General features: G+C 56.2%; 10 protein-coding genes, 1 long non-coding RNA gene and 2 other non-coding genes across 38 annotated transcripts in view; 5 read left to right on the top strand and 8 right to left on the bottom strand.

The window, feature by feature from the left end:
* The window catches only part of SOX13 (SRY-box transcription factor 13), a 27,758-nt gene extending 755 nt beyond the window's left edge, over positions 1–27,003 (top strand). Inside the window, exons 1-14 of one of the 3 annotated variants that reach the window (XM_088067054.1) lie at positions 815–1,004; positions 18,218–18,419; positions 18,836–18,941; positions 19,117–19,203; positions 19,617–19,789; positions 20,230–20,298; positions 20,446–20,557; positions 20,661–20,743; positions 21,317–21,476; positions 22,082–22,191; positions 22,285–22,381; positions 22,465–22,608; positions 23,155–23,371; positions 24,148–27,003. In XM_088067054.1, coding sequence (XP_087923180.1) covers positions 18,219–18,419; positions 18,836–18,941; positions 19,117–19,203; positions 19,617–19,789; positions 20,230–20,298; positions 20,446–20,557; positions 20,661–20,743; positions 21,317–21,476; positions 22,082–22,191; positions 22,285–22,381; positions 22,465–22,608; positions 23,155–23,371; positions 24,148–24,421 — 1,833 coding nt within the window. In that variant the 5' untranslated portion in view covers positions 815–1,004; position 18,218 and the 3' untranslated portion in view covers positions 24,422–27,003. Of the gene's footprint in view, positions 1–814; positions 1,005–18,217; positions 18,420–18,835; positions 18,942–19,116; positions 19,204–19,616; positions 19,790–20,229; positions 20,299–20,442; positions 20,558–20,660; positions 20,744–21,316; positions 21,477–22,081; positions 22,192–22,284; positions 22,382–22,464; positions 22,609–23,154; positions 23,372–24,147 lie in introns of those variants that run through there. The other 2 variants (XM_005529301.3, XM_088067053.1) reach the window with 2 other exon arrangements.
* ETNK2 (ethanolamine kinase 2) lies at positions 26,661–37,214 on the bottom strand. Its single transcript, XM_005529302.3, has 8 exons — positions 36,987–37,214; positions 33,136–33,395; positions 32,514–32,651; positions 31,092–31,234; positions 30,910–30,993; positions 29,902–30,113; positions 28,866–28,939; positions 26,661–28,099 (listed from the first exon to the last, which is right to left on the bottom strand). Exons 1-8 carry the CDS (start codon positions 37,197–37,199, stop codon positions 28,027–28,029), a joined length of 1,197 nt encoding a protein of 398 aa, XP_005529359.2. The 5' UTR covers positions 37,200–37,214; the 3' UTR covers positions 26,661–28,026.
* A 1,588-nt stretch (positions 37,215–38,802) lies between these two features.
* LOC148182573 (uncharacterized) lies at positions 38,803–40,976 on the top strand. Its single transcript, XR_015774539.1, has 3 exons — positions 38,803–39,134; positions 40,440–40,510; positions 40,853–40,976. It is a non-coding gene; the product is annotated as an uncharacterized LOC148182573 (long non-coding RNA).
* Positions 40,755–47,307, bottom strand: REN (renin). Its single transcript, XM_088067057.1, has 9 exons — positions 47,176–47,307; positions 46,564–46,720; positions 46,330–46,453; positions 46,002–46,120; positions 45,406–45,611; positions 43,486–43,608; positions 42,003–42,147; positions 41,827–41,925; positions 40,755–41,377 (listed from the first exon to the last, which is right to left on the bottom strand). Exons 1-9 carry the CDS (start codon positions 47,274–47,276, stop codon positions 41,216–41,218), a joined length of 1,236 nt encoding a protein of 411 aa, XP_087923183.1. The 5' UTR covers positions 47,277–47,307; the 3' UTR covers positions 40,755–41,215.
* Positions 47,308–52,305: 4,998 nt separating this feature from the next.
* Positions 52,306–54,351, bottom strand: GOLT1A (golgi transport 1A). Its single transcript, XM_005529303.3, has 5 exons — positions 54,301–54,351; positions 53,717–53,808; positions 53,462–53,640; positions 52,702–52,765; positions 52,306–52,557 (listed from the first exon to the last, which is right to left on the bottom strand). The coding sequence occupies exons 1-5, from the start codon at positions 54,323–54,325 to the stop codon at positions 52,519–52,521; spliced, it is 399 nt and encodes a 132-aa protein (XP_005529360.1). The 5' UTR covers positions 54,326–54,351; the 3' UTR covers positions 52,306–52,518.
* Positions 54,352–56,207: 1,856 nt separating this feature from the next.
* On the bottom strand, positions 56,208–105,141 carry PLEKHA6 (pleckstrin homology domain containing A6). 8 transcript variants are annotated; one of them, XM_088067036.1, is made up of 29 exons: positions 104,970–105,141; positions 104,649–104,725; positions 104,224–104,281; positions 76,477–76,557; positions 76,237–76,351; positions 76,038–76,142; positions 75,882–75,954; positions 75,480–75,580; positions 73,632–73,807; positions 72,969–73,469; positions 71,619–72,108; positions 71,145–71,231; positions 70,424–70,477; positions 68,372–68,452; positions 66,506–66,574; positions 66,143–66,223; positions 65,118–65,267; positions 64,824–64,919; positions 63,697–63,808; positions 63,425–63,564; positions 62,730–62,876; positions 60,877–61,003; positions 60,700–60,788; positions 60,198–60,395; positions 59,922–60,086; positions 59,651–59,784; positions 59,302–59,444; positions 58,253–58,377; positions 56,208–57,983 (listed from the first exon to the last, which is right to left on the bottom strand). In XM_088067036.1, the coding sequence occupies exons 1-28, from the start codon at positions 105,050–105,052 to the stop codon at positions 58,262–58,264; spliced, it is 3,849 nt and encodes a 1,282-aa protein (XP_087923162.1). In that variant the 5' UTR covers positions 105,053–105,141; the 3' UTR covers positions 56,208–57,983; positions 58,253–58,261. The 8 variants fall into 8 exon arrangements, with proteins under 8 accessions (XP_087923162.1, XP_087923164.1, XP_087923165.1 ...); XM_088067038.1 differs by having other exon boundaries at positions 73,632–73,747; XM_088067039.1 differs by lacking the exon at positions 58,253–58,377.
* A 2,905-nt stretch (positions 105,142–108,046) lies between these two features.
* On the bottom strand, positions 108,047–116,305 carry PPP1R15B (protein phosphatase 1 regulatory subunit 15B). Its single transcript, XM_005529412.3, has 2 exons — positions 114,777–116,305; positions 108,047–110,941 (listed from the first exon to the last, which is right to left on the bottom strand). The coding sequence occupies exons 1-2, from the start codon at positions 116,166–116,168 to the stop codon at positions 110,729–110,731; spliced, it is 1,605 nt and encodes a 534-aa protein (XP_005529469.2). The 5' UTR covers positions 116,169–116,305; the 3' UTR covers positions 108,047–110,728.
* A 934-nt stretch (positions 116,306–117,239) lies between these two features.
* On the bottom strand, positions 117,240–142,597 carry PIK3C2B (phosphatidylinositol-4-phosphate 3-kinase catalytic subunit type 2 beta). Its single transcript, XM_005529304.3, has 33 exons — positions 142,553–142,597; positions 135,973–136,896; positions 135,366–135,466; positions 134,628–134,782; positions 133,834–133,954; positions 130,630–130,741; positions 130,224–130,303; positions 129,390–129,453; positions 128,812–128,958; positions 128,416–128,449; positions 126,476–126,671; positions 124,953–125,075; positions 124,023–124,190; positions 123,748–123,859; positions 123,524–123,666; positions 122,476–122,664; positions 122,292–122,385; positions 122,120–122,214; positions 121,693–121,873; positions 120,879–120,986; positions 120,699–120,791; positions 120,323–120,452; positions 119,959–120,095; positions 119,695–119,864; positions 119,275–119,431; positions 119,064–119,173; positions 118,779–118,980; positions 118,567–118,691; positions 118,370–118,487; positions 118,098–118,179; positions 117,899–118,005; positions 117,688–117,816; positions 117,240–117,606 (listed from the first exon to the last, which is right to left on the bottom strand). Exons 2-33 carry the CDS (start codon positions 136,846–136,848, stop codon positions 117,418–117,420), a joined length of 4,848 nt encoding a protein of 1,615 aa, XP_005529361.2. The 5' UTR covers positions 136,849–136,896; positions 142,553–142,597; the 3' UTR covers positions 117,240–117,417.
* A 1,869-nt stretch (positions 142,598–144,466) lies between these two features.
* On the top strand, positions 144,467–144,539 carry TRNAK-UUU (transfer RNA lysine (anticodon UUU)). Its single transcript has one exon. It is a non-coding gene; the product is annotated as a tRNA-Lys (tRNA).
* Positions 144,540–144,722: 183 nt separating this feature from the next.
* On the bottom strand, positions 144,723–144,795 carry TRNAK-UUU (transfer RNA lysine (anticodon UUU)). The gene has a single exon. It is a non-coding gene; the product is annotated as a tRNA-Lys (tRNA).
* Positions 144,796–145,904: 1,109 nt separating this feature from the next.
* MDM4 (MDM4 regulator of p53) lies at positions 145,905–166,551 on the top strand. Of its 2 annotated transcripts, none has more exons than XM_005529305.3 (11): positions 145,905–146,028; positions 150,318–150,423; positions 151,333–151,407; positions 152,762–152,895; positions 154,285–154,334; positions 159,442–159,503; positions 160,217–160,313; positions 161,352–161,512; positions 163,010–163,144; positions 163,665–163,745; positions 164,639–166,551. In XM_005529305.3, exons 2-11 carry the CDS (start codon positions 150,349–150,351, stop codon positions 165,179–165,181), a joined length of 1,413 nt encoding a protein of 470 aa, XP_005529362.1. In that variant the 5' UTR covers positions 145,905–146,028; positions 150,318–150,348; the 3' UTR covers positions 165,182–166,551. The 2 variants fall into 2 exon arrangements, with proteins under 2 accessions (XP_005529362.1, XP_087923134.1); XM_088067008.1 differs by lacking the exon at positions 145,905–146,028 and adding an exon at positions 147,923–148,045.
* Positions 166,552–167,650: 1,099 nt separating this feature from the next.
* LRRN2 (leucine rich repeat neuronal 2) lies at positions 167,651–181,573 on the bottom strand. Its single transcript, XM_014258121.2, has 2 exons — positions 181,330–181,573; positions 167,651–169,947 (listed from the first exon to the last, which is right to left on the bottom strand). The coding sequence occupies exon 2, from the start codon at positions 169,698–169,700 to the stop codon at positions 167,673–167,675; it is 2,028 nt and encodes a 675-aa protein (XP_014113596.1). The 5' UTR covers positions 169,701–169,947; positions 181,330–181,573; the 3' UTR covers positions 167,651–167,672.
* A 21,193-nt stretch (positions 181,574–202,766) lies between these two features.
* On the top strand, positions 202,767–271,380 carry NFASC (neurofascin). 16 transcript variants are annotated; one of them, XM_088066989.1, is made up of 32 exons: positions 202,767–202,889; positions 219,141–219,329; positions 219,705–219,722; positions 220,546–220,651; positions 220,812–221,008; positions 221,658–221,780; positions 222,509–222,679; positions 226,100–226,150; positions 230,191–230,302; positions 230,907–231,091; positions 231,657–231,788; positions 232,427–232,570; positions 233,379–233,490; positions 233,589–233,755; positions 234,668–234,815; positions 235,400–235,524; positions 236,328–236,363; positions 237,159–237,260; positions 237,364–237,561; positions 238,558–238,628; positions 239,628–239,850; positions 240,795–240,910; positions 242,010–242,214; positions 243,943–244,065; positions 244,573–244,746; positions 246,949–246,963; positions 254,591–254,857; positions 256,961–257,077; positions 258,385–258,540; positions 263,647–263,778; positions 265,173–265,242; positions 271,097–271,380. In XM_088066989.1, the coding sequence occupies exons 2-32, from the start codon at positions 219,236–219,238 to the stop codon at positions 271,296–271,298; spliced, it is 4,092 nt and encodes a 1,363-aa protein (XP_087923115.1). In that variant the 5' UTR covers positions 202,767–202,889; positions 219,141–219,235; the 3' UTR covers positions 271,299–271,380. The 16 variants fall into 16 exon arrangements, 15 of the variants coding, with proteins under 15 accessions (XP_087923115.1, XP_087923112.1, XP_087923114.1 ...); XM_088066986.1 differs by having other exon boundaries at positions 271,067–271,380; XM_088066987.1 differs by lacking the exon at positions 202,767–202,889 and adding an exon at positions 203,207–203,366 and having other exon boundaries at positions 271,067–271,380.
* The last annotated feature ends 3,265 nt before the right edge of the window (positions 271,381–274,645 follow it).

The following is a 274,645-nucleotide window of genomic DNA, read 5'->3' as shown; positions in this document are numbered from 1 at the left end:
CCAAGCTGGCAACCACGGGAGTGGGAAGAATTCCCGAAGTGCCGCCACAATGGGACCGTTCCACTCGGGCTGCGATGCACAATGGGGCCGGGCTGGGATCCAGGGAAAAGCTGTGCCAGGGCTGCCGGGGAGGATGGATCCCCCTTTGTTCCCCACCTGTCCTGCCCAGGTGAGGTTTCCGCTTGTGCTCCCACCTTTGCCCTCCCAGGTATGAGCAGGGAGCGCCTCACGGCCCCATCCAGGGGCTCCTCGCTCGAGGCTCCTCAGGAATTTCTGGGATGGGGGAATGGGCAGGAATTGGATGGTTGGGAATTTTGAGGGAAGGGGGAGGTGGAGGATGGACCAGCACAGCGAAGGAGCAAAACCTGGGGAGATCTGGGAAGTTGGAAGGCAGGTTTTGGGGTCTGTCGCTGAGATTTTGGGACCATTCCCCCCAGGGAATGCGGGCTGGGCTCTCCAAAATCCAGGCGCGGCTCCACCCCCAGCTGGGAGCGAGGGGGGTCCGATCCCCGCTGGCCCCGGGGGTCTCAGAGTGTCCCCCGAGACCCCTCCGAGTAGCGGCCCAGCTTTTGGGGGGTCTCGGCCTCTCTCGGAGCTCCAGGGCAGAGCGTGGGAGCCGCCGGCGCTGTCACCCGCGGGTCCCCGGCGGGGTCTGGAGGGGAGGGGACGGGGCACAGGGGCCGCCCCGGAGCCGCTCGCTGGCTGGCTGGACCGGTGTCCCTCCTCCTCCTCCTCCTCCTCCTCCTCCTCCTCCTCCTCCTCCCCCTCCTCCTCCTCCTCCTCCTCCTCGTTCCCTCTCTCCGCCCGGCGCCGGGGCAGCTCCCACCGGAGGCGCTGGGGACATGGAGCGGACCTGAGGCGGAGCCCGCACCGGCACCGGCGGCAGCACCGACACCGGGCCGGGACCGCCAGCACCGGCACCGGAATCAGCACCGGCAGCACCGGCACCGGGCCGGACCCGGCAGCACCGGGAGCGGGGCTCAGCGCAGCAGCGCAGCGGAGCCGTGAGTGCGACCGGGGGACACCGGCACAGCCCCGCGGGGCCGAGCAGCGTGCGGGGTCGGAGGAACACCCCCGGGGGTCGGGGAACACCCTCAGGGGTCCAGAAACCTCCTCGGGGGTCGAGGAACCTCCTCGGCGGTCCGGGAACCTCCTCGGGGGTCGGGGAACACCCCCGGGGGTCAGGGAACCTCCTCGGGGGTCGGGGAACCTCCTCGGGGGTCGGGGAACACCCCCGGGGGTCGGGGAACCTCCTCGAGGGTCGAGGAACACCCTCGGGGGTCGCGGTTCTGGGAACCGACCGGGACAACCTCCCCAGAGCCCCTCGGCTTGAAGAGGAGAAAGGAAAAGGGGGAAAGGGGCTCAGGGTCTGGCCTCGCTCGGTCCCGGCCCCTCCGCGAAGTTCGGGGCTGCAAACTCCGCTCTGAGCCCTCCCCTCGCAGCCCAGGGGAGCCCGGCAGGAGAAGAGTTAATCCCGGCACCCCCTCCCCACGTCCCACAGCCCCACCGGGAGCCGCGGCTCCGGGCTCTGCCCGTCCCCCTGTGCCGGGCACGGAGCGCGGTCCCCGCTGGGTGCTTTGCGGACAGAGGGACAGAGGGACAGGGGGACAGAGGGACAGGGGTACAGCTCCCCCCGGCGCGGGCTGGGGGTGTCCCCACGGTGTTCAGGGACAGACGGACGCGCTGTGGTGGCACGGACAGAGCCTGGGGGCTGCTGGGGGGACACCCCGATGGGTGCGGGTCCCTCTTGTCGCCACCTCCTTCATCCCTGTCCCTCGTCCCTGTCCCTCATCCCCGCCGCCCCACAAGTGACACTTTGGTGCACCCCCCCGGCCCTTCCAGGTGTCTCGGCGGGGACAGGGGGACACCTGGCCTGGGGACAGGGGGACACCTGACCTGGGGACAAGGGGACACCTGGCTGGGGACAGGATGGCTCCGGCCACCCCTGCAGGGCCAGCGCCGGGCAGCAAAGCTCGTCCGGTGCCACACGCGGCTGTCGGAGAGGCACAAACACCGCGACACTGTCGCGACAGAGCACGGCCAGACGGGGGGGGTTGGGAGCGGGGACAGCGCTAAACTCTGTCGCTTTTTGGGGATCAAACCTTGTCCCCGAGTAGCGACATTCCCGGAGACCCCAGAGCGGAGCCCCCCAGGCAGCGGGGATGGTCCTGAAGGGGGCTGGGGGTGCAGATTTGGGGAGAATTTGGGGGGTTTTTTTCACCCCTCGAGAGCCGAAAAAGCTCAGCGAGTTAAACCCGGCAAAGTTTAGCGGCAAAGAGAAACTCGGGAGCCGCGTGCTCCTAAAGGAGAGGTTTTACGGCGTAAAAGGCGGATAAACAGAAATGTTTGCACCTTTCCACCTCTGATTAATGATTTCCAGGGGGTTGGTGCCAGGCAGGAATGATGCTGCCCAGGAAAAATCGCGGCCCGTGTTGTTGGAGTCTCGGTTTCATCTCGTGGAGCACCTCAGGCTCAGGAAAAACTCCCCAGGAAAAGCAGGAGTGATGGATTTGAGGAGTGAAAAAAGCAGAATTAGCTCGGTTAATGTGATTTTTTCCCCCGTAGATAACGTCCCTCCCTCCCTCTCCCGTGAGCCGATAACTCCTGTTTGTAATTCATGCGATTTCCTCTCCCTTCAATTTAATTTGGTGCAGGATCCATTCCGGTGACACTGATACAGTACTTTTTTTTTTTTTTTTTTTTTTTTTCCTCTCTCTCTCTTTTTTTTTCCCCTCTTTTCTTTTTGAAACCCAGCGATTTTCGGAGGCTTTTGTGCTGTTAAAAATAGCAGCTGGCCTTTGACAACCGCGGGCGGGCTCAGGACAGTTTTTCTTGACACATTTTCACCGCCTTCATCTCCCTCCGTGCTGATTTGTGTCCCCTCAGCAGAACCCTCACCTCTCCTTTCCCAGCAGAGCAGAAATCCCAAATTTATTTATTTCATTCATTTTTTTTTAAATCCTCTTTTTTTCCTCTCTCCTTGCTTTTTTTTATTTTTGCTTTCACCCAAACCCTCCCTAAATCTGTCTTGAAGCGAAGTTTATCCCAAGCCTGGGAGATGTCCTGAGGGGAATTTCTGGACTTTTTGTCTCCCTGCCGAAATGTCCATTATTCCAGGAGGGGGGGAGATGGAGCAGCTCGTAAAGTTGTTATGTGCTGGAGGGGTTTAAATTTCATTTATATTTATATTTATATTTAATTTATGGGCTGCAGGGGAAGGGTTTGTGTCCCCGGGAAGGGGGACACAGCGCTCTGTCACTGTGATTATTTCTAATTTTGGGGCTTGCTGGCATCCCTGGGAAGGGGAACGCTTTAAAAGCGCTTTTTCAGTGGGATTGGTTTGGATTTTGGAGTTTTCTGGGGTCCCCGAAAAGAGGAGCGTGGTAAATCTGCTCTGTCAGTGGGATTATTTTTAATGTTGGGGTTTTCTGGTGTCCCCAGGAAGGGGAACAATTTATAGCTGGTGGAGGTGGAGGGAATCTTTTGGATAGAGGTGACAGGAATCTTTGGGATAGAGGTGACAGGAATATTTGGGATACAGGTGACAGGAATATTTGGGATACAGGTGACAGGAATCTTTGGGATAGAGGTGACAGGAATATTTGGGATACAGGTGACAGGAATATTTGGGATACAGGTGACAGGAATATTTGGGATAGAGGTGACAGGAATATTTGGGATAGAGGTGACAGGAATATTTGGGATAGAGGTGACAGGAATATTTGGGATACAGGTGACAGGAATATTTGGGATACAGGTGACAGGAATCTTTGGGATAGAGGTGACAGGAATCTTTGGGATACAGGTGACAGGAATATTTGGGATACAGGTGGAGGGAATCTTTGGGATAGAGGTGGAGGGAATCTTGGGGATACAGGTGACAGGAATATTTGGGATACAGGTGGAGGGAATCTTTGGGATAGAGGTGACGGGAATCTTTGGGATACAGGTAGGCTGTGCGAAGGGAATCTGGGATACAGGTGAGATGTTTGGGATGCAGGTGATGAGAATCTTTGGGATGCACTGGGCTGTATGGAGGGAATCTCTGGGATGCCAGTGGGATGTGCGGAGGGAATCTCTGGGATGCAGGTGACAGGAATCTCTGGGATGCAGGTGATGGGAATATCTGGGATGCAGGTGGGATGTGTGCAGGAAATCTCTGGGATACAAGTGGAGGGAATCTCTGGGATGCAGGTGTCAGGAATCTCCGGGATGCCGGTGGGATGTGTGCAGGGAATCTCTGGGATGCACGGGGCTCTGGAAGCCGCTGCTGTCCCAACCCTCGGTGTGCTCGGCTCTGGGATCCCAACCCACGGACAGCAAACCCAAACGAACTTTCAGGGCTGTTGGCACCACTTTTGGGGTCGCTCGGAGCTGAGCCCGTGGATTTGGGGGATCAGGGATGTCACCCGCGGCCCCTCGGAGCACCCGGCTTTATCCAGAGCCCCGCTCCAGCTTTATCCCATTGTAAACATTCCAGGCTGGTTCGTGCCAGCCGGGCTTTGTGCCCGCACGTGGGATTGCAGAAATCCCAAAAAAAAAAAAAAAGCTCCCAAAAAAAGCTTTGACCACCCAAGGACCACCTCCAGCAGCCAGAGCGCCGCTGCCGCTGTCCCACCCCGCGAGTTCCCGGCCGTGCTGGGGAAACACCCGCTGCTCGTTTTCCTTCAAAATTCCATTTCTTTGGAGCAAAATAATCCCCTCACGGCAGGGCAGCCGCTGCCCCGAGCCCGCGGGGCCGCGGAGGAGCCGCTGCCCTCTTTTGTTCTCTGCTCCGAGGGAGCATCGCTGGGGGCCGGGGGTGAGGAATTCCCAGCGCACAGAATCCCGGCCTTGTTAAAGCTGGAAAAATCCTTTGGGATCGCCGAGCCCCCGAACCCGGCACTGCCCCGGCCAGCGCCTCCTGCTCCCCGGGAAAAGAGGGGGGGACCCGAGCTTCTGGGGGGGCTGAGAGCGGCTGGGGGGCTCCGAGAGGGGCAGGGGGTGGCTGGGGGGGCTCAGGGCTGAGGATGGAGGAGTTTGGGGGGCTCAGGAGGAGCTGTGGGGCGTAGGGATGATTACGAAGGAGCTGTGGTTCTCAGGAGGAGCTGGGGGGCTCTGAACAAATTCTGTGAGACTCAGAACAAGCTACGGGGCTCAGGAGGAGCTGGGGGGCTCAGGGATGATTACAAAGGAGCTGTGGGGCTCAGAACAAGCTCTGGGGCTCAAGAGGAGCTGTGGGGCTCAGAACAAGTTTTGTGAAGCTCAAGAGGAGCTCGGATGCTCGGGGATGATTATGAAGGAGCTGTGGGGCTCAGAACAAATTCTGTGGGTCTCAGAACAAGCTCTGGGGCTCAGACCAAGCTGTGGGGCTCAGAACAAGCTCTGGGAGGCTCAGGAGGAGCTGTGGGGCTCAGGGATGATTATGGAGGAGCTGGTGGGGCTCAAACCAAGCTGTGGAGCTCAGACCAAGCTGTGGGGCTCAGGAGAAGCTCTGGGAGGCTCTGGAGGATCTGTGGGGCTCAGGAGAAGCTGTGGGGCTCAGAACAAGCTGTGGGGCTCAGGAGAAGCTCTGGGAGGCTCAGGAGGATCTGTGGGGCTCAGGAGAAGCTGTGGGGCTCAGAACAAGCTGTGGGGCTCAGGAAGAGCTATGGGGCTCAGCAGGAGCAGAGCAGACCCAGAGGGGCCGGAGCAGCCGCGGTTTCGGCGCTGCTGGAGCGGCCGAGCTCGGCGGAGCCCCGGGAGCCGCTCAGCCCCGGGCCGGGCGCTCCCAGCCCGGGGGTCCCGCAGCCCCTCGCCCACCCCCGAGCAGCCCCGGTCGGGTTCTCCAGGGCTCCGCCGCGTTGTTTTCCGCAGGATTTTATGGAGGTTTGGGTTTCGTGGCGCTGCGGGGAGGGAGCTCCGGGCCGCGGCGAAGTTTTGTGCGATGCATCAGCGGATCCCCACCCCGTTTTAACCCAGTCGGGAACACGCAGAAGGGAAATAAATTAGCGCAGCTTCTGACAGCTCTGCTGGAAAATAGCTCTGGGTTTTTACCCCATCCTGAGCCTTTCAGGGAGACTCTGCGGGGGTGGGGTCTGCGCGGCCCGGCCGTGCCCCGCGGAGCTCCTGCAGCTCGGGGAATTGCGGAGAATTCCAAATATCACAGCCCCATCTCTCCCGGTTTGGGTTCTTCGGCTGAAGGGACAGGAGCTTCCCTTGGGTGCAATAGTCACCGAGCATTTTTTCTTTTAAAAAGGATGGATTTGAGTTAAAACATTCGGGGTGAAGTTGGCAGAGCTCCCCAGGTGGCAAATTTTGGACAATTTTTGGCTTCTTGGAAGCCCTCTTGTCCTCTCTCCTTCCTTCCCACTCCGTGTCCCCACGTGGAGCTGCTCCAACCCCAAAAACAGCTCTGCTCACCTTCACCCCAAACACCCCTTGCACCCCAAATGCTTCTGCCGGTGCTTTTAGCTCAAATCCATAATTTTTAACAGGAAAAGCTCCTCCTGTGAGGATTGCACCGAGGGGAAGCTCCTGCCCCTTCAGCCAAAGGATCCAAACCGGGAGAGATGGGGATGAAAAATTTGAAATTTTACCTCTCCACAATTTAATGCTCCATTCCCAGGTCTGAAATATTGGAAATTTTGCCTCTCCATAGTTTAATGCTCCATTCCCAGCCAGGCCTGCTCCGGCCATGTGATGATTATAAAAGATGCAGGTGGTGGCTGCAGCCTCCTGCCACCTTTTCCCTGTCCCTTATCAGACAGGGACAAGATAAGAAGCCACCTGAGGACCCCCGAGAGCGCCCAGCCGAAATCTGTTATTGTTATTTTAATGCCGGTGCAGGCGGCTCTCGCTGCTCATTGTTGGGCGGAAAGAGGAGAGGAGATAAATTAAATATAATGAATGAAGGGAGCTGAAAGGCGGCATTTGATCCTCTTTGCTGTGGAAAAAGGGGATGGCAGGAGCTGGGGACTTCCGGGAGGAGCAGGAGAAGTTGGAAGGGAGGAATTCAGGATTTGGAAGGGAGGAATTTTTGGAAGGGAGAAGCTGGGAATGGCAGAACCAGGGAATGGCAGAGCTGGGAATGGCAGAGCTGGGAATGGCAGAACTGGGAATGGCAGAACTGGGAATGGCAGAGCTGGGAATGGCAGAACTGGAAATGGCAGAGCTGGGACTGCAGAGCTGGGAATGGCAGAGCTGGGAATGGCAGAACTGGGAATGGCAGAACCAGGGAATGGCAGAGCTGGGAATGGCAGAGCCGGGAATGGCAGAACCAGGGAATGGCAGAACCAGGGAATGGCAGAGCCGGGAATGGCAGAACCAGGGAATGGCAGAACTGGGAATGCCAGAGCTGGGAATGGCAGAGCTGGGAATGGCAGAGCCGGGAATGGCAGAACCAGGGAATGGCAGAGCTGGGAATGGCAGAGCTGGGAATGGCAGAACTGGGAATGGCAGAGCTGGGAATGGCAGAGCTGGGAATGGCAGAGCTGGGAATGGCAGAACTGGGAATGGCAGAGCAAGGGAATGGCAGAGCTGGGAATGGCAGAGCTGGGAATGGCAGAACTGGGAATGGCAGAGCCGGGAATGGCAGAACCAGGGAATGGCAGAACTGGGAATGGCAGAGCTGGGAATGGCAGAACTGGGAATGGCAGAGCTGGGAATGGTAGAGCTGGGAATGGCAGAACTGGGAATGGCAGAACTGGGAATGGCAGAACCAGGGAATGGCAGAACTGGAAATGGCAGAGCTGGGAATGGCAGAACTGGGAATGGCAGAGCCGGGAATGGCAGAGCCGGGAATGGCAGAGCCGGGAATGGCAGAACTGGGAATGGCAGAGCAAGGGAATGGCAGAGCTGGGAATGGCAGAGCTGGGAATGGTAGAGCTGGGAATGGCAGAACTGGGAATGGCAGAACCAGGGAATGGCAGAACTGGAAATGGCAGAGCTGGGAATGGCAGAGCTGGGAATGGCAGAACTGGGAATGGCAGAACTGGGAATGGCAGAACTGGAAATGGCAGAGCTGGGAATGGCAGAACTGGAAATGGCAGAGCTGGGACTGCAGAGCTGGGAATGGCAGAACTGGAAATGGCAGAGCTGGGAATGGCAGAACTGGGAATGGCAGAGCTGGGAATGGCAGAACTGGGAATGGCAGAGCTGGGAATGGCAGAACTGGGAATGGCAGAACTGGGAATGGCAGAGCTGGGAATGGCAGAGCTGGGAATGGCAGAACTGGGAATGGCAGAGCTGGGAATGGCAGAACTGGGAATGGCAGAGCTGGGAATGGCAGAGCTGGGAATGGCAGAACCAGGAATGGCAGAGCTGGGAATGGCAGAACTGGGAATGGCAGAGCAAGGGAATGGCAGAGCTGGGAATGGCAGAGCTGGGAATGGCAGAGCTGGGAATGGCAGAACTGGGAATGGCAGAGCCGGGAATGGCAGAGCCGGGAATGGCAGAACCAGGGAATGGCAGAGCTGGGAATGGCAGAGCTGGGAATGGCAGAACTGGGAATGGCAGAGCTGGGAATGGTAGAGCTGGGAATGGCAGAACTGGGAATGGCAGAACTGGGAATGGCAGAGCTGGGAATGGCAGAACTGGAAATGGCAGAGCTGGGACTGCAGAGCTGGGAATGGCAGAGCTGGGAATGGCAGAGCTGGGAATGGCAGAACTGGGAATGGCAGAGCTGGGAATGGCAGAACTGGGAATGGCAGAGCTGGGAATGGCAGAACTGGGAATGGCAGAACTGGGAATGGCAGAGCTGGGAATGGCAGAGCTGGGAATGGCAGAACTGGGAATGGCAGAGCTGGGAATGGCAGAACTGGGAATGGCAGATCCCGAGCAGGGCGGGCGCTGGGGAATGCCAGAGCCCGGCCTTATCTTTTGTCTGGAACAATGGAGGGCTCGGCCCCATTGTTCTCCTCCCCGGCCGGCGGTTCCCTGGGGCACGGGCTGCCTCTGGAGCGTGCCCGGATCCATGGGCAGGACGGGCGGGACGGGCGGGGGTGGCACGGACCCCTCGTGGCTGCTGCTCCAGCGAGTTCCCCGCAGGGAACCCCTTCCCGCTGGTTTTCCGTGTGGATTTTAGGAGCAGGGAAGGTCCCCTGGAAAGCCCAGCTGCAGGCTGGGCAGGGCGGAGCAGAATTTGCCGGTTTTTTAAAGGCTCCTTTAGGGTTTTGCGTTCTCAGGTCTCTGGGATCCCATGCCGGGTCCTTCCTGCTGCGTTTCCTCTGGTTTGTGGGTCCGTCCTGGGAGTCTGGCTGGGGAAAACACATTTTTGGGTGTGGGATTTGTGTGTTTTCCCAAAAAAAAGTCGTTCTGGGGGCTGGGCAAAGCTGGCACAGCCCAGGGAACAGGCACAGGAGCCCAGGGCCCCACGGGCTGTGAGCACAACCTCAAAATCCCCCCCAAATCCTTTTGTTTCCCCAGAGCCAGGGCCGAGCAGCACATCCCAGCTTCCCAGGACCGGGCTGGGATGGGCACCTGGAGGTCAGAGCTGCCAATTCGCGCTGCTCAGGGAGCCCAGGAAAATCGGGATAGAGCAGGGGAGGTGACAGAGGTGCCACCAGCACCACGAGCCCCTGGTGTGCCAAAAGGGGAGGGCTGGCGGCTTCTGGTCTGTGCTGGGATTTTGCTGTGCAGTGAAAACCACCCCAAAAACCTCCTTCCCAAACCCCTCTGCTCCCCCAGAGGTGAGGAGCCCATCCGGGGGCTGAATCTGCTGGGTTTTGATTCCTGCAAATCCAGCAGGGAGAGAAGGGGTGAGGCCCAAATTGGGATTGTGGCGGTTTGGAGGTGGCTGCTCCCAAATCCCTTGGGATCCTGCAGCGGGATGGGAAGCGGGGTGTCTCAAACCCCAAACCCCAGGACGTGGGAGTGTCTCTGAGCTGAAAGAGTGACCCAAAAATGACAAAATAGTGACAAAAACGGCTCTTGGGCCCTCCCGCTGTTCCTCGCACACCTGAGGCCTCCGGAAGCGCCGCCGCCGGATGCTCAGTGTCGCCCAAGGTGGGCGATGAGCTCAGGAACCCAAATCCGCACCCCAAACCAGGGCAAGCGTCACCAAAACAACCGCGGCCGAGGGAGGAAATGGGGCCAAAAGTGTTTTGCATCCAACCCCATCCATCCCTGGTTCCTCGGCGGGAACGGGCTCAGGGCTGCCTTTGGGAGGGTTTTTGGGATGATTTTGGGGCAGGTGAGGAGCAGCCAGTGGCGCCTTTTCCTCCCGAGCGAGGTTCATGAAAACCCTGATGGTTCCTGGGGCAACTCCCAAAACACCAGGAAAAAAAAAATCCCATTGCTGGAATGTGAAGCAACCCCAACATCTGGAGCTCCAAATTTCCCTGAGTCCCAAATTTGGGAAGTGTCTCCATGTCCCTCCGTGTCCCCTTTTGTCCCTCCATGTGACAATCTGGAGGTGAGGATCAATTTGCTGCAGCTCAGGACGCCGAGGGACCCCAAAGGTTTCCGGGGTGCTGCTGGCTGTGGCTGTGGGGCGGAAACGCGGCCCCATAAGATTTTGGGGTGCGATTTGGGGCTTGGGGGCTGTGGGTGATGGGCCCCAGGGCTGGCTCCGAGCACCCTCGGGTGCTCCTGGGTGTGCCCAGCAATCCTGGGAATCACCAGACGGGATTGGTGCCCGCAAACGGGAAAACCTGAATAAATAAGGGATTAGTGGAAGGTGGAAAATGCCATAAAAGATCAAGGATGGGGGGTTATTGAAATGGGATGGACCCCCAAAACTGGGAAAAATTAGGGATTATTGGGAGATGTGAAATTCCATGAGGAGCTCAGGGATGAGGGGTTGTTGACATGGGATGGACCCCCAAAACCGGGAAAAATAAAGGAAAGCATAAAATTCCATTAGAGATCAAGGGCTGGGGGTTATGGATATGGGTTTTGACATGGGATGGACACCCCAAACTCCTGGAAAAACAGGGAATTGTTGGAAAGTTTGAAATTCCATGAAAGCTCAAGGATGGAGGGTTATGGACTGGGGTGGACCCGAACCAGCACCGAGTTCTGCACATTCCCAACGCCACCCATGGATTTCCCACGGAAAACGGGTTTGGGAAGAGCTTCCCTCCTGCTGGGAGGTGCAGGGCAGGTGGGCGAGCCCCGCTTTGGGGGCTTTTTTTCCAAAGGGACCAGGAAAAGGGTCGGATGTCTTGACCCTCTCTCCTTCAGGCGATGGGAAAATCTGGTTTAAATTCTGCTTTAAAGTCAGGTTTAAAGTCAGGTTTAAAGCCTGGTTTAAAGCCTGGTTTAAAACCTCGTTTGCGCTCAACGCCCCAGCCGAGCCTCCCCCGGCTGTGCCTGGAAACTCTGAGTGACAGAAGTGACACAAAAACGCCACCGAGATCGGCCACCCCGATAAACCCCGCGGGCGCTTTGGGGCCGGGGCAGGGCAAGGAGGGGAGCCGTGCCAGGCTCACCGTGCCGGGCTCTGGGTGAGTTATCCCCGACCCCATCCCTGATTTTCCTTTATTTCTCTGGGTTTCGTCACTTTTTTAAGTTTAATTCCCGGCGGTGGCGGCTCAGCGCGAATCGGTTCGTTCGGGGAGTGAAGGGATGTCGTGGAAGGGGTTTGGGAGCGGCTCCAGGGATTTCTGCTGGATCCCGAGGATCTGGATCGCCTCTCTGTGGATCATGGGGCTGTGCAACCCCGCTGGGTATTGGGATAAAGGCGGGTTTTGCATCCAAAGCATCTTTTGAAACTTTTTCTTTTGATGCAGATAAAATAAAAATAAGGGTGAAAAGGGTAAATCCCCATTTTTCAGAGTGCCGGGATTCCCTCTGTTAGAAAGGGAATGTTTTGGGGTTTTGTAGGGTTTTAATGCAGAGGGGGTGGGAAGGGCAGAGGAAAAAGGGTGAAAAAAATGGGTTTTGCTTTTTCCTCGAGTTTCCTAGAGATCCTGTGATTTTCTGGAAAGGGGACTTTGTGCTTTCAGACTTCTCCCCGCCCTTGATTTCCCTCTCCTGAGCATCCCCTTTCCCTAAAGATCCTTCCAGCCCCCTAAAATTCCCTGGGCACAAACCCTGCAGAGCCAGAGGTGCTGCGAGGAGCCTTTTCCTTGTGGATTCATCTCCTCAAAGTGGAAGAACCATCCCAAACCTCCCGTCTGCTCCCGGGAACGGGAATGACCAGCGCCGGCCCCGGGGCCATCGCGTGGCTCGTCCCGGGATTGTTCCCGGGATGGGGGGGGGACTTAGCGGGGTTGGAAATCATTCCAGCGCCGCGGAGTTTCCTCCTCTTCCCTGATGAGATCATTCCCGGCTCATAAATCCCGCGGCCAGGAAGTTCCACCTGAGGTTCAGGCGGATTTTTTTTTTCCTCCCCTCCTATTTCGAACCCTCCCCGTGGCAGAAGGAAAAATGTGTTTGGGTCGTGGCTGCGAGCGGGGTGGCCCTGGGCCAGGGGACGCCCAGGGAAGGATCCGGCTGCTTCCAGGGATTGGGATTTATTTGGGTAATTATGGACCTCCTGGCTGGGTTTTGTCACACAGGCTGGCGGGAGGCAGAATCCCTGGATTTGGGGTTGGGAAGGAAGGTCCCAGCTGTTTTTGGGATCCTAAAGGATAAACCCCCTTGGAGTAGTGGGAAAGCAGAGGGAGATGGGAATTCTCCATCCAAAGGGACACTGGGATGTGTCCCAGAACTCTGGGATGGATCCAATGGATCCCAGTGGCCACAGGGAATGTGTGGGGCATGGATCCTGATCCCAGAGCCCACAGGGAATGTGTGGGGCATGGATCCTGATCCTAGATCCCACAGGGAATGTGTGGGGCATGGATCCTGATCCCAGAGCCCACAGGGAATGTGTGGGGCATGGATCCTGATCCTAGATCCCACAGGGAATGTGTGGGGCATGGATCCTGATCCCAGAGCCCACAGGGAATGTGTGGGGGTTGACTCATCCTTATCAGGCTTTGCTGGGGGCTTTGTTTTCCCATTCCTGCCCACCTGGAGCATCCCACCGGGATCCTGCTGGACACAGGGAGGTGAAGCCCCAGGGGGATAAGCTGGATTTGGCCAAGAGGAATAATCCCGTGGGAAAAGCGGGAGCAGAGCCGCTGAGGGCAGGGGCTGCAGTTTAGTCCTCATCCCGTTTCCTGGGACACCAGGGTCTCCTGGGATTTACAGGGGATGGAAAACATCCCTGGTGGAGAACATGGAGCATCCCATGAAACCTCCCAGATCCTCCTCTTCCCTTCGGCCCAGCCTAGGAATTCCTCTTTTCCTCCCTGCCCTGCATTTGAGAGAACTTGGGGATGAATCCCTGTTATTTTCCCTATTTCCTCAAGTTCTGGAGAGTGGGATTGATTGTGTTTGCCCCCAGAACTCTGCTGGAACTCATCAGGGAGATGTGCATCTCATTAATAACCCTGGATATGGCCTTTGGAAGGGGCAGGCTGGGGTTTTTTTGGGATAGAATTGGTAAAAATTGTAACTTCTTTAGGATTCAAACTTCCATGGGCACCCTGGAGACCTGGATTGCACCTTTCCATCTTAAAAGATGGAAAATCGACGCTCCCCCCAAAAAAAACCTCCCATAACGTGCCGAGAGAATTCCAGGGGTGAGGAGGGGACGTTCCTCCATGGGAACACCTGGATGGGGTCACACACCCCTGGAGAGGGGACCTGCTGGAAAGGGGGCACAGGAGTGACCCCGACTCCTTCCTGCACCGGCCGTGCCCGGGAGTTTCCGTGATGCTGGTGCCGTCACCGCTGTGCCGTGACCCCGTGGGGACGTTTCCGGATGTTTCCAGAGGCCGTTTGTCCTTTGGGGAAGGAGAAATCGCCTTCGGGGAACTGAGGGTGGGTGGAGGATGGACAAATGCCCGGCTGGTTTGGGTGGGAAATCCCAGCTCCTGCCCACCCCAAAGATCTTGCCAGGATGGAAAGGGACGTTTGGGGTCTGGGGGTTTCTTTGGGATGGGGATTTTCCATTGGGTACCTCTGGGAAGGACACTCCAGGCAATTCCCGTCCTGTCCCTGGCTGCCCCATCCTGCTGCCCCTGCGAGCATCCCCCTCCCCAAATCCCCAGTGCCCACCAAAACTCTTCCATCTCAGGGTGGATTTTGCAGCTTTTCCGGTGCCCCTGGGCAGGGGAGCTTTGGGTTTTTCTGCTGCCGAGCGCAGGTGAGGTGATGAGAACGCGGAGGCGGCCGAGGATCGGGCTGAGCCCAAATTTGGAGCGTTTCTGCTGCGGCTTCGTGGGGCGGCAGGGTGGGGACACAGTCCTGGCAGGGGACACGTGCTGCGAGCAGTGACGCTCGGAGCCGGTGGCATTTCTGAGTCTAAAACCCCTCACCCAGTTGCCTTTTGGGGTTAAAAAAGAATTTTTCAGCACCAGCGAACCCCCGGGTCTTGCATTTCCTCATCCATGTTTCTCCCGCCCCCATGGATGGACGGCACATTCCACCTCCCCCAGGGCCACCTGCCATTCCCAGGGAATGGCCATCCATCCCGGGATGCTCTGGATCCCCAGGGAAGGGACGGCAGCCCCGTGAACTTCCCCCAGCCAGGGACATCGGCCACCCCTGGCCATCCCTGCCCGGGCACGGCCGAGCAAACATCCATTCTTTTCTCTTGGAAGACACCCGGGGCGGAAATGCTTGGAAGCGGCCCCGAAAGGACATTCCAAGTCTGGCAGGAAAGCGGCCCCGCTCGTCTGGCAGGAGATGGGCTATTGTCTGTCCCGGTGGCCGGCCGGGATTCCTCAGGTCCTGCCTGGAAGAGGAAAATCTCCGTGTGTGTCTTTATTTTTTCCTCTGCCCTCTCCCAGGGGTGTCGGGGCTGCTGCTCGTGCCGGCACTGGGGCCGTTATTGCTCCTCTGGTGTTTCCTCCTTGGATTTTTCCCCGTTTTGCCGGGTCTCCTGGGCTGCGGTGGCGGGATGAGGTTTTCTTGGGATGATTGGGCACCGCGTTGGGCTCCTCCTGAAGGGAATAGCTGGGAAGAGCCATGGACCGAGAGTTTTGGGAGGGAGGAGAGCAAAACCTCCAAGAGCTGGGACAGCCTGATGGCCAGGAGAGGGCAGGGTCATCCCAAAAAATCTGGGCAGCCAACTCTCCAAGGGTGCCTTTGCTGTCCCTGGGGTGGGATTGTCCCCAAATTGAGCCCTGAGGCAGGAGGGATGTGACACAGGGTGAGGGATCTTGGCAGCTCTTGGATCCCTGAGGTCCTGCAGAGCCAGGATCCCGGCATCTCTTGATCCCCACATCTCGTAGATCTCCAGACTCCTGCAGCTCTGGAATCTCGTTGCCCCTTGAATTCCCAAATTCCTGCAGTGTCAGGATCTTGGTGTCTCTGGGATCCCAAACTCCTGCTCTGCTGGGATCTCAGCATCCCTTGGATCCAAAGGCTCCTGCACTGAAGGAATCTCAACATTTCTTGGATCCCCAAGATCTTGGTGTCTCTTGGATCCCAAACTCCTGAAGTGACAGGATCTCAACATCTCCTGGATCCCAAGCACCCGCAGTTCTGGGATCTCAACATTTCTTGGATCCCCAAGCTCCTGCAGTGCCGGGATCTTGGAACATCTTGGATTCCCAAACTTCCGTGGTGCTGGGATCCTGACTTCTCTAGGATTCCCAGGCTCTTCAGGATCTCCCCATCTCCTGGATCCCAAGCTCCTGCTGTACCAGGATCTCGGATCTCTTGGATCCCAGGCTCCTGCAGCGTCGGGATTTTGGCATTTCTTGGATCCAGGCAGGGTGGGGGTTTTCTGGCACCTCATCCCCTTTTCCCGGCCCCTGGAGCTGTTCTGCTCCACACAGCCCGGGCCGATAGGATCAGGCCTGGCTGGCGGGCAGGAAGGGTGGCACGGCCAGCGGGAGAATTGCAGGACGTGCCGTTCGCTGGTGCAAACCTGGGAGTAAAAGCTGCCACCATCCCCAAAATCTTGGAGTTGCCGGGCTGGGGTTGGGAGGAAAGGTGAAATATCGGAGTTTCAGGGCTTTGCTGCTTGTGGGATCAGCCCCCAAAACGCTGTGAGGGAAGGAAGCATCCCATGAGGATTCAGGATCTGTTTCCATCCTCTGGGCTGGCGTTTTCCATCCCAACCCCGTTCCCTCCCTTCCTCCCCACCCTGGATTAAATGAGCAGCGTTAAAAGCCGAGAAGATCCCTTGCAGTGCCCCAGGCAGCCCCGGACCCCACACCTGGAACGAGATAACGCCGCCTTTTCCCCTTTTCCCCTTTTTTTCCGTTTCCTCGGCAGGGTGGGTGATGAACCCTCAATGAGGCCTCTTTCAAACTTGGCCCTATTAAAGCGCTTGGCCCCATTTTAAGAGTAAACTTCCAGTGGCACCTGGAGGTGAAGCACAGGAACGGGAACGGGACCTGCGGGAGGGGTGGGATGGGATTTTGTACCTGTCTCAACCCAAAAACATCGCTCAGTGCCGAGGTGCTGCAGTTGCAGCATCCCAAACCTACAAAAACTTGGATTTTTGCGTGGAAAAAACACCAAAAAAAGCCAGGAAGAAAGGGATTTTCACACACACCTGAGGGGTGCTCTGCTCATGCCTGCCTCAGTTTCCCCACCCGTAACACATCCCCACAAGGCAAATCCTTGCTGGAGCGGGCACAGCTTCCCACCGTGTCCGCTCCTTCCCGGCGATGGATTTTGGGGGCCGGGTGGCCCCGGCCAAGGTGAGCCGGGGCAGGAAGGGGCGCCGCAGGATGCGGCAGTCCCCGGGTGATGCGGGGCCGGGAGGAAACCCGGCGGGTTTGTTCGGTGGAGGGCGAGGGAACCGAGATTATAAAAAGGCCCGCTAAGATCAGAAAGGCTGGCGAGCACAGTGCCCTATTGTGGAGCTGTCACACTTCCCTTTACTTTATTGCTTTTGTCCAACACCCCATTGTTCCACTTCCTTTTGTCCCCTATTCACAGCCCTGGCTTTTCATTACCCAGCCGGCCTTGTTGTTTTCATTTCTTTTGTTTGAAGTTCCTGAGAGGAAGGTTTTATTTTCAGCCGTTTGATTAATTCGCAGCTTGAGCCGGGCTTTGTTTGTTATGTAATTGCTGCCCCCAAGCCGGGCGGCCCAGCTCAGCCCTCCCCACCCCGCTTTGCACCCCCAAACTGGGTTTAGGGGCTCCTGAAGGGGATTTGGGAGGTGAGAGGGTGTTTGGTTTGGGGTGGCGGCCCCCAGGCAGGTGCTGTCCCCATGGCAGGGCAATCCCACAAGCCAGATCCCGATTCCCGACAGCGTCCAGGGTAAAGCCCTTCCTTAACAGCCTCCTTTTCCCATTATTCCCACCTGAAAGGCCAGGACAATGCTTGTTCCCGTTCTTGCTGTGTGGTGTGAGGGTTGGTGGCCTCGGGAAGGCAAATCCCCATGGACGCCGCCAATCCTGGCGCTGGCTCTTGGATACCGCGCCTGGCACCCAGAGCGAGGGGTGGGACACGTTTTTTGGGGACAAACCCCACGGAATGCCAGGGCTTGGGGTCCCTTTGGGGTGTTACAGCCCACTCCCCATAAAACTCATCGTCATTCCTGTGGTGCCCATCTGGCTGGGAAGGGGTTTGGCACCCATGGGGGCTTTGGTGGGATCAGGGAGAGCCATTCCCGGGGCCAGGCTTTGCCCTGGCAGCACCTTGGCTGGTGCCGTGCTGGGCATTCCCAGAGGTATGTTCTGGTGGCTGGTCCCAGTCCCAAGTCCATCCCATGCCCGGGAGCTGTTCTGGTGGCCGGTCCCAGGTCCAACCCGCGCCAGAGATCCTGGAGGAGCCATTCTGGTGCCATCCCAGGTCTCTCCCATGCCCAGGATTCCCAGAGGAGCTGTTCTGGTGGCCGGTCCCAGGTCCATCCCATGCCAGACATTCCCAGAGGAGCCGTTCTGGTGCCGTCCCAGCCATGGCTGGGCAGAGCCGGGATTTCCACTTCCCATCGGAGCGGGAATCCTGCCACCGCTCCGATGGCTTTCTAGGCACGGCTCCTGGACAGTGAGGGGGACCTGGGGACCCCGGGATGCTGGCACAGGTCCCTGTCACCCTGAGCCTGGGCTTGCTGGACGTGGCATGAAGGTCCCCCAAGTTGTCCTCAGTCCCAATCCTTTAGGAATTTACTCCTCCGTTCCAAGATTTCCCTGAGGACCGAGCCCCAAAACACCCGGAAAACCGGGAACAAGAGCTCAGCTCTGCCCATGGCAAACCCCAGGGGCAGCGTGGGGTGCCCTGGTGTGGACCCAGGCTGGGAGAGGGGTGCCCATGCCCAGGGGTGCCCGGTGGCCCTGGTGACGTCCCTGCTGTCCGCAGGATGTCCATGAGGAGCCCCGTGTCCCCACCGCCGGAGCTGGATGGAGCGGGCGCCATGGTGAACTGCGCCATCAAGACGGAGGAGAAGAAGGAGGGCGGCCCCGAGACCCCGCCGGGGGCTGCCCCCAGTGCCGAGCCCCGGCCCCACGAGCCCCCGGGGCCACTGGCCAGGGATGTCACCGACCCCCAGGCCCTGCCACAGGTGGGTGTGACAAAGGTGGTGTTGTCCCCATCCCTGCTCCAGACCCTCCCATTCCATGGAAGAAGCAGTGGCTGCTCCCCCCGGGTGGATTTTCCTCATCCCAAGGACTCAAAAGTGAAATCTGAGGCTCTGCCGAGGTTTTTTGGCTGCTCTGGGGTCATCCCTGGGGTTTGAGGGTGGTGTGGAGCCCCCCGCTGCCCCCTCCAGGCGTTCCTCATCCCTTCAGGCTCCCTTTTCCATTGTCCTTGGGTTTTCCCTCTCCCTGACCTCTCCCTGCTCTGCCTTCAGAGGGGAAGGGAGCTCAGAGGGTCCAGGATTCAGGAGAACCTGCCTGCATCCCACCAGATCGGGATGTCCCATCCTGGGGGTGTCCCTGGCAGTGCCAGCAGTGCCCAGTGACATTCTGTGTCCCGCAGGAATCCTGCTCTCCCTCCAGGGACATTCCCGAGCCCCGGCGCTCCGCCTTCGAGCCGGCCGGCAGCGGCCAGGAGAAGCTGGACTTCAACAGGAACCTGAAGGAAGGTGGGAAACGTTCCCAAGGGGCCTCTTGGGACCCTTTCCCTGCCCTTCAGGATTTTCCCAAAGCTGTGGGATGGACTGAGCCGTGGTGCAGAGCCTTGGGATGTGCTCACGTGGTTGTCCTCTCCTCCCTGTCCCTGTCCCTGTCCCTGTCCCTGTCCCTGTCCCTGTCCCCCAGTGATGCCAACCATCGAGAAGCTGCTGTCCAGTGACTGGAAGGAGCGGCTGCTGGGCCGGAACACGGCTGAATCCAAGGAAGTGAAAGGTGGGATCCACCTCCACCCACCTCCCTCCTGCATCCCAGCTGGAAACGCGGCCTTTCCCACCAAGGCAGGAGGGGACATCTCATTTCACAGAGATTTGTCCCTTTTTTAATTGATTTTTTTTGGGGGGTGAGCATCTCTGCTGCCTCTGAGTGCGTGGGATTGGGGGAGGGGGTGGGTTCAGCATGTGGGGATCTTTCCATTCCTCCCCAGTCTGACATTCCCTGGTCACCCAGTGGTGCAGGACTTCTCTGCTTGACATTCCCCACCCCAAAGACTTGGATCTCCCCAGGTCGAAGGAAACGGGAAGCGCGCTCCTTAAATAAAATCACCACCACCCCACCTTGTGCTGCTGACCCTCTCCCCCCTTCCCAACCCTCTGACCCTCATCCAGGCGGGTTTTTCCCTCCCCCAGGAACCCAGGAGAGCCTGGCAGAGAAGGAGCTGCAGCTGCTGGTGATGATCAACCAGCTGTCCACGCTGCGGGACCAGCTGCTGACGGCGCACTCGGAGCAGAAGAACATGGCCACCATGCTCTTCGAGAAGCAGCAGCAGCAGATGGAGCTGGCCCGGCAGCAGCAGGAGCAGGTGGGGACCGTCCCTCCCTCCGGGGATGCCTTTGGGGGTGGCTTTGGGGTCCCCTTTTCCCGCCCCAAACCTTCCTGGGAAAGTTTTCCCTTCCTCGGAGCTGGGAGGCCCAAGGGTGGATGGAGATGGGGATGGAGCTCTTGAATAAGAACAAACCAGCCCAGGTCCCTGCTGCCTGTGCTCACCTTGAACATCAATTTTTCCTCTCCCGAGGGCAGGGGTGACACCGCTGTCACACCTGGGGTGGGGGTGGCAGCTCCCTCCCAGCCCTTGTGTCCCTCGAGGCGGCTCAGGGGCAGCTCAGCCCCTGCTCGTGCCCTTCCCACGGCCCTGGGGACGCCCTGCAGCCCCTTTTTGGTGCTTCTGGCTGGGTTCTGCCAGGTTGGTGGCCAGCCCGGCGCTGTCCTTGATGTCACCAACCGTCCCTGTCCCCTCCCCAGATCGCCAAGCAGCAGCAGCAGCTCATCCAGCAGCAGCACAAAATCAACCTCCTACAGCAGCAGATCCAGGTAAAGGCAGGGGACACCTCCCCTGGCCCCTTCCCCGTGTCCCCCTCCCCACGCTGGGTGACCGCAGCCTCCCCGTGTCCTGCTGTCCCCTGCCGGGGGTGACGCTGCCGCCTGGCGCTGATCTGGTGTCCCTGTCCCCTCCAGCAGGTCAACATGCCCTACGTGATGATCCCCGCCTTCACCCCCGGCCACCAGCCCCTCCCGGTCACCCCCGAGTCCCAGCTGGCGCTGCCCATCCAGCCCATCCCCTGCAAACCAGGTGAGCTGGGTCCCCCTGGCACTGTCCCAGCCCTGCAGGGTGGCCTTGTCCCCCCCAAGCCATGTCCCTGTTGTCCCCGACCACTGTCCCTCTGCTCCCGCAGTGGATTACCCGGTGCAGCTCCTGCACAGCCCCCCTCCTCCCACGCTGAAGAGACCCGCAGGCCCGGGCCACCTCCAGATGCAGGTACAGCCCCCAAACCCCCTCCAACCCCTGGTACAGCCCCCAAACCCTGGTACAGCCCCCAAACCCCCTCCAAACCCTGGTACAGCCCCCAAACCCCCTCCAAATCCCTGGTACAGCCCCCAAACCCCCTCCAAACCCCTGGTACAGCCCCCAAACCTCCTCCCAAACCCTGGTACAGCCCCCAAACCCCCTCCAAACCCCTGGTACAGCTCCCAAACCCTGGTACAGCCCCCAGACCTCCTCCCAAAACCTGGTACAGCCCCCAAACCCTGGTACAGCCCCCAAACCCCTGGTACAGCTCCAAACCCTGGTACAGCCCCCAAACCCTCTCCAAACCCCTGGTACAGCCCCCAAACCCCCTCCAAACCCTGGTACAGCCCCAAAACCCACCTTAAGCCCTGATACAACCCTCAAACCCCTTCCAAACCCTGGTACAGCCCTAAAAACCCCCTCCAAACCCTGGTACTGCCCCCAAACCCTTTTCAACCCCTGGCACAGCCCCAAACCCCCTCCAAACCCTGGGATGGGTGTTTGGGGACAGCTCCTCACCCCTCATCCCTCCCTCCTCCCCAGGAGACCTCGCAGCCGCTGAACCTGACGGCCAAACCCAAAGGCTCCGAGCTCCCCAGTGCCTCCAGTTCGCCCAGTTTGAAGATGAGCGGCTGCCAGTCGCTGCCGCCGGGCCACGGGGCCAGCAGGGAGCTGCAGAGCAGCCCGTCCAGCCTCCCTCTGGGTGCGTGCCCAGGTGCCCTTTTGGGGTTTTGGGGGGGACACGTGACATCTCTGCTGCTCCCGGGTGCCGTGCCACCCCTCGGGGCACAGCTGTGGTGGTCAGGGTGGGGTCAGTGCTGGGAGTGGTCAGTGGGGTGACCGCTGGCACTGACAGGTGCCCACAAGGGTCAGTGCTGTGAGTGGTCAGCGGGGTGACCGCTGGCATTGACGGGTGCCCACAAGGGTCAATGCTGGGAGTGGTCAGTGGGGTGACTGCTGGCATTGACGGGTGTACATAGGGGTCAGTGCTGTGAGTGGTCAGTGAGGTGCCCATAGGGGTCAGTGCTGGGAGTGGTCAGTGGGGTGACCGCTGGCACTGACAGGTGCCCACAGGGGTCAGTGCTGTGAGTGGTCAGTGAGGTGACCACTGGCACTGATGGGTACCCACAAGGGTCAATGCTGGGAGTGGTCAGTGGGGTGACCGCTGGCACTGATGGGTACCCACAGGGGTCAGTGCTCTGGGGGTCACTGAGGTGACCACTGGCACTGATGGGTGCCCACAGGGGTCAGTGCTGGGAGTGGTCAGTGGGGTGACCGCTGGCACTGACGGGTGCCATGTCCTGCCAGGATTCCTGGGAGAGGGCGATGCCATCACCAAAGCCATCCACGACGCGCGGCAGCTGCTGCACGGCCACGGCGCCGCCATGGAGGGGTCACTCAGCAGCCCCTACCGCAAGGTGAGGGTCACTCTGCGTGGTCACCGTCCCCTCTTGCCACCAGCCACAGCCGTCCCCGGGCTGGGGCTGCCTCCTGACCCCGCTGTCCTGCAGGAGCACGTTGGGATCGATTCCTCCCCGGTGAAGGAGCGGATGGAGGAGACCCCCGGCCACCGGCTGGACGAGGCTCTGCTGAGCTGCGAGATGGATGGTGAGGATGGCCGGGAGCGTGGTGGTGACCCCGGGTTTGCTCCGTTCTCCGGCTCCTGCCCTCATCCCGGCTGTCCCTCGCAGGCTCCCGGCACTTCCCAGAGTCCAGGAACAACAACCACATCAAGCGGCCCATGAACGCCTTCATGGTGTGGGCCAAGGACGAGCGGAGGAAGATCCTGCAGGCCTTCCCAGACATGCACAACTCCAGCATCAGCAAGATCCTGGGTGAGATCCTGGGACAGGGAATCCCTCTGCATCCCCTGGAGGGATGGGAATGAGATCCTGGGACAGGGAATCCCTCTGCATGCCCTGGAGGGATGGGAATGAGATCCTGGGACAGGGAATCCCTCTGCATCCCCTGGAGGGATGGGAATGAGATCTTGGGATGGGGAATCTCCTCTGCATGCCCTGGAGGGATGGGAATGAGATCCTGGGACATCCCTGACCTGGGACAGGGAACCTGAGGGGATGAGTCCATGGAGGGGTGTTCAGGGAATGAGGGGATGAGTCCCAGGAGGGAAGGTCAGAGAATGAATCCGTGGAGGTGCCAGGGGAAGGTCAGGGAAGCTGTTCCCGATATTCCGGTGGAACCGGCTGCGGCACGTGGCTCCCACCAGCACAGCTGTAAATCCAGGTGCCGATCCCACAAGGAATGACATTGACTAACAGCATTCATCCGTCAATCAGCACCAATTAACCTCGGGGTTCCTCCCAGCCGCCGTATCCTCGCCCAGGCAGGGTGTGAGCACGCTCTGCTCCTTCCCCACGCAGGATCCCGGTGGAAATCCATGTCCAACCAGGAGAAGCAGCCGTACTACGAGGAGCAGGCGCGGCTGAGCCGGCAGCACCTGGAGAAGTACCCGGATTACAAATACAAGCCGCGGCCCAAGCGCACCTGCATCGTGGAGGGCAAGCGGCTGCGCGTGGGCGAGTACAAGGCGCTGATGAGGAACCGGCGCCAGGACGCCAGGCAGGGATACCTGATAGGGTAATTGATAGGGGACAGCGCTGTGCCCCGCCCCGGGGGGTGGCTGCTGGGGTGGGGCTCACCTGGTGACATGGGTGGGGCCCACCTTGTCACCATGGGTGAGGCTCACCTGGTGCCCATGGGGTTGGTTCCATGGGGTGAGGGCTCACCTGGTGACATTGGTGGGGCTCACCTGGTGACACGGGTGGGCCTCACCTGGTGCCCATGGGGTTGGTGCCCACCTGGTGCCCATGGGATTGGTTCCATGGGGTGAGGGCCCACCTGGTGACATGGGTGTTCACCTGGTGACATAAGTGGGGCCTCACCTGGTCATCATGGGGTTGGTGCCCACCTAGTGCCCATAGGGTTGGTGCCCATGGGACTGGTTCCATGGGGTGAGGGCTCACCTGGTGACATGGGTAGGGCCTCACCTGGTCATCATGGGGTTGGTGCCCACCTGGCTTCATTGGAGTAAGTGCTCACCTGGCACCAGTGGGGATTGTGCCCACCTGAGTTCGATGAGGCACTGGTGCCCATGGGATTGGTTCCCTGGGGTGAGGGCTCACCTGGTGACATTGGTGGGAGCTCACCTGGTGACACTGCTGGGTGCTCCACTGGTGGAATGGTTGGGGGCTCACCTGGTGCCCTTGGGGTGGGGGCTCACCTGGTGTCAATGGGACAGGTTCTCACCTGGTGCCCATGGGGTTGGTTCCCCCCTGCCCCCCACAGAACGTCCCCCACAGGTGGCCCCGTGACCCCTCACTGCCCTCTCAGCGCCCGCCCCCCGTGTCCCACAGGCCGCAGGGCAGCCAGGTGCACCCCAGCTCCTCGGACGTGCTGTACCCGCGGCCGGTGGGCGTCCAGCTGCCCCCGCCCCTCCTGGAGCATTACCTGCCCCGCGGCGTGGACCCCACCATGCCCGTCATCGTCAACACCCGCAGCCTCAAGGACGGTGACACCGGGGACGACGGGCACTCGGTGGCCGAGGGGGACATGTACCGCTACAGCGAGGACGAGGACTCGGAGGGCGAGGACAAGAGTGACGGCGAGCTGGTGGTGCTGACGGACTGAGGGGGCACAGGGAGGGCGGAGGGGGTGGCAGGTGCCACCACCGGGAGGGCGCGGCGTGTCCTGGCGGGATGGGACTGAGCCACGGGAGAGCTGCCCGCCTGCACAGGGGGGTCCCACGAGGGTGGGCACCTGGAATTTTGGGTGGCAAAGGCTGGCTTGGTCTTGCTTTGGTGGAGCGTGGAGCTGAGGCCACCGAGCCTGGAGATTTGGTGATGCGGCTGCTGCGCTGTCACCCCTGAGGGGATCTGGGGGGTCTCCCCAGAGCATCTCCCAGCCCTGCAGCACCTGTGGGTCCCAGAGAGCCTCACCTGTGCTGCTGGGCACAGACTGGGGACACGGGGTGGGGACACGGGGTGGGGACACGGGATGGGGACACGCTCGTCCCTCCTCTGTCCTGGTGTGACCTCCCTGCCGCGCTTCCCGCTCCATCTTTGGAGCCTGCCAGTGAATTCCCACGGAGCCAATTTTAGCTCCAGCCTGGCCCCGGCTCCGGCCAAGGGCTCCTCAGGGCCCTTTGTGCTCCCGACAGCTCTGGCCCACTTTGGGAACAAAGCGGGGGCTGTTCCTGCCCTGCCAGCCCCCGCTCGGGGGGGACGTGCCCGGCTGCCCCCAGGCACCTGTCCCTGAAGCTCAGGCTCCACCTGAGCCCTGCAGGGTAAGAGAGAGGGAGGAATAATTTTGGGGGAAAAAGTGGAATTCTTAGAAAAAAATGACCTTTTATCTAGAAAGGGTCAGAGCCCCTTCTGGGGGGGGGTTGGAGTGAGGTGTGGCTGAGTATGAGGGGTGTCCAGGTGAGAGTTGGGGGTGTCCGGGTGAGAGTTGGGGTGTCCAGGTGAGTTTGGGGTGTCCAGGTGTGTGTGTGTGCAGTGTCCAGGTGTGTTTATGCAATGTGCAGGGTGTGCGTGGTGTCCAGGTGTGCATGTGGAATGTCCAGGTGTGCACACACGGTGTCCAGCTGTGTGTGTGCAGTGTCCAGCTGTGTGTGCCCAGTGTCCAGCTGTGTGCAGTGTCCAGCTGTGTGCAGTGTCCAGCTGTGCGTGCAGTGTCCAGCTGTGTGTGCAGTGTCCAGCTGTGTGTGCCCAGTGTCCAGCTGTGCATGTGCAGTGTCCAGCTGTGTGTGCAGTGTCCAGCTGTGTGTGTGCAGTGTCCAGCTGTGCGTGTGCAGTGTCCAGCTGTGTGTGCGCAGTGTCCAGCTGTGTGTGCAGTGTCCAGCTGTGCGTGCAGTGTCCAGCTGTGCACCCCCGGTGTCCCTCCGTGCGCGGGGCTCCGGCACCTCCCTGTGGCAGCAGCCGGGAACAGGCCCCAAGCCAGGGACACTGCAGGGACAGGGACAGAGTGGGGACACCGTGGGGACAGGGACAATGCTGGGGACGTGTCGGGGACGGGGACAGAGTGGGGACACCATGGTGACAGGGTCAATGTTGGGGACACCACGGTGACAGGGACAATGTTGGGGACACCACGGGAGCCACAGCCACCCGGGCTCCAGGCTGCACAAAGCGGGCAGCAGCCTCGGTCTCCCTGTCCCCAGCCCGAGGGGGGATGCAAAGCCCAGCAGCATCAGCTGGGTGTTGGGGACACTGCCTTGGGGACACTGCCGTGGGGACACTGCTGTGGGGACACTGCTGGTGACACTGCCGTGGGGACACTGCCTTGGGGACACTGCCTTGGGGACACTGCCGTGGGGACACTGCTGTGGGGACACTGCCTTGGGGACACTGCCGTGGGGACACTGCTGTGGGGACACTGCCGTGGGGACACTGCTGTGGGGACACTGCTGGGGACACTGCTGTGGGGACACTGCCATGGGGACACTGCTGGGGACACTGCTGTGGGGACACTGCCATGGGGACACTGCTGGGGACACTGCTGTGGGGACACTGCCATGGGAACACTGCTGGGGACACTGCCTTGGGGACACTGCCTTGGGGACACTGCCTTGGGGACACTGTCATGAGGGCACTGCCGTGGGGACATCCTTTACGCCAGGGGACATCTCCCCTCCCCTCCTGCCGCTGTCAGTGCTTTATTTATTCCATTCCACCTCCCTGTGCCGGGGCTGGGCTCCCTGCGGCAGGAGCGGGGTCCCTGGGGAGGGGTCCCAGCCCCGGGGCTGGGCTGCAGAGGGACTGGAAGCAGAGGTGCCCCCTCCCCACAGCTGCAGCTCTTCCTGTCTCTCTTCCACTTATTTTTCTTTCTATTTTCTTTTTTGTTGTTGTTTTGTTTTGTTTTTTAAAGATTGTAAATATAGATAGAGCTTTATTTTGTTAATAAGACAACGAGTAACTTAACCTGTATATTTCACATCCCTGTTTACAATCGTTCCTCCCCCTGTCCCTTGGCACAATAAAAGTGACTTTTTGGAGCAGAGAGCAGGGCCTGGACTTCACCAGATCAGGAGCGAGGCTTGGATGGGGACATCTCCAGGCACAGAAGGGACAGGAGCACCCCCAGACCTCAGGACGAGGTCCCCCAGCTCCACCACCCCCAAATTCCAGCTACCAGCAGCTTTTATTTCGCACCAAAACAAACACGGACGCGCCAGCAGCCCTGGTTGTGGCTGGGGGAGGTCCCTGTGCCCAGAGAGGGGACAGTCACCTCGTCCCCGTGCCCAGAGAGGGGACAGTCACCTCGTCCCTGTGCCCAGAGAGGGGACAGTCACCTCGTCCCCCTGCCCAGAGAGGGGACAGTCACCTCGTCCCCACAGCCAAGGCTCCAAGGCGCAGCCACTGCCAGGAGCTGCCCGAGGCTCAGCAGGGCAGGGGCTGAAGCCGTGCCTGGTCCTGGAGCGGGGCAGATCCGTGCCACCCCCTCCCGGGGATGGGGACACAGCCATGGGAGGAGGACAGGGGTGGGGACAGGCAGGACGGACCCCCCCTGCACCCCACCTGCACCTCCCGACCCTGGGGGAGAGGGCAAAGGCAGAGCTGAGAAGCCGCTCGGGCAGCACAGGGGGGAAACCACCGAGCTAAGGGGGACGGTGGGGACAGGCAGGGACAGCGGTGGGGACAGACAGGGACAGCTGGGACTGGGCACAGCACGGGGGGTGAGCAGCCAGTGCCCACCCCACTGGTCCCAGACCCTCGTGGCATCTCCCACCCCTCGTGGCAAATGCTCCCGCGGCTGGGGCCAGCAGGGAGCCGGGACGGGGCTGGTTTGGGGGTGGCACCCTGGTGGCACCTGGCAGGGCAGGAGGGCACAGAGGGCGCAGCAAAGGGGTGACCAAGGTGAGCAGGCGGCTCTGGGGGCTCCCGAGCAGACGGGGTGACACCGTGTCCCTCCTTGGGGACAGCGGGCAGTGCCAGGCCAGCAGCGCCAGCAGGGCACTGACCTGCCGGGCACCGGGGCCGAGCCGGGCTCAGCCTTAAGGCGATGGTGAAGCTTCCTCGCGTGGGCTGGGGCCTCGCCGGGGCCGTGGTCCTCTCCAGCATCTCATGGTCCAGTCTCGGGGGTGTCCAGGCTCTCCTGGAAGCGGTGGCGGCCTGGGCAGAGCTCCTCTTGTCCCCCGTGCCACCGGCAGGACCGGCCCTGGACCCCGGCTGGGCTGGGCAAGGGGCGAGGGGGGTGCGAGGACACGGCCAGGACAGAGCTCGGGGTGGTGGCACCTATTTGGGGACCTGCAGGGCTGTGACCACCGGCTTCATCTTGAAATACTGTTTAAACCTTAGCTTTGCATATCTGCCGAGAGAGAAGGGACAGCTCTGAGCCACTCGTGTCCCCAGGGACCACCGGGATCCTCCTCAGGGATCGCCGGGATCCTCCTCAGGGATCACCAGGATCCTCCTCAGGGATCGCCGGGATCCTCCTCAGGGATCGCCGGGATCCTCCTCAGGGATCACCGGGATCCTCCTCAGGGATCACCGGGATCCTCCTCAGGGATCACCGGGATCCTCCTCAGGGATCACCGGGATCCTCCTCAGGGATCACCGGGATCCTCCTCAGGGATCACTGGGATCCTCCTCAGGGATCACCAGGATCCTCCTCAGGGATCACCGGGATCTTCCTCAGGGATCACCGGGATCCTCCTCAGGGATCACCGGGATCTTCCTCAGGGATCACCGGGATCCTCCTCAGGGATCACTGGGATCCTCCTCAGGGATCACCGGGATCTTCCTCAGGGATCACCGGGATCCTCCTCAGGGATCGCCGGGATCCTCCTCAGGGATCACCGGGATCCTCCCCAGGATCCTCCCCAGGGACTGCTGGGATCCTCTTCAGGGATCACCGGGATCTTCCCTGGGATCCTCCCCAGGGATCATTGGGATCTTCCCTGGGATCCTCCCAGGGATCATTTGGATCCTCCCCAGGATCCTCCAGGGACCATTGGGATCCTCCCCAGGGATCATCGGGATCCTCCCCAGGGATCATCGGGATCCTCCCCAGGGACCATCGGGATCCTCCTGCTCCACTCATTTCCCCCTGCGAGCAGCCGAGGTGGACTCACCTTAAGAAATTAAAGTCTATGGTCGAGTATTTATCCTGGATCAGGCCCCAGCAGGCCCAGAGGAAATGTGACGCCTGCAAGGGGCAGAACAAGGATCAGGGAATGGCCAGGAACACTCGGGCCCCTCCTGGCTGGGGCCCGGAATTCCCAGGGCCGTGACAAGGATGGGACACGGAGTGGAGCTGGCCCACATTTGGATTTCCGTGCCCTCCAGAGGCTGGGGCTGGCCCACACCGGGATTTCTGTGCCCTCCAGATGTTGGGACTGGCCCACATTGGGATTTTTGTGCCCTCCAGAGGTTGGGGCTGGCCCACACCGGGATTTCTGTGCCCTCCAGAGGTTGGGGCTGGCCCACACCGGGATTTTTGTGCCCTCCTGAGGTTGGGGCTGGCCCACACCAGGATTTCTGTGCCCTCCAGATGTTGGGACTGGCCCACATTGGGATTTTTGTGCCCTCCAGATGTTGGGACTGGCTCACATTGGGATTTTTGTGCCCTCCTGAGGTTGGGACTGGCCCACACTGGGATTTTTGTGCCCTCCAGAGGTTGGGGCTGGCCCACATTGGGATTTTTGTGCCCTCCAGAGGCCGCTCCTGGCTGGAGCGAGGATGGCAGCAGGGAGGATGCTGGAAGTGGGGTCCCACCCCCTGCACTGCCCTCCCGGCAGCTCCAGCCAGGAAAAACAGAGGGTATTCCACCTGAAATTTCCAGAAATCCGGCTGGGGCCGGCCCTGGCAGCTGGCAAAGAGGATTTCCTCACGCCAGGCCGCGGCTGCAGGGCTGCCCAAGGCCGCGGCTGTCGGACACGCGCTGTCCCCAGCGCTGCCCTGTGACCTTGCCCGGGGGCTCAGCCCCCTGAGGCGCTGCCAGGCCCCTGGGACAGCCTGTCCCCGATGTCCCCAAGCTCCCAGGCTGGCACCAGCAGCCCCATCCTCTCCAGCTCACAGCTGGAAGCCCGAGAGCAGAGACAAACTCATCCCCTGGGTCATGTTTTCAGCCCCGGAGCCGGGCCGGCTCCTTCCGCCTCTGCCACTCACCAAGGAGAACTTGTTCACTTGCACGTAGAGAGTTTCCAGCTCCTCCTCGGACACCTGGGTGTCACCTGGGTGTCCCTGGGTGTCACCTGGGTGTCCCTGGGTGTCACCTGGGTGTCCTTGGGTGAGCTCCTTGTAGGCCTGCAGGTAGGAGCGCAGCCACTGCAGCTGCGTCTCCTTGCTGGGGTAGAGGCCATAATCCACCTCCTTCACACCTGGGGGGTCAGGGGGACACGGAGGGGCAGGGAGGGGACAGGAAGGGGACACAGAGGGGTTGGAATCTCCACGGCAGAGCGAGGAGAGCACAACCCCAGCCAGGCACAAAGCCCAGCCAGCCTCGGAGCCAGGAACGGCAGCCCAGGTGCCCAAAGAGTGGCAGAGACCCCGCTCCGACCACGGGCAGCCCCATTTCCTGCTGGGATTTGGGGTGTGGGATGGGGAGACCCCAACTCCCATCATGGGATTGGGGATTCAACTCCCTCTTCCATCCTCAGGGATCAGGAGAACCCAGGACAGGAAATTTCCCATTTCCCACTCCGGGACTGGGGATAAAACTCCCTCCTCCACTCCCAGGGATGAAAAGACCCCATTTCCCACCCCAGAACTGGGGATTTAACTCCCTCCTCCATCCCAGGGATGTGAGAACCCCATTTCCCACCCCAGGACTGGGGATAAAACTCCCTCCTCCACTCCCAGGGATGGGGACACCCCAAGACCACCTCATTTTCCACCACGGGACTGGAGATACAATTCCATCTTCCATCCCCAGGGTCAGCCCCATTTCCCACCCCGGGACCGGGAATAAAACTCCCTCCCTCCACCCCAGGGGTAAAGAGACCCCATTTCCCACCGGGGACTGGGAATAAAACTCCCTCCTCCACCCCCCGTAGCAGGGACACCTCATTTCCCACCACGGGAGCGGGGATCCAGCTCCCTCCTCCACCCCCAGGGATGAGGCCACCCCAGGCCAGGGATGGGGGGCACTTTTGGCGTCTCCCAGCTCATCCCAACCTGCGAACTCATTGAAATGGTTCCCGATGTCGAAGGCCTGGTAGTTGTAGCCCGTGTACTCGTAGTCGATGAAGCGAACGTGCTCTGCGCGGGCAAGAGCGGCGGCCGTGAGGGGAGGGGTGGGGGGACAGAGGTGACACCCCCCCGGGGGGTGGCCCAGGGACACCCCCGGGCTCACAGACCTCGTGTCCGGTCGTAGATGATGTTCTTGCACAGGAGGTCGTTGTGGCACAGCACCACGGGCGAGCCCAGCTGCGGCAGCGTCTCCTCCATCCAGGCCAGCTCCTGCTCCAGCGCCTCCGGGCTGGGCACGTCCTGCGGGAGGCTGCCCGAAGGGACAGGAGGAACAGGGTGGCACCGCTGCTGCTCTGGGGGAGCCTCCCTGGGGCTCGGGGGTGGCGTTTCCCTGGCTCACAGCGCTTCCCTGGGGGCTCAGGGGCAGAATTGAGCTTCCCTGGGGGCTCAGGGGCAGAATTGAGCTTCCCTGGGGCTCAGGGGCAGAATTTCCTCAGCTTCCAGCAATTCCCTGGGGCTCAGGGGCAGAATTTCCCCAGCTTCCAGCACTTCCCTGGGGCTCAGGGGCAGAATTTCCCCAGCTTCTAGCACTTCCCTGGGGGCTCAGGGATAGAATTGAGCTTCCCTGGGGGCTCAGGGGCAGAATTGAGCTTCTCTGGGGCTCAGGGGCAGAATTTCCCCAGCTTCCAGCACTTCCCTGGGGGCTCGGGGACAGCGTTTCCCTCTCATGCCCTACAAACCACCCCGTTAATGACACAAAGCGCGGCTAACGAGGCTGGTTTTTTGGGAGGGGGCCAGGTTTGGCACCCAGGCAGACAGCACAGCTCGCCCTCAGCGCGTCCCTTGTCCCAAAAACCCACCCGGCCCACGCCCCAGATCCACCCAGCGCTCGTTCCCCGAGCACCCGGCGAACCCCCGGGGCCACGGGGGTGTTTTGGACTCAGGCGGGGCCTCTCGGTAAGCTCAGGAGTGCGGCTTCCAAGAAGAGAGCTCGTTAATGATTGCCTAATTGGCCGCGCTGAAGGCGCAGGGTGGGTAAAGTCTGCCCGCGGCTGAGAAAAGCCCGGCCGGCTCCTGGCGCGGGTTAATGATTGCCCTGCCTGCGGTTCGTTCACCTCCTCCGCCTCTTGGGGCTGCCCGAATCCTTCCCAGACACCCCAACACTCACCCGGCCGCCCCAAAAAATGGTTGGGAGTGGGGACTGGGTGTTCCGATCTAGGCTGGGTTTCTAGGATTCATCGTCAGCTCAGCAGGGCTTGAGCTCGGGCTTATTCTGGGTTTAAATTCCCGGGAGGAGGAGGAGGAGGATTGTTACAGCAGTGGGAGGCTGCGGCTCTGGGTGGATGCTGCACAGACACATCCCAGAGCTCCAAAAGAGCTGAAATCCTCCCCAAAACTGGCGGCAGAAAGGGGCTGGAGCTGCTACCGGGGCTGCGGGAGGGATCCAGCAGCGGATCCAGCCCCAAACCCGCAGAGGGAATCTGGGAATCTTTACCTGGGAACCTTTACCTGGGAACCAGGGCTCTGCCCCCTGCTCCTGCCTGGCGCCCGAGGCAGAGCCTGGCTCTGGGGGATCCCTCTGCCTTTACCTGGCGTTGGATACCTTTGGGCTGAGCTCCGTCTTCACCAGGCTGAGGTATTTGTGCAGCTTCTGCCACAGGATGGGCCTGGGGAGGCTCCCGTTGGCGTGGATGGCGTGGACTCGGGCCATCTCCCGGGCCACCAGCCTGGCACGGAGCGCAGGAGAGGGGTGAGAGGTGATCCCAAATCCTCGAAATCCCTCCTCCCCCCCCCCAAAAAAAAAGAGCTTTGGGGTGTCTTCAGAGGGATTCCCTGAAAGTCCTGCAGGGTTAGCACAGCTGACCCCTCATTCTGCGTCAGGGATCAGCCTCTGAAGCATTTCAGAGTCCACATTTCCAGGGCAAATTCAGGCCAAAACTCTGCTTCCCGTGACATTCCAGCTTCCCAGAAAACCTTTATTCCAGGTTCCCAGGAAACCTCTCTTCACCAGAACCTGACGCTTTAGAAATGCGCTCACTTGACCCATTTATCCCCCACCACCCCCCAGGGCTGAGCACACCAGTGACCCCCACCCCGGGCAGTGAGGGGAGAGCTGGAAACACGGAGCAAATCCCCAGAAAACCGGGAATTTTCTCGAGCTGCTTTTCCCTGGAAAACCCCCAACTCCCCCCCACGGGAGGCGCCGCACACCTGAAGATGTGAGGATCCCGCACGTGGTCGGGCCCCAGCGCGATTCCCGGCAGGAATTGGTAGCAGAGCCCGTTCTGGAAGGCGCAGTAGAGGTCGGGGGCGCAGCCGTGGGCGCGCAGCACCTGGAAATTCCTCAGCTCCGTCTCCCTGTCCACCAGCAGCTCCGTTTTCCTGCCGTACACGCGCACCAGCAGCGCGTCCGCCATGCCCTCGTCCGTGTAGCAGGCCACCAGCTTGTTGGTGATGCCGTCAGTGAAGAGCTGCGTGGGGACAAACACGGCGGAGGTGACACCTGGATAACGGGGGGAATCCCCTGTCCTCTTCCCAGAGGTGGGAAAACCTCGTGGCGATGGTAAGAATGAGGAGAATGAGCGAGGCAACGCTGGCAGGAGAGCTCCTGGGGGGGTTTGAAAGGGCTCGAGGTGGTGGTTTGGGTGGGAATCCTGCGGTTTTACACCTGGGAGCTCAGGAACAGCTCAGGGATAGCTCAGGAACAGCTCAGGGATAGTTCAGGAATGTCTCAGGGATAGCACAGGGATATCTCGGGGATAGCTCAGGAATATCTCAGGGATAGCTCAGGGATGGTTCAGGAATATCTCAGGAATATCTCAAGGATAGCTCAGGGATAGCTCAGGAATATCTCATTAATATCTCAGGGATATCTCAGGGATAGCTAAGGAATAACTCAGGAACATCTCAGGAACAGCTCAGGGATATCTCAGGAATATGTCAGGGACAGCTCAGGAACAACTCTCTTGGCACGGGAGCAGCCCTGGGAATCGCTCCCGGGAAAAAAAAAAAAAAAAAAAAAATCAGGGTGAATTGGCACGAAAATTTAAAAAAAATTAAATAATTAAAATAAATAAATAAGTAAACCGCCCAACGAGGCTTGAAAACAAACCCGGAGCAAACACCACCGCCCCATCCCCTCCTCCGACCCTCCCCGCGGGCCGGGGCGCTGATAGGCGGGGACGTCGCTGCTGGGGACATCTCGTGTCACCGCTCTGATGGCTCCTCGCAGATGGAAAGGGAGTTTTGTTCTCCCGGCGCTCCGCCTTGGCCGCCTGCCCGCGCACATGCCGGGGCTGCTGCCGCCCGCGCCGGGCCCCGCGCCCCATCCCGCCGGCATTTCGGGCACCTCCGCGGCATCCAGGGGGTTTAGGGATGTGTCACCCCACGGGAAAGCCCTGTCCCGTTGTCCCTGCAGTGCTGCGGCTCCCCCTGGGAAGGGTTCCATCATCCCGCCGGGATTCTGGGCACCTCCAGGGCATTGAGAGGGTTTGGGGCTGTCACCCCACAGAAAATCATCCCCGTTGTCCCCCGTGCCAGCTCCAAGCGGGGCACTCCGGGGTGCTGCGGCTCCCCGTGGGAAGGATTCCTTCATCCCTGTGGGATCGGGGAGCTGGAGCAGGAGGGGGGAGAGGGGCTCCTGCTCCGGCAGCCGTGGAGCTCGGGGATGGGACGGATAATTTTAGACATCCCACTCAGCAACCCACGCTCCCCTATAGGGCTCCTATATATAGGGCTCCTGGAGCAGCCTCCCGAGGGAGACTCCAGGCACGGGAATGAGACCCCCCCGAGTCAGACGGGGTTGACACCCCCATTCCACAGCTGGATTTGGGGCGAGCAGCTGCCCCATCCTCATGGCTTCTGCCCCTCAGCTGCGGCTGAACCTTCTCAAGCTGCTTTTCCCCGAGCTGACAATCTGGGTTTCACCACGGGGCTCGGCTCCCTCCTCCTCTTGTCCTGCCAGGCCCCAGAGGCTGGAAACTGAGGCAGCAGAGCTGTCACACCCCGTCCATGCAGGTGCCACCGTCGGCCACACACGGCTTGGCCGCAGGTGAGCGGCTCCACACGGAGCGAAATCCTGGTGTTCTGCTTTGTTTCGCTGCCCCACAGCCCGGGCAGCCCTTTCCAGCAGGTTTAACGGGATTACTGAGCCTGATCCCCCCCTGAATTCCAGGCCGCCAACTTCGGAGACGCACACGTGGCTGCTCGGTGGCCTGCAGGGACTCGCTGGGTTGGGGGGTGGCAGCTCCGCCGGCTCCCAAGGATCGGCTACGGCTGCCTGGGGGATTCCCGGTGCTGTTCCCCGTGGATCCAGGCTGCAGCCACCCCAAATCCTTCCCTCCTGCAGCCGGAGGACGGCAGGGACAGAGGGAAGGAGTGACACCCCCCGAACTTTGCAGGGATTAAAGGCAAAGCGAGACTTGCGCCGAAGCGCTGGGGTGAAGCAGCAAAATCCAACTCCTGGTGCTGCACCTGCCGGGAGAATCCCTCAGCATTCCCAAAACGACCCCGTGCTCGCTGCCTCGGCACCTCCGGCCCGCGGCTGGGCTCCAGCCGGGCAACTTGGTGCCAAATCCGGGCTAAAAAACACCAACCCAACATCGGCTCCGCTGCCGCTCTTATCTCCGGCTGAGGGGTGGATGGAGGAGTTTGTGCTTCCCTGGGAACGTGGGTGGCTCCGCGGCACGGACCTTCCTGGGGATGAGGAGCAGGAGCCCTGGGAAGCGGGCACAACCTGGATCGCAGGGGCAGCCAGACCCTTCTCGCGGTGCTCCTGAGCTCCGGGAGATTTTCCCGTGCCACCGGCACAGCCTGGTACAGCCCCCGCGGGGCGCTGGCAGCGGGGCAGCGCTCCGGGGCACCGGGCGAGGGAATGGGATCGCTAATGGGAACCAGCTCAGGCCCCCGGCCCGCTCCTTCCCATCCCGAGCGGCTCCTGCGAGGGGAAACGCGGGAGGAGGGAAAGCAGCCGAGGGAAACGCAACGGGAGGGTTTTCCCTCAACTCCTAAGTGGTTTTTTTTTTCTTTTTTTTTTTTTCATTTTAATTAAAAACACACGCACGCACACCCGAGCTGCTGTTGAACACTGACCCCTGCGGAGCCTGGATACCACAGAGCGGGGTCCCTGCACAACCACCGAGCTCCGCGAGCAGAGCGAGACATTTCCTGCCCCTGCAAACTCCAACTCCCAGCTTCCTGCCCGTTGCCATCTGCCCTTTTCAGATGGCTTTTCCTGCAGCTTCTTGTATTTCATTACGCTCGGCTATTAATACATTTTTAATGACGGGAAGCGTGTGCCCTCGGAGGGGACGCTCGCTCACGTGCAGGCATTTAAGGGCACTCGGTGCCTGCCCCTCCGCGCTCCGGTGCCCAGCGCCAGGGCACGGCCGAGGGCACAGGCGCCACCAGCCTGTGTCACCCCAGACCCGGCCGGAGGGGGAGAGGGATTCCCAAAGCCCTGGCAGCTCCGCACAGCCGAGCTCTGCCCCGTGCCCGGAGCCCGGAACCGGTGCCCGGCTCCCACTGGAGCTCAGCCCGGGGAAGGTGGGAAGCTACAAATATCCCAAAGAAGAGCGGCCACCCCTGCGGGCACCTCGGCAGCCACCCTGGGGACACTGTGGTACCCACAGCCACCGCCCGGTGACCACCCCAGGGGTCCCTAAACCTCGTTGGGGGGTGTGCGATGGGGGGTCGCAGCTGATGGACCCTCGGTAACGTTCTGAGAGCAGAGGGGAGAGCCAGGGGTGGGGGGTGCAGAGTGCCACATCCTCTGGGGCAGGTCCTAGAGCCCCCCATGGTGAACCCCACAGCCCCCTAGGATGGACTCCCCAAGCTGAGCCCCACAACTCCTCTGGGGCAGACCCCATAGCCCCCCAGGCTAAGCCCCGCAGCCCCCCCTGGGCTGGCCCCACACCCCGCCGGGGTGAGCACCGCAGCCCCCACAGCCAGACCCTGTAACCCCATAACCCCACCCCAGCCGGGCTCTGCAGCCCCACCGGGCGATCCCCGCGGGGGAGCGGCTGCCGGTTCTCCCGGTGCCGGCGCGGGGTCCCCCCCCGTACCTTGGTCTTCACCGTGGCCGGCTCCCAGGCGGGTCTCAGCTGCCGCACGATCCGCAGCGCCCCGGGAAGCACGTCCCCCTCGTCCACCGCAATGCCGAGGTGTGGCACGGCGGGGGTCCCGCCGCCGCCCCCCCGCTCCGGCCGCGGGCAGTCGGGGCAGCGGGCGGGCGGTGCGGCCATGGCCAGCTCCGCGCTGCCGGAGCCGCGGCCCATGTGCCGGGGGCTGCGCGGGGCCGGCGGCCGCGGGGAGGGGCCGCCGCCGTTGGGAAGCCATGAGTCACCGGCCCGCCTCCCGCCCGCCTCCCCGGCAGCGCCGGCAGCGCCCGCACCGGCACCGGGGGCAGGGACCCGCATCCCACCGGCACCGGCACCGGGGGCAGGGACCCGCATCCCACCGGCACCGGCACCGGGGGAAGGGACCCTCATCCCACCGGCACCGGCACCGGGGGCAGGGACCCGCATCCCACCGGCACCGGGGGCAGGGACCCTCCTCCCACCGACACCGGCACCGGGAGAAGGGATCCGCATCCCACCGGCACCGGGGGCAGGGACCCTCCTCCCACCGACACCGGCACCGGGAGAAGGGATCCGCATCCCACCGGCACCGGGGGCAGGGACCCGCATCCTACCGGCACCGGCACCGGGGGCAGGGACCCGCATCCCACCGGCGCCGGCATCCCGGGGAAGGGGAGCTGCGTCCTACCGGGACCGACCTCCCAGACCGGGGATCCGCATCCTGCCGGCACCGGCACCGCGTGCAGGGGATCCGCATCCCACGGGGACTGGCATCGCTCTCAGGGCGGGACCCGCATCCCGCGCGCACCGAGACCCGCACCGGATCCGCACCGGTATCGGCGGACCCGCTCCCCGCCCGCACCGGGACCCCAGGCTGCCGGAGCCCGACCGGGATCGCATCCTGGGCAGTGGGTCCGCACCGGGATGGAGCATTCCATCCACCCCCGACCGGCACCGGCATCCCGGGCAAGGGAGCCCCGCCCGACCGGCACCGGGACCCGGCTCTGCCGCACCTGCTGTCGGTGCCTCCCCCACCCATTCCCGGAGCCCCTCAGCCACTCCCGAGCAGCCGCCCCGCACCGAGATCCCCCCTCCGCACCTGCTGCCGGTGCCTCCTGCCCGGATACCTTCCCCATCCATTCCGGGAAGCACAAAGCCATCCCAGAGGATCCGCAGCGGGACCGGGAGCGCCCCCGCCGCACCTGCAGCTGGTGTCCTGTACCCCAGTGTCCGTCCGTCCGTCCGTCCATCCATCCATCCATCCATCCATCCATCTATCCACCCACACCCTGAGCCCCGCCGCCATCCCGGGGAGCTCCTCGCAGCCCCCACTCCCTCCCTTTGGGGTTAAAAAAGATGAGGATGCCACGCACGGGATGAGCTCCAGCTCCCAGGGCTCCAGGCAGGATGGATCCCCCCGGGATAACTTCTCCCATCTCACCCTCCGGGCACCGGCTTCCATAGGGATTCACAGCTGGGTTGGGAAGAGGTTTCGGGGGTGAAGACAGAGCGGGATTTTCCCGCTGGCAGAGCCCCCGGAGGCGGCTTCATTATCAGAGGAAATTACAGCGTCACACGGCCGGCAGAGGAGAATGCCCCCTCCAAAGTTCCTGAAATCAGCCCAATGGACCATGGAGACCTGGGGAAAAATCATTTAAGGAAGGGGAGGCGGGGGGACAAAAACCCCGCCGGGCAGTTTCTAAAAATAGCGCCAGCCCTGTCAGTGTTAATAGGACGGGCATAATTGCTGCCGCGCTTTGCAGGGCTGAGCGTGGCCTAATTGCTCGGCCGGAACGATCTAATCCGGGCTAGCGGAGCACCGCAGGCAGGGCCGCCGCATCCAGCGGGAAATTGCCCCTGGAGCAGGCGATTAGAGGTGTTAATAGGCCGGCTTAAGGGGCCCGGCAGCGGCACCGGGAGGTTTTTAACTCAGAATCGGAATAGAACGGGCCCCAGGAAACAAACATCCCGGTTTAGGCCAGGCCGAGCGTTTTCCAGCCGAGGGATGTGGCAGAAGGAGTGGTGGGGGCTGAAGTCACCTTGATGTTCATCGAGTCCTCCCCAGACCTGAGCCTTGGCTGTGGAGAACAGGACAGAGGAGGGTTAGAAATTTCCAAGCTGGATTTCCCTCCGGTAGGAAGGGGAGACTCTCGCCGAGCATCTCTGCCCATCCTGGTTGTGGATGTAGCTTCAGCCCTGAGTTCAGTTCCCTCTTTCCTGATGGTCCAATCCCTCTCTGCCGCTGCTTCCCAGCTCCCGGGGTTTCCTGTGCTGATGAGCGGCTCAGGAAATGCTGGATGAGGGGAGATATTCGTCCCTTCCCTCCACCCCTGGGCCCTGAAGAGCCACTGCCACCACCCCGGCGTCGGAGGTGACAGAAAAAGCCACAGTGCACCCACAGGAGCCTGAATTTCCCATCCGGGGAGCCTCCGGGGTTGGGCAGCCCAGCACGAGGAGCTTCAAACGCTCCACGGCTGCGGAGAAGCTCCCAGGAGGGGACAAACATCCTCCCCAGCCGCATCCTCCCCGCTCTGGGGCTGCCGTGGGGCAGGGCTGGGATGAGGATCCGGGCTGGGAACGGGGCTGGGAACGGGGCTGGGATGAGGATCTGGACTGGGAACAGGGCTGGGATGAGGATCCGGGCTGGGAACGGGGCTGGGAACGGGGCAGGGATGAGGATCCGGGCTGGGAACGGGGCAGGGATGAGGATCCGGGCTGGGAACGGGGCTGGGATGAGGATCCGGGCTGGGAACGGGGCTGGGATGAGGATCCGGGCTGGGAACGGGGCAGGGATGAGGATCCGGGCTGGGAACAGGGCTGGGATGAGGATCCAGGCTGGGAACGGGGCTGGGATGAGGATACGGGCTGGGAACAGAGCTGGGATGAGGATCCAGGCTGGGAACGGGGCTGGGATGAGGATCTGGACTGGGAACAGGGCTGGGATGAGGATCCAGGCTGGGAACGGGGCTGGGATGAGGATACGGGCTGGGATGAGGATCCGGGCTGGGAATGGGGCAGGGATGAGGATCCGGGCTGGAGGAAGGGCTGGGAGCTGTGGGGAGGTGCTGGAAGCGTCACACAGCAGCCGCTGGCTCGGTGCTGGCAGCAGCATCCCCATCCCAAATTTCCCTGAAGCCGAGAGGGAATTTGGCAGCTCTGGGGTTCATCAGCGCTGGGAATCCGTCATCGGTCCCTGCTGGCTGCTCTTCCATGGTGAGATCCTGGTTCGCTCCAGGCTCTGCCCCAGGAGCAGCTTTCCCCGAGGATCGTGGCGTTCCCAGTCACCCGAACTGGTCAAACTGGAGGCGGGACCGTGTTCCCTCGGCGTTGGGGAGCGCTCGGATCCGCGGTGCAGGGCTGGAACTGGGAATGGCCCCCGGCACAGGGGCATCTCCATGTCCAGGGCAGAGAAAAACCTCTGCTTTTCCATGCAAACAGGTCCTGGGACAGGAGCCACCGTCCTGTGTGACCCGCAGGCACTGTCCCCTCCCCGGAGTGCCGCGGCAGAGGTGAGGCACAGCTCCAGCCCTGTCCCCAGGGCGACACCAAGGGCTCCTGGCACTGTCCCATCTGCAGGAAGAGCTTTGCAGAGCCCTTGATTTGCCCGCAGGAGCTGGGAGGGCGCTGCACCCAGATGGGCTGCAAGGACCCAAACCAAGCGGTGACTCCTGGCACAGGGACATTTGTGGCCCAGTTCCCTCAATAAAAGCGTCTGATCCCCCCCCTCTGCAACTCCCCGCACTCAGCCTCCTGTTGCTTTAAATTGTTTAATATCAAATTCATGAAGAGGGGCGGGGCTAACACCGGCTAAAACTATCATTAAACACGGATTATTTCCCCCCGCTATTTAGGAACGGGCACGAACAGCCGCGGACCATCCCTCAACCACTGAGTGCTGCTCCTGGCCTTGCACATCATCCTAAAAGCGCCCGGAGGGGCCGCTCCGGCCGCAGGATCCCTCTGGGATTGCCAGCCCCGCTCCAGGCTCAGCTCTCGGCAGCAGGAGAAGCTCCCGGGAAGCAGCGCGGGGGTTTGGGAGTGGGAGCGGGCGAGGTTTGGGAGCCGCTGCAGTGACAGAGAGGAGGTGGCAGAGCTGGGAGGGAGCTGCTGTTCTCTCGCTGCTTCCCGGGGCTCCGGCAGCTCCTCGGGGCTGGTTCTCCACCCCCGGATCCCCCCCCGGATCCTCCCGGGTCCCCCCGGGTCCCCCCGGGCCCTCAGCGGGCGCTGGCGAAGCCGATGCGGTTGTGGCGCCGGTCGAATTTGGTGTAGTAGTGACCGATGAAGGTGGCGCCCAGGATCCAGAGGGGACCGGCCGGAGGGGGAATGTCCAGCCCGGAGAAAGCCACCACGCACACGTCCTCCCCGTACTGGGATTGCTGCCAGGAGGAGAGCCGCGGGGTGATGGAGGAGGATCCCAGTGTCACCGGGCTCCAGCTCCACACCCGCCGTGTTCCTTCCTCGGGAATCACGGAATATCCTGAACGAGGATCACCGGGACCGGCTCCTTTCCCTGCGCAGACCACCCCAAAAATCCCACCCTGTGCCTGGGGGTGTTGTCCAAACCCTCTGTGAACTCTTGGCTCGCGCTGTCCCAGCGTCCACCCACCCTCGGGGTGCGAAGCCTTTCCTGATATCCAAATTCCAGCAAAAACCATCCCTGCCTGTCCCTGCTCACCCCAAATCCCCCCCAGACCACCCCAGGAAGCAGGGACAGCTCGGCCTGCCTCACGTGGACACCTCCACCCAACAAAAGGGTTTGAGGGGAAAACAAGGAGCGTCATTTTGGGGCAGATTCTGGCTGATTTGGGGGATCCAGGACACTCACCCGCAGGACGTAGGCCGGGCCGCTGAGGCCGTAAACCTTCCCTCCCAGGTGGAAGGAGATGTTGGGCAGCTGAGGCACCTGCTCGCAGTCCACCACGTACTGCAGGGGCAGGGGACAGCGCTGGGACGGGGCCAGGTGGCCCGTGGGGACACGGGGCCGGGCTGGCGGTCACTCACCTCTCCCTCGGCCACCTCGGTGGCCCCGATGGCTTTCATGAGCACGGACACGGGGCCGGCGGGGCCGGTGATGTAGGAGGCCCCCGTGTCCACGGCCACCGAGCAGCCTTCCCTGCAGAACAGGATCTCAGCTCCTACGGACACCCTGGAGCAGGAGGGAGGGTCCTGAGTGTCCCCTGGTGTCACCAGGAGTGTCACAACCATCCCGAGTGTCCCCTGGTGACACCAAGGGTGCTCCTGGTAATGTCACATCCATCCCAAGTGTCCTCTGGTGTCACCAGGGGTGTCACATCCATCCCAAGTGTTCCCTGGTGTCACCAGGAGTGTCCCAACCATCCTGAGTGTCCCCTGGTGTCACCAGGGGTGTCACATCCATCCCAAGTGTCCCCTGGTGTCACCAGGGGTGACACAACCATCCCGAGTGTCCCCTGGTGTCACCAGGGGTGTCACAACCATCCTGAGTGTCCCCTGGTGTCACCAGGGGTGACACAACCATCCCGAGTGTCCCCTGGTGTCACCAGGGGTGTCACAACCATCCCGAGTGTCCCCTGATGTCACCAAGGGTGCTCCTGGGAGTGTGACATCCATCCCAAGTGTCCCCTGGTGTCACCGAGACTGTCACATCCATCCCAAGTGTCCTCTGGTGTCACCAAGGGTGCTCCTGGTAATGTCACATCCATCCCAAGTGTCCCCTGGTGTCACCAGGACTGTCACATCCATCCCAAGTGTCCCCTGGTGACACCAGGAGTGTCACATCTATCCCAAGTGTCCCCCGGTGTCACCAAGGGTGCTCCTGGGAGTGTGACATCCATCCCAAGTGTCCCCTGGTGACACCAGGAGTGTCACATCTATCCCAAGTGTCCCCCGGTGTCACCAAGGGTGCTCCTGGGAGTGTGACATCCATCCCAAGTGTCCCCTGGTGTCACCGAGACTGTCACATCCATCCCAAGTGTCCCCCGGTGTCACCAGGAATGCCACATCCATCCCCAGCCAGGCATGTGCTGCTCCCGGCTTTTCCAGTGTGGGATTTAAGCTCCATCATGTGCAGGGTTTATTTTTTGGGGGATTTTTTTTGGGGTTAAACAAAGCGGGATTGTTCCAGCGCCTCCCGCTCCTCCCGCGGGACTGACGGGGGTGAGACTCTTCCAACTGCAGCTCCCAAGTGGAATATCAGCCCACGGTGCCACCCCCTCTGCATTCCCAGCTGCTCCTCGCTGAGCCGGGAGAAGCTGGAAGAGCCCACCCCGCTCCTCTCCAGATGGGGGCAAAGCATCCGGCAGCAACGCCGAGGGAAAACATCCCTGAAATCCCTGAAATCCCTGAAATCCCTGAAATCCCTGAAATCCCTGAAATCCCACCCCCACAGAGCCGCGGGGTGCAGCCAGCGCTGGGCTAATGTTGGATTTGATGGCCCCAAAGGCTTTTCCCACCTAAATAAGGCCGTGGTTTGTGATTGCCATCCCCGGGCTCTCCCCGGCCTCACCCCTTCATGCTGATCTGCCAGAAGCCGCTCCTGCTGACGTTCAGGTAGTGGAAGTCGCCGGTGTAATAGGCGGGGTCGCTGCCTCCCAGGATGATTTCCCCGCCGGGTTTCAGGGGAGAATTCCTGGCGAGCCAAATACAGCGGGAGCGATTCCCCTTTCCCCAAAATTCCCAGCCCAGAAGGAAGCAATTCCCCTTTCTCCAAAATTCCCAGCCAGACAGAGCAATTCCACTTTCCCCAAAATTCCCAGCCCAGAAGGATGTGATTCTCCTTTCCCCAGAAATCCCAGCCCAGAAGGAAGCTATTCTCCTTTCCCCAAAAATCCCAGCCAGACCGATTCTCCTTTCCCCAAAAATCCCAGCCCAGAAGGAAGCTATTCTCCTTTCCCCAAAAATCCCAGCCAGAGCGATTCTCCTTTCCCCAAAATTCCCAGACAGAGCAATTCCACTTTCCCCAAAATTCCCAGCCCAGAAGGAAGCAATTTCCCTTTCCTCAAAAATTCTAGCCTGGCAGGAAACGAGTCCCCTTTCCCCAAAATTCCCAGCCCAGCGGGAAGCGATTCCCCTTTCCCCAAAATTCCCATCCAGACAGAATGATTCCCCTTTCTCCAAAATTCCCAACCCGGCAGGAAGCGATTCCCCTTTCCCCAAAATTCCCAGCCCCGGAGGGAGCAGCCCCAGCCACGAGGCTCTGCTGGCCCTGCGGGGACAGGAGGTGACAGCTGCTCCAGGTGGGTGCGGTGGCCCCTGAGGGGGTCAGGAATGCTGGCAGGACCCGGGAAGGACATCCCGGGGCTGGCAGGGGGCTCAGGGGACCCGGGGGACACGGGGGGCTGGCAGCGGGTGGCCTCGAGGGCGCTCCTGCTTTGGATCTTCTTACTTGGAAGAGCTGCAAAGAGAGGGAGGCTCCGTGAGGCTCCAGGTGGCCCCAGGGGACACAGGTGACACCCAGAGGCGCAGGGGGCTCCAGTGGCACCGCGCTGCCCCGGGATCCAACAGCACCAAGTGGGATTTTGGGGTGTGTTTGGGGTCTCTCTGTCACTGCACGGCTCCGGGTCGATGTTTTTGGGGCCGGTGGGGAGTGCTGGGGTGTGGAGCAGAATTCCTGCTCCCACTGCTCCACTGCGTTTGGGGACACTGGGAGGAGCTCAGCAGTTTGGGGGAAGAAATGGAAGATTTGGCTGCTGGTGCAGGGGGTTTTAGATAGATTTTTTTTGTTTTGTTTTGATTTTTAAAAAATGTTGCCTGTAGAAGCACCAAAGCCCCTCCAGGCTGGGATGGCTGCAGCCCCTCTCACCGAGCTGGTGGCTGTGCAGTGACAGTGACAAACCGGAGCTGACACCACTCCCTGCCCGGCAGCTCCGGATCTGCGTCCAGCCCTCTCTGCCTCTTGTGGTGCCTCATTCTTCCCCAGCTCCTCCACGATCCCAAACTCCTTCCCAGCCCAGCTCCTCCACGATCCCAGACTTCCTCCCTCTCCAGATCCTCCAGGATCCCCAATTCCTTCCCTCCAGCTCCTCCAGAATCCCAAACTCCTTCCCACCCCAACTCCTCCAGGATTCTCCACTCCTTCCCAGCCCAGCTCCCCCAGGATCCCCAACTCCCTCCTTGCCCACCTCCCCCAGGATCCCCCATTCCTCCCCTGCCTCCCCCCCATCTCCCCCTGCCCCATCCCCATCTCCCCCCCACCCCAACCCCCCAACCGATCCCCGCCGCGGTTGTGACCCCCCAAACCCCTGCTCCCCCTGCGTGTCTCCTACTCCCCACGGGTGTCCCCGGCCCCCGCGTGTCCCCTGCTCCCCACGGGTGTCCCCGGCCCCAGCGTGTCCCCGGCCCCCCTCGGGTGTCCCCTGCTCCCCCCGCGTGTCCCCTGCTCCCCACGGGTGTCCCCAGCCCCCCGAAGGTGTCCCCGGCCCCCCGCAGCACCCACCGGCTGTAGTAGACGGAGAACGCGTCCTCCTGCAGGATCTGCTGTGCCAGGATGCGGTCGAACACGGGGGTGATGCCATCGATGGCCTGCCCGGGGTAGCCCATGCCCAGCACGCCGTCGAACCTGGCGAAGATGAAGGGGAAGGCGGGCAGCGCCGTGGCCTCGGCGAACACCTGGATGATCGGGATGTCCGACACCTGCGGGGAAGCGCGGAGGGGATTGGGGGGCGATGGGAAGGGCGGAAAGCCACCCCATCCCCCCAAAAAAACCCTCAGATGTTTCCTGGCTGAGCCAGGCGTGTGGGGTTTGGGGATTTGGTGGATTTCAGGTGTGGATTTTGGGGATTCTGTGGGTTCCAGGTGTGGATTTTGAGGATTCCGTGGATTCCAGGTGTGGATTAAGGAGATTCTGGGGGTACAGGGTGTGTGGATTTTGGGGGTTCTGTGAGTCCCAGTGCGTGGATTTTTGGGGATCCTGTGGATTCCAGGTGTGGATTTTGGGGATTCTGTGGGTACAGGGTGTGGATTTTGGGGGTTCTGTGGGTTCCAGGTGTGGATTTTGGGGATTCTGTGGGTGCCAGGGCTCACCGTGACGATGTCCTGGCTGAGGACGCCTTTGACGCTGCCGGTGCCGTAGCGGATGGCGAAGCCGGTGCCGTTGGCGATGTAGGTGCGCGACTTGGAGGAGTCGTAGCGGCTGTGCGACACTGGGGACAGGTAAAAGGGACATCCCAGAGGGGCACAGAGCATCTCTGTCCCCCCCGAAATCCCCTGTGGGGTGTAATGGACCCACCCCACCTCAATGCCAGGGGTCTGGACACCAACAGAGACCCCCCCAGCCCTCCCTGAGCAGCCCAGGGGACTCGCTGAGGTTTTGAGGGGTCACCCCCAGCCCCGGCCGTGCTCCCCTACTCACCACAGGCGCTGTAGAGGGGGGAGCACTTGTAGGATGGCACCCACAGATTGGCCGAGCCCGTGTCAAAGACCACCTTGAAGGTCTGCGCGGGGGTCCCGATGCTGATCTCGCCGAAATATTGGGTCTGGGGGGGACGGGGAGCATCCCTGGGGCACAGCTCGGGCGGGAAAGCGCCGGCACCGAGCCCAGCTGGGGCGTGGGGTGACATCGGGGGTGACAAACCCCCCCACTCACATCCAGGTAGTTGGTGAGCAGGGTGGGAGCTGTCCCGTTGCGGGGACCGTCCCCTCCTCCGCGTGTGCCCCGGCGCAGCTCCGGGAACACCTCCCGCACCTTCACCCCCATCTCCTGCAGCGTCTGGCGGATGGAGGGCATCCTCCGCAGGGCGATCCTGGGGGGATTGCACAGAGCTGGGGATCCACCCCCCCAGCCCCCCGGCAGCCTCCAGCGGCGTTCCCAGCCTCGGGAGCTCCAGCCGGGTGGCTCTAGATGGCAGCAGCTCCCCGCCGCTCCCCGTGGGTCCCGCTCCCAGCCCGAGCCCACCCAGCGTGGGGAGCCCCAGGTGGGCGGGGGCGGCACCCGCAGACCCCGAGCCCGGCCCCAAACCCGGTTATTTGGGATTCCCAAATTCTTTAGGTTGGGAAAATCTTTAGGTTGGGAAAATCCCCCGCGGGCTCGTGGAGCAGCACCGTGACCATGCGGTGCTCGAGGGAGAGGAGTGAGGAAGAGCAGGAGAGGAGGAGGAGGAGGAAGGGGATGAAGCAGCAAAGCCCCTCACCCTCCTCACCCGACCCTGGGAATAAAAGGGGGGGACAGCCCCGTGAGGGCCACACGAGCTCGGGCTACCTCTGCAAAGCCTGGGCTGGCCAGGGGACAAAAGTGGCGCCCCAGGTGAGGGCCAGGAGCAGCAGGGACCGCTGCAGCCTCCGGCTGGCTCCCGCTGCCATCGCGTCCCCCGCTGTCTCCGCCCGTGCCGGCAGCTCCGTCCCGTCCCGTCCCGGCGGGGAGGAAGCTTTTATAGCCCGGGATCCTCCATCCGGGCTGGATTCTCCTCCCCTGGCAGGGGCAGGGCTGGGAATGCCATGGATAACACCGGGAAGGTTGGGAATGCCATGGATAACTCTGGGAGGGTTGGGAATGCCATGGATAGCACCAGGAAGGTTGGGAATGCCATGGATAACTCTGGGAGGGTTGGGAATGCCATGGATAGCACCAGAAAGGTTGGGAATGCCATGGAGAGCACTGAGGATCTTGGGAATGCCATGGAGAACTCTGGGAGGGTTGGGAATGCCATGGAGAACTTGGGCAGGATGGGAATGCCATGGATAGCACAGGAAAAGTTGGGAATGCCATGGAGAACCCTGAGGAGGTTGGGAATGTCATGGATAGCACTGCGAAGGTTGGGAATGCCATGGAGAACTTGGGCAGGATGGGAATGCCACAGAGAGCACCAGGAAGGTTGGGAATGCCATGGATAGCCCTGAGAGGGTTGGGAATGCTATGGAGGACACTGGGAAGGTTGGGAATGCCATGGAGAACTCTGGGAAGGTTGGGACAGTCCCCAGGGAGGGTGACACAGCCAGAACCCCCTGCGTGCCCAGTGGGAATGGGACAAGGGGAGCTGTGGATATTTGGGAGATGGGATCCCACGTTCCTTGGAGCTGAGGAATCACTCCACGCAGTGTGAGGGACACGAATCCCTGCTGGGTGCTGGCACAGGTCTGGGTGCCATCCTGGCCGAGGAGATGTCCCCAAACTCCACCTGCAGGGGAATGATGGGATTCTCCCCAAGGGAATGGGAACGGCAAGGGACACTCGGCCCTGTTGGCCATGGAGACACAGAGCGAAGACCCCCGAGCCCCCTCTGCCCTTTTGGGGGATGCGCTGGGGAGCACCCCCAGCCCCAGCTCCGTTAAACCAAGGCTGGTGCTTGGAGCAGAGAACGGCCGAACTCATCACAGCTGCTCCATTTGGGATCAGATCCTGGCGTTTGGGAAGGGAGACGCTGCTCGAATCCCTCAGGAGCCTCCAGCTGCGCCCCTGCCCCTCCCCAGGTCGCCGTGTCCCCCCCCCGGCAGTGCCCAGCCCGGGGTGGGAGGTGCTGGATCAGCCCCGTGGCTCCCAGGGTCTCCTGACCTCGGGAATCTCGGTGGGAAGTGACTGCAAAGGCAATAAAAATGTTCTTGGATGAACCCCGAGGACACATTCACCCCCAGCCCCACAATCACCCTCCCGTTCATGGGATTTGTCACCCCAGTCCAGGGGACACCCCATAAAACTCCAAACAACTTTGCCCCCAAACCCGGGGCTTCAGCGCCTCATTCCCTGTGGGATTTCGCTGCCAGGGCACTGCTGACCCCGGCTGAGCCCAGGGCTCAGCCTCACGGGGCTCTGCCCCCATCCCTGACGTCTTTTCCCACGCAGGACCCGTGTCCCTGCGTCACTCCGGGGAGCCTCGTGGCCCGGCGCAGGTTGTGGGGAGGGAGCGGGGTCAGGAGCCGCAGGGCCTGGCAGGGATCCCGCGGCCATAAATCCCTGCCCGGGCATCCCGCGGGCTCTGCCGGCTTTGCCAAGCTCCGCTCCCCACTGGAAAAGCCGCGGGGGCGGCAGCACTTCAAAGGAAAAAGGGGTCCCGGGATGTGGGGCCGTGGGGATCCCACGTTTCCCATCCCTTCTGATCCAGGGCAGCCACATCTGCAGGATCCCTGAGGATTTGGGATGCTCTGGGCACGGCTTTGTCCCGTCAGGCACGGCTGGACCCCTCTCCTGTGGGGAATCCAGAGGGGGATAAGCTGGGAAATGCTGTGGGATGGGGGACAACCCTTCCCTGCCACTGGGATGGTCCCAAAACCCCCTTTGGATGGGAAATGGGGAAAAGCGACTTCCCCAAATCCATCAGAGAGCCAAGGGCTGCTGCTTTGGGGTGGCCACTGGGGTGGCTGTCCCAGCTCCAGGAATCTGGGGACACCTTCCCAGTGCCAGAAAACCCCCAAAAAGGAATTTCCCAGACCCCTCTGCCAACCTGGAGCCAAAGCTGGGATGGAAAAGGTTTAAAAAACCTGGAAATGTGGTTTTGTGGGGGGTTAGAAGGACAGGGACACGGGAGAGAAGGGGACAGGGACATCGGGCAGCTCTGGGACAACGCTGGGTTCATTCCCGACCTTTCAGATCCACAGGGAAGATCCTGAGCTCTTCCCAAGAAGCCCAAAAACATCCTTTAACTTGAATTTTCAACCACAGAATATTCCAGGGCGTCAGGGAAAGGCAGAAGTGGATCCATGTGAGGAACCTGCTGCAGTTTTCCACAAAATCCTGGGATTTTATTGGATTACGGAGCCCATCAAGAGCAGCTCCTCTGGAAATATCAGGGAATTGTTCCCCAGTAATTTTCCTGCCTGTTTTTCAGGGAGAATGGAAGGAAAGCATTTCCCAGAGAGGAACAATCGCCTTCCCAATGGGTAAATTCATTCCTCTCTCCTGTCAGGCTGAGTGGGTGCTTTCCTTAAAATAAAATCTGAATTTTTTAGCTCTTCCAGTTCCAAACAAAAATCACTGGGAAGTTTGGCTGAGCAGCTCGGATTTCTTGAGGGATTTTTTTTTGAGCAGCACAGAGAAAAGGAGGTGAATTTCTGCTCTTCCCTGGCATTTTCCAGCTTTCCTAATCCCGGTTTTTACTGGCTGTGAAAACACAGGAGGCTCGTGAGGATCCTCATTCCGGGTGACCAAAAAGCTCCGGGGTAAAAACAACTTTTGGGAAGGGCTTAGTGGAGGCTCTGGATGGCACCGGCACCAGGGTAATTCGGGGATTGACGTCAGGGCAAACCCAGAGCTTGTGCCTGAACCCAAAACCCTGCCAGAGAGAGGATTTACGGAGCCGGGGGGGGAAAACATTCCCAGCAAAAATCTTCTGGAGAGGAGCTCCGGCTGAGGGAGCTCCCAGCCATTCCCTGCGGATGTTCCAAGCCTGGAAAAGCTGTGGCTGCTCCATGGAAATGTCTGGGTGGGGTTTGGAGCAAGCTGGGGTAAGGGAAAGTGGCCCAAGTGCGATGGGATGGGCTTTAAGATCCCTAAAATCCCAAACCCTTCCATGGTTCCGTGATCCCTCAATGCCATCCAGGGAATCTCCTCATCCTTGGTTTGGTTTTCCCAGCAGGGAGAGGTGACGGCACCTCCCAGCACTTGGGCACATTTCCTGCTCCTCCACAGTGGCTTCCACAGGGATGGGAGCCCTAAACCTCGGGAATCTCCTCATCCTGCACACGCTGCCTCTGGGAATCTTCCTCTTCCTCCTGGTGGAGGCCTCAAAATGAATCCTCAGCAGGAAAAGTTGGGAATTTTCAGCTGGAGCAAAGCAACACAGGAACGGAGGCACTGAGGAGATTCCAAGCCTCCAAATTCCTGCCAGGAATCTCATTTCCCCTTCCTGCTGCCATCAAAGCACACAAAAACTGGGATCCCCTTCCCGGAGCTGGGATTTGGGTGCCCAAACGAGCCCAGAGCTGCTCCCAGCCCTGATTTCACCTGGAGCACAGTTGGGTGGTGACAACAGGCACAACCGGGTGACAACAGGCATGGCCAGGTGACAACAGGCACGGCCAGGTGACAACAGGCACGACCGGGTGACAATGGACATGGCCGGGTGACAACAGGCACGGCCAGGTGACAACAGGCATGACCGGGTGACAACGAGCACAGCCAGGTGACAAGGGGCACAGGCAGTTGACAACAGGCACAACCAGGTGACAACAGGCATGACCAGGTGACAACAAGCACGGCCAGGTGACAACAGGCATGACCGGGTGACAACGAGCACAGCCAGGTGACAAGGGGCACAGGCAGTTGACAACAGGCACAACCAGGTGACAACAGGCATGACCAGGTGACAACAAGCACGGCCAGGTGACAACAGGCATGGCCAGCTGACAATGAGCATGGCCAGGTGACAACAGGTATGGGCAGGTGACAACAGGCATGACCACATGACAATGGGCATGACCAGGTGACAACAGGCATGGCCAGGTGACAGCAGGCACAGCCAGGTGACAACAGGCATGGCCAGGTGACAACGGGCACGACTGGGTGACAACGGACATGACCAAGTGACAACAGGCATGGCCAGGTGACAAGGGGCACAGGCAGGTGACAACAGGCACAGCCAGGTGACAACAGGCATGACCAAGTGACAATGAGCACAACCAGGTGACAATGGGGATGTCCAGGTGACAACAGGCACAGAGCTGCCATCTCCCGTCGGGCTCCGGAGGGAACAGGTTCAGCTCCAAGTCGTTAATTAATTCCTGCTCGTTAAGGAGGGCTCTCTGCGGAGGGAGCAGCTTTGATGTGATTGCTTTTGGGTTTAATTAAACTCCAGCCTCCCGAGCGCTGCTGGAAACTGGCTGGGATCCAGCGCAGCCCGTGGAGATGCCGAGGTATCCAACCGGCTCTCCTGGGGAGAGGAATTCCGGCAGCCTGGGAGGAAGAACTCCCTTAAATTCACCTGAGGTGATGCTGGGGGAGCTCCTGCCCCAAGAATGTCCCTGTGTCACCTCCAGCCATGGGAATGTCCCCGTGTCACCTCCAGCCATGGGAGTGTCCCCATGCCATCTCCAGCCATGGGAGTGTCCCCATGCCATCTCCAGCCATGAGAATGTCCCTGTGCCATCTCCTGCCCCGGGAGTGTCCCCATGCCATCTCCAGCCATGAGAATGTCCCTGTGCCATCTCCAGCCATGGGAGTGTCCCCATGCCATCTCCAGCCATGGGAGTGTCCCCATGCCATCTCCAGCCATGGGAGTGTCCCTGTGCCACCCTGTGCCACCTCCAGCCATGGCCACGATGCCTCCTGGTGACATCGGGGTGTGCAGTGCTGGGACAAGCCCTAAGCCATGGGAAAGGAGCTGAGTCTGGGCTTGCTCTCACACTTTTTTTTTTATTAAATTAAGTCTTTCACAGAAAAAAATATTAAATAACTGCAAGAATTCCAGAATCCAGCCTGGTACAGCCCTCAGACCTTGGAGCCTGGCTCAGGAGCTCTGTGGGACAGGGAGGGGGACACTGTCCCTGCTGGGGGGTGGCTCTGGCCAGCACTGAGGGTCTTGGGGACAAGAGAGTCACCAGCTCTTGGGGACAGCCCGGCCTGGGGCTCTCTCAGCCCATCCCATCGCAGCCGCTCAACCCAGGGCTGGTCAGGTCACACCATGGAGCCGCTGTCCCCCATTTTCTGCAGGAGCTGCGACAGGGACAGAGCAGGATTAGCGGGAAAACCCACCCGAGCAGCTCTGGGGACACCACGGTGACATTTCCTCTGCAAATCCATGGGGATGGGTCCCAGCCAGGGATTGAGGGTCCCGAGGGGTCCCCAGCCCCTTCTCACCTGGCTCAGCAGGGGGATGTTTGCCAGCGAGCCCAAGAACCCGAAAGCCACTGGGAAGAAGCTCCTGTGTGGACACAAAAGGCCCTGCTGAGCTCCGGGGAGCATCCTCCAAACCCAGGCTGCAGCTTGAGGATCCCATCCAAGGATCCCACCCCAGGGATCTCATCCTGAGGATCCCATCCAAGGATCCCATCCTGAGGATCCCATCCCAGGGATCTCATCCTGTGGATCCCATCCTGTGGATCCCATCCTGAGGATCTCATCCTGAGGATCTCATCCTGAGGATCCCATCCTGAGGATCCCATCCCAGGGATCTCATCCTGTGGATCCCATCCTGTGGATCCCATCCTGAGGATCCCATCCTGAGGATCCCATCCCAGGGATCCCATCCTGTGGATCCCACCCTGTGGATCCCATCCTGTGGATCCCATCCTGAGGATCTCATCCTGAGGATCCCATCCTGAGGATCTCATCCTGTGGATCCCATCCTGAGGATCCCATCCCAGGGATCTCATCCTGTGGATCCCATCCTGAGGATCTCATCCTGAGGATCCCATCCTGAGGATCCCATCCCAGGGATCTCATCCTGTGGATCCCATCCTGAGGATCTCATCCTGTGGATCCCATCCTGAGGATCCCATCCCAGGGATCTCATCCTGAGGATCCCATCCCAGGGATCTCATCCTGAGGATCCCATCCCAGGGATCTCATCCTGTGGATCCCATCCTGAGGATCCCATCCCGAGGATCCCATCCTGCACCTGAAGAGGGAGATGAATCCGTAGGCCTCCAGCAGCATCCCCAGGATTGGCCACCGCATGAGGACCACGATGAGCCCTCCGAAGAAGAAGCTGGTGCCCTTCAGCTTGGACCGCTGGAAGAAGAAGGTGAAGGTCCTCCGGAAGCCGATGATGAAGACCAAGCCGGAGAGGAAGAGGAGCTGGGAGGAGAGAAGGGACAGGGTCAGAGCAGCTCCTTGTCCCGGCTGTGGGGACGCCCAGCCCAGGCCTACTCACGTTCCCAAAAGCCAGGAGCACCGAGTCGAAGTACAGGAGGATCCCAAAGAGGAGGAAGAAGAGGCCGAAGCCGACCAGGCCCACTCCGATCCCTGTGGAAAATGGGAGAGCAGGGGCAAAGACTCGACTCCACACCCCAGCTCCCAGCACCTCCCTATCCCGTTCCTTCCCAAAAAATACCCTTTGGATTTTTTCCCAGACCTCAGGAACAGCCTTGGCACAGGCCTGGAGGAGGCCCCAGAAACCCCTGAGGCCACTGGATAAATCAGGAACCACAAAGGAAAGATCACCAGGAAAACCCCGTCCAGCCTTTCCCTTTTCCCTTTCCCTCCAGGAAAGGCTGGAGATGATCCCTGGATGATCCTGGAAAACCTCCCCACCCCCAGCCCATCCCCTTCTCCATCCCACCCCTCCCTGCCCCAACCACCCCATCCAGATGGGACTGGGAGCTGCCAAATGTCCTCACGGAGCTCCCGGATCCCGCAGGATGGGAATTCCAGCTGGGATGGGAATTCCAGCTGGGACAGGAATTCCAGCTGGGACAGGAATTCCCGCCGGGACACGGCCACCCCGTGCCTGCTTACGCTGGAAGTCGCTCAGGGACACCATCTTGGCGGTGACGGGGCCGGGCGAGGCCGGGCAAGGGCCACTTCCAGAGCGACCCTTGGAAAAGCCCTTTAGTCCCCACGTCATCCTGGGAATCATTAACGGCCCCGGGAACGCCCACAGAGCCACCGCCGGGGGACACGGTGGCTTCAGGGGACACATGGTGGCTTCAGGGGACACATGGTGGCTTCAGGGGACATGGTGGCTTCAGGGGACATGGTGGCTTCAGGGGACACATGGTGGCTTCAGGGGACACACAGGAGCTTCAGGGGACACACGGTAGCTTCAGGGGACACACGGTGACTTCAGGGGACATGGTGGCTTCAGGGGACACATGGTGGCCTCAGGGGACATGGTGGCTTCAGAGGACACATGGTGGCTTCAGGGGACATGGTGGCTTCAGGGGGCACATGGTGGCTGCAGGGGGACACACGGGTGGCTTCAGGGGACACATGGTGGCTTCAGGGGACACACGGGGGCTTCAGGGGACACACGGTGGCTTCAGGGGACACATGGCGGCTTCAGGGGACATGGTGGCTTCAGGGGACACATGGTGGCTTCAGGGGACACAGTGGCTTCAGGGGACACACGGTGACTTCAGGGGACATGGTGGCTTCAGGGGACACACGGTAGCTTCAGGGGACACACGGTGACTTCAGGGGACATGGTGGCTTCAGGGGACACACAGGAGCTTCAGGAGACACACGGTAGCTTCAGGGGACACACGGTGACTTCAGGGGACACATGGTGGCTTCAGGGGACACATGGTGGCTTCAGGGGACATGGTGGCTTCAGGGGACACATGGTGGCCTCAGGGGACATGGTGGCCTCAGGGGACACACTGTGGCTTCAGAGGACATGGTGACTTCAGGGGACATGGTGGCTTCAGGGGACACACGGGGGCTTCAGAGGACACATGGTGGCCTCAGGGGACATGGTGGCTGCAGGGGGACATGGTGGCTCCAAAAGGGACATGGTGGCTCTGGAGGGGACATTGTGGTTCCAGAGGGACGTGGTGGCTGCAGGGAACACAGTGGCTCAAAAAGGGACATGGTGGCTCCAGGGGGGACACGGTGGTTCCATAGGGACATGGTGGCTTCAGGGGACACATGGGGGCTTCAGGGGACATGGTGGCTCTGGAAGGGACACATGGTGGCTCCAAAAGGGACACAGTGGCTTCAGGGGACATGGTGGCTCCAGAGGGGACGCAGTGGTTCCATAGGGACACAGTGGCTCCAGGGGGGACACGGTGGCTCATGGTGGAACGAGTTGTCTGGATGGGAAGGGATGGATCCCTTAAATAGGGAAAACAGGGAGATTGCGTCTTCTCTGGGGTGGCCGAGTGGCACCGAGGGGACGGCAGAGGTCCCTGCGGTGTCCCCAGGAGTCCACGTGCATTCCCATGGATCCCATGGATCCCAGGCTGCTCCATGGCAGAGTTTTGGGAATGCCGAGGTTCCCGGGATTTGCTGGTAGGTGTGGGAATACCGGCTCCCCCAAAGCCAGCACAGGGTCCCTGTGTCACCTCTGTCACCCCAGAGCCACCCAAACCCAGCCATTCCCAAAATTTACCCCACAAACAGCCCCGGGATGGGAATTTTATCCCTTCACAAGCACCAAAACCAACCCTGGTGGGAAAACAAATCCCAAAAAATCAGGGAGAGGGAAGAGGCGCTGCCTCTGGAGCCCCAGCACCCTCTGCTTCTCCAAGCCAACATTAAAATCCATATCCAAACTCACCCCGGGAAAAGAAAAAAGACAGGAAAACATCGTTGTTTCATAGATATTTTTATTTCTCTACGGCTAGGAAAATATCCCAGAAAACCAAATCCCTCCCATCCCACCCTCCCCGAATGCATAAATAGATTTATTTCCTCCCGATGCAAATCCTTCCCGGGTTAACAAGTCACTGCATTATGAAGTGTTTATGAAAAATAATAACCAAAATAAAATTAATTAATTAAGGTTTCCTTTATTATTATTATTATTATTATTATTATTATTTAAAATAAAATAAAATCGCAGCCGGGTCACGCCCTGGGGACAGCAGCCCGTGGCTTTGGGAAGGGCGGGATGGGAGCTTTGGGATGCTCCTCATCCTCTCTGGATCCTGGAGATGGGAATTGCTGCCCCACAGCCACCCCGGGATGTCCCCAAGGTGTCCCCAGAGTAAGGGGGGTGTCTGCCCCAGTGATCCGAGAGGGGACACAGGGAAAATAAACTCATCCTCTCTTCAAACTTACAGTCTCTGTATATTTTATTTTAAATAAATTTGCTTTTAATAAAAGCAGAAAAAATAGATATATATTTTTAAATAGGTTTTTTTCCTTTTTTTTTTTTTTCCTTCTTTTTTGGTTTTTTTTAAATTTATTTTATATTTATTATTATTATTTCCTCCCCCCTCTGATAAATTGGCAAAGAATCTTTTTTTGTTGTTGTTGTTGGCAGGGCTGGCGCCAACAAATCCTGCGGAGAAGAGAGAGCTCGGCACGAGCTTTTTTTTCCCGGGAAAAGAAGAGGAAAACCAAATATAGATATATATTATAAATGTAGAATTTCCATCAAACATATATTAAGGCATGTAAATAGCAAAATAAAGGGCCAGCTTTATGAGCTAAAGGGGCTGAGGGAGGCTGGGGAAGCGGGATTTAGGGCTCCAGGGATCCTACAAGTATTGCTAAATTGGGATTGGGATGCAGGGAGGTCCTGGGGGGGTTTGGGATCGGGCCAGGAGGGATGGGTGGGATTTGGGATTTGGGATCCAGCTCCTGGCTCCGTCCTCCCTGCCACCCTCACATCCTTCCAGGGATTCTGCTTTTATCCCACCCTCCAGGATGATAAAGAAAAGGGGAATTTGCTACAGGAGATCCGAACCGCTGGAAGGGGCTGGAGAGCCGAGGAAAGGGATTTTTGGAGGGTGACAGCGGGACGGGGGCAGCCCAGGTGACCCTGTTGTCCCCAAACCCCTCCTCAGCACCGTCCCCACCCTCCAGGGGGGGGTCCTTGCCGACCCCACAGCTCCGTTATCCCACCTGGCACCCCAATTCCCTGCTCTGCTCCCATCCAACGTCCCCATCCCTGCCCAGAGCTCCCACCCCGCGCTCGGAGAGCCCTTGGGGCGCCCTGGGCACCTCCGTGTCCCCCCGGAGCCACCTCCACCCGTCCTGTCCCCTTCCTCCTCCGGCTGAGCCACCGGTGGTGGCACAGACGGGTTCCAAAATCGGGATCAGAGCTCAGGGAAGGGAAAGGGCGCCCGAGGGGCCGAGGAGGAGCATCCAGGTCCGCTGGAAGGTGGGAGCACCACCCGTGGCGGGGACAGGCGGGTCCCCACGCCAAGAGCCCCTTCACAGACCTCGGGGGGCCGTGCCAGGAGTCCTGCGCTCGCCGCTGGGCCGGTGGCCGCTGTCACAGCTGTCCAGGTGTGTCCCTGTGGCCGCTGACAGCCCTGGGGGCTCCTTGGGGACAACCCCCAGCCCCCACCCGTCTCCCTGGGACGGGGGCTCCCGTCGGTGCCGCACCTCCCGGTGGTGTCGCTGCCGGAGGGAGGGAAGGGGGTCCGGGAGAACCGAGGACGGTGGCGAGAGGTTCGTTGTCACCGCCGGAGGGGACTAAAAGGTGGCCCCGTGGAACTTGATGGCGCCGGCAGCAGCCAGGGCTTGAGCTGGGGTGGGGGGAACAGAGGGGCTGAGCTGGGGGGGCTCCACCCTGCGCCCACCCCCCCCCGTGGAAATCGCGGCGGGGATTTCGGCCCAGGGAGGCTCTGACACACCCACACCCCTCAATTTTCATGCTGGGCCCCCCCTTTTTCCACCCTTCACGGCCCCTTGGCCATGGGGACTTGGCTTGAGGAGGGGGGGACACTCGGTCCATGGAGGAGCCGGGGCTGACGTGGCAGCGAGGGGGATGACGTCAGAGAGAAGAGGTGCTTACGTCACAGGCTCACACCCGCATGAGGTGGCTGCTGTCGGCGGCCCGGGGCGGCTCGGACGAGAGGGGGTTGGTCGGTGGAGTCGGGGAGGCTGGGGAGGTGGGAGGGCTGGGGGTAGCGCACTGAGCTGGAAAGGAGAAACGGGAGAGGGGCGTGAAGGACGCGGGCAGCGGGGAGAGGGCAGAGGGGAGAGGGCAGGGGCAGGGAGGGAGGGAAGGAGGGAAGCAAGTGTGGGTAGGGGACAGTTGGACGGAGGCACAGCTGGCAGGGCACAGTCACAGCTGGCAGGGTGGATCACAGCTGGCAGGACAGAGCCACAGCCGGGCAGGACAGGCAGGCACAGCTGGGCAGGAAGGACAAAACCACAGCTGGCAGAAGGACAGAGCAACAGCTGGGCAGGACAGGCAGGCACAGCTGGCAGGACAGAGCCACAGCTGGCAGGAAGGACACAGTCACAGCTGGCAGAAGGACAGAGCCACCGCTGGGCACAGCACGCACACGTGAGCTCCCGGCCGGGCTCCTCATGGACAAGGCACGGTGTGGCACCGCGGGCAGCCGGCTACACGATGTCACCATGCTCACCTGGGCACGGCGCGCCACCAGCATCCCCCCGCCCCAGCATCGCCATGCGTGGCCACAAGGTGCCAGCCCATGCCACCACAACCCCTCCGGCACGGGGTGACACCACAATTCCCTGGCCATGGGGTGCCGCCACAACCTCCCTGCACGGGGTGCCACCGTGCTTGCTCAGCCGCGCCGTGCCACCTGAAGCCATCGCATGCCACCCTCCTGTCACCCCGCCAGGAGCTCCCACCCTCGCAAACGCTCCCCACGAGGCGCTGGAAGCCGTGCCCGGCTGGAATTGCTGCTCCATCCCGGGATCTCGGGGAGGGCAGGAGCTGTTGGCATCACCCAAGGCTGACCCCTCTCCTGCTCGCTGACCCCTTGCCATGCTGCCAAATCCGCACCTGCTTTCCCTCTCCTGCCCCCTTGGCACCTCAGTCTCCCAGGGATCTGCAGGATCCGCCCCTCCAAGCCCTCCATTCCTCACCCGACAGCATCCGGCCGCGGCGCGAGGCCTCGGCAGCCAGGGCACACGAGATCTCGATCCTCTTCTCCTGCTCCTGCAGCTGCACCTCAGGGTCCTGGGGGGTGTCCACCTCCCCCTCGCCCAGGGGGATGACGTTCTGCAGGCTGGGAACGGCACCTGGGGTCAGCACCCCCGCCAGGACCCCCGGGGTGGGATGGGAAGGGTGGAGAGGGGTGGTGCCCTGGGATGGGCGGGGAAGGGGTGGAGGTGGATGGGTGGTCTCGGAATGGCCAGGGAAGGGATGGAGGTGGGTGGTCAGTTCCCCTCAGGATGACCCCTGGCACGGCCGGCGTGGGCACTGCAGCCTCACCTGGATTTGGCAATGAGGGTCTTGATCCTTTCCACCTTCTTCTGCTTCTCCTTCATCTCCTCGGGGCTGAGGGGCGATTCCGGCTCCAGCTCCACGTAGCGCTCAGGGATCAGGACTTTGTCCGGCGTGGACAGCTGGGGACAGTGGGGCGAGCTGAGGAAGTGCCCTGTGCCACCCCCAAACCCCGCCTGGACACAGCTCCAGGATGCTGCCCGAGGCGGGGGGACGCTGTGACCGCGCTGAGGGACACTCGGGGACATCCCGTCCTCACCTCTTTGTTGATGTCCACGTCGTAGTGCTGCGGCTCCAGCTCCATCTTGCGCAGCCGGGCGATCTCCTCCTGCGGTGTCTCGTACACCTTACCCGGCTCGTCGGAGCGCAGCGCGGCCTCCAGGTCCGAGATGTCCACCTCGTGGATGCTGCGGTGTCGCCTCACCTGCGAGGGACCGCGCCCCGCTCAGCGTCCCCACGGAGCGGGCACGCGCGTTGTCCCCTGTGCCACCCCGCGGTGTCCCCGCCGCTCCCCCGGCCGCGCTCAGGGACTCACCACCTTGTAGGAAGCGGGGGTTTTGGTGCCGGGGGGGTCGGGCTGGGGGCCAGGGAGCTGCTGGGGGCCGGGGAGCTGCAGGCTGCGCCGCTTCTCCTTCATGGAGCCGCTCTGGTGCCGCTTCATGCGGTCCATCTGCTCCTCCACGCTCATCTTCACCTTGGTCTCGGTGGCGAACACGGCGCTCTTGGGTCTCTCCTGGGGACGAGTCCCAGCCCCACGGTGACCCACTGGTGGCCGGCCACATCCTCCCAGTGCCACCCCCCTCTGCCGGGAGCCGCTGAGCTGTCACTCCCGGGATGTCACTCCCGGGATGTCACTCCCGGGATGTCACTCCCGGGAGCAGGGAAGGTGCTGAATTCAGCCTGGGGGTCTCCAGGAGGTGGATGGTGGCACACGGAGCCACACAGCCACAGGCTCCTGTCCCCAGGCTGCAGCAGAGCCCCGCTGGGTTCACCCAGACCCCCCAGCCGAGCTCCCGGCCCCTCCAGCCGAGCCCTACCCGGGAGCCCAGCCCGTTGGCCAGGCCGTTCCTCCTGGGCACCGCCTCATCCTCCGCCGGAGACTTGGTCCTGGGGGGGACGATTCCCACTGCGGGGGAGACCACAATGCCGGGATAAGCCGGGGCAGGGTCCCGGTGCCACCCCCGGGGTCCTGCGGGGTGTCCCCAGTGCCGTACCCTTGTTGAGAGCCGCTTGTTTGTCCCCGTCCTGCTCGGGCAGGCTCTGCGGGAGCGCCTCGGGCGCGGGGCCGGGGGGGCTCGGCCGGGGGGGCTCCTTCTTGCTCTGCTCGAAGCCTGGTTTGGGCTGTGGAGGGGGGGAAAGGTCCCCAGTGAGCCCCATTCCTCCGGGGGGGCACGCTCTGCCTGGGGACACCCGCTGCTCTTGGGGTGACAGCATGGACACACGGACAGGGGACACCCGCTGCTCTTGGGGTGACAGATCAGGGACACACGGACAGGGGACACCTGCTGCTCTTGGGGTGACAGCATGGACACACGGACAGGGGACACCCGCTGCTCTTGGGGTGACAGATCAGGGACACACGGACAGGGGACACCCGCTGCTCTTGGGGTGACAGCATGGACACACGGACAGGGGACACCCGCTGCTCTTGGGGTGACAGCATGGACACACGGACAGGGGACACCTGCTGCTCTTGGGGTGACAGATCAGGGACACACGGACAGGGGACACCTGCTGCTCTTGGGGTGACAGCATGGACACACGGACAGGGGACACCCGCTGCTCTTGGGGTGACAGATCAGGGACACACGGACAGGGGACACCCGCTGCTCTTGGGGTGACAGCATGGACACACGGACAGGGGACACCTGCTGCTCTTGGGGTGACAGCATGGACACACGGACAGGGGACACCTGCTGCTCTTGGGGTGACAGCATGGACACACGGACAGGGGACACCCGCTGCTCTTGGGGTGACAGCATGGACACACGGACAGGGGACACCCGCTGCTCTTGGGGTGACAGCATGGACACACGGACAGGGGACACCTGCTGCTCTTGGGGTGACAAACACACCATGGACACACGGACAGCAGCCAGGTGGGACCAGAGCACCCCGAAACTGTGGGGACAGGGGCTGAGGGGGCTCTGCTCTTGTCCCTGCTATGTCACATCCTGCCAGGGCTGGGCTGTCCCCACTCCTGTCCCCACAGGAGGGGACAAAGGTTCTTACAGGGTGACAATCCCTCCACGGCCACCAGGAGCTGAGGGACAGGGACATCCTGGCTCTGTGCTGGGCTCCCGTGCCCATGGGGTCACACATGGACATGAGAGCCAGCAAAGGGACATTTTTGGGGTCCTCCTCCTCTTGCATTCCATGGGAACAGCCCAGGAACTGCTGGGGTGACAGAGGGATGTGACAGCAGCCCTGTGTGTCCCCCTGCGTGCACATGACACCCCTGGATCCACGTACAGCCACCGCTGTGCCACCCATGGCAGCTGGAAGTGCCACTCGTGGCTGGAAGTGCCACCCACAGCGGCTGGAAGTGCCACTCATGGTGGCTGGAAGTGTCACCCATGGCAGCTGGAAGTGCCACCTGCGCTGGCACCGTGTCCCTTCCCAGCTCGGCACAGCCGCTGCTTTTCCACGGTCACCCATCCCGACCCTCGGCTGTGAGGACGCTCGTGTCACCCGTGTCCCCCCCACACAGCCGAGGTGGCACCAGGAATTCCTGCCATCACCCTGTGGGGAGCAGTGACGCGGAAGGACAGTGACAGAGGTGAGGGCAGAGCAAAGCAGAGGGGACAACCAGGGACAACCTCCCCAGGGGGAGGAGGAGGAGGAGGGGACAATCCCTGTCCTGAGCGCGCACAGGCCGTGGTGACCTGCTGGGGACACCGGAGGGGTGTCAGGGCTGCAGCTCGCAGAGCTGTCCCCACGCCAAGCGCCACCTCCACGCCATCCTTGTGGATTTGGGGCGGGAAGCTCCGGCTCCTGCCTCATCCCAGCGCCTTCCGTGTCACGAGGAGGAGGAGGAGGAGGAGGAAGACCCCGCAGGGTTCGGTACCTGTCCCCGCTTGGCCTCTCCTTGGTGCCAGGAAGGGGAGGCAGGGTAGGGCCAGAGGCGGCTCTCGCTGGGGAGCGGAGGAACGGCCGGAGGAGACTCCAGGGGGACGTAGGACTTGGGGAGGGGAGGTCGAGGCGGGCCTGGTTCCTGGGGCGGGCAGGAGCGGGAGGCGTGAGAGCAGAGAAGGAACAGAGTTAGAAAAGAGAGAATGAGGTGAAACACGGCGGGAGCGTCCTGGAGAAAGGGATGGAGGAGGGGGTGACTCCGGGGTGTCCCCCTGGCTGTCCCACATCCTGCGACTCGTCCCCGGGGCCAGGCAGGGCTTGTGGGCTGCCCAAGGGTTCTTGGCAGCTCTTGGGGGCACCTCTGGAGCTGGGGAGTTCCCAAATTCTGCCCTAAACAGATGTCCTGTGCGTGGAGGTGGCAGCAGCCCTGGGTGAGGGCACTCAGAGCGGCTGTGGTGGCACCAGGAGCTGCTCCTGGAAAAAAACTGGAGCTGAGCAACTCCCGTCCCTCCGGACCCACAGCCCTGCAAGGACCACGGAGCCCAAAGTCACCGGGTGACACCAGGGCCCATCCATGTCACCAAAACAGTGTCCCCAGCAGAGCCACGAGGGGAGGCAGCTCCATGCCCGGTGGCCAGCAGCCCCCAATGCCCCGCTGGTGGCCGAGAGGGGACAGCCAGGGTCACTGACCTCGCCAGGGCCGGGCTTGGTGGGCGATCCCTGGGAGCCGGAGATGAGGGAGAAGGGGCTCAGGGGGCTGGTGAGGCTGGCAGAGCTCAGGGGGCTGGCGGGGCTGTTGGAGCTGTACGTGCCTGAGGGGCCCAGGGCCACTGTGGAGAAGAGCAGGAATGAGATAATGGTAAGATAATTAATTATAAGATAATTATAAGATAATGAGGGCCTTCACCTCCCGGAGCAGGAGCCCACCAGGGATGCCCCAGGCAGGGACAGCCCCCCCTCACCTCTGTGCTTGGCGGTGTCGGTGCCACGGGAGGGGTTGTTCTTCCTCAGCCCCTCCATCACGTCCTGGATCCGCCAGATCTCCTTCTGGATCTGCCGGTTGAGCACCTCGTTCTGGATGGGGGGAAAGGCAGCGCTCGGAGGGGTCCCAGGGACACCAGCGCCAACCCCAAACCAGGCTGGACCCCAACCCCAAAGTGAGCTGGCAGAACTGGCTGAGGCTGAACCGTCACATCCAGGATTTTTATCCTGCTGGAAGCCCTGGATCTGCTCCCCAGGAACCCAGATGGGCTGGGAGGAGCTGGGGGGACTCTGGGCTGCCCCTCTCCATGGCACCCAAGTGCCCAGGGTGGCTGAAGCTGGACATGAGGGCTGGGCATGGAGAACCTGCTGGTGGGGGGGCAGAGAGGGGTGTCATCTCCATGGGGAGCCCGGGGATGGCAGGGGACCTGGATTCAGGGTCAGGGTGACCAGGGACACACACCTGGCTGTCCAGGCTCAGGGTGACAGGGGACACTCTCACCTGGCTGTCCAGGTTCAGGGTGACCAGGGACACACACCTGGCTGTCCAGGCTCAGGGTGACAGGGGACACTCTCACCTGGCTGTCCAGGTTCAGGGTGACCAGGGACACACACCTGGATGTCCAGGTTCAGGGTGACAGGGGACACTCTCACCTGGCTGTCCAGGTTCAGGGTGACAGGGGACACTCTCACCTGGCTGTCCAGGTTCAGGGTGACAGGGACACACACCTGGGATGTCCAGGTTCAGGGTGACAGGGGACACTCTCACCTGGCTGTCCAGGTTCAGGGTGACAGGGGACACTCTCACCTGGCTGTCCAGGTTCAGGGTGACCAGGGACACACACCTGGCTGTCCAGGTTCAGGGTGACAGGGGGACACTGACATGGATTCAGGTTCAGGGTGACAGGGGGACACTCTCACCTGGCTGTCCAGGTTCAGGGTGACAGGGGACACTCTCACCTGGCTGTCCAGGTTCAGGGTGACAGGGACACACACCTGGCTGTCCAGGTTCAGGGTGACCAGGGACACACACCTGGCTGTCCAGGTTCAGGTGACAGGGGGACACCGACATGGATTCAGGTTCAGGGTGACAGGGGGACACTCTCACCTGGATGTCCAGGTTCAGCTGCTCCCAGAGGTCATCGTGCAGGGTGGACACCTCGCTCTCCAGGCTCTCGTACTCGGCCGTGCTGTTTGCCAGGGCCTGAGGGGACAGTGAGGGGAATCAGGGGGTCTTTGGCACCCAGCACAACCCCCCGAGCTGGGGAGGGGGTGGCAGCAGTGGGGGCAAGCTCTGAGGTGCAGAGACAGAAGCAGGAGCTGAGGTGGCACTTGTGCCTGATTTGTCCCCAGGGAGGGGGAGCCGGGAAGGGACAAAAGGGACCCCAATTCCCCCCGTTACCGTGCTGGCCTGGGACAGCTCCACCCGGATGTTGATCAGCTGGTTCTGGAGCGATTCCTTCTTGTGCAGCAGCTTCTCCGGGTAGGCGGGCTGGCTCCCGAACATCTCCAGCTCCTGGTGCGTCCCCATCAGGGCGCTCTCCAGGCTCTCCTGCGGGAACAGATGGAGCCACAAGGTCCTGGCTGCTCAATAACACACCCCGAGTGCCATGGCCTCTACCCCCATCCAGAAATGTCCCCAAGCTGCGGCTGCCACTTCCCTGGAAGTGTCCAAAGTCAGGTTGGAGAACCTGGGATGGTGGACCAGGGGTGGAACGAGATGTTTTTAATGACCCTTCAACCCAGGGATGGCAGGGGACACTCTCACCTGGATGTCCAGGTTCAGGGTGACAAAGGACACTCTCACCTGAATTCAGGTTCAGGTGACAGGGGACACTCACACCTGGCTGTCCAGGTTCAGGTGACAGGGGACACACACCTGGATGTCCAGGTTCAGGTGACAGGGGACACACACCTGGCTGTCCAGGTTCAGGGTGACAGAGGACACTGACCTGGATTCAGGTTCAGGGTGACAGGGGACACACACCTGGATGTCCAGGTTCAGGGTGACAAAGGATACACACCCCCACACCTGGATGCCCAGGTTCAGGTGACAGGGGACACTCTCACCTGAATTCAGGTTCAGGTGACAGGGGACACTCACCTGAATTCAGGTTCAGGTGACAGGGGACACTGACATGGATTCAGGTTCAGGGTGACAGGGGACACGCACACCTGGATTCAGGTTCAGGGTGACAGAAGACACTGACCTGGATGTCCAGGTTCAGGTGACAGGGGACACTCTCACCTGAATTCAGGTTCAGGTGACAGGGGACACTCTCACCTGAATTCAGGTTCAGGTGACAGGGGACACGCACACCTGGCTGTCCAGGTTCAACCCAAACCCTCCTGTGGTGACGTCACTTCCTCACCATCCAGGTGCCACCACGTGGTCCCCCCGTGGCCACCTGAGGTGCCACCACGTACCTTCTCAGCCCGGAGCTGCTGCACCAGCCTCTCCTGCTCCCGCAGCACCTTGTTCTGCTCGCAGAGCTTCCCCAGCAGCTTCTGTGCCGGCCGGGAAGAGGAAGGGGGAGAGGAAGAGCAGGATGAGATTCCCACCGGGATGCAGCCAGGATTGACGGGATTTGTGGCCTGGGAGGGATGGGGACGGGGGTTCCAACCTCCTGCTGTCATCGCAGGGATTTCGGGGTGACAAACTGGGAAATGGGGCAAGACCTAAACTCAGGGGAAGATTTATCCCTGAGAAACACAAAGCGACCGGCACAGCTCTGCCTGCGGGGACAGGGGACACAGAGAGGGGACAGAGGGGACAGGATTGGCTCTTACATCGGTGTCCTGCTCGCTGATCTTGTAGGGGTGCAGGGTGTCCCTGTAGGGCTCCGGGAACGGCATCACCTGCAAGAAGAGCGAGGGGTGAGCCCGGCCCTCCGGGGACGCCCAGGGAAGGGAAGGCAGCTCCCAGCCCTTCTCTTGATGCCTTAAGTTTTAACTTTCATATTTTTCATATCGTGCCCTGCCCAGGTGTGGAGTTTTGAGCTTCATATTCAGTGTCAGAGAGCTCTCTTCACAGAGCAGACACAACAATTCCTTTTCCAGCTTGATGCCAAGGACAATCGTTACAAGTTCCAGGCCCAAAAGCAGAAACAACGATGAAGAGAGAAAACAAGGATGGGACTCCATAACCTGGAGCTGTAATTGGACAATGAGCCCCGATCTGCAGATGGACCAAAACTGATAAAAATGTGATCGTCACCATTTGGTGACCATTTTTAGGTCCGTTTTGGGTGTAGCCCAAGGTGTGTCCTTTAAGGCCCTTCAATAAATCCCTGCTTTATTCTGAGCTCTGCCCAGCCTCTGCTCCAGCTCAGCCGGGAACAGGAGACCGGAGCCGAGCTCCCCATCAGTCGGGATTCACTGGGATGAAGCCACAACCTCTCCCTGCCCATTCCCGATGGGAATGATCCAGCGGCAGCCTCTCCGCGGAGCTGAAGGAGCTCGTGAATCATTAACCGCCACATTTCCAGCGGCAGGGAAAACAAAGGCAGCGCGATTGAGCTGTAATTCCACCTCGGCGGAGTGGGAGCACCTATAAATCAGCAGCTGCTGCGGCAGCAGGGCCTGTTTACCCCCGCCCGGCTCCTCCGTGAGTCATTTTCCTTTCCTGGAAATCTCAATTACTAATGGGACCTTCAGCAATTAGCTGCCTCCCAGAGCTGGAGATGAAAGGCACGAGATAGGAAGGAGGGGATCATTATTGCTAGAAAGCAGAGAGGGTGCTTTGGAGCCATTTAAAACTCCGGGATGATGCAAATGGATCCGGATCTGGGAAATGCCCGCGGGGCTGGAAGCAGAGCCGGGTGGATCGGGATGAGGCGGCCTCCGGGCAGGGAGCCCGGCCAGCCGGAGCAGCATCCCGGGAGCTCCGGGTTCACCCTCCGGCGCTTCCCTGGCAGCAGCAGATGGAAACAGGCGCCGGGTTTTGTTGGAAAATCCCATCCAGAAAGTGCCCAGGGCGGCTCAACGCAGGGTGGGTGGCACTGGGGGGCTCGAGAGATGTGACATCGCAGGGATGTCCCAATGCTGGGGACAGAAGGAACCTCCGGGGGTGAGGGAAAGGCCATTCCCTGTCCCTGTTTCAGGAATTATCCCGTTGGTTTAAGAGCTGCATTCCTGTCACCCCACACCTCCTCCTTGCAAAACAAGGATGAGACAAGCCCCGCGCACCCGAGATCCCCGGGGGCGGCTCCGTCCGAGGGTGCCCCGGGGGTGGCTCGGTCCCCGAGGGTGCCCCGGGGGTGGCTCGGTCCCCGAGGGTCCCCCGGGGGTGGCTCGGTCCCCGAGAGCCCCCGGGGGTGGCTCGGTCCCCGAGGGTGCCCCGGGGGTGGCTCGGTCCCCGAGGGTGCCCCGGGGGTGGCTCGGTCCCCGAGAGTCCCCGGGGGTGGCTCGGTCCCCGAGGGTCCCCCGGGGGTGGCTCGGTCCCCACCTCGCGCTACCAGCACGAGGATTTGCCGGCTTGCAATGGCTCATGGATGGGTTAGCAAAGCCTGGGATGGAGCAGCGCGTCCCCCGAGAGCGGGATGTGCCGGATGCCGCGGCTGCTGAGCGAGTGGCGATGGCAGGAGGTGACCCCGGGTGGCAGGAGGTGGCCCCGGGTGGCACGAGCCATGCGGGGCCCGGTGGCCGGAGCCTTACTTGCATGTAGAGCTGGGCCCTAGGGGAGGAGGTCTCCACCATCCTGTTCACCATAGTGATGAGGGTCTCGCTCTCACTCATCTGCGGCACACAGGGAAGGAAAGGGCACAGGTCAGCAGGGGACACGCGCCTGTGACAGCGGTGACCGGTCCAGGAGCCCTCAGGATGCAAAATGCCACCTCCTGAGACGGCCCAGGTGCTCCAGCTGTGGCCCCGCGCTGCTGTGGCTGCTTGGTGTGGTTTATTTTGGGGGGAAGACACGGGTAAAACAGAGCCAGCTCGGAGCAGACGGCACAGACAGACACGAGCTCGGACGGGGACGTCAGCAGCATGGCCCAGCACACGGACGGACACACGGACAGGCCCTGGCACTGCCCCACGGCTCTCTGCCCAGCCGGGGCTGGCACGGCCCTGCAAATGAAAGCTGGGTGCTGGGGAGGTGACTGAAAGCTGGGGTTGGGGACAGCAGCGTCCCCTTCTCCAGGTGGCACCGGGAATGGCACATCCCCGCTGCCAGGCATGGTTTGGGAAGGTCTGTGCCGCTGCAAGGGGACAGGACTGTCCCCAGCCAGCTGTGCCCAGCTCCCTCGGTGCCAGGTGACAAAGCCACTCAAGCCACCAGCACCAGAGCTCCTCCCAGAGCCCCCAGCCCCGAGCAGGACATTCCAGGGAAGCCCTGGCACCGCTGAAATCCAAAGGGCGACACTTTTGTCACCAAAGCAGGGCCCAAACTCGCAGCTGGGGGAGCCGTGGGCGAGGAAGGAGAGAGAAAACAGAGCAGGAGGATGTTTGAAAAGAGGCCCTTGACAGCGTCACTCTGAATTAGCCTCTCCAGAGGCCGCTGGAAGAGGAGGAGGAGATGCCAAACCTTTTCAGGGAGCGTTTTAAAGAGGCGCGGAGAGGCTGCGGCGCTGCCGGTGGCTGCGAGACAGCGCGAGGAGCTTTTATTGCAGCAAGAGCTCCTGCCTGGACCTGGCCCCGCTCCAAGGCGGACACAGATCCCGGCCACCGGAGATTTGCAGCCAAATGGGATCGTGCAGCTCCCTCCGTGCCAACCTGGCCGGGGCCGCAGCTCCTGTGCCCGGCTGCGGCTTCAGCCCCTGCCTGGACACGGCTGTGTCCACCTCCAAAACCCTCCTGGGTTTTTTCCTCCAAAAATCGCTGGCAAAATCAGGGTTTTCCTCCAAAAAACCCACACAAAAATCATGGTTTTTCTCCAAAAACCCTCTGGTAAACCCCTGGGTTTTGGTTTTCCTCCAAAAAACCACTGGCAAAATCAGGGTTTTCCTCCAAAAACCCCATTCAAAATTAAAGTTTTCCTCCAAGGTTTTCCTCCAAAACCCCTGGCAAAGTCAAGGTTTTCCTCCAAAAACCTCATTCAAAAACACGGTTTTCCTCCAAAAGCTTCCAGCAAAATCAGGGTTTTTTTTCTAAAACTCACTGGCAAAATCAGGGTTTTCCTCCAAAAACCCCATTCAAATTCAGGGGTTTCCTCCAAAAACCCCATTCAAATTCAGGGTTTTCCTCCAAAAACCCATGGCAAAACCAAGATTTTCCTCCAAAAGCCCCCGAGCGCTGCTGGGTTTTGGGCACTTGGTGCCCACCTGCACCAAACCTTTCATCCCCGAGGTCCCCCCACGTCACCACTGTCCCCAGGGGTCACCTGCCACCCCTGGGCACAGGGGACACCTTGCAGGTGTCCAGCCCCAACCTGGGGTCTCCCAGACCCGCTGCACCCCCTAAACACCAGGACAACACCCAGAAACGTTGGAATCTGCCCCCAAACCCCCCAAAACTCCCCCCAGAAATCCCCACCACACCACACAGAGGCCGGAGGTGGCGGTGGGGGGAGCTTCTCTGCCGAGCCATGAGCGGCCCTACGGATGCGGAGGATGGAAGAAGCCAAACCAAAATAAAAAGACAGCTGGTGCTGCTGGGATGCTGCTGGGATGCCGGGAGGGGTGGGGATGGATGGCAGGAGGCGACAGGGACACGGCGGGGGTGGGACGAGAAGCAGCCGGTGAGGTGAGGCTGGCAGCCAGCTCCGCCTACCTGCTGGTCCAAATATTCTAGGTTTCTTTGCAACTGAAGGTCTAAAAGTTCATCCTACCAGGAGCCAGCAGGCAAGAAACGAGCAGCGAAACACATAAAAGAAGAAGCAAAGCGGTTAGGGGGGAGCCTATGGAATGGCCCCCGGGCCGGGAATGCTGCCGGGAATGCTGCCGGGAATGTGCCCCCCCCCCCCGCACACCCTGAGCAGCTGGTTTCTTGTTTATCTTTTGTTTCTCCTGGGGAGACCCTGCCTCCGGCTGCGGGGATGGATGGGCGGCATGGGTGGGGTGTGGTGAAATTCAGGCTTCTCCCTCCTCTGGCGGTCCTGTCCCAGGGTTTTGGGATCTGCGGGGACCTCCCGGTGTCACCCCCCAGCTCCGGGAGGGGACACGAGGCAGGAGAACAAAGCAGCTGTGGCCAGATGTGAGGAAGCAGAGCGGGAGAGGTTTGGGGAGTGCCGGCCTCAGCCAGGGACCACCCTGGGGGTCCGAGGGTGTCCCATTGCTACAGAGGGGCCTTCCCACATGGATTTCCTTCGGGAATGGCCGGGAGGGACCGGAGACACCAATGAAAGGCCCAACTCTGACCCACCAAGCTGCCCCTGGAGTGCACTGGTTCCTCCTTGGCACCTGAGTGAGGACCCCCCAGTCTGCCCCACGTCCCCGGGGTGGGGTCTGTGCCCCCCGTCACAGGGTCACCCCGGGGCACAGCGGGTACGTACCATTTTGTCGTGGATGGTGGGGGACGCCGGGAAGTGGTAGGGGTACACCCCGGCTGGGACGGGTCGCCTGTCACCCAGGTAATCGTACTGTGGAGAGAGGGGACCCCCACCCCAAAATCAGGAGGAGAAAGCACAGGAGAGAGCAGGAGAGGGAGAGGGGCATCAGTGCTCCCTGCTTGGGAGCGCATCTTGGGGTGTCCCTGAGCACCACATCCCATCCCATCCCATCCCATCCCATCCCATCCCATCCCATCCCATCCCATCCCATCCCATCCCATCCCATCCCATCCCATCCCATCCCATCCCATCCCATCCCATCGGACCAGGATGGCAGTGGGGATCCCAAACCCACCCTCTGTCACAAGCCACAGCCTTGGTGGCACTTTGTGGCCAGCCGTGCACGCAGAGGAGACACAGCCGGGGCGCGGCCACACCCCTTCCCCACCTCCCCGCCCGGAGAGGTGCGCTGCCCACCTTGGGCGAGCTGATGGATCTGCGCATCACGAAGGTGGCGGGGTCGGCGTAAATCTCATCCCCGCGGGGCGGCAGCCGCTCGAAGCGGGCGCTGGGCGAGCGCACGGGCGAGTAAACCCTGGCGCGGCTGTAGGAGCCCTGGCTGGGCGAGCGCGGCACCGAGCGCGGGCGCGGCTGCAGCGACATCCTCCGCAGCGAGCCTGAGGCCGCGCCCACCTCGTCCAGGTAGCCGGGTGGCCTGGAGGGCGCCGGCAGCCACAGCGGGACGTCCTGGCGGCCGAAGGCGGGGTGGAAGGGACCCCCGTTGCGGAAGGAGTGGCGTTTGTCCTCCAGCGCCCAGGGCGGGCTGAGGCGGTCGAAGGCGGGCATGGAGCAGATGCTGTCGGGGCGCACGCCCGGCGGGTAGTACTGGTACTCCTCCGGGTACTGCGGCGAGTAGGGCGAGTAATAATCAGGCACCCGGCGGGACACGGGGTAAAACCTGGTGGGGCTGGAGAAGGGGAGAGGGAGGTGAGAGCCGGGTGGGCAAGGACAGCGCGAGAGGAGGCGGCTCGGACGGCGGGGATGCTCTCCCTGGAATGCACCAGGGATGGGTGGCTTTTGTCCTGCCAGGGATTCCGTGCTCATGGAATTCCTCCTGCCAGAGGCTCTGTGGGAGTTCCCCTCGTGGGGTTGCATCTGCTGGGGATACTGTGGGAACGTTCCCTGATGGAATTCCTCCTCTCTGGGATCTCATGGTGGCTTCTTCTCCTTGTGTCCCTTCTGCAGGGACACTGAGGTGGCTTCCTGTCCTGGTATCCCGCCTCCCAGGGACTCCATGGGAGATTCCCAGCATGGAATTCCTCTCTGGGATCTCATGGTGGCCTCCTCTCCTTGTATCCCTCCTTGAGGGACACCAAGGTGGCTTCCCATCATTCCTCCTCTCAGGGACACTGGTGACCTCCCCTCCTGTTCCCTCTCATCCCAGGGACTCCACAGGAGCTGCCCTTTGTGGAATTCCTCCTCTCTGGGATCTGGTGGTGGCTTCCTCTCCTCACATCCCTCCTGCAGGGACACTGAGGTGGCTTCCCACCCTGGTGTCCCTCATCGCAGAGATCCTCTGGTGGCTTCCCGTCCTCGTATCCCTCCTCCAAAGGACCCTGTGGTGGCTTCCCCATCCTGGCCTCCTCTTCCCAGGGACCCCCCATTACAACCCACCCTCCTTGGCTTTTGGGGATGTCCCACACCCAGCTCCGAGCTGGCACGGGGAGAGAAAGAAGAAAGGAGAGAAAAAAAATGAGAAGGGAAGGGGCAGAACATTCCCAGAAGGACCAAACCCGGAGCAAAGGAGCATCCCGGCCCACCCCTCACCTGCGCAGCTCCTCGGGGGGCCCGGTGGCGCGGCGGGAGTTCACCCACTGCTGCAGCTGCGTCATGGAGCTCTTGCGCTGGGCCACCTTCTCGGGGTGGGACCTGGGGGTGACACCCCTGCGCTGGGCCCCGCTCTCGCCGTCACCCCCCGGGGGGAAGGCGGTGCTGCCGGGCCGGCTGGGCGAGGGGTATGGCCACCCGTTGGGCTGTGCCGGCCGCTCGGCGCTCGCCGGCCCTCGCGGCCCTTCGGGGTAGGGACTGCCCGGCTCTGAGGGCGGCTCCTGTCCGGTGAGGCCGTTGGCTTTGGCCAGAGGCTCCTTCCTGCCGTCCGCCCGCTCCGCCGGCTTCCGCTCCATCTTCTCCGAGCCGCGGCCGTCGCCCTCCCCGCGGGTCTTGGCGTCGGGCTCGGCCTTGGCGTGCTCGCGGAGGGCGGCGTTGCAGTGGTGGTGGTGGTGGTGGTGCTTGCTGGGGGGGATGTTCTCTGAGTCCGGCTTCTCGTGCCTGGGGGTGCCGAGACACCACGGAGGGGTCACTGATGCCTGGCGGTGCCACCTGTCCCTCCCTGAGCTCTGTGGGGTCCCCAGCTCCCTTCAGGGTGTCCCTCACGCCCCCAGACGTCCCCGGGTGTGGAGCAAGGACAGCACAGCGTCCCCGGGTGCTGACCTCTGTGTCGGGGGGATCTGGACGCGGGCGGCCTCGCCCATGGCCTGGATCCAGGATTCCTGCTCCTCCGTGTTCTCGGCGCTGAAGAAGTAGGTCCGGATGCCGGCGTGCTCGGCCTGGGGAGACAGGGACTGCCCGTTACGCGCCGGCAGCTCCTCCACCCAGCACACCGTCACCTGTGGGGGCACAGAACGGGGAGAGAGACACAGACACGGGGGTGAGAGCTCTGTTTCCAGCCTGGCACCCCATCCTGCCTCTCCAGGAGTGCTCCTTTCCCTCCGCATGCCGCCAGCGAGCGGGAGGAAAGCTCTGCAGGCCCCTCGCAGCAGGGTTTTATCCCCCTTGGAGTCACCCCCAGGGATTCTTTGGGACCAGCACTCCCCCCGAGAGGAGCAGCACCCCAGTATTTGGGGTGGCAGAGGGTCCCAGCAAGAGCGGCAGCACCGGAGGAGCATTGTCCATGCAGGGTGAGGGGGAAGGTGGTTTCTCGGCCCAGGAAATATTTTGTGAGGAAAAGGTTCAGTTTTGATCCAAGATGTTGGTGTCCGTTCTCTGCCCAGAACGTGCTGGAAGGAGCCTTTTATCTGAGGGCCTTTTTGAAGATTCCACCTTCCCCCCTCTCTGGAAAGGGGTGGGTGAAAGCGAGGAGGAAGAAAAGGGAGGAATTGGAGTTTTCCTCCTGAAAGAATTCCCAGGGTTCAATCTCTTGAAAAAAATTTAAAAATAATAAAAAAAAAAGAACTAAAACAGAAAAATGAGGTCTGATTAAACCCCCTCCCTTGAGTTTCCATCCTCCCCAGAGCATGCAGCCACCGTGCCCAGCTGGGGTCACCTCCTGAGCCCCCCCCCATGCACTTCTGGAAGCTCTGCAGGCAGAGGAAGAGGTGAAATCGAAGGGATGCATCCCCGGGATTAGCAGGAGCAGGGGAGCAGAGGGAGCCCGGGGGTCCCTCAGCCTCTGCATGCACCAGAAACACAAGAAGGTACTACCTAGGTGGTGGTGGCTGGGTGCTGGCGTAGTGGGTGACACCGAGAAACCCCTCCTGTCCCGGCATCCTCGCCCGCCGAGGGAGGAGGAGGAGGAGGAGGAGGAAACACAGGCACGGGGTCAGTGGGACTGCGGTGGGAACCTCTCTGCCCTTCCCCGGACAAAACCGTCCTCCCAAACCCAGCAGCTGCCGAGATCAGCGTGTGGGCAGCAGCTTTGCAAGGTTTTCCCCCAGCAGTGTCAACAGGGATTTCACAGAATCACGGAATTATTGAGGCTGGAAAATCCCTCTGGGATCAGCGAGTCCGAGCTGTGCCCGATGCCCACCCTGAGCCCTGAGTGCCACCTCCAGCTGCCACCTCCAGGGACGGGGACTCCAAACCTCCCTGGGCACTTCCAAGGCCTGGCCGCCCTTTCCATGAGGAAATTCCTGCTGCTGTCCAAGCTGAGCCTCCCCTGGCCCAGCTCGAGGCTGTCAAGCAGCTAAAACAGGGCTGGAATTGGGGACAGCTCCATGCCCGGCTCCGGGAGCAGCCGCTGGCAGAGGCCGGCGGGGGCAGCAGCCATGGAGAGGGGAAAGCAGGGCAGGGAGAGGGATGGCAGCACCCAGCAGGGCCCGGCAGAGGCGGGTGGTGACCTTGGGGACGCTGCTGTGTCCCCGTTTCCCCCACGCCGTTGTCCGACCCACGGCGGTCACCCCAGCGAGCTCCATGCGCCGCCACCAAGAAAGCCACAAGAGCAGCAGGGACCCTGCCAGCATCACCAGCGCCACCCCAGCGCCACCCCAGCGCCACCCCAGCGCCACCCCAGTGCCACCCAGCTCCACGCTGTCCCTTGCAAGCCCTGGCAGAGGCACTGACCTTGAACGTGTGCTTCCTGCTGATGTTGTCCGAGGGCTGCACGGCGGCCACGCGGAAGCTGAGCAGGGGGATGCTGCCCAGGATGTTCTCCTCCTTCTCGTCTGGGGGGGGACAAATCCTGCGGTTACACCTACGCGGGGACCCCCGGCACAGCCCCCTCATGCTCCGTCCCACCTGTGGGATCGGCTCCCTGCCTGTTGCTACTCCCGCAGCTCTGCCTGGCTCACAAACAACCTCCTCAATTATTGATGCGAGCCCTGGAGCTGCCAGGGAGGCGGGGAAAACTCGGGATTAACCCCTCGGCGCGGCAAACACCGGGAAAAAAACAGGGTGGAGACACACGGAAAGAGCCTGGGACTTTGTGCCGCCGGGGGCGGCCAGGAGCTGCGGGGGCGGCCGTACCTTTGTAGTAGAAGAGGCAGCGATCCACCAGCACGAACCAGCGCTTGTTCCACTGCTTCACCCCCGAGCTGGCCTGCGAGAGAGGGGCAGTGAGGGCGGCGTTCCGGGGCTTCCCGGGGCTCTGCGGGGCCGGGCGGGGGTGGCACGGGGGGGTACCTGCTTGTAGAGCCACCCGCTCTTGGTGACGGCGGCGTTGGGGTTCCTCTTCATGGAGTTGGAGCGCTTCCCGAAGGCGATGCCCTTGCGGGAGGAGCGCGGAGCCTGCGCGGAGCGAGAGGAGATGCTCAGTGCCCGGGCTGGGGTGCCCGAATCCCTGAGCCGGTGCCAGCCCTGCCACGCGGCCCCGGACACTCACCCGGCCTCCGGGGCGCTCCGGGGGCACCTCCGCCACCATGGCGTGGTTGGGGGGCTCGCTGGGGACGGTGGCCGGACGTTTGCTGCCCGCCTTGCTGGACATGTCCGAGCGCTGTCTGTGACACGAGAGAGCGGAATCAGCTGGTCTGTGCTTCTGCAGCCCGCCGGAGCCGTGCCCCCCACCCTTCCCAGCCCTCCCTGGCTGCCCCACCCCAACCGAGGGGACTGGGAGCCAACCTACCTTGGCAAGTCAAGCCTGGAGGTGTCCTCGGGGACCTGTCCGGTCACTGGGTGCAGGAAGGTGTTCCGCCTTTCATTGTGGCTGCGGGGACGGCGATGGCGTGGGTGTTACGAGTCCCTGCGTCCCCCCACAGAGTCCCCGTGTCCCCCCAGGGAGTCCCCGTGTCCCCCAGGAAGTCCCCTCGGTGCCACATTTGCTGTTCTGTTGGTCCCACACCAACACTGGGTTTTGGCACCGGGGCTGGCGTCCCCTGTCCTGAGCACCCCGCTAATCCCACGCTTAGGATCCTCCACAGAATGATGGAAATGTTTTGGTTGGGAAGCCCTCCAAGATGACCGAGCTCAGCCATTAACCCAGCACCGCCAGACCGTGTCCCCAAGTGCCACAGCCACTGAACTGGACACTCCCAGGGATGGTGAGCGGAGCCCAGGCCCTCCTTGGTTGCCCCCTCCTCTCATGGAGATCCAGGGGGTTCTCCCTGAACCTCCTTTTCGCCAGGCTGAGCCCCCCCAGCTCCCTCAGCCACTCCAGCCCCTTCCCTGGACACTCAGAGATTTCATTGGCATTTCCCAAAAAAAGTGCCCAGGGCTGTGGTGGCCGAGCCGCCCCTCCCTGCTGCTGTCACATCCCGCCTGTCACCACTGGCCACGCTCACAAGTCGCTGCAGCAGCAACAGCAGCAGCAGCAGCAGCCATGGCCCATCCAGGGCTGCGCCTGCAGCCATGTCCCCAATGTCACCTCCTCCCCTGGCTGCTCTCCGAGCCATTCCCAAAGCACCTCGAAGCTTTGAGTGGGGTCACCTGGCCACGGGGGCTGGGAACCCGCAGATCCCAAACACCACCCCAGGACCATCCAGACCCCAAACACCACCCCAGGGTCACCCAGACCCCAAACACCACCCCAGGACCATCCAGACCCCAAACACCACCCCAGGACCATCCAGACCCCAAACACCACCCCAGGACCCTTCAGACCCCATAAACCACCCCAGGACCATCCAGACCCCAAACACCATCCCAGGACCATCCAGACCCCAAACACCACCCCAGGACCATCCAGACCCCAAACACCACCCCAGGACCATCCAGACCCCAAACACCACCCCAGGACCCTTCAGACCCCATAAACCACCCCAGGATTCCCACCACAAGCCGTTGTTGCCTCCCTGGCACTGGGTGCAGCTGAAGGGATCCCTGGCAGTGCCAGGAGCGTGTCACAGGCTGTCCCAGGCTCAGCTGGCACCTTGTGCCAGGCCCCTGCCATCCCACAGAGGTGGCACTGCCGGCCACCCCAGAACCCCCTCCCACGCCGCTTCCCGGGGTGCTCAAGGGGGAAAGGATGAGGTTCAGGGCGCCATCCCAGGAATTTTTCCATCCCCTCCTTCCCAAACCCGCCAGGCACCGGGGCATGGAGCCACTCCCGAGCCAGCAGCCCCGGCACGCCACCAGCTCCTGCTGCCCGTCAGCAAAACGGGGGAAGTTGGAGCAAGAAAACGCCGCTGCCAAGACCATCCCAACCCATCCCGAGCTTCATCCCAGCCTGGGCTCCTGCCAGGCTCTGGAGGCATTAACCACTGCCAGCCCAAAAAGTGTTGCTGCTGCTGCTGCTGAGCTGTCCCACCCAGGCCCCTGCCAGGGATCTGATCCCCTCCAGCAGCGCTCGGGGGCTCCTTAAAAACCTGGGGGATTTGTGTGGACCCCACAGCTGGGGGGGCTCGTTCTCCAAACCCCCCCAGTGCCCGGCTGCTCTGACCGGAGTCACCCTCAGTGCCCGGCCCACGCTCCAGCACAGCCGAGGGGGCTCTGCCCCAGGGCTGGAACTGCTCCCGGAGCGTTTTGTGCCCCCGGCAGTGCCCTCGGAGGGGTTCAAATCCCGGGAACTGGGGCAGGTCCCATCCCCGCAGCCACGCTGACACACGGGGAGGGCGCAGTGCTGAGAGAGCAGCACCCCGAGAGCGCCAGCTGTGGGAAGTGGGCGCTGCCAGCACCCACCGGCTGCTCTGGACCCCACGCCGGGGGTCCCCCCATCCCTGCCCGCCACCCCGAACCCCACGCTGGGTGTCCCCCCCCATCCCTGCCCGCCGCAGGTCCCTGTCCCCGCAGGCTGGGGACAGGACACCCCCACTTCGCAGCCCCCTCGGCTTCTCCTGGCACCCACCGCGCTGCCCCCCCCCACCCCAAACCTGCCCGCAGCCCCCGGGAAGAGCCGGGAAGCTCCGGAAAGCAGCACCCGGAGCCGCTGCCGGGGCTGACCCCGCTCCAGAGCCCGGCGAGTCCCCATCGCCTCCCAAGCACTGCAATGCAGCAGCCACTGCCCGGTGCCGAAGGTCCCTCACCGCCGGCTCCCCGCGGGCCCCCCCCGGGCCTCCCCAGACCCCTGGGCGCTCCTACCTCACCCTCCGGTCCGCCCGAAACTTCAGCATGGTCCCGGGGGCCCTCCCGGCTCAGCGCCCGCTCCCGGCTCCCGGCATGGCCACCGCGGCTGGCACTGCCGCTGCCAGGTGCCACCAGCGCTGCCAGGTGCCACCAGCTCTGCCGGGTGCCACCACCGCTGCCAGGGGACACCGCCGGGGCAGCCCCGCGCGGGCAGGGGGACGCGGGCGGTGGGCGAGGGCTCTGCCGGTCGTGCCCGTCCCCCGCGCCCCGCGCCGGTGGCATCGGCGGTGCCGGAGCTCCGGGGGGATCCGGGGGGATCCGAGGGGATCCGGGGGGATCCGGGGGCTCCGGCAGCGGCGGGATTGGGCAGCCCCGGTGTGCGGCAGCCCGCGGGGAAGGCGACAGCGGGGACAAACAGCTCCCGCTCGCGTCCCCGCAGAGGAGAGGCGAAGGGCAGCGCGGCACAGCCGCCTCCCCCAGCCCAGGTGCGGAGCCGGGAAGCTGCTGGTGGCAGGGGAAAGGCGACAGGGGGGGCTCGGGGGGATTTAGGGGGGCTCAGAAGGGCTCCCGGGCTGCCCCCAGCCCGGCAGGGCAGCGGGAAGGGCGGGTGTCACAGCGAGGGAAGCAGCCGCGCTGAGCTGAGCTCTGCCTCTGCCCTGGATTCAGCGGCTGCGTCCCTTCCCCCTGCTTGTGTCCCCAGACCATCCCTGGGTGTCCCCAGACCATCCCCGAGTGTCCCCAAATCATTCCTGGGTGTGTCCCCCTCCTCCCCTCGGCTCCTCCTTCCCCAGGTGACACCGGGAGGAAATCCCGGGCACCGGGATGGGCACAAACGGGAGGGGACAGACCCCGCAGGGCATCAGCACCCCCAAAAAATCCCGGGGATCCCTTCACAGGCTGGGAGCGGGGAGCAGCGGGGTTTGGGATGAGCCGTGCTCCATCTGGACTTTGGGAAGAGAATCCAAACCCTGCAGGGCGGGTTGGAAAATCCTTGGGAAGGAGGGAGGGAAAGAATCGGGCTGATATTTCCAAGAAAGCTCCAAAGAAGGAAGCGGAGCACGGGGAGGCCGCTGGGCTCCATCCCGCCACGGCCCTGCTCCGGAAAAACTCGGGAACACCGTGGGACACTGCCCAGCATCGCATCATCCTCCCAAAAGTCTGAATTGTCCCCGTTTGGGGTGAAATCGGAGCCAGTGAGCACCTCAGGGATGTCCCCACTGCCCCATGGATGGCACCAGTGGTCCCAGCCTGTCCCAGAATGTGCCAACACCGTGGCACCAAGGAAACAGAATCCAAACCAAACTGAATCCGAATCAAACTGAATTCAAACCGAATCCAAACCAAACTGAATCCGAACTAAACGGAATCCAAATTAACCAAATCCAAACTAAACTGAATCCAAACTAAACTGAATCCAAACCAAACTGAATCCAAACCAAACTGAAACCAAACTGAACTGAATCCAAACTAAACTGAATCCAAACTAAACCAAATCCAAGCTAAACTGAAACCAAACTGAACTGAATCCAAATCAAGCCGAATCCAAACCAAATTGAAACCAAACTGAACTGAATCCAAACTAAACTGAATCCAAACTAAACTAAATCCAAGCTAAACTGAAACCAAACTGAACTGAATCCAAATCAAGCCGAATCCAAACCAAATTGAATCCAAACTAAACTGAATCCAAACCAAACCGAGTCCAAACTAAACTGAATCCAAATTAAATCGAGTCCATACCAAACCAAGTCCAAACCCAAATCCAAACCCAATCCAAACCCAAACCCACCAAATCCACCTGTTTAAGGTACAGGGCACGCGAGGTGAGATGCATCCATGGACAAACCGCCACCACCCGTGGGCAGCCCTGGTCTCATGCCGGGCTCTGGAGCGGTGGCCAACGCCCCGGTGCTGCCTGTCCCCCCATGTCTCCACGTCCCCAGGGCAGTGACTCACCCGCTCCTCCATCCCCACCAGCCAAGGATCCGGGATCAAGGTCCCCCAACGGCCGCGGGCGCGTGCCAGCCCTCCTTGGAGGCTGGAGAATGAATCCCACTCCCAGATAGCAAATCCCACTCCCAGATAGCAAATCCCACTCCCAGATAACAAATCCCACTCCTGTGCCCATGTCCCCACCGTGGTGCCACCCCAGTGCCGCTGTCACCAGGACGGGGATAGGGACCAGGGCGGAGCTGATGTCTCCCACCCTCACCTGCGCTGGTGCCTCTATGAAGCCACCCCAGAAGGGACAGTGCCAGTCCAAGGGCCACGTCCCCACTGCCACCTGAGCCCTGTGACAAGCTGCCCCCATCAGCCGCCACCGCGTGGCCCAGGCAGGGCCAAAATCGGGGCTGTGGTGGCCGAGCCGCCCCTCCCTGCTGCTGTCACATCCCGCCTGTCACCACTGGCCACGCTCACAAGTCGCTGCAGCAGCAACAGCAGCAGCAGCAGCAGCCATGGCCCATCCAGGGCTGCGCCTGCAGCCATGTCCCCAATGTCACCTCCTCCCCTGGCTGCTCTCCGAGCCATTCCCAAAGCACCTCGAAGCTTTGAGCAGGGTCACCTGGCCACGGGGGCTGGGAACCTCCAGACCCCAAACACCACCCCAGGACCATCCAGACCCCAAACACCACCCCAGGGTCACCCAGACCCCAACACCAGCCCAGGGCCACCTGGCCCTGCAGGACATGCTGGCCACCAGCTCCCCATCATCCCTGTGATTCCCGTGGGAGCCACGCAGGGAGGGAAGGCGGAGGCGAAGGCTGAGCTGGATCCTTTGGGAAGCAGCCGGGCTGCAGAGCCGGCCCTGCCAAGCCGGACAAAGTCCTTGGGAAGGGCGGCTGGCAGCTCCCACGCACCCACGGCCCACGTGCCACACCAGCAGCGTCACACGGGGACATCCCGGCTTTGGGGGACGCGGGGAGGGACAGCGGGAGAAGCTCCCGGTGGGATGGACGGCCGGGAGCTGGGGAAGGCCGGGGATTTCCAGAGAACAAAGCGGCTGCTGGCAGCCAGCGCGGCCGGCGGTGGCGGGGAGGGCGAGTCCCCCGCTGCCGCGCCAGCTGGGGTCGGGGAGAAGCACAAAAAGCACAAAAAAAGCACCGGGAGTTTGTGTTTTATCTCCCTGGAAACCCCGGCTCGGTCCCAGGCTCGGCCCACGGGGGCTGCCGGCCAAAACGCGCTGCTGCTGCTGCTGCTGCTGCTGCTGCTGCCGGGACTTGGACATCGGGGACATCCTGACCCCATGGAGGGACATTTGGGACGGGTGACAGCTCTGCATCGGGACAGAGCAGGTGACAGTCCATGCCCTGGCAGCTCTGGTGTCACTCCATTGTCCCCTCGTGGGGGCAGAGCCCCGGTGCCTTGTGTATGGGATCACCGGGCTCCCAGGGCCACCATTCCCAGCCCAGGGCCACCATTCCCACATGGAGCCACCATTCCCAACCCAGGGCCACCATTCCCACATGGAGCCACCATTCCCACATGGAGCCACCATTCCAGCCCAGGGCCACCATTCCCAACCCAGAGCCACCATTCCCAATGCAACCCCCAAGCCTCCACCTGGACTTGCCCCTGGAGGGTTTGAACTCTCCCTGAGCTCTTTAGGAAGCCACTTCCAAGGCTGGAATGCCTGTCCCCAGCAATCCCTGGCATCAAAGGAGCGCGGCCCCAACCCCTCCCCGGCCAGGTCAGGTCAGGGGATTACGGCAGCGGCACTGGGAAAATATTGCTGCGACAAATCCCCAGCACCTGCCCCGAGCTGTGGCACTCAATAATCACACCCAGGTCCCCATGGGGCCGTGGGGCTCCTGCCAGCCCTGCTCGTCACCACCCTCGGGGCACCGGCTGCTCGCGGTGGCACTGGTGGCAGACAATGGCCCACGAGTGCCATGGGCTGGCTGTGTGTGCCACAGCCTGGCTGTGTGACATGTCCAGGTTGTGCGACACGTCCAGGCTCTGTGTGACACAGCCAGTCTCCGTGTGTCACATCCAGGCTCTGTGTGACATGTCCAGGCTGTGTGTGACACTCCCAGGTTCCGTGTGTCACATCCAGGCTGTGTGACATGTCCAGGCTATGTGTGACACGTCCAGGCTCCGTGTGTCACATCCAGGCTCCGTGTGACATGTCCAGGTTGTGTGACACATCCAGGTTCCGTGTGACACGTCCAGGCCGTGTGTGACATGTCCAGGTTCCGTGTGACACGTCCAGGCCGTGTGTGACATGTCCAGGTTGTGTGACACGTCCAGGTTCCGTGTGACACGTCCAGGCCGTGTGACAGCGCTGCACACACACACAAACACACGCGCACACACTCACCGGTGTCACCGCGCGTCCCCTCCGTCTGCCGCGCCGCTCGCTGAGCCGGTGGCTCTCCCGCAGCCGGCCGGGGCGGATGATTTCCCTTTCAAGCCCATGGAGACCGTCCTTGGTATCAATCATTAACAGCCGCCGCAGCTGCCGCCAGCTTAACCCCCTCGGCTCCGGGCGGAGCGAGGAGCCATCCCTTGGCCCCGCTGGAAGCGCCTTTAATGGCACCGTGACACGGCAAAGTCCCCGCAGGACACCCGGCCGGGCTGGCAGAAGGGCTCCCAAGGGGCTCCGCACCCCCTCGGAGCCGCAGCCGCTCCTGCAGTGTCCTGGTTGCGTGTCCCCCTCCCTGTGTCCCCGAGCTGCCCGAATTGTCCCATCCCGGCGGGAGCTGCTGAAATCAGGCTGGTGCTGAGGGGCTGAGCCCCGCCAGGAGCGGCGCAGAGGGGCCGGGGCTGCTCCCCCCAGCCCAGGATCGCAGCTCGGCGCTCTCGGAGCTCACTCTCCCTCTTTTTCCCCGCAGCTTTTCCAAGGAACATCGATGGCTGTAACTTTATCCCGCCGTGTTTACAACCCAGCTGCGGTTCTTGGCTCCCTCAGCCGTGCCGGGGGCCAGCCCGGCTCCCGCTCAGCCGCCACACGCTGCTGTCACAGTGTCCCTGTCCCCCCCCACACCCCAATGCCGGGGCTCCCCACGGGATCCATAGGGACCAGCACCCGCATCCCCATGGAGAGGGGCTGGAGGAGGAGGAGGAGGAGCGGGAGCGCTGTCCCTGCGCCTGAGCCCTGCCAGGCGGGTGGACAGATGTCCCTGTCGCCTCCCCCGCCCCCCGCCGCGCTGCTGGCGGCGTTACCCAACCTGCCGAGGGGTTGAATGATTAACCTCGGGCTGCGCCATCGCCGGCTGCCTGCGCTGTCACCCGCGGCGCGGTGGCACCTGGGGACCCTGTGCTCCTGTCGCCAAGCCCAGGCGCCACCAGCTCCCAGGAGCATCCCAGGTTCCCTGAGCTTGTCCCCACAAACAGAGGGGCGCCATGCCTGTCCCCTATCCCCTGTCCCCTGTCCCCTGTCCCCTGGCTCTGGAAGTACTCACAGCACCGCCCAGCTCCGGCTTCCCGACTCGGCCACCCCGGGAATTTCGCCCTTGTCCAGCCCCAGCTGCAGCGCCGGGGGCGTCCGGGCTGGAATGATCACAAAGAGCCTTGGACAAACATCTGTACGGCACCTCCCCCGAGCTGCAGCCAGGCCGGCCGCGGGATGGTTTCAATCACGCTCAAATCCCACCAAACGGCCCCAAAACCGCCCAGGGCAGCGAGCCAGGCACAGCAGCCGATAAGGCCCTGCAGATGTGGGGCTCGGTTTGGTTCCCCGTGTCCCTGAGATGCCCTGGAATGAGCACAGATTTGGGAATTCCCGTTCCCCACGCCTACCCGGGATGTAAAGCCACAAACTCCTTGCCAACATCCCGAGTTGGGTGCACTCAGGGGGTGCAGGGGGGTGAAATGAAGCATCCCCCTGCTCCCAGCAGTGATTCCTGAGGCCCTGCAGATCCAGGAGCTGCTATTCCCGCTCCAGCCCACCGGGATGGGGCGCAGGGTGAGCCCCAGCCTGGGCTCCATCAGGTTGTGCCACTCCCCGTGGAGCCTTTGGGTGTTTTTTGGATAAATTCCCCAATTTCCCGCTGCCGGATCTCCCACTCTCCAAAAAGCCACAAAAGCGGCGTGTCAGGGCTGTGAGACGAGCACGGACAGCGGCAGCTTCCACATCCCTGCTGCCTCCACGGGATCCCAATTTCCCGGCGGTGCTCGGAGGCTCTGGATCCGGGGGTTGGGCAGCGCTGGCTCTGCCCCAGCCCGGGAGCTGCAGCGCTGCCAGGCCCGCAGTGATTCATCCCAACCCCGCGCCCCGACCTCCCGCAGTCAAGCCCCGACACATTCGGCACATTCCTGGCATAGCCGGCCCCGCGGAGCCCCACACCTGCCGGAGCGGGAGGCTGGGAAGGTGCCAGCGGCACGATCCAGGCGCTGCCAGGAGATTTATGGATCCCAGGCGCGTTTCCCAAGGCCGGGATGGCAGGGCAGGAGCGGCTCCGCTCTGGTGACACAGCAAACTTGTCACCGTGGGCAGCTTGTCACCTCCCCAAGCGTCCCAGTTGCCTCGCTGGTGCGGTGCCACACGTCCCTCGCGTCGGGCTGGGTGTGAATGGGGAAACTCTCCTTTTTTAGATCTGATCCCGCACCCTGCCGGGGCTGGGAACAGCCTGTCACCGGCGGTGACACAACTGCGTGCGGGTTGTGCAAGGGCTCTGCGCCCAGCAGCTCCCAAGGACGGGATCAGCGCCGGCTCCGGGCTGGCCGCGGTGGCTCTCCGGCCCCAAATCTGTCTGTGGCACATCCCACGGCCCCGGGAGCGGCCTGGCGTGGGATGCCAGGAAATGTGCGGAGAGGCCAAAAGCATTCCCGGGTGCCTGGGAAGAGCCACCGTGGAGCCAAACCTGGCACTCATGGATGCCCCAGCCCCTCCAAAAAAATGGGCACGTGCCCACCTCACCAATCCCCCCTCACAAAAGAACCAAAGGTCCCCGAAATCAGGTTTGTCTTAAGCAAAAAGATCTAAAAAATACACACTCGGGGCTCCCCAAATCCCAGGATCAGGCTCAGAATCTTTGCCAGGATTTCCTCTGGCTCTAAAGCGGTGCCATCCCTTGGGACATCCCGAGGGGAATCACAACCTTTCCCTCGCTGTCTTGGGATGCGACAACCCTGATTTGCTGTCACCTCCTCCAGCCCACCGCACCCTGCTGTGCCTGGGACGGCCGGGAACGGCTTTCCCGGTGAATCACAGCTCATTCCCGGCTTCCCAACCGCGTCCTCATTAGCGCCCCAAGCCCGGAGCAGCCCCTGGGAGCAGCTGCCAGGGAAAAGCCAGGAATCTGCTGGGGGAAAAACAGAAGGAGCCGAACCCACCCCCGCACACACCCAACCAAACCCTGGGAGACTCCCGGGCGGCGCGGGGACAGGACACACCCAAACAGTGTCACCAAACAGCCCTGGCCGTGTCACTTGTCCCCCTCCCAGCGCCACCTCCGCAGCGCCACGGGCGGGTTGGGCTCTGCAGGGCGAGTTCTCGCCCTGAATGGAGTTTAGTCACCGTGGGACGCTTCCAGCTGGAAATCGGGACTGTTCCAGGCCGCCGCTTCCCAGAAATTTGCGCAGGAGCCCGGTGCCAGCTCCCCCCTTCCTTCTCCCCCAGAAATAAACGCGGGCCCGGCTCTCCCTCCGCCCCGCGGGGAGGAGCAGCCTCGGGATCCGGGGAGGGAAGCTGGAAGGACGGGATGGCTGAGCCGGGCTGGAGCCGGGCCAGTCCCAGCCTGGAGAGAGCCCTCGGCGGAGCCTTTGGCGGCGGTGGAGCGGCTCGGGATCAGCCCCTTGGGATGGACAGGGGATTCCCCTTCGGAATGCTCACAGAGCTCCTCCAAAAATGTCACAGGATCCCTCCAAGGGTGTCACAGGATCCCCTCTTGGAATGGCCACAGGATCCCTCCAAAAATGTCACAGGATCCCTCCAAGGGAGTCACAGAAACACTTCTTGGAATGCCCGCAGAATCCCCTCTTGGGATGCTCACTGGACACAGGATCCCTCCAAAAAACCATCACAGGATCCCCACCTTGGAATGGCCACAGGATCCCTCAAAAAATGTCACAGGATCCCTCCAAGGGTGTCACAGGATCACCTCTTGGGATGCCCACAGGATCCCTCCAAAAATGTCACAGGATCCCTCCAAGGGTGTCACAGATCCCTGCAAGGGTGTCACAGGAGCCGGGACCAGGGAACTGGAGCAGACCAAGGCACTGGAACTGGTTTGCTCGGCCCTGGGAAGAGCCCGAGGCTCATCCCGCATTTCCAGAGGGCACAGCTGGGATAAAGCGCGTGGGAAGAGCAGCCGGGCGCCGCGGAGCTGCGGGATCACTCCTGCAGGTGCCTGTGGCTCCGTGGCTCCTGTTTTCCGTGGGTTTGGGTCAGGGATGTTGTTCCATGTGATTGGGAACGCCCCAGCCCCGTCCGACCCAGGAGCCACCGGGAATCGAGGGAATGCGATCCCAAACCTTAGGAAAGGAGGGAAAAGCCATCCATGCCTTTTCCCCTCTCATCATTTCCTGTGCCAGCAGGACGGAGCGAGCTCAAGGACAGACGGAGCAGGATGGAGCCGGGACGAGCTCAGCTCCAAACCCGCCCCCTGCCAGTGCTGGAGAGTTCATTCCCAGCTCCCGGGCATCCCATGGATGGCTTGGAGACACGGGATGGAAACCTCAGCCATCCCACATCCCACAGCAGGGCAGGGAAATCCCACAACAATCCCAAATCCCACAGCAGGCCAGGGAAATCCCACCACAGTGATCCCAAATCCCACAGCAGGCCAGGGAAATCCCACCACAGCAATCCCAAATCCCACAGCAGGGCAGGGATAACCCAGCACAGCAATCCCAAATCCCACAGCAGGGCAGGGATAACCCAGCACAGCAATCCCAAATCCCACAGCAGGCCGGGAATGATCCACCACAGCAATCCCACATCCCACATTGGCCAGGGAAACATCAGCACACCCACACTGTGCTGCCTAACAGGGGCTGGGGCACCTGACACTGGGATTTGGGGAGGAAGGGGCTTTTCCAGGCTCCAGGAAAACACTGGGAAGCATGACAGAACCCACAGGGAAGGGTCACTCTAAAAGAGCCTTTCCTAAAACATCCCTTTAAAGAGAGCAAAGCAGGAGACACAGTGGGGTCTCTCCCAGGTGATTTGAAGCAGCGCTTGCAGGAGATTTTAGCTGGAATCTCCAGGAGAATCTCAGCCAGCTCCCTCAGGGCTGCTCCCCCAAGCTTCAGGGATGGCCTGTGGGAGAGAGGGATCCCCTGAGCCGGGCAGGATCTCCCGAGCGGGGCAGGATCCTCTCCCACATCCCGGCTGGAAGTGGAGCCCTGTGCAGGCACCAGCCCTACCAGACTCCTCCAGCTGCCACACCTTCCCTGGAGCTCCGGAATTAACCCCTGGCAGAGCGCGGCCGTGCCCGCCGCGCCACCTGCCCGTGCTGGAAAAGCCTCTCCCCGTGTGACCTCCGGGGCTGCGTCCCCTCCCTGCGAGTTGCTCCAAACCCGGCCTTTGGCTCCCCCGGAGCAGCTCAAACCCCTCCAGCACCTCCATCCCTCGGAGTCTCCCTCCGTGCCGTTTTTAACCCCACCGCGGTCGGGCAGTGAGGACGGAACGCCCGCAGCCGCCCCAGTTACCTGCTCCAGGTGCTGCCGCGGGGAGGGCGGAGGGGCAGAGCCGAGGCGAGGAGCCCCGGGCTGGCGGGGAAGGGACGGGAAAAGCCTCGGTGGCCTCCGGGAGCCGCCACGTCCGAGCGCGGCGGGAACAGCCCGGCTGATAAGCGAGGGCTGAAATCTGAACCTGCAGCTTGGCTCCTTCCTATATAAACACCACGCACACCCCCGGCTGCGCTGCCTCTCACGCCACTCCCGCTGCTCCCGGCCACGCCAGGCGCTGCGACAGCGACAGCGACAGCGACAGCCACACTGCCCGAGCCCCTTGTCGCCAGTCCTGCCCTCCCCCGGGCTGGTGCCAGCCCCAGGTGGAGCCTCTCGCTGGTTTGGGGTGGTGCTTCAGGCGTGTTGGAGCTCCACGGAGCGCTCCGGGCGCTGCGAGCGGGGTTTGTGTTTTGGGAAGGGGACGGGACCCGCGTCCTCCCGGGCTGGGGGGAATAACCGGGTGGAAGAAGAAAATAACGTGGGGTTCCGCCTCAAAACAAACAGGTGGGAGGGGCTCAGCTGATGGGACACCTGCGGCCATGGAAAATGTCCCCTTCCCCAGCGGTGACACCACGGGGGACAAGGGCAGAGCTTGCCCCACCCTGGGGGGACCCTCGGCTCGCTGGGGATGCAGTGGCTGATGGCCAGGACCGGCCACACCGTGCCACCTCTGGACTTCCTTGTGCCACCACTGGACTCCTTTGTGCCACCACTGGACTCCTTTGTGCCACCACTGGACTTCCTTGTGCCACCACTGGACTTCCTTGTGTGGAAGGACATCCCGCCCTTCCTGCAGCAGGACAAAACCCTCCCGAGGACAAAACCCTGCCCTGTTTTTCCCAATTCTTCAGCCCCAAACTGGGACGGTCACATACCATGGGCGAGGCTGGGCTGGGAGCTGCTCCAGCCCATGGGGCGAGTGGGGCCAGGCGCCGTGTCCTGCTCAGGGACACGGGGATCATCCCGGGATTATCCGGGATAATCACACCTGAAGCGGTCCTGGCATAGGACAGGATTTTATTTACGCTGGGACCGTGGAAGGGGAGGATGAGCACGGCCAAGGACCGGCAAAGGGATGGGAACTCGGACAGGGGGGACCCCTGAGAGGAGCGAGGCCCAGGGCACACAGGGAGGTGTCGTGGGTGGGGTTTGAGGTGAAGGGGGTGTGAAGTGAGTGTGAGTGTGAGTGAGTGTGAGTGAGAGAGTGAGTGTGAGTGAGTGAGAGTGTGAGTGAGATAGTGAGAGTGAGTGTGAGTGTGAGAGTGTGAGTGTGAGTGAGGGTGAGTGTGAGTGAGAGTCTGAGTGTGAGAGTGTGAGTGTGAGTGTGGGAGTGTGAGTGTGTGAGTGTGAGTGAGTGTGGGAGTCTGAGTGTGAGAATGAGTGTGAGTGAGAGTCTGAGTGTGAGAGTGAGTGAGTGTGGGCGTGTGAGTGTGAGTGAGAGTGTGTGAGTGAGAGTGAGAGTGAGAGTGAGAGTGAGAGTGAGAGTGAGAGTGAGAGTGTGAGTGAGAGTCTGAGTATGAGTGTGAGAGTGAGTGTGAGTGAGTGTGGGAGTGTGAGTGTGAGAGTGAGAGTGAGTGTGTGAGAGTGAGAGTGAGTGTGAGTGAGAGTGAGAGTGTGTGAGCATGAGCAGGAGCGTGAATGAGTGTGAGGTGAGAGTGAGCGAGTGTGAGCGCAAGCATGAGCATGAGCGTGTGAGCGTGAGTGTGTGACTGTGAGCATGAGTGTGAGTGTGAGCATGAGTGTGAATGTGAGTGTGAGTGAGTGTGAGCGTGAGTGTGAGTGTGAGCGTGAGTGTGAGTGTGAGTGAGACAGGGGCAGCTCACACATCTCCCGAAGCGAGTGGGTTCCTCCCAGTACCGCGTTTCCTGACTCCCGTGAAGGGGCCGGTCGGGAACGGAGGGAAGCGACTGAGGTGGAGTGAGGGAACCCCCAGGGACCCCCAGGGACCCCCAGACTCCCGATTTAGAGACCACATCAGGGGATTTGTAGGGAGCACCTGACCTTACTCACACGGGCTCCCGTCCCCCCAAAAGAAGCTCGCGAGGTGGGGTTGATCTTACCAAGAGCCCTCCCCGCCTGAGCCAGGGACCCCAAAAAGGGGGCTCGTAAGGGGAAGTCCCCTCTGAAATAGGAACCCAAATGGGGGGTTCGCAGGAGGGGACTGGGGGATCAAACTCCACCTGGGAGGGGCGTGATTCCCTGGAATAAATCAAAGGGAGGATTTGCTGTCCAGGGAATTCGGACCCCAAGTTAGGAACCCCAAGGGGAGGGGGTTTGTAGGGGGAAGGACCCCGAGATAGGAACCCCAAGGAGAGGGGGTTTGTAGGGGGCAAATCAGGTTGGTGGGGGTAACGAAGTCCACACCTCGCAGCGCAAGGAGACCTCAGGAAAAAGTGTCACCGGCTGTGAGAGGACACTGTGAGAGCCACTAGGACTAGGAGGAAGGGATCCATGGGAAAAGGGAATGCCAGGAGCGCTCTGCCAGCGGCGGGTGAAGCCTCTCCGTGGGGACATCTCCATCTGTGACAACTCTGTGCAGGGGAACTGAATTTTGGGAAGGGGCAGCTCATATTCCCTGAGCTCCCAAAGCTGGATTCCAGCCTGGAATTCTCCAGCCGGGGTGCGGGGAGCCCCGCGGAGCTCGGAGCCAGCTCCCCGCCCCGGTTGCACAAGCGGCCCTGGGGCGCAGCAGCAATCCCGGGCTGTTTACGAGCAGCAGCCACCTGCTGCTTCCCGAGCTCCAATCCCGGCAGGAAGAGCTGCAGCTCCTGAGCCACCCTCTGCTGTCCGTCCCCGGATGGCTGGACAGGGCCACCAGCTGTCCCCAGAGCCCCCAGGGACACGCCAGGGCGCCGGGACGCTCCCCAGGAGAGGTGGGTGCAGCGCCTTGAGCCGCAGCATCCACCAAAGGCATTTTGGAAAAGCAGATTTGGAGAGGCTGGATGGACGGGTATGAGGCTCGGGCAGGGATTTCCTCTCCAGGGCCACCCCGGGGATTTTGGCCCCTGGGGACAGCACCTGCCGCGCCCCAGGTATGAAAATCCCACCTCTGCAGCTTCCTCAACAGCCAAAATCACCTTCCAGCAACCCCAAAATTGCTGGGGACGGAGCAGAGAACCTCCAGCATGGTCTGGAGCTCCTGCCAGCACAGAGAGAGATTTGGGGGAGATGGAGGAGAAATTGGGAGCCTCTCCTTGGGTGTTTTGAATTCAGAATCATCAAATTTGCCCCAAATAGGATTTTTTTTCTTCATTTTTGTTTTGTTTAAAGAGAAGAAGGGTCGGAGCCAAGCCCCCCACGCCTTTCCCAGCCTCAATTCCTGCCCCATCCACACAAGGAAAGGCGCAGCCTCCACTCGCCCACTCTGTGACCCCAACCCCACACCCAGCTTTTGGGGGGACCCCAAAACGGGGGGGTTCAGCCCCTCCAACACCTCCCTGCTGCACTGAGGATTTGGGGGATCCCAAAACTGGGGGTTCAGCCCCTCCAACACCTCCCTGCTGCACTGAGGATTTGGGGGATCCCAAAATTGGGGGTTCAGCCCCTCCAACACCTCCCTGCCACACCGAGCTTTTGGGGGATCCCAAAACCGGGGGTTCAGCCCCTCCAACACCTCCCTGCCACACCGACCTTTTGGGGGATCCCAAAATTGGGGGGTTCAGCCCTTCCAACACCTCCCTGCCTCTCACCCCGCCCCAGCAGCGGGACACGGAGCATCCCCCCCCTCCTCTGCTCCAGCAACCCGAGCCTGAACCCAAGGTCCCGCTTATCTGGAGCACAAGCATGTCTGCTGATAAGGCCGGGAGTGAGATAAGGCCGCGGCAGCCTCGGCGCTATCAGCAAGCCTTCCTCCAGCCCTGCGCCCCAAGGCTGAGGGGTTCAGCACCCCCAAAACATCTCCCCCATCAACCTCTGGCTTTGAAACTTCCATCCCGTTCCCCTCCGCTCATTGTTTCATGATCGGGCAAAGCGTTGATTCGGGGGAAAGGGGGGAAAAATTAAATTAAAGAGAATAAAAAGAAAACAAAACCCGACCGAAACAGCCCGAGCGAATAACAAATAAATCACAAAGCAGAGCAAATAATGTGTCAGGGTTCCCCTGAGAGCAACGGGGGGGCACGCCCAGCCCGGCCGCGTTAGGTGAGCCGCAAAAACTGGAATTGCAAATCATCGCTGCTCAGCCGAGCTGAAAGGAGAGCCGGGGAAAACAAACCCGCGGCAGAGAGCGGGGGGCACGAGGACCTCACCTGGGGCTGGCACACACCTGAACCTTCCTCCTCCTCCTCCTCCTCCTCCTCCTCACTGAGGCCACCACAGGCTGAGCATCCCCCGAGGGCTCCCCGGGAAAGAGGAGGGGAACCCAGCCCGGGGAGGGGGGATCGGACCCAGGGGTCACCCCAAAAGCTGCGCCAAGCCCCGCCGCCTGTCCCCTTCCCGCTGGGGCGGGCTGGCACCTTGGATGGCGTTCCCGGGATGTCCCCCCGGGACCCCCCGCGCCTGGGGACCCCCGGTGGAGCCAGCCTGGGGGTGCTGCAGGAGAATTCAAGGGGAGGAAAGGCCAGGCCGCCCCCTCGGGTGGCGTTTGCCTGCCAGCACCGGCGGCCGCGGCTCCGCTGGGGCGGGAGCGGGGGTGGCACCAGGGGACAAGAGTGGGGACCCGCTGGTGACATCGCTGGGCTGGCAGGGGGTGGCTTTTGCTCTGGGGCAGGGCGGGAGCGGGGCAGGGGGACAGGGGAAAGGGGACGGTGCCAGAGGGGTGACACTGGCAGAGGGGTGTGACACTGGCAGAGGAGTGTGACACTGCCAGCAGGGTGACACTGCTAGAGGGGTGACACTGGCACACTGGGGTGACACTGCCACAGAGTAGGGACACTGCCAGAGGGGTGACACTGGCAGAGGAGTGACACGGCCAGAGGGGTGTGACACTGCCAGGGGGTGACACTGCCACACCGAGGTGACACTGCCACAGCGGGGTGACTCTGGCAGAGTGGGGTGACACTGCCAGAGTGGGGTGACACTGCCACAGCTGGGTGACACTGCCACAGAGGGGTGACATTGCCACAGCGGGGTGACACTGGCAGAGTGGGGTGACACTGGCAGAGTGGGGTGACACTGCCACACCGAGGTGACACTGCCAGAGGGGTGTGACACTGCCAAGGGGGTGACACTGCCAGAGGGGTGTGACACTGCCAGAGTGGTGACACCACAGCGGGGTGGCACCGCCAGAGGGATGGCACCACCACCGGGGACAAACGGGGCCGAGGCCGAGGATGTCCCCAGAGCGCCCCGAAGGACGCGGGCGGTGCCAGCGCCCAGAGCAGCCGGCACGAGCTGCCAGGCTGGCACACGCCACCGCCGCTGTCCCCAGTGCCACCAAACCGCCCCTGTCTCCTGATATCCCAAAATCTCCTCGGGAGAGGCGCCAGGAGCCAGCGCAGCCCCCGCAACACCCGCGGGTGCCACCCCGGGGGCCCGGCCCGGGGCAGGGGAAGCGCTTTGGAGCGCGGGCCAGCCGCAGGACTGCTGCCTCATTAAAGAGCAATTACGGCTAATTACGTGGTGGCAACACTCGAACGCCATCGGGAAATGGGGCGGCTGGCTGCCGGCGGGTGCGCGCGTGCACGGGAGCACGCATCCCACCCCCCTCCTTTCCCAAAAAAAAAAACACCCAACAAAAGCTCGGGAGATCTCTGGAGCAGGGACGGGACACGCGGGGCCGCCGCCTCTAATTCCCGCTGGGTGGGTTCCGTGCCTCAGTTTCCCCGGTGAAGGGTGCGTGTCCTGCTCTCAGCCTCGCCCCTGAGGCATCAGACAGCCCCGGCGCCCCCCTCCCCGCACCCCAAAATCACCCGCGGTGCCTTCTGCCTCGGTGGGCAGCCCCCCAATCCCGCAGATCCCACCCTTCTCCAGCAGGGATGATCCCATGGGAATGGGGTTTGTGCTGTCCCTGCTGGGCCGGCTGCCAGCGGGGTTTGGTGGCACCTGGGACGGGGTGGCACTGCCACTGCAGCCCCGCTGGCGGCCACCCCCTGCTCCGGGAGGCTGCAGAGGGCAGGAGAACTTCAGCCCATAAATCACGTTCCTGCTCATCTGGGGTGTTCCTAGACCCGGAGGCCACCGAGGACACTGGAAAAGGGGAGTGGTCCCTCCAAACCCTCTTGGACCTCCAAAATCCTCCTGGGGATCCCTCCAAACCCTCTGGGGGTCTCTCCAAACCCTCCCAGACCTCCAAAACACTCCTGGGGGTCCTTCATGACCCTCCTGGGGTCCCTGCAGCCCGCCCTGTGCCCAGCCCGGGCTGTGGGTACGAGGCTGCTGTGGGGTCAGAGCCAGTGGGGTGGAATTTTCCAGCCGCTCCCCCCGGGCTGAGATGTTGTGCCAAGGCTCTGCCATGGGCGCAGCCCCTTCCCCTCCTCATCTGTCCCCTCCCCACCTCACCTGTCCCATCCTCACCTGTCCCATCCCCATCCTCACCTGTCCCATCCTCACCTGTCCCATCCCCATCCTCACCTGTCCCATCCTCACCTGTCCCATCCCCATCCTCACCTGTCCCATCCTCACCTGTCCCCCCATCCTCACCTGTCCCCTCCCCATCCTCACCTGTCCCCTCCCCACCCTCACCTGTCCCATCTTCACGTGTCCCATCCTCACCTGTCCCCTCCCCCTCCTCACCTGTCCCCTCCTCACCTGTCCCCCAGGTGTGGGGCAGCTCCGGGAAGCGCTGCCGAGCTCGGGGCTCGTCCCCGCGGGACCGGCCCGGCAGGGCTGGGAGGCGCCCGGGGCGGCCGGACCGGTCCCGGCTGTTCCACCGGAGCCCGACCCACGGCTCAGCATCTCCAGAGCTCCGGGACAGCCCCACGGAGCCACCCCTGCCCTCGGAGGCTGCTCGGTGCTGGCTGTCCCCAGCCCTGTCCCCATGGGTCACTGGCACCTCATCCCCCAGCTCAGCGCCCACCACGAGCGCTCCTGGACCTCCAAAACCCTGCTGGGGGCCTCTCCAAACCCTCCCGGACCTCCAAAACTATCCTGGGGATCTCTCCAAACCCTCACAGACCTCCAAAATCATCCTGAGGGTCTCTCCAAACCTCCTGGAACTCCAAAACCCTGCTGGGGGTCTCTCCAAACCCTTCTGGAACTCCAAAACCCTGCTGGGGGTCCTTCCAAACCCTCCCAAACCTCCAAAACCATCCTGGGAGTCTCTCCAAACCCTCCTGGACCTCTAAAACCATCCTGGGCATTTCTCCAGACCCTCCTGGACCTCCAAAATCCTGCTGGAGGTCTCTCCAAACCCTCCCAGACCTCCAAAACTATCCTGGGGGTCTCTCCAAGCCCTCCTGGACCCTCAAATCCCTCACAGCGCTGCTCCCGCCCCGGCTGCGCGTGGAGAGGGATCTCCCGCCCTGTCCCAGGGAATTCCAGCAGCCGCATCCCTGGGGTTTTATCCAGCTGGATGCGACGTCCAGGCCTCGGTGTGGCCGAGCTGCCGGAGCGTTCTGGAGAGCTCTGGGAAGGGGAAAACGGCGGCTCCGCGTTCCCGGAGCTGCAGCAGCAGCGGGAGAGGAACGGCAGCAGCGGGAATCCGGGAAGCGGCGGGAGGATGAGGGAAGCGGCGGGAGGATGCGGGAAGCGGCGGGAGGATGCGGGAAGAGGCAGGAGGATGCGGGAAGCGGCGGGAGGATGCAGGAAGCGGCGGGAGGATGCGGGATGTTCACTCCGGCACCGTCAGGACAAGCCCCGGATCCCCCCAGGAGCGGGGACAGGCCGGGATGGTCCGTGGGATGCAGGTCCTGTCCCCGCCCCGGGAACAAAGGGATGCTCCGAGAGGCTCCGGAGGGATTTGGGAGCAGCTGCGCGGCCACGGCGGGGCGGGAGCTGCGCCGGGATTGTGACAAATCCCAGAGTCTGGAGAGGCCGGGGAGATGGGCTGGGGGGAAACGGCGTGGGGGGATCGCGGAGACGGCGCGGGGATTATGGATACGGCACGGGAATGGTGGATACGGCACGGGAATTGTGGATACGGCACGGGAATGATGGAAACAGCGTGGGGAAATCATGGACACGGCCCGGGGATCATGGACAAGTCGTTGGGGTTCTGGACACGGCCCAGGATCACCGAGACGGCACGGGAATGATGGATACAGCCCGGGAATGATGGACATGGAATGGGAATGATGGATACAGCCCGGGAATGATGGACATGGAATGGGAATGATGGATACAGCCCGGGAATGATGGACATGGAATGGGAATGATGGATACAGCCCGGGAATGATGGATGCAGCACGGGAATTACGGGAGCAGCGTGGGGGGATCACGGACACGGCCCCTCCCCGGCCCGCGGGGTGTTCGGAGCACGGCGTCTGTCGCCGGCCTGCCAAACACATACAAAGGGCGTCTCATTATCCCCTAATTAGTGCCTTGCCAGCTCCTGCAATTAACACCCGTGCAGGCGGCTGATGTTGAGGTAAACAGAGGGTTTGAAGCGCCCTGGAGAGCCGGGGGTCCTGGCGGGGTGCGGACCACCCGTGGGCCGAGTCCAGAGGGTCCCGCTGAACTCCAGAGCCCCCCGGGAGAGCTGGGCACGGAGCAGGGACACCTCCCACTATCCCAGGCTGCTCCAAACCCCGTGATCCCGGCCCTGGACACTTCCAGGGATGGGAGAGCCGCTGCTTCTCTGGGAAAATCATACCAAGGCCTCCCCACCCTCACAGGGAGGAATTCCTTCCCAAAATCCCATCCCTCTGGCAGTGGGAAGCCATTCCCTGTGTCGTGTCCCTGCATCCCTTGTCCCAGGTCCATCTCCCGCTCTCCTGGAGCCTCTTCAGGCCTCTCTGAGCTTTCCCTGGAGTTTTCTCTCTCCTGGCCTGGCTCCAAGCAGAGATGCTCCAACCTTTGGAGCACCTCCGTGACCTCTGGACTCGCTCTAGCAGCTCCGCTTTCTCCCAAAACGAGTCCATGAGTCAGGAGCAGCCAGGATTGGGCTCGGGGCTCCGGCTCCTGCCCCGGAGGAGGCCGAGCCGCCCGTCCTCCTGCACAGCCGGCTGCTCATTCCCTGGAAACATCAAAGGAGGCACCCAGGTCTTAAATGGCCTTTCTCCGGCTGACCCAGAAACGCGGATCAAGAGCTGCCTCATCCCTTAATTGAGAAGTTGGTGACTTTGAGTCTTTATTAAAGAGCTTTAGTGAATTCGCAGATTAAGGGCACAACCGGCCGCTGCCTCCATCCAGCCTCATTCCCTGCCACCATCCAACCCGATCCCGGCATGCCGGAGCCACCTCGCCCCGCAGCCGCTGCTCCGGAGCCTTTTCCCTGCTCCAGCCTGGAGCTCTGGAGCTCTGGACAGGCCCTGGAAGGGCTCCCTGTGATGCTGCGCTGAGGAGAAATCGAAATCAAACCCAATCCGAGCTGAAAATCAGCGCTGCCCGCACAGAACAACCCAATCCCGGGGGATTTTCCAGCTTGGGATGGTGGAAGGAGGAGGCAGGGCTGGAAGGGGGGGCTCCACACGTGCCCCCTCCCTCCTTCCCTCCCTCCCTCCCTCCGCCTGCAGGTTTCCATCTGCCCGTGCCCCGTGCTCCTCAGCGCTGCCAGGAAAAACAGGGATGTTTTGGATCATCGCCTGCCCGCGGGGCGGTGGGAAGGGGCTGCCGGCGGGGCAGGACTTCCCTGGGTGGGCGTAGAGCTGCGAGCTCCGGGGAGGAAGGAGGCTGGAGAGGAGGCAGCGCGTTCCTCAAGGCGCCGTTCCTGCCTGCTGCTGCGGATTAGCGTGTTTTCCAGGGAAAACAGGGCTGGGGGATGCTACTACCGAATCCTGGGAGAGGCAGAGAGAGGAGCAGCGGCGGAGCAGGAGCTGCTCCCGCTTCCAGCCGAGCTTTGGGAGGAATCCCAGCCCGGCTGATTCCCGGGGGGGCACGGATGGAGCAGAAAATCACCCCTGGCCCTGCCTGCCTGGCTCAGGAGGCCTCGCGGGGATTAAAAACCCCTCGCTGGCCCAGCTGGGGTGGGTTTTGTGCCCGAGGCCGGGGCTGGCAGTGGCCCCACGACACGCGCACACACTCGTGGACACACCGGCGCACTCACCGGCGTCACGGTGACACACGGCCAGGGCCACGCTGCTGTCCCTTGTCCCTTCCCCAGCGGTCAGCGCTGCCCTCGTGGCGTCCCTGACACCGCGGCCTCACCCAGGAGGTGCCAGCCGTGTCCTTCACCCTCCTGCCCGTCCCTCCTCTGCCTCATCCTCTCCAGCCCGGCGGCTGCTCCCGCCTGTTTCTATGGGAACTCGGCAGGAAAACGCGGTTGGCAGCGCCAGCCCGCTGGATGTCACCCTGTCACCCTGTCACCTGCCTCTGCGCACCTGGGGCCCCTCGCCACAGCCCTGGGGGATGTCCCTGGCAGCCAGAAGGGCACCGGTGGCCCGGAGCAGCATGATGGGTCCCCATGGTGATCTGGGGGCCCCCCGAAAACACCGGCTGTCCATAAAGGCCGGGTTTTGTGCTTCCCGCGGGATTTTTATCGCAGGGATTTTAATTCCTCAGCCACCCCCTCTGTGGGAGCCCTAATCCCGGTTCTGTGTCCCCAGGGGGGTGGCCCGAGGTGGGCGCCAGGTGTCGCCGAGCCGCGGCTCTGCCAGGCCGAGGAGGGATGGAGCTGCCTTGGGAAACGTTTCCCGGCCAAGGGGAGGGGACAAGAGGTGCGGGTCCGAGAGGGACAGGAGCTTCAGAGCCGGACAGGAGCTCTTCTTTCCCATGAGGAAACGCCAGCGGGACCCAGGGGAAGGATCTGGAGCAGCCACACGCACACACCGAGCCCGGTGTGGGCAGGGCTGAGAGTCCCGGGACGAGCTCAGCACCGGGGATGCAGAGTGGGATTCAAGGTGGGATTCATGGAGGGATTCATGGTGGGATTCACTAAGGGATCACGGCGGGATTCATGGAGGGATCACAGTGGGATCATAGTGGGATCACGGCGGGGTTCATGGAAAGATTCATGGAGGGATTTACTGAGGGATCACTGAGGGATCACGGCGGGATTCATGGGGGCATTCATGGGGGAATCACGGCGAGATTCATGGTGGGATTCATGGAGAGATTCATGGAGTGATCACAGTGGAATTCATGGAGGGATCACGGTGGGATCACGGTGGGACTCATGGGGGGATCACAGTGGCATCATGATGGGATTCATGGAGGGATCCATGGAGGGATCACAGTGGGGTTCATGGAGGGATCACAGCAGGATCATGGTGGGATTCATGGAGTGATTCATGGAGGGATCACAGTGGGATCACAGTGGGATTCATGGAGGGATCACAGCAGGATCACAGTGGGATTCATGGAGGGATCACAGCAGGATCACAGTGGGATTCACGGAGGGATCACAGTGGGATTCACGGAGGGATCACAGCAGGATCGCGGCGGGCTGCAGGCTCTCCTGCAGACGCGCAGGAGTGGGAGCAAGCAGCGGGGTGCTGCCGATCCCCGGCTGCAGAGCCGCACGCAGCGCCGCAGCCAGCCTGGAGGGATGAATCCTGCAGCAAACGCCAGCCCCGGCTCGCTCCGTTCCCGGCCCTCCCCGCACCCCGCCGTGGCCACCGGCGCCCTCCCGCTGCCCTCCCCGCGGCGGGGATTAACGGAGCGGCTCCCGCGGCCATCTGGAGCGGGGGGCCGGCCCCCCTGCAGCCGAGGGACCGCGGCCGTGTCACCGGGGAGCGGCAGGGCCGGGTGGCGCGGAGCCCTCGGGGGCGGCCAAGAGCCCGCACGGAGGTGACGGAGTGACCGGACCCCCCCGGCCCGCGGTCAGCTGTGGGGTCTCCGGCGAGCCCCGAGGGGAGGCCGGTCCGGCCCCTTCCGCTGGGGTTTAATAGACTCGTGGCGTATTAACATCCCCATCATGTGATGAATCTGAGGCTGTTTCCCTCCGAGCTGCGAGCGGCTCAACAAAGCTGCGATTGAGGGCTCGGGGCAGCGGCGGCTGCGGCTCGAGCGTCTCCGGCACCGCCAGACTCCCCCCGGTGCAGGGGGGGCCCGGAGCGGCGGCGCTGCCCTTCCTCCCGGCCCAGGAGGAGGAGGAGGAGGAGGAGGAGGAGGAGAAGGAGGAGGATGGCTCTCCGCTTGCAGCAGGCAGCGAAAGGAGCCGCGGAGCCAAGGGAAGGTCTCGGCTTCCCTGGGAAGCGCCAGACGACATCTCCCAGTCCCATCCATCACAGCCCGGCCCCAGCGCAGCGCGGGGGCCAGCGCGGCTGGGGGTCCGGCCCTTCCGAGCCCCCCTTTCACCAGGATGGGCTTTGGGGGGCCTGAGCCAGCGATTAACGGGGCTCCTCCAAAGCCTGGGCGCTGCTCTGCCCCGGAGAGCCGGGGCCAAGCCCGGGAGGTCCAAACCCAGGGGGTCCCGGCCCACAGCGTTTGGGGTTTTGGGGACACACAGCATCCCACCGCCCGTAAACACACGGCGGGGACAGCTCGGGGGGGCTCACTCATCACCCCGAGCTCGGCACGGGGGGCAGGGGGTGCAGGGGCAGCCCCTCGGGCAGCCGGGGGGTGCCGACCCCCACAGCGCGCCCTGCTCTGCCCATGAGGCCGGAGCGCAGCCCCCCCTCTTCCCTAAAAGAGCCCCCCAGCACCATGAGGGGATGCGCTGCCGCTCCGCGCCCCCCGCTCAGCGCCCGCGAGGAGGAGGAGGAAGAGCGGAGGAGGAGGAGGAGGAAGGGAGCCGCGCCGGAGGCACTCACCGTGCGGGGCGGGCAGCGGCCGGTCCCCCCCCGCTGCCTACGGGCGCAGCATCTTCCCTGCCATCCCCAGCCCGAGCCCGAGCCCGAGCCGGAGCGGGAGCCGCAGCCGGAGCTGGGCATGCTCGGGGGCCACCGAGCGGCACGTGACGCCGGGCTGGCACCGAGCGGGGCGGGGGGGCCGCACCGCCTCCACCGCCCCCCACCTCCGCAGCCCCCGGGGGGACCGCCCCGACCCCCTCTGTGCCGCAGCGAGGGGACCCGAGAGACTGCGAGGGGGCTGGAGAGCGCTGCCCACCCCGCACACACCCCCTGCATCCCGCGGGGAGCAGCCCGGATCGCGCTGCTCCCGCATCCCAGAGCACGGGAACAGCCTGGATCCGCATCCCAGAGCCCGGGGACAGCCTGGATCCGCATCCCAGAGCACGGGAACAGCCTGGATCCGCATCCCAGAGCTCGGGGACAGCCTGGATCCGCATCCCAGAACCCGGGGACAGCCTGGATCCGCATCCCAGAGCCCGGGGACAGCCTGGATCCGCATCCCAGAGCCCGGGGACAGCCTGGATCCGCATCCCAGAGCTCGGGGACAGCCTGGATCCGCATCCCAGAGCTCGGGGACAGCCTGGATCCGCATCCCAGAGCTCGGGGACAGCCTGGATCCGCATCCCAGAGCTCGGGGACAGCCTGGATCCGCATCCCAGAGCACGGGAACAGCCTGGATCCGCATCCCAGAACCCGGGGACAGCCTGGATCCGCATCCCAGAGCACGGGAACAGCCTGGATCCGCATCCCAGAGCCCGGGGACAGCCTGGATCCGCATCCCAGAACCCGGGGACAGCCTGGATCCGCATCCCAGCAGCAGGGACCTGCTTCCCTGCAGGAACCGAACTTCCCTGCGCATCCCTGTGGCGGGGGACAGAGGGGATCCTGCTCCCTATCCTGCATCCCAAGATTCCTTTCCTGCATCCCAGCCTCGGACAATGCTCCCCGGGCATGTCAGCGCTGGGATGGCGGACGGAGAGGTCCCTGCATCCCCCCCTGGATGCCAGGACATCCCTCCGCATCCCTGGGACCGCGCATCCCGCGGGATCCTGCATCCCGCGGGGCAGGGCGGCCCCTTTGGAGCCAGCCAGGTGTGGAACCCTCAGGAACTGGGATCTGCACCCCGGCATTGCAGGACAGCTCAGCTGGTGCCCGGGGTGGCTCAGGCGGGGCTGGCAGGATCCTGCTCAGGCCCCCAGCCCGGCCCGAGCTGGGCACGGAGGCACTGCAGCCCTGCAGCCACGGCACCGTGCCCCGATCACTGCCCTCACTGTGCCTGTCCCAGCTGCCAGGACCCCGCTGGCACCTGCCCGCACCCAGCTCGGGCTCAGACCCCGCAGGGACCTTCCCTCCTGGGCCTGGGGACAGCCACGGGTGCTCCGGGAAGGGAAAACCAGCCCTTGATCCTATAATCCTCCCATTAGCCACGGGGCATTAGGGGCAGGGCAGCGGGGTGGCTTTCACTGGATCCCCACCCTCCCTCCCTGCCAGCCCACAGCAGGACCCAAAATTGCGCTTGTCCCCTCCCCAAAGCCACTGTCCCCTTGCTCTGAAGGCAGAGGGGATCCACAGCGGCTGGTCCACATCCCACTGCACCCCTGCTTCCCGGGAGCCCTCCAAAAAGGGTCCAGAAAGCCCAGCAGAAACCGGGGAGCTCTTGGGGGGAGCCCCTCAGCCTAACCAGACAGGCTGAGCACCCCAATTTGGTGTCCAGTCATTCCCTGTTCCCTTAACGGCGCAGCAGGAGCTGCTGGAGCAGCCCCCATCCCAAAGCCACGGACACAGCAGGGCCTTTCCTCCTGCAGGCAGAGCTGGGGGCAGGATTGGGATGAAAAAGTCCCATGGGAGCAGCGGGATAAGGCACTGGGTGCTGCCCGGCATCCCTCGGAGCTTCTTTTCTCCACAGCTGGCCTCGGTGCCACCCCTGGAGGACAACGGCCACCACTCGGTCCCCTGGGCCCCGGGTGGGGCTGGCAGGACCCTTGCCCAGCCCTGGCCTGGTGGCCATCACCTTCCAAACCCATTCCCTGCTCCGCTGTGACATTCCAGTGGAGCTCAGGGAAGGTGGTCCCTGTCCCCGAGGTCACAGTTCCAGCTCCACCTGGAGGCTCCCGGAGCAGCCCCGGCCCTTTCCCTGCTCTGCTGTGACATTCCCGGGTCCTGGGGTACACATGGAATGTGCTCCCCGACTCCAAGGACACAGCCCCGGCCCATTCCCCGGCATTCCCAGTCCTGGGACACGCAGAAAAGGTCCCAACCGAGGTCTCAACTCCAGCCGCACCCGGAGGCTCCCGGAGCAGCCCCAGCCCCACTCCCGGCCCCGTCTGGAGCTGCCTCAAGGACGCCTCGTCCGCGCTGCCCAGATCAGAGCGGCTGATCCCGGCGTTCTGCTCCAGCCCGCCGGGGGATCTTTGCTCTCTTTGCCGGGTTTTTATTGCTGTCTGGGCGCACAGGGAAAGCTCCGGGTGCCAGATAGGGACGGGCTCAAAGATCCCGTCTGGAACTGCCTCACCCGGCAGGACCCGGAGCCCCACGCGAGGCGAGGCACAGCCTGCAGCTCTCAGCCTGTCTAGACACCAAAATCGCCTCGCCACGGCCCCAATCCCAGCACCGGAGGCAAGGAAGGGGCGAGAGGGAACGGGGAACAACGCGCTGGGATGAACCGGGAGCAGCGCCTGGGGCTGGAGCCTCCCCGGGCCGCGCTCCTGCTGCCTCAGCCCGGCCAGCACAGCCAGCTCCGGGGCCCCGCAGGAATTCCCCGCTGGGCTCCGGGGGATGTTTCCCTGCGGGATGACGCGGAGCAGGGGGTGGCTGGCTCGTTCACCCCAGCCCGGAGCTCCTCGGAGCCTCCCAGGAGAATTTTGCATCGGGCGTTCGGCGCAGGAGCTGCAGGTGCCGAGCCCAGAGCTGGGGCCGGTCCTTCCCCATCCCAGGGAGCTGCAGCATCCCGGGATGCAAAAGCTTCTCCCCCCCGGCCCTTTCCCACTTACTTGATGAAGTAGAGGCCCCCGTGCATCGTGGTGTCCACCTCCCAGCCTCGGGGCAGCCCTGCGGGGACACGCCAGGAGCGGGGTCACCTCCCTGTCCCCCCCGGGAGCACCCCCTGGAGAAGGGCAGGATGCTGCGGGCGGGGATTCAGGGCTGACGGCGACGCTTTGCGCTCAAACTGCATTTTTGGAGAGGTTCGAGGCCCCTCCTCATCAGAGACCACAGGAGGGAAGGGAAAATCCACCAGGAATCTCTCCAAAAATAAAAACCCCAACCCACGCTGGGGAGAGACATCACCTCGTACAACCCCCCCCAGCCCTCCCCGGCTGCAGACAGCTCCTGCTGGCTCCGTTTTTGGGGGGTCTCCTTTGCATTCCCGGAAGATTTCAGTCCACATTTCCCATTTCCTGGCTTTCCCGAGCCTCACCTGCGCAGGAGAAGTGCCCGCTCTGGATGGAGTAGCCCGTGCCGGGGTGCACCCAGCTGGTGGATTTGGTGTCGTCGCTGTCAGGGACAAGGACAGAGGGGCTGTCAGCACCCCCGGGGGGGCTCAGCACCCCATTCCCACCTCTCAGCACCACGGGGGGGGACTTCTCCAGCCAAACGGGGGGAGTTTGGGTCAGAGGAGAACCGCGACAGCAGCGGCCCCAAGAAGGGAGAATCAGGAGGACAAGTAGAGCAGGAAGAAGCTCTCGTTTGCAGCCCAAAGCGAGCCCCCCGCCCTTTTTGCAGCCCCCCAAGAGCGTACTCGATGAAGAAGATCCGCCCGTCCCCGCAGACGCCGTAGGTCCACCTGCCCGGCAGGTCCAGCCAGTCGATGTCATCCCCCATGGGGGTGGCACGGAGGGCACGGAGCAGCCCGGGCACGGAACCCGGCCCGGAAAATGCCCCGCGAGTCCTCGGGAGCAAAGCTCAGCCCTTCCAGCCCGGCTCTGTGCGCTGCCAATAACCCGCGAGGGAGGGAAAAGGAAAGAAAAAAAAAAAAATTCCCCGACCAAACCCATGGAGTTTAACCCCTTCGGAGCCGGCAGGGCACCCTCCCCGTGACTCTCCAGGGCCAGCCCATCGCTGCGCTTCCTCCAGTGCCTACTCGCTGTAATTACCATCAATTAACTGGAGGTGAGTAATTATGGAGTTGTTACTTCCCTCTCCTGTTCGTTTGGAACAATGTGGGATTCTTCTGGCCCCGTCTGATGTGGCGGCCAAGCCGTATTTAGGGCACCCTGATGATTATCTGCGGCACTCCTGGGGCTGCCCAGCGGGGATTTGCTCTCGCAGCCCTCAATTAAAAATGTCTTTTAAGGCCAAAGGTGGGGTCTGGGAGGCTCCTGGGCCGCTGACTGAAGGAGCCAATTCGCCCTCCCTGCCTCAGCGGCGCCTTCCCAAAGCTGCTCGTGGCACCGGCAGGGAGATGCTGGCTCGGGAGAAGCCTCGGAGGTGGAAAAGAAGGGGGAAAAAAACACCCCAAAATTTCCTGGTTCCCAAAAGAATCCCTGGCTGTCAAAGCAGGGATTTTAGGATTAAGGTTGGAAGCGATTTCCAAGATCAAGGTGAATATTTGACCCAGCACCGTCACTGAAGCATTTCAGGGCTTTTCCTGCTCAGTCCCCACATCAGAGCAGCTCCCCGCCGGGATTTGGGGAAACCAGTTCCCCGAAAGCTTTTCCAGGAGTTCTTTGAACCACTGGATGAGAAAAACACGTCTGGTTGGTCCCTCTGGGAGAGCAGCCGATGGCACCTGGAACAGCTGCCACTGTCCTGGGCATGGCTTCACCTGGAAAAGCTCCATTCCCTGGGCATTGTTTTACCTGGAAAAGCCCCATTCCCTGGGCATTGTTTTACCTGGAAAAGCCCCATTCCCTGGGCATTGTTTTACCTGGAAAAGCCCCATTCCCTGGGCATTGTTTTACCTGGAAAAGCCCCATTCCCTGGGCATTGTTTCACCTGGAAAAGCCCCATTCCCTGGGCATTGTTTCACCTGGAAAAGCCCCATTCCCTGGGCATTGTTTTACCTGGAAAAGCCCCATTCCCTGGGCACTGTTTTACCTGGAAAAGCCCCATTCCCTGGGCATGGCTTCACGTGGAAAAACTCTCCCATTCCCTGGGCAGTTTCACCTGGAAAAGCTCCCCCATTCCCTGGGCAGTTCCGCCTGGAAATCTCTGTTCATTCCATGGAGCCTGGGAATACCAGCAGGGGTTTTGGTTTCCATGGAATCCCGGACTGGTTTGGGTTGGGAGAGACCTTAAAGCTCATCCAGTGCCACGGGCAGGGAGATTTTCCGTATCTCAGATTAATCCAAGCCCTGTCCAGGCTGGCCCAGGACATTTCCAGGGATGGACATCCAGTGTTATCCACAGGGATCCATCCCCTCGGGTGACTTTGCCGTGATTCCCAGCACAAATCCCAAACTCCCACCCTCCCCATCCATCCGTGACTGTGCCTCAAATTCCTCATTTTTCCCCCCAAGGAGGAGCAAGATGGGGAAGTGGAGGGATCTGGGATTGAGGGAAATAAATCGGGAGCTCAGGCTGGAGCCGGTTCAGGGTTGTGGTGACTCCCAGGACGCCCAAATTCCATCCCCTGTCCAAGACAGGCGGATTCACTGCCTTTTCCTGGGATAACAAAAGGAAGAGGACAGCGGGATGAGAGGGAATGATCCCGCAGGAAGATCCCCGGCCTTGGACAGGGATGGCAGTTTGGGGACGAGGATTTTGCTCCCAACAACAGGAATTTCCTTCCCCTTCCCTTCCTTTTCTGGACTTTCTTCTCCTTGATTTTCCTGGATTTTCCTCCCAGCTCCAACATCCCCACGGAGAAGCCAGCAGCTGCCACCTCCTCCTCCATCCAGAGCATTCCAGAGGAGCCCGGCTGGGGATGTTTCCTGCGGGATCCCGTGGTGGCTCAGGCGCCAGGAATGTCACAGAACCGGGCGCGGCTGCGGCTCCCGGGGGTGGCACTTGGGGACAGCGGGTGGCGCTGCCTGCGAGTCCCGAGCGCTTCTGGCACCACCTCCTGGACAAAACATTCCCGGGAAAACAAGCAAAGCGGGAATACGAGGGATGCGTCCCCAGAGATGTCCCCTCCCTGACTGGAACCATGGAATGCTCGGGATGGGGAGGATTTAGGGATCATCCTTAGGGAATGAAGGGACAATTTCCATCGTCCCCATCCAACCTTGGACACTTCCAGGGATGGAGCAGCCACGGATTCTCTGGGAATTCTGTGCTGAGGTGTCCCTGGCACTCCTCCCCCTGCTCCAATCCAGCTGGATTCCAGGTTGGGAACACCACCGGCTCCCTCCTGGCATTCCCAGCTGGAGCACAAAAACCGGGAATTCCTCCTGTTCTTTTTTCTGGGTATAAACTCCTCTCCCTGGAATGCGGCAAAATTCCATCTTTGTGCCTTCTCCTGCTTCCCAGCCCCAGGAAAAACTGCAATTTTGGGATCAAAGCAGGAGTTCTTCTCCTCCAAGCGCAGCCTGGTGCTGATGGGATAAAGAATTCCCAGTGGGAATGAAGCAGGATGAAGCTTTCCCTGCACCCCAGCTGTGCCACTTCCAGCTTTTTCCCGGCAGGGAGAAATCCCAATTTTCATTTTAAAGCCAATTTTAGAGGCAGTAAATTATTCTGAATTTAAAAATCCGCTTTTAAAACCACTCCACATTCCTCGTATCTGGTTTTTTGTTTCTTTTTCAGGAATTCTGCAGGAAATTCCGTGTTTTTTCTTTATTCCAGCAGGTTTTTTTTTATCCTGATAATCAGGAAAATCAACCCCGGGGTGTTTTAGGGATGAACAAAGTGAAAAGAAAGAAAGGAAGACATGGATTGTGCTCCAAAGTGGGAATTCTGAGTTTATTCCTTTTTTTTTTTTAAGGAATAAACCTCCAGGAACATGGAATTTCTTCCCCAAACTCAGCATTCCAGAGATTCCCAGGGAATGACCACAAGTAGAGCAGAACCCTGGGGGTGACTGATTTTGGTTAAATCCCAAAAATCCTTCATCCCATTCCTCGGGAATCCCTGGAAAAATCCAGTTTGCTCCTCCTTCACCCCTAATTTTGGGATAATTTCCCAGCTCCTGCCAGGAATTCCAGCTTCACATTCCCTGGATGGAATTCCCAGCTCTCAAACCCACGGAATGACCAAAGCAGCTTCTCCCCACTGAGAAATCCTTGGATTTCACAGCATTTTTTTTTCCCAAATTCTCCCGGATTTATCCTGCAAATCTCTTTATTCCAACACACGGATTAGTCCCGAACAGTTTCTTATGTACAGAAATAGAATTTTTTAGGTAGAAAAAAAACCCAACCAAGGGGCCACAAATCAAGGAAAAAATCCATAGAAAGCCAAATCCAAACTTTTCCCCAAATGATACAAAAATAAAAATCTGCGGGACGGCAGTTTTGATTTAAATCCCGAGTTTTGCTTCCCACTTACTTCAAGGAATTTTCCCAGGGAAAAGGGGAACTCTGAGGCGTTCAGGGGTTTGGAGTTAATTCCATTTCCCCACGGGAATAACTGGGAAAAAGGAGGTTGGAGAAGTGGGAAAAGCTCATCCAAGCATTGGGAATGCTGAGGAAAAAATTCCTTTTTTTTTTTTTTTGTTTTTTTTTTTTCCCCAAGGTTTTAACATTTTTTGGAAGCAGCTGGTCCTTATTTAATTCCCGTTTTTCCAAGCAGCTCTGGATTCCCAGCGTTCCCAAGGCTCTCCCGAGCACCAAGAAATCCGAGTTGTCCGTGAAAAAATGAAGCACCACATTCCCAAAGATCCCAGGGATTGGGAGATCCGTGGGAAAAACCGGCTGGGAGATCCATGGAAAAACGGGCGCAGCGTGTTTCCCTCGGGGAAAAAAAATCCAAACATTTTTTTCCTCTTGGAATTCCACTTTTTTTTGTCGGGTTTTTTTCCCCCTGAATTCAAAAGCAGATCCAAATGTGAGCAAAATCTTCAAAAAAATATTTTTTTTTTTTTTGAGGAAAAAAATCCAATTTTTTGGGATGAAAAGCAGCTGGAATTCTAATTAACTCTAATTGAATGAATCCCCCGGATTTTCTACTTGCACCACCAAAAGGGGATTTTTTTTTTTTCCAACTCCAAGAAGCCACTTCCTGCAATAAAAATAAAGGACAAATCCAAAAATTCTGGGATTTTTCAAGTCAGGATAAAAGGGGATTAAATAATTTTCTTCCAAATTCAAAACTGAAGGAATTGAGGATAAACTTCAAAGTTTTTTTTCTTCCACAGAATGGAAAATATTCCGGCCAGCTGAACAAATAATTGATTTATTGATCCAACTTTGTGCAAACATTGGAATTTTTCCATTTTTATTCCCTGCTTGGAAAATTCCCACACCAACCTCCAGCTCCAAACCCCTTTTTCCATCCCCCTCAATGATTTTGATTAAAATAATTTAATGTTTTAAATTAAAAAAAAAAATATAAATAAGAGTTTTGTCCTCTCACTGAAATGTTTCTGGTGAGCCCAGTGCAGACACAAGGAGTTAATACTGATTTTTTGGGAAAGAAAACAGGGAATTTTTGCCTTTCAATTTCTTTAAACCCAAGATAATTTCCTTAAATCCCAGAAAATTATCAGGATAAGCAGATTGGATCTAAAAATTCACTTCAATCCCTCTCCCAAAGCAGAATTACAGCAAAGATTAATTAAATAATTAAGGAGTTTTCCTCCCTAAATTCAAGCATCATCCACAGCCTCATTAAGTTTTAATTATTAATTGGGATGAGGAATTTCCTTGCCATAAAAAAAAAACCCAAGGAATTTGTTGGGACAAGCAGCCAAAAAAAATCTCTGGAATAATCCTGGAAAAGGGAATTATTTCAAATCAATCAAAACAAAGCTTGGCTGGAATATTCAAACCTCAAAAAAGCGCCAAAAACACTCAAAAGGTTTGGATAATTCCAGGAAAAAAAGAAAAAAAAAAAGGGAAAAAAATTCCTTAAAGGAAGGGATTTTTAAAAATGAGGCTTTTGGAAAAGATGGAAAAACATTAAAAACAAAAAACCCCAAAACACACCAGCACACCCCTCAGGGAATTTGAAATCAAAACTGCAATTCCAAGGAATGAATCCCATAAATATTTCCTTCAAAATAGGGGTTTTTTTTGTTGGTTTTTTTGTTGGTTTTTTTTTTTTCCAAAGTGCAAAAAATTCCAACGGAACGGTCCCCACTTCCCAAAAAAAAAAAAAAAAAAGTGATTTTTGGGAATGGATGGAACCCCGAGCAGTCCAGTTGTGTCAAGTGCTAATTAACAGGAATGCAATTAGAGCACCCTCAGCATTCCAGGGAGCTCCAGGGATTTTATCTGGATATGCAAATTAAATTATTCCATATCAAATGAGGGTGGGGGGGGGGGGGGGGAAAAAAAGGGGAAAAAAAATAAAAATCCCATTTTTTTTCCTCCCCGTTTCAGCACACTCAGCTGCCATTTCCGGGTGGGATTTCATTAATTTAAAGGGTGGGATAAAATTCCAAAGAGTTTTAAGGTGCTAGAAGGGGTCAGTCCTTTGGGAATGGAATTGTTGGAGCCTATGGAATACCCTCAGTCTGTGCTCTGTGCTCAGGCAGTATCCAATGGCTTCCTCGGTTTCCTGGATCCGCCTCTGGAATCTGCATCCATCCCGAGCCAGCTCCTCCCAGGGTCCTTTCCGGTCCTCCTCGCTGCTTATGTAATACTCCGTCACTTTTTCTAGGAATGTCACCTGGAAAAAAAGAAGGATTTCCATCAGGAATTCCGGCTGAATGGAATTTGATTTGATTTGCTATTGTTGATTTAATTGATTTAAATCGGTGGGGGTTTTTGGGGAAGTTTGGTTTAGAAGGGGTGAAAGGGGTTGGGGGTTTTTAGATGAGGGTGAGGAATTCCTGAGTGGGATGGGATTCCCAGAGGAGTTGGGGTTGTTTTGTACCTGAAGTGCTCGAGGTTAGGCTGGATAGTGGATAAAATGTGGATAGAATATGGATTAAAATATGGATTAAATAAGGGTAAAAATAAGGGTAAAAATAAGGGTAAAAATAAGGGTAAAAATAAGGGTAAAAATAAGGGTAAAAATAAGGGTAAAAATAAGGGTAAAAATAAGGGTAAAAATAAGGGTAAAAATAAGGGTAAAAATAAGGGTAAAAAATGGATAAGAATATGGATAAGAATATGGATAAGAATATGGATAAGAATATGGATAAGAATATGGATAAGAATATGGATAAGAATATGGATAAGAATATGGATAAAAGATGGATAAGAATATGGATAAGAATATGGATAAGAATATGGATAAAAGATGGATAAGAATATGGATAAAAGATGGATAAGAATATGGATAAAAGATGGATAAGAATATGGATAAAAGATGGATAAAAGATGGATAAAAGATGGATAAGAACATGGATAAGAACATGGATAAGAACATGGATAAGAACATGGATAAGAACATGGATAAGAACATGGATAAGAACATGGATAAGAACATGGATAAGAACATGGATAAGAACATGGATAAGAACATGGATAAGAACATGGATAAGAACATGGATAAGAACATGGATAAGAACATGGATAAGAACATGGATAAGAACATGGATAAGAACATGGATAAGAACATGGATAAGAACATGGATAAGAACATGGATAAGAACATGGATAAGAACATGGATAAGAACATGGATAAGAACATGGATAAGAACATGGATAAGAACATGGATAAGAACATGGATAAGAACATGGATAAAATGCAGCCTGGGATGGTGGGAGGTGTCCCCACCCATGGGATTGGATGGATCCCTTCCAACCCAAACCATTCCAGGATTCCCTGTGCTGGTTTGGGTGGGATATTGGGAATAAATCCTTCCCTGGAGGGGCTGGGATGGAATTCCCAGAGAATCCGTGGCTGCTCCATCCCTGGGAGCGTCCCAGGCCAGGCTGGAGCAGCCTGGGATGGGGAAATGTCCCTGCCCATGGAATGGGATTGAAGATCCTCTCAAATCAAAGCAGTCTGGAATTCCGTAATTCCATGACCTGCTCCTCAATCCTACCCAAAACATTTCACTTTCAGCTTTAAAAACCACCCAGCACTGACTTGCCTGGCCCAAAATACTCCAGACTTACTCCAGACTTACTCCAGAGGGCTCTGAGCTCATTCCCTGTGTTGTAACCGTGCCAGGCTGGGAATGTGCTCCAGGAAAAGGCCTGGGATTGTGGGAACAATCCCAAAAAACCCAAACCAAAGCAGGCAGAAGGGTTGTGGTGAGTCAAGAGCCCCGTGAGTCACCACGGGGTGAGGAAGGAACATGGAACACTCATCCCCACGTGAGCGGAACAATCCTTCCTGGAATTCCAGGGGGCGGAGTTCAGCTAAGGAAATTAAAAATATACACACAAAAACTGTCACTTTTTGGTACTTTTTAACAACTATTCAGTTATTTTAAGCAAATAAAGGAATTTATAGGCTCGGGATCTGCACTTGGCAGTGTTTAGACTAAGATTAGAGTAAGGATTTAAGTCTGAGTTAAACCCAGCTTATTTCAGGCTCCTGCTGGAGCATTCAGCTATAAAAAGGCACCAGCTGAACTGTCAGCACCTCCAAAAGCAGGATTGATTCCTCAAAACACTGGCATTCCAGAAAAAAACTGGAAATGGACCAAAAAACCCCCACGTGTTGCTCCTTTGCCAGGGTTTATCAGCACAACGAGGAAGGTGTTTGTAACCAGGAAAATACGGAATTCCAGAAGGGTTTGGCTCATCCCATTCCATCAGGAACGCCTCCCGCTGTCCCAGGTGGGATGAGGAGAGGATGAAGAGGCAATTCCCAAGAATCAGCAGTTGAGGATCCAGAATCCCTGATCCCAAAGATCCGTGGGAGCAGCAGGTGCCTCCTGCCCTCCCAGCACATCCACCCAAAACGCTCCCGGTTTTTACGGCTTCAGGATTCCAAGGGGGAAGAATCCCAAGAATTCCTGGGAATAGCTCAGGAAGAGCTTTAGGAGCTGTTACATCAGCCCCACCTTGCAGCCTTTTTACATCAGTCGCAGCCAGCCCGGGCCGCAATTCCCGAGGCTCTGACGTCATTTGGGATATTGCAGCCAGCTCATCCCTTCTTTCAGCACGGCTCGGGATCACTGGGCCAAAAAATTCCCGCTGGAATCGCAGCCCTGAGACCCGGGAGCGCTCTTAATTAATTATTGATCTAAATGAAGGGAGAAAATAAATTGATCTGCTGGAAAAATATTGAAGAATTAGAAATATTCTCTGTTTTGAGTGACTTGCTCAAGCATTGGATTGCTCAGAGATTTGGAGCTCAAGTTCTAAAATAATATAGATTAAGTTAATAGATTTATTAATTATTAATAAATAATCATCAATAATTAATTTAGTGATATATATTTATATATTATATATAATTTATATATTATATTATAACATATAACATATGCTTATATATTATATATAATTTATATATAATAATTATATAATACAATTAATAGTTATTAATAAATAAATTAATTCCATTAAACACATTATATTAAATAAATTAAATAAATTAATTAAATAATATAGACCCCAAAAATGGATCAAAAATGGGATTAAAAAATTGGGTAGTCATTCCTCATCCAGATGTTTGAGGTACCTTGAACATCTGCAGCACCACAGAATTTAGGATAAGTTCCTGTTCACCTGCATCTTAGCACAGGTATTATTAATGCCCAAATTCCTCAGAAAAATCAAATTACTCTGCCTGTTTGGGCTCAAAAGTCCAGTTTTTGATTACAGTCCTTCTGTAATCAAAAAAATGTGTGGATAAAAATATTCCTTCTATATAAATAGCTATTCTATAAATAACTACTCTATAAATAACTATAAATAGTTATGTTATACATACTTATATAACTATACCTACTATACTAACTTATATAACTAATATAACATGTATCTAATATGTAACTCTATTAGATATGCTTATAATTTAAACATTATATTTATAAACAATATGATTTATTGTTGTAACACTTACTAATATCTTAAACGGAAATGAGAATATCGAGGTAATTAATATGGGAACTTTAGTTTACCCCAGAAGACTTAATAAGTCTTTTTTAAGAAGAAAGAATTTAATAATTTATTATAATAAGAATTTAATAAGAATTTCTTTAAAAAGAAAAAATTCTTTTGGTTTCAGGTTCTAACTAAATTCCTTTTAAGAGAAACAAAAAGGGAAACTTCCAGGGAAACTCCTTAAAGCTCTGCAGTTTCTCAGGGAAAAATTTACACCCCAGCCTTGGGAGTTTCTCTACTGTGGAAACCACAACAAAAATTACAACTCAAAACGGAAACCCAGCTCGGAATCTCCAGAAGAAATTCCCTTCTGCTTCTCAGCGAGGCTCAAAATTTCCCATCACGTGGCTCGGATGAGGCGCAGCATTCCAGGGAAATTATCAGCACATATGGAAGCACGATCTGCAACGCTGACCTCACTCCTACTTGGCACGATGGTTGGTTTTTTTTTTAACAATCCCCAAACACAAAAATATCAATAAAACCTGTACCTTTTTCCGCTTGGCCTGGGCAGTTTTCTCCCCGTTTTGCCCCAAATCGGTGCTGCCCCCGTGGTTTTGTTTTTCCAGCTGAACCCTACACGCGGTGAAGCGCTCGGAGGTGCCGGAATTTGACTTTTCTGCCCCTTGGAAAACCGGCGTTCCTTTTTTTTCCACTGTCTGAAAGGCCGCCGTGAAATTTAAAGGGTTATAGGGATCGTCCGAGCTACAGAACGAGTTCCAAAGTTTCAAGTTTTCCGCCTCATCCGCGCTCTCGCAGTCCCACTCGTCCTCCTCGGAACTAGGAGAGCCCTCGGAGGACTCAGCCCACGAGTCTTCCTCCTCCTGCTCCTCCTCTTCCATGTCCGACATTCCCTTTCCCGGCTCACTGGAAGACGTCTGGATGGTGGCTGTGAAGTTCTGAGGGTTGTAGGGATCCAAGCTGTAGAAGGAATTCCACAGATGAAGCCTCTCCCCGTCCTGGCTGCCGGCGTCTGAGTCCGAGGGCAGCTCTTCGCTGTCAAACCCGTCATCATCATCTTCTTCATCATCATCATCATCATCATCCCAGTCTTCCTCATCCTCACTCTCCTCCCCACTGGATACTCCTCCGATGATATAATCGATTAATTTATTCGCGCAGACAGGTCTGGTGGAAATCGGGAAGTTTTGCTCAGTTTCCGAGTCCTCATCCTCCTCTTCAGCCAAGGCTTCCCCTTCCTCAGCCGCATCCCGGAGCTGCTCCTGCTCCAGGGGAACACCTCCGGGCTGCCCTAAATCCCCGTTATTGCCGCCCAGCTCCCCAATTTCGGGGCGGACACCCCTGTGCTGCTGCTGCTGCTCCTCCTCCAGGCTGTGGTAGCCGTGGTCGGGGTCGGGCACGGGCAGATGCCAGCGCTGGAGGAACGCCAGGCGCTTGCTGCGCAGGAACTCAACCTCGGGCAAGCCCTCGGCTCTCAGGGGCTGAGGCAGGTGGCTCTTGCCCTGCTCCATGCCCAGCACGTACCAATCCACGGGAAGCACCCCCAGGCCGCTCCGCACCAGCCCGCTTCCCCACAGCCCCGCCAGGGGCTCCTGGCCGCCCTCCGATCGCTTCTCCGGGGGCTCCTCTTCGGCCCAGTCCAGCGAGGTGTCCGCCTTGGGCAGCAGCACCAGCGGCGGCGGTGCCTTGGCGGGGCACAGCGCGGAGCTGAGCGCGGCGCCGGGCAGCAGCCGCTGCAGGAGGCCGGGCAGCGGCGACAGCAGCTGCGATACCGCGCGCAGCCACGAGAAGGGCGGGCTCGCCTGGGACGAGCCCCCGGAGGGCGCCGCGCTGGGCCCCGCCAGCTTCGGCCAGGCCGCGGCCAGGCCCAGTCGGGCCCATCCCAAGCCGGGACCGGCGCGTTCGCGTCCGCTGTGCTCCATGAGGCCGTTCAGCGCTGCCAGCGGTGCGGAGGAGCGTGTGGAGCGGCGCTCCGTGGCGGGGCGGTGAGTCGCAGGGCTCGGGGGACGGCGGGCAGCTCCGGCTCGCGTTTCGTCTCCATCCTGACGCGGCTTCAGCAGAAAATGGCGGCACCGCCGCCGCCGCGGCGCCTCACGCCCCCAGAGGGAGGGGCGGGGCGTCACCCCCTCCTGCCCCGCCCACTTTGCATTTCCACCTCCCATTGGGCGGTGTCGGAGAGGCCACGCCCACTCCCCCTGTGGCCACGCCCCGCGGGGATTGCATCAGCCGGCGCGCGGCGCGCGGCAGCGCCCCCTGGCGGCGCGGCGGGGTTCGGGGACGGGCGGGGAGACCCCGAATCCACCCGGGGTTGGTGACGGGACACTTTGGGGACACTTTGGGGACACTTTGTCAGCCCCAGGGACAGCGGTGGGTGAGGAGCGCACTAGGACAGGGGCTGGAGGATCCTGGGGGTTGAGGGAGGCAGACCCCAGACCCCCAGGGCTCGGCGTTCTGGAGGATGCGGCGGGCAGAGGTGCGGGCAGATGTGTGCCCAGATGTGCAGGCAGTGGGGCAGATGTGCCAGATGTGCCACCCCGTGCCTTTCATCCCTTCCCGTGATCCCATTCCCGCGTTCCAGAGGCAGGAGATTCCCAACTTCCCCTGAGAAGCCACCCCGGCCACCGCCACGCCGCGACCGCCACCAGATCCAATATTTAAAACTTTTAATATAAAGGTTAAAGTTAATTATTCTCGATCCTGAGAAACATTTCGTCCGTTTACGGAGCTGTCGCTGTAAACAAAGCACCACAGGCACCAAGCCCGCACCCGGAGCCGGGTGGCAGGCGGGGAGGACACGGATGTCCCCAGGGCAAGGGGACAGCAGAGGTGGCCGGCAGCCACACGGGACGGGCACCCCGCCACGCCGCTCTCCTTTGGGAGCGAATTCCCCGCGGTGGGAATTGCCCGATTCCTGGGCTGGGGAGGTCCACACACCCCCCTACCCCTCCCTACCCCCCCGTGCCACCTCCCCCTCCACCGGTGCTCACGCTACTCGTTATTAAAAAAAAATTAAAATACGGATATCCCAAAGGAAGAAATAACCCCCGAACCGCCCCACGCCCCTCCCGTCCCGCGTTGCTCCCTTGACACAAGGTAAACTTAAAAAAGAAGCCACCTGGGCAGCGCCCTTTTGGGGACACACCCGGGGGTCCCGGGGTGGGAGGGGGGGACTCAGAGGGTGCCGTGGCCGCGGGAGCCCAGGGCGAACCAGCCCATCTTCTCCTGGGCCAGGTCCAAGTCGCGGAGGCGAATTCCCACCTCCCCCAGCAGGATGTTCTCCCAAAATCCCTCCTCGCTCAGCACGCTCAGCCGCAGCTCCCGCTGCTCCAGGTCCCCCCGGGGGATCCCGTCGTACACCAGCTGTGGGACACAACGGGGGACAAACCCTCAGCCGCGGCCGCCCGCGGGGACGCCCCAAATCCGTCCCCGTCCCCCCCTTACCATCTCGTTGTAGGTGGGGTTGCAGGTTTTTCGGGCCACTTTGGTTTTCCTCTTGGTGGTTTTTTGGGGGTCGGGCAGCAGGTAGGTCTTGACGTAGGGGTCGGGGTCGTTGCCGTCCTGCAGGGGTGGCTGTGGGGCAGAGTGGGGACACGCGGTGAGAGCAGGGAGGGGACAGCCCCCCGGCCTGTCCCCGTGCGTGCCGTGCTCCTACCAGCCCTCGGATGTGCATCACCATGATGAAGAGCTTGTTGTTCTTGTAGGAGATGGAGAGCTTCACCTCCCCGCCGACCTTGCCCAGGGATCGAGCCCATGTGGCGTCTGGAGAGGGGGACGGGAGGGATGGGACAGCTTTGGTGTCACCTCCTGCCGTCACCCTCCAAAATCACACCCCAAAATCACCCCTGCCCCACCTGCCGGCTTCGGGGTCGGGTTGGTTCCAGCCGCCTTCTCATCCCGGGGCAGGGGGTGGAAGAAGGTGTAGATGAGGTCACACTGCGGGGTCAGGAGGTGACATTAGCGGTGACAGCGGTGACAACATCCCCGCCACTCAAGACCGGGGCAAGCGCCGATGCTCTACGTGGGGCACACGCCGCTGCTCTACGAGCTGCCTTGTCCCCAAGCGTTTCCCTGGTGGCCCTGCCGCTGTCCCCAGCTCCCCGCAGCCCCCACCCCGTGTCCCCACCTCTGCCACCTCAGGGGCGGCGTGGATCAGGTGCCAGATGTAGCCGTTGAGCTCCTCCTTGCGCCGCTCGGCCACCGCCTCGCCCCGCGGGCGCCCGATGACGAACCTGCTGGGGAAGCTGCGGGGGGACGGACACTCAGGGGGGTCTCGGGGTGTTCTGGGGAGTCCCCGGAGGTCCGGAGGGGCTTCAGGAGTACCTGGGCAGCAGCGAGGAGGGGAAGAGGAGGCGCAGCTTGTTGTGCAGCTCCTGGAACTCCTCGAAGGTGCGCTGCACGAAGGTCACCTCGCTCGGGTTGTCCCTCTGCACCTTCACCACGTAGGTCTGCAGAGAGGTGGGGCCGTGACGTGGGACGGGGCTCCGGGGCACCCCGAGCCCAGCCCGGGCCCGTCCCCAGCTGTCCCCACTCACGTAGCCCTTGCTGGGGTTGAAGACCCTCTCGTGGCGGCAGAGGAAGACGTCGCGGATCCGGCCGGACGTTTTGAGGGTGTGCGTGCGGGGGGCAAAGGACAGCGTGGGCCGGGCGTCCGAGGCCGTGAACTTCATCTGCGCCAGGTTGTGGATGAAGAAGTTGAGCTTGGTGGCCACGCTGCCCAGGCTGGACTCGATCAACCTGCAACGAGGCCGTCGCGTGCTCAGTGCCACCGTCCGAGGGACCCTCCGGCCGCTGCTGGGTCACCCGCCCACGTCCCCTACCTGGTGAAGTAGGTGGTGGCATCGGCATCGGAGTCCTGTGGCCTCAGCGCGTCGTAGACGTACTTGAGGTCCTCCAGGTCGGAGAGCTCGGGGATGCCACAGGACAGCATCTGGCAGGGATGGGGACAGGGATGGGGACAGGGATGGGGACAGGGGACAAAGGGACCCCTGTGCCACGCTGAGGGGAATTTTGTGGCCTCCCGGCTCTCACCAGCCCCAGCAGGTTGAGGAAGAGGTGGGTGTGCTTGCGGATCAGGTTGTAGGCCTGGCAGCAGAGGTCCACGAAGTCGTGGAAGCGGCTGGAGGGCTTGTCCCCGCCGTTGATGACGTACGCCATGTCCGAGGTGAAGACGAACGGCGCCCGGTCCCTGCGGAGGGGGACAGGAGGGACAAAGTGAGCAGGGATGGGGGGTGGGATCAGGAGAGGGAGAGGACGAGGACAAGGACAGGGAGAGGTCACCCACCACCAGGACATGGAGAAGGAGAGGTCACCCACCACCAGCACAAGGTCAGGGAGAGGTCACCCACCACGAGGACATGGAGAGGGAGAGGTCACCCACCACCAGGACATGGACAGGGAGCTTCTCCCTCTGTGGGGATGAGGACAGGAGGTCCCAGGGGCCTCTCTCACCTCTTGATGTTGCCGAACATCTGGGCGTGGCCCAGGAACCTGCCGAAATCGATGTGGAACATGTGGCCTGTGGTCTTGAGCATGATGTTGTCATTGTGCCTGTCACAGATGCCCAGCACGTAGGTGGCCACGCAGCAGCCGGCGCAGGAGTAGATGAAGTTTTCCACGGCCTGTGAGGAAGGAGGGAAGGAAAAGGAGAAAGGACGGATACGATGGGAAGCAAGGCTGGTCCCTGGAATGGTGGACACAGGGATTCTTCCTCACCTTCTCATACTCATCCTCTTTGGGGTTGTGTTTCTGCAACCAGTCCGCCAGTGGCCGGTCCTTGAAGGAGCCGGTCACGCCGTGCTCCACCTGGATCTTCCGCAGGGTCTCGGCGTTGGGGATCATCTCCACCATGCCTGGCAGGTGGGATAGTGGGGTGAGACCCTTGCAGCCCCAAGAGCTGTGACCCCAACCCCTTTTGTCACCAACCCGAGCATTCCCCACCTGTCACCACTGCGTGACAGGGATGGGATTGGTGGCATCACACCCCAGGATGGTGGCATCACACCCCAGGATGTCCCAAGCCATCTCCAGCTCCACCCAGAGCCCGGTGACCCCTGGGGACACCCAAACTCCATCTCACCTCTCCCACGGCCGGTGGAGAAGCAGCGGAAGATGACCATGCGCATGTCCAGCCCCTCCTGCACCCAGATCTTGTTCATGATGCGGATCATCTGCAGTGTCAGCATGTCCTGCCGCAGGTCATCGCCACACTGCCAGGGGAGAGCCACCAGAGCCATCAGAGCCAGGGAGGAGCCACCAGAGCCAGGGAAGAGCCACTAGAGCCACTAGAGCCACCAGAGCCACCAGAGCCACCAGAGCCACCAGAGCCAGGGAAGAGCCACCAGAGCCACCAGAGCCAGGGAAGAGCCACCAGAGCCAGGGAAGAGCCACCAGAGCCGCGAGAATCTTGGAGGGCTGTGCCAGGATTTGGGCATTTCCAAAGGTGCCAGGCTCACCTTGAAGATGACGCGGATGTTCTCCCCGAGCGGATCCACGTTCTGGAAGGAGAGCTTCAACGGGACGGCGTTGGAGTTGAAGTAGGAGCAGTCCTGCCGCGGGAAGGAGGGAGCAGCAGTGGGTCAGGGCGAGCCGGGAGCGGGCAGGAGCCCCCCTAGCCCCCCAGGCCTGGCACTCACCCGGGGCACGATGCCCTTGACCAGCAGGCTGGGGCTGAGCGGCAGCCGGCACGAGCCGTGGGCCTTGAAGAACTGCGCCACGTCCTCCAGCCCCTCGCGCAGGATGCCCTGCGGGGTGGGAATGGGGCGGGATCCATGGGAATGGGATGGGATGGGCAAGGGACGAGGTGGGGATGGGATAGGGTGGGCATGGATGGGGTGGGGATGGGATGGGATGGGATGGGATGGGATGGGATGGGATGGGATGGGATGGGATGGGATGGGATGGGATGGGATGGGATGGGATGGGATGGGATGGGATGGAATGGGAATGGAATGGAATGGGAATGGGATGGAATGGAATGGAATGGGAATGGAATGGAATGGGAATGGGATGGAATGGAATGGAATGGGAATGGAATGGGAATGGGATGGAATGGAATGGAATGGGAATGGAATGGAATGGAATGGGAATGGGATGGAATGGAATGGAATGGGAATGGAATGGAATGGAATGGGAATGGGATGGAATGGAATGGAATGGGAATGGAATGGAATGGAATGGGAATGGGATGGAATGGGAATGGAATGGAATGGGATGGGGTGCACAAGGAACAGGGTGACCATGGGATAGAGAGGGGTGGGCATGGGAAGGAGTTAGCATGGGATGGAGTAGGCACGGAACACAGCAGGCAAAAACCATCATGGACATGGGATAGGGTAGGAATGTGATGGGACAAGGCCGGCATGGGACGAGGCGAGCATGGGATCAGCAGGATGAGTGTGGGACACGGGGCTGACACCCAGCACCCCCTGCCCCCCTCCCAGCACCCACCTGGCGGGCAGATGGGGCGGCATCCCGGACCTGCTGTGCCAGCCTGGCCAGCGTGCTGACCAACAGGCACTGCCGGTCAAACTCCTCCCGCAGCCCCTTCCCGCAGCAGCACAGCAGCGCTGCCAGCAGGTACTGGTACCGGATGCTGAACTGCGAGTCCTTGAGGCCATCCTTCAGCAGCCTGCTGGGGACACGCGGGGTCAGGCCAGGCTCAGGGTCACACCCAGTTTGGGGACACACAGGGTCAGGTGAGGGTCAGGGTGCCCCTCAGCTTGGGGACATGCAGGGTCAGGCCAAGCTCAGGGTCACACCCAGCTTGGGGACACACGGGGTCAGGCCGGGCTCAAGGTGCCCCTCAGTTTGGGGACACACAGAGTCAGGTGAGGGTCAGGGTGCCCCCACCACTCCCAGAGCCCCCCAAACCCACCAGAAGAAGTAGTGGGTGATCTTCAGGTCACAAATGGCTCTCTTCATGAGGAAGCGCACCAGGGGGCTGTCCAGGTAGCACTCGTACTTCAGGGCCTGCGCGGGGGACAGCGTCACGGGGGCACGGTGGCACCGGCGGGCACCCCGTGGCACATGCCGGTGCCACCACCCACCTGGACCAGCTGGGGCAGGTAATCCAGCAGCTCCGTGTCCGAGATGGAGTCAATCCACTGCACGGCCGTCCTCCTCACCTCCTGGTCCGGGAACCTGCAGCCACGACACGTTCCGTGGGGTGACCGCGTCCTTCCGCCAGCGCCACGCGGGCCGGCGCGTCCCCACAGCCCACGGGTGGCTTACGTGGCGTGCAGCAGCCCCAGGGCGTCCTGGTGGCTCATGGAGGTCCACTGGCTGAGCAGGGCGTAGATGTCGGGCAGGCAGCCCCAGTCCCAGCTGGGGGCACTGGCCAGCAGCATGGGCAGGGCGCCGGGGGACGCGTGGCAGTGGCAGCGCTTCTCCCACAGCCGCTGCCGGTCCGCGTCCGTCAGCCTGCGGGGACACGGGGACAGGGTCAGGGACAGGGAGGAGGTGGCACCCCTGTGACCCCAAAACACGTGGAAGGTTTGGGAGGTGGCACCCCTGCGACCCCAAAACACACGGAAGGATTGGAGGTGGCGTCCCTGTGACCCCAAAACATGTGGAAGGTTTGGGAGGTGGCACCCCTGCGACCCCAAAACACACGGAAGGATTGGAGGTGGCGTCCCTGTGACCCCAAAACATGTGGAAGGTTTGGGAGGTGGCATCCCTGTGACCCCACTGTGCATGGATTTGAATGGGGCTGGCAGGACTGGGAGGTGGCATTCCCATGTCCCCAAAACACGGCCCTGGAAGTTCAGAGAGGTGGCATCCCTGTGCCCTCATCACACGTGGACAGAACGGGGCTGGCAGGATTGGCTGTGTGTCCCCTCTGCCCCCACCGTTTATTGGAACCCCAATAAACCCCTGAGCCCTCCCTGCATCCCCTACCCCTGGAGTGGAGGGGCTGATGGACAGCAGGACCCTGCTGGGGGACAGCCACCACCCCAGGCCCCGTGCCCCGGGGGGACTGAGCTGTCCCCCTGCCCAGGGACCCCCGAGCCAGCCCCGCTGGCCGAGCACCCCCCGAGCTTTGGGCAGCTGCTGACACCTGATCCCCCCGGACAGCTCGGGCTGGCTGAGGGACCGCTCAGCTGTCCCCAAGGAGAGGGAAAGCAGGGAGGGCCGAGCATGGGAGAGCCACCCAGCTCCAGAAAACTCCAGCTCCAGCCCTGGAGGAAGGATCAGCCCCTCGGATGTGCCAGGGCAGCGCTGTGGGGGTGTCACCCGTGTCCCCCCAGCAGGGCAGTGCCATAAATACCAGTTTATTTACCAATAAAGTGATTTTTTCTGCATGGCCTCCCGCAGCTGGCGCTGGTCCTCCTCCCCCAGGCTGCCGAACTCGTACCTGGGGCTGAACTCGGCCGCGGGCGGGTTGGTGAACTTCACCTCGAAGGCTGAGGTGGGGAAGTCGATCTGGGGCAGAGGCAGAGGGTGAGGAGACCCCCAGGTAGAAATTTGGAGGGGGATTTGTGTCCCTGGAACGCCAGGACGTACCTGCAGGATGACACTGTCAGGCTGGTTGAAGTTTGGGGCGCTCGACCTGGCCCTGGAGTTGTCCTGAGTCGCCGGCCACAAGCCCAGGAGCTTCCGCCCACAGGTCAGGACCCTGGGAGGGGACAAAGGGTGGCACTGGCGGGGCACTCGGGGCTGGGGCACTCGCGTGCCACCACTGCTGGTGCTGAGCTGAGGCACTGGGGACCCCGAGGTTTTGGGGACCCCACGGCACTGGGGACCCTCCTGTGCCCCCCAGGAACGCACACCCCACGTACTGCCTGAAGTTGAAGAGGGGGGTGGTGACCCAGCCCAGGGCCTCGGGGACCCGCCGCTGCTTGTTGGCGTCGGAGGAGCCGCCCGGGGGTGGCACGGGCACGGCGAAGAGGGTGACACTGAGCAGGGTCTCCCGGGGCAGCCGGTTCACCTGCACCGGGAAGCAGATCCTGCAGGAGAGAGGATGGGAATGGGCTCGGGATGCCAGGAATGGGCTCAGGGTGCTGGGGATGGGCTCAGGGTGCCGGGGACAGGCACTCCCAATCTCCTTGGCATGCCCCAGGAGAGCCTGGCCCTACAGACGCCTTTGCTGCTGGCACCGGGGTGTCCCTGGAAGTCACTGGAAGTCTCTGGAAGTCCCTGGAAGTCCCTGGAAGTCCCAGCCACCCCGCAGGTTTGGGGACAGCCAGCTGGTGCTGTCCCAGCCCCGGGAAGCTCTCCATGCCGCGAAGGTGACCGCAGGGACAGCGCCCTCCACGCAGAGCCCCGCCGGGCACTGACCTTGCCCCACAACCCGGGGGGACCCTCCTGGGACCCCGGGGCTGGGATTGCTCTCCGCCGCTCCCAGGGAGCTCGGGGTGGCAGCTACATCCCGCGGGAAAGGGGCTGGATCCCCGGGATCGCTGCGCTCGCCGCCGTCCCGCCGGGCACCTGTCCTTGGGGGCACCGGCGCCCTCTAAAATTATCCCGTCCCATCCCCACCTCCCCGGGCCGCTGTGGATGCCAGGCGTGGCGAGGCTCCCGCCGCTATTTTGGGAGCAGATCCCCTTTCCCGGGGCGGGGTTGCTATTCCCGGCGAGTGACACAAAAACTTCCAACTCCCCCCCCCAGATTAAAAAGAGGTGCGGAGAGGAGCAGAGGAGGAGATTGTGAGGATGATGAAGGCAGCGTGGGTGGGCACCGGGACCCCCGTGCCCGCCCCGGGGCCTTACTGCTGGTCCCAAATGATGAGGTGGAAGAGGTATTTGTAGACGTGGGCCTTCCTGGTGAGCAGGGGGCTGCACAGCTCCTTCCCGCCGTGGCTGAGGGAGCACGAGAGGTAGAAATCTTCATAACTGCGGGAAAAACACCAAATGAGCCGGGTGGGGCCACCTGAGCCCCTAAATCCTGCCCCGAGGATGGGAAAGGTGAGGTTTACCCGGGTCACCAGAACCCCTAAATTCTGTCCCGTGGTTTGGAAAGGGGTGGGGTTTACCTGGGTCACCAGAACCCCTAAATCCTGTCCCGAGGTTTGGAAAGGTGAGGTTTACCCGGGTCACCAGAACCCCTAAATCCTGCCCCGAGGATGGGAAAGGGGGACAGAACGGGGACATTTCCCCCTCCCCCGATGTCCCCAGCACCATATGGCACGGCGCATTCCGGCACACGGGGGGGCCCTGCCATGTGGCAGGTGCCGAGCGACAATCCGGGCAGGGCTGCGACAATCCGGGCAGGGCTGCGACAATCCGGGCAGGGCTGCGGGGCGCGGGGGTCAGGGGCTGGCGGCATTTCCCAGGCTCGCCGCTTTGTTCGGAGCCACTCACCAAGGGGAATACATTAAGGACAAGGACAAAGGCGAGGGGTCCCCGGAGGGGCGGCTCTGCCGGCGCCGCTGTCGCCACCCCCCGGTCCCCTCCCGGTCCCCTCCCGGTCCCCCCCGCGCCAGGCACGGGCACGGAGGAGCGGAACAAAGGGGCTGGCGCGGGGCCGCCGCGTGGGGCCATCTGTCACCTCCCCCGGGTGGCGCGGTGGCCTCGGCAGGAGCCAGCCCGGCCCGGGCTGCGGCGACATCCCGCCCTGCCTGGCAGTGCCAGCATTCCGGGGAATGTGCTGGGATTTTGGGGTGTCCCAGTGTCCACGTTCCCAGGAACACAATGGGATTTTGGGGTGTCCCAGTGCCAGCATTCCTGGGAATGTGCTGGGATTTTGGGGTGTCCCAGTGCCCATGTTCCCAGGAACACAATGGGATTTTGGGGTGTCCCGGTGCCAGTGATCTCAGGAACACAATGGGATTTTGGGGTGTCCCGGTGCCAGTGATCTCAGGAACACAGTGGGATTTTGGGGTGTCCCAGTGCCCATGTTCCCAGGAACACAGTGGGATTTTGGGGTGTCCCGGTACCAGTGATCTCAGGAACACAATGGGATTTTGGGGTGTCCCAGTGCCCATGTTCCCAGGAACACAATGGGATTTTGGGGTGTCCCGGTGCCAGTGATCTCAGGAACACAATGGGATTTTGGGGTGTCCCAGGCACACAGCGGGACTTTGCGACATCCCAGGAGCTGGAATCCCCTCCCCTCACATCCCACAATCCACAACCACTCCCTACCCCACCCTCAACCCCCAATATCCCCATTTTACCCCCTCTCCCTCCCCGGGGACCCTCAGGCCGCCTCACCCCTTGTCCCCAACATTCCCGGGAATACCTGGGATACGAACAACGCCCGGAAAGGCGCGGGGTAGCGGGGAGCGGCTCACCTGGCGGCCCAGGTGATGGGGATGCGGTGGGTGGCGTAGACGGTGAAGGCCAGCGGGCAGGTGAGCAGCCTCGCCTCCTGCGCCGCGCCCAGCTCGCGGCTCCCGGGCGCGGCCGTCTGGAAATCCGCGTTGAAGGTGCTGCAGTAGAGCTCCACCAGGTTGAGGATGGCAGCCGTCAGGCTCTCCACGATCCTCTCTGCGGGAAAGGCGGATCCGGCGGTTCCCTCAGGGATCTGTGGATCCCTCGGGGATCCGGCGGTTCCTCGGGGAAATGTGGGCAGGGATCCATGAATCCTTCAGGGATCGTTCAATCCCTCAGGGAAACACGGGCAGGGATCCATTGATCCCTTGGGGAAACATGGACAGGGATCCATCAATCCTCAGGGATCCATCGATTCCTTGGGGATCCATCAATCCCTCGGGGAAACATGGACAGGGATCCATCAATCCCTTGGGGAAACATGGACAGGGATTCATCAATCCCTCAGGGATCCATCGATTCCTTGGGGATCCATCAATCCCTTGAGGAAACATGGGCAGGGATCCATCAATCCCTCAGGGATCCATCGATTCCTTGGGGATCCATCAATCCCTTGAGGAAACACGGGCAGGGATCCATCAATCCCTTGGGGAAACATGGACAGGGATCCATCAATCCCTCAGGGATCCATCAATCCCTCAGGGATCCATCGATTCCTTGGGGATCCATCAATCCCTTGGGGAAACATGGACAGGGATCCATCAATCCCTCAGGGATCCATCGATTCCTTGGGGATCCATCAATCCCTTGAGGAAACACGGGCAGGGATCCATCAATCCCTTGGGGAAACATGGACAGGGATTCATCAATCCCTCAGGGATCCATCAATCCCTTGGGGAAACATGGACAGGGATTCATCAATCCCTCAGGGATCCATCAATCCCTCAGGGATCCATCGATTCCTTGGGGATCCATCAATCCCTTGGGGAAACATGGACAGGGATCCATCAATCCCTCAGGGATCCATCGATTCCTTGGGGATCCATCAATCCCTTGAGGAAACATGGACAGGGATCCATCGATCCCTCAGGGATCCATCAATCCCTTGGGGAAACATGGACAGGGATCCATCAATCCCTCAGGGATCCATCGATTCCTTGGGGATCCATCAATCCCTTGGGGAAACATGGACAGGGATCCATCAATCCCTCAGGGATCCATCAATCCCTTGGGGAAACATGGACAGGGATCCATCAATCCCTCAGGGATCCATCAATCCCTCAGGGAAACATGGACAGGGATCCATCAATCCCTCAGGGATCCATCGATTCCTTGGGGATCCATCAATCCCTTGAGGAAACATGGACAGGGATCCATCGATCCCTCAGGGAAACATGGACAGGGATCCATCAATCCCTCAGGGATCCATCGATTCCTTGGGGATCCATCAATCCCTCAGGGAAACATGGACAGGGATCCATCAATCCCTCAGGGATCCATCGATCCCACAGGGATCCTTCAGTCCCTCAGGGATCCATGAATTCTTCAGGGAAACATGGACAGGGATCCATCGATCCCTCAGGGATCCATCAATCCCTCGGGGATCCATTGATCCCTTAGGGAAACATGGACAGGGATCCATCGATCCCTCAGGGATCCGTCCCTCAAATCTGGATTTGGGACCCCCGTGCTGCTTCCCGCCAACCCAGGGATGAATTAACGACAGCGGGAATTCCAAACTTCCCATTTGGAGGAAGGGGAATTCCAGGTTTCCCATTTGGAACTCACTAGGAGCAACAACACTCCCCAAAATCCTCCTTTTTTTTTAACCAGACTGGTTTCCAACCCGTTTTTTGGCCCGGAGAGTTGAAGGAGGAGGAGGAGGAGGAGGGGTTGGAGATGAAAAGCGCCACGAACTTGAGCCCAGAAAGGGGAGCAGGAGAAGAGAAAGAAGAAATACCTCGATTTTCCCTCTTGGCCAGAACATTTGGATCCTGTGGAGGGAAAGAAAAAAAAAGAAAACCAAAACGAAACAAAACACACAAAAAAGTGAGAAACCACAAAAAATTAAAAAAAAAAAATAAAAAATGGAGAAATCACATAAAAAAAAAAAAAAAAAAGAAGAAACCACAAAAAAAAAAAAAAAAAGAAAGAAGAGAAACCACAAGAAACCCCTGAGCTGCAGCCCGGAGCTGCCAAGGCGGATTTTACGTAACCACCGCGAGCTGCCAGCTCCAGGCTGCTCGCGGCTATTCAGGGATTTTCCACGTGGTGGAAAGGAGGGAAAAGAGCCAGATGTGAGGAGTTCCTTTTTCTCTCCTCGCAGCTCCCGGCCCTGCAGGTGCCCCTGGCTCACCTTCTGGATTTTGGGCTGCATGCGGGACGGGCAGGGCGGCATCTGGTTGAGGGCGGCGGTGATTTCCTGGGATTCCACGGCCGCCAGGGCGTTGCAGATGGCCATGACCGACTGGATCACCCGCTCGGCTTTCAGCGGGAATTCTCCCTGCCAGGGGGAGAGGGGCTGCAATGGGATCTCCCCCCAACAGCCCAGGGGTCCGGCCCAGGAATGGAGCGATTTGTGCCTCAGTTTCCCGGTATTCCCCATCTCTTTTGGGTGGATTTTAGGAAAATTGAATTCTCCCCCCTGGAGGGTGTTGGGTGTTGGAAAAGGCTCCCCAGGGATTTGGCATGGCCAGAGCTCCAGGAGAGTTTGGAAAACGCTCCCAGGGGTGCCCAGGGTGGGATTTCGGGGTGTCTGTGCAGGGCCAGGAGTCGGGATTGATAATCCTCATGGATCCATTCCCGCTCCGGATATTCCAGGATTCCTGGCCTTCCTCTGACACAGAATCCCACGAGGAGAAGGGGAAGGAATCCACAGGAAAGGAAAAGTGACCCCAAAACCCCCCAAACCTCCCAAAGCACCGCTGGCCTCACCTCGGCCGCCAGGAACGCGTCCACCTCGTTGTGGAAGGTGTCGAAGAGGAGGCTCAGGGCCTGCCTGGGGGACAGGGGACTGCGCTCAGCCCCACCCAGGGGACACCTGGGGACAGATCCCCCACCCAGGGGACACCTGGGGACAGATCCCCCACCCAGGGGACACCTGGGGACAGTTCCCCCACCCGGGGGACACCTGGGCACAGTTCTGCTGCGCAGGGGACACCGGGGGGTCACATGGGGACAGATCCCCCACACAGGGGACACCTGGGGACACGTGGGGACAATTCTCCCATGTGGAGGACACCTGGGGACAGTTCCCCCACCCAGGGGACACATGGGGACAGTTCTGCCACTCAGAGGACACCTGGGGACACCTGGGGACACCTGGGGACAGATCCCCCATGCAGGGAATGCCTGGGGACGCCTGGGGACACGTGGGGACAGTTCTCCCATGTGGAGGACACCTGGGCACAGTTCCCCCACTGGGGGGACACGTGGGGACAGTTCCCCCACCCAGGGGACACGTGGGGACAGTTCCCCCACTGGGGGACACCTGGGGACAGTTCTGCCACTCAGGGGACACCTGGGGACACCTGGGGACACATGGGGACAGTTCTCCCACCTGGGGGACACATGGGGACACCTGGGGACAGTGCCGTGGTGTCCCCGGGGTGGGGACAGTGCCGCGGTGTCCCTGGGGTGGGAGTTGGAGACAGTGCCGTGGTGTCCCCGGGGTGGGGACAGTGCCGCGGTGTCCCCGGGGTGGGGACAGTGCCGCGGTGTCCCCGGGGTGGGGACAGTGCCGCGGTGTCCCAGCCGTGTCACCAGTACCTGCTGATGGTCTGTTTGAGGGGCCGCTCCTGCAGGTGGATGTGGTGGTTGAGGGTGGAGGGGCTCTGGTCATCGCTGGCCTGGGGACACCGAGAGGCTGAGCAGGGGTGACACCGAGCCCCGGTGACCCAGGGAGGTGACACCAACCCCTCAACGTCCCAAGGAGGTGACACCAAGCCCCTGGTGACCCAGGTAGGTGACACCAAGCCCTGGTGTCCCAAGGAGGTGACACCAACCCCTCAATGCCCCAAGGAGGTGACACCAACCCCCTGGTGTCCCAAGGAGGTGCCACCAAACCCCTGGTGTCCCAAGGAGGTGCCACCAACCCTTCAATGTCCCAAGGAGGTGCCACCAACCCCCTGGTGTCCCAGGGAGGTGACACCAACCCCCTGGTGTCCCCACGCACCGTGCGGGCCAGCTCGCTGCGTGCTCCCTTCCTCCGCAGCAGCTGCAGCCGGATGTCGATGTCGAATTTCCTGCAGTGCTGGATGTGCTCGTGGCTGCCCAGCGTGTGTTTGCTGCGGGGACAGGGCCACAGGTTCATCCCACATCCCAAAATCCCATCTGGAGTGCCCCAAAATCCCGCCTGGAGTGCCCCAAAATCCCACCTGGAGTGCCCCATTCCAAAATCCCACATCCAGGCTCCCTTGGGATGGGCTCAGAGCGAGGCTGAGCTTCCTGCAGGGCTGGATGAACTCGTGGCTGTCCAACATGAAGGGACATCTCCACAGGCTCATCCCACATCCCAAAATCCCACCTGGAGTGCCCCAAAATCCCACCTGGAGTGCCCCAAAATCCTGCCTGGAGTGCCCCAAAATCCTGCCTGGAGTGCCCCAAAATCCTGCCTGGAGTGTTCCATCCCAAAACCCCGCCTGGAGTGCCCCAAAATCCTGCCTGGAGTGCCCCAAAATCCCGCCTGGAGTGCCCCAAAATCCCACCTGGAGTGCCCCAAAATCCTGCCTGGAGTGCCCCAAAATCCTGCCTGGAGTGCCCCAAAATCCCACCTGGAGTGCCCCAAAATCCCGCCTGGAGTGCCCCAAAATCCCACCTGGAGTGCCCCAAAATCCTGCCTGGAGTGCCCCAAAATCCTGCCTGGAGTGCCCCAAAATCCCACCTGGAGTGCCCCAAAATCCCGCCTGGAGTGCCCCAAAATCCTGCCTGGAATGCCCCAAAATCCCACCTGGAGTGCCCCATCCCAAAATCCCGCCTGGAGTGCCCCAAAATCCCACCTGGAGTGCCCCAAAATCCTGCCTGGAGTGCCCCAAAATCCTGCCTGGAATGCCCCAAAATCCCACCTGGAGTGCCCCAAAATCCCGCCTGGAGTGCCCCAAAACCCCACCTGGAGTGCCCCAAAATCCTGCCTGGAGTGCCCCAAAATCCTGCCTGGAGTGTTCCATCCCAAAATCCCACCTGGAGTGCCCCAAAATCCTGCCTGGAGTGCCCCAAAATCCTGCCTGGAGTGCCCCAAAATCCCACCTGGAGTGCCCCAAAATCCTGCCTGGAGTGCCCCAAAATCCCACCTGGAGTGCCCCAAAATCCCGCCTGGAGTGCCCCAAAATCCCACCTGGAGTGCCCCAAAATCCCACCTGGAGTGCCCCATCCCAAAATCCCACCTGGAGTGCCTCAAAATCCCACCTGGAGTGTTCCATCCCAAAATCCCACCTGGAGTGCCCCAAAATCCTGCCTGGAGTGTTCCATCCCAAAATCCCCCCTGGAGTGCCCCAAAATCCCGCCTGGAGTGCCCCATCCCAAAATCCCGCCTGGAGTGCCCCAAAATCCCACCTGGAGTGCCCCAAAATCCCGCCTGGAGTGCCCCAAAATCCCACCTGGAGTGCCCCAAAATCCCACCTGGAGTGCCCCATCCCAAAATCCCAGCCAGGCCTTGGCTGGGCCCAGGGCGGCCCTGCCTGCACAGGGACTTTGTGGCAGCAGGAAACCCAGAGAATGAGGAATTGTTTTCCCTCCTTCCCCTCCGGAGCCGGGCCCAGCCTGCCAGGACCTGCCCAGGGATCCTCGGGAAGCAGGGCACGGATCCGAGCGGCTGGAGGGGGCTCTGAGAGCGGGATTGGGGTGAATCTTGGAGCTGGGAATGACAGGGAGAACCCTGGAGCTGGGAATGCCATCCTGATTCCCCCATCCAGACCCCCCTGGACCCCTCCAGCCGCAGGTCCCTCGCTGGCCTGGATCAATCCCACGGGAATGCCGTGCCAGCGGCTCAGGATGCCGGGCAGAGCTCCGGGGTTTTGGCACTTCCAGCATCTCCTTGGCCATGGGAAGATGTGGGAAGAAAAGATCGGCCACAAAAGGGGCTTTGTGCTCCCAGAGGAGCCAGGAAATGTCCTTTGGGGTCTGCTCCCGGCAGGAAAAGGGGATCATTCCTTCGGGAATGGCTGGATGGATCCGGCCCAGGCAGCTCCGAGATCCCCAGGGCTGCTGCGGAGACCTGGGCACATCTGGGCACACCTGGGCACATCTGGACAGGGCTGTTTGGAGCCACAAGGGCTCGGCACCCAAGGAACAGCCCCTTTGGTGGCCCTGAATCCCTTTTGGTGGCCCCAAATCCCCTTTGGTGGCCCCGAATCCCCTTTGGTGGCCCCAAATCCCCTTTGGTGGCCTTAAATCCCCTTTGGTGGCCCCAAATCCCCTGTGGTGGCCCTGAATCCCCTTTGGTGGCCCCAAATCCCTTTTGGTGGCCCTGCAGCCCCTCGGAGCCTCTCCTGGTCCCAAGCATTCCCAGCCGTCCCTTTAGATCCCAAACCGGCGGCTCCCGTGGCTCAGCTCCCACGGAATTCCCGCGGCCGGGGCATCTCTCCAGCAGCAGGAGCTGGCTCCAGCCCCGGGAAAGGCCGGGAATGCCGTGGCTGCTGCTTCTCCCTCTGCAGAGAGCTCTCCCAAACCCCCTGGAAAAACAGAATTCCTCCAGGAAAGGCAGTGAGGGGATGAGGGACGGCTCTTCCCTGACATTCCTGAGCCCCCCAGATCCCTGTCCCACCTTCTCCCGGGATTTAGGGAGAAGCCGGGCTCCGCTCCCTGACACGGCTTTTACGGAATTCTCCTCCAAAAACGCATTTTTGGCAGCTCCAGGCCTCCCAGCTGGTTTTCCAGGCGCCTGGGGGTCAGCCTGACGGATACCACCGGGAACAACATTCCCAACATGCTGCTCTTGGCGGGAGCAGCTCCAGAGGCAGGAAAAGGAACGGAGAAGCTCCTGCTGTGCTCACCGACATCAAACCTGGGTGTTCATCACACCCTGGAGTACCTGGGATGGATTTTCCCTGGTTTTTCCCAGTTTTTCCTGTTTTCTCTCTGTTTTTCCTTTGATTTTTCTGTTTTTTCCCTGTTTTTCCGTGTGTTTTTTTCCCTGTTTTTCCCATTTTACCCTGTGTTTTTCCCCCCATTTTTCCCTGTTTTCCCCCCATTTTTCCCTGTGTTTTTCCTTGTGTTTTTCCCTGTTCTGTCCTGCTTTTTCCCTGTTTTTCCCATTTTTTCTTGTTTTTTCCGTTTCCTTCCCCCTTTTTTTCTGTTTTTTTCCCTGTTTTTCCCCCGTTTTTTCCCTGGTTTCCCCCCGCTTTTCCCCATTTTTATCCCAGTTTTTCCCACGGCCCCTCACTTCTGCAGGAATTCCTCCAGGCCGCAGATTTTGAGCAGGAAATCCTCGACGTCCACGGCGTGCAGCTCGTCGTGGGTGTAGCACAGGGCCTGGTAAATCAGCAGGTCCACGGTGGAGGAGCCTGCGGGGACAGGAATCCTGAATTCCCGAACCCTCGGGAACGGCGGGAATGGCGGGAGCGGGTGGAAACGGTGGGGGTGGTGGGAATGGCGGGATTGGGGGAACGGCGGGAATGACGGGAATGCTGGGAATGGCAGGAGTGGTGGGAACAGCGGGAATGGCAGGAATTGGCAGGAATGATGGGAATGCTGGGAATTGCGGGATTGGTGGGAACAGTGGGAGGAATGGCGGGAGTATGGGGAATGGGAGGAATGGTGGGAGTGGTAGGAACGGTGGGAATACTGGGAATGCTGGGAATGCTGGGAACTGTGGGAATGGTGGGAACACCAGGAGCAGTGGGAATGCTGGGAATGGCGGGAATGGCAGGAATGGTAGGAACGACAGGAATGGTGGGATTGGTGGGAACAGCAGGAATGGTGGGAATGTAGGAATGGCGGCAATGCTGGGAACAGTGGGAATGGCGGGATTAGCGGGAATGGTGGGAACTGTGGAATTGGCGGGAAAAAGCAGGAATGGTGTGAACAGCAGGAATGGCGGGATTGGTGGGAACCAGTTGTGGGATTGGTGGGAATGGCGGGAACAACGGGAATGGAGGGAACAGTGGGAAGAGCGGGAACAGCAGGACTGGCGGGAATGAGGGAATTCCGGCTGTTCCCGAGGCTGGCGGCCCTCACAGTCGCAGGTGAAGGTCAGCGGCTCCCTCAGGCTGTCGCACACCACCGTCACCTTCAGGCTGACGCCGGCGCCCGGCTGCTCCGCGCTCAGGTTCACGGCGTTCCACACCAGCCCCGTCCCGGAATAATCCTTGGTGCCGGAGCTGGAGCGCAGCCTGGGGGAGCAGGGACGGCTCAGGGATCCTGATGGATTTGGGGGAGTCCCCCCGGCCCAAAAATCACCTGGGTGGCCTTGAACCCCCTTTTGGCACCACAAGGGCTCGGCAACCTTGGGAACAGCCCCTGTTGGTGGCCCTGAAGCCCCTTTTGGTGGCCCTGAATCCCCTTTTGGTGGCCCTGAAACCCCTTTTGGTGGCCCTGAATCCCCTTCTGGTGACCCTGAAACCCCTTTTGGTGGCCCTACAGCCTCTTTTGGTGGCCCTGAATCCCCTTTTGGTGGCCCTGAAACCCCTTTTGGTGGCCCTGAATCCCCTTTTGGTGGCCCTGAAACCCCTTTTGGTGGCCCTACAGCCTCTTTTGGTGGCCCTGAATCCCCTTTTGGTGGCCCTGAAACCCCTTTTGGTGGCCCTGAATCCCCTTTTGGTGGCCCTGAATCCCCTTTTGGTGGCCCTGAATCCCCTTTTGGTGGCCCTGAATCCCCTTTTGGTGGCCCTGAAACCCCTTTTGGTGGCCCTGAAACCCCTTTTGGTGGTCCTGCGGCCCGTTTGGGTTGTCCTGCGGGTATTTTTGGGTACTCACACATCCAGCATGTGACAGAACGCAGCCACCTCCTCGTCCCGCTCCTCGGACACCTCAAAGAGCTCATAGCCGTTGGCCAAGGAGTGCGGCCGGGGGGCCACCTGTGGGGCAGGGCACAGGCCTGTCACCTGGGGGCCACCACCGGGGCCACCCCGCCATGGGGACCACCAGCCCCGCTGGAGCACCTGTGCCATGCCAGGGCCACCGCGGTGGGGACAGAGGTGGCCCTGCAGCCCTGCGGGGGCCAGCACAGGGGGATTTGCTGTGCCCACAGCTGGGAGACCCTCAGAGCCCCCCAAAATTGGCCGTTCCCAGGGATATCCCACAGGGAAGAGCAGCAGGATGGGCAGGGACTGTCCCCAGGGGCGGGGGGACACTGCCCACCACTGTCCCCGCCAGGACAGGTGGCACCACCGTGCCAGGAGGAACAAAGGCGCCGCTGCCCCGGCAATTAACCCGGGAAGCAACTCTGGGAATCTCTGGGAGCTGGGAATGCCGCGGCCGCTCCATTTGAATTTTCCTAATGAGGCTGTGGCGCTCAGAGAGCTCTGAATTCCCAGCTCCATCCCCGCTCCAACTCCAATTCCAGCAGCGGGAAGCCTCTCACCGGCTCCACGGAGATCCTGCGGTTCCTGTTGGGTGCCAGGTTCTTCCTGTTGCCCGCGCGGGGTCCGTAGGTGCGCGGGGGCACCTGGGGGGGCATGGTCTTGCTCCGTGCCACCGGCTTCCCGCTGGATTCCTTCTCCAGGATGCTCCTGCCCTCCTTCCAGCCCCGGGAAGCTTCCCTCAGCACCTCGGACTCGTAGGTGGACTTGAGGTTGAGGCAGGTGATGGCGTCCATGCCGTAGGGATCCTCCTGGGAGATGCGGCGCCCCAAAAGCTTGTCCTGAGCCACCGAGAACATGTTGATGTCCCTGGGCTGGCCCTGGCCCTTGGGGGACAGCGGGGACGCCTTCCCCGAGTGCTGGCCGCCCTCGGGACAGCCCCACAGCGGGTGCCGCGGCGGCAGCGGTGGCGGGGAGAGCTTTTTGGGGGAACCGCCGCCGTTGTGGGGCTCGGAGCCATTGAGGGGCTCCCCAAGGAAATCCCGCTGCGAGCCCTCGAAGATGAACAGGTAATCCCCGCTCAGGGGGCCCTTCCGCCACGGCTGCGGCTCCGGCCGGGCCGGGCCGGGCCCGGGTGGCACTTGGGGACCCTCGGGGACAGCGGGGACGTTGTAGCTGAGCGTGGGGTCGGAGCCCGAGAGCCCCCGCGCCGCTTTGATGCCGGCACAGCCGTTCCTGTCCACGGGGTCATCCCAGGAGATGAGGGAATGCTCCCGGAGCTGCTCCTTCCTGGCCCGGCTCTCCTCCTTGTCCTGGCGGAGCCGGGATAAGGCGTCATATTCCATCTGCAGCGCCTCGGCCAGCGCCAGCTCCTTGCGGCTCAGCCCCACCGACTCCAGCGCCGGCCACTGCTCGCCGGGGCCGCGTGGGCCCGACATCCTGCCGGGATCGGGGTCAGGAGAACGGCATCCTGCTGCTCCGGCCTCCTGGGAACGGGAAAGGCATGGGGTTAACAGATGGGCACCCGCGGATGGCTGGGAATGGGGGAAGAGAGGGACTGATGGATGGGTGCCACTGGAATCTGGGAATGGGGGAAGAGAGGGATTAATGGATGGGCAGCCATGGATATTGGGAATGGGGAAAGTGAGGGATTAATGGATGGGTGCCCATGGATTCTGGGAATGGGGGAAGTGAGGGATTAATGGATGGGTGCCCATGGAATCTGGGAATGGGGGAAGTGAGGGATTAATGGATGGGTGCCCATGGATTCTGGGAATGGGGAAATGGAAATGCTGCAGGGATGGGATGGAGTATCCCAAAGTCCTTTCCCACCCATCTGGAATCTCCCAGATAAGGAAGGCCGGGCTGGCGCTGCTGGCTCAGCCCTTCCTCTGTGCCTGGAAAAAGGGAAACGCGCGGGGGCCCAGCAGGGCCAGGGGTAAAAATAAAGACGTGGCTGCAGCTGCTGCTGCTTCCCCTTCCTCGGGAGCCCACGGACACCAGGCAGGGCAGGGGCCGAGCTGGAATCCCTGATTTTTTTCCCCAAGGATAAAATCAGCCCCGGATTTGGGGAGGGCAGCAGGATCAGCACCTGCAGCTGAGGCTGAGCCACCCCAAACCCCACAAGTCTGCCCCAGCACGGTGATTTTAGAAAAATTATCAGTGATTTGAGGGAAAAAAAACCAGCCCCTGCCGGCAAATCCAGGGATTTTTAAGGCAGAATGGAAGAGATGGGAAAGGAAGGGATGAGGGGGGCAGCTCCAAGCTTTATTTCAGGAGAGGGAACCGGGAATGGCCTGGGACAGACGGGAAATTTCTGGATCTCACGGATATTCCCCAGCACCCACCCCAGGGACTGCTCAGCTCTAAAAATCACCTCCAGTTTTTTGGGATTTTGGGCAGGTTTGGCTCACGGGAGCTCCCATTTTTGGGGTTCAGACCAGGTCTGGCTCCAGTGCCCCCCCAGGCTCTCCTCTGCCCCACACAGGGCTCTGTTGATGCCCCAATTTAGGGTAAAAAAGGGACCACTCCCCCTTCCCAGTAATGACAAAAATTTTACTGGGAGCGCTGGGCACCACCGTGCCCATTTTGGGGAAAGCAGGAAAATCCTAAATCCCAAAACATCCCAGGCAGGAGAGGCCTGGGACCTCCCCCAGCCCCACAAGTGGCCCCCACACCCCACCCCAGTGACCAGTGACCACCTCCCTCCATTCCAGGCCGGTCCTGGGGGGTTTTTGTCACCCCCTGGACATGTTTGGATGGGATATCGGGAATAAATCCCAATCCCAAGGGCCCCCCTGACCCCGAGCTCTGCAGGACCAGATGGTTCCTAACGAGCTCCGCAATTCCCGCAGGATTTGTCCCTTCCCAAGTCCCTCTTGGCCCCCCAGCACCAGCTCATCCAGGGATTTTGGTGCTTTCCAGCTGGAAAAACTGGCTCCAGGGGGTGTTGAGAGGTTGGGAATGTTCCCTTCCCTGGCATTTCAGGCCCTGCTGGCAGCTGCGGCTTTTTCCTGGAAAAGCAGAAATCCCAAAAGCTGGAAGCCGAACAGAGGAAAATCTGCTTTTAACCCAAAAGCAATAAACTCGATTTTGTGGCTGACAAAGCCACAGCTCCGTGCTGGTCTCCAAGACAAACATCTGCATCCCGCTGGAGCTCGGAGCCGCGTGTGGGGCTGGAATTGCCACGAGAATGGGGTGGGAATGGGGTGGGAATGGCCACGGGAATGGGAATGGGGTGGGAATGGGGCAGAAATGGGGTGGGAATGGGGTGGGAATGGCCACCCCATGGGGCAGGAATGGAGTGGGAATGGGGTGGGAATGGGGCAGAAATGGGGTGGGAATGGAGCAGGAATGGGGTGGGAATGGCCATGGGAATGGGGTGGAAATGGGGCAGAAATGGGGCAGGAATGAGGTGGGAATAGCCACGAATGGGGCGGGAATGGGGCAGAAATGGGGTGGGAATGAGGCGGGAATGGGGTGGGAATGGCCTGGGGAGTGGGGTGGGAATGGGGTGGGAATGGGGCTGGAATGAGGTGGGAATAGCCACGGGAATGGGGTGGGAATGGGGTGGGAAAGGCGTTCTACCCCATGGAGGAAAGCCTGGCTGAGGGGTCTGACAGCCACCAGGGGATGTCACCTGTGTTGGGGACACCGTGAGCCGGTGGCTCAGCCCCTTCCCATCCCAGAAGGAGCAAGGATTTGGATAATCCCAAGGGAAAGCCCCAGAATTTCCCTCCAAGTGCCGGTCCAGGAGCAGGAAGCGATGCTGGGTCAGAGCCTCCCGCTCCATGGGAATTCCAAGGGAATTTTCACGGTGCCATCGTTAAAGGGACCCACCCTGATCCCGGGAAACCTGGCAGGATCCCTTGGGATTCCATGGCAGATCCCTGGCTCCCCCTGAGCTGGGATGGGATCCCAGTGGCTCCTGAAGCATCCCCATCCCTCCCTTCCCCTCCTCAGGATCCTACAGCATCCCATGGCAGATCCCTGGATCCCCCAAATTCCAGATTCCCTCTGGAAGCAAAAGAGGCCGGATTTCCCCCAAATCCCATCCCAGCAGCCTTTTCCAGGCATCTCCCTTCCCGTTCCCCACTCTGTGGACAAAAAGCCGAATCCCAGAATCCCGGGGGTTGCACTCCCAGCTTTCCAGAGGGGGTTTGGAGCTGGATCCCCACGCCAGGAGCTGCCAGCAGGATTTTTCAGGAGAGCGGCAGGAAAGGCCTGGATTTTATCCCAAAGATCCAGCCCCGCTTCCGACCTGTTTTGGAGGATTTTCCTGCTCCTCCAGCTGATTTTTCTCCTATGGACAGCCCAGCCCAGCCCGGTCCCAGCTCTCCGGAGGAGGCAGGATGTGGAGCTGGACGGTGCCAAAGGCTTTTCCATCATTTTCCACGGATTTCCACCCACAGGAGGAAATCCTGCCCTGGAAAGGTTTGGGATGAGAGAATCCCAAATCCCCCGAGCCAAAAAAAGAGGGAGAACCTGAGCAAGGGACAGCAGAGGGGACAGCAGGACCAGGCTGGGATTTGGGGTGGTGACAGATCCCCCTTTTCCAAGAGAGCTGTGGCACCCCACGGTGTCCCCACGGTGTCCCCAGCCTGACCGGAGCTCGGAGCCGCCTCCTGTCCCTGTCCCCGTGTCACTCCCACGCCCGGACTTTCGGAATCTCTCAGCCCGTCCCCGGTGCCACCGGCCGTGTCCCCCGCGCTTCCTCCCCGCCACCCCAGGGAGCGCAGCGGGGACAGCAGGGGTTGGAGCCCTAAAAACACCCCGAAAACACAGAAAAAAACACCCCAAAACCACCAGGAAAAACGTCCCAAAACCACCCCATAAAACACCTCAAAACTGCCCCAAAAACACCCCATAAAACACCCCATAGAAACCCCCATAAAACACCCCCAAAACAACCACAGAAAACACCCCCACACCGCCCCCAAAACACCTCCAAAACGCCCCATAAAACACCCCAAAAACCACCTCAAAAACACCACATAAAACACCCCCAAAATGACGCAAAAACACTCAAAAAATGCCCCCAAAACCTCCTCAAAACCGCCCCAAAAACATCCTAAAAAACACCCCAAAACGCCTCAAACCCACCCCAAATCGCCCTAAAATCACCCCAAATCCTCCCCCGAGAGCTGATCCATGTGGAGCACAGCTCGGGAAGCATCCCGGGATGCTCTGGGAAGCAGCAGCAGGATTTGGGATGGATTTGGGATCCCCCGCGCTGCCCATCCCTCATCCCGGCGCTCCAGGGCGGCCCCGGGGGATGGATCCCGCTGCTGTATCCATGGAAAACGCTCCAACCCCTTCCCTGTTGCCATGGGGCGCCTCTCCCGGAGCCAGCTGCTCCCACAGGCCAAGTGCCGGGATGCAGGGAGCACATGGATCATCCTGGGATTCAAGGGAAACTCAGAATTCCCGTCCCAGTTTGGAATTGGAAATCCCAAAAATGAGCCCGGTCTCGAAAATCATGGAATAAAATAAAACCACCCTGAGAGGGTTTCATTTCTAGAGCCACAAATGCATCCATCAACCTCAAATCCAGCAAATCCAAACCTCTGGAAGCAAAGAAAGGATTCAGGGAGGACAGGGATCATCCCAGGGATGCAGGAAAAACTGAGATCGTCATCCTGGGGATTCAGGAAGGATCAGGATCATCCTCAACCCTTTTAGGGCCCCATAATCCTCACCAGATCCATCCCAGCCTGGAATGGGAAGCAGCTCCTGGGGCTGCTCATCCTGCAGGATTCCCATGCCAAGGACACAGGCACGGAAAACCGGGATGGGATTGGGAATGCTCCTGGAGGGATCCCTGAGCCTTTCCAGTCCCTGGCCTTGCACAGCCCTTCCCATCCCGGGGTATCCCTGTGCTCTGGCTGTCACATCCCGGTGAATCTCGGTGAATCTCGGTGAATCCCGGTGAATCCCGGTGAATCCCAGTGAATCCCGGTGAATTCCGGTGAATCCCGGTGAATCCCGGCAACACTCCCACACGGAGCACCTGCTCCCACTGCAGCAGGCAGGGAATGCCCGGCAGCAGGCTGGGAAGGGCCGATCCTCTGGATCCTCTGGATCCTCTCCCCAGCCTCCCTCTGGAATTTGGGAGGCCAGGAGGTGGGGCAGGTGCCTGGAGGTGGGGCGGTTATCCCGAGAAATCCGGGATAGGCAGGTTCCCCCAGCCCACAGCTCGCTGTTATCCCAATCCCTCCCGCTCTGGGAAGGAAGGATTGATTTTCCTGGGAGATCCGGGCTCCAGGCAGGTTTCCCCATCCCACAGCTCCCTGCTATCCCGCGCCTCCCGCTCTGGGAAGGAAGGATTGATTTTCCTGGTCACGCTGGTGCTCGCTGAGCCGGGCCCGGATCCCGGGAACAATCCCAGCCGTGCTCGGCCTCGCACACACAGGCAGGGAATCCATGGAGCTCCCTCTCCCGAGGGGAGCAGCTCCCAAACCTCTGGAATTTGTTATCCAGGAGCATTCCCGCAGGTTCGGGATCCGCAGGAGCGCAGGGATCCTCACAAGAGCCTCCTGCCCCTAAAACCGTGGGGTTTAGGGATGGGATGGAGCTGAACCTCACACCACGGCTGTCCCTGTCCCTGTCCCTGTCCCTGTCCCTGTCCCTGTCCCTGTCCCTGTCCCTGTCCCTGTCCCTGTCCCTGTCCCTGTCCTGTCCCCAGCCCCGATCCCAAGGGTGCCATCCCTCCCCAGGCCAGGCGGGTGGGGAGCAGAGGCTCCAAAACCAAAAACCAAGACCAGAACCATTCCAGGATTCCGTGATCCCCATCCCTTCCCTATTTCTATCCCCCCCGTCCCCTTTGCCCAACTCCTCGGGCACCATTTCATTGTTCCGCTCATCCAAACCCCCCAAATTCTCTCTGCCCGGGGACATTCCGAGCCCCCCATCCCTGGCGAGGGGCAGCCCCGCATCCCCCCCGCCGCTTTTGGGGATCCCGCTGCTCCGGGAGCAGCACCAGGATGGAGCCGCAGCTTTCGGGAAGCCAGCGGGACCCTCATCTCCCCCCCGGGAGGGGAAATTACGGGCAAACAAACCCACATTGAAACAGAAAATATAATTTTTCAGCGGGGCGAGCCGAGCGGAGCCCCTCGCTCCCTCCGCTCCCCGGCGCGGCCCTACCTGCTCCGAGCGGCGGCGGCGGCGGGGCCGGGGATGCGGGAGGAGCCGGAGGGATGCGGGAGGAGCCGGAGGGATGCGGGAGGAGCCGGAGGGATGCGGGAGGAGCCGGAGGGAGGCGGGAACATCGCGGCGGAGGCGGCGGACAATGGCGGGCGCAGCGCGGGGCGGTGCGGGGCCATCTCCCGGCCGCGCTCCGCATTGCACAGAGCCCCGGCCGGTGTCCCTCGGTGTCCCCCTGAATGTCCCCGGGGTGTCCGGCATTGCACAGAGCCCCGGCCGGTGTCCCCCGGTGTCCCCCTGAATGTCCCCGGGGTGTCCGGCATTGCACAGAGCCCCGGCCGGTGTCCCCCGGTGTCCCCCTGAATGTCCCCGGGGTGTCCGGCATTGCACAGAGCCCCGGCCGGTGTCCCTCGGTGTCCCCATGAATGTCCCCGGGGTGTCCGGCATTGCACAGAGCCCCGGCCGGTGTCCCCCGGTGTCCCCCTGAATGTCCCCGGGGTGTCCGGCATTGCACAGAGCCCCGGCCGGTGTCCCCCGGTGTCCCCCTGAATGTCCCCGGGGTGTCCGGCATTGCACAGAGTCCCGGCCGGTGTCCCCTGAATGTCCCCGGGGTGTCCCAGGTCTCCCTCCGCATCGCACGGAGCCCGGGCTGATCCTCCCGCTGTGTCCCCCGGTGTCCCCAGGTGTCCCCCGCTGTCCCGGGCACGCTCCGGGGTGCTGCTCCCGCATTCCCGCATCCTCTTGCCCTGTCCCCGCATCCCTCTCCTGTCCCCGCGCTGTCCCCGGGCTGCCCCCGGCTCTCCCCATGGAATCCCGGCGGTTCCCTCCTCGTGTCCCCGCATCTCCCCCGTGGGATGGCCTCGCCCTTGTCCCCATCCTCGGGGACATCTCTGCGATTCCCCACTGGGGATAAGGGAATGTGGGAGCTGCTTTGGGACCGGGGTGCCGGTCCCCAGAGCCCCCCGGACACTTTGTCACCGCAGCAGCCCCGGGCTCAGGGGACAGGGGGACACCCCGAGCCGTGGCAGAGGTGCCGGGATGGGTTTTCCCTGGCAGACAGGGATTACGGCATTCCATCCCTGGAATTCCGCTCACCCCGAGACCCCGGGGGTCGCAGAAATTATCCCGGTGTTACGAATCCCAGAGTGTTATCCCGGCCTTCCTCAAGATTCCCCTGGAGGGAGGGTGGAGGTTTCTTGGGATTCACCAGGAGAGCTGGGGGTCCCCGGGTGTGACCCCATGTCCCAGCAGGCCCCAGCCAGCCTCGTGTCCAGGGACACCGAATCATTCCTGGTCCTGGAATGGATCATTCCCGGTCCTGGCACGGATCATTCCCGGTCCTTCTCTTGCCCTTTTAACCCCCAGACTCTTCTCCGGCGCACCTCACTTTGCTAAAGGGAGAAGAGACCGGGGGACCCCCAGAACCGGCAGTGGGGACACCCCCGTTCTCCCAGCCCGTGGGGAGAGGAATGTGCGGGATCAGTGGAATGTGCGGGATGAGCCTGGCGCTGGATTCTTGGGATCCGCGGCCGTGGGGCTGGGGGCTGCGGGGGGCAGACAGGGGGATCAATCAGGGAGGATCAATCAGGGGTGATCAATCAGGGGGGATCAATCAGGGGTACAGGCAGGGGGATCAATCAGGGGGTGCAGACAGCTGGGTGCAAACGGGGGTACAGGCAGAGAGGGTTCAGTCAGGGGCAGGCAGGGAAGGTGCAGACCCCAGAACTGTGGGGTTCAGGTGGAGGGGATCAATCAGGGGGTACGGGGGGGGGTACAGACTCTGGGGCGCAGATTTGGGGTTCAGGTGGAGGGGTCACTTAGGGGGTGCAGGAGAGGAGGCGCAGGTTTGGGTGCAGCCAGGAAAGCACAGCCCGGCACAGGGTGATATTCGGCAGCGCCGCCCTTTGCAGCAGAGCCCGGATAGCTCAGTCGGTAGAGCATCAGACTTTTAATCTGAGGGTCCAGGGTTCAAGTCCCTGTTCGGGCGACTGTCCCTTTTTCACTATTCTTTTAATTTTATTGCCCCATTATTATTTTTTTCCCCCAAAATCCCTTTTCCACACGCGCGCCACGGCCGGCGCTGCCCGCCGGAGGGTCCCGGCTGTGCCTGCGGCGAGTCCTGACAGGAAATAAAAAAAAAAATAGAACGAATATATGGAAAAAGGACATTCGCCCGAACAGGGACTTGAACCCTGGACCCTCAGATTAAAAGTCTGATGCTCTACCGACTGAGCTATCCGGGCTCTGAACGTCGTGGGCTCTCAATGCTCTTATCAGCACACAGCAGGACGACCGCTCCTGGTTTTTTTGCAGGAATTCTGTTCCCTCCCCCCGGGTCCAAACACATAATTAGATAAACTATTCTAATTATTTCTGCGGCAGCCGTGCAGTCGGCCACAAACCCAGAGCATGGCGGAGGGTTGTGCCGTTGGCACCCAGCGGTTCCGCTCCGGTCGCTTCCCAAGAGCTGCGCCCGTGCCGGGATTAGCTGGGAATTTTCCAGACGTGTGGATCCCAGCTTGGAAGGGAGCTCTGGAAAGAATTCAGTCCACCCCTGCGACAAGGCAGGGTGACCTGGAGCAATGACACGGGAAAGTGTGGGTTTTATAATGAATGTAGCTGGATATTCTAATATCCAGGTGGGTATTCCAGGGAATATCCAAATATCCAGGTGGGAATTAAAATAAACATAGCTCAGCTCTAGGACACAGGGACCTTGAATATTTTGCCAGCTCAGGGATGTCTACATAGACACACATCGACATTTTGATTTATTCCATCCTTAAGGTTGGATAATTCCAGGGTGTCCTTGAGTCAGGGATGTTCGTGCTGCCTGTTCTGCTGATTTAACCTGAAAATATATAAAGATCTCGCATCAAAGAACATCCTGACTTGAGATAATATTTTATTTTTCCAGGCATTCCTTATTATTTTCATTCATATTTATCACTAATTATTATTATCAATTTTTATTTATTGAAATATGTTATATTGCATAAAATATTATAGCAGGCAAAATATTCATTGCGTATTACGTATTATGTATTATGTGTTATGTGTTATGTATTATGCATTATGCATTATGTATTATGTATTATGTATTATGTATTTATTATTTATGTCTTTATTATCAGTATTATTTTATGTATTTGCTGCTATTATTTTATATAATAGTAATTTTAAATCATAATAATAATTTAACAATTAAACTTTAAAATTAATACCATTTTGCACCGAGGCGGAGGGCGCACCGCCGGGGTCCTCCAAGCCGCTGGGGGGCGCCACACACTCAGGGCGGCACCGCGTCCCTTCTAGCAGCACATCCCCCTCCCTCTCTGTGGCCCCGCCGCCATGTTGGCCGTGAGGGGAAGCGGAGGCCCGGACCCCGCTAAAATGGAGGCGCAGAGCCCTCAGGGGGTGTAGGGGTTCCTTCCCCTCCCCGACCCCCGGCCCGGAGCCCATGGAGCGGCTGTAGGGTGAGCACGGAGCCGAGGGGAACGCGGGGGTCCCGGGGGGCGTAGGGCTGAGGGGGCGGTGAGGAGCAGGAGGGGGGGCAGGAGGCGGTGCCGGCGGGAGGGGCCTGGGGCGGCGGGAGCGAAGATGAATTTTATCTCTTCCCAGGAATCTCTGGGACAATTGGGATTGTCCCGCCTGGAGAAGGGAAGCTTCGGGATGTTTTAATTGTGGCCTGGAGGGAGGCGGCGAGAAAGATGGATGGGGAATGTTTCCAAAGGCTCGGAGCGCCAGGAGGAGGGGGAAGGCTCCAGCCTCACACAAGGCAGGGATAGGTGGGATTTTGGGAATAAATCCTTCCCTAGGAGGGGGAATGGATGGAATTCCCAGAGAAACCGTGGCTTCTCCATCCCTGGAAATGTCCCAGGCCAGCTCGGAGCACCGTGGGATTGTGGAAAACATCTCTGCCCGTGGAATTGGATGGATTTTAAGGCCTTTTCCAACCCAAACCTCTCTAATTCCAGGATTTCACCTCACAAACCCCATCCCACACAACACCAGTTTTGTTTATTTAAGGCCAATTCTTTTTTCCACTTCAAATAGAGATAAATCCAAATCGGCACCTTCAGGAAGCGTTTCCTTATCCCAAATTCCTGGAGGGATTTCGGGAAGATTTGCAGAGCAATTGGCTCTTTGTGACTTTCATTGAGCACTTTTGGTTTTCCTCCCCCTTTCACAACCAAAAGGAACACTTGCAAAACATTTTTGATGTGTTATCTTTTATTTAGCCAAGCTTTGGGTGGCATTTTTTTGGGGGAAAAACCCAAAATTCCTGTCAGATGCATCGTGCCAGCCGCAAAATTCATCTCAGGCACAAAATCTGAATTTTAAAAGTAATTTTTTTTTCATTAAAAAGGCTAAATTTGAGGCGTGAAACCCCTCTGAAAAGGACAAACTTAATTATCAGTGGCTTCATGATCGCATCAGTGCCTGTTTAAAGCCTTCCCTTCAGGGTTGTTTTACCTAAAATTACCAAAAATCCCAATTTTATTTTCAATATTTTACTTTTTTTATTTTGAAAGCTGAAAAAATTACTCTCACCTGAACCCAACTCCTGCTGTGTTTCTACTTTAAACGGAATTAAAAAACTTAATTTTAACTCGACTTCTCCACTTGAGATTTTAGTTCAAAAAAAAAAAGCTGCGGTTTCATGGGGGTTTTTGGTGGCTCCAAGAAGAATTTTTAGTCGTAAAAAAGAGGCAATTTTTGGTCATAAAAGAGGCAATTTTTAGTCATAAAAAGAGGCAAATTTCACTTCCCGTGGCGGGGGTGAAATTTTAGAGTGGAAAATTTGCTCAGTTCATGACTCGGGTGTGATTCACGATTTCCTCTGCTCCTGGGACATTTTGAGCACCTCAAATCCCCCCCGGAGTTCCATTCCAAGCTGGGAATTTAGAGGTGAAATTTAGGATTGGAAATATCCCAAATTTCTGGGCTGGCCGAGCACGAAATTCCCTTTTTTTTTTTTTTTTTAAGGAATTTCCACCACGTGGGAGCTTTTCATGTCGGTTATATCTTTAAATTTTATGATTATTTTATTTTTTTCCTGCCTGGAAATATTTTTAAAAGTCGTGAAAAAAAACCCCTTAATTAACAGCGAGATGAATTTCTAATGGAATGGGAATATTAATGAGCGGCAAGCTGCCAGGAAAAAATATAAAAAATAATTTCTGTGGAAAACTCGGGAGATTTTGGGTGCTGAAAAGGTTAAAACTCCTCTCCCTCAGCCCTCGGGCAGCAAAATCCTTTTCCAGGAAAGGGGAGGGAGAGGAAATCCAAATTTTTTCTCCTTTTTAAAGCTGATTTTCACCCCAGCCCGGCCGTTATCGCTTTCGGTCCCTCCCTCCCTCGGGCGAGGTTTGAAAAAAGCGATTTTTAGCCAAACCTTCAGCATCCTCAGGACGTGGCAGAGGAATTATCCCACGGCAAAATCCCGGGATAAAAATCCCAGGATATTCCTGCCGGGCAGAGAAAGTCAAGGTCGGTAAATTCAGTTCATTTTAAGGGTGTTTGTGTTCAATATTTGGGTTTTTTTTCCATCAGAAATCGGTTAAAATTTAAGGAAAAATTAACCGGGAAGGGATTAAAGTGTTGTAATTTGAATTATTTCAGGTTGCTGTCGCTGCTCCTCACAAATATAAATATTTGATGTGCTCATTTTGAGAGGTTTAAGGGCATTTCATGTTCAATATTTCATTTTCTTCCATCAGAAATTGGTTAAAATTTAGGGAACTGTTATCTGGGAAGGGCTTGAAGCTGTTATAATTTGAATTATTATTTAGAAATTCGAATGTTTGATGTTCTTGAATCAACCCTTCCCAAATATTTAGGGATGCTGGATTTTCGGGAATGATTTTTTTTTTCCCCATGGAATTTCCATTTGATTCCATAGAAATGCTGTAAAACCCCTCAGAATTCTCTCCCAAAATCCCAAAAAATTCCTTTTAACACCTGGGGCAGGGATTGAAGTTCCCAGAGCTCCAAATTGGTGCTGAAATTCTGATTTTTGTGATGTTTTGAGCTTCCTTGTTTTGTCTACAGCTGCATTCCTGAGGCAGGAGTTTGATTATTTCCAAAATATTAATTTCAAACTCATCACGTGCCTGAAATTCCTGATAATTGCAGTGGGAATAAATCCATTTATCCGGGAAAATTCCCTGAAAAACAATTCCGATTTCACCTTGCAAATGTCGAGGCTTTGCATTTTCAAAAGTCATCTCTTTTATTACTAATTAAATTCTTTTAAATGAAATAAAAATTCATTAATCTCATTTATCATTATAACCAAAATTCAACTAATCCACAAATTAAAAATCCCAATGAAAACATCCCCAAAATTCCAGCTGCCAGACAACTCCAGGAGTCAATTTTGGGAATTCTTTTCCTGCTTTAACCTAAATATTTTATTTTTGTATTTGGTTATAAATAAAAACCTAGTTTATAAATAATCCAGTTTATTTGCAACCAAATCCTTACAAAACTGAGATTTTAATCTCAATTTCTGCTCTGGGCAGACACAAATTTTGCCACAAGGTCAAGACTTTGAGCCAATTAAAGTTGCTTTTTCCCCACTATTTAATTGACAAATAATTCCTGGTTTTTCCAACTTTTCCAGCCCTTTTTAGGGAAGGATTTAAGTGGATTTGAGGGGTGATTGTTGAGGTGAAGCTGATTTTTGTGAGCTGTGAAAAATTGCGATTTTTTTTCGGATTTTCCCTGGTGTTCCTTCCAGGAAAGGCTCTGGCACCTGCTCATCCAGGAATGCCAGGAATTCATTTATTCCCTGATTGCAGACGGGTTTTTTTGGGAATTTTTTAGGAAATCAGGGAGGAGCTGATTGTGGCTTCTCCTTTGGGAATGAATGGGAGCTGCTGGAATGGGGGGGAATTCCTTTGGGATGTGACTCAGCTTCTCCTTCCCCAGCTCTGAGTCAGGAATTTCACACTCTGGAATGTTTTCCCTGATTGAATCATTCCCTGCTGGAATTCCAGGATCACCCAGCTCCACCTTTGTGTTCCAGAGACATTTCCCCATCCCAGGCTGCTCCAGCCTGGCCTGGGACGCTCCCAGGGATGGAGCAGCCACGGATTCTCTGGGAATTCCATCCCAGCCCCTCCAGGGAAGGATTTATTCCCAATATCCCATCCAAACCAGCACAGGGAATCCTGGAATGGTTTGGGTTGGAAAGGATCATCCAATCCCACCTCCCGCTATCCCAGGCTGCATTTTATCCACTTTTTATTCATATTTTATCCATATTTTATCCCTTTTATCCACCATCCAGCCCAGCCTGGTTGGGAAAGACTTTTTGGGATCAGAAAATCCAACCCAGCTGGGAATCCTGGAATGTTTAGGGTTGGAAAAGATCTTTGGGATCAGCAAATCCAACCCTGATTGGGACTCATGGAATGTTTAGGGAATCCTGGAATGTTTAGGGTTGGGAAAAACCTTTGGGATCAACAAATCCCACCCAGCCGTGTCCCCAAGTGGGATTTTTGAGTCCATCCAGGGATTTTTGAGCCCACCCTGAGCAGCCCATCCCAGTTTTTTCCAGGATTATTTTTTCCCGTTGTTTTTTCCAACCCCCCGCCCCCGGAGGGGCCCGGGCCAGGATTCCAGATGGGATTTCCAGGTGGATATTAATCCCAAATCCCATTTCCAGGTGGATATTAATCCCAAATCCCATTTCCAGGTGGATTTTAATCCCAAATCCCATTTCCAGGTGGATTTTAATCCCAAATCCCATTTCCAGGTCGGTGCTTGAGCAGCTCCTCACTGCCAGGATGAGCTTCCCAAATCCCACCCAACATCCAGGAGCTGGGAATTCCTGCAGGATCACCCTCGGACAAGCCAATCAGGTAATTGACAGCTAATTAGTAGCTAATTACCCCTCCTTGCCATCATTTCCTCCTCAGAGCAGCGATTTTTTAATGAAATCTGAAATATCTTTAAATCCGGAGAATTTATCCTAAAAAAGAATTGAGATTTATCCCAATTTGTTCTCTTTCCATGATTTAGGAATATTTTCAAGGGTGCAAAAAACTGATTAATTTAATTTATTTAATTTTTAATTAAATTACTAAAGAACATCAAACCATGGAATTATGGATATTATTCTACTGGATTTTTTTTTTCTTGGAGCTAGATTCCAAATATTGGAGATTTTTCTACATATCAGGATTGAATTAAATTTATAATGTTTATAATTTTATTGAATTTTCTTTAGTAATTCATCCCCAGGGCTTTTTTTTGAGGTAGTTTAGGGAGTATTTGGACTCAGAATATTCCTGTTATCCAAAATTCCTGGAGTTTTCCTGGAATAAAAAGCCATCAAGAGCGGAAAAATTCACAAACAATAAAAATCAGCTGGAAAAAAAAAATTTAAAAAATCAGAAATTCCACCTCCCAAGAGCCAATTCCTTGGGAGAAAAATTCCAATAGCAGGGAATGTGCTGGGAGTGGGAATAAATTTGGATTTTCCATTTGAGGAAAATTGAAGAGCTTGGAACCGGAGCCAAATCCGGAAAAAAAAAAAATGGAATGAGTAAATAAATAAAATTTATTGTGCTCAATGAAAGTGAATAAATAAATAAAAATATATAGAGGAAAAAAATTAAATAAATAGAAATTAATAAATAAATCTGAGCAAAATAAATGCTCAAAACATCCAAACGGGGAGGGGTAAAATCCAAATTCCTCGGGATTTTTTGGGATTATTCCGGGTTTGATTCCCGGAATTCCAACCGAACCTTGCTGTGTTTTTCCAGGTGATTCCCAAAGTTCCCCTCCTGAGGATTCTGCAGGCTGCGGGCGCCCAGGGCGACACCTTCACGCTCAAGGAGGTGGGGCCGCGTTCCCGGCCTTATCCCGGGGTTTTTGGGAAGTGCCGTGGGATTCCCACTGGGATTCCCGGTGTTTCAACCCCTCCTGGAAAATGTTCCCTTTTTACTGAAGGGGCACCTTGGGGACACTTTGGGGACACTTCAGGATCAATTTGGGAACACTTTTGGGGCACTTCAGGATCACTTTTTGGGAACATTTTCAGGGCACTTCAAGATCACTTTGGGGTCACTTTTTGGGTCACTTTGGGGTCACTTTGGGGCTCTTCAGCATCAATTTGTGGTTACTTTTTTGGGAACACTTGGGGCACTTCAGAATCACTTTTGGGTCACTTTGGGGCACTTCAGGATCACTTTTGGGTCACTTTTTTGGGAACACTTTTGGGGCACTTCAGGATCACTTTTGGGTCATTTTTTGGGTCACTTTGGGGCACTTCAGGGTCACTTTTGGGACACTTCAGGATCACTTTTTGAGGACACTTTGGGGTCACTTTTAGGGCACTTTGGGATCACTTTGGGGTCACTTTTAGGGCACTTTGGGGTCACTTTTTGGGGTCACTTTGGGGTCACTTTTTTGGGAGCACTTTTGGGGCACTTCAGGATCACTTTGAGGACACTTTAGGAGTACTTTTTGGGGACTTTGGGGTCACTTTGGGGCACCTCAGGATCAATTTGTGGTCACTTTTTTGGGAACACTTTGGGGCACTTTGGGATCACTTTGAAGTCACTTTTTTGGAGCACTTTTTGGGCACTTCAGGATCACTTTGGGGTCACTTTTGGGGCACTTCAGGATCACTTTTTGAGGACACTTTGGGGCACTTCAGGATCACTTTTGGGGTCACTGTTTGGGAACACTTTGGTATCACTTTGGTGTCACTTTTTGGGAGCACTTTTGGGTCACTTCAGGATCACTTTGAGGACACTTTGGGGCACTTCAGCATCACTTTGGGGTCACTTTTTGGGGTCACTTTTTTGGGAGCACTTTTGGGTCACTTCAGGATCACTTTGAGGACACTTTAGGAGTACGTTTTGGGGACTTTGGGGTCACTTTTGGGGCACTTCAGGATCACTTTGGGGTCACTTTTTGGGGTCACTTTTGGGTCACTTTGGGATCACTTTGGAGTCACTTTTTGGCAACACTTTTGGGTCACTTTGGGATCACTTTGGGGTCACTTTATGGGAACACCTTTGGGGCACTTCAGGACCACTTTGGTGTCACTTTTTGTGGACTTTTTGTGGTCCCTTTGGGGGCACCTTTGGTTCCCCTCCATCCCTGGCAGTTCCCCTCCATCCCAGGGCTCCATGCCAGGGAATTCCCGGGTCTGTGGGGCTGAGGGAAGGCGCTGTGTCCCTGCAGGTGATGCATTTCCTGGGTCAGTACATCCTGGGCCGGCAGCTCTACGACAAGAGGCAGCAGCACCTGGTTCACTGCGGGGGAGACCAGCTGGGAGAGCTGCTGGGCCTGCAGAGCTTCTCCCTGCGGGATCCCAGGTGAGGGGAAATTCCCCTTTTCCTGTGGGAATTCGGGGGGAAATCTCATCAAAATCTCATTTTTGGTCAGGTGGCACCGGTGGGATGAAAGGGCAGCTCTGGGGTTCTGGGTCTTGGGGTTCTGGGTTTGGGGTTCTAGGTCTTGGGTCTGGATTTGGGGTTCTAGGTCTTGGTTCTGGTTTGGGGTTCTGGGTCTTGCTTTGGGGTACTGGGTTCTGGTTTGGGGTTCCAGGTTTGGGTTTCTTGGTTTTGGGGTTCTGGGTTCTGGTTTGGGGTTCCAGGTTTGGGTTCCAGGTTCGGGTTCTAGGTCTTGGATCTGGATTTGGGGGTTCTAGGTCTTGGTTTAGGGTTCTGGGTTTTTGGTTTTAAGGCTTGGTTTTGGATTCGGGGTTCTAGGTCTCAATTTTTGGGGTTCTGGTTTGGGGTTCTAGGTCTAGGGCTTTGGGGTTCTGGGTCTAGATTTGGGTTTCTATGTCTTGGTTTGGGGTTCTGGGTTCTGGTTTGGGGTTCCAGGTCTTGGTTTTGGGGTTCTGGGTTTTCTAGGTCTTGTTTTTTGGGGTTCTGGGTCTTGGTTTTGGGGTACTGGGTTCTGGTTTGGGGTTCCAGGTTTGGGTTCTAGGTCTTGGGTCTGGATTTGGGGGTTCTAGGTCTTGGCTTGGGGTTCTGGGTTTTTGGTTTTAAGGCTTGGTTTTGGATTTGGGGTTCTAGGTCTCGATTTTTGGGGTTCTAGGTCTAGGGTTTTGGGGTTCTGGGTAGTGGTTTGGGTTCTGGGTCTTGGTTTTGGGGTTCTGGGTCTTGGTTTTGGGTTCTGGGTCTTGGTTTTGGGTTCTGGGTCTTGGTTTGGGGTTCTGGGTCTTGGTTTGGGGTTCTGGGTTTTCTAGGTCTTGTTTTTTGGGGTTCTAGGTCTTGGTTTTGGGGTTCTGGGTCATGGTTTTGGGGTTCTATGTATTGGTTTGGGATTTTGGTTCTAGGTTTTGGTTCGAGGTTCTGGGTTTGGGGTTCTGGGTTTTGGTTCTGGATTTTCTCCAAGTCTGGGTGGTGAATTTCAGTTGAAATCAGAGTTGTGTGCTGAGGGTTGTGATGAGAAATGTAAAACCAAAAACCCAGAACCCCAAACCCAGAATGGGTTAATTAATTGGGGGTTTTGGGGTTTTTCTAGGGATAAGTTCAGTGTGGGTTTTAGGATCTCTAGGGAAAAAACACCTCAGTGGTTTCTGGTAGAAAACCCCACTGGTGTTTTGAGATCACTCCAGAGGAAAAACCTCTGTGATTTTTGGGATCTGTAGGAAAATGTTTTCCCTGATCGTTTTTAGAGATAAATGTATAAAAAATGAGTGGGTTTGTGGTTCCTGGGCTCTCTCTAAAAGGGATCTTCCTGTTCCTCCCCAGCCCCGTGTACGAGATGCTGAAGAGGAACCTCAGCCCTGCTGCACTCCCAGGTAGGTTGCTCCCGTTCCATAAATGTTGCTCTGTGCTGGTAAGTACCCAAATCCAGGAAAATCCCAAATCCTGTGGCTGCAGGAGGAATAAAACTTCTCTCAGAAGCTTTTCCAAGCAAATCTCTCGGAGTTTGTGTCTTTTCTGTGTGCCAGGAGCTGTTTGAGTGATGCCAAAAACCCCCAAATTTGGGCCAAAGCTAAATGCAGGAATCCTAAAATCCAGGAATCCTAAAATCCAGATATCCTAAAATCCTGAAATCCATCCTTGATTGAAACCAATCTTCCATCTATCAAAATCAATCTTTTATTAATTTCTCAATATTTTTTCAGCTTTAGAACTGCAAATTCTTGCTCTCACTCATATTTTGATCAATATCAAAAATTCTAAGTTTTCAAAGCCTGAAAAGAAAAAAAAAACAACCCCACTCTAAATTCTCTCTTAATTTCTTTCATAAAAGAAATAAATCTCTAATTTATTTAAATTATCTCTAAATTAAAACTCCAAATCCTAAAAGCCCTGCAAGGCTTTAATCTTGAACCTTGCAGCTTCCCCAGCTCGTGGGAGAAATCAAATCCAACTCCATCAGAAGAGGAAAATTTATCCTCAAATTAACCTGAGCTTGGGGGGGCTTCTTTAAAACCGGTTCCTGTTGTAGGACTGGGAAAAATAAACTCCACTGGCAGAGCTGTGGAATTTTGTGCTGCATTTCTCATTTTTTTTAGGAGATAAAACAGATTTTAAACCTTTAGGAGGGCTCAGGCCCGTGTGGAGAAATTAAAAAATCCAATTAAAATTCAAAACTTGGCCCTCGAGGCTTCAGCGCTTTCTGCCTTGGATTTTTTTTTCCAGAAGATTCTTTTCAAGGATATTTCGATTTCTTTTCTAGAAGAATCTTTGGAATTCTCTTTGGACTCTTTTTACCTGTAGGAAAATTGTGTGAGTGCCGTTCCCCGAGCAAAGCCGTGTGTGTGGAGCTCAGCATTCCCAGCCAATCTCCGGCCTTTTCCTTGGATTGTGGCAGTTCCTGGGCCAGCCCTGGCCTCCCTTTAGGCCTGGCTCAGGAAAGCCCTTCCTGGGGCACAGTTAGGCCTGGCTGTGTGTGAGTGTGGCCCAAACCAACCACGCTTGGCAGAGCAACCTTGGAGTGCACAGGGATTGTTTCCTTCCCTTTTCCATCCATTTTCCTTCCTTTTCTGTCCATTTTCCTTCCTTTTCCATCCATTTTCCCTCCTTTTCTGGCTTCTTTCCTTCCCTTTCCATCCATTTTCCTTCCTTTTCCATCCATTTTCCTTCCCTTTCCATCCATTTTCCTTCCCTTTCCATCCATTTTCCTTCCTTTTCCATCCATTTTCCTTCCTTTTCTGGACGTTTTCTTTCCTTTTCTGGCTTCTTTCCTTCCCTTTCCATCCATTTTCCGTCCCTTTCCAATCCATTCTCCCTCCTTTTCCATCCGTTTTCCTTTTCCCTCATTCTCCTTCCTTTTCCATCCATTTTCCTTCCCTTTTCCCTCCTTCTCCTTCCTTTTCCATCCGTTCTCCTTCCTTTTCTGGCTGTTTTCCTTCCTTTTCTGGCTTCTTTCCTTCCCTTTCCATCAATTTTCCTTCCTTTTCCATCCGTTCTCTTTCCTTTTCCATCCATTCTCCCTCCTTTTCTGTCCATTCTCCTTCCTTTTCTGTCCATTCTCCTTCCTTTTCTGTCCATTCTCCTTCCTTTTCTGGCTTCTTTCCTTCCCTTTCCATCCATTTTTCATCCCTTTCCAATCCACTCTCCCTCCTTTTCCATCAGTTTTCCTTTTCCCTCATTCTCCGTCCTTTTCCATCCATTCTCCTTCCTTTTCTGTCCATTTTCCTTCCTTTTCCGTCCATTCTCCTTCCTTTTCCGTCCATTCTCCTTCCTTTTCTGGCCATTTTCGTTCCTTTTCTGGCTTCTTTCCTTCCCTTTCCATCCATTTTCCATCCCTTTCCAATCCATTCTCCCTCCTTTTCCATCCGTTTCCCCTCCTTTTCCAGCTCTTGGCTTTCCTTCAGCCCAGCACAGGAATGGCTGCATTTGGCTCCTTTTCCCTCCTTTCCTTGTTTCATTTCTCCCTTCCTTCCTAATTTCCCTCCTTGTCTCATTTCCCCCCTTTCTTGTCAATTTTTTCCCCCTTTCTTGACTAATTTTCCCCCTTTTCTAATTTTCCCACTTGTCTTTATCCCTCTTGTCCAATTTCCCCCTTTCCTTGCCTAATTTTCCCCCATATTTTGTCTAATTTTTCCCTTCCCTTGTCTGATTTTTCCCTTTTCTAATTTTCCCCCCTTTCCTTTTCTAATTTTCCCCTTTTTCTAATTTTTCCCCCCTTTCCTTGGCCAATTTCCCCCTTCCTTTCCCACCTTTCCCAAGCCTGCCTCCCCCAGTTTAGGAATCCCTCACCTTCAGGCTGCTTTTTATGGAATATTCCAGCTCCTGAAAGGAACTTTCCAACACCTGGAGTATTTTTACTCCCTGAAAAATCAGATTTTTGGAAGGCTGAGTCTCCCAGCAGTGATGGATGAGCCTGGCTCCTGTTTTCCATCAGGGATTAAAATCCTGGAAGGCGATGGAAGCAGGAAAAAAAACCCCAGGAATTGCTGATAGATCCCTGCCAATTTTGATCCTGGAATTTTGCTCCATTTAAAGGAATTCTCTGCCAGTTCTCCGATCTTCCCTATCCGTGTGTGATCCCTGCTGGGGATCAGCCTCATCCAGCAGGGCATTTTCCTGTTAAATTGAAAGGGAAGCCACTGGCCAGGAGGATTCCTGTTAATTGGATTCTCGTTAATTTAGCTCAGCCTTTAAATGAACTTCTGGGAGCAGCATCATCAGCTGGACCCAGCGTTGTACATGGAATTTTCCTTCCTTTTCTCTTTATTCCTCGTGCCCAAACCCTTCAGGAAGAGCAGGAATCCTCAGGAATCCCAAAAAAAAGGTAGGATTCCCTCTGGAATTCTGGTCGAGGAATGGGTTTGCAGGCAAACCAAGCAGGGAACTGAACAAAAATGAGATTTTAATTTTTTTTGTTGTTGGATCTGTCATATTTTGACATTTCTCCCAATGCAATTTTCCTGCTTTTCCACTTTTTCTTTGATATCAAAGAACCTCAGTTGGAAAAGCAGGGAAATCAGGGGGGAAATTAGAATTTCCCAGCTGGGATGGGATTGGTGGAAATTCCATGGATGTACAAAAGAACCTTGGCTGCTGTGCCTTGGGAATTCCAGGGAAAATTCCACAAGGCCCTGGTGGCTTTTAGACAACCTCAGGAGCAATTCCCAATCCAGGAGTAACAGATCCATGGATATTCAGAGAACCAGGAATTCTTGTGGAAAAGGCCTGGAGCTTGGAGTGGCTGTTAGGAAAATGAATAATTTTTCACTTTGGGAAGAATATTCTGAATTCTGTAAGGAAAAATACAGGAAAAAATACATGAAAAAAATCAATTTTTCCATTTGGGATGGCTGTAAGGAAAAGAATAATTTTTCCCTTTGGGAATATAGGAATAATTTTTCCTTTTGGGAATATAAGACTAATTTTTCCATTTGGGAATATAAGACTAATTTTTCCATTTGGGAATATAAGACTCATATTTCCTTTTAGGGAAGAATATTCTGAATTCTGTAAGGAAAAATACAGGAAAAAATACATGAAAAAAATTCATTTTTCCTTTTGGGACTATAAGACTTACTTTTCCATTTGGGAAGAATATTCTGAATTCTGTAAGGAAAAATACAGGAAAAAATACATGAAAAAAAAAAATTTTTCCATTTGGGATGGCTGTAAGGAAAAGAATAATTTTTCCCTTTGGGAATATAAGAATTTTTCCCTTTGGGAATATAGGAATAATTTTTCCTTTTGGGAATATAAGACTAATTTTTCCTTTTGGGAATATAAGACTAATTTTTCCTTTTGGGGAAGAATATTCTGAATTCTGTAAGGAAAAATACAGGAGAAAATACATGAAAAAAATCAATTTTTCCATTTGGGATGTCTGTAAGGAAAAGAATAATTTTTCCTTTTGGGACTATAAGAATCATTTTTCCCTTTGGGAATATAAGACTCATTTTTCCATTTGGGAAGAATATTCTGAATTCTGTAAGGAAAAATCATGAAAAAAATTCATTTTTCCATTTGGGATGGCTATAGGGGAATTAATAATTTTTCCCTTTGGGAATATAAGAACCATTTTTCCTTTTGGGACTATAAGAACAATTCTTCCTTTTGGGACTATAAGAATCATTTTTCCTTTTGGGAATATAAGAATAATTTTTTCCTTTTGGGAATATAAGAATCATTTTTCCTTTTGGGACTATAAGAATAATTTTTCCTTTTGGGAATATAAGAATCATTTTTCCTTTTGGGGAAGAATATTCTGAATTCTTTAAGGAAAAATACAGGAAGAAAATACATGAAAAAAAAAGAATTTTTCCATTTGGGATGGCTGTAAGGAAAAGAATAATTTTTCCTTTTGGGAATATAAGAATCATTTTTCCTTTTGGGAATATAAGAATCATTTTTCCTTTTGGGACTATAAGAATAATTTTTCCTTTTGGGAATATAAGAATAATTTTTCCTTTTGGGGAAGAATATTCTGAATTCTTTAAGGAAAAATACAGGGAAAAATACATGAAAAAAAAAGTATTTTTCCATTTTTCCCTTTGGGAATATAAGAATAATTTTTCCTTCTGTGAATATAAGAACCATTTTTCCTTTTGGGACTATAGGACTTATTTTTCCCTTTGGGAATATAAGACTCATTTTTCCTTTTAGGGAAGAACATGCTGAATTCTGTAAGGAAAAATACAGGAAAAAATACATGAAAAAAAAATCAAATTTTCCATTTAATACGACTGTAAGGAAAAACACAGTAAAACCAGAGGAACAAGAATAATTTTCCCCTTTAACCCAAACACTCTGAGCTTTCACCCAGCTGCTTCTCCCCAAAACCCCTCCATCCCCTCTCTGTGGGAGCTCTCCAGGGACTCCCCGAGCTCTGCCAAGCCTGGCTGGTGTCTCCAGGCTGGGGCTGTGTGCGGTGTGCGAGCGGGGGATTCCCGGGAAGGATTTTCCTTGTGTTTTACCTGCCATCTGCAGATGCTGCACAGACTCTCCCAAAGGAGCAGAGCGTCGCTAAGCCCAGCCCAGACCAGCCGCAGGTAAACCCCACTGCCCGGTGGGTTCTTTTCTCGTACAGAGCCGCCCCTTCTCTGTACCCCTGCATGGTGGACTGCCAGAACTTGGTTTTCTTGTTGGTTGTGCTGCTCCTCACCTGCCCGAGAGAAAAACGAACCAAAATTCCCCTAAAATTGAGAAGTTCTCGGGAGTCCACAGAGCAGGGACAGAGCCTCCCTTCTCTGTTCTCCTCGTGTCAGAGTGCCAGTCTCTGAGCGCGTTTTTCTGGGGTGCAGCACTTCCAGGCCTCAGCTTCTCCAGCCGTGTTTTCCTGCTTTTTTTTCCCCTCCCTCTTTTTATCCCATCTTTTTTTTTTTTTCCCAGTAGGAATTGCCAAATAATTCACTGTGCTTAGTTAGGATTTGTTTCCAGCGGCTTTGCAGGTAGAGGTGAAAAGCGAGGAAAAATCTTCCGAAGTTTTTTCCAGGTGTGGTTTGGAGTGAGGGTTGGGAGTTGTCAGTCACAAAATCACTTGGACTGCAGGGATTTTTGCCAAGCTTGAAGATTTTTCCTCGTTTTTTTGTACTGATTCCAGAGGCTTTAACGAGAAATAGTCAGTAGTTGTTTTTATTCTGAATTATTTCCTCTTCCTACCTGCTCGGTCCCGTCCTGCAGCTGGTGCCTGGGGATGGAAGTGCTGCATCCCCTTGTCCCTGCAAGCTCTGCTGGGCTAATTCCTGTTTTTTCCTTCCTGCAGCACAGCCAGGAGGAAGGATCTGACTCTGGGATCCTGGAGAGTGACAGCAAAACCTCTGCTCCGGCTACCTCAGAGCCCAAATGTGACACTTGTGAAGGTGAGGGACAGATTTCTGCACCATCACAGCATTTCCAAACCTCCTGAGAGGGACACACGGCAGCAAATGCTGGAAGAGGGAGCTGGGAGACTCCAAAAAAAGCCTTGGGTTGGGATAGAATCCTTAAAAACCTTGGTGTTAAAAGCTGAGAAGTTGCAAAGTTCACCACAGATGTTTTCTTATTTTCTATCTCATAAACAAATGCTCTGAATGCAGTGGCAGGCTAAGCCCTAAAATCCAATCTGTCACCGAGCAATGCCATGAAAAAAAATCCTCCAGACTTTGCTGGAGGGTGTTTTAAAAGCTGGAATAATCCTTGGATCCATCCCCTTTCCCAAGGGAGGCTCCAGAGCACACGGAGCTCAGCTTGGGCTGGCTGCAGTTGTTCCCTGCAAACCAAGCAGGGAACTGAACAAAAATGAGGATTTTTTTCTGGTGGATCTGTTGTATTTTAACGTTTCCCCCGTGGGATTTTTTTGCTGGGTCACTCGTGGAGATTTCAGGAATAATTTTCTTGTTTTTCCACTCTTTATTCTCTCGTGTGAGGGAAGCTCAGTGGTAAAAGCAGCTCCTTGTTTCCAGCTCAAATGGGAGAGCTGGAAATTCCCTGGATTTACAGAGCAGCCTTGGCTGTGCCTTGGGGAAACTCCAGGCACTGGAGGGAGGGAGATCCAAAGTGGTCCTGGAATCCAGAGTGATCGGTTTGGGATGGATCCCCACTTCTTGGGAATTCAGGAGCTGCAAATTGCTGAATTCCAATAATTTCTGCGTTTAAAATCACTCAAGAAATCCGCTCAGGCTGGGGAATTGTTTGTGTTTCTGTGGTGAAACCTGAAATTAAACTCAACCTGTCCCAGTAAAAGGGCTCTGAGAACACTGGGATGTTCCCTGGCTCGTGCAGGAATTTTTTCCACATGGGCTATCCAAACCCCAGAGCTCTCATGCTGATGCAAAAAAGTAAAAAAAATTCAGATTTGAGCCCAATTTTTCTCAGCTGGTCTCTTACCCAATGACTCGGACTCTGCTTGGCTCTTGTAGACAAAGACTTGATAGAAAACCTCTCCAAAAGCAAAAAGCCCAAGCTGGATCTGGTTTTTGAGGAATGGGATGTGGCCGGGCTGCCGTGGTGGTTTTTAGGGAATCTCAGAAGCAATTACAAATCCAGGAGTAACGGATCCACGGATATTCAGACTAACCAGGTGTGTAACCACTTGAAAGAGGAGCCTTGTGTCCTCTTCCTCCCCTCTTTTGGGTTCCAAAGAAATTAAATATTCCCCTTTTTTTTTCTCTCTTTCCACTTCCCACTCCGCATTTTCCCAGTGTGGGCCCGTCCAAGCCTTTCCCAAAAATTTTGGTGACTTTTAGTGGTTTTGAATCAACCAAACTCTTCCCTGAAGGGCCTCAGATGTGCCTGGAATTTGGGAATTGCCCTTTTTTATTGGGATGAACATTGGAGGGTGATGGGCGAGCTGGAAAGGGGAGCTGGAAGTTTGGAAAAAGGGGAGACCGTGAGGTGGAAATTGGGAAAAGGGGGATTTGTGAGGGGGAAGTTGGAAAAAAGTTGGGAAAAGGGGAACTGGTGAGGGAGAAATTGGAAAAAGGGGAGCCCATGAGGTGGAAATTGGGAAAAGGGGAATCTGTGAAGTGAAAATTGGGGAACTTTTGAGGTGGAAATTGGAAAAAAGGGGATCTGTGAGGTGAAAATTTTAAAAAGGGGAGTCTGTGAGGTGGTAATTGGGGAAAACTGAGTCAGTGTGAGGGGAAATTGGGAAAAGAGGGAACTTTTGAGGTGGAAATTGGGGAAAAAAGGGAATCTGTGAGTTGAAAATATTAAAAAGGGGAGCCTGTGAAGTGGAAGTTGGGAAAAACTGAGTTGGTGAGGAGGAAAAATGGGAAAAGAGGGAACTTGTGAGGTGGAAATTGGGAAAAACTGAGTCAGTGTGAGGGGAAATTGGGAAAAGAGGGAACTTTTGAGGTGGAAATTGGGAAAAACTGAGTCAGTGTGAGGGGAAATTGGGAAAAGAGGGAACTTTTGAGGTGGAAATTGGGAAAAACTGAGTGTGAGGGGAAATTGGGAAAAGAGGGAACTTTTGAGGTGGAAATTGGGAAAAACTGAGTCAGTGTGAGGGGAAATTGGGAAAAGAGGGAACTTTTGAGGTGGAAATTGGGAAAAACTGAGTCAGTGTGAGGGGAAATTGGGAAAAGAGGGAACTTTTGAGGTGGAAATTGGGAAAAACTGAGTCAGTGTGAGGGGAAATTGGGAAAAGAGGGAACTTTTGAGGTGGAAATTGGGAAAAACTGAGTCAGTGTGAGGGGAAATTGGGAAAAGAGGGAACTTTTGAGGTGGAAATTGGGGAAAACTGAGTCAGTGTGAGGGGAAATTGGGAAAAGAGGGAACTTGTGAGGTGGAAATTGGGAAAAAAGGGAATCTGTGAGGTGAAAATATTAGAAAGGGGAGCCTGTGAAGTGCAAGTTGGGAAAAACTGAGTTGGTGAGGGGGAAAAATGGGAAAAGAGGGAACTTTTGAGGTGGAAATTTGGGAAATGTTGGGAAAAGGGGATCCTGTGAGGTAGAAATTTTCAGGAGCAGGTTCTGAGGGCGGTGAGGGCTTTGGATGTTGGTGGAGATGAAAACGGGGCAGCGCTGGATGTGGAGCTGCTCCTAAATGGATTTTCCTGGATTTTTTTCCCCCTCAGGACATCGACACTGCCGTAGTTTCAGACACCACGGATGACCTGTGGTTCCTCAACGAGTGTCCCCTGGAGCAGGGCGGTGCTGGGCTCAAGGTGGAGGTGCTGGACTGTGAGGAGGTCCCAGAAGGTGACACCAAGGTACCTCTGCCATGTTTTCCCTGTTTTAATTCATCCCACGGTGCCCTTGGAAAGGCTGGATCTGTTCCCATCCAGAGGTTAAATCCTGGTTAGGAAAGGCTGTCGCCATTCCTCGTGTGTTTGATGGTTTTCCTGCGTGGGTTTTGGTTGAAATTCGTATTTTCAAGGCATAAAATTGTTTTAGAAAGGAATTAAAACTTCTTGCAGAAACTTGAGTGGGTTTCTAACCGATACCTGCAAGAGTTGTAAGTCAAAAATCGTGGAATTAAGTTTGGAAAAGGCTTTTAATGATCGAGTCCAACTAAAGACTCAAAGAGAAAAATTTGATCATGGTAATCCAGCAAAATTTACCAACATTCTGCAAAATAACCACTGCAAAAATGGCTTTTTATTCACTTCTAGAAGTGATTTAATGAGGAGGGTGATGATAGGATCCTTTAATTGGGGTGTGCAGCGCCAGGTGAGCCATAAATATGGAATATTCCAACATTCCCACACTGATGATTTCCTGGAATTCCAGGTGCCTGAGGATGTGTGCTTGGATGAGCTGGAGGATTCCCAGTGCCTGAGTGATGACACGGATACAGAGGCTGCTGCTGAGGTGGGAATTCCTTGGGATCAGCATTACCTGGGGCTGGAAGGACTCATCCCACATCTGCTCCTGGTTTTGGGGTGGAAAAGCTGATTTTCATGTGGTTTTCCAAAAAAAAACCAGTGGCTGGATGACATTGTATTGATACCCAGGCATGTTTTAATAAGGTTTTAATAAGGCTTTAATTATATTTTAATTCCATGTTGTCCTGTGGATGGAAATCTGGAGGATTAATCCTTGGAAGGGGCCTGGAAATTTCAAGTAGCACTTTAGAATTACTCAAAAAACCCCAGAATTTTAGTGGGTTTTAGCAGAATATTAATAATTCTAGCAGAATTTTACTGGTTTTAGCAGTATTTTAATAATTTTAGCAGAATTTTTATGATTTTAACAGAATTTTCTAGGCTGGAATAAATGGGGATGTCCCTGGCTTTGGACAGCTGAGTCCTGGCTCTGCACTTGGGCAGCTCCTGCCCTTTATCTGTGAGATAATTAATTAATAAATCCATTAATTATGCAGATTCAAAAGCTGGTAAGTGATGGGTGAGCCTGAAAAACAAATTCCTGCCATATCCCAGGAGCTCTCCCCTTGAATTTTGAGCAAAAGATTGAAAATTCTACTGGAATTAAATAAGAATAAACTGCCCCAGCTTGGATTCTTCCAGAGGGCTGTGGGAGAGGAAGGAGAGGAATTCATGAGGGACAGATTTGGGATAAATCAATCCCAAGCCACAAAATGTTGATTTGCCAGCTTATAAATCCCTCCTAAATACAAATTTTTTAACGAGGCTTCCTTGCTGCTTTTCCCACATGGCTAAAACGAGGAATATCCAAAAATAAATGGGATTTTTTTTTTTTTTTCCTGGATTTTTTTTTTTTTTTTTTTGCCTTAAATCCCTCAGGATTGCTGGCAATGCTCCAAGTGCAGGAAATTCAACTCTCCGGGGAAAAGGTACTGCTACCGCTGCTGGGCCCTGCGCAAGGACTGGTACCGGGACTGCCCCAAACTGCCCCATTCCCTGTCCCTTTCCAACATCAATTCCATGGAAAACCAGGAGCAGGATAGAGGGGTGGACGTCCCAGACTGTAGGAGGACGATTTCAGCCCCGGCTGGCCAAGCCAAGCACCTTTTCCTGGGAGAAAACAAACCCCGCGTGGATCCCGGCAGCTCCATCGAGTCCTTGGATTTGGCGCGGGATGGGAAAAACCGGGATTTCGCCAAGCTGAAAAAAGAGGAGGAGGTGGAATCTTTGGAGAGCATCAAAACCCTGCTGAGTCCCTGCTTCCTGTGCCAGCACAGGCCTCGGGATGGGAATATTGTCCATGGAAGGACTGCTCACCTGGTGGCCTGCTTCAGGTGTGCCAGGATGCTAAAGAAGAAGAGATCGCCGTGCCCGGTGTGCAGGAAGGAGATCAAGATGGTCATCAGGACCTTCATGGGCTAGCAGGATCTTCTGCTCCTAAAATCACCCCCAAAATAGTTCTTTTTTTGCACTCAAATCCCAGTTTCAGTATGTGCAGGAAGGAGATCAGGATGGTCATCAGGATCTTCATGGGCTAGCAGGATCTTCTGCTCCTAAAATAACCCCCAAAATGAGGATTTTTTGCACAAAAACCCCCAATTCCAGAGCTTGGTCTGCAGGATCAAGGTGGTCATCAGGATCTTTATGGGATAGCAGGACCTTCTGCCCCTAAAATAACCCCAAAATGAGGATTTTTGCACTCAAACCCCAATTCCAGAGCTCAGCCAGTGAAACCAAAGAAAACCAAGATTTAAATCCCACCAAGAATCCTCTGCAGGATCCACTTTTCCATGGAAATCACCTTGAGATCAAAACCCCAAAATTTTGGAAATTTTCGCAATTCCCCAACTTCAGCCTGATTTTATCCTTTGGGATTCTTTCTCCTGACCAAGAGCAGAAGATTTGGGAAAAATCGTGACTTTTGGGATATTTTTTTTTCCATAAATCCCAACTTGTGCAATTCCTTTGGAGCTGAGGGATAAAAATAGAAATAAATATTTATGGTGGGAGGGAAGGGGATTTGTTTTGGAGAGAAGAAAAAGAACTTTATTCCTGATTTTTTTTATTGTTTAAGGTCAGCAGGTTGAAGAATTCCTTGCTCCCAAATGGGAAATAAATCCAAGTTTTTAATCCACACCTCTCAGGTCACAAATCAGACGGAAAAAATAATAATAATGTTATATTTTGCTTTCTTTTTGGGCTTTTTAGTTTCTATTTCATCTTTTATTTTAAATATATTTAAATTTATTCTGCATCGTCTCTGTCCAGCAGGATTCAATTCCAGCAGCCTTGGGATATTTTGGGATGTTCCATCGGTCCTCGCTTACCATTTAGGATAAAAATTCCTCATTTTTGAGTGAAAAGTGGCTTTAAAAACAAAACACAAACTTTTGAGGAATAAAATAATTCCTTTAAAGCTCCATTTCCACCCTTTTCAGGCACAATTTCCCCCTTTTCTGGCAGATTTTTTTCCATTTCCAGGCAATTTTTTTCCCATGTCCTGGCAATTTTTGCCCCCTTTTCGGGCAGATTTTCCCCTCAGTTTTTTTCCCCCATTTATAGACAGACTTTTCCTTCTTTTTAGGAAAATTTTTCCCCTTTCCAGGCAGATTTTTCCCCTTCCAATGTCTGCAAAATCCCCTGGGAATGGCAGCAGCAAAGCCTCTGGATTTGGACCTTTGTTCTCCAGCCCATTCCAAATCCCAATCCCATCTCCTCTGACATTCCCGTGGGATCACCCGCCACATCCCGGTGACAATTCCAAGCGGAATTTTCCTCCCTTTTCCAGCTGTTTTTTTGGGATCGGCACTCCTGGAGCTCACTAGAGGGCACCCACACCCAGCTCCTGCCGCTCTCCTTCCTTCCAGGATCCACATTCCCGGCTGGAAAGTTGGACACAAATCCCATGGCTGGGGATTTGTTTTTTTCTGATTTCCCAAACCCACAAATCCAAGTTTTCCCCCCATTCCCAAATCTCAGCGATGCCCCTTGGACCCCTCCAGGTGCATCCCAACATTCCCAGGTTTTTTTCCTTGTTTTTTTTTCGCAAACCCACAACTTCCTCCCCTCTTTTCTTCCTGTTATTTCCTTTTTTTTTTTTTTTAGGTTTTGGGGGTTTTTTTTAAGGTTTTTTTTTCACCTTTTATCCACAAAAGTTCTGGGATCTTGTGGGATCCCGGATCCATCCAGCCCCACAGGGAAGTGTCACCATCAGCATTTCCTGGGGTTTTTTTTTTAATCCCAAATCCCTTCCTGCTTCCCCTCCAGGTGACAGCAGTGACAAAGCAGGGGGTGACACTTGATGATCACAATGCTCCAAAGACCACCCCCAAAAATAACCCCAAACCCCACACACATCCCAAAGGAAAAAAAAAAAAAATAAAATTATTTTTCGGGTTTTTTAAGGTTTTTCTTGTATTTCCAAAGCAGGGACTGTCCAGCGAGGGAGGTGACACTGGGGGTGCTTTGTTTGATGATCCCAACGCTCCAAAAAACCCCAGAGAAGAAACCCCAGACCCCACACAGATCCCAAAGGAAGGAACTTCTTTGTTTTTAGGGTTTTTTTTAGGTTTTTTTTGTATTTCCAAAGGAGGGACTGTCCAGCGAGGGAGGTGACACCTCTGGGGTGTCCCTGGTGCCAGGGGGACGCAGGTTTGGGGTTCCTCTTTATGGCTGTTCACCCACTCGGGGCATCGTCCCCGCGGCATTCCCGGTCCCCTCCCATCTTCCCAGCAGGGTTTATTTGGGATCCATGGCCAAATCTAGCCCCTCCACACGGATCCAGAGGCTCCTCAAGGTCATGTCCATGAAATCCCGTTTTATCCCACACCTGTCGTGTTTTGGTAAAAAAACCCTTTCCCCCCTTCCCCGCCCACCCCAAAATCCCGCTGAATCCCCCAAAATCCATCCTCCCTCAGCACTCCAGGGGCGCTGCCTGCACCTCCACGGCCAGGAGGTGTCCCCGGGGCCGCACGGGATAAACCACGCGCACGGCCCCGGCGCCGTGGAGCGATTCCCGCCGGGATCCGGCGCGCGCCGCCATCCCCAGGAGCAGCAGGCACAGCAGCAGCGCCGTCACCAGCGTCCCCTGTCCCCACGGCATCCCCTGGCTGGCCTCTTTAGTCCTGGCGGTGACACACGCCACCCTGACCGGCGATGCCACCAAGGTGACGCGCAGACACGCCCGGTACTCGGTGTCGGGGCGCAGCCGGGTGACGTTGAAGCTGTGGGTGCCCGCCGGGATCCGCGCCGCGCCCAGCCGGGAGCCCGGCGCCGAGCTGGCCCAGGTGAGGTTGGAGGAGACGGCGTTGAGGCGCGGCCGCCAGGCCAGCAGGACGTGGTAGGGTTGGACGTCCACCACCAGCAGCTCCAGCTCAGCCCTGCCCAGCGGGAAGGAGCGGTTGACCAGCACGCGGACGCCGCGGGTGTCGGCGCCCAGCAGGTTGTGAGCCACGCACGTGTAGAGCCCGGCCTCGCGCGCCGCGATCCCGCGGATCTCCAGCGTCCCCTCGGAGTGCACCTTGAACTTTCCATCGTCCCCGAACGGCAGCAGCTTCACCCCGGCCGGCGTCACCCAGTAAATCTCCGGCTCCGGCTCCGCCAGCGCCCGGCAGTGCAGGGCCACGTTGTCGCCCACCTCAGCCTCCAGGCGCGCCGGGATGCTGCGGGCGGAGATGAGCGGCAGGCACTGCTCCGTCATCTCCTGGAAGGGGACGTCGCGGATGTGGCGGCGCTGGAGGTCGGGCGGCTCGGCGCAGAGCGTGGACTGGGGCTCGATGAAGCGCACGCGGGGCCGGGTGCTGTTGACCCAGCGGATGACGCAGTCGCAGCGCAGGGGGTTGCCGTGGATGCTGATCTCCTGCAGGTTGGGCAGCGACTCCACCGTCTGCCGGTGCAAGGCACTTAGGGCGTTGTTGTTGAGCATCAGCGTCTCCAGCTGCGGAAGGTGCTGGAAGGCCTTGGGGTGGATGAAGGACAGCTTGGGGTTGTTGGTGACGTCCAGCTTGGTCAGCTCGGGGAGGTTGATGAGGGCGAACTGGTCGATGGACACCAGCTCGTCCATGTTGTTGAGGCCCAGCTCCTTGAGGTGCAGCATGTTGGTGAAGTCGCTCTGCTTGACCCTCTGCAGCGGGTTCTTGTTCAGATCCAGGAATTTCAGGCCGGGCACCTGCTGCAGAGCCCTCTTGGGGACATCTGCCAGCTTGTTGTCGTAGAAGGAGAGGCTCTCCAGGCTCCTCAACCCTTCCAGGGCGTAATCCGAGATCTCCCGCAGCTGCATCCCGGCCAGCACCAAACTCCGCAGGTTGCTCAGGGGCCGGAAATTCATGTCCAGGATGGCGTCCACCTTGTTCCCCCCGACCATGAGGATCTCCAGGCTGGGCAGCATCTGGAACCAGCGGCTGTCCAGCGTCCTCAGCAGGTTGGAGTTGAGGTGGAGCCGCAGGAGGCTGCCCAGGCCGGCGAAGGCGCGGGGGGCGATGCGGCGGAGCCGGTTGTGGTTCAGGTAGAGCTCCTGAAGGTTCCCCAAGCCCGGGAAGCTGCCGTCGGGCAGCTCGGAGAGCTGGTTCTCCTCCAGGTGCAGGCTGAGCAGCTGGGGCATGTTCCTGAGCCCGAAATCCCAGACGTCGGAGAAGCTGTTCTGCGACAGATCCAGCTCCGACAGGTTCCGCAGGTAGCCCAGCTCGCCCTGCTCCAGCCTGGCGATGTTGTTGCTCTGCAGCAGCAGGGTCTGGGTGCCCTCGGGCAGCTCTGGTGGCACCGAGGTGATGAAGAGGTCGTTGCAATCCACCGTGGCCGCCTCGCGGTAGGCGGAGCGGGGCGTGTACCAGGGCCGGATCTGGCAGACGCAGCGCGGGGGACACGCCACCCGCCAGGGCACCGTGGGCATGGCGCCGGCGGCCACCACGCACAGCAGGAGGCAGCTGGCCTGGAGGCCTCTCATTTTGGGCTGGAGAAGGTCACAGGGAGCATCCAGAGCTGGCCACGGGGTGACGGCGAGGTGGGGACGGCGCCCGTGGGGGGAGATGCTCCATGCGAGCCCCTGGAAGCGTCGGCCCCTGCCCGGCGCCCCCGAAATGGGAGCTCAAAGCACTGGGGGCGCCTCAGTCAGAGCTGGGACTCTTCTTCCTCCCCAAAGGAGTCGTTGCCGGGCTCGGCTGCATCTTCCGGGCTCCTCCTCGAGGTCATTCCTGGAGAAACAGGGAAATTGGATAAGAGGAGCTGCTGGGGAACAAGGGGCAGGGACAAGGAGCAGATTGGAGAGGTAAAAACCTGAGCACGGCACCCCCAGGACCCCCAGTGCCCTCAAAACTGCCCAGCAAATCCATGAATTCCATTTTTTTATCCATGGCATTCACTCTGCCCTCGTATCCCAGAGAATCTGGGTGGAATTATCCCATGGAATCTGCCTAGGACCCCCAACACCCTCAGAACAAATCCATGAATTCCACTTTATATCCAGAATTAACTGTGTCCTCCCATCCCACGGGATCTGGGCGGAATTATCCCGTGGAATCTGCCAAGGAACCTCAGAACAAATCCATGAATTCCACTTTATACCCATGGCATTTTCTGTTCCCTCTCATCCCAGAAAATCCAGGTGGGATTATCCCATGGAATCTGCCCAGGACCCCCAGCAGTCCCTGGATCTGTGGCTGAGCAGAGCCAGAGCTGCAGGCGTTGGGAATAATTATCCATGGGGATAATTATCCGTGGGGATAATTATCCATGGGGATAATCATCCTGCGGGCTCTGCTCGCTGCTCCTCATCCTCCCCAGCTCCAAATTCCCCCACCGGGGAGCTCCAGCCCCACTTCCAGCCCTCCAATGGGATATTCCTTAGGGAAAAACCTCCCCCAAACACCGGGAATGCTCAGGCTGGGATGGGTTTGAACCCCCCGGCACCTCCTGCCCCTCTCCCAGTCCAGCCGAAGCGGGAATGGAATTTCATTCCAAGATTTCCTCCGGCTCTCCTGCCCCATGCTGACCCAAATTCAACCTTTTCTTCCCTTAAAAGCCTCTCATCCAGCAGGGAAAAAAAAAAAAATCCAAACATTAAAAAAGCGGGAAAAGCAAAGTTTCTGTTTTATCCCCTGGAAAGGGCTCCCGAGCCGCGTTTATTCCTCATCGACTCCTCCCGGATCAATCCCGCTCTTTCCCTCCTTTCCTGCTGCTTTTAAAGCAGCTCCCGGAGAACCAGCATGAAAGGAAAGGATGGATCTATCGATTCCTGCTTCCCTCTGATGGATCCACACCTTTCCTTTTAAGTGCTCCGGCATTTTCGGGTCTATAAAAGTCTCCAACTGTTCAAATATCTCGGGAATTTTTTCTCCTTAAATAAAATATATTATGGAGGGATTTGGGGGGTGTTATTTGTTTTCTTCAAGCTGTGCAGGAAAGTCTGGAAAAGGCACCTGGTTCCAGCCCTGGTTTTCCAGGGAAAAGCCCGCCAGCTCTGCTGGTTCTGCCCATAATTGGATTTTATCCCGATTTTCCCAGCACAGGACAGGGTTTCTGCATGGATAGCTGGGAAAATTCCTGGATACGGGATAATTCAGGGCTTTGTGTGAGTCACGGGATAGGAACTTGTGGAAATATGATGGATTTGGGAAAACTTGCAACTAAAATCCATGGAAAGGAGCAAACTGGGAGGAAAGGAAGGGCTTTGGCAGTGAGGGGTCCCTGCTGAGGGGGAAAAATCCCGGGAAATGATGGGGCTGATCCCGCTCTGCCTGGGAAGCAGCTCCCGGAATTCCTGCTGCCGGTCCCGCGGCTCTGCTCCGAGTGCGACATTCCCGAGGGATGGCTGCTCCCAGGGAAAATCTTGGAGCGAGCTGAGCTCGGGGCTGCTCTCCGACTTCACCAGCTTTCCTGGCTTCTCCAGCTTCTCCATCTTCTCAGGATTCCCCAGCTTCTCCATCTTCTCCATCTTTTCCAGCTTCTCCAGCTCCTCTGGATCCAGCACACACCAGGCGCGGGCAGATGGGAAGTGTGCTGTGGGAAAATCCTTCCCTCACCCATTCCTGGTTTTCCACCTCCATCCAGCCCCTGGGGAAAGTTGGGATGCTGGGAGCGGGGATCCTGCCTGGGGCAGGAGGGATTTCTCATGGAATGATGGAATCCTGGAATGGAATCTTCAAATCCCATCCAGTGCCGTGGGCAGGGACATTCCCACTATCCCAGAGTGCTCCAGCCTGGCCTGGGACACTTCCAGGGATGGGGCAGCCACGGATTCTCTGGGAATTTCCAATCTGGGAATGAGTCAGGATTCCTGAAACTGGAATTTTTTATAGGATTGTGGAATGGTTTGGGTTGGAGGATCTTAAGGATCATCCCAGTCGTGCCCCTGCCATGGGCAGGAGCTTCCAATATCCCAGGATGCTCCAGCCTGTCCTGGGACACTTCCAGGGCTGAGGCAGCCATGGATTCTCTGGGAATTCCATCTCAGCTCCTCCCAGGGAGGGATTTCATCCCAAAATCCCACCTAACCCCACCCTGGCCAGGAAACCGGGACCCTCCAGCATCTCCCAACTCCGAGCAAACCTCGGCGCCTCTTCCGGAGCGAATCTCCCGGCTCAGCCGGGATAACGAACGGAGAAACGACGGGACAAAGGAGGAAGAAATAAAGGGGAAAAGGAGAAAAAGAGGGAAAAAGGAGGAAGAAATAAAGGGACAAAGGGCCCCGAATGTCGCCGGCACCGTGGCAACCGCCCCCCCTCGCCGCTCATCTGTATTCCCGGGCTGAGCCCCGCGGCCGCCGCAGCTTCCATGGAAACCTTGAGCTCCCGGAACGCGGCGCTGGAGACGGGAGATGGGATCCAGGAGCCGCCACAGGGAAAACTTTGTGTCTTTGAGGGCGTTCTCAGAAATCCCGGTGGGTTTTGGTGCTCGGAAGTTGGGCGGGTGGGTGTTCCCGAGGTGGATGTTGCCAGGAGGGGAATTCCTGGGATACGAGGCTGATCATGGGATGGGAGAGTTTTCCTGGGATATGAGGCTTTTCCTGGGATACGAGGCCGTTCCCACCCCCCTTTCCTTCACCCCTCAAAGCCAGCAGCACCCCGAGGGTGACAGCGATGTCCCCACACGTGTCCCCATGTGCCACCCCCTGTCCCTCACAGCAGCCTCCAGCTGCCATTTCGGGATGTTATTCCCTAAAAATGAACATTTCCACGGGAAATCTGGAGAACATTTCCACGGGGAAACCTGGCAAAGTCCCTGCCGAGGTTTGAGCCGGGATTTTTTGCTCAGGAAAAGCGGCTTTGGAAGCGTTTGCTTGGAGCTATTCCCAGCGGGAGGAGGGTGGGTTTAGATGGGATTTGGGGAAGAAATCGGCACCACTTTTCCCACCCCTGAAGGTGTCCAAAGCCAGGCTGGAGCCACCAGGATCGGGAGAATCCTCTCCAAACCCGCCAGCACCGCGATGCTGCTTTTCCAGCGATTTCTCCCCTGCCTCAATCCTTGTTTTGTGCACAGGGATGAGATTTTTATTTTTTTTTTTTAATTTAAAATTCCCGTATTTCCCCATCCTCCTGCATCTCCGTGGGCAGGGAGGTCGATAACGTGATTCCCGTTATTCCTGTTTGTCTGGGAAGCAGCCAGGAGCTAAAAACGCAGCCGGGGGTAGCAGAGAGCTCGGCTCGGGCGCCCGGGGGCTGCAGCCGCCTCTTCTCTCTTATCCCGGTGCTTCTCTGCCTCTCTCCGGCTGGATTTTAATGAGGAGGGCTGGGAAATCAGCCTGGTGTGCTCATCCTGCCGCTTCCAGGCCCTGGAATTGCTGTCTCGCCTTTGGAATTGTTGTTTTGCCCCTGGGATCGTTGTTTTGCTTGTGGTTTCCCCCCCCACACTTCAAAACGCTCCCACGAGGTTCCTGTGGTTTCCCTGATCCAGGCTCAACCTCCAGCCTGGAAAAAAGGTGGAATTTGGCCCTCTCGGCACATTCCAGAGGTGTTTGGATCCCGCCGTCATTCCCTAGGGATGGCACATCCCATCCCGCGGGAGCGTCGGAGGTTGAGGAGATGCTCCGGTGGCTGGATCCCATCTCCAAAACTCAGCCCAGCGCCTCCCGTGGGGTTCTGAATGTTCATTCCTGTCGGGATAAATCCCCAGGGATTTTCCCGGCCTTTCTCCCTCCTCCAGTTGGAAAAATCGGGAGCGAGAGCTCAGCAGGGAGCAGGGCCGGGGAGAGCGGGACGCTCCCGGGGACAGCGACAGCTCCTGGGGTGGCTTCCAGCTCTTCCTGGGACATCCCGGACCATGGCCAGGATCAGGAGAGGATCCAGGAGTCAAATCCGGGCTGTGGGAAGCCTCAAATCCATCATTTTTATCCAGGAAGTCTCAAATCCATCATTTTTAGCCTTGGGGCCGTCTCATTTTATCCCTGAGCCTCAGGGCATGGCGTTAACTGGAACATTTGGAATTGTCCAAATTCCATGGGGGAAAAAGCTGGCTGAGCTCTGCCCCTGGAGAAATCCGGGACAGGGAGATGGAATTTTGGCTGGATTGTCCTTCCCTCTGGGAAATCCAGGTTTTTAACCCCCCCCCGAGCTGCACTGGGCTGCAGCTCTCTGCATTTTTGGGAGCAGCTCCAGCGCCTGGCAGCGGCTCCAGGCTGCAGCAAGAGCTGAACTCCGGCTGTTCCCAAATCCCACGCTTCCAATGGCAAATCGAGAACATTCCTGGCAGAAAGGGGATGGGGAAGGAGGAAAAAGCTGTTTTTGGGGTATTTATCTCCCTGACACCTCTTTCTGTTGTGATTTGCAGAGCCTCGGCTCGTTTTTCCTCCCGCACAGGGCCGTGATTCCCTGGAATTTCCCAATCCAGTCTTTTCCCATCCAGGCAGGAGAGGTCAGAGCTGCATTCCCAGAATATCCCGAATATTCCCCTCCTGCCACACGCCCTTCCCGCCTGTGGCTGCCGAGTTTTTCCAGAGCCGTCCCCAGGATCTCCTTCCTGAGGGATCATTTAGAGCCCTTCCCATCGCTGAGGATTCCTGGGAATGCGCAGGATCCGCATCCCACTGGAAAATCCCTCTCTGGGAGCCCAGGCAAGGGCTCAACCCCCCAGAATTCCATGGAATGTTCTGCTCCATTCAGGGCCACTCCAGGGACGCTGCTGTGTCATTCCCAGCGCCCTTCCCGGCAGGAATGATCGATAATTAATTCCTCATTAACATTTACAGAGCAGCTCCCTCCAAACCTCCCCCCCTTCCCCTTCTCCAAGGGCAGCGGGATGGGGACGGGACGCTCCCGGGAATGTCAAAGGATTCGAGCTCCCAAATCCACCTGGTTTTCCATGAATTTGTGGCATCCAAAGGCCAAGGAGGCCTGCGGAGCGCATCCCAACCAATCCGCTCCCACTGGAAACGCTGGAGGAGGCGGCTCCCGGCATTCCAGGATCCCGGATTGGGTGGAAAAACCTCCCAGCCCTCAAATCCAAAGGTTGGGAATGGCCGGGGGCTGCTCCAGCGCGGCCCCTCGGGGTATTTTGGGAAGAAATATTCCTCCAGCGCGGCGTTGGTGTGGGATTCCCTCCGGAGGGATAAATCCAGGCTCCATAAACCTCCCCCAGGCAGGGCGGGAGGGGAAATCCAGGTTATTCAAAGTGGGGGAAAAAAACCGGGAATGATTCCCTGGCTGTGATTAAAACCGAACCCGTGGTGGGAGCGCTCCTGTTATTTCTCCAGAGGTTCCTGTGGTTGGGAAAAATATTCCTGTGGTTGGGAAAAATATTCCCGCTGCAAGCGGGAATGCTGCACAGGGAGGCTGGAGAGGGCTGGAGAACCGGGAATTTCACTGGAGAACCGGGAATTTCACTGGAGAACCGGGAATTTCACTGGAGAACCGGGAATTTCACTGGAGAACCGGGAATTTTGCTCTGGTGTGGATGCTCCACCGGGCTCTTCCCACTTCCAGCCTTTTTGTCTCTCCATCCATGGATGAAACTGCTCCTCCCGGAGGAAAGGGAGGCAGGGATGGGGCAGAGATTCCAGGGAATTCCAGCCTCGGGAGTGGGCGCTGGGATGGGGTCACAAAGAGTGGGGCTGTTCCCGGCCCCAGGGCTGTTCCCACGGAATTCCAGCTCAGGATGGCACCTGTGGAAGCGCCGTGGGATCAGAGCCATTCCCAATCCCAGGGAAGCCTCTCCCTGTTTTTCCCTGGAGCATTCCAACCTCTGTGGATGCCGTAAAGTCTGGGAATGACCAAACCCATCCCGACCCCATGGAATCACATCCCAACCGTGCCCACCGATCCCGTCCTGTGGATCCCCGGATCCCGCAGCTGCCGCTCCGTGGCCGGGAATGCCTCTGGAATTCCACAAGGACACGAGGTCCTGCCGGCAGGGCCCGGCTCCCAATTCCTGACAAATTCCAAGTCTGGAATCTCTGGCCGCAGGTCAGGGTGAAAAGGAGGGAAGCTCCAGCAATAAAAAAAACCCAAAAAACTGGGAAAAGATCAAATCCAGGTTTTCCAAGCGGATCCAGCCCCGCCTAGGAAGGGGAACAACCTCCAGCATCCCAAAAAAAAGCCGTGGATCGACGCGGATGCCAAGGAATCATTAGGAATCCTAAGGAAAATGTACGGTTGCCATGGCAACTGCCAGGCAGGGCTCCGGGGCTGCCTCGCCCCCTCCCCAGGCACGGAGCGGATCTGTGGGATGGAGAAAAATCCCTCTGGAAGCGCCGGGAAAGGCTCGGGGAGTTGGGGTTTCTCTGGAATTTTGGGGGTTGAGCCTCTCCCGGCGCTCCCGGAGTGGGATTTTCCAGCGGGATGTGGATCCTGCGCATCCTCCCCGGTGCCCACCGGCTGGAAAAACCCTCCCCGATTCCCGGTAAATTCCACTTCCAGCTCCTCTGGAATCAAATCATCCCACTGAGCTCTGGGAGAGGAGGGAAAAGGGAATTAATCCATGGAGAAAAAACTGGGATGAGCCAGGGTGAGAAGGCCACGGGCACCGCTGGGAATGGCCCTGGGGCAGGAAGGAAAAGCTTCAGAGATCCAAGGAATATCCCAGCTGCTCATCCCCCTCATTCCCATGGAAAAACCCCTCCGTTCCCAGGGATTCTGCAGCAGGAAAACCTGGAAAATGCAGCAGGAAAAGCTGATCCCTGTCCCCATAGACCTTGAGGGCTCCTGATGGATCCAAATCCATTTCCCAAATCCGTTTCCCAATCCCACCACGAGTGTGGACACAGCAGGAGAAATTCCTGCTTTCCCATCTTTTCAGCATCTTGGGAATTCCAGGAAAACTGAGAAAATCCTGGGCCAAGCCAGGGAGCCAAAGGAAGCAGCACTTCCCAAGAGGATTTTACTGGGGAAAAAGGGAGCCAAGGAATTATTAAAGAGCCATAAAAACAGCTGGAAAATGTCCCTGAAATCCCCCCTTTTTTTAAACAAGAATTCCATGAAAAGGGAATTTCAGCGTGGATGGAAATTCAGGGACTTGGAATTCTGAAGGACTGACCCAGATCCTTCCCCTCGCTGCTTCCAAAGGGAAGAATCCCGCTGAACTCCGGGAATTCGGGAATGCGGGAGCTTCCCAGAGCCAGGATCGGGACAACCCATCCCTGGAGCTGGTGGGAGTTGCGAAAAGTGACTCAGGAATGGGACCGAGCTCAGAATTTTCCATGGGAATCCAAACATTCCTGGGAAAAGTGCAGCTCCGCAGCAATTTGCAAATTGCCCGTCGCCCTTTTTCCTTTTTTTCCTTGTTTTTTTGGGAATTTCAAGGCGAGGGAGAGGCTTTGATGAGGCGTCAAACGCCGCTTGGAGCGGCCAAAATATTCCTTGGAATTTAAGGATCGTCCTGGAAAGGGAGACAACCACACGATGGAAAAGCTTTGGAAAAGCTTCTCCTGGCACAGATGGAATCAGTGCATTTTTAATGGATCATAAATAGGAAAAATCCCTTTTATTTTCTCTTTTCCAGATAGCCAGGATTTGTATTTTTAATCCTTTTTTTTCCCTCCTCTTTATTCCCAAAGGTCCTGCTGGGAATCAGGGAAGCAAAGCTGCTTTTTTTTCCTTCCTAAAAAAAGATCTGGAGCCGGCTCCTCTGATCCTTCGGGAAAAGCTGGTTAAGATGCAAAACCCCTTTTCCTGCTGATTCCAAATTCCTCATTTAAAATTCCTTAATAAAGCTTCTCTCTTCCCGAAAAAACCAATTCCATTCCCAGCCTGGATTCTCCTCATTTTGTCCACTGGGAAGGACAAAGCCCCAAATTCACCTGGGATTGATTATTTATTTTTTTAGGATCATTCCAAATTCCATTAGAAATGGGATTTTAACAGAGATTTGGGGATTCTGGAGCCTGGAGAGGGTCAGGAAGATCCAGGATCATTCCTGGAGGGAAAACCCAGCCTTAATTCCAAGCAGCTCTGGTGAATAATTTATCCCAAATCATTTATCCCGAATAATTTATCCCGGATAATTTACCCCGAATAATTTATGGATCAAGTCTGGGTGAGAAGAGCCCCAGACTTCAGTCCCAATTAAGGCCTTTGTGAATTGTCTGGGAACGGATCCCAATTTTTCCCATATTTATTTGTTCTCTGGGATCGCGCTCCAAACAGAGCCGCCACGTAATTCCTGGTTTTCCCAAGTGTTTGCAAACAGCTCCCACTGCCAGGATTTGGAGCAGGGCCGGGGTTTTCCAGCTCCTATCCCACCTTGGAATCTCTGGGAATTTTCCATGGGAAAATCCTGGCTGGATGGAGAAGGGACAGCAAAGAATCCCGGGGCAGTTTTCCCAAAAAATCCTAAAACTGAGCCACTGGATCCACTTTTTCCAAAGCCTTCCATAAGTAAATGGATGTCCTGGAATGCTGGCGGGTTCTGGATAAATGGATGCTGGAAGCAGCCAGGTTTATCCAGATTTATCCAGGTTTATCCCCTGACCCCGGAGCAGCGATCCTGATCCCAAAATTCCACCCCAAAATCCCAGTGTGGGGCTTTTCCTGCAGGGAACGCCCCCAAATTTCAGGGGTTTTAAACTCATCCCATTTTCCTGCTTATCCCGGTGCCCTGGCGGGAAGCATTGGGATTGGAATTCTCTTTGCCCAGCTGAACTGGGAATTATTCCCTTGGGAATAATCCCATAAAACCAAAGTCACGAGGGAGAGAGATCCCAGCCCTCATTCCAGGGGCTGGAATCTTGGGATTGGGAACAGCGGGAACAGCTCCTTCACGTCCTGGAAAAGGGATTTGAGAGCAGAAGGGGGGTGGGGGCAAATTTTTGTGTCCTGGACTGGCTCTTTGGGAAAATCGGGAATGTTATCCCATGGAATCTCACAGGGAAGGGAAGAGGCGTTAATGACCAGGGTGATCCAGGAGAAAATCTGGGAATAAAGGGGCAGAGGAGTGTGTTTGGGATTCACCTGGACAGGCGGCATTCCCAGCTTTTCCCACGCCAGCTCTGGACATTCCCGGCATCCCCCCAATCCCTGTCCCAGCCCGGAAATCCAGGATCACATCCCGAAACGGCAGAGAAGTGTTTTTCCAGCTAAAAGCAGGAGCAGGGTTGATCCCTCGGCTGCCTCTGGAATCAGAATTCCATGGGAATCCGAGCTTCCATGGGAATGGGAGCAGCTCCTCTGAACCCTCCAGGGGGCAATTCCAGCTCAACGCCCGCGGTTTTGGGAAAAGCGGAATTCCTGCAGCTCCACAGCCCCGCTGAGGCAGGATGGGGTCGGGATGGGCTTGGATCGGGGTCCTGCAGAATTCCCGGCCCTTTTCCCTGTGCCAGAGGGATCCCGCAGGCTCTGCCAGGGCTCCGCTCCCGGTTTTCCGCTGCGGATGAGAAGAGAGATCCCAAGGAAAGGGAAGGGTTGGGAACGGGGAGGGAGATCCCAGAAAAAGAGAAAGGTTGGGAATGGGAAGGGAGATCCCAAGGAAAGGGAAGGGTTGGGAATGGGAAGGGAGATCCCAGCCAAGGGGAAGGGTTGGGAATGGCGGAGGAGAGGAGGCCGAGCCCGGCTCAGATCCCGATCCCGCTCTGCCACTTCCAGCGGTGGCAGCAGGTGACAAAGCCGCTCCTACTGCCCGCAGAGGGGACACAGAGAGCCGGGAATGCCAGGAAAAGCCTCAGCAGGTCAGGATCGGGATCCTCTGGCACAGGGAGCCAGGGCTGGAGCCGGGAGACGCTGCCCCATGTCCCCGGCGCCACCCGAGGGACATCCCAGGACAATCCCAGGACAGGGAATCTTGTCCTGAGCCAGCTCCCGTCACCGCAGCCTCGGGATGAGCGGGCCGGGGATGAGCCATTCCCATCGCAGCTTTTCCAGGGGCTCTGCCCGCATCCAGGCTGCGGGATCAGGGCTCCAGGGAGGGCAGGGCTGGCTCCTGGCTCGACACCAGCGCCGCGTCCCGAGGAGGGGACAGGGAGGAGACACAGAGGGGACACAGGAGGGGACAGAGGTGGCTCCGGAGCTGCCGGCACATCCAGCCTGGAGGAAGCGCATCCCGGTGCCCAGGAGCGATGGCAGCACCCACCTGCAGCTCCCAGCCAGCATCCCTGGAAACGCCGCTCCAAGGGGCTTTTCCCGGCGCCCAGCACACCCCGCTGCCCTCCGGGCTCTCACCGGGACCAGCCCTGCGCCTCCAGAGGCTTCTCCCGCTCCTCCTGACTGCCTCCAAGCCCTTTTCCCAGGCTCTGGGAGAAGCCAGGGGAGGCGGCCAGGGCCGGGCTGAGCACCGGGAGAGGCGAGGGCAGCGCTCGGGGTCCCTGCCAGCCCCGAGCCCGTTCCCGGAGCGGCTCCCGGGATGATCCCGGGGCTCTCCCGGCCGGCAGGGAGCAGCCCCGGGCAGGGCTGGGCGCTGGCACGGGGAGCCGGGCACTGCGGGCGGGTGCAGCCGCGGCGGGGAGGGGCAGCGGGGGGAGGTAAATACGGCACCGGCCCAGAAAGCAGGAAAATGACATTAAAATGACACCGAAATGACAGCGCGGCTGCTCCCGACGTGTCCTTTGCCATCACCTTTGCTGTCCCCCCCTCCTCTGCTGGCTGTCCCCTCCCTGGCGTGGCCGAGCGGGTGATGGAGGGCTGGGCAGGAGCCCCAAGGACCGCAATGTTTATGAATTCCACACCGAATGTCCCTCCCGTCACATTTTCCGCGTCGCTCGGGCACCGAGGGGTTAATGCCCGGGAAGCGCCGCTCCCGCCTGGATCGCATCCTGCCAGCATCCCTGGATTCCGGCCCCGCCGGCGGCTCCGTGACCAGCGCATCCCCCCCAGCTCCACCGCCGGCACCCCCCATTCTCACCCGAGCCGGGCTGAGGATCCGCTGGATCCCAGAGGAGTTTCCAGGAGCGGGAATGCGGCTCCCCGCACCTGGGAACCATCCCTGGCTGCCTCCCGTAGCCTTCACCTCCTCCCGGAGCACCGCTCGCTGTCCATTCCCTATTTTTTTTTCCCCACCCCTTTTATTTCCAAAGGCACAATTTCTCCTCAAATCCACCACTGAGCAGGGAAAGCGAAGCTCTGGAATGGGGAAAAAACCAAACCCCTGCAGAGCGTAGGAGCCCCCCCAGAGTCACCCCCGGCCGAAACCCCAAACCACGACGGTGGCCCCCGACTCACCCTCGGAGTCTGTCCCCGTCTCCCGGCGCCGCTGTCACCGCCTGCCACCCCCCGCCACAGCTGCCCGCACATCTGGCTCGGCTGGCAGACAAAAGGCCGGGTGGCTCTGGGGCTGTCACCGCTGGCGGGGCCCGTCCTTGTCGCTTAGGACGGGGACAGGGCCAGCAGGAGCCTCCGGCCACGCTGACCCTCGGGGCTGGAGGCGGCGGGGAGAGCCCTTCACCCTTCGCTCGCCCGGCGCCTTTGCAGCCGCTCAGTCCCCGCTCCCCTCCTCCTCCTCCTCCTCCTCCTCCTCCTCCTCCTCCTCCTTCTCCTCCTCCTCCTCCCTCCCCAATCCTCCTCCTCCTCCCCAATCCTCCTCCTCCTCACTCCAGCCTTGTCTCCACGACGTGCCACCCACCCGAGGCAGCTCCTGCCGGCTGCGCCTTAACCCCTGCGGCTCCGGCAGCAGCCGCGGCCTCTCCCGGGGGATGTTCCCGAGGGATGAAGCCGTTCCCGGGAATGCTGAGCCGGCCCTGGGGATCCGCAGTGCTCCCGCTGCGCCACCGCCGTCCCCTCCCCGCAGGCGGGGGTCGCCGAGCCCGGGGGCTGCGGGGGTGGTTGGGAAGGGAGCGGGACGCTCGGCGGATTTGGGATTTGTGTCCCGAATTTCTTTCTGCCCACAGGGATTTCTTGGCATTTCCAGAGATCCGGCCGAGCGTGGCCTCGCCAGCCGCTTGTCCCTCCCTCCCCAAGGGGACAGCTCAGACACCCCGCGCGGTTCCCAGCTCGCTCCCCAAGCAGGACGCGCTGCCAGCTGCTGGTTTTCCCCAAAAGTGAATGTTCAGGGACTCTTAACCTCGGGAAAAAAACTGGGAAGTCTGCCTTTTGCTCAGGAGAGAGCTGGCGTCGCAGCTGTGTCACCCAGGGCACTGTGGAGACCCCCAGCCACGGTGACACCCAGCGTGACATGGGGACAGGGACCTGTCAGCCGCAGCTGTGGGGCTCGGACAAGGGCAGGGTTTGGGGTGGGGGCAGCAGAGCACCCCCAGCTTTGTTTTGCACCCCAGAAAAGCCTTTCCCAGAGCCCGGGAATGCCAGAGGGCCCCGGGGAGGGGAGCGGTGACAGCGGCCATCGAGTCCCCATCTCGCACTCGGCTTGGCGAGCTGAGCCGGGGGCTTGGCTCCTTCCCAGAGCCATCGCCCGGGGCTGGAGCTGGAGAGGGGCTGGGGCTGGAGCGGGACCGGAACGGGGCTGGAGCGGGACTGATCAGGGCTGGAGTGGGGCTGGAGCTGGAGAGGGGCTGGAGCTGGAGCTGGAGAGGGGCTGGAGAGGGGCTGGAATGGGGATGGAGTGGGGCTGGAGCGGGACTGGAGCTGGGCTGGAGCTGGGCTGGAGCTCAGGGCTGATCAGGGCTGGATCTCAGGGCTGGAGCGGGGCTGGAGCGGGGCTGGAGCTCGGGGCTGGAGCTCGGGGCTGGAGCTCGGGATTAGGCTGGAGCTCAGGGCTGGAGCGGGGCCGCGCACACGCCGAGGAGAGCTCGGAGCTCGATGTCGGAGTGACCTGATTTAATTGGCAGCACTTCAATGGCACCGAGTCCCTGCCCCCTCAGCAGAGCGCTCCTGCAGGCACCGAGCGGCGGCCGGGCCCGGCTCAGCGGCAGTGCCGGGCTTGGCAGCGCCTCCCCGGGCTCGGGGGGGGCTCAGCTGCTCCGGCCCCTCCAGGATCTTCCAACAGCAAAAGGAAAAATAGGAGGTTTCAGCCAGCATCGGGTCATACAAGAAAATAACCATTTATTTTTCCTCAAATCCCAACAGCATCCTGTGGAAAGCCCTGGGAAAGCCCTTCCAGGTGGATTTGGTGCCCGTGCCCGCTGCCAGGGCTGGGGGCACCTGGGGCAGGGCTTGGTTTGCAGCCCCCCCCCGAGCTGTGGGGCCAGCAGGGAGAACCCCTGGCACCTCCCTTCTCTGATCCCTTCCCCCCAAAGCATTCCATGCCCATTCCCGGTGCTTCCCATGGAGCGGGAGGCGGCTCCTTCCCATTCCCGAGGGGGATCTCTCATCACTCGGAGCCCTCTGCCCCAGAGTTCATCCTCATGGCACAACCGCGTGCCAGGGCCAGGGATGGCACAGGGACAGGGACAGGGACAGGGACAGATTTTCCTGCTGGATGCTCCTGCTCCTGGCTGGGAGCAGCCTGGAGCTGTCGGGGGGTGTTTTTGGGGCGCCCATGGCCCCTAAAGGTGCCCCGCAGGCTCTGGGGTGGCAGCAGCTCCGTCCCCAGCAGGGTGGGGACAGCGCTGTCACCCCCGTGCTCCAGACGTCCCCTGGGAGAAGGAAGGAGCTGGAATCCGGCATTCCCAGTGCCCCTAACATTCCCTGGGGGATGGAAGGAGCTGGAATCCGGCATTCCCGCTGCCCCTAACATTCCCTGGGGGATGGAAGGAGCTGGAATCCGGCATTCCCACTGCTCCAGACATTCCCTGGGGGATGGAAGGAGCTGGAATCCGGCATTCCCACTGCTCCAGACATTCCCTGGGGGATGGAAGGAGCTGGAATCCGGCATTCCCGCTGCCCCTAACATTCCCTGGGGGATGCAAGAGCCGCTCCCAGGTGTCCCTGAGCCCTGTCCATGTCTCGCTCCTGGCTGAGTAATTCCCGTGGCTCCCGAGATGCTCCTCAGGCAGCCGAGTACATCCCGATCCAGGTTTTAATTGCGTGGGATTGCAGCCGAGATGGCTCTGATTTATCCTCCCTGCTGCGCCAGCACTTCTTCCCGGCCAGGATCCACCTGGAGAACATTCCCTGGGAAAGGGTTAAAAATTTCCCTTGGAAAAAGGAATTAAAATAAACCCCAACCCTGGAGCCTGGAGTGGGTTTTTCCCCTCTCGCACTTGCGGGGTTGTGAGGAGATTCCCGGTTTTTTTATCCCTTAGGACACAACGCGATCTCCTCCGGGAGCTGCCCTGAGGAATTTTCCCGGAGAACCGGGGGGATTTGGAGGGTTAAGCCGGGCTCAGCCAAGCTCAGCTCTACCAGACCTGGATGAACAAAGGGCTCAAGCTCCCTTCATTCCCTTCTGGATCAGGAAAACCTCATGGATGGAGGAACGCTGCAGCCATCCCAAACCCCATTTTTATCTCTGCTCCCCCATCCCAAATTAAAGCAAATTCCCATAAATTTGGAGCGAGCCAAGGTCCCTCCTGTGGCCTGGATGGGACTGGGATTCCCAAGTCAGAGGCGAATTCCCAAATCCAGAATCTGTCCCTCCCCCTTCCCACATTCCAAGAATTCCCCACCTTTTCACCCCTTCAAGGTGGGGTTCCCAAATCCCATCTTCAACCCCGATCCCAAATCACAGCAGCCTCCCCAAATTCCCACCTCCTGTTTGTTCCCATGGAATCCTCCGGAATCCTCCGGAGAGCCTTTCCCAAGATCCAGGGATGGGAAATATTCCTCGGCTTCCTTTATTCCCTGCCTTGGGGCTGCTTTACGGCCGCCATAAAATCTTCCCATAAATCAGGGCTGATCCCATAAAAACCAGGAATAACCGGAATTAGAGCCCAAATGGGACCGGCTCCCTCCACCAGTGCCGGGAATGCGCCGGGATTTATCCTTTCCTCATTCCCAGATATCTTCACACCCACCTTGGGAAGCAATTCCAGGGGTGAACGCACCTGGTGGAGTCTCCCTGTTTATGGAGATTTTATGGATAATGTGGGATTTTTTTATGGATAATGTGGGGTTTTTTATGGATAACATGGGGATTTTTTTATGGATAACATGGGGTTCTTTATGGATAACATGGGGTTCTTTATGGATAACATTGGGATTTTTTAATGGATAACATGGGGGTTTTATGGATAATGTGGGGATTTTTGTGGATAACACGGTTTTTTATGGATAACAAGTATTTTTTGTGGATAACTTGGATTATGTTGGACTTTTATGGATAACTTGGGGTTTTTTTTATGGATAACATGGGTTTTTTATGGATAATAAGGGTTTTTTTATGGATAATAAAGGGGTTTTTTTATGGATAATAAGGTGTTTTTTTTATGGATAACATGGGGCTTTTTATGGATACCTTGGGTTTTTTATGGATAATGTGGGGGAATTTTTAATGGATAACATGGAGTATTTTTAACGGATCATGTGGAGCGTCACTGTCACTGCTCTTGGAGTTCTTCCCATGCTGCTGTTCCCAGCTCCTGGGAGGGTCCCTGCAGCCGTGACAGGAGCTGCGTTCCCTGGCAGCTTTCCACAGCTCCTTTAGAGGGAAAATAAACCAGGAGCCCTTTGTAATCACTGGGAATGATTCATCCATGAGCAGCCCTCGTCCTCATCCTCACCCTTGTCTTCATCCTCATCTTTGTCCTTGTCCTCGTCCTCATCCTCATCCTCATCCTCGTCCTTGTCCTCATCCTCATCCTCGTCCTTGTCCTCATCCTCATCCTCGTCCTTGTCCTCATCCTCATCCTCGTCCTTGTCTTCATCCTCATCCTCATCCTTGTCCTCGTCCTCATCCTCACCCTTGTCTTCCTCCTCATCCTCATCTTCATCCTCATCCTCATCCTCATCCTCATCCTCATCCTCATCCTCATCCTCATCCTCATCCTCATCCTCATCCTTGTCCTCGTCCTCATCCTCACCCTTGTCTTCCTCCTCATCCTCATCCTCATCCTCATCCTCATCCTCATCCTCATCCTCATCCTCATCCTCATCCTCATTCTCTTTCTCATCTTCATCCTTGTCCTCATCCTTGTCCTTTTTCCTTGCTCCTCATCCCCGTCCTTGTTCCTTGTCCTTGTCCCCCGTTAGTTCCATGCCAAGGGACCCCCCCAGCCCCCAGCAATGGGATTTCCATCCCTTGGAGAGGTTTTGGAGCAGCTTTTCCCGGTGGGAATGACGCCACAGCAGGCTCGGCCCCTCCTGATCCCGCTCCGGCTCCTCCTGAGCCCAGGCATGGCCGTGGATTCCTGGGATCATTCCCTCCCCCTGGATGGTTTTGAGCTCAGTTCCCACAAACCCAGTGGATTTTCCAGGGCTCCAATCCCGGTCCCTGCCTGTTGGAATCAGCCTGCTGTGCTGAGAGGCAAAACCCATCGGGATGGAGAGGATGGAGCAGGGACAATAATCCACAGGAACTGGAAAAATGGGAGAAAACCTCTGGAATCTTTTTTTGGGGGGGCTCTGAAACGTTTTCCTGGAGGGGTTTTGCTCCCAGTTTGTCCCAGTTCCCGGCAATGGAGCCCTGGAAAGGCGGTGGGAGATCGGGAATGCTCCCGGCTGGAGGAGGAGGAGGAAGAGGAGGAGGAGGCCTGCAGTGTTGCCATGGCGATGGAGCATCTCCAAATCCTCGGATTATTTATCCCTGGGTTTGTTTAGGCTGAGGGAAAGCCTTGAGGGTGGGAAGAGGGTTGGGATATGAGGAAGCTGAGTGTGGGAGCCCAGGAATTCTGATCCTAGAGGAAAAATCCTAAAATTGGAGCTCTGGGGCTCGGCTCCACCTTTGGGGGAGTTTGGGATGGTTTATGGGGAATTTGTCCTCTCAGGGATCCTGTGATCCCAAACCTGCCCTGGATTTCCACGGTGGGATCTGGCCCATGGAATCCAGGCTTAATTGGAATTAATTTGGGTGTCTGGATGGATTTGGATCAGGCTCTGGTGCTGTCTGTGGAGCCAGCTGGATGCTGGGAATGCTTCCCAAAGCCATTTCCCAAATTCCAGAGGAGCTTGATTGAGCCATCCTCCGATTTCTGGGATTAAACGCCACCTCCCTCAGTCCCTTCCTGGAGCACTGGAGCATCCCATGCGCTTCCAGACGTATCCAAATTCCCTCGGGAAGAACCACCCCGTGTCCCCTCCTTGGGGCTCAGCCCCCTGTGCCGGGTCAGCGACATTCCAGGAATTCTTCCAGGAATTCAGGATGCTCCTCCTAGCTGTATCCCTACACATCTGCTGCCACTCCCCAGGAAAACCGGGATACCTGGGCGTGTTTGGAGCTGGAATTTATGGATAAAACAGAACAAGCGGCACCGAGAGCGCCGGGAACATCCCGGTGTTTGCCACGTCCCCCCTTCCCGCTCCCTCTTTTCCATGGGATCTGTAATTGCTCCTAAACCTCATTTCCAATTCCTTTTGATGCCTCCAGTGTCCCCATTATGTAAATCCCAGCGTGGGAATGCCGTGGATTTTATGGATGCGGAGTTTGCACAGCTGAGGGGACACCTTGGATTGTCACATCAAAGAAGGAGGAAAATAAAACTCCGGGAAATCGGGAGCCCTGTGGATAAATTGATTCCGTTTGATTTTGCCAACAGAGGTCAGCGGGAAGCGTGGAGGAGGCTGGAATTGGGGAAAGAAATCCCATTATTCTGGGAATGTTTTCAGAGGAGGAAGGGAGGGAAAAAGGAAAAGGGAATAGGGAACAAAAGGGGAAAAAGTGGGGGGGGAAAAGTGGGGGGGGGGAAAGGGGAAAAAATTGGGAAAAAAGGGGAAAAATGGGAAAAAGGCAAAAGCAGAAAAGGGAAAAAGGGAAGGGAATTCCTTTCCCAACCCTTGGACAATGGATTCTCCTGCTTCCACCTCCTTTCCAGAGGGCTTTCCTGCCCTTCCTTTATTTCTTGGAGTGGGTTTTGTTTTCCCTGGGCATTCCCGGGCTCCAGGTGGTGCCGGGCTCAGCCATTCCAGGCCCTCAGCTCCCGCTGTCCCCGGATCCAGCTGGGATCGGAGCCCGCCATCTGCCCGAGGCCCCTTTGGAGTTTTCTGCTGCTTTTCCACAGCTCTGACCAGGAATTCTTTGGAGAAACTCGACATGAAGGAATAAACGGAGCTGATGAACCCCATTCCCTTCCCAAGGGATTTCTGGGAAGGCCAAGGAGCATCCTCAGGGAATGAGGGTCCCACCGGAGCTGTTGCCCATGGGTGCGGGGAGGAATGAGGATTTTTCCTGGCTGTGGATGCTGAAGGAGCCTTGGACAAAGAAAATCTTCCCAAAATCATGGAATGGTTTGGAAGGGAGGGCACTGAGTCCCTGAGCAGGGACATCTCCCCTTAAACCTTATTCCAGAGCCAGCAGGATGATATTCCATGGAAAACAGTGTGGCCAACGCTCCCACAGCTCCAAAAATCCAGGAAAAAACCCAGAATTTGGCAAAAAAACTCCCGGGAGAAGCGAACAACCTTTCTTGGGAAGGGGAGGAGAAAGCTGGGAATGTTTTCCAACACCTTCTGCTCCAGCACGGGGAGGACAATGACAAACGAGGTGAACTCAGAGGCTGCGGAGAAAATCTTGGCAGCGGGCGGAAAAGGCGCTGCCAGATTCCGGGGAATTTTAACTGGCATTTAATTAGCGGCACTCAGGTGGTCACAGGAGCGGTGGCAGTGCTGCAGTTCCTGGCATTTGTTAATTAAAGCTGCTCCTGACAGGGATTAACGAGTTTTTAATGAATCTGTTGTCTTAATGTCTTATTAAGTTTTGACTTTCCCCCTCCCCCCTGCCTCCAGTTTTCCCGGGAAAAGCAGAATCCAAAGGGATGGGAGGTGTGAGGGGCAGAGGGGTGGCACGGCTCCTTCCAGACTCCCAGAAAATTGGGAATGCGTGGATTGAGGTGGGGGAATAGGGAGAGGAGGTGCTGTGGCCACAGAGCCAAATTTTTGGGAAGTGCTGCTGCTGGAGGAAAACGGGAATCAGGGATTGGTGTGGGAGATTCCAGCCTTGGTGATGGGAAAAAACGGGAATCTGGGATGGGTGTGGGAGATTCTGGTCCTGCTCCTGGAGGACATCGGGAATCAGGGATGGAGAATCAGCCTTGCTGCTGGAGCTCCATCTGAACGTCTCCAGGAGGACTTGGAAAATGGCTCTGGAAATGGGGAGCAGGGAATGAGGAGAGCAAGGAATTCTGCCAGTCTGGGACCCCAGAAAAGGAGGAAAACGGATCCATGGTTTCCTCCCCAGTGGAGCACTGCCCATCCCATCTCATCCCATCCCATCCCATCCCATCCCATCCCATCCCATCCCATCCCATCCCATCCCATCCCATCCCATCCCATCCCATCCCATCCCATCCCATCCCATCCCATCCCATCCCATCCCATTATCCCATCCCATTATCCCATCCCATTATCCCATCCCATTATCCCATCCCATTATCCCATCCCATCCCATCCCATTATCCCATCCCATTATCCCATCCCATTATCCCATCCCATCCCATCCCATTATCCCATCCCATCCCATCCCATTATCCCATCCCATCCCGAGGTGCTTTTGGACACGGCGCCGTCAGAACCGGGCACGGAGCAGGATTTTCCCCAAAGAGCCGCATGCAGGATCCAGCGGGATCCTCATTCCATCCATTTCCCAGGCATTGCCGCATTCCCACATTCCCAGGAACTCCTGCTGGGAGCCCACGGAATGCGAGGCTGGCGCTGCTCCTCCAGTCCCCGGTGTTGACATTCCCGGGAAGAGCGGGAGGCAGAAAACGTCGCGGGGAGAGCACGAATCCCCCAAAATAGATCCCATTGCTCCGTCTAAATTTAGCATTCCATGTTCTCCTCGGAATGGACTCGGCTCCGACAATTAACTAATGATGAGGATGATTAAGGATTGCTCCCGCGCTTTGCATTTCGAGCCTCTCTCCCACTCCTTCCCTGAATAATAATTCTGTGCTTTTGCAACACCGGCACAGCATTCCCAGGAAAGCCGGAGGTGAAAGGGAGATGAGGGAAATGAGCCATTAAATGGATCAGGGAGAGGGATGAATCCCGTTTGTTTATCCCAAATCCGGGATGGGTTTGGGATCCTGGCTGGGATCATCCTGAGGTCTCAGGGGAGAGGGAACAGCTCTGGAACGGGATGGGAGATGGGAATGTTGCTGCTGGAACTGGGATGTATCCAGGCTCCATTCCTGGCTGGAATGGCATTATCCTGGGATGGGTTGGGCAGGAAGGATCCCAAAAACTCCTCCTATTCCACCCCCAACACCTCCCACTGTCCCAGGTTTCTCCAAGCCCTGTCCAGCCTGGCCATGGACATTTCCAGGGATCCAGGGACAGTCACACTCCTCAGGGAATTCCATCCCAGCCCCTCCCCACCCTCACAGCCGGGAATTCTTTCCCGATATCCCATCCATCCCTGCCCTCTGGCAGCAGGAAGCCATTCCCTGTGTCCTGGTGCTCCAGCTCCTGGTGAAGATTCCCATTCCAGCTTCCAGGAATTATCCTGGCAGGTGACCACAGTGGGACCATCCCGGATCCATCTCACTCCCCTTCCCACGGGATTTTCCCATGCCTGTCCTTGCCCAGTATTCCCAACACTGCAGAAGATCCGTGGCCTCCAGAGACTCATTCCCGCTGATCCATGTCCTGTCCGTGCCTGAGCAGATGCTAATTTATTAATTAACTGCTGTGGTTAATGACAGGGTGAGGATTAATGAGGGCCGATCCCGCAGAGCATTCCTTGGGAAGAGACAGCTCCATACATCCAACGCTGCCCTGGGGATTTTGGGAAGCTCAGGACTCACGGAAAGTCCTTGGAGATGCTTCAGACCAGTCTCCAACCATTCAGGATGGAATTATTCCCATGGAATTATCCCGGGCGGGAACATCGGGAGCAGAGGCTCGGATTCACTGGGGCAAGGCTGTAATGGAGAGAATTCCTGCCAGAAAATAATTCCATGGACAAATTTGGCCTGGAAAACTTCCTTGTGAGCAACTTTGGATTTTCCTGGTCAGATAAAAATAAATTCCGGAACGACTCCTGTGGCAGCTGCACGGGAGGAGATTTTTGGGATGAACTCCAAGCTCTGGCTCCGTTTTCCTTCCATCCTTTCCTCTTCCCAGTGGGATGGCTCCGGGATTGCTGGGGATGGGCAGCTCTGGATGCGCCTTCTGGAAAGCTCTCTCCAAAAGTTCCTTTGGATTCGGCCATTGGCTCCAGCAAGAAATCCATCAGCAAAATATTAATGGAAAAATCCGGAGTCTGAGGAGCTCACGGAGGAGAAATTTGGCTCCTCGGTCAGGGTTGGTGACTCAAAACTGGGAAATGTTGGGAATTCAGACTCTGGAGACTGGGAAATGTTGGGAATTCAGACATTGGGAAATGTTGGGAGACAGAGGGTCCCCCCTGAGCCTCCTTTTCTCCAGGCTGAGCCTTCCCCAGCTCCCTCAGGATTCTCCAAACCCTTCCCAGCTCCCTCAGGATTCTCCAAACCCTTCCCAGCTCCCTCAGGATTCTCCAGCCCCTTCCCAGTTCTTCTCCCTTCCCTGGAAATGCTCCAGCCCCAAAATGTCCTCCCGAAACTGAGGGAAAAACGGATCCACCCCTTTCCTTAGGATCAACTCCATGGATCAGTGGGAATTAAATAATTTGGTGTCGGAACAAGATCTTCAAGGCCCCTCCCAACCCAAAGCCCATTGTAATTCCATGGATAATGAATTATTCCCTGGATAATGAAGTTTAGGCGGCTGCCATGGTGCAGGAATTCCTGGGAATCATTCTGAGAGGAGAAATCCAAGGATTGCAGCAGCTCCCACCTCACTTCGTCTAAAATTAACTCCGGTCTCGAGCTGCACTTAAGCAAAACCAGTTGCCATGGCCACGCCAGGGGCTCCTGGATGCAGGAAACCAGGAATTCCGGGATAGTGAAAGGCTCTGGAATATCCTCGGGAAGTTCATCCATCCATCTGTTAAACCTGGGGAATTGGGAATGGAAATTCCCCCTCTCTTCCCATGGCTGAGATTTGGGATCAGGTCGGGCGAGCTGGAGGAAAAATGTGGGATGAGAAAAAGGTGGATAATGGGAAGCCGGGAGGGATCCAAGGGGTTCTTTGGGAATGTGCAGATCCTGAGGTTTTGCTGGAAAAGGAGAGGGACGCTGATATTTATAGCACCTGATTAATCCTTGATTTGCTGCTGCTCAAATTCCAGTTTGGAATCAAACCTGCACTCCAGACCTGCTGGGGACTCTGGGAAAAGCAGGAAAAGAACCCCGATCCTACGGGAAATGCAGGAAAAGAACCCCGATCCTATGGGAAATGCAGGAAAACAACCCCAATCCTACAGGAAATGCAGGAAAAGAGCCCCAATCCTACGGGAAAGGCAGAAGAGAGCCCTGATCCTACGGGAGAGGCATTTCCAGGGTGAAATCTTGGATTTATTTACTTCATTTCTCTCCCTAATTAAGTCCCAATCAACCCCACCAAAAACCAGGATTTTTTTACCTATTTAGGGTCTGGAGCAATGGGAAAATCCCACTTTCCTGCCCACCTGGGATTTCTGATGGGAATGGAACTCATCATGAGGCTTTTTTATTGGGAATAAAGACACGGGAATGCATCTGTGTCGGTATGGGTCATCCCAGGCCCCTCCAGACATCACAGACTGGCTCCTCCAGTGCCACAAATCCCAAAATCTTTCCCATTCCCAGCCACATTCCCACTGATTTACATCCGTGCTCCAACTGTGACACCGAGCCGTCAAATCCGGAGAAATGAGCTCGGCCGGGACGGGTGGTGCCACCTCCGGGTCCCCAATTATCCCTCCGGAGAGGCGGGAGAGAGTTGTTTATCCGCGATTTTCCATCCCCCTCCGGAATATTCCAGGCAATTAACGGCCGCGATGGGTGCGGAGTCATCGGAAGGAGCGGGAAAAGGGATTTGATGCCTTCGGAAAGGGCGGCGAGGTCAGAAATCCGCGGCGTGTGCCGTGACCGGAATTGCAGGCGAGGGCAGCGTTTGTCATTCCAACGGTTTTGTTGGAGCGGGTTGGGCACGGGAATGGGGGAAAGACAGAGATGGGGAAAAACCAAGGAAAATAGGGAAAAAAGAGGGGAAACAACAGGGAAAACACAGGGATGGGGAAAAAAAAAACAACAGGGAAAACAGGGAAATAAAAAGAGGGAAAATGGGAAAAACGAAAGAGGGAAAACAGGAAAAAGGGAAAACAGGGAAAATGTCAACTGCAGAATTCCCCTGTCCCAGCTTGGATCTGTCCTGTGCCCCACAGGATTGGGATTTGAGTGGATGAACATTGGGAGCATTTGGAGCAGAGGGAATGACTTTGTGCAGGTGCTGGTGCTGGAATATTGGGATTTCCAGGTGTTTTAGGAAAATTCCGCTTTCCCTGGTTCTGCAGCCGTGGATTTGTTGGGTGGGATGGGAGATGGGAATGATCCCAGTGGGAAAAGGAGAGGGAGCTCAGCTCCAGGCTGCTGCAGCATCCTGAGCTCTGTGCCTTCATCCTAATCCCATGGATCCCATCCCATGGATCCCATCCCATGGATCCTATCCCATGGATCCTATCCCATGGATCCTATCCCATGGATCCCATCCCATCCCATCTCATCTCATCCCATCCCATCCCATGGATCCCATCCCATCCCATCCCATCCCATGGATCCCATCCCATCCCATCTCATCTCATCCCATCCCATCCCATGTATCCCATCCCATCCCATGGATCCCATCCCATCCCATCCCATCCCATGGATCCCATCCCATCCCATCCCATCCCATGGATCCCATCCCATGGATCCCATCCCATCCCATGGATCCCATCCCATGGATCCCATCCCATGGATCCCATCCCATCTCTGTTGGAATTTGGATCCTATAAACTCCAGCTTTTGATACCAGGAGGAGGAGGAAGAGGAGGAGGAGGTGGGAAGGAGGGAGAGGAAGGATTTATCTGTCACTCCTCTCTGGAAGTTTGAATTCCCTGGAATGCTGAGCTCCAGCTGGGAATCGGGAATATCAGGAATTCTTCCCAGAGCTGTCAGTGCCCAGCTCCCGGCTGAGCACAACCTCAGCTCTCTTTTCATCCAGACCTTTTCCAACCCAGTTCCCGTTTTTTCCCCCGTTCCCAATCCCTCCCCCCTCTGCTCCGTCTCTTCCTTCGCCTCTCCTTCATTTCCCTTCCCTTTGGAGCATCCCGCTAATTAGAGCTGCTAATTAGCGCTGCTAATGAGTTCGTGTTTGTGCATCCAGCAAAGGAACGTGCCGGGGCCGAGGGTTAGGGTGGGATGGTGGAGCTGGAATCCTTGGGAATGGGGGTGGGAAAGGGTGGGGATGGCTGGGAATGCAAGGGAAGGAGTGGGAATGGCTGGGAACGGGCAGGAATAGGGGTGGGAATGAGTGGGAATGAGTGGGAATGAGTGGGAATGGATGGGAAGGGGTGGGAATAGAGGTGGGAATGAGTGGGAATGAGTGGGAATGAGTGGGAATGGCAGTGGGAATGCAAGGGAAGGAGCGGGAATGGAGGGAAAGGAATGGGAATGGGCAGGAAGGAATGGGAATGGGCAGGAAGGAATGGGAATGGGTGGGAATAGCAGTGAGAATGTGTTGGAAGGAGTGGGAAGGAGGGACATGGAAGTGCTGGATGGATCCTCTGGGAACGACCCAGGCAGCCTCAGAGCCCTGACAATATCTAAATCCCATTCCTTAAAATATTCCCATCTTTGGGAACAACATCCCAAAAAATCCCAGTTTGGAATGGGAGGAGAAGCTCCAATAAAAGGCAAATTTAAGGGAGAAGTGTCCAAACCGTCCCCAAGCGCTCCAGGGGACTCCAAGGCCACTTCCAGGGAAATATTTCAACAAATTCCTTTAATTTCTTCATCCATCTTTTTTTTTTAAGGAGATGGAACAACTCCATCCTGATACGGAGGTTCCCGGATTAATTCCAGTGGGAACAATTCCTGCTGCTGAGTTTGGACTTGATTTGTTGAAGAAAGGGAGGGAAAAAATAAAGATCAAAAGGAATTTTTTTTTGCAGGAAAAGCGGCGAAAAAGGCTGGGAATTGTGGAGGGGAAAAGCTATTTTGGGATTCAAAGGAATCAACTTGAAAGCTGACGGAGTTTGGGATGGATCCGTAGGGATTTGGGATGTGGGGATGAGGAGGCTGCAGCTCCAGAGCTGCTCCTGAGGCTCTCCTCTGCTTTCCACACTGGAAAAATATTCCCTGGAGACCCCCGGAGAATTCATGGAACTCTTTGTTCCCCCCTCGCCCCTTCCCACGTGATTCCCACATCAAAGCATCCAAGGATTCCTTGGAGCTCCGCTGGCTGCGGAGTTGTTTCCATCCAAACACAAATCCGGGCAGATTTTCCCCTCTTCCCTGGAAAATCCGTGATTTCTGACCCTTTGGAAGGGCAGGAATGACCCTTTGGCAGGGAGAGCTGGAGCTCAGCCCCTCGGAATTCCAGGAGCAGAAATTCCTGGAATGCCATCCTGCTTGGAATCCCCATCCCTGGAGGTGTCCAGGGAATTCCTGGAAGTGGCTCTGGGTGACAAGGATTGGACTCGGTGACCTTGGAAGTCTTTTCCAGCTTCAAAAATCCTGAGATTTCTTTCCCTAATCATTCCTGCTCTGTTTCTTTTCTGGTTTTCCTGGAAAACTTGGAACAACTCCTTTTTCCAGGACTTTTTCCCACCTGTGGATGGGACCTGAGCCCTCCTGCAGCACCTTAGAGTCGGGAAGTTCCCAATTTTGGGACAAATCCTTGATCCTGGGCACAAACAGAGAAGGAAAAGGGAAATATTCCCTAAAAAGCGAGGTTAAAGCTGTTGCTACCTGGATGTGCCAAAGGGATGGGAATATTTGGGACAAAAAAAATGACCTTGGGCATGGAAAAGACCTTGGAATTCCCTTCCTTGTGTTCCTTTTCCATGGAAAGGACTTTGGAATTCCCCTCCTCCCTGTGCTGCTCCCTGTGAGGGCTGAATCCCTAAAAAACCCCGTGGATTTATTCCCTGGAGCTCCACGCAATTCAGCGGGAATTCTGAGACAGCATTCCAGGCATTTGGAGTGGGACGATCCCACGGATGTGCCAATGGAAGGTGACATTTAACCCCCCCACCCCCGGAGCCACACCCCGAGCGTTTTCCATGCTTTTCTTCCATGTTTTTTTAACTCCCAGCTTTTCCAGCCTCATCCATCCTCCCCTGGCAGCCAGCGGGATGAATTCCCGTGATAAATTCCCGCTGTTTTGTTGTTTGAGGGATCGGGACAGGCCGGGAGCTTCAGGGAGATTAATTTTTGATTTATGGCCGGCTCCCAGGATTTATTCCCATCTTTCTCCGGAGGGAAAGGCGGCGCTGGAAATATTTGAAATTCCGGGGGCTCTGCTGGAAAGGGGGTTGGGATCAATTGGAATCACGGTGGCTTTTCCATGGAATTGCCCCAAATATCTCCTTGGGAAGGAGGAAAAGGGAATCAAATCCCGATATTTGAAATGTTGATTTTATTGACTGGGATTTCTCTGCTTCCTGACGGGAATAAACGGAATTTTGAAGCTGGATATGACTCCCTGCTGAGGAATAGATGGGATTAATGGGATCTGGGAAAAATATCCCAAACAAATCCCCACAGGAGAGGGATTCTGGAGCCATTTGGATTTCCTGGGTTTGTGGCCACCAAATCCCACAAATTCCAAGGAGAGAGTTCAGAATTCCCAAATTCTCTTGTTCCATCCAGAGTTGGGATTTTGGGAATTCCAAGCTGAAACCCCACAGAATCCAGGATGTGGGAGAGGGTTTGGAATGGGACGAGGCCCTTTAATGTCCCTCCCCACCCCAAGCGTTCCATGATTCCATGTAAGGATTCCACGAAAGCATCAGCTCCCAAATCCTTCCCAGATATCCAAAAACTCCTCGGGATGGGAGCTGTAGGATCATGGAATATCCTGAGCCGGAAGGAATCACCGATCCAGCTCCAGGCCCTGCAAACAATCCCAAAATCCCACCCTGGACATCCCTGGGAGCGTTGTCCAAACATTCCTGGAGCTCTGGAAGCCTTGGGAATGTGCTCATTCCCTTTTCCAGTGCTCCATCAGCTTCTGGAAAACTCTGGACTCTGCCCGTGGCGTTTTTCCCCATCCCAGCGCCAGGGAATTCCCGCGGGTTGGATTCATCCCAAGGGCAGGAATGTTCTCGGCCCTGTCCTTCTTTCCGCACCATTTCCCACCTGGATTTTTGCTCCAGAGATTCCAAAATATTCCAGAGGCTCCTTTTCCATGCCCGCGAATGTGCTGGCAGCGGAAATTTGGGGATGTGCTGCGATCTAGTGGTGAAGGAGGATCCTGGAATTCGCTCCAGGCTGGATTCAGCCTTTCCCAAGCAGGATTTTCCAGGCTGTTTTCCTGGGAAGAAAATTCCTGATTCCTGCAGGATCCGAGAGATCCTGGGCTGCCAATTCCTCCATCAAATCCCGCTCAGATCACTCCCGAAATGCTCCGGACACATCCCAGGAAACAAATCCAAGCGGGAATTTTGCCTGGAATGCTCCATGGGATGGGCACGGAGCTCTGGATCATCCCTCTGCCCGAGGGGGGAATATCCTTAATTAGAGGCGGATTTTTAATTAACAACCGCGCTCGGCTTTGCTGCTTTTCACTCTTTTCCTGCATTTCCTGACCTTGCCCTGCTGGAATTCTTTTCCTTTTTCCTTCCCCCAAATCCTGCTCAGCTCTGGCCCCATCCCAGCCTCTGCTCCCTGGGAATTTTCCTTTGGAAATCCCACGCTGCCGGGAATGGAATCCAGGAGCTGTGTGGCCTCCAGCTGCGCAGAATTCCCGAATTCCTGAGGCTGGAAAAATCCCTCCAGGATCATCAACCTGGCACCCCATCCCCACCTGAGAGCCGAATCCAAGAATTCCTTGGATACCTCCGGGAATGCGGGAATTCCAACGCTCCCTGGGCAGCTCCTTCCAAAGCCTGGCTGCCTTTTCCAGGAGGAAATTCCTGCTGCTGTCCCAGCGGGATGAAGGGAACATTTTTGGGATCCCCGCTCGGCCACCGATTTTTCCAGGTGACGATTTTCCCATCCAGCTGCCTTGCCCCACCCAAAAGCTGGAATGTTTGGGAATGGCTGGGAATTCCCAGGGAATGTTTGGGAATGGCTGGGAATTCCCAGGGCCACAGCTCCGGGATTTGTGGCTCGGGATTTGGGAAGGAAAAATCCCTGGAGCGGGGACAGGCGGGGACAGCAGGTGGCACTCCCCGACCGCGGACAGCCCCAAACCGCAGCTTTTGGGGATTTTTGGGAGTATCAAGTGGGATTTTCCATCCTTCAGTGCTGGGGGATCTCTGGGATTGGGAATTCTGACAGATCCGGGGTTGGACGCTCCCAAAAGGAGCGATCCCTTCTCCTTTAATTTTGATAATTGCCTCCCAAGGGAATTTTGTGCTCCTTTTCCCGTTGGTGTTGGAATAACACACTTGGGATGAGTTTATTGAAATCCCAGTCCAGGTTTTAATTCCTGGATTAACGGGGAATAAACAGGGAATGAAGCCAAACCCCTCTGCCCGTGCTCCTGGGGGTTTCCTGGAACAGCTCCGTGTCCCAGGATTTCCTGGATGGGATGATCCATGTCCTCGGGCAGGAGAAGCTGCTGCTCCATAAAAAAACGAGTTCCTGGGATGTGCATCCAAATAAACAGAATTCCTGGGATGTGCATCCATAAGAAGTGAGATTCTGGGGTGTGTGTCGAAAAAAAATGAGTTCCTGGGATTCACATCCATAAAAACGGAGTTTTTGGGATTTGTATCCATGAAAATTGGGATCCTGGGATGCACATCCATCACGAGCTTGTCCCTAAAGCCTCCCCACACATCCATCGTTCCAAAGGCTTTCAGGCCGATCAATATTTTCCCAAAGAGATTGGATGAACTCGTTTTCCCGCTTTTCCATCCCATGATGAACGGGGATAATGGAATTGCTGGGAATCTCCAGGGAGAAACCAAGGGAAGGGACTTTCCACAGGGTTTGGAGCAAGGATGAAGATCCAGGATGGATTTGGGAAGGGATTTCCCTGCTGGGAAATGCCTGAATTCCAGCTGATCCCAGCGCTCCCCTGTCCCAAACAGATCCTGGAATTTTGGGATGCATTTTCCATCCTATTGATGTGATTTTTTTCTTTTTTTTTGGGAGTTTCCAACTCTTTATTTTATTTTATTTTATTTTATTTTATTTTATTTTATTTTATTTTATTTTATTTCATTTCATTTCATTTCATTTCATTTCATTTCATTTCATTTCATTTCATTTTATTTTATTTCTTTTCATTTCATTTCATTTTATTTTATTTTATTTTATTTTATTTTATTTTATTTTATTTCATTTCATTTCATTTCATTTCATTTCATTTCATTTCATTTCATTTTTTTATTTTATTTAATTTAATTTTATTTTATTTTATTTTATTTTATTTTATTTTATTTTATTTTATTTTATTTTATTTTATTTTATTTTATTTTATTTTAATTTTGATCATTTCTACACCGGATTTGGTTGATCCCATAGGACCAGGAGACACATCCCAGTTTTCTTTCCTCCATGAGCAAATTCCAAGCTTTTCCTCCTGTTCTCCCCCTCTTCCAGAACCTCTTCCAGAGGTATCCACATGGAAGAAATTAGGGAATTCTTAGGGAGCAGCTCAGCCCTGTGTGGTGCAAATGAGATTTCCTGAGGGGTGGGAAGGCTGTGGCCTCTTCCAGGGGGGATTTTCCATGGAAACTTCCCAAAAAAGGGGAGATTTCTGTTTCTTCCCAACCATTTGTGGTCATGAATGGGAGAGAAGGGAAAAACCCTTGCAGAAAATGGGGAAAAAGGGGGGAAAAGGGGGAAAAAAGGGGGAAAAAAGGGGAAAAAAGGGGGAAAAAAAAGGAAAAAAAGGGGAAAAAACTTTTCAAGGTGCTGAGCATCTCCAGAAGTGCAGCGTGCCCTTGGATCCCTCCGGAATTCCCCGGGATCAGCATCTTGGAGGAGCAGTCAGCACTGCTGGAGAGGCAGCTCCGGAGTGAAATTCCCTTCTCCCACCTGAAATCCCGCAGGATCCGGGCAGAAAAGGCAAAGCCCGGTGAAATCTGATGTTCCCAAAGCTGCGGCGTCAGGGAGAAGATCCTTGACTTTGGTGACATCCATGGAAAAACGTCCCTGAATTGAACTCCGGGATTTTTTTTGTCCTTTGTTGCTGTTCCTTGAGGATGCTTCGGTTTTTTCCCCGGTTTTCCTTGTGGCTTTTTCCTGCTTTTCCCCAGCTTCCGGCAGCTGGGGATGGGGGTCTGGAATTCTGCTCCATCCCAGAATATTCCTGATTTGATTTATCTCCCTCCTTTCCCAGCAGCTGCTCCCTGGATCTGTTATTCCATAGGGAAATTGGGGTTTCCAAGCCTCGGGTTTCCAGCTGTGTCCTCGTATCCCCCCAAGGAAGTTTTTTCCCCTCTGACGATCCAGGAAAGGCGGGGATCCCTCTGGAATTTCTGCCACGGGAATTCTTCCCTCGTTTCCATGGGATGGTGACACCTGGAAATGGATTTTTGGGATAAACAGGGAATGGAGCAGGAAGGGGGGAGGTTTCCCCTCTGCCCCATCAGGTGAGCTCCAGCCATGGAATTCCCAGGAATTCCAGCTCAGGAGGGACCTGCAGCAAATCCAGAGGAAGCTCCAGGATCAGGAGAGGGATGGAGAAGCTCTGGAGTGAGGAAAGGCTGGGAAATTGGGATAGGGAAATTTGGATCGGGAAATTGGGATTGTTCAATCTGGATAAGGGAAACTTTGGGATGATCCAGTCGTGGCCTTCCAGGAGCTGAGGGAACACCAGGAAAGATGGAAAAGGACTTTGGACAAGGGACGGAGGGACAGGAAAAGGTGAAATGTGCTCAGGCTGAAAAAGGGGAAATTTCAGTTGGATATCGGGAATAAATCCTTCCCTTTGTAATAATCCACCTAGAACAAATCCACCTTTAGTGTGGGGAGGGGCTGGGATGGAATTCCCACGGAATCCGTGGCTGCTCCCAGGCCAGGCTGGAAAAACCTGGAATGGTGGGAGGTGGAATTGGATTAATTTAAGGATCCTTCCCACCCAACCTATTCCCTGATTCCATGAATCATTCCCTGATTTCCACGGGCACAGTCAGGATATTGAATTTATACACAAATCTATAAAATCCAATCTTTCCTGGTTTTCTCTCCAATCCGGCGGCGAGATGAGAGCCGGGATCTCGCTGGGGTTCCCGACATCCCCTGCAGCAATCCCAGCGGGAAATCGGGAATTTCATCCAAGCCCTGGGAAGGGGAGGCCGCAAAGCTCGCGGGGAATGGGAATGAAAGCGACGGCTCTGGCCGCCAGCGGTCCAGGGACGCGGCAGCACTGAGGGGTCACCCGGGGGGACGGGTCACAGGGCCACAGTGCCACCAATGTCACCAATGCCACCAATGCCACCAATGTCACCAATGTCACCAGTGCCACCAATGTCACCAATGTCACCAGTGCCACCAATGTCACCAGTGCCACCAATGTCACCAATGTCACCAATGTCACCAATGCCACCAATGTCACCAGTGTCACCAATGTCACCAATGCCACCAATGTCACCAATGTCACCAATGTCACCAATGTCACCAATGTCACCAGTGCCACCAATGTCACCAATGTCACCAATGTCACCAATGCTATCAGTGCCACAGTGCCAACAGTGTCCCTGTGCCATCAGTGCCACAGTGCCAGCAGTGTTACCAATGTCACCGATGTCACCAGTGCTATCAGTACCATAGTGCCAGCAGTGTCACCAGTGTCACCAATGTCACCGGTGACACAGTGCCACCAGTACCACAGCACCACAGTGCCACAGTGTCCCTGTCCCAGCAGAGCCACAGTGCCAGCAGTGTCACCGGTGTCACTGGTGCCATCAATGTCACCAATATCACTGGTGCTCTCAGTGCCATCAGTGCCACAGTGCCAGTAGTGTCACCGGTGCCACCTGTGCCATCAGTGTCACCAATGTCATCAGTGCTATCAGTGCCACAGTGCCACCTGTGCTAACAGTGCCACCAGTGCCATCATAGCCATCATAGCCATCATTGCCAGCAATGCCAGCAGTGCCAGCAGTGCCATCAGTGCCACCAGTGCCATCAGAGCCATCAGTGCCAGCAGTGCCATCAGTGCCATCATTGCCAGCAGTGCCATCAGTGCCATCATTGCCATCAGTGCCATCATTGCCAGCAGTGCCATCAGTGCCATCATTGCCAGCAGTGCCATCAGTGCCACCAGTGCCATCATTGCCACCAGTGCCATCAGTGCCACCAGTGCCATCATTGCCAGCAGTGTCAGCAGTGCCAGCAGTGCCAGCAGTGCCATCAGTGCCATCATTGCCAGCAGTGCCATCATTGCCAGCAGTGCCACAGTGATGTCGCAGCCCGAGCCGCTCTGTGCCCTTCGCGCTCCTCTCCAGCAGCACCGGGGGCCGCTCCCCGCTCTTGGGGGACCCCGGAGCCCCCCGGGCCCCTCGGGGCGACCCCAGCGCGTCCTTCCCTGGCCCAGCCCCTCGCTGCTCATTAAGGGCGCCGCTAATGAACTCCTCCCCCTGCTCAGCCCCCTCCCCTCCAGCCCGTGCCTTCCTCCCTCCCTCCCCTGCCTCCTCCTCCTCCTGCTGCTGCCTCTGCCGGGGCGCGCTCTCTCTCCGCCCGCTCGGGAGCGCGCAGTGCGGCGCGGCCGCGCCCGGGAGCGCGCAGTGCGGCGCACCGAGCCCGCCCCGAGCCCGCACCGAGCCCCGGCTGCGGCCAGCTCAGCTCCAGCGGGTAAGGACAACCCGGGATCGGGACGCACCGGGATGCGGGAAGCTCTCGGGGCCGCGCACGGGGGGAAGCGGGGGGGTCCGCGCATCCTCAGCGCGGATTTGGGGTCCTAAACCTACTCGGTGACCCCCAAAATCTCCCGGGTTTTGCTGTCAGCACTCCGGGAGGGGGGAGCTGGGGCATGTGATGGGATTTTGGCTCTTACGTCACGGCTTCGTGTCCCTGCGTGTGACAAAATCCCGCGGCGGCTGTGCGGGGGCACGGGGAGAGCAGCCCGGGTGGGGACCTTGGGGTGACAGCGCAACTTTGGGGCGCCGAAAGCTGGCGGGGAGCTGCGATCGCTCTGCGGGGAACGCTCCTCGCTCCTTCCCTGTCGCCTTCCCTCCGGAAGAACATCCTGGGCCGGAAAAAAAATCCATCGGGAAAACGCACCTGGCTTGGGATGCGGCGCCGGGAAGCGCCGGGCCCCGGCGGAGAGCGGTGAGTGGCGGGTGCGGGATCCGCATCCTCCCGCAGCCGCTCCCCGGGATCGATCTCCCTCCGGGAACAGGGGGGAAAGTGCTGAATCATTGGGATCCCGGCTCCACGGATGCTCCCGCTGCTCCCATGGCCGCGAAAAGCTGGGGGATGAGGCTGGGGAGGGAGAGGAGGCCGTGGGAGCGCTGGGGCCTGGGAGAGAGGGATTGTTGGGATGGAGCCGGGATGGAGCCGGGATGGAGCCGGGATGGAGCGGGGTCCTCCCTTTTCCATGGCCTCAGATGCTCCTTGGAGGACAGGGAGCCGGGAAGACTCGCATTCCATCCCGGGGAGGCCTCTGGGAATGGCACCGAGAGGAGTTTTGTGTGGGAAAACGGTGGTTTTGGCCAGAAAATCCCACCCCTGCCAAAAGTGGGAATGGCCGGCGCATCTTGCTTGGATGGGTTTTGATTTTCCCTTTGGAATGCTGCCTGTGGGTTCCTTCCTCAAGGTCAGGTCCTTGGGATGGCTCTGGAGCATTCCCCAAAGTCACCCCGGGGTGTTCCCGGCTGGGTCCTGGCAGAGGGGCAGAGCCGAGGGCCCGGGGGATTCGGGAATTGCGGGAAAAGCTGGAATTCTGACGTGCCCAGCAGAGGCCCGGCTGCTTTAAGATGGATCCTGTGGCGCTGTGGTGTTTCCGGGGTGCTCCTGGCAGCTGCCGAGGACAAAAGCAGGAATCCTGTGACTTTTCCAGGGATGCTGACTCCTTTCTTTCCGCCCGTGCTCCTGGAAAACCTCCCCCTCTTTGGCAGCCACCGAGGAGCTGCTTTGTTCCAAGAAAACTTTGCTTTCTCTCCTGAAAGAAACCCCAAATTTAGCATTTTCTGCCTGATTTCTATTTTAAATTTTGCCATTTCCCAGTTCCGGGCTGGGCCTTCTCTGCTTTTCCCAGTTTTTATTTTATTTTTATTTTTATTTTTTTTCCCGGTGTGGTTGTAATGCGAATCCAACATAAATAATGCATGGAAAAGCGCTCAGCTGACAGGGAGAAGTTGTTCGGTTGGAAAAGCGACTTTGTTTACAGGAGTTGTTACCTGGGCCTGGCTTTGTGTTAATTCTGGGTTTAACAAAGCTCTATCCTCATCCTCATCCTCATCCCGAGGGATTTGACTCAAACCCAATCCAATCATCCCCTCTCCCATCTGACGATTAAACAGGGAACATCCCAAGTTTTCCCAATTAATTGAGAAGGATTTGTTTTCTTCTCATTCTCTCCGGGGTTTTTCTGGGGGATAAAATCCCCAAAAATCAGCTGGAAAAACTCCACCACGGAGGGTCCCAAAAATGGGTGAAAATATTGAATAATAACAGGAAAAATGAGGAATTTTTTCCCCCCCTGTTTTTGCTCCTGGCAGGTGGTTGGGATACTCCGAGTAGGATACTCATGGGATACTCCTGGGTGTAGAGGGGTTGTACCCTCAGATCTCAGGGATGAGCAGGGAAGGGGTTGGGATCAGCCACAAAGTGAGTCTGGATCTCCCTGGGAATGGGAATAAGTTGGGAATGCCATCCCAGGAAGCTCCTGGTGATTCCCAAGATTCTGAGGAAAGGGATGGATACAGGCAGGAGGAAAAGGGGGGATAAATGGATTTAAGGAAGTTTCACTTCTTAATCCCAGTGCTCCATCCCAGGTGGTGTGACCTTGGGAAAAAGAATTATCCATAGGGATCATGGCCCTGGTTCGGATCCTCCCTCCGTCCCTGCCACCTGCTCAGCCCCGCTGAGAAAAATTGGGAAGTTCTGGGGTTCTCCAAGGAAATATTCCCTGGATAAAGTCCAGTTTTATCCAGGAATACAGAAATTGTCAGGAATGTGGTGGTTATGGGATGCTCCAAGGAAATATTCCCTGGATAAAGACCGGTTTTATCCAGAAATACAGAAGTTAGCAGGAATGGAGAAGTTCTGGGATTCTCCAAGGAAATATTCCCTGGATAAAGATGAGTTTTATCCAGAAATGGGGAAATTAGAAGGAATGGGGCGGTTCTGGAGTGTTCCAAGGAAATATTCCCTGGATAAAGACCAGTGGAGCTCACCTGGGTGGGTGGAGCTTGGAAAGGGAACTCGAAGCTTTGGAATTTGTTGGTTCTGTCTGGAGCTTTGGAATTTTTTGGCTCCATCCCACCCTTGCTTAGGGAAGGAGGAGCTTCCAAGGGAAAAGTCTGGGATTTGTTTGAGAAATCTGGGAAAATGGAACAGCCACATTCCCAGGACGTTCCCGAGGCTCTGATTTTATCTGGGAGCGCTCAGCAGGAATTTCTGGATTTGTTTTCCATGCGGGAGTGGATTTTCTGTGGAGTCGTAATTTACTCGTCTGGGCAGCACCAACCTCCCAAATCCCATCAGAAATTCATTTACAGGGAGAAAAACCTGGAACTTTCAGGCATGATTCCTTCATTTCTTTGTTTTCTGGCAGCTGTGGAATTCCCTGTTTTCCACACATTTGAGGTGGAATAAATGCAGCTGAATTGAGAGGATTCAAACCCGTAGCGAAAAATCACATTTTCAGAAAAAAACCCGCAGATTTTATTTGAATTTAAACAGCAAAACCTGCGAAGAGACTCCTAAAAAACCAAGGGAAAAGCCTCTGGCACTTCCATTTATTCCTCGGGTTTCGTTTGCCCTTCCCAAAGCATTCCTAAAACCTGCCAGGATCCATCCAGGGCTTGGATTCCCTTACAATTTTGTCAGATCTTGTCAGGGAGGTCTGGATTCCTTCCTGCCCCGGAGGGAATTCCTTTCCAACCTCATTTCCCTCATTTTCTGTGTTGCTGGATGACTTCTGCTCCAGCTTTTCCATTTTTCCCCCTCTTCCTCAAGCCCCTTCATTCTTTTCCAGGCTATCCAGGATAATTATTGTGTAATTCCAGGGATTCCGGCTCGGAATGAACTTGCTGGAAGTTTAAATGTTCCATAATCCCCTGCCCCCTCCCTTTTCCTTTTTCCTTTAATCCCGAGCTGAAAGAAACCGGGCTGGGTTATTACGGATTAAAAAAGAGGAGGATTTATCCCTCGGCTTATCGGGATCACCATTCCCACTTAATGAGATCAGAGGAGCAGGATTATCCACGGAAAAAACAGGGATGAGTTCAGGTGGCCAGAAATTCCCGACAATGCCTCCTTAGGTTCCTTCGGATCTCATCCCGGTATTTTGAGATCCAGCCCTGTTTTCCTCAGGGATGCAGCTGGGAGGGAGCAGCCAAAGGGCATGGGAAAGAGGGAAAAATGCGGATTTTCCCTCAAAAGGAAAATTTGGGAATTTTTTCCTGGAATTCCTCTGTCTGTGAGCCTAAACCGGGGGGTCAGAGCATTCCCAGTTTGCCGGAGGAGCATCCAAAGGGAAGAGGGAGTTTTTGCACAATCCAGAGCTGATAAATCCCTGTCCTGGATTCCGGGATGCTCCTTTCCCACCTCTGGAAGCAAACCTGGATCCTCACAGGGAGTGGGAAAGCAGGAGCACAACCCCCGGGGTTGGTGCAAGGTGAAGCCGGAGGTTCATTGGAATTCCTGGCAGGTTTTCCGCCACTTTCAGCCTCCTTGGCAGCGGAATTTTGCTCCTTTTCCCAGGGACAGTCGGAATCTGATCCTGCGGCTCTGTCAGCCTGAATCCCAAATTCCTCCTGAAATCTCCTGGCATGGATAGGCCGGGCTGGCAGCTCCAGTAGGAGCTGTGAGGGCGGGAAGGAGCTCCTTGGATCTGTGGAAAAATGCACCAAAATTCCCTTTTCCCCTCGGAACTGTTCCCTTTTCCTGTTTATCCCAAGGATCCCCGAGTTCCCAGAGCTGCAGAACCATGGAATAATTTGGGTTGGAAAATTAAAGCTCATCCCATTCCACGGGCAGGGACAACTTCCCCTATCCCAGGCTGCTCCAAGCTGGCCTTGGACACTTCCAGGGATGGAGCAGCCACAAATTCTCTGGAAAAACCTGGGAATGCCGAGGCTGGGAATGTCCGTGGGTGGGAAAAAGATCCTCTTGGATCCGGCCGCTCTCCAGGGTGCTGAAGCCCCTCCTGGGGATTTGGGAACTCCACGTTATTCCCAGAGTTCCCATCTCCCTATTCCCACTCGAATCCAGGATAAAAAGGAAAAACAGGGACACATTGGAACAGCGGAATGCAGGGAATGTGGGAATTCCCCCTTTTCCGTCTCCAGCGTGGTTTTTAAGCTGGAGTTTGGATGGCGGGTGGTCTCCACAATTCAGGAGAGATTTTAAACCCCACCTGGGTAAAGCCTGGCTCAGCTGGGCTGAGTTTTATTGGATATTCCCAGGATTTTTTTTTGTGGATATCCAGAGCACTTTTTTTCGATATTCACGGTGGTTTTATTGGATATTCCCAACAGGTTTTGATGGGAATTCAGAGCAGGTTTTATTGGATATTCCCAACAGGTTTATTTTTTGGTATTCCTGGCAGGTTTTATTTGATATTCCCAGCAGATTTTATTGGATATTCCCCCAACCTATGGACAGGGAAATAATTCCAGCCTTCCCTTTTCCCCCAGGTGAAGATCAGTCATTCCCTCAGGCTCTTCCCAATCCCACAGGCTCTTCCCTTGGGTTTTGTTTGCCCTTCCCAAAATATTCCCTTGGATTTTAAACCTGCCAGGATCCATCCAGGGGTTGGATTCCCTTACAAACTTCGTCAGATCTTGTCAGGGAGGTCTGGATTTCTTCCTGCCCCTGAGGGAATTCCTTTCCAGACTCATTTCCCTCATTTCCTGTGTTGTTGGATGACTTCTGCTCCAGCTTTTCCATCTTCCCCCCTCTTCCTGAAGCCCCTTTCCCTCGGCAATCCAGGATGGTGACACCGCCAGCCACTCCAGAATTCCAGACACTGCCGCATTTGTGGGGGCTGGGATCGCTCCCGATCCCGCTCCGTGTGGGATAAAGGCTCCTCTGTGAACCCGGCCAGGCGCCGATGGAGTGCGGAGCCCAGGAGCAGCTCCCGTCCCTGCTGGCACCTCGGTGCTGTCACATTCCTGAAATCTGGCTTTGACATTCCCGGCAGACCCGGCCACAAAGGCTCCTTGTTGGGATCTCCTTTGGGATGGGCTTGAGGCAATCCCAGCTGGGAGCGGGAGGAGGGGAGGGACAGGACGGGGCTTTGTGCCACCCGCACGTGCCAGGACACGCAGGGACCTCCTCTGGTGGCACCTCTGATGGGCTGAGGATGTTGGGAATGGTCAGCCTGGAGAAGGGAATGGGGTACGGGGATATCGGGATTTGGTTTCTATGGGAATATCGGGATTTGATTTGTGTGGAGACCTCAGGATTTGATTTGTGTGAAAACCTCTGGATTTGATTTGTGTGGAGACCTCAGGATTCAATTTGTGTGAAAACCTTGGGATTCGATTTGTGTGAAAACCTCGGGATTCGATTTGTGTGGAAACCTCGGGATATGAAGGGGTTACAAGGAAGGAAAATGGAATCTGCAGCAGGAATTGGGGTGATGAGACACGGGGATGGGTTCAGGCTGAAAAAAGGGAGATTTGGGTGGGATTTTGGGAAGGAATTTTTACCTGTGAAGGTGGGGAGACCCTGGGAAGGAATTTCCAGAGAATCCATGGCTGCCACATCCCTGGAAATGGTGATATCAGGATTTGATTTATGTGGACACTGCAGGATTTGATTTGTATGGAAACCTCGGGATTTGATTTGTGTGGAGACTTTGGGATCTGAAGGAGTTACAAGGAAGGAAAAGGGAATCTGCAGAAGGAACTGGGATGACAAACAAGGGGAGGGCTGCAGGCTGAAAAAGGGGAAAATTCAGTGGGACACTGGGAAGATTTCTTCCCTGTGAGGGTGGAGAGGCCTTGGGATGGAATTCCCAGAGAATCCATGGCTGGATCCCATCCTTGGAAGTGTCCCAGGCCAGGTTGGAGCCACCTGGGATAATGGAAGGTTTCCCTGTGGTGGCACCAGGGATCTTTAATCTCCCTCCCAACCCAAACATTCCGTGATTCCACCTCAAATCCACTCAACAAATCGATAATCCCAATTCCTTCTTTCCCTATATCTGGAAAATTCCAGTTCTAACATAAAATCTCCTAACCCCAAACTTCCTGTCAAAACTCAGCGCTCCCCCTCCACTCCCAGAAAAGCTGGAATTCAGCTGAATTCATCCACATATTTTTTTCACATCCAACACCAGAACCGCATGTTTCAGAGCGTGGATTTTCCCCGAATGTCCTTCAAAATCTGATTTTGTGCATCCTGGGCTGCCATTTCCTGCTGATGGCTCCGGGATCCAGCTGCCAGCGCTCCCCAGGGATTTATTCCCGGCCATCCCAGCAGCTGGGACCAGCCTGGGGATTTTTGGTTGACCTCGTCTGAATCACGCTGGCCCCGGTGACAGCTGCGAGGCTGAGCTGGCCCCAGCCCAGGACAGCAGGCTGCTCCCAAATGTTTGATTCCAGGGATTCCGACTCCTTTGTCTCCCTTTTCCAGCCTTTGTGGACAGGCCCGGGGTTGGGATGGGGGTGGGAATTATTCTTGGCTGAGCTGGGGGGAATTTGGGGTTTTCTAAGTGTTCCTGGTAGGATTTTGACTGGAATCCCAGATTTGGGATGAAGGTAGGAGCGGACACTTCCTGGGAATTCCCATCCATGGATGGTTTTCAGAATTCCTCTTCCAAACCAAGAGCAAGGAGAAAAACAGGGATATCCTGGAGCATCCAGGGATGAAACCCCCCCAGGAAGCAAAACAAAACCCTCTTTCCCGAGGGAAAAGCAGTTCCTGCCCTATTGTCCGGTGGAAAGGGGGTTGGAATGGCTGGGATTGATCCCAAACAGCTGCTGGGATGTGGGAGGGCAGATGGCACAATTATATCCAGAATGGGATGGGCAGCCTGGGCTTTGGGATGCTTTTCCTGGGAAACCTGAGCTGAGAGAGGCTCTGGAAGAGATTTGGGAAGTTCTGGGATCCCTTTTCCACTAAAGGAGGGGCTTTGGGAGATTTTGGGATCATTTTCCCACTAAATCTGAGCCAGGAGAAGCCATAAAAGGGTTTTGTGAGATTTTAGGATCCTTTTCCCACTAAACTGGATCCGGGGGAAGCTGTGGAGGGACTTTGGGAAGCTTTGGGATCCCTTTCCCACTAAGGGAGGAGCTTTGGGAATTTTAGGATCCTATTCCCACCAACCTGAGCCGGGAGATGCTTTGGAGGGGCCGTTCCCGGGTGATCCCCCAGCTCTGACCCTGTGCAGGTGGATGTGCCAATTCGGGATGTGCCAATTTGGGATGTGCCGATCCCAAACTGTTCCAATTCGGGATGTGCCCATCCCAAACTGTTCCAATTCGGGATGTGCCCATCCCAAATTGTGCCACCTCGGAGCGATCCGTGCCACCCTCCTGCTATTTCTGCTCCCGATCTGTGCCACAGCCGGAGTTGTCCTCGGGATCAGGCTCCAGAGGCCATAAAAAAAATCCCAGGATTTGGGATTTGAGCTGTTCAGGGATAATTTTAGCCCCGTGCTCCACTGGAGGAGAGGGAACAGGGGGAATGGTGCCCTTGGATTGAGCTGAGCACTCTGATCCAGTGGTGTGGGATTTATCCAGCGGTTCCAGCCACATTCTTGGAATCTCATCCCGAATCCTCATCTCAGGGGAAAAGGATCCATCCTTGGGAGCCAGGGGAGGGGTGTGGGAGGTGGTTTTAAGCTGGGAAAGATGAAATGGGAATGCTGGAAGAAGAGGAGTGAAAAGTTCAAGGTGCACCGAAGTGATAATTGGGATTTCTGAAGTGTTAATTGGGGTTTCTGGAGGGTTTTTGGGATTCAGCCTCGAGTGCTCATCAGGATGAATCTTCCCTTTATCCCTCTTTATTTTTCCCTTTATTTCCCTTCATTCTTCCTGTTATTCCCCCCAGACAAAAGTCCTGGGAACATCTCCAGGGCCAGGAGGAATTTCTGGGGACATTTCCACTCTCCAGAGTCGGGGAAGGTCTTGGGAGTGTCTCCAGAATCAGGGAAAATCCTTGGGATATCTCCAGTCTCCAGGATCTGGAGGAATTCCTGTGGACATCTGCAGGGTCAGGGGAAATTCCTGGGGGGAATATTCGCTCTCCAGGGAAGATCCTGGAGACACCACCAGGAGATGTCCCAGGGCCACCACAGCTGGGTTCCCAAACCCGGGAAATCGGGAAGCTGAGGCTTCTCCAGGCAGGATTTCCTGGCTCTGAGCATGGGGAAATCCCAAAATCCTTGTGAAGGACCAGTCCAGCACTGGGCAGAGTGACCTGGGGAGGCTGGGAGGTGCCACCATGGGAATTCTGCTGTTCCTTCCTCCTCCTCCTCCTCTCCCTCAGAAATCATGGAATGGCCAGAACCCCCAGGGCGGGAGCAGATCCTTCCCAACATCCCATTTTTCCTTCGATATTCCCATGGAACATCCCAGGAGCTGCTTCAGGGAACAAAATTAAAGAATTAAACAAAATTCAAATCCTGTCTCGCTTTCATGTTCCCTCTCCAAGAGGCTGGAGCGGCTTTTAATTCCAGCGGATCCAGGGAAAACCGGGAGAAGGAACAAATCCATTGGCAGGGATGGGGTTTGATGGTTTCAAACCCCGAGCTTTGCTCCTCTCGCTGTCCCACCCTTCTCCTTCCCGGCCCCATTCCAATTTTCCAGCCGTTGGAAATCTCTCTGCCGTGCCCGGTGGGCATCGCCCAATCCCAGAAAATCCGGGATCAGCCAAGCTGGAATTATCCTGGCAGTTCCCGAGGGTTTAATGAGGCTCAGAGTGGAACCGAAAGGGGTTTGTGGTGGGGGAGGGAGGATTTGAGGGGTCCTGGAGATGGGATGGGATTCAGGGAAGCGCCAAAACCTTGGGAGTCACTCCTGGAAGCTCCAAGTTCTCAGAATCTCCACAAAAGAGGGAATTTTGGTGGTGGAGATAAGAACATCCCCCTTGGCACGATGTTAATTCCATATTGGGATGAGAGAGCTGGAAAACAGGGAACTGTGTTCGCTCCCAAATGTCAGGGTTTGGATACGCGGGAGCCGGGAAAAAGGTGAATCCTTGGAGGGCACCTTGGGAAGCAGAAAAACGGGAATTCTTGCTCCAAAAGGTGTCCCCAGGGCTCAGAGCCTCACCAGGGCACCTCCTCCTCCCAGCCTTCCCTACTCCCAACCGTTTAGTCAGGAAAATGGGAATTGCATATTAATGAGATGCTAATGAAGCCGTGGATGGGATCGGGCGATTCCTCATTTAAAGCTGCAAAGCCGAGCTTTGTTTTAAATCGGGTTTATCGCTGCTGGGCCCGCCTGATTAGTCCTAATCTCCCGCTGCCCTTCGCCGGGAAATTCCCGCTTTTATTCTCTGGGAAGTCTTTCCCGAAGTTCCTGCACCACCCTCCAGGGAAATCCCTGCCACCTTTATTCCAGTCAACACCTTCCAGCAATTATCCCAACAAAGATTCCTCTCCTCGCTCCCTCCTATCCCCATCTGGTCCCTGATTTCCTCTGGAGCCGGGATACGCAGCCGAGCATCGTCTGGATTTTTAATTTTTTAATTTTAATTTTTAATTTTTGATTTAAATTTAATTTTTAATTTTTTAATTTTTAAATGTTATTTTCAGTTAAATTCCCTCTTTTCCCTGCTTGGGGTTGGCTCTTTCCCGGCTGGAAAATCCCAGGATGAGCGATGAGAGCACGGGAGGTCGGGAAATGAGGATCCCTGTGACTCCCCCCCAGCCGAATTCCTCTGGAATTTTCTTCCCGTGAAACGGAGCCGCCGCTCTCGCAGAGGCGAAAAACCCAACAATTCCAAGCTGGAATATGGGTGGGAGAGTCAGAAATTCCTGGCTGGGAATTGGCAGTGGCGGGGATGTCTCTGCTCTGCTTTTCCACAGGATGGGAAACAAAAGGAAGCTGCATCTGGGAACAAAACGGCGTCACCCCCTCCGCGCTGGGGACACGGGGACAGGCCCAGGCTGGCACAGAGCGGGCAGTGTCCGGAGCCACCGCTCCATTGTTCCCACGGGAAAAGGCAGGGAAAGGGAGAAGGAAGGGAAGGACGGAGAAAGTCGGAATTATGGATCGGGGCTGTGGAGCCTCGGCGTTTCTCCGGGATGGAGGGGATGGGACATCCCGGCTGTCTGTGGGGAGGACAGGGAGAGGGAAATGCGGATTTTTTGGGATGCGAGGAGCTCAGGGATGTGGAAAATCTTAGGGGGAAATGGGGATTTTTTTGGGATGTGAGGAGCTCAGGGTGTCCTTCCTGGGATGTGGAAAATCTTGGAGTTCGGGAGAGAGGGAGAAGCTCAGCCTGAGCTTTGGAGGGGGGGAAGAAATGGGAGAGGGAAAGGGAGGTGTTTCCCTGCCCTTGGAAAAATGTGTGAGGAGGAGGCAGAGATTTTCCGTAAATCCCTGGATTTGAGACACTTTTTATTTGGGATCCAGGGAGGGAGAACCTCGACCTGAGCTTTGGAGGGGAAAACAGCCTGATGTGGGAGAGGGAAATGGAAGTGGCTCCCTGCCCTCGGAATACCCTGTGAGGAGGTGGAGATTTCCTGTAAATCCTTGGATCTGAGACACTTCGAGCTCGGGATCGAGAGAGGGAGGATCTCAGCCCGAGCTCTGGAGAGGGAAAACTGCCGGACACGGCAGAGGGAAAGGGAGGAGGCTCCCTGCCCTTGGAGTAGGAGGTGGTGGAATAAATCAAATCCTTGGAGATTGTGGGATCTGCCTTGGCGTGGGATGGGGTCATTCCAGAGCAGTGGGAAGAGCACGGGAGAAGGTTTGGAGCTCCCTGCAGCCTCCAGGAATTTGGAATGGGATTTTTGGGCTGGGGGTAATTCCAGAGCAGCCAGGGATGGGATGGAGCAGCGGGAAGGAGGAGGCTTGGAGCTCCCCGCAGCCTCCGGGAATTTGGAGCTGGAGCTGATGGTGCAGAATTCCCTCGGGAGCAGGGAATTAGCACCGTCCTCCTCCTGGGAATGCGACAATTCCATTAAAATTCCATGTTTAAAGCCAGGCTTTGCTGCTCCCCTTTCCCAAACCCCGACCCCAGAGACTCTGGAAAAGCTGAACCAGCGGGGTGGGAAAAGGGATGGGAGCAGGGTTGGGATCACCAAGGATTCCTCCAGGAAGATTTTCCTCCTAATTAAACTCAACAACAACAAAAAAGGGAATATTCCCCCTTTTCAATAATAAATCAGGAACGTTTTCCCAGTGGGAATGCCAAGGAGGGGCCTTTTCCGCCCTGCTCCGGGCAGGAGCAGCTTCCAGAGGGTCAGCTCCGAGCTCTCCCTCATTCCTCATGAATAATATTCCAGATTCCTCCCTTTTCCCGCACGGATTGGCGTTGCCATGGCCACCAGCAAGGGATGCCATCCCGAGGGATGCAGGAGAGCGGCAGGAAAAGGATTGGGAAAATGGGGAAATCCCAAAAAGGGGTCTGGCATCCTACAGGGATGCTCCAGATCATCCCGCTCCGAGCTTTTTTTGTGGGGTTCCCTGACATCCTAACGGGGTTTTGTGCCTGCACCTTGCGGGATTCATCCCTCCCACATGGAAATTCCGGTTTTTCCATGCTCTGAGCACTTGTTCTGTCTTGAGCTTGGAAAAAGGGAGAGAAATCCTTCCCAAAGTCACGTGAGGGAGATTCCCAATTTTCCACATCACCTCAGCCAAGGTGGGACACGCTCCTCATTCCCACATTATCCTGGGAAAGCCAGGGAAAAACTTGGAATGTTTTTTTGGGACAGGTTGTGCCCAGATCCAGCAGCTGAGCTGTGCCAGAGGTGGGATCCTTCCTCTTCTCCTGAATTTTTCATGGAAATCCTTCTCTGTCTTTTACCAAATTTGGATTCCAGCTCCAATTCCAACGTGTGGAATTCAAGGAATTTGCTGATCCAACCCTCATTCCCAATCCCTGCTCTTTGTTTCCCTCAGCTCCGGGGTTTTAATGGATTTTCACGCTTTTTCCATTGAATATTCCCAGCAGAAAACTCTGGTGGATTGGAGATGAGGTGGGAAGAGTTAAATGTTGAAATTTTCCTTTTCTTTGTTTTTTCTTGGACTTTAAACTCCTCAGTTTTCCCGTGGATTTTCCCTCCCACTTCCAGCGGTGTCAGCAAGGGGAGATTTGTGTTTCCAAGGGTTTGCAGGACACGGATTCCACCTTTTCCAGGGATTTTTGGAAAGTTTTGGCAGATAAAAATCCTCATTCCCTTCATCCCTGACTCAATCCATCCCCCCATCCTTTGACCTTTTCCAAGGAAACCCTAAATTCCAACCTGGCCTTTTAATTCCCCGAAATCCCTTTTATTTTCATGGAATTTTTAACCACAGCATCGCCAGGCTCCCTCCTGAGCTGGGCTCATGCCAGCTTCATTATCCCAGAGCCAAAAGCTTCTCCCAATTAATTTATTCCCATTCCGGAGGCAGATGGAGAGGTGGTGACACCGGGATTTGATGACTGAGTGACAAAGGGTGACAATTCCATGGAGAGCGGGAAAAGTTGTGAGAAATGCCAGGGAATGGTGAGAAAAAGCAGGGAATGGTGGGAAATGGCAGGGAAGGCTGTTGCCCTCCTCGTTCCCAGCTCCAGGGAATGAATAAATTTGGGATTTCGTCGCATTCTTGCGGAAAATGTCCTCAAGGGCTGTCACAATTCCTGGGAAAAGAAGTGGGAATGGGATCGCCAAACCCTGCCAGGAATGATGGGACACACCTGGAGCATCAGCTTTGGGTCACCAGCTGGGATTTTTTGGGAATGAACTTCCAGGGAAGTGTCCAAGGCCAGGTCAGCTCCCAATGGAATCAGTCAGTTCCCAGTGGGATAAATCAATTCCCACTGGGATAAATCAGTTCTTACTGGGATAAATCAGTTCCCAGTGGGATAAATCAATTCCCACTGGGATAAATCAGTTCTTACTGGGATAAATCAGTTCCCAGTGGGATAAATCACTTCTCACTGGGATAAATCAATTCCCAGTGGGATAAATCAGTTCTCACTGGGATAAATCAGTTCTCACTGGGATAAATCAGTTCCCAGTGGGATAAATCAGTTCCCATTGGGATGAACCAGTTCCCACTGGGAATCAGCCATGCCTGATGCCCTTGGCAGGAGGGAGAGCCGGGTCTGGGATCCAAGGGTGGGATCAGGATCTGCTCTTCCCATATCCGATGGTTCCTCTCACACAGGAGAGGAATTCCAAGTGTCCCGACTTCCCAGGGTGGATTTTCCCATGGGAACAGACATCCCTGGCACGGACAGCTGTGGGTCGTGTCCAGCAGGGAAGGGAATTCCAGCCAAACCCTCTCCCAGCTCCGTGGGACTGGAGGAATGTGGAAGTTTCCTCTCTCTGAGTGTTGCATCCATCCTTTTATTCCCAAAATCATGGAATATCCTGAGTGGGAAGGGACCCCAAAAATCCCACAGTTTGTCCAAATGTCCCCATCCTTGGAGAGGCTCCAAGCCCAGTTCCAGAATCTCCTCTGGGGCTGTGCCCGGCAGCAGGAGCGGAGGTGGGAGCCGGGAAGCTTTTCCAGAGGCTCTGGATCCATCCCAGGGTTATTTTTCCACCTGATTAACCCTTGGCTGATCCCAGGGCCAGATGTCACCAGGGAGGGGTGGCCTGGGGACACTCCGGGTGCCGCTCGTGTCCCCCTGTGCCACCAGCTCCGTGGGTTTTCTGGGAGCAGCGTGGGATGGATGGCCCTGGAAAGGAGGTGACATCGGCACAGCGTCACCTCCACCTGTCCTGAGCTGGATTTACTGGGATGGGATTTGCTGCTCCATCGGGAATGGGACAAGAAATGTCCCTGGGTTGCCAGCCCACAGATTCTTTGGGATTTTTTTCTCAGGATTCCTGGAAAAATGTTGCCGGAGCAGTCCCAGTGTCGCCCAGTGTCCGGTGGAGGGACACAGGGAGGGTCCTGGGTGGCACCAAACTTTTCCCTTTCCCACCTGGATTTTCCCTTTTCAATCCCTATTTTTCCCCTCACTTCCTTTCCTTCTTCCTCCCAAACCAATCTGATCCAAATTAATCCGTGTCCTGGCTGGTGCCGGAGCGGGATCTCCCCGGGAATTTCTGCAGGAAGAGAAGCTGTTTCCATGGATTGTTGATTTCAGATCAGGAGGGAGAAAAGAGGGAATTCCATGGAATTCTGAGGAGCAGAGCAGGGCTCTGGTGATGAACCAAACCCAACCACCCTTTCCCCTCTCCGTCCCTCCCTTTGGGATGCAGGGATGAGGCTGAAGGATTTTTCCTCCTTTTTGGGCTGGTGTCAGATCCTTTCTATGCAGGAAAAAAGCTGGAAAAATGCTGATTTTTGGGAAAAGCTTCTCCCCTGGCCATTCCTTCATCTCCAGCACCCCCAGCTTGGAATGTCCCTGTGATCCTTGTGGCAGCTCCAGCCTCTGTGCCGGGAGAATTCCCGGGAGCAGCCGGGACAATGCTGGGCTGTGTTCTCCAGGATCCACCTACACGCGCAGGAATTGTTCCCAGGGATTGTTCCCGCTGCCCACATCTGCTCCGGACAAAGGGGCCCTGGAGGAGCCTGGAGGAGCCTGGAGGAGCCTGGCATTTCCCAGCGGGATGAATTCCCTGTGTGGTTTTCCTTGCTCCCGGCCAGCGCTGCTCCGTGCAATCCTATGGATCACCCAGCCGGGGCATTCCCACAGGATTCTGCCCATGGGTTCAGGCCAGAGATTCTGTGGAATTTTTACAGCTCAAAAATTGCCTGGAATTGCATTTCTTCCTGAATTCCTGGATTTTTGCAGCCCTGTTGCAATGGGACCTACGAGGATTTGTAGGGAGAAGCTGTCCTTGGATCCCTGGAAGTGCCCAATGCCGGGTTGGAGCAACCTGGGGTAGGGGAAGGTTTCCCTGCCCTTGGGATGAGCTTTAAATTCCCTTCCCAACCCAAACCATTCCAGAATTCCGTGATTTTCCATCAGAGCTTGGGCTCAGCCCTTTTCTATTCCTGTATTTACAAATATTCCCCAGGAATCTGTGCCAGGAAATTCCGCCTTTCCCTCTCAGCCATTACCCACCCCCAAATCCAAGGAAAATAAGAAATTCCTCACTTTTCAGGCCCAAACTCTTCCTATTTGGACCTTTTTTAACCCAAACTGCCTCCATCCCTTAAAATATCCCTGTTTTTTATGGGTTTAAAGCTTTTTATAGTCCTTTTGGGATCTGCATTTGTTACTGGAGGGATAAAATGTGTCTGGGTGGAAAACGGGATCCTGGGAGCTTGGGTGGGATCTGGCAGCAGTGAGGGGAACATCAGGCTCCTGCTTGGGAATGGGATTGTTTGGAAAGCAGTTGGGAAAGATCCCAATCCTAGAATTCTGCTGGATCAATTACAGGATTTTTGGGACAACAAGGCGGGGGGCTCCAGACCCCTGAGCTCATCCCGATGTCCTGAGGGATTGGATGTTCCTCAATAGCTTTTATGCACAAAATACAATTATTATTGTTTTTTAAACAGCAAATCCACATTTTTATTCCATCCCACGGGCTCCATTTGGATCCCACTGCTCCCAGGAATTTTCTCTTGGTCCCTGGGCGCTCCTTCCAGGGCTGGAGCCCAAACAACTCCATAAATCCTTCCAGCAGGACAACCCTGGGCTTAGGAGAGCTGTTCCCACGTCTTCCCCAAATCCTGGACACCATTCCTGGCTCTGTTCCCACCATTTTTTTGGGGCGGAAACACCGCGTTCCCGAAGTTTCCAAAGGGGAAAGCGCCAGGTTCGGCTCAGCGATGTGACTTTGGGGTTGTTTTATTCCAGCTGAGGACACCTCCGCAGGTGCCACCCCAGGGGACACCCCAAAGCCACCCCAAGGGACATCCCAAGGTCCTGAGGCCACCTGGAGAAGCTCCAAGATGATCCCGAGGAGAGCCCAGGTCACCTGTGCCAGAATTGCCTTCGCCCTCTGCCTCCAGCACCTCGTCAGCGCCATCGAGGTCCCCCTGGACTGTGAGTTTGGGATTTATCCTCTCCACTTCCTTCCCGAAAATTCCTCGCTGGGATGGGGAGGAGGTGGGATGAAGGTGGGAACATCCTGGGTGGATTTTCTCCTCCACAGCTCAGTTTTCCCCATCACATTTGGATTTTCTTCTCCACATTCAGATTTTCTCATCCATGTTTGGGGTTTCTTCTCCAAATCTGAATTTTCTCCTCCACGGTTGGATTTTCTCCTCCACATTTGGAAGGAAAAGGGTTTATTTGTGTAGGGTTTCCAAGGCCTGCAAAAACTCCCTGGATTTGTTTTCTGGCTGTGCTGGGAATGGGGTTGCTCCTGAATTAACCTCCTGTCTTTTTCCCTCTATGCTTTCCCTTTGGGAATAACAGCAAATATCCAGAGTGAATGTAAGTGTTCCCTCCCCTGGGGGTGGCCGTGTCCTTGTCCCCAAAACTGCACGAGGGCTGGTGGTGGCACAAGGGGGACTTTGAGTCACTTTTCCCGCACATCCCAGGGCATGGAGAGGCTGGAGCAGCTTGGGAAGAGCTCCCAGCTCTCTGTGCTTTCCCAGGAGCAGGAGCCGGGCTGTGTTTGCCAGGGAAAAGTTTTTCCTGCTGGGTTTGGGTTTGGAGAAAGGCAGGAATTCCCTCCTGGCACCTGTGCCAGGCTCAGCCTCGCATCCTGATGAGTTGGGAGCATCCCTGGATCTCAGGGGATGAGGAAACAGCCTTGGATCTTCACCCCAGGAGATGGGATCTGCAGTTTGAAGATCAGGGCCGGGTCCTGTTCTGGCCATGGGGTTCCTGTTTCCATCCCTGCCCTCCTAAATTCCAGGTCTGAGCTCCTTTGGGGCCATCCTGGGGGGGTTGGAGCCTCTTCCTCACACCAGGAATGTCTCAGGTTCCCTGGTCCAGCCCCTTCGGAGCTGCAGATCCAGGATGGATTCCCACTGGATTCACCCTGCGGGAACAGGAGGCTGGGACTGGGACATTCCCAAATGAGAGCAAGATATGGAGAGGGAATTGAGGTTTTTTGGTACCTGAAGGGAGTCCGGACACTGTGGTGCTCCAAGAGGTGATGAATTCAGGGAATTCACAGGAATTTCCTCAGGATTCAACCTCCAGATCACCCACCCAGCAGGGGGAAGGAGCTGAGATCCCAGCAGGAAATGCTGCGGGAGGGCGCAGAGGGATCTCCACCGGTTCCTCACGGATTTCCCTCTCCCTGCAGTGCCGCAGCCCCCCACGATCACCAAGCAATCCATCAAGGATTACATCGTGGATCCCAGGGATAACATCTTCATCGAATGCGAAGCCAAAGGCAATCCCGTTCCCATGTGAGTGCATTCCCAGCCCTCATCCCGCTGTCCCTCAGCGCTCCGGAGCCGCTCCAGCTGCTTCACCCTCCTTCACCAGCCCATCCCACTCTTGGCGCAGCACAGGTAAGGACCTCACCGGGGAGACGGTTCCAAACCCGGCTTTTCCTTGCCATTCCAGCTTTTCCTGGACGCGGAACGGGAAGTTCTTCAACGTGGCCAAGGATCCCAAGGTGTCCATGAGGAGGAGATCGGGAACTTTGGTCATCGACTTCCACAGCGGGGGCCGGCCCGACGACTACGAGGGCGAGTACCAGTGCTTTGCCAAGAACGACTACGGAACGGCCCTTTCCAGCAAAATCCACCTCCAGGTTTCCAGTGAGTGATTCCCGGGAAGCGGAGCAGGCCCACGGGAGGTTTGGAGGGGAATATCCAGCTTTCAAACAGCTCCGGGTGTGTCCAGGAGACAGGGAAGGAGTGGGGTTGTGGCTGGAGCTGACGGGGAATCGCTCGGGATGAAGGTTTGAGGGATGGATTTGGTGGGGTGGAATTGAGGATGTGAATTTAAGGATACGGATTTGAGGGTGTGGAACTGAGGGCGTGGAACTGAGGATGTGAACTTAAGGGTGTGGATTTCAGGGATGGATTTGAGGGATGAATTTAGGGAGATGGGTTTGAGGGGATGGGTTTGAGGGATGGATTTGGGGGCGTGGAATTGAGAGCGTGGAACTGAGGATATGAATTTAATGGTGTGGATTTCAGGAATGGATTTGAGGGGATGGATTTCAGGGGATGGATTTGAATATGGATTTGAGGACATGGATTTAAGGGGATGGAATTGAGGGGATGGAACTGAGGATATGAATTTAAGGGTGTGGATTCCAGGGATGGATTTCAAGGGCTGAATTCCTGAGAGTTTTACACACACACAGACAAATTTTGCGCTGAAACCAGGCCGGATCCAGCAGGAATCTCCCGGAATCCTTCCCTTCTTTCCTCACTTTCCTTCCTTTGCTTCCCGTGGCAGAATCTCCGCTGTGGCCCAAGGAAAAGGTGGATGTGATCGAGGTGGATGAGGGGGCCCCGCTGAGCCTGCAGTGCAATCCCCCGCCCGGCCTCCCCGAGCCCGTCATCTTCTGGATGAGCAGCTGTGAGTGGGGAGCGCCTTTCCCACCGGGAATTCCGGGAACGGCGGCTCCGTCACCTCTGGGGTTCAAAATAACCGTGGGTGGGATTGTTGCTGATAGTTTGGGGTTGTTTCTGTTAGTTTAGGATTGGTCCTGATAGTTGTTCCTGTTAGTTTGGGGTCATTTCTATCAGTTTAGGGCACTTTCTGCTACTTTAGGGTTGGTCCTGCTAGTTTAGGGTAATTTCTGCTAGTTTAGGGTAATTTCTGCTAGTTTAGGGTAATTTCTGCTAGTTTAGGGCTGTTTCTGCTAGTTTAGGGTCATGGCTGCTAACTTAGGGTCATTACTGGTCGTTTAGGGTAATTACTGCTAATTTCAGGTACTTTCTGCTAGTTTAGGGTAATTTTTAATAGTTTAGGGTCGTTACAGGTAGTTTAGGGTTTTTTTTTCTGCTCACTCAAGGCATTTTCTGCTAGTTTAGGCTCATAACCACCAATTTTGTGCACTTTCTGCTAGTTTAGGGTCATTTTTAATAGTTTAGGATCGTTACTGGTACCTCAGGGCTGTTTTCTGCTCACTCAGGGCATTTTCTGCTAGTTTAGGCTCATAACCACCAATTTTGGGCACTTCCTGCTAATTTAGGCTCGTTTCTGTTAGTTTAGGGCCCTCCCTCTTCCTTTCGGCTCACCACCCCTCGCACCCCCCGATCCCCCCGCCATTCCCCGCCTCCATAAATCCCGAATTCCCGCAGCCATGGAGCCGATCCCGCAGGACAAGCGCGTGTCCCAGGGCCACAACGGGGACCTCTACTTCTCCAACGTGCTGGCGCAGGACGCGCTGACCGACTACAGCTGCAACGCCCGCTTCCACTTCACCCACACCATCCAGCAGAAGAACCCCTTCACCCTCAAGGTCAAAACCAGTAAGTGGCTCACTGGGAGACCAGTTTGGCCTCCATCCCATGGGATTTTCCCGTCAGGAATCCAGGAAAGGGAAGAGCGGCTCACGTGGTTTGGTTAGGGTGGGGTAAGGACGGGTTTGGGTGAGGAGTGGTGGTTTTTGGGGTGGGAGGGGTTGTGGATTCCCGGTTTTAGGGTTCCAGAGGTGGTTTGGTGTAGGGATTGCCGATTCCGTGTGTTTGGGGTGAAACCGGGAGCGTTTCGCAGATGGGGCGTTCCCGCCATCTCCAGGGAAATGCCAATTCTGTGTGCTTGGGATAAAGCTGGGAATGTTTTGACAGAGGTGTGGCACTGCCGCTGTCTCCGGGGATGTGTAAAATATCCAGAGGTAACTCGAAGCAGGAATCACCAAATCCCAGTGTTGGGATAAAGCTGGGGGAGTTTCCGAGCAGTCGGGGCATTCCCACCATCCCCAGGAAAATGCAGGAATCACCAGTTCCGTGTGTTTGGGATAAAACAGGGAATGTTTCAGCAGGGATGGAGCACTCCTGTCATCTCCAGGGAAATGCAGGGATCACCAATTCCGTGTAATTCGGGATGAATTACAGAGTTTTGACACATCTGGAGTATTCCTACTGTCTCCAGGGAAATGCAAAATATCCAGAGGGGATTTGGTGTAGGAAGCACCAGTTCCGCATATTTGGGATAAACTGGAGAGTGTTTCCATATCAGCGAAATTCATCTCCAGGGAAGTGTAAAATATCCAGAGGTAACTTGGACCAGGAATCACAAATGCCACGTCTTTGGGACAAAACTGGGAGTGTTTCCACATTCCCACCACATTCAGGGAAATGTAAAATATCCAGGGATCATTCCCTGCTTTGGGAAGCTGGAATTGGCCGTGGTTTGCTCCAGGGGATTGGATGTGGAAAAACGGGTGTGGAATGTGACTGTGGATATTCCTGGGTCTCCTTTGCTCTGGGAGGTGTCTCTAGGAGGGTGGGAGCCTCTGGAATTCACTGGGAGCATCTGGAATCTGGTGGGAGCCTCTGGAATCCAGTGGGACCCTCGGGATGGGCGTCCCCAGGTGTCCCCACCGAGCATCAATGAGGGGACAAGAGGGGCTCTCTCCAGAGCCTTTCCCTTGGCTCCGGCCTCTTCCAGGGCAGATTTTCCTCCAGGAATGAGAATTCCTGAAGGAAAAGGAATTCCTGGTGCACTGGGGTGACTCTGGAAGAGGGAATGGGGTCAGGTTGAGGGACACAAGGACCCTGAGCTGTCACAAGGGCTCGAGGTGACAAAATCCTCATTGAACATCCACCATCACCGGGCAGGAGCTTCCACCCATTCCCAACATTCCCAGGAAGATCCAGCTGGGAGGTGCTGGTTGTTTTTTGGGAAGCACCAGGCGCTCCTCAATGCTGGTGGGAGGAATTTAATTGGAATGCCCGGCAGCCTGAATGAGCAGGAACGTGATGAAAGGGATCTGGGAGTGACGAGTTTTCCGCCTCGGAGTAGCAGCTCCTCCTTGGTGCAAAGCTGGAGTAGGGAAGAAGTGATTTAAATAATTCCAAGGGATTCCTTCCCAGTGCTGGGAATGTGGGCAGCTCGTTCATTCCGGATGTCATTTATAATTCCGGATATTATTTGTGGATTCCGAATATTTGTCTGTTTGCAGAGCTGGGCAAAGAAAATCCCAGTGTTTCTTTTTTGGGAAAAATCCCGGCAAACAAAGATCTGTGGGGTTTGGAGCCTCCAAGGGCTCCATCCTGATGTATTTACCCAACTCTGGAAGCAAACTGGATGGAATCCTGGTGGATTTTCATGGATTTGAGTTTCCCCCCTGCCACTCCCCTCACTTCTCTCACACCCCTTCATTCCCAAACCTTGGAAAATAAAATCCTTCTCCTCCAGTTTTCATTGGGAAACAACTTCTGTAGGATCAGAGGCAAATTCCACCCCAGGAGCCTCCCAGATTCCTTAAAAAATTTGGAACTGAGGCTTTAATTTCCCATACAAAAAATCCTTTATCCATAAAATGTTGGAAGGGGACGAGGTTGGATTTGTCCCAAGCTCTTGGATCATCTCAGTCTTTATCCCCGAGTTTGGCTCCTTCAAAAAGTCTTCCCCAGCTCCTGACAGATCATGGAATGGGATGCAGGAGGAAAATGGGAAGGTTCCAGGGAATTCCTGAGGGAATTTTTTGGCGTTTCTCCAGGTTTGGGGAGCTCTTGGGCATTCTCTTTTAACCCCTTGAGGGACACAGGGATTTAAGGCTCTGAAAATTCGGGAATGTGGCTGTGCCAGGATATTCCCGGGCTCCAAACCGGGATTTGGGATGCTGGGGAGGGCAGGGCAGGGTGAGGAATCCCCATTTCCCAGAGAACGAGGGATTCACTTCATTATTCATGGGAATCAAGGGTCAATAAACACCTCAGTGAGGAGCTGGACACAATCTCCATGAATTAAATTGGAATTAAGAAGGATTTTACAGCAGGCTGTGCTTGAAAAATATTATTATTATTATTATTATTATTATTATTATTATTATTATTATTATTATTATTATTATTATTATTATTAATTTTTCATCTCCTCCTTGCCTTCTTATGTCATTATCCAGCTGTGTCCATCCCATTGGAAAAAGCAGCTGGAAAATGGAATTTTTGTAGGCAAAAAAACAGAAGGGAAAAAAAAACCCCCAAAGCATTTTCCTCTCCAAATTGCTCCAATTTTCGGGTTTTCTCAGAGATTCCAAAGAGGAAAACATTCCAAGGAAATATTTGCTCTACAATTCCCACACTTTTAGCTCTTCCCACCCCTTGGAGAAGGAAACCAGCCCCTTTTCCTGCTGTCCCTGGCTGTGTTTGTCCTGGAAGGCGCCGTGCTCCGAGTGCTTTTGGATCCCTGCTCCCACCTGTCCTGTCCTTGCTGTTTTTTGGGAATTCCCAGTGTTCCCCACCCTGTCCATCCCTTGCTGGCTTTTGGAAATTCTCAGATCCCCCACCCTGTCCCGTCCTTGCTGGTTTTTTGGGAATTCCTTGTGTCCCTATCCTGGCTGGTTTTTGGGACGTCCCCATGACCCCCACCCTGTCCTATCCTTGGTGCTTTTTTTGGGAATTACGTGTCTCCCATTCGGGATATTTTTTGGTAATTCCCTGTGTCCCCCATCCTGGCTGTTTTTTTGGGAATTCCCCGTGTCCCCCATCCTGGCTGTTTTTTGGGAATTCTCGTGCCTCCCCACCCTGTCCCCTCCTTGTTTTTTGGAAATTCCCTATATCCCCCACCCTCTTCTGTCCTTACTATTTTTTAGGAATTCCCTGCCCCCTGTCCTTGCCGATTTTTGGGATGTCCTGGCTGGTTTTTTTTGGAATTTCCGTGTCCCCCTCCCACGCTGTCCCCGCCTCCCCCGGCTCTGCTCACGGTGTTTTGTTTAATTACAGAGAAATCCCATAACGAAACGTCTTTAGGAAATTCCCCTGCCATGTACCGCGGTGAGTCCACGCTGGCTTTGGCAATCCCGGCTTAACCCAGTCCCGCCTAACCCCACTGACCCCATTCCCTGCCCTCGTCCCCTCTGCTGTCGCCGTGTCCCCGTCGTGGCCGCAGCTTCGCCAAAATTTATCGGAGTAAATCCATCCCACAAAACCCCACAAAGTTCCCCCTTCCCGGGTTTGAGCGAGTTAAGCCCGGCTTTAGGGGGTTTGGGGTTTGCAGGATCTGCCCCGCGTGGCTGAGCTGAGTTTGGTCCCTCAGGATTTAAACATCAGAGCCTCATCCCTCTTTTCTGTGTCTCCAGGAGAAGCATTTCCAGAGGGAACATTCCTGGTATTTCCAGCTGAACTCAGGCAGGGATAACAAGAGGGGATACAAAGAGGAATATTTGGGTTTTCCTGAGATCTGGGTGATTTCTGTGCAGAGAGGTTGGACAAGTGCTGGGCGCTTCCACAGGCTCCTGCCCTTTGTCGGGACAGGAAATTCCCTTCGGATTCAGCCCCTGCCGGGAGAATCCCATCCCCAAATCCTAAATCTGGGCAGGGAATTCCCTTTGGATTCTGCCACTTCAGGGAGAAGCCCTTCCCAAAATCCCAAACGATGCTTCAGGCACAAAAACCCCAGGATGGCTGCACCGGGAATGGGCTGGAATTGTCAGGGATGTGTTGGGATAACAAGAGCAGCAGTGAGGGATTTTAGGGAGAGGGAGATGGGGCTGGTTTGGGGGCACAGGGAATCCTGGGAATGTCACCACCTCTCCAAAGCCACCAGGGATTCCAGCTGCTCCCAGATCCGGAGCTGTCCCAGACAGGATTCCTGCCCTTCCTGCTGCTTTTGGGGCCGGGGTTGTGTGGGGTCAGCTCCGGGAATGTCCCTTGCTGTCCCCACAGTGTCCTGGAGGGAAATCCCTGCTGGAGCTGGAGCATCCTCGGGGCCTGGCACAGCCCAGGGCACAATTCCCAACCCACGGGGACTTCTGGGGACAAGGAAGGCGCTGCCAGCTGGGAGCAGGGAGAGCTGGAATGAGGGAAGAGCAGGATGTGCCAGGCCAGGGCACGGCCAAGGGGATTGGGATCGGGAACAGGAGGGTTTGGAGGAAGCTGAGGAGCTGGGAAAGGCTCTGCAGTGGAATCAGCCTGGGAGGAAGCGCTGGAATGGCCTGGACGGTCTGGAAATACTTGGAAAAATGGGAAAATGTATTTTCAACAAAATCAGCTTCGGTGGGAGCTGCATCAACCACCTGGAAGGGAGGGGACAAGAGATGGGATAGGGACAAAGGGAATTCCAGTGGAGAGTTTTCCTGGGCTTCCAGATTTCCCTGGATATCTTTGTCCAGGGAAAAGGAAAATCAGGAAAAGGGGATTTTATATGCACAATCCCATTCTGTCCCCCTATTTCATGGGTGCGCTGGAGAAACTTCCTGCTGTTCGTGTTGTAACTTTCCCTGGAAAACTTCCTGGCTCCAGAGGATTCAGATCCCCCTCTCCCACCCCTGTGCAGACCTGGACTCCAACCCATGCCTTAATTAACTCAATAATTAATGAGCTGGGGATAAAAATTCTTACCCTCGCCCCTTTTCCTTGTTGCTGCCCAGCGTTCCTGGAATGACCTGGCTGGGAATGCTGGAGGCTTTGGGATGTGGAGAGGGATGTGAATCCCAAGGATTGGATTGTTGGGGGGAATTTGGGGGTCTTGGCTGTTCTTCCTTGGGGTGCTGCTCCCCACGATCCTGGCTCAGCTCCAGAGGCAGCTGGAAAAGGGGTCTGGAAGGCTGTGAATCCCATTCCCTGGATGTTCCTGAGCTTGGGACTTTGGGATCTGCTGGCGGGGACGTGGAGCACGGGAGATTTGTGGGACACTTGTCCCAAATTCCTCTCCAGGGCTGAGAAAATCACAGGAAGTGTCACCCACCCCTTGTTCCCAGGTCTTGGAGTGATGATTCCCAGAACTCTGCGGGCAAACCGGCTGCAGTTACCAGGGGAAAACAATCCAAAAGGATAAATGGAATATTTCATTAGCAGAATTTCCCAGTTTTTTTCCTTTTAATGGAACTAAAACCCCATTTTGACCCTTTTCCTCTCTTTTTTTTTGGCAAACCTGAGGCTGTTCGAGCCTGGCTGTGCCGGGGCTGAGCAGTTGGGATGCGCCAGGATGAGCACATCCCTGGAAAACAGAGGTGACAGAGGAATTTTAGCTGGGAAAGGGGCAGTTGGCAGCTCTGGGATGAGAATTGGATATTTCTGGGATGATCCCAGTTCACAGCAAAGCTTGGGAGCAGAGTCGATTTTTAAGCCGAAATAAAAGAGCCCTTGGATTTATTTTTCCAGCTCAGATCCATCCAGAGGGATGAGGGAAACCTTGACACTTCCAGCTGGAACTTCCACATGCTCAGAGCCTCTGGTTCTCAGGGAATTTCTGGCTGCTCCCTGTTAGAAACAGCAAAATATTTATTATTTATCAATTTATGTTTATTATTTATTAATTATTATTTATGAATGGTGCTGTGCTGAGGCAAAAGTCTTTTTTTTTTTTCCTCCGTGCTGTCCTTAGGTTCATTAAAGCCAGGAGGGTACTAATTAATCTCCCTGATTTTTAATTGCCATCATTAATACAGGCTTGTAAAATCCGGCTTGCTCCGCTTGGCTCTTCCAGTTATCCCACAGGACCTGGAGTGGGAATAAATCCTGATCAAAGCCAATCTTGGCTGATAAAAGAATTAATTCCCGCTTTTCTGATTGTGGTGGAGGTTTGGGAGCTCTGCCCTGGGATGGGTTGAGCTGGTTTAACCGGGAATGAAACTTTCTCCGGGAGCAGGGATGCAAACAGACCCGGACAACTCCGGATAAAACCGAAATATTCCTGCCCTGGGAATCCATTAATCCATAACTGACTAAACTGGGAGCGCACGCTGAGTTTGTGGGAGCCGCGGGATCTGGGCGCGGAACCAATTCCAAGGATTCCAGGGATGAATCCTGGGCTTGGGTTTTCCTTCCCTAAGGTGGGAATTCCAGGATGAATTCCTCTCCTCACTCCCTTCCTCTTTCCCCTGCCGCAGCTCTGGAAGTTTCTCAAAATTCCCAAAATTCCCAAAATCCTGGTTGCCTCCCTCTCATGGGGTCAAGGAAATTTTGGGGCATCCCAAATCCTGCTCCGGCGCCGGGATGGTCTCTCCCCATGGATCACTCTAGGATTTTTTGTTGTCCCTGTTCCCATCCCATCCCTTTCCTAATCCCATCACTCCCATCCCTGCTACTGCTGCTTTCCCGCCCATCTCATCCTGTTTTGTCCTCACTGATCCCGATCTAGGTCAATCATTCCACTTCTTAATGGAATTTTTTCCATGAATAATTAATTTTTTCGCCCTGCAAAGAGGCCTTCACTGCGAGTGGATCCGTAGGGAATTGTCTCGTGTCTTCCCTTTGTTTTTTTTCCCCATTAAACTTCCCTGTCCAGCTCTAAATGGGTCATTCTGGTGGCTGAGCTGTCCCTTTCCAAGGGGAATCGTCCTTCCAGGCCTCCAGGAAAGCTGGAAAACCTCCTTGGTGCTGCTGGAGACCCGGGCTTGCTCCATATCCTGGAGATTTCCATGGAAAAGCAGCTCCGGGTCTGAATAAACCCTTCCCATGCCCATTTTTCCTGTTGTCCTTTGTTATGTGTTACATCCATCAGTATTTCCCAATTCCATCTGATTCCAGCCCACTTTCCAGAGGCAGGGAGGGCAGGAAAAGAGGGAACTGATGGAATGGGGACCTTCTCCAGCGCTCAGCTCCCCCTGCCGCTCTTTCTCCTCCCTGCCGGCCAAACTTCCCCTCTCTCTCTCCCCTTCTTTTTTTTTTTTTAAATCCCAAATTCTTTTGGAGCCCTCCCTTCCTTTCCAGGCGCATTCCCGGGTGAGTTCAGAATCCCGGGATGACCGGGGAGGTGACGCTTTCCATGATTTCCGTGAGACTTTTAAAAGACCCGTGTTTTGTTTTCTTTGTTTTTTTTTTTTGTTTTGGTTTGTTTTGGTTTGTTTTTCCTTCTCTCCCACTGATTCCAGCCCGAGGGATCACAGAAACCACTCCCAGCTTCATGTATCCCTACGGAACTTCCAGCAGCCAGATGGTGCTCCGAGGGGTGGATCTCCTGCTGGAATGCATCGCCTCCGGAGTGTATGTACCACGGAGAGGGTGATCCTCAGCGATTCCCAGCGGGATCAGGGCATGGAATCACCCCTGGATTGGGAAAAAGGGATCATTCCCTCCTTTTTAGTTGTTAACAATGCTCCCAGAACCTGCTCAGCACACGGAGCTGAGGCTTCCAAGTGTTTTCAGATCCTTATCCAAGGATAATTCCCCACTGGTTTGTCCTAAAGTTTGGGAATGTCCTGGGAGCTTCTCACCACACTGGGTGGGAGGACATTCGTGTCCCTCAGAAGTGTCCTGGGCTCGTGGTCCTGCCCAAACCATCAGAGCATGGTCAGACACGAGCTTTGAGGTCCCTTCCACCCCAAACCATTCCAGAATTCCGTGATCCTGCATTCCCAGGGGGATCAGGAGGAAAGCGCTGTTCCCGGAATGCTCCAGGCTGTGGTTTAGGGGTGGTGGCGGGAAGGAGGGTGATGGGAATAAGGGTGGACCTTTAGCTCAGACCTTCCCCCTGGGTTTTAGTGGTTCCCAGGATGGGAATTTTACTGTTATTTCGGAATAACAATTCCTTACTTGAGAATCATTCCCTTGCCTTTGGAAAAGCTCTGATCCACTCCCCTCTCCTCAGACCAGCACCGGACATCATGTGGTTCAAGAAAGGCGGGGAGCTCCCGGTGGGCAAAACCAAGCTGGAGAACTTCAACAAGGCCCTGCGCATCTCCAACGTGTCCGAGGAGGACTCCGGGGAATATTTCTGCCTGGCCTCCAACAAGATGGGCAGCATCCGCCACACGATCTCGGTGAGAGTGAAGGGTACGTCACCTTTACCTTCCCTCTTTCGGTCCTGGCCGCCTGCAGCAGGGAGGGGACGTTCATGGAATGCTGGGAAGGGACAGTGAGGCCTTTCCCTGTGCCCGTGTCCTTCAGGGAATCACGGAAGGGGTTGGGTTGGAAGGACTTTAAAGATCACCCACTTCCACCCCCTGGGAATTCCACACATTCCGTGTTGCTCCAAGCAGCATCCAACCCGGCCTTGGACACTTCCAGGAATGGAACGGCCACAGGTTCTCTGGGAATTCCATCCCAGACCCTCCTCATCCTCTCAAGGAATGATTCCATCCCAATATCCCATCTAAATCTTCCCTTTCTCAAATTAAATCTTGTCCAAACGGTCCCAAAAGCAGCAGGAGATGGGATCCCACTGACGGAAATGGTGGTGGGTTTGTGTGGCCAAGGAGAGGGAAAGGGGGTCTCCTCCTTCATCAAATCCCGGGAAAACCAGGATTTCCATCTCCTTCCTCCCCCAGGGAGTGTTGGAGGGGGGATTTTGGGGGTGGTGCCGCTGTCCCTGTGTCATCGGGGCGGGGCTGTTTTCCAGCTGCTCCCTACTGGTTGGATGAGCCGGAGAACCTGATCCTGGCCCCCGGCGAGGACGGCAGGCTCGTGTGCCGGGCCAACGGGAACCCCAAACCGTCCATCCAGTGGCTGGTGAACGGAGAGCCCATCGAAGGTGAGGGAGGGAGAGACTGGGCCTCCTTCTCCAAAATCCCAGCCAAAATTCCAGCCAACAATATCCTGGCTGAGCACGAGCCAGAGTTACTTCCTCCTCCAAAATCCCACCAAAATCCCAGCCCAAATCCTGACCAATGATATCCTGGCTGAGCACAAGCCAGAGTGATTTCCTTCTCCAAAATCTCAGCCGAAATCCCACCAAAATCCCAGCCCAAATCCTGACCAATTATATCCTAGCTGAGCATGAGCCAGAATTGCCTCCTCCTCCAAAATCTCAGCCAAAATCCCACCAAATTCCCAGCCTAGGATCTTGTGGATGAGCACGAGCCAGAGTTGCTTCGTCCTCCAAAATCCCAGCCCAAATCCCAGCCCAAATCCCAGCCCAAGTCCAGTCACTGATCCTGTGGCTGAGAACAGGCCGGAGCTGCTGCTGGGCTCCAGCTCCCACATGGGCTCCACGTGAAGCCCCAGCTTGTCTGGGATGGCCCCAGTTCACCCCATGGCCCCCAGCTGTGGCTCTGGAGCTCACACACCATCACCGGGCTTGAACCGGGCCGAGCTGGGAAGACGCTCCATGGTGTTATGGGGTGGATTTCCATTCGGAATCGAGTTGAAGGAGTTGTCCTTGCTTTGAAGCATCTCCCCCCAACCCGAGCCGGGAGGTGGCCGGGGACACCATCGTGTTCCGGGACACGCAGATCGGCAGCAGCGCCGTGTACCAGTGCAACGCCTCCAACGAGCACGGCTACCTGCTGGCCAACGCCTTCGTCAGCGTGCTGGGTGAGTCTGCGGGAATGGGAGCATCCAAACCTCAAATTTCCATGGATTTCCACAAATTCCCAGGATGGGTTGGATTGGAAAGGACCTTAAAGCTCAGCTCAAAGCTCACCTTGAAAGGGTGGATGTGGCACTCAGTGCCAAGGTGGTGTTGGGTCGTAGGTTGGACTTGATGATCTTAAAGGTCTTTTCCAACCTTGCTGGAAATCTTTTCCAACCTTTTTCCGGGCAGTTGGTTCTGGGATTCATCTAAAATTCCACTCTCTTGCCTTGGGTGGGGGATGGAACCTTCCACTATCCCAGGGTGCTCCAACCTGGCCTCAGAAACTTCCAGGGATCCAGGGGCAGCCACAGCTTCTCTGGGAATTCCATCCCAGCCAGGAATTTCTTCCCAATACCCCACCTAAACTCTCCTATTTTAGTTTCAAATCATTCCCCTTTATCCTATTACCACATTCCCGCGTAAAAGTTGCTCTCTTGGTTCTTCCAAGTTCTCTCTTCCCTGCAAAAGTTTTCCATGAGTTTTTCCCTTTGCTGCTCTGAGGGAAGGCACAAAGGAACACAGGCTTTGGAGCAGGAATCCATTGCCATGGATTCAAACCAGGCAAAGGCTGGGCAAATCCAGGGATATGAGTCACAAAACCAGGCTGGAAGGAGAGGGAAGGGGAGGTGAGCGGGAATGGAGAAGCTCTACTGGGTTTTGAAAGTGCCAGTAGGAAATGTGAACAAAAAAAACACGGAAAAGGCTGGAAAAGAGCAGCAGAATCCACTTTTTCTCCTTCTCCACGGCTGGAATTTTGGCTGTTGGCAGATGTTCCCCCCCGGATCCTGGGGCCCCGGAACCAGCTGATCAAGGTGATCCAGAACAACAGGACCCGCCTGGATTGTCCCTTTTTTGGGTCTCCCATCCCCACCCTACGCTGGTAAGAGCCAGATCCCACCCTGCTCCATCCTGAGGGGTGGGAAAGGGGGGGTTTCCTGCTTTTCCTTCCCTTCCAACAGCACTTTGTGGTGTTGGGAGGTTTAAGAACGGCCAGGGGAACATGCTGGACGGAGGCAACTACAAAGCCCACGAGAACGGGAGCTTGGAGATGTTCATGGCTCGGAAGGAGGACCAGGGAATCTACACCTGTGTGGCCACCAACATCCTGGGGAAAGCTGAGGCCCAGGTCCGCCTGGAGGTCAAAGGTAGGGGCACTGAGGCACCAAAATCTTGGATCTGCTGGAAGTCGCAGCAGAAATAGTTGAGGTCAAAATCTTGGATCTGCTGGAAGTTGCAGCAGAAGTAGTTAAGGTCAATGTCTTGGATTTTCTGGAAGCTGCATCAGGAATAATCCTTGAGGTGAAGGGGGTTGGTTGTGGCTGATCTGATCTTCCAGCGGGTCGGAGCTGGGAGCCTTAAAACAGTGGAGATTCCGTTTTAATGTTGGGAAAAGCGAGGCTGGGGGTGGTGGAAGGGCTTGGGTTGGGTCTCAGGCTGGGAGATTCCATCAGCAACGCCAGCACTGACCCCAAGTGTTCCTCGGGGTCAGCTGAGGACAGTGAAACATTTTTGGAATTGTTTTTACCCCACTCAGCAAATCTGGCTGCTGACTTAAAAAAAAAATATATATATTTTTTTTTTAAAGGCTCAGCACGAATTCATGATTCATAAAATTAATTTATTTCTTCAAAGCTGGACAAACACCCCAAGTGTGCTTGTCCTTCCCAAGTAACTCTGCTCTCCGCTGAGTCCCTGTTCCAAGGGATCCAGGGTGTTGGGACATGACCCTTTGTGACCTCCTGCAGACCCCACCAGGACCATGAGGGGTCCCGAGGAGTTTGGGACACAACCCCTGACCCCATGCTGACCCCACCAAGACCATGAGGGGTCCTGAGGAGTTTGGGACACAACCCCTGACCCCGTGCAGACCCCACCAAGACCATGAGGGGTCCTGAGGAGTTTGGGACATAACCCCTGACCCCGTGCTGACCCCACCAGGACCATGAGGGGTCCTGAGGAGTTTGGGACATAACCCCTGACCCCGTGCTGACCCCACCAGGACCATCAGGGGTCCTGAGGGGTGTGGAACATGACCCTTTGTTTTTGACCCCCTCCAGACCCCACCAGGATCGTGAGGGGCCCCGAGGACCAGGTGGTCAAGAGGGGCACCATGCCCCGGCTCCACTGCCGCGTCAAGCACGACCCCACGCTCCGGCTCATGGTCACCTGGCTCAAGGACGATGCCCCTCTGCACCTGGGGAACAGGTCTGTGCCCAAAAATTCCACAGATTTCTCTCCCAGAATTGTTGGATATTTTAGCAGAACATTCCAGGAGTCCCCAGGGATAAATATTGAGTTCCCACCTAAGCAACATTTGATGTTTTTTGACACTTTTAATCTCATTGACTCCCTCCAGCAATTCCAGCTGATTTATCAGCAAATCCAGACTTTGCTGCAGGTTTTATTCCTGGATATCTTGGGACATCTTCATAAAACCTGGGAATTCATAACGAGCCGCTCCAAAATTCTCTGCTGTGGCTGGCACAGCTTTAATTTCCTTTCCGTACCTGACTCCCTTTCTTGTGAGGCAAGATCTGATCCCAGGGCGCGAGCCCGGGGTTGGCTGTTGTCCTAAAAATGTGATTATTCCCCAGATACACCGCAGGGCGCATGATTCCTTAGGAAATGAGCTTTCCCAGAATAACCCAGCACATCCTTAGCTGATAAAACCTCCAGACCGGAGATGTTCTCCTGCTCTGGTTGGGTTTCCCAGCTGGATTTTGTCAGGGAACATCCAGCCTTCAACTAAATACGTTGGGGCAGAATTTTGGGATGCTGTTTCCTTGAAGGATGAAGAAGGAGGAGGATGGTCTGACGATCTACGGCGTGACTGAGAAGGACCAGGGCGATTACACGTGCGTGGCCAGCACGGAGCTGGACAAGGACTTGGCCAAGGCCTATCTCACCGTGCTGGGTAAAGCCCTCCTGACCCCACAGCTGGGTGCTTGGCTTTGAGCGGGACACCCCCACCTGGAGATCGGGCTGGAAGTGGGGTCTGAGCTCCAGGATTGTTCCCTGGATGCTCAGGGAGATGCTGGCAGAGCAGGGGTTCCATTCTTGCAGGATTCGCTGCCTCGTCTCAGATGATGGCACCGAAATGGTGCAAAAAAATCTTGGCATTTGAGGGCAAAAAATTAAACAGGAATGTCTGCACACAGCCCAAAGTATCCCCAGGTGGATGTTGAAGATCCGTGAGAAAAGTCCTAAATTTGGGGGTGAATTCAGTGGGGTGTTGGGGTGCTGAGTGGGACTGGGGCCGAGCCAGCTCCTCCTGGCCCTGTGTCCCCTCTGTGTGTCCCCTCTGCAGCACAGCAGGGACAAACTTCATTCCCCTTTTGTGCCACTGCAAGCTCTGCTTGGCAAGCACGGATTTATCATCCCCTGGCCACCTCAGATTCCCGGGAATGCCACAACCTGCCAGTGCCCCTCCACAGCTGGAACAGGAATCCCAAATCCCAAATAATTCCCCTGGGCTTGATTTATTTCCCCTCCTTTCCCCTAATGGCTCATTAACCCCACATCAGGCTGATATTTCCCTTTTGCTGTCAGCTACAAGTGTGGGTAAAGCATGGAGGTCTCTGGGGGAAGGATATTCCTGCTCTGCTTCCCAAACTGGATTAATTCCCGCTGAAATCTGGAACTTTATGTTTGCCAGGTTCTCCTTTGGCCACCCAAGCTTAAACTAACCCGGTTAACAAGCACTGTCTTACCTTGCAGCCGTCCCCGCTAATCGGTTGAGAGATTTACCCAAAGGTAATCGTCACTAATTCCTCGCCTTCCTTTTATTTTTCCACCTTGGTTTTGGTTTTCCCTCACCAGCAATTCCAAGAGAAAAGGGGGGCAGCTGGAAAAACTGGGGGATGATGGTTCCAAGTTGTCCTTGAAGGAGCTGAAGCTCCAAATCCTCTCCAAGTTGTCCTCGATGGAGCTGATTTTTCCAAGCGCAGTCCAAATTGTCCTTGAAAACCCATCCATGGGTAGAAAGCTCCTGTTCCGCCACATTTTGTGTGCCACGGTGGCAGTTCCTGAGTGCAGCAATCGCTTGAACTGTACTTGAAAATCCTGATGGGAAACAAAAACAACAACCTGCATGGAATCCCTTCATTTTTACCTGGAATTCATTCCCGTTATTGCACGAGCTGGTGCTTGTGACCACATTAAAAAAAACCAGGGAATTTCTATCAAATTTATGTTTCCACTGAGGTTTTGTGTCCTTTCCCTGCTGTTCATTTGTATTTCTCTGTGTAAGGTCACAAATCCTCCTAAACCAGCACCTGGTGCTTCCCCCATCACTTTTTTTTGGGAAAGGCAGGATTTTTCCTGGAAAGGCAGGATTTTTCCTGGGAAAGGCAGGATTTCCAGGCAAGACACTGTCAGAAATTACCACATTTGTATTTTAAAAATCACTCTGGTGAGTTCTAAGAGCTAAAGAGCTGCAGGACGTGGATTGTGCCCTGGAGCATGTCCTGCCCACAGGGCTGGGAGAGGTGATGGGAACTGGGACTTGCTCCTGGGACAATTCCAGCCTCATTTATCCCATTCCAACAGAACGACCTGACCGGCCCCGGGACTTGGAGCTGTCGGATCTGGCCGAGAGGAGCGTGCGGCTGACGTGGATCCCTGGCGATGACAACAACAGCCCCATCACAGGTCTGTCCCCTGTCCCCAAAATCCCCGTCCCCCTCCCTCTTCCCAGCGACGGAAAATCCCTTCCCATCCAAACCCTTCACCCACCCCTTCCCACTCTTCCCAGACTACATTGTCCAGTTTGAGGAGGACCGCTTCCAGCCGGGAGTGTGGCACAACCACTCCAGGTATCCCGGGAGCGTCAACACGGCCCTGCTGAGCCTGTCCCCGTACGTGAATTACCAGTTCCGGGTGATCGCCGTCAACGACGTGGGCAGCAGCGTGCCCAGCCTGCCCTCCGAGCGCTACCAGACCAACGGGGCACGTGAGTTCTTCCCAGACCTTTTGTCCTTGGGGTCCACCACTCTCCATGGAGGCTCTTCCCTCCATCCCAGGAATAGGCTGGCAAGGGCAGCGGTGGAATTTTCTGTGTGGAGTTCTCAAGCCTGTGGGTGATGTCCTTCAGGGAAGCAGATTTATGTAGAAGTCACTCGTTTATTATAAAAAAACCTGGTTTTCATTCTTTTCCTTAAAGGGAAGATTCCTAAAGGAATTCTTCCAGTCCTTTCAGACTACAGGAAGCTCGGAAATCTGTAGGAAAATCAGATTCAAGTGCAAATATTGTTAATAATTGGCCGCTGTTGAAGCTGGTGGATGCTGTGGGGGTGGTGAGGTCCTGGAACTGATTATCCAGAAAAAATGTGGCTGCCCCATCCCTGGAAGTGTCCAAGGCCAGGTTTGATGGAGCTTGGAGCAGCCTGGAATAGGGAAAGGTGTCCCTGCCTGAGGCAGGGGGTGGACTTGGGTGATTTTAAGATCCTTTCCCACCCAAATTCCGTGACAAAAGAGCCAAACAAGCTCCAATCCACAACCAAGACCTGAGTTTGTCTGCTTTGTCGGAGAATATTTGGGAAAATTCCAGGCTAGGAATTCACAGGAATCGCAGCAGCTCTGCTGCATTTCTTCCTTTACCCATTCCGGGGAGATTTTTTTGGAGGATCTGCTGGCATCTAGTGTTGGCTCCCAACGGTGCCCGCCGCGTTTCAGGCTCGAAGTGACAAAACTCTGCTCCCTCCACAATGGTTTCCTTTCAAAGATTTAGGACATTTAGGGAACAAAAAAGAGCCTCCTAAATAAATGGCCTGGTTTTCCAGAGGACTGAGAGTCTCGTGTCCCATTAACCTGAATGGGAACTTCTGGAAAAATCAGGCCATTAACTTGGGTCTTGGAAGGATTTTCGGCTTGCAGGGTTTTAACCGCTCAGTGGTTGTTTTTTTGACATTGAAAAATGCATTGCTTTGGTTTTTAATGTGAATTTCAGGTCCCGAAGTAAATCCAACGGGAGTTCAAGGGGCAGGGACCCAAAAAAACAACATGGAAATAACGTGGACCGTGAGTTCTTCTTGGATGCCTTTTGGGATGGAGTTGCAGGATGAGGGGGAATGGGTTCAGAGTGCCAGAGGTCAGGGATAGACAGGATGTTGGGAATAAATCCTTCCCTGGGAGGGTGGGGAGGGGCTGGGATGGAATTCCCAGAAAACCCATGGCTGCCCCATCCCTGGGAGTGTGCAAAGCCAGGTTGAAGCAACCTGGGATCATGGAAAGTGTCCCTGCTCATGGGGGTGGAATGGAATGGGATTTCAGGTCCCCCTCCAACCCAACCCATTCCAGGATTCCATGAAATACAAAGCAGAAGGTGCAGGAAAGGCCGTTTTTAGTGCTGTGATAAAAAGAATCATAACAAAAATTCAAAATCAAGTAAGTCAAAGACGTGACACCCAAAGATGCCGAATTCCAGACTCTGCTTCCTGAGCATGCCCCGAAGCCAAATCCTTGAGCAGCTCAGGGGATTTCTGGAGCCGCTCCTGCTTTGCTCCCTGCACCAGCAGGTGTCAGCCACAAATCAGGGATGAGCTGTGAGGAGGGTTGGAATGGCAGCGGGAATAGAGACTGGAATACGGAGATTGTAGATTATGGAATATTTATATAATATAAATGGAATATATAATTCTATATATAGGATATAATGGAATATAATTCTATATTTTGCACATCTTTGATTTATTTTATATAATATGTAGATAAGGAATCTGGGCTAGTGGAAGTGTCCCTGCCCATGGAAGGAGCTTGGAATTTAAATCCCTTTCAAGCCAAATCATTCCAGGAATAAAATCCAGGATTTTGTGAATAAAATTGTCCTCTCTGAAGGACAAGAACTCTCCTTGGGGACAAAACCTTGCCTTCCTTTGGGATTTGCTGATGGAGCCTGGAATAAGACCCCACTGCTGAGCAGAACCTCTGGATCTCCTTGGCGGAGAAATCCAATTGTTCGTTTTTGGGGTTTTTTTCCCTCCTTCTCACTTTCCCCTTCTCTGTTTCGCTCCACTGAAGCCTCTGAATGCAACTCAGGCTTATGGGCCCAACCTCAGGTACATCGTGAGGTGGCGGCGGCGGGACCCCCGCGGGAGCTGGTACAACGAGACCGTGCGGAGCGCGCGGCACGTGGTGTGGAACACCCCCATCTACGTCCCCTACGAGATCAAGGTGCAGGCTGAGAACGACTTTGGCAGAGCCCCGGAGCCTGACACCTACATCGGATACTCCGGGGAGGATTGTGAGTATTCCCTCAGCTGCAGGTGGGGTTTTGGGGATGATCCCATCCAAGGGCAAGGTACGCCCAGGATGTGGGCGGGGCACTGCAGGATTTGGGACAAAAATCCACTTTGAGTTTGGACAAGCAATGGAGATCCTGGGCAGTGGAAGGTGTCCCTGTCCATGGCCACCAGGGCTGTGGGAGGTGTCTCTGTCCATGGCCACCAGGGCTATGGAAGTTGTCACCATCCATGGCCACCAGAGCTGTGGAAGTTGTCGCCATCCATGGCCACCAGGGCTGTGGGAGGTGTCCCTGTCCTTGGCCACCAGGGCTGTGGGAGATGCTCCTGCCCATGGCCACCAGGGCTGTGAGAGGATCTGGATGAGCTTCCAAGTGTGTGTGTTGTATGGAGGCAAAGCAGGGAGATCAAGGTTCCTCCTGCCTCTGAGGGGTGGGACGGGTTAAAAATCCCCCAAATCCACAAAAACTGTCCCAAAAATTGTCAGATCTGAGCTGCTTCGCTCCAGTTCTCTCCACAGAGCAGAAGCTGTAGAAAGGAGGAGAAGTCATTTACCTAAAACTGGATCAAAAGCAAACTGATCAAATTCCAATTAAAAATATGGAAATGAGTTTTTTTTCGGAACTTTGAGGTCCAGCTTTTGGACAGGTGAGGCAGGAAAGGGTTGGATGTGCTGGGATCCCTCACCTGGACAGGGAGGTGAGCCAGACCCTTCCCTGCAGCAAGAATTTCCGCTTTTAGCTGGATCAGGAATGTTCTCCTGATGGCTGGAGGAGCGAAATCACATTTTCTTTTCTTTCCACGGAAGAGGGTGGACACATTGTGGGGCTGCTGCTCACGGGATTTGGGAAAAGCACAGCAGAGGGTGTCCAGCTGTCCAGCTGTCCGAGCTCCAGGGTCATTCCAGGCTCTTAACAGCCACTCCGCTTTATCCCTGCCCACCCAGATCCCAAGGCTGCGCCCACGGATGTCAGGATCAGAGTCTTAAACAGCACTGCCATAGCTCTGACCTGGACCCGGGTGCACCTGGACACCATCCAGGGACAGCTCAAGGAGTACCGAGTGAGCAAATCCCAAATTCCCCAATCCCAAATCCCCGCCCAGCACTGACCGTTAACACAGCTAAACCTCCCAAAATTCCCAGCTGGCTCCCAGGGATGGAGCTGCTGGATGTGGGGATGACAGAAAACTTCCTCTGCTCGCCAGGAGCCGTTGGGTTTGGGGCAACACCAAGGATTTGCTCTTTGGGGTGTTGGAGTGAGGTTGGGGACATCTCCTGTTGCTTCCTCTGGGCTTGGCTGCAGGATTTGGGATGTCCCACGAACACTGGGAGGGATTGGGATGGTCCTGACCACCAAGCAAAGGGGCTCTGAGAGAGTGACTCCAGCCAGGTCAGGTTTTGTGTCATCCCCAAAATACTGACAGCATTTTTTACTGATCAACAACCCCTGCAAAACTTAAACCCGCAGTCAGGACTAACTGGGCGCTAAACCAGCGTGGTTCCCTGTTTTTCCGGGTCTTTCCAGGTTTATATTTCATATTTATCTGTCTTTCTGGATTTATATCTAATATTTAATACTTGCTGCTGATGCACAGAGGATGGAGCCGTTCAAACCAAGCCAAACCCTGAGCAGGGCCCTTCCCCAGGCATTAAAACATTCCCAAAACCTCATGTCCGGCAAAGAATCCCAACATTCCCAAGCCGATCATCTGCTGGCTCTACTTTTCCTGATTCTGGGAGATTTTCTGAATGGATTCTTGCTTCTGAATGAAATAGGATTCACACTCAGGAGCTCAAATGGGAGATTTCCCAAATTCTGGCTTTTATTTGTGCCTGGGTGTGCCCCACTTTTCCTTGTCCGCCACTGCTCCGAGTGGAAAAGGAGAATCACTCGGATTTTAATCCTTGGGAATTAGGAACAGTTCTAGTCTGAGCCCAGTGGTTTTATTCTGTATTTTGAGAAGCTCTTAACTCCCTGCTCAGCCTCTTCCTCAGGTAACACCCCTGATTTTCCTCAAGGAGCTTCACTAATTCCTCTAAAAACTTCCACAACCTCGAGCCGCCCTTAAAGGCAAAATTCTGCTTTTTAACATCTAAAAACCCAAAAAAACCCGTGATTAAACGGGAAAAAGCTTCACCTGGCCTGCCTGTTTCTTGAAGGCCTATTTCTGGAGAGAGAGCAGCTTGCTGAAGAACCTTTGGGTCTCCAGAAAACGGCAGTTTGTGAGTTTTCCTGGAGACCGCAACCGGGGCACCGTGTCCCGGCTGTTCCCCTACAGCAACTACAAGCTGGAGATGGTGGTCACCAACGGCCGAGGGGACGGGCCCCGCAGCGAACTGAAGGAATTCCCCACCCCTGAAGGAGGTATGTTCCCACTGGGAATTTTTTCCCACTGGGAGAGGTTTGGGTGGAGCAGATCCAAGGGAGCTGAGCCGCGGCTGAGGAGGGATTTTAGCTGAGCGTCAACCTGGGTGCTGTCGCTGTCGGTGACGCCGCTGAAGGCACAGCTGGATTTGGCTCCTGACCCCTTCAGCATTCCCAAAAATCCCTGTCAGGTGCTCTGGACATCTCAGCCAAGAGGATTTTTGGGCTGAACAAGAGAAATATTTGCAAAACCCTTTCCTAAGCACAGCTCCGTGCCCTTGATTTGCTGCCTGAGCTCTAAATGTCCCTGAGCCACGGTTTGGGGACGTGGCAGCTCTTGGATCCATCCCGGAAAGGGCAGGAAAACCTTCCCAGGACCTTCAGGAATCACCAATTCCTCCTCCAGGCTTTTAAGGCAAGAGCACCTCGTTCTTGTGTCAAGGATGAACTCAAGGGTTTAATTTTGTCGCTGGCACAGGAGCTATTTATAGACACGCCGATAATTCCGAGTTGGAGCCGCAATTCCAACAGCTGGAAGTGACTTTTCCTACAGCGCAGGAGGGAACTCAGGCACAGAAGGTCACAAAAATGCAGGAAAGGATTTGAAAGTCTTGTCTCAAAATATTTTGGGGTCTCCACTTTTCTCTTCCTCCCCATCCCACCCCAATGTCTTTCAGCGCTGCCTGTTCCTTCACAATTCCTTGGAAAAATCCCCATTTTAAAAGATTTTCTGTGGATAATTGAGGTTGTTTCAGAGGAGAGGGTTCAATTCCTGTAGGTTTTGCAGGCAGGGGCATTGTGACTCTATTTCTGGGGGATTTATGCTGGCTTTGGACATTTGGGGTGATAAGGACATGTGGGTAGCGCTAATTAATAATTACACTGGATTTCACTCTTATCATTGGGAAAATGTGGATTTTAATTTTTCCTACACCACTGAGCCCTTTTATCGACTCAAACTGACATTGTGGAGGCTGAAGGATATCCTGAACAACTAAAAATAAATCCCTGAGCTCTCCCATCTCTCTTCCCCCAATTAAGACAGTGCAATTAGGAGGAAATCAGGAGAATAATTTAACTCCAGGCTGGATAATTCTTTCCTTCCTTCAGTAGTCAAAGCAGCGATAATCCCAAACATTCCTTAGGGCGAGGAGCAGTGGGCAGCAACTCCTTGGGGGGAGATCTCTGGAATTCCATTTCCCAGTGATTTTTTGGGATAAGAGAAGCCACTTTTAGGGGTTCAAAGAGAGGAATCTTTGGGATGAAAACCTTGGGATGGGAGCTGGGTGTAAGGAAGGTCAGGAAATTTGGGTCCAACAGAAGTAGGGCTGAAGTTAAGAGAAGTTTTTGGGATATTTTGTGTTTCTAAGGGAGAAATTTTGGGGATGAAAACATTGGGATGGGCAGGGTGTGTAAGGAAGGCCAGGAAGTTTGGGTCCAACAGGAGAGATGGAGCTGGAGCTGCATTCCAGCTTCTGTGGCCTCTCTGGAGGATCCCACGGGATTTGGATCACGCCAGAGATGCTCTGCTTTTCCTCCCTGCTGAAAACCCCACCTGGCTCAGGGTTTTTGGGATAAATCCTGGTGCGATCCATTCCGGGTGTTTCTGTGCAGGAATTTCGGGGTCTCCAGGGCGTGGCCCAGCCCGTGGTGGGTGCAGCAGTGCGAGGTTCGTTACCCCGTGTGTGTTTTCTCCTCCCTCCCCTCTCCTCCCCGCTCCCCTCCAAGTGCCCAGCTCCCCCAGGTACCTGCGGATCCGACAGCCCAACCTGGAACTCATCAACCTGGAGTGGGATCACCCCGAGCATCCCAACGGGATCATCACGGGATACACCCTCCGATACCAGCCCTGTACGTCCCACGTCTTCTTCCCGGTGATAAATCAGGAAATCCTTCCCTTCCCGCTTTTTGCCAGGGCAGGGAGATCCGTGAGGAACTGGAGACTTCCACAGTGGGAAAACTGGTGTTGGGGAGGGTTCTGGACATCTGTGGGAGGGAGGGGAGGGGTGGTGGGTGCTCAGCAGCTCCTCAGACTCAGCTTTGGAGGGAAAATCAGCTGGATCTTGGATTTGGGAAGATTTTGGGTGCAGCCAGAGTAGTTTTTGTGCTCATCCAAACTCAAGATTTAGGAAGTGATACCCCAGGGCATGGGGCAGTAGAAAGCATCCAAAGGTTCCCCCCCAGCAGGTCCCCAAGCCAGGGTGTCACCAAGTGCCCCAACCCAGACGCGTTCAAGAGCAGCAGAGCTCTGAGCCTCGCAGTGGCCCCCCAGTGACCTCACAGACCCTCCAGGGGGTTAGGGATGAGCTGGACACCCCAGGAATTCCTGGCCCAGCCTGCCTTGCCTTCCCTCTGCAGTTAACGGGACCAGGAAGGGCCAGACAGTGGTGGAGAACCTGTCCCCCAACCAGACGAGGTTCACCCTGCAGAGGTCAGACCCCATCTCCCGCTATCGCTTCGTGCTCCGCGCCCGCACCCAGGTGGGAGAGGGAGAGGCCCTGGCGGAGGAGTCGCCTGCGCTGCTGGATGAAGGTAAGAGCAGCACCCGGCTCTGCCGAGGGGATGGAGTGGGACAGGATGTGTCAAACCCAAAAAATGGCATGGTGGCACACCATGGAACAGCCCAAAAATGGCATTGTGACAGGATGTGGCAACCCCCAAAAGTGGCATCGTGGCAGGCTGTGGCAAATCCGAAAATGGCATCGTGAGGGGCCAGGGAACAGCCCAAAAATGGAACCAGGGAATCCAAAAAACCAGGAGTGCAACGGCCACTGAGGTGGAGGTGGCCAAAGGTGGCAATAAAAACCCAGCTGAGGTGACCGGGGGGCTCTCCTGTGCTCCAGGGAAGCCCCTGGCTGTCCCCCAGGGTGGGGCATTCCTCGTGTGCCCTGGAGCAGGAGGATATTTGCTGAATTTATGTTTTATGCCAAGAGAGGGCAGAGTGAGATGGGATTCCGGAAGGAATTCCTCCCTTGGAGGGTTTGGAAGCACGGGCACAGAGAGGTTGTGGATGCTGCTGCATCCCTGGAAGTGTCCAAGGTCAGCTTGGAGCCACCTGGGATGGTGGAAGTGTCCCTGGGTGGGACTGGATGAGATTTCAGGTCCTTTCCAACCCGATCCAATCCATGATTTTGGGATCGTGCTCTCTTTGCGCCAAGGATGAAGCTCTGATTTGTCCCTCTGTTTCTGTGTGAGCTCAACAGAGGCAGCTTTGAGGGATTTTTGGATGTAGGGACCTCGGTGCCACCTCCCTGTCACCCCATGGACATCACCCGACCCTAAAAGCTTCCAGAGCCCCAATTTCAGCCCCATAATCAGATAAAACTCCTGGTGCCACCTCCCTGTCACCCCACAGGTGTCACCTGACCCTAAAAGCTTCCAGACCCCTAATTTCAACCCCATAATCAGATAAAACTCCTGGTGCCACCTCCCTGCCACCCCATGGGCATCACCCGACCCTAAAAGCCTCCAGAGCCCCAATCTTGGCCCCAATAATCAGATAAAACTCCCGTTGTGGAACATCCATCAAATTTAAGTGGAAGTTCTGGAGCCCCGAGGGAACCAAGGGCGGCTCTCTCCCCTTCTTAAGCTCGGCTGCCAGAGCTGGGATTGGGTTAGAGCTGGAATTTAATGGGTTTTCTCTCCTTCCCTCATCCCAGCTAATGGCTCTGAGTGGGGAAAGCGATTCCTGCCCGGATCCAGTGGGAATAAAACCATTCCTGACACCCCTGGGGTGGGATCCAGCAAAATTTATTGGATGTGGGGGAGAAAAAACAGCCAAGGAAAACATAAGAGAGGCCTGGAATTGCTTTAAAAGGAATTTTGAGAACTCAGGGATTGGATTGAAGTTGAAAATGGAATATTTTTAGCTGGTTCACACCCAAATTTTGGAGGCTGATAATAGCGAGATAACAGTCGTGGTGTAGAAATTTTAATCGATTTGGATCAGTTTTATGTATTGGAAATATCAGGTGGTGCCCAAACCTGCTGGACAAGATAAGGAATCCTCCCTGCGGGGTTTGGGGTGAGGATGTGGCACTGGGTGCCACCAAAAAGATGAAGTTTGGCCATCAAAAATCAAAAAATTATCAAATTTATGTAATTTACTCACATGTAGCAGGAACTTGCCCTCTGAACAGGGGGTGCAAGAGGAAATAGGTGAGTTTTGCTCGCTTTGATGTGACTTCCTGCCAAGCTGAGGGGAAGACGAGGCTGGAATTTAAGGAAAAGAAGCAGATTAAGGAAATTCAACCCATTAACGTGCTCCGAGGAGGTTTTCTGCTCACCATGCAGAGTTTAAATCAGGTGGGACGAGCAAGGAAAAACCCGGGTGAAATTTGGTGTCAAAACCGGTTTTTGTTGGGATTAGACCTAAACACCCACTTAAGTCCTCGGTTTGACGGCACCATTGTCACCTCGATGCCACCGCTGTCACCTCAGTGCCACCCCTGGCTCCTCTTGGGTGCTTAATCTGGATCCAGGTGTGGTTTATCCCAGACTCTGGTGTGGTTTATCCCTGATTCCTGGTTTAACCCGGATTCCTGGATTCCAGAGGCTGTCCCAGGTTGGATTTAATCACATTTCTCCCCTCCCTCTCCGCTCTCCGATGACTCCGAGTGTCCTGGCGGCGCGTTGGGGTTGTTTGATAAATTCCTGTGTTTTTCTCTTTCCTCTTTCTCTCCGTTTTCCTGTTTTTCCCTCTCTCTCTCTCTATCCCTGGTGCTGCCTCCGAAGCCACACCAAGCCCAGGTACCGTACCCAGAGGTAACCGGCATGGGGGCAACGGAGCTTGCCAATTAAGCTGCCAATTAAGCCGAAAAGTTCATTAAAACCCTTCCAATGGCCACGCCAATTGGGCACTTCAATCATTACAGGCACAAAGGGGACCAGGGCGGTTCCACAGCGGGGCAGGCGAAGATTAAAAGGTCTCTAAGCCAGGCTTAAAAGCCTCTCAAAATCTTATGAAAACCAAACCACGGTGGCCACGGGCTGGGCGAGCCCAAAGGAGAGTCGAGTTCCTATTAAAATGTGTTTTTTTCCTGTTAAAGATGGTTTTTTTCCCTATTAAAGAGGGTTCCTTTCCCTATTAAAGAGGTGGGGTTTTTTTTCCCTTTTAAAAAGGCGTTTTTTCCCTGTTAAAAAGGGTTTATTTTCCCTATTAAAAAGGGATTTTTTTTTCCCCCATTAAAGAGGGTTTTCCCCTGACAAACAGATTTTTTTTTTTTCCTATTAAACATTCTTTTCAATATTAAAATGGATTTTTTCCCTGTTAAAGAGGGTTATTTTTCCTATTTTAACAGTTTTTTCCCCCTATTTTAGCAAGGATATTTCCCCCTATTATAGAAATTTTCCCCATTAAAGAGGGTTTTCCCCCTATTTTAGAGGGGTTGTTTTCCCATACTGAAGAGGGGGGATTTTGCCTATTAAAGGGTTTTTTTTCAATATTAAAGAGGGTTTTTTCCCTATTAAAGTGGGGTTTCCCCTATTATAGAGGCTTTTTTCCCTAATAAATTATTTTTACCCCGATTAAACAGGGCTTTTTCTTCTCTTAGTGAGGGTTTTTTCTCCTATTTTAGAGGGGGCTTTTTCCCCAATTGAGAGGCGACTTTTTTTCCCAAATGAAAGAGGATTTTTCCCTATTAAAGACTTTGTTTCCCTCTATTAAAGACATTTTTCCCTCATAAAAGAAATGGGGTTTTTCCCCTATTAAAGAGGGGTTTCCCCCTATTAAAGAAGACTTTCCCCCCCTATTTTAGAGGGGTTTTTTCCCTATTAAGGAGGGAGTTTTCCCTTTTAAAGAATTTTTTCCCTATTAAAGAGCTTTTCCCCCTCTCACAGAGGATTTTTAATCCCAGCTCTGCACAAACCCCTCTCCCTTTTTAACCCTCGCCTTCCCTACCCCGCAAAACATTTCTGGCTCTGTGGGGCCCTTCCAGCACCTGTGGGATCGCGGCTGGAGATTTGGGATTTTTTTGGGGATTCCCCGTAGCTCTCCCAGGGCTTCGATCCAGGAGATTCCTCCCATTCCCGGTGTCCATTGGAAGGGTTGAGCGGGAATTCGAGCTGTGCATGTTCTGCATGGAGCCTTCTGCTGGCTTTGCCCTCCTCGCTATTCCCAAAACGTGGGAGCAGGGAGAGACCTTTTCCAGCACCAGGGACAGCTCCTCCTCCTCCTCCTGCCGCTTCCATGGAAAACCCGATCCCGGTTATCCCAGCGCCGCCCTGCATCGCCCCAACACAATTCCAGGTCACCCAGGGAAGGATTCCCGCTTCTCACAGACTTGGAAAATTCTGGTTTTCCTACATCTAACACGCATTTCCCACATTCCGAGCAGCGCGAGAGCCTTTTCCCAGCTCGGGAATGCGGGAATGGCCGATCAGGGGGTGCAGCCAGCCCCAGACTCATCCCAAAAAAAAAGCTTTTTGGGAGCAGCAGCAGCTCCTGAATCTCCACACTGAGGGCTCTCAACAGGTCCTGCTTTGTCTCTGCACATTCCAAGCAGGAACAGCTTCCCAGGGAAGGTTTTCCCGAGGGATCCAAGTGCAGGATTCACTTTCCTGCCTCGTGGATGTTCCTTTTCCTTGGATTTTGTTGCAGCGATGTCTCTTCCTGATGTTATTTTGCTTTTTCCCCCGCTTTCCTAAAGAAGTTCCAATCTTTCTCCTTCCTGTCTTTTTCTCTTCCTCCACCTTCCCAAAGAAAGATAAAAATGAAGAGGAACAGATTGGTCAGGTTTAGGTGGTAGGGACCTGAAAATGCACTTAAAAATCCTGGAAATGCACATAAAAACACTGAGAATTAACATGAAATCCCTGGAAATGAACATAAAATCCCTGAAAATGCACATAAAAATCCTCAGGATTGAGACCACCCTCTCCTCCAGCTCCTTCTCCATCCAGGGTTTGGCTCATCCACCAGAATCCCAATTTTCTTCATGGATCAGGATCACCTCAAGTTCTTTTTCTGCTTCCAGAGGGTCTTCCTGAACTCTGGAATCAGCCTGACCTTTTCATCCTCCCAGCGCTGAATCATTCCCAGCTTAATTTCTTGCCCCACTGGAATTATTTGTGATTTCGGGGATAATCCTCCAATAATCCAGAGCCCACCCCTCCATTTTCCCCTTTCCAAAAGGAGAAATAACACTTTGGAAAGGGCTGAGAGTCGGGAAGCGGAGCTGGAGGTCGGGAATTGCTGCCTCATCTTCCTCCCCATTCCAGGCTCCAGGAGAAGACTCAGGGCACGGAAAAATCCCTCTCCCATCCCAGCCCCATCCCAGAGCCAGATCTCATTTCTCCTCAGGCCTCCTCAGGCTCCAGAGGATGTTCCTCTTCCCAACAAACCCAAGGAAATGCTCCCTGACCTTTCCCATCTCTGCCGGCTGACCCAGATTGGGCAGGTTTTTATGGAATTTGTCCTGAATCACAGGAAAATTCTCTTTTCCACGTCTGGAGCTGACAGGGAATGAAAAGGTTCCTTTTCCAGGGGAAACCTGACACAGGCGGGGTCAGGGCCGGGAGGAACCGGAGCAGGTGATGGAATTGAAGTGAAGTGCAGGGATTTTCCCTCAGGAGAGGCTTCACCTTCCCTAAGTCAGGCTTTGGACAACAGGAGAGGAGATTTGGGAAAAAGAGAAGACTAAAAAAGAGTTTTTATTTATACTCTGGCCAGGAAAAAAATCCAAAACCAGATTTTTTTATTTTCCATCCTTATAGAAAAAACTTCATCAGGGACCACAAAGAAATCAGGATTAGACTCGGAGGGAAAATCCTGACTTTTCTCTGTCCATAATTTTGAGGAGAAAAATCCCATTTTTCATTTCAGAAACAGAAGGAATTGCTGAGCCCTCTCCTTCTGCTCCAGCATCCCCTTCTCTTCTCCGATTTCTTCTCTTTCCACATCGGATTTTCAGCACTTCACGGCCAAGGATCCCAAATTTCATTCTGTTGGTAAAAACCGAGAGAATTAAAACTAAATCTCTGCCAATATCCTCGGCCCAATCATCAAAAATCATGAAAAATTCATCCCAATTTTTCCAAGCCTCATTATTTTGTAGACACACCCCAGGGAAAGCTGTTGCCACAGCCCAACAACACATTAAAAGCACCTTTAAATAATTAAAAAGCATCAGAGACTGGGATTGTTCCCTGGATTTTGAAAAAAAAAAAAACCAAAAAACCACTTTTCACTTAATTATCCCAGCAGGATTTGTGAATTTTCCTTAGAGCTTCCCTTAAAAAAATTCCCGTTTTTCCTTTTAGGATTCTCTCTCTGTTTGGGATTTTTCCCCCCCCTAATCTGAGCTTCAAACAGGTTTTTGTGGAAGGTTTGGACTCTTTTTTTACTGCTCCGCTCCTGGCTGGGGAGGCAGCGAAAAGCTCAGCATCTCTCATTAGTGAAATTATTAATTGGTGCATCCTCAATCCATCATCTTGCCCCCATCCTTCTCTGAGAGCGAATAATGGATCTTGGAGATGGAAAAAGTCTTGAAAGGGAGGCAATTAAAGAACTGAGTGCTCGTTTGGCTCTTTCCAGGAAGATGGGCCCGGATAAAATTGAATTGCTGCTGGTGGTTTTAGTCCGAATTTCCCGGGTGATTTCTTCCCGCTTGGAGCAATTCCCAGGTGTTTTCCCACCCTGGGATGGGGGAAGTGGCTGCTCTCTTTCGGAAAAGGGGGATTTTCACCCCATCCCACAAATTCCAGGTGTTCCGTCCTGTACCCAAACTTTCTGTCCAAGCCCTGGGAATGCAGGAAAACAACTCCAGCTCCTCCCCAAAGCTCGGGAATGGCGCGGCTGGAGCATCGCAGCCGTTTTTAGGAGGATGGGTGGGATTTCCAGGCTTTCCAAAGGTCTGGGAATGCCAGCCTGGTTCTTCTAACTCCCTCTGGGACCTTTGTCACTCCTGGTGGCAGCGAGAGGGACCCTGGGAATGGACTCTGGGATCCCTGAGATCCCTTTTTTTTCCAGAGGACATTGGATCCTTGAGATCTCTGAAATTCCATTTGATCCCTGAGATTCCTGAGATCCCTCTGATCCCTAAGATCCCTTTTCTTCAGGGGATATCAGATCCCTGAAATCACTGAAATTCTGCTTGATCCCTGGGACACCTGAGATCCCTGAGATCCTTTTGATCCCTGAGATCCCTCTGATCCCCAAGATCCCTTTTCTTCGGGGGATATCAGATCCCTGAGATCCGTGTGATCCCTGCAATCCCTTCTCTTCAGGGGATATCGGATCCCTGGGATCCCTGAAATTCCACTTGATCCCTGTGATCCTTTTGATCCCCAAATCCCTTCTCTTCAGGGGATATCGGATCCCTGGGATCCCTGCGATCCCTGCGATCCCCACCATCCCTCATTAGGGGATGGATTTCACAGCCCAGCGAACGCCCCTGATCTCCCCCACCCCAAATCTCCCAGCTGAGCTCTCCTCCCGCCCCCATTTCGGACTGAAACCCAAACGAGGCCGCAGTTTCGCATCCCGGGGCTGTTCAGGATCAAATCCCAGCCCTCCCTCTCCCTGGGAGCCGCATTCCCACCCTCCCCTCCCCGAGTTTTCCAGCTCACCCCATCCCACTCTTCACCTGGCCCTGCTCCTGCCAGGATGATTTCCATCCCCGCCATCCCCTCCTGGATCCCGCTCGGGAGCCAGCCCGAGTTATCCTGATGGGAAGTGACGGCTCCGCTCCCGGGGATCGCTTCCCCCACAGCCGGGGAAGTGGGGCAGGGAGGACAAATCCCGCCTGGAATGGCTGGCAGCTCATCCCGCTGCTCCAGGCGGGGCAGAATCCCGGAGGATTTGGGTGCGTGAGGGATGCTCAGAGATCCCGCACCAGGAATAGCGAGGCTGGGATTTATCCCGGATAATCTCTTCCCGTCTGAACTCTGCAAGAGAATTAAAGCCGAATTTCTGCCGCTCCTGGGAGGCTCTGGGAGAGCCCCGATGGAAGCTGGAAAGCCGTGCCAGGTTTTCCGCCGGCTCCCGCCTTCCCCAAAGTCACTTTGTGCCTTTTGAGGTCTCGTTTTCCTCCGAGGGGAGCCGGGAATTCCCATGGGAATGCCGAGCCTGCATTAGCTGCTCACTGCTCCCCGCCTCCGGCGCGGCTCCATCCCGTTAATGGGGACATTAACCCGGCGACACCAATCTCTTAACCCCAAAAAGCCGCCAGCAATCGGCGGGGATGGATGGGGACAAATCCCAGCGCAGGAAAAGCTTTTAGCGCCCTCGGGACCCCGAAAAGTCCTTGAGGAACAAACCCAGAAGGGCAAAACGTAAAGAAAAATCCCTTTTTTTTGTTGTTGTTGGCTCCCCACGGAGACGCGAGGGCAAAGCCGAGCCTTTGGATGTGTCCCCTCCCTGTCACCTCCCCCTACCCGGGCTGGACCCCCGGGCTGGGGCAGGGACGGGCTGCGGGTCGGGGTGCATGAGATCGGGATGTGTGGGGTCAGCGCGGACAGGACCGAGAGGGGTTTTGGGGTGATTGTGGCTGCCCTTGGGGCTGGGCTGGGGTTTTTGGGGTGATTGTGGCTGCTCTCAGTGGCTGGGCTGGGGTTTTGGGGTGACTGTGCCTGCTCTCGGTGGCTGGGCTGGTGCTTTTCAGGAGCTGGGGGCACCTCTGGGTATGGATGAGGCTTTGGGGTAACTGTGGCTGCTCCTGGGGCACTTTTGAGGAGCCAGGAGTGCTCTGGGGGTATCCCTGAGGCTGGCCTGGAGTTTTGGGGTGACTGAGGCTGCTCTGGGGACACATCTGGGGCTGCGATTGGAGTTTTGGGGGAACTGTGGCTGCTCTTGGGGGCACTTTGAGGAGCTGGGAGTGCTCTTGGGGCTGGGCTGGAATTTTTGAGTACCTTGGGGTGCTCTGGGCGCACCCCTGACCTGGGCTGGTGCTTTCAGTTGTGCTCCAACTCTAATTTTGGATCTCAGACGGACTGAGCGAGCTCCTGCCCCTCTCTGCCTTTGGGTGCTGAGTTTCAGCACTTGGATCTCCTTGGGCATGGGCGGGGTGGGAAAGGAAAGCCTGGCTTGGTCCTAGGACTGGTTTTAAAGTGCTTCCCTAGAGCTGGTGTGGTCTGGGCACAATGTTTATAAAATCTGCCTTCCTTCGCCCATCAGAGGGATTTGGAATCCCGTGACCCGCAGGAATAATGTAATTTAACCTGAGCGTCCCGGGGTGAGTCCCCTCGGAGTCACCTTTGGTATTTGGAGCAGAATTCCGGCTGCGTTTTCTGCTGGAAGGTTCCAGCTCCAGCCAGCGCCCCCCTCCCTCCCTGTGGGACCCTCACCGCACTCGGGGTGCGTTAAAGGACACATTTCCGCCTTTCCTTGGAGCGCATTCCCGCTTTTCCTTGGCATCACAGCCCAAGTGAGACAATTCACGAACAAATCGTTCCCAATTATCCTCCTGGACAGCTCCAGGTGCTCCAACCCCTCACTGAAATGGAAATGGAGAGGGGCGGCGCTGCCCCAGCCCCATCCCTCCCCCCGCCCCGAGTTAAACCCCCTCAAAGCTGCTCCTTTGAAAAAAAGGAAAAAGCTGGGAAGTTGCAGGCTGATCTGGCAGCTCCAAAACCGCTGGATGTGTGGTCCAGGGGCAGCTGGATTAATGGAATTGCGGCTCGCCCGACAAATGGGATTAGAGCTTTTTCCTCGAGCTAAATCCCATTTCCTGGGATGCGGTGGGACAATGGGATGAGGACAAACCTGCGCCTCCCCTCAGCTGCGTTTTTCCAGGCTCTCCGTGCTGGTTTATCCCAGAGGAGTGGTGGGCAGGGAAAAGGCAGAGGACAAGCAGCTCGTTGGGATTGGGATCGAACTGGGGGAGCAGGAGCAGCCCCAGCACCTCTCCCAGCCCCTGGGATGGGCTCAGGGGGACAGGGGTGGGAAAAGGGGCTCAGCCTGGCATTCCCAGTGGGATTTGCTCCTGCGCCTCTCCCAGCTCCTGGGATCAACCCAGGTCATCCCCGAATGGGGACAGGGACAGGAAAAAGGGCTTCAGCCGTGTGTTCCCGATGGGGTTTGCTCCTGCACCTCTCCCAGCCCCTGGGATGGGCTCAGGGTGCCCTTGCATGGGGATAGGGGTGGGAAAAGGGGCTCAGCCTGGCATTCCCAGTGGGATTTGTTCCTGCGCCTCTCCCAGCTCCTGGGACCAATCCAGGCCATTCCTGCACAGGGCCAGGTGCAGGAAAAGGGATGTTCCCAGTGGGATTTGCTCCAGTCCCTGGGATCAGCCCAGGCCATCCCTGCATGGGGCCAGGGGCAGGAAACGGGGTCCAGCCGTGTATTCCCATGGGATTTGCTCCGTGCTGTGCCGCTCTGGGGACGGCAGTGCCCGGGGGACGCCACCTCAGGTACAAAGCCGGTGTTTCCCTCTCCCAGAGGCAACTGGGCCACCTCCAACCGCAGTGGAGGAAACCAGTCCTGAAACCAGTCCTGAAACCAGTCCTGAAACCAGTCCTACAATCAGCCCTACAATCAGCCCTACAACCAGCCCTACAACCAGTCCTACAACCACCCCAACCACCACCGACACCACAACCACCACCACCACAACCACAACCACCGTCAGCACCGCCGCCAGCACCGCCGCCAGCACCAGCGCCGCTGCCGAGAGGGCTCCGGCAGCCACCACCAGGCACGAGTTGGGTACTGAGCTTTCCTTTTCCTCTAACCCCTCTCTAACCCTACTGGGACCCTTCCCCACCTCGATTCTTTGGGATATCAGGGGAAATCGGAGCCGTCCCATGCTCCAGGATGGGAATCTGGGTGTACAAGTGGGAATCTGGAGGGTTCTGTGCCACCGGGGAGTAACCCAGCCCTGCTGGGGGTGTGGTGATGTCGGATGCGGTTTGGGAAGAGATGGAAAACCGGACAAATTCCCCTCAAAATGTTCTCTGGTGTTTAGAGCTGTTAAAAACGGGCTCTGGTGCTCCTGCAGGAGATGTCAGCTCGGATTTAGCACCTCAGCTGTTAGCAAGGAGACCTGTCAGGATTTATCCGCTCCTTGCGTTTATCCTGCTGCTCCCTGCGCTGCCGGAGCCCCCGGGAATGCTGGGGAAGGGTGGGAGCTCCAGCACGATCCCTGTGCCGGGCGTTCCCCAGGTCAGGAGAAACTTCTCGTACCACCAAGAGAATCAAACTCGGCTCTGGCAGGGAAATCTTCCCTCCTGGATGTGTTTGAGGGATAAATCTGGAAGGATTTATCCGGGTTTGAAACACCAGGATAACGGAATTTATGGCTTATAAATAATTAGGATTGTTCAAAATTAAATAGAGAAAAAAGGGAATGAAATCAGGATTAAAAACTTGGATAGGGTTTGGAGCAGCCTGGGATAGTGGAAAATGTGGATTTGGGTGGGGAATGAGATGAGTTTTTGGGTCCTTTCCTGCTCAAACCAGTCTGGGATGATTCCATGTCTGAGTTCAAAGCCATTTCTCTATATTTTTTGCATAAAATCAATTGAAAATGCTTTAAAGCCACCAAAACTCTCTGCAGGGGGAATCTGCCCCCACCCGACACCCCAGGGCTGGTGACAAAGCAAGATCACCCCGACAGCAGTCATTAATCCATGGAAAAATGTTAATTAGAAATAGGGAATTAAGCATGAGGCACAGAGCAGGGAAAGGGAACGAGGAGCCTCCGGTGTCCCCACCCAGCCCAGGTTGGGATTTAAAGGATTTCAGTGCACCCCACAGTGCCAGGTCCTTGCAGTGCCCTAAAAACCCCAAAACTGGCTTTTTCCAAGGGATTGTGACGGTCAGTCCCAGATTTTGTGGCATCAAAACATTGAAACTCCTCAAGGAAAAATGATAATAAAACCCCAAGGTGTCACTTCCCTGCTGTCCCTTAAAACCCCACTAAAGGGCGGGATTGGCTCCCACTTGTGTAGGAATGGGATTCATCCCAAGACACGTCGAGATCCCTTAACTTCAGCCTCACACACGAGTGACCCCATTGTCCCACCGGGGCCACAGCGAAGTGACAATTCCCCGCCACTCCCGGCACTGGATCCGTGCTCATCCATGCAGGAATTCCAGGATAAGGTTTCCCCGCTGGCCCAGATCCTCAGGGATGTGCCCCGGAAGAATTCCAGGATGGGCCGAGTGCCGTTGGATTGAAACACCGCCAAAATTCCCAAAATGTGTTGGGAATCTTGGAAAGAATCGATCCAGCCTCAGGCTGAGACCAAAGTGTTCGCTCCAGGTTTTTGTCATGATTTTGTAAAGTGTTTGTGAGGATTTTGTGAGGATTTTGTGGGGTTTTTGTGAGGATTTCGTGAAGATTTCGTAAAGTTTTAGAAAGTTTTTTAAGGCTTCTTTAAGTTTTTTGTCAGGAATTTGTAAGGGTTTTGTGAGGCTTTTGTAAGTTTGGGGTTTTTTTTAAGGTTTTTATAAAGTTTTTAGGTTGCTTCTGTGTTTTTATGAGGTTTTACAATGTTTTTATAAGGTCTTTTTTAAGGACTTTGTAAGGATTTGTGAGGTTTTTGTAAGGATTTTGAGATACGTTTGTAAGGTGTTTGTAAGGTTTTGATGAGGTTTTCATGATAGTCATGTGCTTTTTATGAGGTCTTATAAGGTTTTTTTAAGGGGTTTTTAATGTTTTGGTGGTTTTTTTTGAGGTTTTCTAAGATTTTTGTGAAGTTTTTTAGTGTTTCTGCCTGGGATTTTTTTGAGATTTCCGCCAGCTTTGAGCTCTGAGCCGGGCCTAACCCCACTAAGCACTAACTCGTGTTCTAACCTGTCCCCCAGCCGCCAATGGATCGTCCATATGGGACATCAGAGCCATGGCAAACAGTAACTGGGCAAACATCACCTGGAGCCACAATTTCTCGGCAGGAACTGACTTTGTGGTTAAGTATATCACCAGTAAGCATCAGATCGCGTGGGGACTCTACGGGGTGGCGCTGCCCTTAGAGATCCTGCCAGCTCCCGCCCTTTCCTTGGATTTAATTCCATGGTTCCAGCTGGAAAAACGGGAGGGGAAAACATGGTGGTTGTGGTTGATTGGAGGTGGTTCCCGAGGGGTTCCCTCTCCGTGCGCCGACGGCCGTGGGGTTTGGCGACCTTTGGGAATGTTGAGCTGTGGGCGACGGAAAGAGGTAGAAAACAGAGAGGAAAATGAAATTGATGGGAATTGGAAGATGGGATTCCTGAACCTGGAGTTGGCAGAATCCTCTAAGATCCCAAACCTCCTCCTCGGTGTTTCTTAGCGTTGTACGGCTCCGTCCTGGGCTGGAAGCAGAGCAGGGATCTCTGGGTTTGGTGCCGGTTTAGGGAGAGGTTGTTGTGTTGTTGGTTGGTTTGGGGTTTCTGGAGAGGCAGTGCCGGCTGCTGCTCGTCCCTGAGTTTATTTCCCAGCCCTTGCCTCCCCTGCTGTGCTGGTCTGGAATCCCAGAAATTGTAATTCCCCACAGGAAACCTCTCCTGGCCATTCCAACTTCCCTCAGGAGATGATCTTGAATTGTCTTTGAAACTATTCCCTGCACAAAACCAGTGCCTGGTCTCCAAAATTCCCTTATTTCAGGATATATATGAGCTAGCCGGGCCCTAAATCCCAAATATCCCAGCTCCCAACCTACCCCTATTTTTTCCCAGTCACTGGGAAGCACAAGGAACAAGCCCAGGTGCTGAATCCATGCAGCAGCATCAATCCCTTGGGATTCCCTCTCCAGGATCTGCCTGACAGAGGAAATCTTGGAGACTTCAGCCCTTCCTGGGCAGCCGTGGCTGTCCACCCCCTTTGTGGTGGCATTTGAAGGAACAAAACCTCAAAGCCACAATTCTCAGTGGGTAACGACCCCAGCACCTCCTTGTCCCCGGGGTAGCAACCCAAAACCAGCAGCTCCTTGGCTCAGGTACCAATCCCAAAACAGCAGCTCCTTGGCTTGGTACCGATCCCAAACCCACAATCCTTGGGTTGGTACCAACCCCAAATCAGCAGCTCCTTGGTTCAGGAGAAGATCCCAAATCAGCAGCTCCTTGTCCCTGGAGTAATGACCCCAAACCAGCAGCTCCTTGGCTCAGGAGAAGATCCCAAACCAGCAGCTCCCTGCCCCAGGAGCCACGTCATTCCCGGCCAGCCCACAGGGCCAGCCCCACGCCGGGGCCGGGGTGTCCCCGGTGTCCCCGCAGGGTGTCCGGGTGGGGTTTGATGTGCGGTTTCTGTTCCCCAGGTAACAAGACAGAGAAATCAATCCCCGTTAAGGCTCAGGGCCCGTCCTCGGTGCAGCTGGCGGATCTGACGCCGGGGATGATGTACAAGCTGTGGGTGTTCCCCATATGGTCCCACCCCAGTGAGCACTCGTACATTACCTTTACCACCAGCTCAGGTGAGACAGGCGTCGGCCGCGTGTCCCCAGAGTGTCCCTGGCGTGTCCCCAGAGTGTCCCCAGCATGGCCCCAGCATGGCCCAACCATCTCCACAGTGCTTTGGCCATGGCTGCATGGAAACCCCTCATCCCACCGCCCCCCACTCCCGGCATTTCCCAACCCAGGCGTTGCACGGAGGAGGAGAATCCCAGGAAGGGATGGGGATCCCTCGTGATGAGGATCCCTCGTGATGGGGATCCCTTGGGATGGGGATCCCTCGGGATGAGGATCCCTTGTGATGAGGATCCCTGGTGATGGGGATCCCTCGTGATGGGGATCCCTTGGGATGGGGATCCCTGGTGATGAGGATCCCTGGTGATGGGGATCCTTTGGAATGAAGGAAAGGGAGGAGAACGCGTTCGTGTTGTCACAGCCTCTGCTTGCGGCCCCTTGGTGCGCGTTGGGACTTTGGGGGACAACGAGATGTCACTGGCGGGATGCAGGATTGGGAGTGGGAATGTGGTGTTGGCACAAGCGTATCCTTAGGGATTTCCGTACTCCTGGGACGTTTCCTCTGGCATTTTGTGTGGAATTTTCCAGGCTTTGTATCCGTGTGGTTTCCATGTCTTCCTCGTTGTGGATTCCCCCAGTTCCCACCCAGCTCCAGACGCTCCCTCCTTTTCCCACAGGAACTTTATACATTTATAAAATTCCGCCGTTCCTTCCCAATGATTCCCAGTAAATCCAAACAGCCCTAAATCCCTTCCTATCCACCTGGGGCTTTTCCATAAGGATCTGTGCACAGCTCCTGTCAATTCCACTCTGCTGGAATTCCACGGAGCAGGAAATACTGGAGCAGCCTCCCCGACCATGTCGTGGGCAGAGGTGGGGATTTCCAAGGAATTTAAATGGTTTTGCTCAGCTCCAGCTGTGGGATGGGAAGCTCTAGCAGTTTCCAGGCTCTGCCGGGAATGGGAAAAGGAAAATGGGAATCCCAGGGTGAGGCAGCTGCGGGAATTGGGGAGCAGAGCTCCCCACACCCCCCGTGAGCATCCAAAATTGTCAGAAAATCTGGAATATCACCAGGTAATTCCATGGCAGGGACGGCGGCTGTTCCATGGAATTAACACTGGAAAAGCCTCTGCCATCATCAAGTCCCAGTGTTCCCTGGCACTGCCAAGGCCATCGTGTCCCCAGGTGCCACACCCAGGTGGTTCTGGAGTGTCCAACCCCGCTCACTGACAAACCCCCAGCTCGGGCTGCCCTTGGCTTCGTCCCCAAACTGCTGCGGGGTTGAGCGAATCCATGGCACAGCAGCCCCTGGAATATTCTGATCCCACTGGAGGTGATTTTAGACCCAGACCCCTCCCAGCACAGCTCCAGTGTTGGGTTAAATCCCCAGTTCTGTTTGTTTCTGGATCTTTCCCTGAGGCCTAAATCTCCGTCAGCCCCCACCCCACCATGGGAGTTATCCCTATGGATAACGATTTTACCCCTCTGAATAACCACTTTATCCCCCTGGAAAACCATTCCCAACCTGGACCCGCCTCTTTTCCTTCCTCCCCTGCTTTCCCCCCACTTCGGGATCCGTGGGGTGATGGAGGGGACAGCAAGGAGCCGGGAATCATTAAAAAAAACCAACAAACCAAGGAGAAAAAGCACAATATCCTTGGCTGATCCCTGCTGGGAAGACTCTGCATATATTTTCCATAATTGAGAGGTTCCTACTGATATTTTCATGGAGAATAAGGCATGGAGCCACCTTTATCCCCGGGATTGAGGCTGGTGCTGACCTGAGCCCTGTGGGATGCACGGAGCTGTCGTCTTCCCTGCAGGAATAAATGCTCCACATCCATTTCTCTCCTGGCTGGATGCCGCTGACACAAGTGCCGGGCCCCCGCTGACAATCCTATGGCATCGGGAATGCTTTGGATAAAAAGGAACCGAGCAGTTTTGGGGGTTTTGGGGTTGTGTTGGTTTTTTTTTTATGTATCTTGTAAATCGTTGTTCTAAAGGTTTCTTCAGGCTGGGGGCAGATAAATAAGAAATATTCCCCTGCAGGAGGCCGAGTTCTGATTTTGCTCCTGATTAACTGGCAGCTCATTAAGCTGACAAAATTCCTCCCAGGAGCAAAGGGCACTTGGAAATGACAAAAATAGTGGAGTAGAAGGAGGGCTGCTATATTTTAAATAAATAAATGGGTTTCTCAACTTGTCCAAACACTGGGAATAGTGTCCAGGAAAAGGAATGGAGATGAGGAAGGGTTTGGAGAATCCTGAGGGAGCTGGGAAGGGTTTGGAGAATCCTGAGGGAGCTGGGAAGGGTTTGGAGAATCCTGAGGGAGCTGGGAAGGCTCAGCCTGGAGAAAAGGAGGCTCAGGGGGAATTCCTGGCTCTGCACAAGTCCCTGCCAGGAGGGGACAGCCGGGGGGGATTTGGGATGTTATCCCAGGGAACAGGGACAGGAGGAGAGGGAACGGCCTCAGGCTGGGCCAGGGGAGGCTCAGCTTGGACAGCAGAAGGAATTTCCTCATGGAAAGGGCGGCCAGGCCTTGGAAGTGCCCAGGGAGGTTTGGAGTCCCCGTCCCTGGAGGTGGCAGCTGGAGGTGGCACTCAGGGCTCAGGGTGGGCATCGGGCACAGCTCGGACTCGCTGATCCCAGAGGGATTTTCCAGCCTCAGCAATCCTGGGATCCTAGGAATAGGATCACACCAGGCTGGAGCTCAAAGGGATTTTTCACTCTTTTTGCAATCCAAGACAAAAACTTGGTGGAGCTCAGCTCTGCTCCTGCCATGCCAGCGATGACTCTTAAGTAATGAATTTTCTGCCACGAAATTATCATTAATTATTTTTTAAAAAGGCTCTGCAGCTGCAATTCCAATCAGGACCTGTCAGATCCCGCAGCTGCTTCCCCGTTTTCCCTTGAGGTTGGTCTCACCTTAAAGCAAATCACAAAATCCCCTGGCACAGCCATGGGCTTCAAAGTTTCCTTCCTGACACTCACTCCTTTACTCCAAATCCACCTTTGCAGGGACTTTGATTTGGTCCTCGAGTGTTGCTTTTTTTGGGAAGGGTGGATTTATCCCCCCTCTTTTGGGAAGGATGGGAATTTTCCCCTTACCCACAGGCAGTGCCCCCATCCTCCTGTGAGATCTCCTGGGGACTCGGTGTTTAAAATCCTCCCTCCTTTCCAAACCCAGCTCCAACCCCCATCCCACCTCTCAGGCTTCTCTGGAATTTCATATTTTGAGGATCCCCTCGTTTCTCCCTGGAAAAATCCCATCCCATCGCTGTTCATGGAATTTTTCCATCTCCAGGCTTCCCTTCCCCTTCCCTTCCTGAGCACTGGGATAATTGAATCCATTCCTCCATCATCATCTCCATTCATCTCCATCTAAAAGCGCATCCTTGAGAACTCCGGAGCTCAGCCTGGGATAAAGGAAATGTGGGATTTGGCAGCGTTGGAGCCAAAGGAAGCATCAGGAAGCTCCTTCCCCTCTCTTTGCTGCCCAAAATCCACAAAACATTCCAGGTCCAGCATCACTTCTTGACCAAAGATTCTCCTCCGTGCCATTCTCCTTTTGAATCCAGATTTCCTTGTCACGGTTGGCCTGCAATTCCCTGGATTTCATCCTGAGGAAAGCCCTTCTCTTGGCCTCAATTCCAATGGAATAAGCACAGTTTGACCCCTGAAATTTTGGGGGTGAGGAATTTTTGCCAATCCAACCCTTTTTTTCCATTTGCTGCCTCTCTTCCAAGATCCTTTCTCCCCAAACACATTGAGGGAGGGCTGTTCCCTGCCTTCTTCATCCATCTTTTTTCCCACCGGATTTTCAGGATGCTCCCAGCTCTCTCCTGCCGGTCTCCAGTCCCAATCTCATCCCAATCACCCTTGTTCTCCCACATTCCCACCGGGAACACCTCAGTTTTCCCTCAGCTTGGATAAATCCAGCCCCCCCGCTGTGCTGAAGGTTATTTTCTCCTCTGCCTTGCTGAATTCCAAGGAGAGGCTGGAAAAGGCAGCCTTGGAGCTATTTTTAGGCCATGGATTTGTCTGTCTGACCGAGCGAACCGGGAGTCAGGGAAGGCATTGGAGGCAGGAATTTGCTCCAGGAGAAAACACTTGGAGCTATCAGAGCTCTCTACACTCCAGTTCATCCCAGTTCATCCCAGTTCATCCCAGTTCATCCCAGTTCAAGGCTGCCAATGAGCCCTCAGGCCTCGGCTATTCCCTGATCCACTGGTGCTGTCCAAAATCCCTGGACACCGGGGTTGGATCCGTGTCATTCCTATTGTCATTCCCTGTGTCATTCCAAGATGTTCCCACTCCTTCCCAGGTCCTGGGGGCTTCCACCAGCCCTGAGACCCTTGGTGGCCACCAAAGGCAGCAGGATCTGGGTGGTGGTGGAAGAAGAGCCACCACTGTCACCTCTGCAGGGACACCAGTTCATCCCAGTTCATCCCAGTTCATCCCAGTTCAAGGCTTCCAATGAGCCCTCAGAACTCAGCAATTCCTTGCTCCCAAAATCCCTGGACAGGAAGACTTGGGAATGTTTCTCTTGGATCTCCCCACACCCAGAGCAGCTTTTGGATGCAGAAAATTCCATCAAATTCCTTCCCCAGCTTCCCGTGCCTTTATTTGCAATTCCCTTTTCCCAGATTTTCCTTTCTGTCGGGCCCCTTCACTGTTTGTTCCTGATAAAACTTTGTTTTTTACCATAAAAGGAAAAAACACAAAAATACAAACAAAAAACCAAACCAAAACAAAAAAAAAAAAACCAACAAAAAAAACCCAAGAAGAAACCACCAAAACCCCACCAAAAAACCACCAAGAAACACCCAAAAAACACCAAAAAAATACAAAAATAAAAAATGGAATAAAAACACCAAAAAACACTAAAACCACCAAGAAAACACCAAAAAACTCCACAAAAAATCCAAAGAAACACTAAGAAAATGCCAAAAAACCCCAAAAAACCCAAAAATCCCCAAGCTACAACCTCAACCACACACCCAGACCCACCCAAACGAAAGAAAATTCCCAAACCAGCTTCCTGAATTCCTCTTCCTCCGTTCCCTCCGCGGTTTGCTCTGTTCCTTAGGAATATTTTCCCCGTTTTTCTGCAGCCTACACCAAGAACCAGGTGGACATCGCCACGCAAGGCTGGTTCATCGGCCTCATGTGCGCCATCGCTCTCCTCGTGCTCATCCTGCTCATCGTCTGCTTCATCAAGAGGAGCCGCGGCGGGAAGTATCCAGGTGAGAACGGGAATGGGCATTCCTGAAATTTCCATAGGGATTCTCGGGGGTCATCCAGTGGTGGGGAATGCCCCGGTGAGAGGTGGGAATGGGCGTTCCCTAAATTTAAGCGGGATTCTTGGGGTTAACGCGGTGGTGGGGGAATATCCAGGTGAGAGTGGGAATGGGCGTTCCCAAGGGTTGAACAGGTTCAGGATCCTCGGGGATCATCCAGTCCTGGGAAAAATCCAGGTGAGAGGTGGGGATGGCAATTCCCAAAAGTTAAATAGGTCCAGGAATCTTGGGGATTATCCAGTCCTGGGAAAAATCCAGGTGAGAGGTGGGAATGGCCGTTCCCAAAAGTTAAACAGGTCCAGGACAATCCAGTGATGGGAAATATTGAGGTGAGAGCTGGGAATGGGAAATCCTAGGGGTTAAACTATTCAGGGATATTCCAGTGGTGGGGGAATATCCAGGGAGAAGCAAGGAATGGGAAATCCCAGGATTCTGGGGGTTAATCCAGGTGTCAGAGAATTGGGATTGTGATGGGTTTATCCCTCTGTGCTGGGAATTTAGAGTCATGAATTTGTGGCTATATCATTTTTCTATTTATGAATTTCTAAATTGATTCTTACCTAAATCTAAATTCATACTTTCACACAGTTTTATATATAAATTCTAGATATAAATTTACGAGAAGCCTCATTTAATTTATTATTTGTTATTATTTCCACGTTTCTTTACTAATAAAATGCATTAATATTTCATTTACACCATTATTATTGATTTCTCATTTGCGATTTATCGTTTATCATTTCAAGAAGTAATTAAAAATTATTTCTTCAAATTAAGAAAAGTCTACAATTAAGACATCCCCTCACTGTGCCACCACAGCAGAGTCCTTTGCAAACCCTTTGTAAACCCTTTGTAAACCCTTTGTAAAGCTTTTTCAAACCCTTTTTCAGCCCTTATAAACCCTTTGTAAACCCTTTATAAACACTTCACGAACCCTTTTCAAACCCTTTCACTTTACAAACCCTTTTCAAACTCTTTGTAATCCCATTGCAACCCCTTTGTAACCCCTTTGCAACCCCATTGAAAACCCCTTTGCAACCCCTTTGCCAACCCTTTGTAAACCCTTTGCAAACCCTCTGTAACTCCTTTGTAACCCTTTTGCAAACCCTTCTCAAACCCTTCGCAATCCCTTTGTAAACCCTTTTTAAACCCCTCACAAACCCTTTTCAAACCCTTTTTCCTTTTACAAACCCTTTACAAACCCTTTGTAAGCCCTTTGTAACCCCTCCCCGGTGCAGTTTTTACCTGTCCGAGCTCCTCCCCCTTCCCCAGCCCCTCCCCATTTCCAAACCCTTCGATCCTTACTGGTTTAACTGGGAGGGGGCTCTGCTCCTTCGCAGTGCGGGACAACAAGGACGAGCACCTCAATCCCGAGGACAAGAACGTGGAGGACGGATCCTTCGACTACAGGTAGGATCCCATGGAATGTCCGACCCCTCCCCCACCATCACAGCCCCCTCCCCCACCCCGTGGTGCCACAAACCTCCCCCCCGCCCCGGAACGATCCCTGAACCCCTTTTCCTCCTCCTGCCGCCTTCCCGCTGTGAGTAATTCCCGAAGGAAACGGCTCCTAAAACGCTGCTGGAGTCGCCAGGTTGTGGGGTTCCACCTCCTTTTCCCGGGATTCTGGAATCGGCAACCTTGGACAGCTCCCAGCAGGAGTAAACCAACCTTAATGGAACTTCTGACACATAAAACCCCAAAAAACACCCCAAAAGCCCAACGTCTGTAGCAGCCCGAAGGTATTTCTGGAGTATCCTAAAGGAGAAATGCCCAAAATTCTGTTGGGATGGGATTTGTGGATCAGCTCACCAGAACATCTCCCACCAAGAGCAGAGTGGCCTTAATGGAGCTCCTAACACATAAAATCCCCAAAATCACCCCCAAACCCCAAACTTTGTAGCAGCCTGAGGGTATTTCTGAAGCATCCTAAAGAGGATCCCCTTATCCATGGGAGAAATGCCCAAAATTCTGTTGGGATCAGCCCTGGAATCAGGAAAGGGGAGTGATTTGGGGTCTGCCTGTGCTCCAGCCCCACAGAATCCCACTAAAACCCCCATGAGGGCTCCAGCAGGGATTCAGCTGGAACCTCTCCGACTTCCCCGGCTCCATCCCTCTCTTTGCACGCAAATGTCACCCTTAAAGAGCAGCGGAGCCTTTTTCCCTCCAGGAAAACTCCTGGGATGTCTCAGAAAGGGACAGGAGCTTCCCAAGCATTCCCAGCTCTCCGTGATTCCCCAGGAGCAGGAGCAGGTCCCACTCTCAGGACTCACCTGGCAGCCGAGGGGATTTGGGATATTTTAATTTGATTTCCTTAAAGAATTAAAATTCCCTTTCCCACCTGAGCTGAGGTCAAAACCTGGTGGGAATTTTTCCTCCTGATTTAAACCAGCAATTCATTGAACCCCGTGTCATTCCCAGCATGGGAATAATTGATTTGGGATTCAGGAAGGGATGGAATAAGAAGGGATTCTGCCAGAGGATTTAGGGGAAACAACATGAATCAGAAACAGAAATTGAACAGAACCAGGGATTTTATTTCATCATCTTATTTCATCAGAGGCACAGAAATTCCGTTTCAGACAGATATTTTTATTCCAGAGGATTCCACGAAGCTCCCCAGACTCTGAGAAAAACATGAAATACAAACACATCCCAGCAGGATGTTGTAGGGAAAGGCTGGAATTCCTTAATGTCCCACACAACACCCAGGGCCAGCACTCCTCCCTTCCCCGCTGCTCAGTGCTTCAAGGGGTGGCCAAAAATTCCACCTGTGAATTTTTGGGATGCTCCCTTCGGATCCCACACTGGGACAGGGAAAACAGCAGAGGAGGAATGAGCCCAGCCCGGTCCTGCTGCAGGTTTTGGGGTCAGAGCCATCCCTTCCCAAGGAAGGATTTTATGGGATGCTCCTGGCATGGGAATGAGGCAGAACCAGGACACAGCCCAGCCCCGAACCATGATTCCAGTCAGGATAGGGAGTTTCGTGCTTCCCAAATTTATGGGATGGTTTTTGGGAAGCCTGAACCGCCCCCCAATTCCCACAGGGATTCCCACAGGGATTCCCACAGGGATTCCCCCAGGCTGAGCTTCTGGCAGCACTCCCGGATTTCCTGGCTCTGCTTCTCCAGAGCCCACCCAAGGGGCCCAGCCACCCCCTCCTGGCCCCATCCACCATTCCCGAGGAAAATCCACGGTCAGGCACCCCCTGCCTCCCTCCAGAGGGAATCCAAGCTCTGGGAACGTCTGGCAGAAATTCCCCAGCACCATCCAAGGGGTTTTCCCTTCCAGGCAAGGGGAAGGATTGGGGTGAATCCTTCATCCTTCTGCTCAGCTGGAGCTCTGACGTCTATGGACAGCCCTAAAATTTCCAGGGGAAAGGCAGGAGTCAGTGGGAGGACAATAAAACTCTGGGATGGAATCCGTGGAGTTTTATGGACTAAATAAAAGGGGGGAAAATCCCCAATCTAATAAGGACAAACAAAAAAAAGCCAACAACCCATGAACCCACAGACTTTGCCAGGGGGTGCTGGCAATCCTGAGGAACACCAGGATTCCTGGGAGAATTCCAGGAGGTTTCCCTCTGGGAGGCAGGAGGGAAGGTGAAGCCGGAGGCTGGAGCTGTTGGCTGACCGAGCTCGGGGCTGATTGTGGGGCCGGGCTCCGGGAGCGGCGGCATTTAGGATTTCAGGGAAGGGCAGGAATTGAGCCCATCCCGGCTCCCGTCCCCTCCTCCCCATGGCATGGCTGCTGTGCCCTCGTCACCCTCACGTCCCCGGTGCCCCGTGCATGCCACTCTCCGAGCTCCTCATCCCGAGATCCCGCCACATCTCTCTGCTCCTATCCTGGGATAATGGCGTTCCCAAGCAGGGAAGCTCCTTCCCAAGGCAGGACCATTATCCATGGACAGCGTTCCGTGCCAGTGCCGGTGCCTCATTATACCAAATGTTCCGTGCTGCCCGCGGAGAGGCGGCTGGAAACTCCGGATGCTGGGAAGGGGAAGCCGAGTGCATTTAGGGTCCAGATTCCCGGGATATCCAGGATAAGGGCACAGGTGACACAGAGCAGGCAGTGCCACTAGCCAGGAGGGGACATCTCAGCAGGCAGCGAGAGGGGAGGACACACAACCGTCCTGGGAGCCTCGTAAGGGAGGAAAGCTCTGGAAAACTCTGGGAAGGTGTAGGTTTATCCATAGGGAGGGAATCCAAGGAATCCCAGCAGGACGCTGGCGTGAACCCAGCCACCTTTGTCCTGCTGCGGGTCCCCAGAGCCACCACTGTCCCCCGGACATCACCTCCAGCCCTTCTTGGATGGCTTTTCCATGCTGGGATGTCTTCCTGGGGGCACCCAAGGAGGCTGATCCCACCTGGAACGGCTCTCCCGGCTCATTTGGTATAACGAGGCGATGATTCCCATTTTTTTTTATTTTTTTGGTTGTAGCACTGCCCCTGTGAATGCAGAACCTCCTCATTTCTCTCTCTGATCAGGCTCTTTCTGCTTCTCTCTGTTTTATTCCCATTCCTTCTCCTCCTTTTCACCTGGTCTATCCACATGGACCGTGAAGGTCTCTTGAAAGGTAGGACCTCGTGCCGCCAGAAGTCCGGCACACTCCGCTTTTTGGGAATTTTGTTTTCCTTCCTTCCTTCCTCCCGTTGATTTCTTCACGCCCAAAACTTCCCCACCCCCGTTCCCACGTCCCTGCCTAACACATTAAACAAAATCCCTCTAATTCCCGCTGCCATCACGGCTTCCGGAGAGTCAGATCCTTCTTGGAATTGCTCCGTGGGATGGGTGTGCCCCCCAAATCCAGCCAGGCCCCCCCAGCTCCAGCTGCTGCTCCCTCCTGGTGGAGCAGGACTGAACTTGGGAATGCATGTGGGTTTTTTCAAGGAAAAAAATGTGGATTTTCCAGGGAAAACTGGGATTTGTTTTCAAGGAAAAACTAGTTTTCCAAGAAAAAGTGCATCCCAGGGAATGGGGACAAGGGACATGAGCCAAAACCTGTGGATCCTGACCAATCTGCCCACTCTTAGTCCTGAAAATCCTCTGGCTCCAGCCTCCCCCTCTTCCCAAAGATTTATGGGATTCAGAAGAGCATTTCCCATGTGATTCCCATCTGGGCACTCCGGTTCCCTAATTCCCAGCTCAGCCGCGCTCCCAGAAATCCATTTTAACAGGGTTAGATCCCATCAGGAGCTGCTCCCTCCTAACACACTAACGGGATAAACGGCCCTGGAGAGAGGTAAAACCAGCGGGAATTCTCCGGGAATGCATTCCCGGCGGGAATTTGGTGCCACAAACCCATCCATTAAAGATGATCCAGCTCTGGATTTGGCTCGAGCTGCCTCCCAAAGTTTGGGAAGGGGCGCTGGGAATTGAAGATCTGCGTTTTGCCGCTCTCTACTCAGCGTTTTTGGGGCTTTCTAACCAGTCCTGCTTCCACACTGAATTATTCCTCCCTTTTCGCAAAAAAACCCCAAAAGCTGCTTCCAGAGCTAACAAATTAATTTTTTGGTTGTGATGCCAAGTTAACAGAAAGTCTCAAATATTGGGGGTGTGTTATCGAATTTCCAAAGCACTGATCCAAGGAAACCCGTGGTGGGATCCCAAATTCCTCTCCCATTTCAGGGAGTGGATGAATCCCATGGAATGAGGGAGAAATGATCCCGTGGAATGAGGGAAAATTAATGCCTTGCCCTGCTCAAGATCCCAAGCAAAGTGCCAAAAAAGAAATAAAAATTCAAAGTTTTCACCAATTTTAAGGGAAATAAAGGAATGGAGTGGAGCAGGCCTGGCAAATCCCAAGCTAAAAAAAAACAACTGGAAAAAGACAGGAATGGAGGTGAGAGGACAAATATTTCAGGGATATCTGCAGGAATATGACAGAATTTGCATGAACTATGGAATAGTTGATATAAAAAAAAAATTTATTTTTATATCAATTTAGAGCGATCCACTCTCATCCTTCCCAAAATAGCTCAATTTATGGGATACCAATCCCTGCCCTTCAAGGACCTTTTCCCTGGTCAGATTTTGGTTAAAAAGAAACCTTTAAATGGATTTTTTTCCCCTTTTGGGTCGAACTCCACATTTTTTAGTGACTTTTAGTGAAAAGGAGAAAAACCCAAACTGAAGATGGAAAAAAGCCCAGAAATAAATTGGGAAAGGTAAATTCCCAGAGTTTTGGAAGCTGCACAAAACTTGGCATTCTAAAAGTGTCCCCTCGCAATGCTCCCCTTTGCATGTGGTTTTTTCAAGGAAAAACTGTGGTTTCTAAGAAAAAACTGCATTTTTCCAAGGAAAAACTGCATTTTTTTCAAGGAAAAACACTGTTTTCCAAGAAAAAAAATGTGGTTTTTCAAGGAGAACTGTGTTTTTTCAAGGAAAAAACACATTTTTTCAAGGGAAAAAACATGTTTTCCGAGAAAAAAATGTGTTTTTTTAAAAGGAAAAACTGTGTTTTCTCAAGGAAATCTGTGAACAAACCACTAAACCAGGTTACCAAGGGGGGCTAAAACACTGAGAGAAAGAATCCAAACAATTCCAAAGGAAAAATATTCCTGATGTTCATCCAGCTGGATTGATCCAAGTTTTGGATGGAAAATTGAGGTTAAGAAATCGAGGGCAAGAAGTTGAGGTTAAAAAATCGAGATTGAGCAATGAAGATTTAGAAACCAAGAGTAAGAAACTGAGATGAGTGAATTGAGGTTAAAAAATTGAGGTTTAGAAATTGAGAGTAAGAAGTGAAAGTTAATAAAAATGAGGGAAAGAAATTCAGGGAAAGAAATTGAGGGAAAGAAATTGAGAGTAAAAAACAGAGAGGGAAAAAATGAGATTAAGAAATCGAGGTTAATAAACCGGGAGTTACAGATTGTGATCGGGGAATTGAGGTAAAGGAATTGAGACGAGGAAATCAGGGTTTAATAAATTTGAGATGAGGAAACCGAGGTTAAGAAATGTATTTAATAAGTAAATAATAATTAATTAATTAATCATGAATTGAGCTGAAAAATGAGCTGAAAAATGGTAAAATTGGGTGTTCAGAGATCCCCAACCACCTTCACCTCCCACCCTCCCCACAACCCTCCACTCACACCCGGACTAGCCCCCAATATTTAGGGCTCTGCTGAGCCGTATTCCCGCTGCGGATCGATTTAGGATCTCCATCCCTCAGGGGAAGGTTTTCAGCCCCGTTTCTCAACCCTTGCCGTGTCTGTCTGTCTTCTGCTGCCAGCGATGAAGACAACAAACCTCTTCCCAACAGCCAGACCTCGCTGGACGGGACGATAAAGCAGCAGGAGAGCGACGACAGCTTGGTGGACTACGGAGAAGGGGGCGAGGGCCAGTTCAACGAGGACGGCTCCTTCATCGGCCAGTACACGGTCAAGAAGGACAAAGAGGAGACCGAGGGCAACGAGAGCTCCGAGGCCACGTCCCCCGTCAATGCCATTTATTCCTTGGCATAGCAAAAATGCCGGGAAAAACACCCACAGCCCAAGGGGTTCGGAGCGGCCGGGGGTTCCGCCGGCAGCCGCCGCCACCGCTGCCTCCGACAGGAAAGGGAATCAAGCGTGGACTTAAAAAAAAAAAAAAAATGAAACAAACAAGCAAAAAATAGAGGGAAAAAAAAAAAGATTAAAAATAGCAAAAAAATACCAAAAAAAAAAAAAAGTTTAAAAAAAAAAAAAGAAAAAAAATCCAAGCAACCAGGCGGCCCAGGCGGCCGCCGATGCCATTTATCCTTAGCAGACGAGCCAACGGCAAAGGACGCTCGGGGCGGGAGCCGGAGTGGGAATCGGGGCTGAGCAAGAGCGGCTGGAGGGGGGAAGATGCTCAAGCTGCTCTCCAGTTTGGAGCTCCTTCCCAGTTTGGGATTGGTCCCCCGTTTTGGGGTTGCTCCTCATTTTGGGGTTACTTCCCAGTTTGGGATTGCTCCCCTGATTTGGGGCTGCTCCCCAGTTTTGGGGTTGCTCCCCGGTTTGGGGCTGCCTCGGGGCCAGTCCGGAGGGGCCCCGTGTAGGGCTCGGCTCCCTGAGGCTTTTTTTGTTCTTTTAGGAGGGAGCTCCAACTTTTTGGGTTTAATTCTTCCAGGAAGGTTCTGGATCAGAGGGGAGGGGGGAAAGAAATCAAAGAATTTTGGGGAGGGAAAAGGGGTGAGAGGGGCCTGGGCAGAGCAAAGGCGTGGAAGGAGGAGAGGGGTGGATTTTGGGATGAAAACACCGCATTATTGAGCTGTCCATCCTCACGGCAGCACCTTGCCCATAACCTCTCCTAAAAAAAACCCTCCCTCCTGAAAAAAAACCTATGCAGGGAAGAGCAGGTCCCCACCACCTCCCTGAGCACCGGGATTTGTCCTTACTGAGGCTGGGAAAACCCGCAGGGAGCTCATCCCCCATTCCCACTGAGCTCCGGAGCATCCCGGGAGGAGAAGAGGTTGTGGAGGAACTTTTGGGATTTGTGGAAGGACGGGCAGGAGCTTCTCCCCCGCCAAGCCCGGGGAAACAGCACTGCAGAAAAACCTTTTTGGGTTGAAATTCGCTTTGTAGGGATTTTGGGGGGAGCCGACCCCCACCCCACACCTGCTTTCTTTTCAAGGCAACTCCACAAATCCTATGTAGCAAAGAGGGCCTGGAAGCAGGAGTGGGATCAGAATAGGATGAGGAGACCAGAATGATTAGCAAAACAATTATCCAAGCCAGATGGTGAGAATGGAAAAAACCCCTGGGATCAGGTGGAGGATTCCCTGAAGACTTCAGGGCCACACCACGAGGAAGGAACACCGGACTGGAATCCACACCTCCGCAGGCACCGGGATGAGCCGGAGGGGCGCTGTTTTTCCCTCTAAACCCCCTCCTCCTTTCTGACAGTGGCCTTTCCCCCCTCCAGCACTCAGCCAAGCCACCGTGGGATCCCCATCCCGCCTGGAGACTCACAGGATTTCAGCAACCCCCCCTGAGCGCTCCCTCACATGCCTTACACAGCTTGGGACTTCCTGGGGAGTCACTCCAAGGATGCTCTTCCCACTCCGCTCCAACGCCCCTGATGGCCTCGGATCCGCCCGAGCAGTAGGAATGGGATATCTGGGAGCATTCCCAGCTCTCCCAGCACAGATCAGGGTAGAAGGCAGGGATTCCTGACGGACTGCGTCCCGTGAATCCTCCCACTTCCTGCACTTTTGAAACCAAAGGTACCTTCGCGGAGAGCAAGAGAGAGATCAGGTTTCTTTTGGAAAAGATGGATTTTTTGGATGGATTTTCCTTTCATTTTTTTTTATTTTCTGAGGAGGATGGAGGGTTTTTTTGGATGGAATGCAACAGGATTCGCGCAGTTATTCTTTCTGCTCTGGAGACACGTCGGTGACAGGGATACTCCCACTGCTATGGATGGTGGAGAGGGACTTTGCCACATCCCAATGGATCCCGGGAAGAGCCCAGACGGGGCCGACAGGAGAGATGGATGCAAATTAATCCAATGCAAATGCCTTCCTTAAAATAATAATTATCATTTATCTTGGTCGTCTTCTCTGATAGGTCAAACATGGGGTGAAGATGGAGCTTGTGGGGTTGGATTTGGTGACCTTAAAAGGTCCCTTCCCACCCAAATTGTTCCATGAAACCAACGGCAGAGGAATTCCAAGGTTTAGGTTGGGGTTAAGAGGCAGGGCTGGGGGAGCTGTCCCAGGGATGTCCCTCATCCATCACCCCCTGCCAGGACCCTCCAGCCATGTCCCCTGGCAGGGACAGTCCCGTTGTGACCCTCAGTGTGGACACAGCCATGCCCCGATTCCACTCCTGCCGCCCATCCCGTTCTGGACAGCGGCTCCAGGAATTCCATCCAGCTTTTAGGCAAACACCCCCCAGGCCAAAGGTGACACCACCCCCGGGCATGGGGACAATCCCATTTCCAAAGGTGACACCGCCTCTGGGATGGGGACAATCCCATTTCCAACCCATTCCCAACTCTCAGGTGAGTTTGGGCAACTCCCTGCCCAAACACCACTGGGAAAGACAAACAAATCCAGCCTCTGGATCTGGGATTTTTCCAGCACTCTCAATCCTCACTGCTGACAGGGACCACAAAAGACCTCCAAACCTCTGGAAATTAGGCCAGGATTGCTGGAAGCAGGTCCGTGTTGGGTATCCACAATGCACCATTCCCATTAAAACCCCGTATTCCTGAATCACCTCATCCCTGAGGGAATCTGTCAGCATCCCTTTGGAAAAGGAATGGGAAGGAGCTGGACTCTGCCCAATCTTATCCCAAATTTCCTCATAAAATTCCCAATCCTACCCCCAGGTTACTTTGAGTAATAAGAGGGAGGAGATGGAGAGGTAAAAAAACAACTCGATGTAAGTTACTCACAGCCCTGTCTCAGCTTGGTGCAAAAATTACTCCACATCTTTAAGATTTAGCAAAAATTCTGACAATTTTTCAGAATTTCTCCCCTGGAGTTTTGGAGCCCAAAGAAAATTCAGGTTAAAAACTCATCCTGAACTTCTCATCTTTTACTCCTTTGAGTAAAGTTCAAGGTTTGCATGGGGAGAAAAGCCCTGACCCCAAACCTTCCACAGCGCTCACAGGGTGACCCCACAGATCCCAAAAATCCAGACAGGGCTGGGATGAACCCACTCCATGTCCTGGGAGCATCCTTGGAGTAAGAGATGGATGGATGGATGGATGATGGATGGATGGATGATGGATGGATGATGGATGGATGGATGGATGGATGGATGGATGGATGGATGGATGGATGGATGATGGATGGATGATGGATGGATGGATGGATGGATGGATGGATGATGGATGGATGATG

The sequence above is a fragment of the Pseudopodoces humilis genome, chromosome 26 (assembly GCF_049639895.1).
Source record: "Pseudopodoces humilis isolate 2021_Gansu_Grassland_sample_001 chromosome 26, ASM4963989v1, whole genome shotgun sequence".
Classification (NCBI taxonomy): domain Eukaryota; kingdom Metazoa; phylum Chordata; class Aves; order Passeriformes; family Paridae; genus Pseudopodoces; species Pseudopodoces humilis.
Note: the sequence above shows the minus strand (reverse complement) of the source record. Positions and strands in the feature narration are given on the sequence as shown.

What these genes read in the sequence shown, in the direction of transcription:
- ETNK2 (XM_005529302.3), bottom strand. Translation starts at nt 37,199, where the DNA reads ATGGGCCGCGGCTCCGGCAGCGCGGAGCTGGCCATGGCCGCACCGCCC. An exon ending in CCAAAGGTATCCAACGCCAG is followed by an intron (nt 31,235 to 32,513) that starts GTAAAGGCAGAG and finishes CCCTTCGGGCAG; the next exon opens with CCTCCCGCAGGACGTGCCCA. An exon ending in AAGTGAACAAGTTCTCCTTG is followed by an intron (nt 28,940 to 29,901) that starts GTGAGTGGCAGA and finishes TGCCCCTTGCAG; the next exon opens with GCGTCACATTTCCTCTGGGC.
- GOLT1A (XM_005529303.3), bottom strand. Translation starts at nt 54,325, where the DNA reads ATGGTGTCCCTGAGCGACTTCCAGC. An exon ending in TGCTCCTGGCTTTTGGGAAC is followed by an intron (nt 53,641 to 53,716) that starts GTGAGTAGGCCT and finishes CTCTCCTCCCAG; the next exon opens with CTCCTCTTCCTCTCCGGCTT. An exon ending in ACATCCCCCTGCTGAGCCAG is followed by an intron (nt 52,558 to 52,701) that starts GTGAGAAGGGGC and finishes TCCCTGTCGCAG; the next exon opens with CTCCTGCAGAAAATGGGGGA.
- PLEKHA6 (XM_088067036.1), bottom strand. Translation starts at nt 105,052, where the DNA reads ATGGGGGATGACATCGACTGGCTGGACCTGCCGGGCAGGTGGACCTAC. An exon ending in GATCCATCAGCTCGCCCAAG is followed by an intron (nt 71,232 to 71,618) that starts GTGGGCAGCGCA and finishes CTCTCTCCACAG; the next exon opens with TACGATTACCTGGGTGACAG. An exon ending in ACAAGCGGCTCTCAACAAGG is followed by an intron (nt 60,789 to 60,876) that starts GTACGGCACTGG and finishes TCTCCCCCGCAG; the next exon opens with TGGGAATCGTCCCCCCCAGG.
- REN (XM_088067057.1), bottom strand. Translation starts at nt 47,276, where the DNA reads ATGGCAGCGGGAGCCAGCCGGAGGCTGCAGCGGTCCCTGCTGCTCCTG. An exon ending in TGCTCACCAACTACCTGGAT is followed by an intron (nt 46,454 to 46,563) that starts GTGAGTGGGGGG and finishes CGTCCCCCCCAG; the next exon opens with ACCCAATATTTCGGCGAGAT. An exon ending in CCGAGGTGGCCGAGGGAGAG is followed by an intron (nt 41,926 to 42,002) that starts GTGAGTGACCGC and finishes CTGCCCCTGCAG; the next exon opens with TACGTGGTGGACTGCGAGCA.
- PPP1R15B (XM_005529412.3), bottom strand. Translation starts at nt 116,168, where the DNA reads ATGGAGCACAGCGGACGCGAACGCGCCGGTCCCGGCTTGGGATGGGCC. An exon ending in CCCAGGCCAAGCGGAAAAAG is followed by an intron (nt 110,942 to 114,776) that starts GTACAGGTTTTA and finishes CTTTTTTTCCAG; the next exon opens with GTGACATTCCTAGAAAAAGT.
- LRRN2 (XM_014258121.2), bottom strand. Translation starts at nt 169,700, where the DNA reads ATGAGAGGCCTCCAGGCCAGCTGCCTCCTGCTGTGCGTGGTGGCCGCC.
- PIK3C2B (XM_005529304.3), bottom strand. Translation starts at nt 136,848, where the DNA reads ATGTCGGGCCCACGCGGCCCCGGCGAGCAGTGGCCGGCGCTGGAGTCG. An exon ending in CCCCTCTTCAACTTCAGGCA is followed by an intron (nt 123,860 to 124,022) that starts GTACGTGGGGTG and finishes GTCCCCTCCCAG; the next exon opens with GGTCCTGACCTGTGGGCGGA. An exon ending in ATGTTCGGCAACATCAAGAG is followed by an intron (nt 119,432 to 119,694) that starts GTGAGAGAGGCC and finishes CCCCCTCCGCAG; the next exon opens with GGACCGGGCGCCGTTCGTCT.
- NFASC (XM_088066986.1), top strand. Translation starts at nt 219,236, where the DNA reads ATGATCCCGAGGAGAGCCCAGGTCACCTGTGCCAGAATTGCCTTCGCC. An exon ending in TTCCCCTGCCATGTACCGCG is followed by an intron (nt 226,151 to 230,190) that starts GTGAGTCCACGC and finishes CACTGATTCCAG; the next exon opens with CCCGAGGGATCACAGAAACC. An exon ending in ATTCCCCACCCCTGAAGGAG is followed by an intron (nt 242,215 to 243,942) that starts GTATGTTCCCAC and finishes CTCCCCTCCAAG; the next exon opens with TGCCCAGCTCCCCCAGGTAC.
- MDM4 (XM_005529305.3), top strand. Translation starts at nt 150,349, where the DNA reads ATGAGCTTCCCAAATCCCACCCAACATCCAGGAGCTGGGAATTCCTGC. An exon ending in TTCTCCCTGCGGGATCCCAG is followed by an intron (nt 152,896 to 154,284) that starts GTGAGGGGAAAT and finishes GTTCCTCCCCAG; the next exon opens with CCCCGTGTACGAGATGCTGA. An exon ending in TCCCAGAAGGTGACACCAAG is followed by an intron (nt 163,145 to 163,664) that starts GTACCTCTGCCA and finishes CTGGAATTCCAG; the next exon opens with GTGCCTGAGGATGTGTGCTT.